Here is a 288,358-nt window from a genome sequence, read left to right on the forward strand (position 1 = left end):
GGGAGCGCCGACCTGGCGGGCAGCATTGTCGACGATGTTGTTGACTGAGGTTTTGTCAACCAGGATGATGATTTTGACAATGGCCTCAGTGTTGTCGACGAGGAAGTCTTCGGGTTTCGCCGCTGGTGATGCTGTTGACGAAGGTCAATGATTTTTCGTCAACGGGGGTTGACAGCAACGGAGTGGATGATCTCCAGCCCTCCGAAGACAGAGCTTCATTTGTGTCCGTGGCCGATCTAAACTACTGATAAGATGTGGCTGCAGTGCTCGTCAATGAGGAAGTCGGAGCGTGCGCTGACTTTGCCTTTTTAGGTACCTTCCCCCCAAAGGATCTCAACCTCTTGCCAGAAGGAGAACCAGCACTGGTAGAGGCATAACTGTGCATAGATGCTGAGTCAGAGGGCATTAACGTCATTTAGCCATGAGACCAGTTTCTGATGGAAATCCTTCCTCATCTTAGTGGAGACTCCCAGGTGGGCCATCCCTCCACATCGTGGTCCGTCAGTAAATGCATTTCTAGTGGCGGTCCTCGATTAAGATGTTGTTCTGACCGCATCTTGAACAGGCCTTGAAGAGGCTCTTCTTCTCGGCCTCCGACATGGCGTGTGACCTAGGCCCAAAACTCGGTCTGCGGCTTCACACAATGTAATGATCTGACGGACGGTAGGATTGACACTGCCAACGGATCCCCACTGTCGACAAGTCATAACAGGGATGGATTGAAGAATTTAGAAGTATTAACTATCAGGAATAGGCATAAATACTCAAGAAAGTCGAGGAGTGAAACTAAAGGACTCCCAACACGAACACGTGTGGTAAAGATCTGAAGATGGCAACTAGGGGTGGAACAAAGGAAGACGAGTGTCAATGGTTGGGGCAGTATGCCCAAAGTGACAGCAATAGGCTATACAAGCGACAATGCAGTTTTTAGCTTAAAGCTAAACTATTGTATTTTACTGAGGACTCCCAGCCTGACGACGGGGAATATTCATAGCATGTGAATTCATGCAAGACACATGCTGGAGAATGTTCATTTAGCAGCTTCCTATTGAAATAAATACTTTTTAAAGCCAGGTGCAACTACAAAAGGAAGCATTCTCAGTGTCAGTGTACCTAAATACTTTGAAAGACAACACAGTCATTTGCAGGTGCTGAGGCATATACTTTGTAAGCTTTACATTTAGTTTGGTGAAACATATGTCTCTGTTTTCTCATTAAAGAGTATTCATGAATAACAGTTTTGCCTTTCGCAGAAGGTAGGCATTATCCCATTGTAAGGAACCCCGAGACAAACATCCCGGCAAGGGAATGTGTAAATGGCAGACGTCATGCTTTGTATATGCTTCCTAACAGAACATTATTTTTCCTGGCATATTAATCCTGAAGTACATTTATTTTGAAGGCACAAATATTCAGAATGGGCATCATATATCCTGAGCCCAACTTTTAGATGGATAGTTCTTCACATGGAACACTCTTTCTGGTCAGGAGTCAAGCTCAAAGGCAACGCGGTTGTCTGGAAACAAGACAATGCAGAATATCAGAGGTTCAAATCCCAGTGCGGTGCTTAGAGTCTGGTCTCTGGTATTAAGTGAGTAATAAAAGATTAATTAATTAATTTCTGGTGGCATAACGAGGCAGAAATCATGGACTGGGTGGCAGGTAACAAACCAGGTTGGAGGGTGTTATCACTAGCACTGCATGTTCCCAACAGGCAAAAGTGGGTACTAATTGGAAACAAAATATCAATGAAAACGTAACATATTTCATGTCTTAACCTTCCTTTCTGCACCAAGGCCATGCTAGTTCTTTAGCCTTCATTTGGTGACCGTAATGAAGACTGAAAAGGTGCTCAATCAACCTGAGTGCAACAAGTAGAGCAAAAAACAGAAGAAAAGGTACTTTTTCATTAAAAGAATGACAACATGTGTTGCAGCAGGGAGAGACAGAATATGACCATCAGACAGCCTTGAACACGAACTTGGCCGAATTAATAACTTTTGCTTTATGAGTTGGATGATTGACTGGCTCCCCAGCCACGGTGCATTAGTACAACACTCCCGATGGTACTTTCCACTGGCACATTGGGCCTCATCACGAGTTTGGCCGGAGCACTTAAATGCGGTGGTAACGGTATTACCACTGCATTTAAGGACTGGCCAAATCATGAGTTGGGCGGAAAGTTGCATTTTTGGGCTGTTTTTGGCGAAATTACTGCCAGCGGTAATAGCTCTCCCCAACCCTATGGGGACCCAATGGGGAATGGGGATTTACCGCCCCCTGCAAACTCGTGATCCGGCGTAAATTGCGCCAGACCGAGTTGCGGTAGCTGTTAGCGTTGGGTATCCCAGCAGTATTACTGCTGATACTGCTGGGATACTGCCCAACTCATGATGAGGCCCATTATGTCCAAGGGGAATATACTGAGATGATTATACCTGAAAGGGTGGGCTGGCCAACCGGGAATGGAAAACCAGCGCGAGTTAAGGGCTAGGCCCAACGAGGGTCCTTAACCACGTTAACACAACACCATTACTGGCTGGTACCCCCACTGCTGCTGGTTTTTATCGCCATTAGCACATGCACATTCCAGACACCAATATGGGTGCTACTGTAACTTTTCTAGATGTTTTAGTTTCATCACCACTTAGCGTGAACTTACTAGTACAACTTAAAAAGGACTTGCTCAGCAAAGTAAACGACGATGAAGGGAAAACACAGTTTTAAATACACTTTTGTTACCAGCAGACGAAGGGTGTGGCCAACAGCTTGCACAGAACATCACCTTACACGGTGTACTAAAACATGGGTCCAGTGCAACTTGATTGGCTGCTGCATGTGCTGCTGCTAGTATAACTTGTAGCACAGTATTCCTGTAGCATATGTTTTCCTCTTCGTATACACAATTTTCCTGAGGGGCATTAATATTTAGGCTAAAGTTAATCTGATTTTGTTACTTCCATTGGTTAAAACAGATGTGAGTTTTAAGATTATGGGCCTCATTACAATGTAGGCGGCCGCGGAATGAACGGTGCTGGTAAGGGACCAGCACCGTTCATTCCAGGCCGCCACATTACGAGGTCTGCAGCGGGTCCCGCTCTGCACACCTGGCCAGAGCAGACGTGCAGAGCGGGACCCGCTAGCAGTCCAGGATGCTAACAATAGGCCCGTCATTAACGGGCCCGTTGCTAGCATCCTCCCCATTCCCATTGAGCCCTATAAGGGCTCAAATGGGAATGGGGATGTACCGGGTCCCGCAAAAGGGATTTACCGGGCCCTCCAAGGTCGGAATGGCCTGGTAAATCCCCTTTTGCGGGGTCCGGACCCGAGTTTGGAGGCAGCCATGCCCTTTTAGGGCATGGCTGCCTCCAAACTCGGAATGAGGCCCAATGTCTCTCAATAATTCTCCAGAATGCCATAGGGGAAGCTATCTCAATCCAGAGCATTTCGATATTACCATCATACAGGACGAGTTTGGTGGGATCATTTCTCTTTATAAAATATCCATGATGGTATTATAGCTCCTAGCACTTCTAATTCTCAAATACAGACTATTTCTGCCAACATCCTTGTCTATTGGGAGCAACACTTTTCTAGTCGGCAAATGTGCATGTTGTGATAGACAAGAGTACAAGCATTTGCTCCAACGTTTTCTGAAGTGCTGTGGGAAATTTTAAGAGATTTTACTTACTCTCAGAATGTACTCCTTCGCCAATGAATGAAAGGAATTGGCCAATCCGGCTGTAGTCTCTACTTCTCCTGTCCCCTCGTAGGCCCTCTGCACGGCCCTAGCCTCTCATTTCATCTCTAAAACTCATGACTTCATGTTCACCCTCTCATCATACCCTCCTCTTCCTGCGTCTCTCTCTGCTACCTGCGGCCCCCTGCAGCTGCCTCTGCTCCCTCTTTCTCTTCCTTTCCTGTGTTCTCCCCTGACGAGATTACTAGACAAGTGTGATCTATGAAAGTCTCGTCAAAACAGGTTCTTCCCTGTTCGTCCAAAACCATAAAGGACCATATCAACACCCTCGCTCCTGCCCTGGCTGACTTCGGCAACCACTCCTTCGCCACTGGAGCCTTCCCCTCCCCTCTAAACCACTCCTTTGTGCACCCTCTTCTCAAGAAACCCCAGGCCGACCCCTCCTGCCCGGCTAACTATCGCTCGATCTCTAACACTCCTTTCCCTTGGCAAACCCCTGGAGAAGCTGGCCAACCCCCAGCTTGACCTCCACACTGATTCTGTTGTTTGCCTCCATGACCATCAGTCTGGCTTCAGGGCTGCCAGAAGCACGAAAACTGCTCTCCTAAACATCCGTGAAGACCTGCTCTCTAATCGTGATTCTAATCTCCCCTCTGTCCTCATCCTACTCGATCTCTCTTCTGCCTTTGATACGGTCAACCATGCCATCCTGCTCAACCGACTCTGTGATAACATGGGTATTACTGACCAGACCCTGGCCTGGCTGACTTCTTTCCTCTCTGATCGACCCTCCCATATCCAACACGGATCCTTCCTTTCCTCTATCTCACTCTCTACTTGTGGCGTTCCCCAAGGGTCTAACCTCTCTCACTGGCTCCAACTTCAACCAATACCTGGCACCCCTTGCCCACCACATTGCTGTTCTCTGCTCCAACTTTCAGTGTTATGCGGATGATACTTCTGCTCCCTCTCTCATCTCTGTCTGTCTGCGATCCAGGAGTGGTGTGCCACCAACGACCTCTGCCTTAATGCCAGTAAGACAGAGATCCTCCTCAATGGCACTCCTGCACCTTCCTATCCTGTCACTCTCTGGCCGGCCTCCCTTGGCCCTCTTCCTGCTCCCACCTGCGGGGCTAAGAACCTCTGTGTCATCTTTGACTCCACACTCTCCTTCTCTCCTCACATGTCCGACCTCTCTAAGAAGTCAAACCAAACTACCAACTGCACCTCCTCAGGGGTATTCTTCCCTTCCTCCGCTTCCCCCAGAAGCTCACTGTCTCTAGAGCTTTGGTTTTCTCTAAGCTGGATTACTGCAACAGCCTCTTTCTCTCTGCAACTCATCCAGAACAGGACTGCAAGACTTGTCCTTGGCCTCAAGCCCTGGGATCATATCTCTCCAGCCCTGAAATCTCTTAATTGGCTCCTAGTGTCTACAAGGATTAAGTTCAAGACCCTCAGCTTTGCACACAAGGCCTTCGGGGCTGGGGGCCGAAATACCTTCAACTCTCCCTTTGGAAGTACCTTCCTACTCAAGCTCTTTGCTCCTCCAATCCAACTCCCTCAGGGTCAGTCGCTTCTCCAAGCAACGAGTTGGTGGCAGATCTCTTTCTTCAGGTGGGGCCTCCCTCTGTAACAGCCTTCCTGCCTCTCTGAAACTTGAGGAGAACCATCTTCGGTTCCGGAAGCACCTCAAGACCCTCCTCTTTGCTTCTGCCTTCTTTCTTCCTCTCCCCTGCTGATCTCTTCTGTTTCTGCACTGGGCACCTGGCTACCCTCTGAATTCAGCCGCAGATCCCTGCCCTCCCAGCTGCATACCCGCACTGCCTCCTAGCAACCCTTTGCACTTGGGTCTGTATATGCAACCCTACTGTCTCCTTACCCGAACTTTTTGACACCTGCTGTCTGCACTTAATTCTGCACTGCCTCCTGCTGTCCGCACTACCTGTTGTTGTTTTTGATCTGGTGTTCAGCACTTCCCACTCCTCCCCTGCCCCTTGCACTGCCCCCTTTCCCTCTGCCCTGCACTTGCGGGTTCTCAATGTCACAGGGCCTAGTAAGATCGTTGTTGTTGTCCTCACTTGTACCACTCCCTTGCCTCGTTGCGCCCTGAAACACTCGTGTATGGGCGCGATATAAATAAAATCTCATATCACATCATACTCTAGTACTTTACTGAAAAGAAACTGGGACAGGCGTTCCCGAGTTACCTGCACTTATGCTTCTACATATGAATATCTATAGAGCTATTGAGATGTCTAATGCATAACACTATTATCATGCTCAAGATGTAGTATTTAATTCAAATTATCCAAGCTTGTGTGGCCAGGTATGTCACGTGAAAATTATGCATTCCTCTCTGTGTATTGTTGCATCATGTACTTGACCACTTTATCAGTGCCATGATTTGGAGTGGCTTATGGTGGGGAATATGCCAGCATGAGACATGATTCTTGCAGATGCGTCATGTAGCTTTTTACGTGGCTTTAGAATACATGGGATTGATACAGCCTGTGCACATTCTTCTCTGTTGACTCACTTAATGGAGCCTTGTTTGAGTCTACACTGTGGATGCTTTCTATTTGAATGGATCACGTCTGGCATTCTGCGCTCTCTTCATATGGGCAAAGTTGGCCCTCCGAGACATGGTTGTTGGGGTTTCCCCAAGCATACTGTGAACAGTGATTCCTGAACGATATTGTAATTCTCTGTATTTGTGAATAGGCTCCTAACCACCCGTGCAGTCCTTCGGCTTCGGGCTAGTCTTTCAGCGCATGGTCCTGGCTAATTATAACTCTCAATCCACTAGGGTTAATCTGGATTGCACCACTTCCATTGGCATAACCCTAGGGACCAGACGGGGTTGGCCACTGCCCCCCCTGATATTTGCACTCACTATGGAACCCTTCGCCCAAAGGATTAGAGACAACCTAGAGATACATGGGGTGGTGGTCGGTGGGGGTCCCATATAAAACCTCCCTTTACGCCAACAACATATTGTTCAGGTTGACAGACTCCCAGCGTGTCTTGGAGCTGTTATATCCTAGCTGACGAGGGTTGAAGCATTGCCAGCATTCTCTATTAACTACCAAAAATCTTATGCTCTACTCCTGTCATTTCCCTCCCCGGTAGACTAGCTGTTTTGTCTACTTGGCAAAACGGATTCCTGCGCCTTCGCAGGCGGTCTAAAGAGTACATTTCCCTGGCCTATTTAGAGACCTGGCCAACGCCCTTTACCGCTGGAGTGGGGTGGATTACTGCAGTGAAAATGAATCTTCTGTCTAAGTTTTGGTATTCCTGCCAAACCTTTTCCTGTCAAGGTCCCCACTTCCACGCTGCTAATGTTGCAACTAAGGGTCCAGCACTTTATCTGGGCCGGCAAGAAACACAGGATCCTTAGAGCTGTTGTGCTGTATGATGTTAAAAGGCGAAGCATGTATGCCCCGGATCTCATAAGGTACAAGATGGGTCCCCAGGTCTCCTGTGTAGGAGAGACCCGGACCCACTCTGCAAATGGGCTGCCTTGGAACAGGCCAGTTCCAACTGTAAACTGGACGGCATTCCCTTTATAGACAAGAATACGTTTTCTTGTGCCTCTACCCTCCTAAACTCCAAGCTGGTGACCCTTTACTATGGGTGTAGATCCCTACGGAAAATAGGAGAGTTACCGGGCTGGCACCTCTTGCCCCGGTCTTTGGTAATCTGGAGTTCTCGCCTCGACTCTCTGGGAACAGCTTTTCACACTGGATTGCTGGGGGCTGCGGTACCTGTCCCAGCTATACCACAATTGCCCCTTTCATTCATTGATTGCAAAGCTAAATTCTACCTGGGTGAGAACAAACATTTTCGATATAACCAACTTTGTCATGGAATCGCCCATCCTTTCGATGAAAAATAGAGCACTGAAAACACCAGTGGCTCTGGAACTTACCCTCACTGAGGGAGTGACAAAATTTCAACCCTCAACAAGTTACTGGGAGTTGACACATTAACAGCTAAACCATTTTACGTTAGTTGGAAAATGGATGTGGGTCACCATATAGATGATATTATTTGGGAAGAAATCTGGGCCAGAAATTATACTTCCTCAAAATGTATCATTTTTTTATTATGACATAACACACAAAAGTCAAAACTTAGAGCCCCAACCGGGGCACAGCGCCACCCAATGTCACCCCCCAACTCCTTCCATCGTATATACACAATGATAAACAAAATCATATAACAGTTATAAAGCAACTGTGCTGGTACACAATGCGAGTGTTCGGGGCCACTTAAGTTTCCAATCTCACATTAGGGCGAATATCTGGATCCTCCTTTAGTTGCACAGCCAACATATAAGGGTCCCGGGGGTGAGGGGGATAGTTAGTTGCTCCCTTCACCAGTCAATGTTCACGGGGGGATTCCTCGTGGGGGGGTAGCATTAGAGGTTCTCGGTGGGCTAACGGTTTCTTGCGAGGCAGCGCATGTGGGCCGCTCTTCGGTCATATGGCTCCTAAAAGCTGCCCAGTAGTCCTTGGGCCTACAGTGCGGTTGGGTCATTAAAATGAACTGCATTTCTCTTTGTTCACAGATTGACATGATGTTGAGCAAGTGTTGAAAAGTGGGGGGTCTGGTCTGTTGGCTCCCCATGCTTGTGCAATAAGTGATCTAGCTACCACGAAGGCCATTCCCACCAGCCGTTTCCCGCTACCAGTGCCTTCCTCCACTAGGGCGAGTAGCCAGACCTCGGGGGATAGTCAAATATTTATGTCAACCATTTTGGACATTATTTAGGCTATCCTTGTCCATAGGGGCTGAATCAGGGGGCATCCCCAGGTTACATAAAAAAAATCAGCTTCCGGCTGGTTGCATCTCTTACAGTTTGGGGGTCTGAGTGGGTAGATCTTATTCAACCGAAGAGGGGAATTATATACCTGGTGTAGGTATTTAAAATGTATCAGGCGGAATCTGTTGTTAACGGATATGAATTTGGACTGTGTGCATATTCCATTTCCCGTCTGTCTGTCAGTGAGTGTCCCAAGTGCTCTCCCATTTTTCTCTAAAGAGGGTTGCTCGGGGGGGCCTGAGGGACCTGGCCAAGCGATATAGGGTCAATACCCATTTCCCTTTGGTCATTGGAGTGGCATGATCGGGGAAATGGGCGGTGTGTTTGGGAAATCAGGCCATCTAGTGCGAAACTGTTCCAGCAGGCGGTAGTACAGAAACAGTGTTATCGGGTTCCATACGCAATTTTTTGCTTTAAGGTCTTCCCAGGAAATAAATCTGCCCTGCGGTGCAATATCTCTCACCATCTCGATCTGTAAAAGTGATGAATGTTGAATGAATATTGTCGTGTGTGTGAGTGGTATGCCTCATACATGATAGATGGCCATGGCGGGGGAGTACCACTGTCCCAGTCCCATCAGGTTAACTAGTCGATCCCAGGCCTTAAGGGTAACTGCCACTGGCTGCACTTCAGTCCTAACCCAGCATTCCTGCGTACCCCCTATAAGGCCCTTTAGATCATCAGGTCGGGCGAGAGCTATCTCCAGGATCGTATGGGGTAGGTCGGGTGTGGGGGTCCACCACCATACCGCGTACTGGGCGTGGGTGATCAGGAAGTACAAGAACAGATCGGGAATTTCCAGGCCCCCTTGGGAGCCCAAACGGCACATCATGTCCAACGATAGACGGGGACGTCTGCCGGCCCAAATCAATTTATTCATCATACTCTTCAGTTTGTCCCAGAAGTTGGCCGGGGGCCAGATCGGGAAATTATTAAAGACGTATAATAGTTTAGGTAAGACTAACATTTTTGAGAGCGAGATTCTAGCGGCCTGGGAGATGGGGAGCCGGGCCCATGTGTCCGCTTTGTGTTCCAAAGTTTGGAGGGCCGTTAAGTAATTCTTTTCGTAGAGCTTGGTGGGGGACGTGGACACCCAAATGCTAAAAAGGGCATGGGGGATGTCCCATATCGAGTTTCCTTTGGAATATGAAATAAACCATGCTATGGAATTGAAACAATGACTTCTGTGGCATTTATGGGATCAATCATAACACTACTGTAAGTGCAAGCTTATACCATTAATCGAATCCACCAAAAAGCAAGAAAGGCTCTTGTAACAGCTTGGATGAGTGCCAACAGTAGGTGGGATACCTATAGGCACCGACCAGAGCTGCAGTCCACACCAGAATTCTTTTGCTTCCTAAGCGCAGCAGAACCTAGCTACCCCACTGTTCTCTTACATAATCGTGAATTTATGTATATGATATGCTATAGATAGTTCTTTCCCCCCTCTGCACAAGAAGGACCCTGCTCTGGATCCGGCCTGCTGGCAGAGGTGCAGTCTCCAGGGGGGCTAGTTCCACACGTGGCGGTCTTGTCCGATAATTCATACCTCCTAGGTGACTATTTTGGTTTTAATTATGTCATCTCGGTTTGTACTTGCCAGCTGATCCATTTGTCGCCCTGTTGGCCTCTGTTTGATCCTCTGTATGTATCATATCTGTCTTTAAAGGTTTTGAAAAAAGAAGATACCAGGTTGGGAACAAAGCAGTATTTAGCTGGCAAGATTCATATCTCTGGAGGCATCCATACAACTAGCAGAACTAATATTTTAAGACTTTAGATTCTAAGAGGTAAAAGGCAAAACAATGTTTCTCCTTCTATGCTCCTATTCATTACAACTAACTGCCAGTAGCACTCAGCCTTAGTCCGTCCCTTCTTATTTTCAGGAAAGAATGGAACATGTTCCTCATCTTGGAAAACGTTCCTCTTCTGTAAGGCTGTTTAAAATATTTTAGGTATTGTCCACATTGAAACTGCCAAATAAATAAATACATTTAATCAGAAGGGGGATTGAAGTTGAAGATGAGCAAAGGCGTACTAGAATAAAACATCAGGTTCCTTAAAGCTCTTCATGCCACTTTAAATTATTAGCTCCTAATTAACAGTAATAGCAGGTCTTTTCAGATAATTGGTACTGAATTTATTGACCTTTTTGAAAAGTGAAGGGCTGGGTTGACACTGCCAGGATTCAAAAGAGTTCCCTGGGGCTGAACTCAGATGTCAAAGGTAGGCTCTTAACTGCCCTTGGTCTGGGGCCAAGACCAGGATATATGCACACAATTCTAACTTTAAAATGACCTCTGCATCACCTCAAATTTAAATGCAAATTCTGACAGAATAAAGCATTTCATGTTTTTGGTAAATCAAATAAAGCATGATTTCTGTGCTTGGTATAGCCATGGTTTTCTGTCAATACTGTACCTTTCATGCAGACTTTCAAACAATCCGCAATGTCTGTGTTGGAATTCTGAATAATGCAGCGTGAGAACCACCTGAAAGAATAATGGGGGAAAAAATAGAATTCATACAGGATAATCACGAATAAACACAACAGTATTTCTTTCAGTAGAAAGTGAAGCCATTATAATTACAATTGTTTTTTTATATGCAAATAATACCTAAGAGGTTTCGAGCATGGCTTCCAAGACGAGCATGTTGCCACTGAGCTATACTACCCGTGCCCTGCTCTTATAAAAAATGTAATCAACTTAAAGTTAATTTGATGCAAAATGCATTTTTTCTATAATTTTGATAAAAGACCTCAGAATTCTTAAAACTGAGAATTGAACCAAAATGTCATCTAGTATTTTAGAAAAAGTACTTTTGTGATAACCATTGTCATCTATTACAATCTGCATGTAATTAAATGATCCCACACATTCTCATCTTAACCATAGTTTACCCCTCTCACTGGTGATATGTTTGGGAGGCACAAGGGCACAGAATTTAATGACAAACACACAGGCTCATGGGCTAATTTAGGATTTACATGACAGAATTCTCAAATCACCAGAAATGGGAAAATACTGTGGAGGATAGCTTAATTTTAAGTCAAAGAGTCTCCCAGAATATTGCGTAAGGAGGAATAGTTGAGCAGCATACGTGGAGCACTCATCAACATGGAACAAAGAGAAAACATTTAGAAGAAAGCTCTCCATCTCCCAAAGATTGCCATGCTTTAGCTCAATAGTACTACAATGACGCTGCAGACCAAATTATTTATCTTTCTGGTGGGTAAGTCTTTCCTCCCTCCTACAGACTCATCTTAGAAATATCCTACAAGGTGGAGGTCTAGCATCAGAAAAGTGTTTAACCACCAGGAGACACGCTGTGACTTTGCATCAGCACCAGTCGGGGCCGTTGGCGCCCTTTACTACAGATGCTATTTTAGGTTAAACGTTTTTATTCTCTTACAGCACTGACATTTTCCGGATAGTGGAATACCATGCCCCTACCTTGGGTGAACCAGACTGTGGTCTGTTGAGGAAAGGAAATGGGCAAAAGGTGAAATCACAAGAGAAGCAGGAAAAGAACAGAAAACAAGACAAACATAGTGAAAGGTACAAGGGGAGGAAAGGCTGAATGCTTGTAGTAGTACAAGGGCTGTGTATATGGTGCGTGCGTGTGATAGAGTAATTGCTTGCAGTGGATCAAACAAATGTTGTTCAGAAAGAAAGGCAGCACAGTCCAGCTGTGTTGCCAAGCAATTTCCCATGAGGGTAGTTTCTAGTACAGAGATTTTGTGGTATTAGAATTTGTGAGTCCATGATTGAGTGATGTACTCAAGATGTGATTGAGAATGCCCTCGAAGTGTGGAGGCTTCTTCACAAGTGAGTTTTTAAAAATCCCTCCCGGTAAACCAGGAGATGGCCACAGGATTCCAAGCTGCCTGAAAATGCCAGAACCAAGAGTTGGATGTATAACGTTGAATGTGAGGCACACAGAAGGGGGCAAGGGAAGCCAGGGGGAATACTGGGAGCCACACCTGCTGCTTAACTTTATGAGGGATGAGATTGACCAAACCATGTTAGGTTTTCTCTAGTGAGAAAACAATACCCTGAACTCACTATCCAGACTGTGTTCAATAGAGTGCACATAAGGGGAAGGTGGATGTGCAAAAATCATGGTAGTACGTGAGAGACAGGCCAGAGGTTTTGCGTGAATTGTTTTGATAATGTGCGTAAATCTTTATATCAGCATAGGTCAAGCTTTTAAGCTTTGCACAAAGCCAGGGTGTGATTATGAGCAGGGTGTGTTGAAACCAGGAACATGGGAACAGGACACGAAATGCATCTTAGTCCCTAGGCCCCAAAAGACCACAAACCGCCAGACTCTGTAGACAAAAAAGTAGGAGGAAGTACAGACACTTTTAAATGAGTGCAGACTTTTAACATGTAACTTCGTTGGGAGCAAAACTTTGGCAAAGGCTTTCTGCAAGTTCTGCATGTGATATCATGGTTTGCTAATATGTAGCCAGCTGTGCCTCATGAATCCAGTTCCACCAATTTTCTCCAGTCAAAATGAGGAACTGCAGAAGTGTCATGGGTTATTACCATTCCGAATGTGAGGTACATTTGGAGAGCAATGTGGCATGTATGGGAAGAAGGACTTATCCCTCAGAAAAAAAATACAAAGGGAAGTCATTTGTCCTTTAAATGGATTCCTTCTCCACCAGATTCCTCATCTTATAAAGAAACCCAAAGCAGTACAGAACCAGGAGCACGATGGAGAAGGTGTAACCACCAAATACACCAGAAACTCGGGCACACTACAGGAGCAAAGCAATCATCCTGACCTGATAGGAACTCCAGGCAGTAACATAGGCAAAGATGCCTATGTAGCTGACTGAGAGGGGCCCACAACATGGACAAGCCCCCCCTCAGCACATCAGAGGTTGCCGCAAAGACTTTGGTACCATAAGCTTTGTACCAGCAGGAACTTCCTCATTGGCAAGCTAACAGCATACAGAAATGCAGAAGACAATCAATCTTTAGACAGAAAAGAGACTGTCATACTTTAGAATTTGCCGAAATCCGAGAGACATAATTATCCAAGTGATAAAGTCACTCAGAGCACTCTTGGGGCGCAGACAATGAAACCTCTCCACCGGCTTACGTGAATAAGGTGAGGGAAGAACACCAGAAGATGGATCTTCTGTGACAGGTGAAAGCCTGACAAAACCTTGGCAAGGAAGGTTAGTCTCACCTTCAAAGTAACTTTCTCGCCAGAGAAGACGCAGTAAGGAGGCTTGACAGAAAGAGCCTGGAGCTCAATCATCCATCTTGGGTAGGTGGTTGCAACTCTGAAAATCACCTTAAGAGTGTGCAACCGAAAGGGTACAAATGCAATGGCTCAAGTGGAGCAACCATCAAAAACATTAGAACAAGGTTCAAATCCCATAGGGGAACAACAAACTGGCGGGGCAGAAACTGATTGTTTAACCCCCTTAAAACTGCACAAAATAGTGGGGATAGTAAAGAAGGAGTCCTGCTCGTAATATGACCTCCAAAATGGCATCGAGAACAGTACATACCTGGGGGACTACCAGGGCCAAAGGAAGAACTAAATAAAGGACAGAAGAGGAAGGACAGGACAAAGGGGTCGAGCCACTTCTCACAGTACCAAGCACAGAACTTAAGCTACCTGCATATTTCTTTATTTTGTTATGGTTTAAACTTAAACCCTTCACAAATATATCACATTCATTTAACAAATGGTAAATTAATACCATGTACAAAAAGAAGTGCAGAAAAAGAAAAGAAAGAAGGAATATAAAAGAATTATTAGATGAAAATATAACATGAATTATTACTATTCTGTTATATTAAAAAATGTTTGTGCCTATTTCAGCGCCGCTATAAATCGGGGGGTATATGTTCCCCAAAAGATACGATACCAAAGGTTTTTGAAAGCAGTTGTTGTAGAAATATATGAGAATATACAAATGCTGAATAGAGGTAAGACATGTACATTCAATAAATAGGTTCTCCAGGGATTCTAACATATCGTTTTCCCCTGTACAATGTACACTCTGCTATTTCCTATCAAGCTTTAAACCAATACCCAGGATCTCCCTAGTTGGTTGGGGATTCATACGTAATTGTAGAAAGTTAATTCGCTCCTTTCTAAAAGGGAATTTAGTAAGCTAAAGTGGAAGAGTATTCAGAGCTTTCTCTGTTAGAGTAATGTAAGAATAAGTATATACGTTTTTCTTGTTTCAATGGTTCGAATCCAGTCTTTCCTCCATAGATTGCACCTTACTGTGAATTAAGTACTAACTCTTGCAGAGATGAATTAAGTGATTCCAGGGTCTGCCTATGCTCTACTATCCACTTATTTGGGTATGACACAAGGACTTAGTCATGTATTTGTTTAGTATGCAATATATATCGACTCCTGTGGAAGTGACAAAAAATAAGCAAAAATTGTATGAGCCTTCCACATAATGAAAGTATCCAACGAAAGCAGACCCACTTCGAGCCGTCTAACAGCCGTTGGTACACACTTGGGCAAGTTTAGGGTACGTTTCCAGATGCCTCCCTCAATCTGAAGCCAAGGGATAAAAGCAGGAATGGATTCAGCCCCATATGTTACAAAGGGAGCAATTTTGCTTCCGTAGTACTTGATCAGAGGAAGCATAGAAAATTGTCTGTATTAATGATCTATTTTTCAGAGCTTAGTCTAATAAGCAAAGACCAAAGCACCGTACTCTTTCATCTTTTTTTTTACTACGGTGTATAATAATTATTCTTAAGTACATCAAAGAGGACACTTGTTTCAATTTTTCCCCCTTGGTTCCAGAATGATCATTTTTTTAAAGCGAGTTAAGTTCAAAATCGAATTCCATTAGGCAACTAGAGAGCAAACCAGTGATCTCTGCAGACCAATAGGAGTGACATCCAATAAAAGAATGTCATCCACATAGCTAAGGTGCTGGATGTGAAAAGAACCCAGGCATGGGGGAAGGACACGCAGTTGGCCACCCTAGCACCCAAATCTGAGATGTAGATGTTAAACAAAACCTGGGGCCAGAAAACATCCCTGCCTCAATCCCCTATAAGTAGGAACTTTACCAGACTTTTTACCTTTCTGGTTTTAAATGTATTTGCACCAGGGTGTCAGAGGTATGACATTTGATTATACTGCAAATTTCCCTGGGGTACCCCAGCCTATCAAGTTTGTCCCATAACCTTTCACGGTTTACCATGCCAAAATCCCTGGTCAAGTCAACAAAGGTGAGATACAAAGGAATACCAGTCGTTTTTGGCCTTTGTTGAAGAGATGATAGGACACAAGTATTTAAACTAGTGCCTAACCCCTTCCTGAATCCTGATTGATTCACATCTCTAAATCTAGCCAACTGCATCCATCCGTCCACATTTCTATGGATAACAGTGTGTAAAATGTTACTGGCTGTATCTAGCAGCGCAATGGGCATTTAATAAGAGGGAATCTCCATTTCCCCTTTTTTGAAAATCGGTACAAAAAACGAAGTTTACAAAGAGATCGTGGTAAGATGGTTCTGTATAACATGGGAAAACCGACAAAACAAAATGTAAGACCCCAGACTGTCTGGTCCAGGCGCCCTCGATGGATTGGACTTATAAATGGCTTCAAGTATATCTTCTCAATAGAATTTTAAATACCAGGTTGCCCTATAGTTTTTCAAGGGATCATTGATAGCAGGACTATGAGGAAAAGCATACATCTGAGCAAAGTGGCTTTTCCATGTATCTTCATCAATAGCATTAGTTTGAGTATATGATTGATATAGGGTCTGGTTAATAATTAGTGTCCAAAAGATTTTATCCTTTTTGGAGCAGACAAAGTGTAACATGTTTTCCCACGTCCCGATGAAGAAGGATGCGTTTGTGGGATTTAGTGAACGTTTTTTAGGCATTTTTGTTGTTTGAGAGACTCCACATTATTTTATATCCTCAAAGCCCTCAGGTTTGCTCTTAAACATTGTTTTCTTTCCTGTACTCCCTGATCAGCGCAATGGACATTAGGTAGCCTTCTAAAATGTGTCAGTTGCGAGAAAAGGACTTGGTCAAAAAATATATGTCTAGATCAGGTCTTTTCGGTTCAGAAAATAATTCAGCATTCTCCCCAAGTATATCTTCGAGATTATCATATACTTGGTCACAGTACGAGGATTCTGGATTGCTCTGGTGGCCTTGTTGTTAACTATGACCGGAGCACTAACTAGACGTGCCTCCTGCCATGCAGAACTATTAAATGTTAATTGAAGAGCTCCATGATCACTATCCTTAGATGTTATAATCTTAAAGTCCTCACACAGGTCCATTAGAGCTGGGCAGAGAAGGATAGACCAAGTGGGACGAGGTGGAATACCCGATTTGAATTTGCCATTCACGATGGTCAATCCCCAGGACTCAGAAAATGTGTTTAAATGGCCACCCCTTGTTTTGAAGGCCTCCTGGTAGGCTGTAAATCTGCCAATGTCACAGCGAAGGCATGAGCCATTAAAGTCTCCTGCCATTATAATGTTTCCCTTAAATGACTTTGACCATGTTTGGCTGCATCTGCTGATGGAGTCTACAAAAAAATGTTTAGCAATACCTATATGGTTGCAGTATGTGTTAATTATTAAATAATCCCACCTCGCTCCACTCCTCTCCTCTTTCCAAGTAAGGTTTATAGCTAGAATGTACCAATCAATCATAGACAAAGGGGTAATCAGCACAGGCATCGTAGATTTAATAGCTGTAAGAATGCCACCTTTGGCTCTACCCATTGGACCTCTCATCGCTGGTTAATGGAATAAAGAAAACACATCTAACAAGGGCTCATCCGTGAGCAGCCAAGTCACTTGCAGTAACATATTCTCACATTTTGATAAATGTATGGAATTTTGGATATGATAAGTAACATGGGAAAAAGCCTGGGTGTTCCAGGAAATCAAAAACATTTTTAAGTTCTGACCTCAGTGAAGTAAGCTACCTGCATGTATACATCGACTTTATGGCTGAAAGGAGCTCATCCAGGATATAGTCAGACACTGCTGTACCTCAGCCTCTCAGGAGCCAAGCATGAAGGCTGAGACGTTTCTGGCTCATATGGAGGATCCTGCTTTCCGACCAGGAGAGCAGGTTCACCCTCAAGGGGAAGCCCCACTGAAGATTGAGACATGTCCAATATTTCTGGTTACCATGTCCTCTAGGGTCAGACTGAAGCAATCAGGAGGAGGCTGGGTTTAACCTTTTCAATCACATGTGATGACAGGAATCCGGGGGATGCATAGAGGATATCATAGAATCACCCTAAAATCAATTGGTCCTCCAGAGTTAGCTTTATACTGCATGCATCAACCACCTGACCGGTCTTAAAACGTTAAAACCTTGTCCGTATGGGCAAACTGCAACCCCACTCAGGGTATATAAAAGACTGTAGTCTATGTAGCAGTCTATGTAATTAAATGGAAACAGGGGAAAAGGTGAGCAGGAAATGGCAAAGAGGGAGAAAGTCAGAGAATGAAACAGACAGACAAATGTCACAACGAAAAGGGAAAGAGAACGTTGAATGATAGTGAATGCTGGGAGGCATGTATAGTTGTTTGTGTTACTCTAAATTTGAGGGAGACCCGAGGAACACTAAAACGTTTGTGTGATCCCTACCTTTGTTCGGGTGAGGGTATATTTAAGTATATAGTGTTGTAGTTGGATCGTGAAAAACAGTTAAAGGAATCTAGTAGCAATTAGAAAAGTATATCACAGTTTATTAAACACATATGTAAAAAATACAATGAATGGGTCATGAGACAATTGTTAATACATTCATTCAAATAAAAACTATAAAAATATAGTCTGTGACTGTTTGTATCCTGTATACAGGAACAGGCCCTTCCAAGGGAATGAGAAGGTATCTCCTAGACTCTTTCTCTGAGGAAACCTGCTGGTAAACATCTGGCATTTGGAGTGGGCTGCCGTGGCAAAAATGTTGATCCGAGGGTGACCCATTTGTTGAAGAGAAGAGATACTTGGGTCTGCTGGAGTTCCCACTCATGGCAGCACCATAGCTTCCTGCTGAGCAAGTCAGAGATGGTGTTGTGAACGCCTGCCAGGTGAAATGGAACAAGGAATATGTGCTAAGCGATGGCCCAGTGCCACAGGTCCTGCACCCCTAGAGAGAGAGAACAGGAGGTCGAGTCACGCACTTTTTCCTGATGTCAAACATAGTGGTTGTGTTGTACGTGAAGACACGGACCACCCTCCCATGGAGCTGAGGCTTGAAGGTCTTTAGGGCCCAGAAAACTGCCCGCAGTTCCAAGATGTTGAAATGCAACTCCTTCTCTTACAGAAGCCAGAGGCCCCTGGCGTACAGCTGGACCACGTGGGTGCCCTGACCTTCCAGAGAGGCATCAGTAGTGACTGATGAGCAGGGGTCTGTAAAGGAGCAACTTGCGAGAGATGAGGGAGAATGAACCACCAATGTAGGGCTGGACAGAAGGCCAGATTGAGGTTGATATTGTCTTCCATGAGCCTGTGACTTGTTTCCATCTGGCATCCAGAAACTCTTGAAGGGGTCTCATCTGTAGTCCACAAAAGGGCACCAGATAGATGCATGAGGACATATTCCCCCCAGAGCAGGGACTTGATGGATCGGACTGTTGCACCGTGAGCTGCCGTTGGACCTTTCCCAGGATGGCCTTTATCCTGTCTTCCGAAGGAGTCGTTCGATGTGATAGTGTGTTCTGAGATGGTGCTATGCAGGATTTCTGATAGTTTATCGAGAATCCCAGACAAATTAGGGCCTGGATGGTCTCGCCGGAGTGCTGAATTGCCACTGCGTGAGAGCAGGACCGAATCAGCCAATCGTCTAGGTAGGGAGAGACGCAGATTCCCTTGCGACGAAGGCGCACTGCCACGGGAGTCAAGCACTTGGTGAATACCCTTGGGGTCGATTTTAGGCCGAATGATAAGGCTTAACTGGTAATGTCTCCCCTGAACAACAAAACACAGGAAATTCCGGTGTTTGCGATGAATGGGGATGTGGAAGTAAGCATCCTCCAAGTTGAGGGTCACCAGGAAATCTCCTCCTTCTAGTTGGCCAAGCACATGCTGCAACGTTACAATCCTGCCTTTTTGGGACTTGAGAAACTTGTTTGTTGTAAGTCTAGAATGGGTCTCCACCCAACCGACTTCTTTTACACCAGAAAGTATTTGCAGTACACTCCAGAGCCCATGGAGGCGCAGAGGGACTGGTCCCTTTGTTTAACATGGCTTGAACGTCCTTTAGTAGCTGTGCTACGTGCTGCTCTTGTCTGGGGATGAGAGGAATGTGAGGGCATATGTCCTGGAATTCCTGGGTGTGACCCTGTTGGATGATATTGAGCACCCATTTGTCTGTGGAGATATTGATTGATTGATTTATTTATAGAGCGCTTTACACCAAGGCGCTGTACAATGGAACAACATAATACAAAATAACAACAACAAATAACATTGGGAGCAAAAATGTACATCTTGAATCATTCAACAAAACAGTGCAAAGAGCAATTAACTGAAGGGGGGGAGGGGAGTGTGAATAGGTGTGGGGGGGGTAGGAGATGGATTGGACGAGGGAAAATGGAAGGGAGAGAGAGAGAGAGAGAGAGAGGAGTAGGAGAGGGGAGAGAGGAATCAGATGAAGGGAAAGGGGGGGAAGTAGATAGGGCAGAGGGGGAGTTTTCAAGGAGGAGAATGGAGTAGGAGGGATTTAAGGGAAGTGCGAAATGAGGTGAAGGTCGTGGTAGAGCGGATTGTGAGAGGGAGCGAGTTCAAGTGCAGAGGTGCAAGGAGTTGGAAGGAGCGGAAATGGGAGGAAGCGCAGGGGGATGGAGGAACAGTGAGAAGGAAATGGTCAGCGGAACGAAGGGAACGGGAGAGGGAGTAGAAGGAGATAAGGGAGGAGAGATAAGGAGGAGCAAGACCATGGAGGGATTTGAAGACAAGGCAGAGAAAGTAACATTTTTGCTGTAAGTGGAAAGGTAGCCAGCTAAGGTGAGAGAGCGAGGAAGAGATGGAGTCACGGGAGGTAAGGAGACAAAGGGTACGAACAGCAGAGTGGTATATGGATTTAAGAGGGGCAAGCTGAGATACGCAAAGTCCAAAGATTAGAGAAGAGCAGTAGAAGAGGCGGGAAAAGATGAGAGAGGAGTTTGGTGGCGTGGAATGTGAGGGAGGGACAGATTTTGCGAATATTGTAGAGGTGGTATCGGCAGGTGTGGGAGTTGAGTGAAATGTGTTGCGAGAAGGTGAGAGAGGAGTCAAAGAGAACGCCTAGATTACGAGCTTGGGGGGAGATAGGGAGACTGGAGGGAGGAAAGTGAATGATGGGGGGAGGAGAGAGAGGGGGAAGAGAATTAGAGGGGAAGAAAAGGACTTTGGCTTTATCGGTGTTAAGAGAGAGAAAGCGGGAGGACATCCAGTTCTTGATAGCAGTGAGGCAGGAGGAGAGCTTAAGGTGGAGATCAGGTGAGAAGGAGGAGAAAGAGAGAAAGAGTCGAGCATTGTCAGCATAAAAATGGCAGGAGATGCCAAACGAGGAGATAACAGGGGCAATGAGGGAGGTGTAAAGAGAGAAGAGGAAAGGACCAAGTACAGAGCCTTGAAGAACACCGTAAATAAGACGGAAGGAAGGAGAGGTCTGGCCTCCCCATGATACAGCAAAGGAGCGGGAGGAGAGGTAAGAGGATAGCCATTTTAGAACAGGGCCTTTAAACCCGAAGGAGGAAAGAGTGTGGAGCAGGAGTGGATGATCGACAGTGTCGAAAGCTGCAGAGAGATCAAGGAGAATAAGGATAGAGAATTGCTTGGCATGTCAAGAAGAGAGGAGTGAGTTAAGGATAGAGGTGAGAGCAGTTTCAGTGGAATGTTTGGGACGGAAGCCAGATTGGAAGGGAGGAAGGACAGAGGAAGTAGTGACAAAGGATGAGAGTTGAGAGTAGGCAAGGCGCTCAAGAAGCTTAGAAAGGAAAGGTAGAAGAGAGATAGCTCTGTAGTTAGCAGTGAGAAGTGGATCGGCAGAGGGTTTCTTTAGAATAGGAATAATCGTTGCATGTTTGAAAGCAGAGGGAAAAGTTGATGAGGAGAGGCAGGAGTTGAAGAAAGTGGTAAGGGATAAGAAGAGGGTAGATCTTGGGGATAAGAACGGGGGGGAGAGTGTGAGAGGGGGCGGACGTGGGGTGGGCTTTGGATAGAAGGGAGGAGACTTCAGAAGGGGAAACAGGTGAGAAGACGGACATAATGTAAGAGGGAGGAGAGGGGGAGGAGGAGAGGTGGAGGAGGAGAGGGAGTTAATTTTTTGCCGGAGTGTGAGGATTTTGGAGGAGAAGAAGTTAGCAAAGTCCGAAGGAGAAAGTGTGGAATTGGATGAGGGATCAGGAGTAGGAGGAGAGAGAAGACGGGAGAAAGTTTGAAAAATCCGATGAGGGTAGGAGGCTTGAGACTGGAGAAGGTTAGAGTAGTAGGAGGATTTGGCCGCTGCAAGACAAGAGTTGTAAAGTGCGTGGTAAGAGAAGTAAGAGGTTTGATTAGAAAGCAAGGGAGTTTTGAGCCAGAGTGTGCCACTGGTTGACAAACTGCGATAATTGGCCTCCCAGTAGGGTGCTGAAGTGAGGGTGCAGGCCCTGGGCCGGGTCAGGCTTGCTTTGGCATCAGCGTTTTGGATGCTGGAGCTCAACAACACAGTGGCCCTCTGCTGTAGACCTGGGAACATACCCTATATGCCTTCTAGGTGGTTGAATGGGAGGGCTGACGATAGGGTTATTTGAACCCTTTTGAGGTCCTCGAGACCTTCTCTTTAGAGGTGGGAAAGGACGGCCTCCTCTGTTGGAGAGTGCCGTTTCAGTGTCCAACTTTATGGACTGTAGGGTGTCTTCGACCGCCTTCCTGAAAAGGCTATCACCATCTAATGGCATGTCCACCACTTTCGCCTGTACATCCGGGTGGAAGTTGGTGGCCTTGAGCCAACCTTGGCGGCAGAGGGCCACTCCATTGCACATTTGCCAAAAAACCTGAATCTGCAATGTCCAGGGCAATGGTGAGTGCTTGGTCGGAGGCTACCTCTGCCTCTTGGAATAATGCTAGGGCTTCGGGCTTCTAGTCATCCTGGAGGAAGTCAAGGATGGGGGCCAACTTATACCAAAGCGCTCTGTCATATCTCGAGAGAATGGTTAACGTGTTGGCGGCTTTCATAGTAGACACCGCCGTTGTGATGATGCCCTTCCCAGTTGCCTCCAGCTTCTTACCCTCCTGATCGGGAGGAGCCATGGAATAAGACGATGGGTTTGAGGACCTTTTTATTGTTGCAGCAGAGACCACAGAGTCTGGTGATGGATGAGATCTGAGGCACTTTGGTGCTGTGTCAGGGACCCAGTACTTTTTCTCTAAATGGTCCCTTTTTGCAGGGGCTGTGCCATGAGTCTTAATGAACAACAAGCCCTCGTTCCAAACGTCATACAGAAGGGGAACCAAAACAATAGTCTTCCTAGAGGACTCCCGCCATTCAAAAAGGAAGCCTTCCTTGTTCTTTTCTTCAGTATTGAGGATGAACAGCTTCGCCGCCTGCGTGATCATTGAATTAAACTAAAACGATCTCATCCGGCGGAGAGTTCCTGGAGGGCACCTCGACGTCAGGAGGCTCTCCATCTGCAGGAATGTAGTCATCAAACTCATCAGTCCCGTGTATCCTGGCTTGTGACAGTATTGGTATTGGAGTCTGTCTGAGTTGCCTCTTCCACCTCAGAAGGAGGTGCATCCAGCATTTGTCAAGGGGCACCTGTCAAGCGGCTGGATGAGATGGCCGGGGAAAGCATTGGAGGACCCCTTGCTGGAGCAGGTATGGGTGCTGCTGGAAGACGCTGCTGGATTTCTGACAAAGTGTGGGGAGTGGTCAAAATGTCCACTAACATATGTCTAGGTGCTGTCAGAGCCCACGCCGGTTCATGAGGCCAAGGGCTAGTAGGCCGAGATGGCTGGCGAGATGACTGAACCCCTTGCCAAGGCACTGGCAGAATGGGATCAGGCTCTCCCTGACCGTCTTCCTTGTCAGAGTAGAATCCCTCTGGTAGGTCCTCGACTTGAGGACTGAATGACTGGGACTGCGGAGGACCCGACAGAGACAGTGTGAAGGGTGGTGTGGCCTTGGTGGGTCTTGGGAGGAATGGAAGGGCTGGAAACTAGTGCCCCTAGGAAAGGAGGCAATCACTGGGGCAATCACTGGGGCTGACAGGACCGGTGCTGGTACAGTTGACGGAGGCCTAGGCAGCAGGGCCACTCTGGGAGTGGCAGTAGTAGTCGTGGAAACGGTGGCTCTGGTGAACGAGCCTGTCGACGAGGTAGCAGTCTTCATGGACAAAGTCGGCAACGGGATTGAAGTAGTCGACAGAAGAACAGTCTTTGTGGACAAAGTCATTGACGGGGTAACGACCTTGGTGGATGAAGTCGCCGACGTTGTAGCCACTGACAGGTCCCTCGAGGAGGTCAATGATGATAAAGAGGTTGTCGACAGTGAAGCCGGTAATGGGTCCCTCAATGGGGTCCGTGAAGACAAAGCTTTAGTCTTTGCAGCTGGCGTCAACGATTTTCTCACAGAGGGGCCCTAGCCACTTGACGATAGACTACCCATCGAAGGGGAGGACAACGACAACTGGTGCCTTTCAGACAGGGCCTTCGCAGCCGCGGTGCCTGTCAATGAAGAAGTTGTAGTGTGAGACGACTTTGCCTTTTTTAGTATCTTCCCCTGGGAAGTGTCCTTAAACGATCTTGACCTCTTGCCAGAAGGAGCATGCTCTTTGGGCCTACTGACCCTGGAAGAGGCATGACTGAGCACGGAGGCTAAATCAGAGGCCCTTCCTTCCTCAATCCACACCACTAACCTTCTATGGAGGTCCTGCCTCTTCTTGGAGCAGAAGGCCTGGTAGTTGGAATATTCGTCTGTGTTGTGGTCTGGATGCAAGCAGTAAATGCATTTGAGATGCTGATCTACAACAAAGATGTTTTTCAGGCTGCATATTGAGCAGGCCTTGAAGAGGATGTTTCCCGTTACTTCTGCCATGGTGCTTGTAGAAGGCCCAACCTTGGGTCTGCTGCCTCACACGGTCTGGAGATCTGATGATGGAATGGATCTCGTCCGGCAGCTGGTCCGTGCCTCCAGTATTCACAAAGTGGGCTGAGGAAAATGTTAGAGGAGTGAACAGAAACTCACGAAATGTGTTAGGAACGATTCCCATTCATGTGAAATTTTCCCTCCAGTTGTGTACCCCCCAACTTTTTGCTGCTGTTTAAACACCATAGTCTGACTTTTCCAATGAAGCACAGCCTTCTGCTGCACTCCACTGGGCTTTCGCTCACTTTGTTATGGGGAAACTGACATGCCCTTAAAGACAGTCAGTAATGTGAAACTTTCCAATGTTGCAACTTTTCTGCAACATGTTATAAAATGCACAATGTACCAAACAGTACAGAGCGCTTAGGTCTTCCTTTCGTTTTCAAAGGCCCTAGACTCCCTCAAAGGATTTTTTGGGAGAAATTCAGATGTGCCTTGGACAGGCCTGGTGGCAGCTTATATTTTCGCTTATTTTTAACCCTTTTTTGCCATGCAAACCGCATTTACCGCGGTTGGCACAGGAAGGTGGCCCAGCCATAAAATGGCTATGCTACGAGGTTCTTTGTCCTGTCCTTTGGCCATCTTGCCCCTTTGCCTTCCCCAGGTTGAGCTGACCCGGGTCAGTCCTTATTTGGGCATGCATTCTCCCGCAAAACGCCAAGCTTTCCCAGGCTTCTGCATGCCTTGTGTGTGTGCTTCCAGGATGTGGGCTAGACTGTCTAGTTCCAATAGACATCCTGGGTGCCAGAGAGTCTGGTGTGCTGTGAATGACTGGGACCACTGTGGTCCGTGATTGGTCCACACTGGTGTGCCTGTATGTGAGCTGATCTCCCATTGGGTCCTCTTCATTTTGTCGCGAAGGAGATTCTGGATAAGAGAAGGTCCCAAACACCCACACCAGGTCGATCTCTTGAGTTCTCACTGAACCTAGGATAGGATCCAAGTATCCTGAAACTATGAAGCTGAGTTAAGGAACAGCTGGTGACCCTCTGGAAGGTTTGGAACCCTGAGACCGCTGTTGTCCTGGTGGACTCCTCTGCATCTGATCAAACTAGAAGGTCTGCAAAGGCACTTCCACCCATTTGAATAGTGGGACCAACTATTGACGGCACCTTCATCTAAACCTGCAGGTAAGCCTCTTCTGAAGTGTCCCTGGGCCAACCAGTCGGCTGACCAGCTTGCGCACGACCTTTGCTCTGAAACCACCGCTGTTTCGAGGAGACCCTTGAAACTTGGTACATCGCAAGCTCTGTGTTCACGGCACTCTCACACTGAATTTTCGTACACTTGGCATTCCCAGGTCTGGAATAAACATAGAGTGCCCGAACTGGAACACACACGGTTACCGTGTTGCCCACACCGTGGTGACAAACTTCCAGGTGCCTTGCTGCTGAGCCCCTATATGCCCTGAAGTCTGCTACAGTGAAACTTGTCCTGATCCATCCACCAGGAGCAGAGAAATCGCCACTGTCCCGCCAGGGAATCATCGCTGTAAATTTGCAGCTGAAAGCCGCAGTGCCTCACAACTGCCGCATTTGAACATGCAACCGAAGTGAACTCGACTGCCGAAGTTTGGTCCGGAGTGCGCCAGGGGTCGGTGAGTACCTGAAACCCTTACCGGTGGCCCCTAGAGCATCCACCCACTTGTACGCAAGGGCCAATCACCTTTCCACAGGTAGCCTGTGCTGCCGCTGCATTCCCTTCTCCTGGAACCTGTTCTGCCCTTTTGGGGAGACCCTCCACGAATAGTGGGAACTTGTTCTTCATTGCCTCACCCACCTTCCTGAGCTGCTGCAGCCCCTACAAGAGACCCTGTTTTCGCCCTTCTGCACTATCGCGTGCACCAGCATTTGAAAGTACATTGAGCACTAGGCACCTCTCTTTCGTAGGGACTGCACTGCCTCTCAGTTAGAGTTTAATTAATGAGGAACTGCCTAAAGACTATTTGCACTGTTTGCTTCATCCCCTTTTAGGTTGTGGACCCTTTCTGTGCTTTAACCCTTTAGGCCACTTGGTATTGTAAATATGTGCTATAGTAGAGTTGTATTAGTTTGATGTATTACTATTGATAATTGCTTTGTGTTGATGTTCAAAGGCCTTGAATACATGCACATGTATTTTTAATATATTTACATCTGTCTGTGAGGGATTTGTAGTGTCCTTTACTCTGTGTGCTCATTGAGGTCTTTCAGTCACACTTACCCCTCCTAAAACCTAGTCTTGACCGCCGCCTATGCTACCTTGATTGGTCTGGCTTGTCCAGAAGGTTACCCTGTTCCAAGAAACTAGGCTGTCCTTCTGAACCTCTGCCCACCAGGTCAAAGTTCAGAAATCCATCTTAACAACAAACAAAAAAGTATTGTCTGAAGTAGACAAGCTCAGCGTTAGAAATGGTTTCAGGCTTGTAAAGCAGCCGTTATGATAGGTGGTGGCATAAGGCAGGTAGCCAATTGACAAAAGCAAGTGAAAAATAAGGCAGGTGTCAGATTCGTAGCCCGCCACTGTTCGAAATGAAAAGAAGGAGGAGTGCTAAGTTCTGATAGGGTAGTAGTCTTGGCTAGCAGCTATCATGACACGTGAAGGTTGTTAACAAGACAGCTTTGGGGAGGGTTGGAACTACCCTGTTACCTAGAGGGTGGGAAAATAAAAAACATTCAAGTGGTCAAGGCAATTGTTCCTCTAAACGATAACAAAGTTGGCTTACTTTAAGGTAAGCTATGTTATGTTATATGGCACTTGTATAGCGCCTACTGCCATTGGTATGGCCTTGAAGTGCTGTGGGGTTCGTCATCCTTTGGAAGACCATAGTCAGAGATTCTTTTTATAACTCTGTTTATTGAGTTTGAACAACACAACATAAAGAAACGAACATGAATGAGACATGAATCATCGGTATACATAGGATGAAGGCAACATGGCAATATTAACAACTAGCATGGGCCCCCTGGGTCAAGGGCCGTAGGACATCAATAGGACGAGGCCGGCAAACAATGCTAACAGTACTACCAATGTACCCCCACTTGCAGGTCTCAGTGAGCATTTAGCCATTTACCCCATACTTTTTCAAATTTACGGGGGCAGCCCCGTGCATTATAAATCTGGCGCTCTGAGGCTGCGCACCTGTCCAGTTCGTTGCTCCAACGGTTTAGGCTCAGTGGGTCGGCAGATCCCCAATTGGCTGCGATAAGTCTTTTGCCTGCCCCCAACGCAATTGCCAGAAACAATTTCTCATATTTAGACAGATCTACTTCCCCCCCCGATGCCCAGGAGTATCATCTTGGGATCCCTAGGGATTGGTGTCGCCAGAGCGGCTGAGATTGTGTTAACACAGTCCACCCAGAAGGCCTGTATCACCCGGCAGTCCCATATCATATGGTAGAAGGTGGCGGGTTAATTTTTGCATCGAATGCATGTCCCGTCTTCTATTCCACCCCATCTGGCCATTACGGCGCCTGAGTGGTATGAGCAATGGAGGATCCTCAGCTGTATTAGTCTGAGCTTGGATTCTATGCCAATTTCTCTGGGGGACATTAATGCCTCCACCCAATCTTCAGGTTCCAGGGGTCCTACGTCCCTTTCCCACTTTGCTTTGAGCCCGTCCAGCTGTGCCGCCCCGAATGAGTTAAGGGCCTGATAGAGAGTGGAGATGACCTTAGAGGAGATGCGCTGCAGGAGAACATTGGTCTCAATGGGAGAGCAGGGGGGTATGATCGTCATGTCAGGGAATTGGGTGCGGATGGCGTGGGTCAGTTGCGCATGCCGAAACCGGTCCATGGGTGCAAGGTCGAATTGTTCTCGCATAGTTCAAAACCTAGGATGTGCCCCCCTTGTATCACATGTGCTAGTGTGTGTATTCCCTTTGCTTGCCAGTGATCAAAGGAGCCCATTTTCACTATTTCCGGGAGGAGCGCATTGTGCCATATGGGTTGTGTCAATGTTGGCTGTCCTTTCCAGCCGATTAGCTTGTGTGCGTCCCGCCAGGCGCGCCGGATGTGGTGGGTCATTTTGGGCAGCGCCGGGAGTTGATCGTGGGTGGCGTAGAGGATTTGCAGCAGTGTTAACGGGGCCATGGTCTCCAGTTCGATACGGGTGTGCGGTAGTGTGTGGTCTGCGTGCATCCAGTCATTCACCACCCCTATCTGTGTGGCCAGGTAATAAGTGCGTATGCAGGGTAAACCGATGCCTCCCTCCCATACTGATCTCTGGAGCGTGTCAAGGGCGATCCTGGATTGTTTCCCACCCCATAGCAGTGTGCGCAGGTTCTTGTCAATGAGTGCGAAGGTTTCTCGAGGTATGGTGAATGGGGCATTCTGGAGGACATATAACAGTCTGGGGAGGGTCATCATTTTGAATAGTGCGGCGCAGCCCATTAGCGTTAGGGGAAGTGATTGTTAATGGGGGGTGTCTCTGTTGAACCGCTCAATTACTGGTTGTAGGTTAAATTGGAGGAACCCTTCGAGTGTCGGATCAAGCCGTATATCCAGGTATTTAAATTCCCTAATAGAGACATGGTATGGACAGGTCTCCGGGATCACAGACTCGCCACCCTGAATCGGGAAGAAGATGGTTTTGGCATCATTAACCTTTAGGCCCGCAAAGTACTGATATTCTCTGAGGATGAGGGAGACAGCCGGGCACGAGATGCTCGGGTTACTGAGATATATGAGAAGGTCATCCGCATAGAGCGAAAGGCGGTCTTCTCCTCCTCCTGGCCAAGCGAAACCGGTCCAGTTGGTGCTAGCTCTAAGTTCAATTGCCAGCGGTTCGATGGCCAGGAGGAAGAGGAGTGGGGATAGCGGGCATCCCTGTCTCGTGCCCCGACCCAAGGGAAACGATTTTGAGGATCTGCCATTCACCCTCACCATGGCCTCCGGGGATGCATATAGAAGTTTTACCCATGGTATAAATGTCTGCCCCAGGTTCATCCTGGCCATGATCTCCCACAGGGCATCCCACCCCACAGAGTCAAACGCCTTCTCGAAGTCCACCGCCAGGAGGGCGAGTGGGGCTGGTATTTCATTTGCCCTGGACAGTGCCAATTGGACTCTGCGTAAGTTCATTCGAGTTGATTTATTGGGCATGAAGCCGCATTGGTCTGGGTGGACGAGGGTCTCAATAACCTGCAGTAGTCTGTTAGCGAGTGTTCTGGCGAGGACCTTTGCTTCGCCATTGATCAGAGATATTGGGCGATAGGAGGCGCATTCCTCCGGGGGATTCCCAGGCTTTTGTATGACTACTATGCATGCCTTCCTGAGGTCTGGGGGAAGTGCTCCTAGTTCTCTGCTGCGTAGGAACATGCGATGCATGTGGGTAGTTAGCATGCCACCGAGGCATTTCCATGTCTCTGTCGGGAACCCATTGGGGCCCAGTGTTTTCCCGGGTTGGAGCTGTGCCAGCGCCTCTTGCACCTCGGTGTCAGTGATGTCAGCATTCAGGAGATCTGATTGGTGCTGTGGGAGTATCGGGATCTCGATTCGGTCGAGGTATCGTGAGGGTTCAACTGACGGGTTCCCGGTGGGTGGGGAATAGAGATGTATGTAGTAGGCGGCGAATGCCTCCACAATGTCAGAATCCTCTGTCAACAGTGTTCCATCCTGAGATATGATGGCCCTTACGTATCCCCTGCTTTGTTCGCGTCTCTCCAACCAGGCCAGAGTCTTGTTAGCTTTGTCGCCCCGTTCATATATTTGGCTCCGGACTAATTGGTGAGCAGTTCTCTAGTGATAGGTTACTAAGGGCGTCTTGCGCTGTGAGCATCGCCTCCTTTGCTTCTTGGGTGCTTTGAATTAGGATTTGTCGTTCACACTCCAAGACGCGTTCTTCTGCTTCTCTGACCTCCTGGACTTGACGTTGTTGGTAGGCGGAGACCGCTGGGATAGCCTCCCCCCGAAGGACTGTCTTGTATGCCTCCCAGATCGAGATCGGGCAGTCCACGGAGCCCTCGTTGAGTTCAAAGTATTCCGTAGTCTTTTTTTCCAGCTCCTCAGTAATTTCAGGGAGACGCAGAAATATGCGTTTAGGCGCCAATTACGATCTGGGCGGCGGCAGGAGTTTTTGATGGTTAGAAGGAGCGGAGAGTGGTCCGAAATTCCCCTCGCGAGGAATTCTGCGTCGAGAAGCCTGTGGTCTATGTTGCGGGGGATGAAGGCATAATCAATCCTGGAGAACGATTTATGGACACCCAAATAGAAGGAAAAACCTGCCTCGTCTCCATGAAGTGAGCGCCATGTGTCCGTCAGTCCCACGGCCTCGGCGAACACGGCGAGCGGTGTGGAGGTGGGGCGTGTTCCAGATCTCCTATGGGTTCATTAAAGTCCCCCCCAATCACCCACGTATCGGCTTCTTCTTCCAGGAGCAAGCTCTGTAGTTCGGAGAGCAGTTCTTTCGTCAACGTGGGGGGGGGCATAGATTGCTGCCAGGCCCCATTTCTCACCCCAGATGTCCGCCAGCAACAATACATAGCAGCCCCGGGGGTCTGTCCTGATCTTCCTAACCTGGAGAGGGACACGCTTGTGAATGAGTATCATTGTGCCCCTAGCACCTTTCGTGAATCCGGCATGGTAAGTATGCGAGTAGTTGGATCTTTTGAAAAAGTTGGTGTTTGTGCCTATCAAGTGTGTTTCATTTAAGAGGGCAATGTCTGGCGAATGTCGGTTTAGGTACTGGAGCACCAGTCTGCGCTTTATGCCGGAGCCGAGGCCGTTGACGTTCCAGGACAGTATGGTTACCTTGTTGGAGTGCATCTTATCTGCGTGAGTCCTTCTGTTGGGGCGTCTGGAAGGATGAGTGGCATTTGCGCTTTTTCCGGGGGCATGTGTCGGTATCTTCTCAGGGGAGACGTCCAGGGGCCTCTCCGTACTGAAATGCCTGATGACTGGCAGACTATCACGTCCACGGTCCTGACCAAAGACAGTGTTTGTTTACCTTGCCTGCATTCGTTTGCTTCCAGCCTTCTTGTCTCATGATTCCGTTTCCTTGGGTCCCCCAAACTCCCCCCACCCTGTACTTCCCCCCCAACTGGGAGCACCTGTCGCCCAAACATTAAACTTATAATTTAGTGAACTTCAACTTCCTCGGGATGATCTGAACTCGGGTGCTAACCACTGCGGGATCACCCGGACTGGGCTTGAGACTGCGGTGCATAGACGGTGGCGGCCGCAATAGTGCAGTTTCCGTGGTATCCCATGGCGAGTTCAGTTCTGTGATGCCCAGACCTCATCCGTTCCCTGTGGTATTTTTGGTGGGACGCTGTGGCGATTCGGTTTCCGAGACTATCTGAGTGAGGGGTGGCGAGTTCTGCCCAGGCCCGGGTTTGCGAACAGACGGTCCAGAGGGCGAGCGTCGGGCCGCAGGCCCATTGAGGATCTGCGTTTCAAGCCAGTCCCACGCTTCTTTGGGGTTGTGCCCTCGTGGTGGACCTTGAGCATCGCCGGGAAGAAGAGAGCGAACTTGATTGACAAGGAGTGAAGTTTCTTCTTGACAGAGTCAAACGATTGGCGGGCCTTTTGGACCTCTTTAGTATAGTCCGGGTAGAACCCCACTTTGTAGCCGTTGTATGTGATTGGACCGGAGGCCCGTGCCATCTGCAGGATAGCGTCTCGGTCCCGATAGATGAGGAGACGTGCAATTATTGTTCTGGGCGGGGCTCCTGGGGCAGGTCGCCCGGTGGGTACCCTGTGTGCTCTTTCGATAGAGAAGAATTTCGACAGTTTCCTGGGGGCGAAGATGTGGGTCAGCCAGTCTTCTAGGAAAAGTTCAACACTAGGGCCTTCCTCTTTCTCCGGGACCCCAAGAATCCTGAGGTTATTGCGACGTGCCCTGCCCTCGCTGTCTTCGGCTCGGTATTCAAGTTGGTTGACTTTTTGGGCAATTATGGCAAGTTGTTGTTCCAACTGGCGGACGTTATCTTCTGTGTCCGACACTCTTTGTTCCGCTTCTCCGACCCTGGACGATAAGTTGCGGAGATCTTGGCGTAGGAGAGATACTTCCGTGGAGACTCCGCCTATTTTGAGTTCCAGTGATGTTCTCGAGTCCCCAATTGCCTTAATTACGTCATTCAAGGAGAGTTGGGGGTCCTGAGTTTCTTCCCTGTTGCCCGTTTCCGCCAGGTTTTGCGTCTCCTGACGCGAGGGGGCCTCCACTGTGTAGAGGTCCATTTTACTCTGCAGGGTTTGCCGCTTGGCCTTGTCTTTGCCCATGTCCGGAGCAGTAATTTGTGTGAGGATTTAGGCCCGGGTGGATCGTATGGATGCCCCTCAGGGATTGTCGTGGAGGCCAAGTGGGGTGGGCTTGTCGGGCGTCTATCTTTCGCCCCTCTGTCCTTGATCCTGAGCCCCGGTGGTGCTATGTAGGTTGATGAGAGCCAATCCCCTGTTCCGGCTGGTCCGGTGTGCTTGATGGAGGGTCAAGAGTTCACTGGGGGGGGTGTCTGTAGTTCACAGTGCGTGATCCCACCAGGAGTTATTCCCCCTTTGTGGGGTGTACGTCCAGTGATTTATGCCTGTGGGGCTATAAGGGCCTTTGCTCCCTCAACAATCATGCCCCGAAGACGGCCAGTCCGCTGGGCTTTTGGGCAGTAGGTGCTTATTGAGGTGGGGGGGGTGCCTTCAATCCCCGCTGCTCCCCAGTGTTTTTATCTTGGGGTGTGCCGCCTCCCTCATGCGGGTCTCTGTCCCGCAATTCGCCGGATTAGGGGGGGGGGAGAGGTTGCCCGGATCCTGCTGTTGCTGCTGGGGGAGCGCGGCACCGCGTTGCCTGTGCCTGCGCCGCAGCTCCATTCCAGGTGCTGCCGTCTCGCTGATGGGGGGGGAGGAGGGCGGAGGGGCTCCAGCTCCGCACCTCGTCTCGATTTGTGTAGCCCGGTCCGACAGGTGTTCTTCCTCAGGGAATGGGGAGCGCGCTCATCCCCCGTATGCCAGCTCCTCCGCTGGTGTATCTGCCACGCTGCCGGGGAACACTGGAGAGGTGCCGGACACTGTCCAATTGTTCGCGGGGTTGGCAGGGGAGGCTGCACGTACCTTGTGATGTCGCCGCGCTGCCCCCAGGCTTCTCTCTTTCCCCACTGCGTCCCGGCCCCAGGTGTCGCAGTCTCGCTGCTCGGGGGTGGGAGGGAGCCTGTTCTGGTCCCTCCGAGAGGCCGCCCCGTGCTGCCAGCTCCCGGTCGCTTGATGCGCCGTCGTCCGCCAGGGGATCAAGTCGTGATGACCGCAGGCGCGGGATGTCAGCCGCGGTCGTGCCGCGATTCGGTGCCGCTTCTGGCCGCCTCCTCTGGATTCCAACTGGGGGGGAGAGGATGACCCCCCCCACGGTAGTCCGCAGGCGTGTTCTGGCCAATCGTGGTCCAGGGGTCGTTCGTTCCCCGGGGGGCCCAAGGCCGCGGCCGCTCGAGGGGGGAGGGGCGGAGCAGCCGCTCACGTCCGTCCAGCAATGGCGGCAAGGCTTGCGCTGACGGACTCCGGGGTGTTTCTCGTGGTCCTGGGTCCGATTCTGCCCCAGGTTGTAGGGGTCGCTGCCTGGATGGGTCCGCTGCCTCTGTGTTGCCCGAGGTCGGGCATTTTCAAGCAATTACGGGCTTTTTTTCAGGATATGTTGTCGCGGCCGCCGGGAGCTGATGCCTTTAGCTCCTCATCCATAGTCAGAGATTTAAGAGGTGAAGAAAGGATTTCTAAAATGCATGTGTGCATTTTTAGCCAGCACGAAGGTGGGTAGGGAGTGGCTAGGTCCCTACTAGCAACCGATAGTTATCAGGTGAGAGAATGGGTGCTGTGATGAATTGTATGGGGTGTGGGAGAGTGTGAGGGGTCAGATTATGTGAATGGCTAGTCCGAATTTGAATGGGTCACAGCTGTGTTCTATTGGTGCATCTACTGGGTGTGTGTAATCGAGTAGTGTATTTTAGAGGTAAGCAGGTGGGTGGGCCGTGCCCGTGCATGAATCCGAGTGATTTGCCGCGGCTGAAAGTACCGCGGGCAAATCGTTCGCATGAGAAAGGTGCAAACTTCCAAAAGTTTGCACCTTTCTCATGTGAACACACATACATTATCACACCCACACACACACAACACACCCACAACACACCCATAACAACCCCCCACCCACACCCTCAGCACACCCCCAACATAAACAAACCCTGCTTACCTTAATCTTCACGTTGGTTCCCTGCAGCGCCAGTTCCCTTTCACTTCCGTGATCGGGGACAAGCGCTGCAGGGTCCTTTTCTTTTCTTTTTTTTTTTGGTAACGGAAGGCTGCAGGGGTTTCCCCCGCAGCCCCTGTTTTTTTTCAATGCTACCACCAAAGGTTTGAACTTTTGGTGTTCGAACCTTTGGTGGTAGCATTTTTAGATCTTTTGGTTCATGCAAACCTTTAGATGCGGGAAAAACGTCCTAAACCCCTGTGCATGATACGGTTGGCTGTTGTTGTGGTGGTGGTGATATGTCCCCCCTTGTCGACTTCTCAGGTGGCCCAGCATTCGCGTCAGCCGGTGAGAAGTAATTCATACAGGATATGGGCTGAGTTTGTCAGGCTGTCGAAGGGATAAGCCAGGTTTTGAGAGCTTTCCTGTATGCAAGGTGATCTTCTATGCAACGGATGGCTAAAGGGTTTGAGTTCCAGATGCTGGGTGCTTGGACTGAGAAGAGGTGCCCCCTATTCTTGTTGATGTTGTCACTGTAATGACGGGAGAAGTGCTGCGCTTGATCTGAGGTTTCTGTTAAGCCTGTATCGTGCAAGTTTATGCTGCAGGTATTCAGATCTTGTGTTCTGGAGTGGGTGATGCACATTGCCTTGAAGGTGGATTGTCGCCCGATCGTAAGCAAGTGAAGGATACAGAGGGCGGGTGATATATGTTCTCCAGGGTCTAGGCATAGGAGGAGCCTTGCAACTGTGTTTTGTACCTGTTGGAGGTTTTTTTAGCTACGATGTGGTGGCTCCCCGCTATAGGGCATTAGCATAGTCTATGCAGCGGAGAATGCCTATGTGTAGGTAGCATGTGATATGATAGGGTCAGATCTGCGTCCATAATGCATCCAAGGTTATTTACTGTGTTGGAGGTGGTGGGCCTAGAGTAAGTGACCACCAGGTGGGTTAGGCAAAGAGGGGAGTCTTCCCATAGAACATGATTTCAGATTTGCCTGGGTTTACTACGAGGTGGTTGACAGTCATCCAGTGCTCGATTTCTGAGAGGCATGTTGTGAGATCGGGGGAGGCGGCGGAGTGGTCCTTTGGGATTTTGTAGACAATTTGGGTGTTGTCTGCGTAATTATAGCAGGTTAGGCCATGGGATCGAATGAGTGTGGGAAGGGGGCGACATCCAAAACTAGAGACGAGTGACAGGGAAGCCGATTATTAGTCAAATGGACAAATGTAAGAACCAAACATGTGGTGGGCCCATTTGAAGACACAGTAGGAGGGGCAGGGAAGACTGATGAAAAGAGAGTCAGAGAGCAAAGTTGTCATCAAACTATAAGACAAGGGGTTTTCAATACAGTATATGCACGCACCGTTAAGATCATGTCACAAATCAATATCACAAAACATAATTTTACCCATTGAATACATCAAATGTGAAAGACTGTCGGCCTCATTACGAGTCAGGCGGTAACCGCGGCGGTAAAACCGCCTGGTTACCGCCGGACTCGTATTACCATTCCGCCTCCGTGATTCCCGGAATTACCGGGGCATTACAACCCTGGTTTTCCGGGGTTCACGGAGGCGGAATGGTGTTAATCCCCATTCCCATCGAGTCCTATGGGACTCGATGGGAATGGGGATCATAGAAAGACCGGCAGCATCTCGTAATGCTGCCGGTGTTTCCTCGTACGCCTGCAGGCGGGCGGTGTTAAACCCGCCAGGTCAGACCTGGTGGGAACATCACCTCCCGCCTGCAGGAGTCGGGATCAGGCGGTCCGGAAACAACGGTGGCGGCGGGTTTACCGCCACCGTTATTTCCGGACCGCCTGAGTTATAATGAGGCCCTGTATCTTGCTGGAGCCGAGGTGAAAGTATTGCAGTGATTTTGCTTCAGTCAGACCCTCCACAAACATTGCAATAAAAGTAATTGGCAACATCTGATCTCAGTACAGCCACGCTTCAAACCCTTTGCAGTAAGGACACTTTTAATGTGGCTAAGAAGTCCTGTCGGGCCGGCCTTCACGCAGTCATTTCCAAACTTGTATTTTCCAATTTAAAACAACATGTGCTACGCAAGAACCTGCTACTGTCAGCTTTACCAAACCTTTCCAATGAAAAATATTTCAAAGCTTCCATTAAAAGAAGCAATGTGCATCACGCTGGTTCTGCTACAATTTCTTATTAAATCCCTAAAACATTATTCTCAGGTTTGAAAATGCAGCTCTGTACTGGAACAGCATTTTGACAATAAATAAACTTAACTGTGAAACTTAATTGTTACAAGGTAGAACCTCTGCTGACTTTGCATCATACAATTTTACTAATGCGAATGATTAACTCCCAAAAGTTATTTGTTCAACAAAACACTATGGCTGTTTGCTCGCTGCTGGCTCTGTGACCATTTAAACATTATCAAAATGTCTCAGGCATGTAAATAAATTATGGCAGGGTGACTAATCTTTCCTCATGAAATAATTTCCTGTATGCACAAAAGTACCGCACAAAAACTTGCATTCCTTTTATTTCACATAATCCTGTCTCTGTCAATTGTAGAAGCAGCAACCAAACACATGCAGAAAATGTAGACCTATCATCAAACTCGGGGAGATCCCTGAGACACAACCGGAATCCCTTCCTGAAAGAACGGAGTAAAGGGTTGTTACCCCCGCACACACCCTCTTCCTCTACAGCACCCTTCAAATAGGCAGCTGACTTTCAAATGCACCCACGCACATCCCCTTCATCAGCAGAGCCCTCATAGTGGAAAACTGGCAAGTTGCTTGTGAAATGCAGCATCACTATCCAAACAGTGTGGAGAGCAGGAAAGAACCCAGGCACCCAAACAAGCAGGAAATCTATTAATCAATTGTAGAAAAAGTGTTTTTCCTATCCTGAGTGCAGATGATTCCATCATGGAGCACAACAAAGCTAACCGATCAAGAGTGCAACAAACAAACAGGAAATCTACACATCAACTAGGAAATGCGATTCTCCGGAGCAATGAACCACAGTCACATTGCTTCCTTGCTCAGAGGCATCAATCCTACAGTACCTCTCTTGTTGAGGTAATGCACAGAGATGCTTTTGTCCATCAGAATCTGGACACACATGCCCTGTACAGAATGAAGGATAGCAACCAGGGCTAGCCTGATGGCTTGCAAATCTAGAAGATGGAAGTGCACCACCACCATCACCTCCATGGGGGACCACAGAACACTCCACGTTAGATTGTCTAGGTGAGCACCCAAGGCCTTCATAGAGTTGTCCCGAGGCCAAGTTTGCTGTGGTGACTCTCCCATTATTCATTTGGCTTTGAGGGCCCACCACAAGATTGACTAATTGCTCAGGACCTGTGAATGGTCCATCTGTCACCTTGAAACTGAGATCATTGACAGCCTGGAAGCCGCTGGTTCGACCTCATGTACAACTGGGCATCGGGAACCTGAAAGTTGCATGAGGCCTACAACAGGGAAAGGTAGACGCTGGGACCCCATTCTGGGGTTGGAAGAGCTGCACCATGTTCACATTTTGAGTGGAAAGGCTCAGCCTGAGCTTGTGTCCAAGAACACTCTAGTAAATTATTTCACCCGAGACAGTGGGATTTGGGACTTTTTGAAATGGAGACAAAAGCCCAAGCTGTGTATCAGATGAAAAGTGTGGTATGGTTGAGGTGACAGAGAGCGTGCTCAAATGAGCCAGTCCTCCAGATAGGAAAGGATGAACCAATTACTTACCTCTGGGTAATGTTATTTCTGATAGATTAGTCCTTCCTCTAACTCATTAATCATCTTAAATGAATAGTGCGCTCAAAAATATTATTGTCCCGAGCATTCGGGCATGTGTTTTTAAGCAAACGTTGACAGATCGTACAAACATTTCCTATGCACCTTACCGTAGTTTTCCTCACTTTTACACATGCGAAATCAGGCAGCAGGGCGCGGCCATCTTGTGCTAATCTTATCCGTTGCTGCATCGCCCTAAGGTGAACTGCCCGGGCGGCACTAAATCATATCCCCTGCCTCTGAAGCTAACATCACTAGACGCGTACGGCCCATGTCACAATGCCAATGCACGTGTCGTGTCAACATTCTCTGCGCTCCAGCTAATGACGTGTCTCCATGGAAATGGCAGTACGCCTCTTTCCTCAATAAGTATGAACAGACTGCTTCTTATCAGACAACATCAGATTTGCTTTTTGAATCGTTTCGCTGTCTTTTTTTGTGTATCATGTGGCTCGTTTCTGCTCTGTTCAGCTATCTTCGTTGCTTGTAGCCCGTGCAAACAGATACTAGTACTATCATTACTATCTATTTGAAATTTGTTGCATAATGGCAACAATACAGCCCTACCAGTAAGAGCCAGAGGATTCTGAGGCGGAATTATCGAAAGAGAAACATGCAGAAACGATGGGGCTCCGGACGACAGTTGGGAGGACGAATCACCAGATCAAGAGGCCGAGCCTAGTCGCATGGACGACGTCTCCACCTGGTGTACCAGCAATCAGTGCGAGGTAATGCCAACTGAGGAGGAGAACTGCTGCTGCCGAGAAAACTCTGGATGCTTGTCCTACATATCGGAAGACGAGACACGGCCGCAATGCGTTACCGAGCTACATGACTTCAGGGCAGCTTGCATCACACAGTCCGTGTGGAGGATTATGATGGTGCTTATACACGAACTTCGCGCAACAGTTTGCCCTCTCAATCCAAGTAATGAGTAAGTGTACTCTAGATGTGATGTCACCTAGGCCACTAACATTTCATGTTTGCCTCCTATATTGTCGTTAATTTGATCTATCACTGCCAAATGAATGTAGTCTTGCAATTCTATACATCACTCGCGATTTGGGGAAATCATAGTGGTCATCTTATGTGTCTTTCACGTACAACCAAGAAACAATATTTCTCTGCGTCCCAAATGTAACGGAATGCATAGTTGTTCACTTTTGTAATGTGCTACACTTTAAAGCCCAAGGTGATCGATCCGTGAAGGAACATTTGCACTGGCAACAATGCCATTGGATACAAGATTGCATTTTCAACTAAGGTTTGATACACTTATCTTATTCATTTAAATAGAGTTTGTATCTTTCTCTTCAACAGGTGGTACAGGCTGGTGGCCTATCGTGCGTTTACATGGTGGCTTCATGGGAGGCTTGGACACCGCATTCGACGAGTAATACCCGCCTGTGTCTTTGATGCCATTAAAGACACATTCCCCAGTGACAGCGGTCAGTACAGGGGATTTTCCCACACTGTGCTGCAACCTTAAGTATATAATGTGTAGTACATTTGTACAAACAACATCAGCAACAAAATAAAATACAACTGAACTTTTATGAATGGTTGTTTACATTTTTCAGTGAATCAAGGACACGCTCACTTGTCCTGGCAGGGCTGACTGGGTGGTAACGGTCGAGGTGCCAAACACCAAGTACACTTCAAATGTATCATACGCGCAGAGCCCATTGTTCACATGGCCTCCCCAGACCCAGTGTCTCCAGGCAGGCTCCCCTGAAGCAGACCGTGCCCCTGCAATCCACATAAGTGTGTCTCCATTCAGCAGTGTTCCGGCTCTTTCCTGCATGCCTCTTGGCCGTCCACCCCCCACCTTATCAATGGCAGTTCACACCTGTGTCCGTGCCCTCCCAAGGGGGCTCTCACGGTGTGAATGGCCGAGGTGCCAAACACTGTGTATACTTCAAAGGTATCTTGCGCACAGGGGCCATTGTTCACATGACCGCCTCAGACCCAGTGTCTCCAGGCAGGCTTCCCTGAAGCGGACCGTGCCCCTGCAATCCACGTAAGTGTATCTCCATAATTGTGTCTCCATTCAGCAGTGTTCCGGCCATTTCTTCCATGCCTCTTGGCTGTCCACCCCCCCACCCCATCAATGGCAGTTCGCATCTGTGTCCGTGCCCTCCCAAGGGGGCTCTCAGGGTGTGAACGGCCGAGGTGCCAAACACCATGTATACTTCAAAGGTATCTTCCGAGCAGGGGCCATTGTTCACATGGGCTCCCCAGACTCAGTGTCTCCAGGCAGGCTCCCCTGAAGCAGACCGTTCCCCTGCAATCCACGTAAGTGTGTCTCTCCCTTCAGCGGTGTTCCGGGCCTTGTCTGCATGCATTATACCCATCCTTCCCCCCTCCCTTATCAATGGCAGTTTGCACCTGTGGATGTGCGATGCCAAGGGGGCTGGAAGGGATGGGAACGGCCAAGGTGCCAAACACCATGTACACTTCAAAGGTATCTTCCAGGCAGGGGCCATTATACACATGGCCTATCCAGACCCAGTGTCTCCAGGCAGGCTCCCCGGAAGCAGACCGTGCCCCTGCAATCCACATAAAACCACACCACATACACGTCCCTCATTCACTTACACACCCACCTTTCTAATTCTTTATAAACCCCTTGATATTTATCATGAGAACATCTGTGAACACTGAAAGTCAGCTCGCCATTGTGTTACCTGTGAAGATCTCTGGGCACTGCAAGTCAACTCGTGATCGCGCTACCTGTTCTCCTGCTACTAACTACCCTGCTTGCTGAATTGAACTGTTTGTTGGTCAGGGTAAGGTCAGGTCACCTAATCATCTCTTCTTGATCTCTAAATTTCTATCTATTTCGAACGAATATACCCAGTAGTGTAATGTTCATTCATCTCATTGCCATTACCATTGACTTCTGTTTAATTTGTTCTGTTCTCGATATATGTCATCAGTGTCAATTGGGATAGAATTGCATCCTTCGCGGACCGTGTCTATAAGCATGTTTCCTTTTGATGCATGATAGTACATTCAAGTGACGAGTAACACGTTACGATTTGCGTCACATCAATCGTGTATGAAAGTTATCCTAGTGTACAGTCGGCTAGTCGGCTACGCTACACAGGTTTTGCTTCTGTGACCAAAACAAACACTGCATATAAAAATGTATGATATAATTCCATCTTTCTCACGCATTCATGAAAAATATTTTTTTTATGATGTGGACTTTTACAGATTTTTCAACAATGCCTGCTTGTATGGTTTAAGGTTGCTGTTGTAAGACCCATACCAAACCTAAGGGCACAATAATGCATATATTCCCGAGGAATATAGATCTAATAAGAGAATGGGTCAAATATTGCGGATTTGCGCCGGACGAGCTTGAAAGTAGATGCCAGGATGTCTTGGGGAACTTGAGGGGCGATCGATTCCGCATCTGCAGCATGCACTTTACCCCAAATATGTACGACTAATCGCAGTACACAAAGAAGCATCAACTCAGAACATCTCGTAAATTGCTTCCAAATGCAATTCCAACTCTTTTCATGCACACGCTACCTCAGGTAAGTCACGGTTCATTAATTAGCTGTAGGCCTTCGGGTACTGAACAGGTAACTACATGGACAGATTGGTGCTTTTGGTATAAATGTTTCTTACTAAACTTTGCCTATTTACCAGATTGTATTGCTTTATAACCATACCCCATTTTGCTAGACATCTGTCCCTGGTTTTAGGAGCATCATAGAAAATTATTTATGAACACAGAAAACTATGCTATAGTGACCTTCGAAATAAGTATAATCTTTTTGTAATTGGTTGCTTCACATGTCAATTCTTTTAGGTGAGCATATTAACTCAAGCACAGACTATCAGTAGTGACGACATCACCGACACGTCCAGAATACCAATGGTGAGCCATACAGACTTGCTGAAGTTCATATTCTTTAGAGTTGGAGCTTCCCACATATCTAATGCAAATCTAATTTTCCCTTTACCACTTTGTGACAATGCACTGAAAATGAAGGAGCAAGTTTCTGTATCCATTTCTTTCCCGGAGTCAACGACAACTTCAAGCGCCTATCAGGTAGTTTTATTTCTCTATTCGATTACAGAAATGTATTATGCATGGAATTTTAGATAATATGAAATAGTTTACGTATGCTGTCGTTTGTTTACATAGTGTTTCATTTATGGGTTTTTATTGATATGTACCATTGTCTGCATCCGATTGTGTCTGTTCAATTTCACTGTTTTCATCCATACTAAAACAAGTACTGTGTCACAGGGGGATGCTGGTACTTCGACTACAATTACATCATCCTTTGGAGCTGGTCCAGAGCATGAGGTATGCGTACCGACAGTTCCCTTGAATGAAAGAAGGAACAAGTTACTTACCTGTAACTGTTGTTCTCCAGCATGGGTCTGGCATGGATTCACATGCTCATGAATATTCCCCGTCGTCAGGCTGGGAATCCTCGGTAAAGAAAAATCAGTATCAGTTTCGTTTCTGATCTGTCTTTCGTAGTAGTAACCAATCACTGATCTCTGCGTCATACTGACCACAGCCAATGACTGCCATCTCCCTAAGCCCCGCCTCTGGCAGCCATCTTCAGATTTGGTAGCATGTGAAGTGGCAGTATGACCAAGTGAAGAGCCGCAGAGGGGTAGGCGGGAGGGTTCGCATGTGAATCCATGCCAGACCCATGCTGGAGAACAACAGTTACAGGTAAGTAACTTGTTCCTTCTCCAGCATGGGGTCTGGCATGGATTCACATGCTCATGAATAAAAGAATACATAGCAGTACACACATGCACAACCACGGGAGGCGGCAATAGGCTCAACATTAAGCAATACAACAACTCAACATTAAGCATCTCTTACCTTCTCACCAGGCTCACCTTAGGCGAACAGGTTGCGCAGCACTGCTTGGCCGACCCTGGACTCCTCCCTGGAATCCCGGTCGACGCAGTAGAATTTCGTGAAGGTGTGCGTCGACCTCCACGTAGCAGCCCTGCAGATGTCCAGCAGGGGCACACCAGATAGGAACGCCGTGGTAGCTGCGATCGCTCTGGTGGAATGGGGTCTCGGACGGCCGATGACAGTACATGATACAGCCGGAGAGCCATCTGGAAATGGAAGCCTTTGAGAGAGCCTTCCCCTGATTGACACGTCCAAAGTTCACAAAAAGTCGTGACGTCTTCCGAAAACTCTTCGTGCGGTCCACGTAGAACTTCAGCGCTCTCGCCACATCCAGCGAGTGCAAAGTCCTTTCAGCCGGCGACGAAGGTGACTGGAAGAAAACAGGCAACACCAAGGGTTCGTTGAGGTGGAAGTCCGACGGCACCTTGGGCATGAAGGAGGGGTGCGTCCTGAGCACTACCCTCGTGTCGTGAAAAGTCAAGTACGGGGGCTTGCAGGAAAGGGCCTGGATCTCTCCCACCCGTCGTGCGGAGGTGATGACCACAAGAAACGCTGTTTTCCACGACAAGAACTTCAACGGAGCGGAGTGCAGAGGCTCAAACGGAGATCCCATGAGCTTGGTCAGCACCACGTTGAGCTCCCACGCCGGGGCCGGAGCCTTTACCGGCGGGAACGATCTGAACAGTCCCTTCATGAATTCTTTTACCAGACAATGAGACCACAAAGACGTCCGTCCCGTGGTTCTGGTGTATCGGGAGATCGCAGCAAGATGAATCTTGATGGAAGCGTGCGCCAGTCCAGCGTCAGTAGGTACGGCAGTACTTGAGGAGCCGTAATCCGTAGAGGGTTAATCTTCTGTGCGTGGCACCAGACAGAGAACCTCTTCCATTTGTGTCCGTAGCATTTAAGAGTTGAGGACGCCCTGGCCTTTGCAAGAACCTCTCTGCAGTCGGCCTGTATGTCGTAACCTCCAAACTCTAACGCTGCAGGAGCCAGGCCTGCAAGTTCAGCGACTTCGGGTCGTGATGGAGGATGGCGCCTCCTTCCCTGGAGAGAAGATCCGCGTCCACTGCCAGCTTGAATGCCGGGGACGCTGACAAGTCCAGAAGGTCCGGGAACCATATCTGCCTCGGCCACGCAGGTGCGACGAGGATCATCCTGCACCGTGACCTCTTGAGCTGGTTAATGAGCCAGGTCAGCAACGGCAATGGGGGGAACGCGTATAGAAACAGGCCCTCCCAGGGGAACGAGAAAGCATCGCCCATGCTCCTCGGCTGGGGAAACCTGCTGGCGAACCTCCGGCACTTGGAGTTTGTTGCCGTCGCGAACAGATCGATCTGGGGTGTGCCCCACCATCGGAAGAGGCGGTCCACTAGATCCTGTCATAGTTCCCACTCGTGGCATGAGCGCAGCTCTCTTCTGAGCGAGTCGGCGATGGTGTTTTTTATTCCTGCCAGATGAAAAGGCACCAGAAACATCCCTTGGGCGACGGCCCAATGCCACAGATCCTGCGCCTCCTTGGACAGGGCTGGGGACCTGGTGCCGCCCTGCTTCCTGATGTAGAACATGGTGGTGGTGTTGTCAGTGAAGATCCTCACCACCTTGCCCTTGAGGGACGGAAGAAAGGACCTGAGGGCCCAAAACACTGCACGGAGCTCCAGGACGTTGATATGGAGGGACTTCTCCATCGGAAGCCAAAGGCCTCTCGCGTGCAGATTTTCGGTGTGTGCTCCCCACCCTTCCAGGGAGGCATCCGTGGTCACTGTCTTCTGGTGGCCCGGGGTCTGGAAGTCCATGCCCGCCGTCAGATGCGCGTGGGTGCCCCACCACCGGATCGCTCGTCGGAAGCTCTCGTCGAGTGTGATCCTGTCCTTGAAGCTGCCCGTCGTCTGGATCCAGCGAGCGTCCAGGAACTCCTGTAACGGGCGCATCCGAAGCCTGCACAGGCGGATGAGATAAATGCAAGAAGACATCATTCCGAGGAGGGATTTGATGGACCTCACACTGGCCGCGTCCACAACCAGCATCCGCTGCACCTTGCCCATGATGGCTCTCATCCTTTCCTCCGACGGGGAGGCCAGAAGCGCCACCGTGTCGAGTTTCGCTCCCAGAAACAGTGCGTCTTGCGCGGGCACCAGATGGGACTTGGCGTAGTTTATGGAGAATCCCAGGTCCGTGAGTAGTTGGACGGTCCTCGCCGTGTGCTCTGCGGCGAGCTCCCTTGTCTTTGCTCGGATGAGCCAGTCGTCCAGGTAGGGGTAGACGTGGATCCCCTCCAGGCGCAGCCGCGCCGCCACCTGTGCGAGACACTTGGTGAACACCCTGGGTGCCGACCTCAATCCGAAGGGAAGGGCTCTGAACTGGTAGTGACGCCCTTGGACCACGAACCTGAGAAACTTTCAGTGTCCCTTTAGGATGGGGATATGGAAGTAAGCATCCTCCAAATCCAACGACGACAGGAAATCGCCCTCCTCCAGCTGACCCAGGACGTGCTGGAGGGTGACCATCCGGAACTTCTGTGCCTTGATGAATTTGTTCAGTCGTCGTAGGTCCAGGATGGGACGCCATCCTCCTGTCTTCTTCTTCACGAGGAAGTATCTTGAGTAAACTCCAGAGCCCCGAAGCCTCTTTGGGACGAGCTCGATGGCGCCTTTCTTGAGCATCGCCTTTACCTCCAAGAGAAGCTGAGGGACATGATGTTCCTTCCTGGCCACGGTGGGGACGCGCGGGCACTTCTTTAGAAACTCGAGCGCGTGACCCTGGGCCAGGGCGTCCAGCACCCAACGGTCGGTGGAGATGGACTCCCACACGCTGACGAAGTTCGCCAGCCGGCCTCCCACCGGGATGCTTCGGTGGGGGCCCGACCCCCCGGCCGGTTCAGTCCTGCTTTGACGAGGCTTTGCCGCCTTGTCCTCCCGGGCGACGACGGCGGGGTCCGCCCGACTTGCCTCGTCCCCTGTAGGCTTCCTGTGACGACGAACGGGCCGCTTGACGGTAGGTGAAATATCCGCCGCCGGAACCTTCGGAGGCACCCTGCTTGCCTCCGGCGCTCCGAAAGGGCGGCCGTCGCTGGAGAACACCAAGAGCCCGGGCCGTCTCCGTCTTGATGGCTTGTAGGGAATCGTCCACTGTTTTCCCAAACAGGTTGCTCCTGTCGAACGGCATGTCCAAAACTCTGGTCTGCACGTCCTGCTGGAAGTCCGTTGCCTTGAGCCATCCATGCCGTCTAAGGCACACGCCGTTGCCCAACTGGCGAAACCCAATGTCAGCGATGTCCATCGCTATCGTAATGGCGTGGTCCGACACCACTTCTCCTTCCTGCAAGATCTCTAGGGATTCCGCCCTCTTGTCGTCCGGTAGGAAGTCCAGCAGGGGGGCGATCTTGTACCACAACTCCCTGTCGTAGCGGGCTACGATAGCCAAGGCGTTGGCAGCCTTAATCGTCGTCGCTGCCGATGAGATGACTCTGCGTCCCATCGTGTCCAATTTCTTTCCCTCGCCGTCCGGGGGGGAGGTTGAGGTAGAGGCCGAAGCCCCCCCGCTTTCTTCCTGGCCGCCGCGGAGACGACCGAGTCCGGGGTCGGCTGTGCCTGAATGCATAAGGGGGCCGCGTCTGGGACCCGGTACTTCTTCTCGTACCGATCCCTTCTCGCAGGCGTTGTGGATGGGTTCTTGAGGAGGGCGAGACCCTCATCCCAGATATCGTCCAGTAGAGGTACAGCGAGGACCATCTTCCTCTTGGTCTCGCGCCGTTGATAAAGGAAACCTTCCTTCTTCTTCTCTTCCGGGCAGAGCTGGAAAAGCTTGGATGCCCTGGCGATCATGGCATGAAACGATCCAATCTCGTCGGGCGGGGAAGCCCGGGGAGGAGGTGACGACGGAAGATCCTCGTAGTAAACCTCGTCGTCTGTACCCGTCGCGGCCGTGTCCGTCCCGGTATCATCCCCACGGGTCGTGGACGGGGAGGGGGGCTGAGCAGGGCGCAATGGTTGAAAAGGAGGTGGAGGATGAATCCTTCTTCTCTTAGGAGGAGGGCTCCCAGAAGGGCCTGGCTCCGGGTCCCCCGTCGGGAGCGGTTCCTCCGTTGGTGGTAACGGCAATCTCGTCCTTATCTCCGAGCATAAGGACTGTATAGCCAACAAAATGGCCGCCGAGTTGTCTTGCGGCACTGGTTGAGGGGATTCCGATGGGCGGTCAGGAGCCTCGTCGGCACCCTCGACGTTCTCGTCGTCTCCTACGTCGGGGTCCCGCCCGACGGGCTGGTCTTCTTCCACGCCAATGCCGTGGCTTAAGACTTCGATCAGCTCCTCTTCAGAGGTTGAGGCCGAATCCACGACGACCTCCTGCCCTCCCTTTTTCTTCTCCGTCGGAGGTTTCACGGGGGTCCTGTCGATGGGCTTGAAAGAGGACTCCCTCCGCGGTGGCAGGGAGTCTCTGGGCCCCGAGGTCGCCTCCACTGGTATAGCCTCCACAGGCTGAGCCAGGGCCGCCGCGACTGTCTCGATAGAGGTTTTGCCAGGGTGGATCAAGGCTTTCACCACCTTAGGTGCGCTCACCGCCTTCTCCTTGGGGGGAGGGTCACCGCCTCGCTCCCCCTCCGATGGGGCCTTCGAGCTCGACTGGGGTTTTTCCAGGAGCTTCGCCGGGTGCTCGGCCTTCCTCTTACCCGAGCCAGAGCGTTGGCTCGTGGTTGATGGTGCCGGGGAGGATGCGCCCTGCCTGGCAACCGTAGAGCCCGACCGTTCGGCGCTCCCGGTGCCAGCGGACTTGCGGTGCTTGGCCTTCTGTTGGGCCCCCGTCGCCGGGGCGCCCTCAAAGGTCTTAGAAGACTGCTCGGACTTCTTCTTCTTTTTCTCGCCTGACGGGCTCTTCCCTTCCAGCCAGTTGGCGAGATGCAGATGGCAGTCCTTCATGGTCCGCTCTGACATATTGCCGCAAAACGCACAGTCCTTCTCCACGTGCGTCTTGTCCTCATGCAGGCAGTAGAGGCAAAGGGAGTGTTCGTCCTCCTTAAAGACATTCTGAAGCTGGCATGCAGAGCAGACCCTGAACAGCTTTCCGGCCGTCGAGCTTCCCTTCTCCTGGGCCATGTCCGAGATGGGCCTGAGAAACTTCTGGAGTCCTCCAAAAGCGTGGCTCGACGAAATCTTCACCCTTGAGGGGCGTAGAAGAATCCGACACGGGTCCCCGTTGATCGGATAAAGAAACGGTGGAGCTTGAGGCTCTTTTGACCGAAAAAAGAGAGAATTTTCCTATGAAAAAGCACGAAAACGCACTAAAACTCGAGAGCAATAGCACGAGGATCCCAACACTTGAACGTGCGGTAAAAATCTGAAGATGGCTGCCAGAGGCAGGGCTTAGGGAGATGGCAGTCATTGGCTGTGGTCAGTATGACGCAGAGATCAGTGATTGGTTACTACTACGAAAGACAGATCAGAAACGAAACTGATACTGATTTTTCTTTACCGAAGATTCCCAGCCTGACGACGGGGAATATTCATGAGCATGTGAATCCATGCCAGACCCCATGCTGGAGAAAGTATATCCTACATCTGATACTATTACACAGTGACATTATTATAAACGAGCATCTTTTAAAACCTTTACCATTTCAGTTCTAACGTTACAATTTCTACCCTAATGCCGAATACAATGCAAAATGCTTGAGTGCAACATTACAATCAGTGGGTTTTGCACGGTGATCTCTGATGGAGTACACAAGTCATCAATCAGGTGAATTTCTAAATGTATATTTTGACTGAATGACGTACACGGTTTACGAGGGTATGTATGTAAGCGATGTGTGCGAGGAAATAATTTGACTTCAAATACGTTTTTTAATGAATATTCTATTCAAGGGATGTATACAAGGTCAGGAATTAGAAGAGGAGGCACATGGGTCAGAGGTGGCGAACCAGCGTGCTGGTGCGGTCGTTACAGTGAAGAAAACGGTTTAACAGAAAATCAAGAAAACAAGGGTAACTAACAAACAATTGTGTTTACAAAAAGTGGTTTGGGCTGGTGTTGTCTTCATAAAATGCTTTTTTTTAAATCTAAAGTGCTATATGCAATATGTTGGATTTACATTGATCATGTTTTTACAACCCATCTCCTAGAGGCCCAGAAGAAAACGAAGTATGAAGACACAGACAACAAATGAAACCAAAGATGCTTCTTGCCTAACAGATTTCACCATGGAGCAACTATTATTTGAGGCGCGGCGTAGTCAGTCAATAAGCAGACTCGAGATGCTTATGCCCAATGGCCAGAAAATGAAATGAATGTGACCGGCGAAGCAAGCAAAGTGTTTTTGGACCATTGCTACAATGTGAGAACTCGACAAGATGAAGAAGAAACTGTATATAAGGAAGATGCTTTTGAATTACTCAGTGACCACTTCACACAATCTACGCCCGCAAAAAAAGGGCCACCCAATAAATGGGTTTCTTGATGGTTTCATTGATGGTTTCTCCAATTCGTGTTCAAATAACACAAGCTGATATAACAGACGTTGAAGCCGCAACGCAATTGACCGAGGAACTAGCCAAAGATCTCGACTTCAGTGTGTCCGGTTCGGCCGAAATGTCCACCACAGTTGAGTCACAAACCACATTCATGCAGGACGATAGTCTAATAAAGGAGCACAAATACACTGTATTCGACAGCTGCCTGGTAGAGATTATACTGACGCTGAAATGTGTACATCCAGTGAGGGGGGAGTATGCGGGCAGCCATTGGTGAATGTGACTCGTGTATCACAAGGCACTAACCTGAAGATCCAAGCCACCTGTGGCCTGCTCCATGCTACATTTTCATGGTCCGCTCAACTGATGCTGGGCAAAGTGTCAGCTGGAAATCTACTGTGTGCAGCAGCTTTACTTTTCAGTGGCTCTACTTTTAGTAAATTGTCTAGTTTCTGTCAATTCCAGTTCCTTTCTAAAGCGCGTTCGGTGGTCGTGTAGGTGTCCGAATGTAAATGCTCAGTGGCCATGGAGAAACATGGTTTTATAAAATCCCTGGAAGATCTCCAATCAAGGGGAATGCAAATAGGCCTCATAGCCACCGACAGACATGCTTCAATAGCCAAGGCCATGTGAGAGCAGTTTCCAAACATTCACCACCAAATTGATGTATGGCACGTTGCCAAATCAATCAATAAAAAAATCACAGCTGCAGGTAAAAAAAAAGGTTCTGAAAATATTTTACAGTGGTCCCAGTCTTTGAGCAACCATCTTTGGGGGAGCTCCAAATCTTGTGGTGGGTCTGTGGAAATTCTACTCGAAAAATAGCACTCTTTAATGCACCACTGCTCCAATGTTCACTCTTGGACTGAAAACCTACATTTTCACCAATGTGCACATGGACCTTTATCGGAGGAGCAGGAACACAAGAAGAAGTGGTTGGTTCCATCTTCACCTCCACACAAAGCTCTTGAGAAGATCGTGTTTGATAAACCTCTATCAAGAGATCTGAAGGGACTCACATAATTATGTCACACGGGAGATTTGGAGGTGTTCCACAATATGTACCTAAAGTAAAGGCCCAAGAGATTGCATTTCGGCATAGACGGGATGCAATATCGGACATTACTAGCGGTCTTAGCGCATAACGAGAACGAAGCGAGAGAATGATCGAGGACTGCAGGAAACTTTGGGATGCTTCGTTACACAATGGCCTTCACGAAAAGAAGCAAAAAATGGGTGGTCAAGCCAATATACCAGGAAATGGAATTCAATTTTGTGAAAGATCTCACTTTGACTGTGTTGGACATACATACTCATGGAATCACTCATGATTTTGTTCCTAAAACACATACATTGCCACAAAACATTGCAAACGTGCCCTGTCCACCAAAAGTAGACCTTGTGGAACAGTTCACTGTCTGGTTCAAATGTTTAGCAGCTATTTATTTGTTCAACAATGTTTATATAAAGTGTCCAAATAAAGCGTCCAAATTAAGCTATTTATTTGTTCAACAATGTTTATATAAAGTGTCCAAATAAAGCGTCCAAATTGTCTTTTGAAATGTATCCTCTTACACCATTTCTTTTGCAAGAAGTGACTTTTGGAGGATGCCATACAGTGTAACGCTTTGCTTTCACACTTCCCGCTTTCGTCGAGCTCTTGTGGGTCCTTCACTGATCGGGGGAGGGTCAGCTGGATATCAGAATGAAAGCAACTTTATGGTTCTGCAGTTGCCTTACCAAGCACGTGTCCAAATAGCTGAATAAATACGCATCCCACAAAGGATTGGGACCTAGGCTACATAAGAAACTTGGCACGCAAGAACTACTGACTGTAAGCAAAACAACGCATCAAAGGGGGTTGTTGGTGAGAAATAGGTGCATTCTGACCTATATTTTTATGGGGGCATGTGTTAGGGATCGTTGCTATCGGATGCCTTATCAGAGGGGCCGATCTTTGATTTGCGGCCCTCAGACTTATGATTTCAAACACAGTGGGGATAGGTGTCAGTGTTGCCAAAATATATGACCACTCCTGATTAGGTATATGGGAGGTGAAGTTGAGGTGGTGCAGGGGTAGGGTCTGGGGACCAGATGCGTTCAAAGGGAACAGGGGTCATGGGTTCAGGGGACCGCGCCCTGGCAGGAGGGGGTTGGAGATGGCATGAGTCAATGAGCTGAGACGGATTGTGCACTATGGTTGGAGCAGGGCTTGCTCTGACATTGTCGTACAAGCACATTTTGTCAGGGCTCGAGACTCGCTACTTGCAAAAATGATTAGCTGATTTGCCGTGAGAACAGCAGACGGACTGTGCTGAAAGGTGGTGGGGGCTTGCTGTGCAAGGCGCTGGGAGAGTGAGCAGTTCACCAGAGGGGCACTAAAAATAAGGCATTTGGAAGTAAACTAACTGTAGCTGTTTCATTAAAAAAAGTTAATCACTAGAAATTTCGAGCAGCATTGGTGGATGCCAGCAAACAATTGATTTGTTTTTCAAAAATATTTCGAATGCCACTGTGGTCTGCAGGGCTATTCACTCACATTGGAAGTGAAGGTCACTGCGTTTGAATTTTGCGTGTGAGCTGTTCATACCCCCGCATCCTACACAGTATAAGGTTCAATTGTTTTTCGTCCTTGGAAGAAAGGGAGGATTCCGAATGGAATGAATGAAGGGAGGTGTGTAATGCCATCAAATATGATAAGGTTCACCATTCAAAAACTGGACAAAGGAACATGTAATTTCATATTATGAAAATTCATTGATCTGGACTGAGACTCTGCATTACGCCGAGAAAATGGAAATGCCGAATATTATGTAAGTTTTACTGTAGACGATTTTATAGACGAACGAGTCAAGGTTTCATTTTCTGACCGTTATTGCTGGCTTACATTGTAATGGGTTTTTGTTTGTGGCATATTGCAATGACTCGCAAAAAGAACCTGTGTGTACTTGTCTTTGTCCCGGGCACATGGGCAGCCCAGCACCGAAATGCATGTAGTCCACATCTGGGTTCCCCCAGGTTCCACCAATGCCAAATTCTATGCTAATATTACTTTAAAATGCACTCTATGTGTTCTTCGAATTCTTCCGTCAGCTTCCACATTCCATTGCGAGCTAAACATACTCCATAGCACTTACCTCTCAAGCACATCATAGACTCCAACTTTCCACAATGTTTTCTGTGTGTACCCATTGTTTCACGTTTGTGTTCATCATTCATTTTCACACGGTGCTGAATTAATGGGTAAATTGATAAATTAGAATAAAGAACGGCTACTGAGACACATTTCTGTTATGTTTTATACACAGCTACATCCTGCCTTTCTGCGAATGTCATCGATTCCAGATACCAATTGATGGCTTCTTTAGCCGGCAGCTGCAGATACACTTAAATGGCTGGATTACAATGGCGCTGTTTTGGGACGATCGCCCCGGGCCGATATGCCCTTTTGTGGTACCAGCGACAAGGAGCAACCTGACATCATTTACAGTGGTCTAGGGCCAAGCTGATGCCGAAGCCTTGCGATTCACAGTGCGTCGAATGCGCTTCTTGTACCCAAAAGGAACACTGTGTGACTCACGATAAACATTTGTGGATCGAGAACCAAGAAAGAAATTACCAATGTGGTTGAATATGTCAATCAACCTGTTCTTGATGCTTAATTGTTAAATAAAAGCACATTATAAATTGCAGAGTATTACGGTTTCCTTTAAAAATAATGTTTTGTATTCAAAATTGGGATGCTCTGTGTTGTGAGAGAATGTGTGTTGATATTCCGGGTTCTGAGTAAACTGACGTCAAAACGTAGGTGATGTCAGCTTCAGGGGCAGGGGATATGATTCAGTGCTTCCAGGGCAGTTCACCTTAGGGCGATGCAGCAACGGATAAGATTAGCACAAGATGGCTGCGCCGTGCTGCCTGATTTCGCATGTGTAAAAGTGAGTAAAACTATGGTAAGGTGCATAGGAAATGTTTGTACGATCGATAAAAGTATGCTTAAAAACACATGCCCGAACGCGCATGACAATAATATTGTGGAGCGCACTATTCCTTTAAGACAGATGAACAAGTTACTTCTTACCTTGTAACGTTCTTTCGACGGGATGTTCCTCCGACGTATTCCTCATCTTAGATATCTCCTTCCAGCTCTGCTGGCCTCGGAAAATTTTTCTCTAGAGGGCGCTGCGCGTAGACGTCCTCCGAGTCGATGTCCCTCGACAGCCGCCGTATCGACGTCGACGTCATCCTGCCTATAAAGGCTGCGCGCAGCGTCCGTTGCTCAGTTCCGTTTTAGCCGTTTTAGTTTTACGTTGTAGCCCACAATAATACTTTCTGGACTAGACAAATCACCCTGAAGGAGCGTAAGCTGCAACAACAAGGGAAGTAGAACTGCGGGGATGGATGGGAGGGTCGATGAGGAATACGTCGGAGGAACATCCCGTCGAAAGAACGTTACAAGGTAAGAAGTAACTTGTTCTTCGAAGGGATTGTGTCCTCCGACGTATTCCTCATTTTAGATAGGCTCCCATAGCAGTATTCTATTATTGGAGGAGGGAGTACTGACTTCACGCTGTCTTCTATTGATGAATAGAATGCAGTACAGCCCTTCCAAACCTAGTCTCTTGACTGGAGGAGGAATCCAAATTGTAAAATCGTGTAAAGGTATGGACAGACGACCATGTAGCGGCCGCACAGATGTCTTTAACCGGCATGCCTCTTTTGAGGGCCGATGAAGCTGCAATACCTCTGGTCGAATGGGCCCTAAGGTTTTGAGGGGGCTCTTTCCCTGCCAGTTTATAACATTCCAGAATGGCTAGAATGATCCACCTGGAAATGGTCTGCTTAGTTATTGGTAACCCCAGCTTGTGACCTGTGTAACCTACAAACAGCTGGTCTGCCTGTCTTATCCTGGCTAGTCTACTGATGTAAAAACTTAAAGCCCTTCTAGGGTCTAGCCTGTGTAACCTCTCTTCCTCTTTCCGCGGATGAGGAGGAGGATAGAAAGATGGTAGGGTAATCCTCTGAGTGATATGGAATTCAGAAACCACCTTTGGGAGGAAATTAGGCTTCACTTGCAGGACAACTTTGTCTTTGTGAAATATTGTGTGAGGGGGTTTACAAGAAAGAGCTTGTAATTCGATCACCTTTCTAGCAGATGTAAGTGCTATTAATAAAACAGTTTTAAGGGTAAGGAACCTTAGCGAACAAGAATGGAGTGGTTCGAAAGGTGTGCCCATCAGGAAAGTTAGTACTAAGTTTAAATCCTATAGTGGAACTTGGAATGGTCTTGGGGGATAAACATTGGTTAACCCCTTTAGAAACTGTATTACCAAGGGTAACTTGAAATAGGATGGTTCTTCCGCAGTGCGCTTAAAGATGGATAGCGCTGCGAGATAGCCCTTAATGGTGCCAACTTGAAGGCCTGAATTCGCCAAATATAGAAGGAAGGACAAAACCATTGGTGTACCACATGAAAAAGGGTCGATATTCTGTTCTCTACACCAGCTGCAAAATCTGTTCCAACGGCAGCGGTATAAAGACTTTGTTGCTGGCCTCCTTGCCGAAAGCAACACCTCCATAACATCATCAGGGAGGTCCCAATCCTTGTACCTCAACCTTTCAGAAGCCAAGCGTGAAGGTTGAGGGTTTTGATGTCTGGATGGAGAACCTGACCTCCCTTCTGTGAGAGTAGGTTCTCTCTGAGTGGAAGTCGAATTGGAGGGCAGATGGACAAGTCTAGAAGGTCCGGGTACCACGTTCTCCTGGCCCAATCCGGGGCAATTAGGATCATGGTTCTCCGGAATCTTCTCAACCTCCTGATCATTTGAGGAATGACAGGGACCGGTGGGAACGCGTACAGAAGCGGAAACTCCCAGTCCACTATGAACGCGTCTCCCAGAGCTCCTCTCGGGGGAAATTCCCTTGAGCAGAACAGATCGCATTTCCTGTTGACGCTGGTGGCGAACAGATCCACCTGAGGGGTTCCCCAAAGGGCGAAGATCTCTTGAAGGACTTCCTGAGCTAGTTCCCACTCGTGGGAGACTGTGCTCTGCCTGCTCAGAGCGTCCGCTGTCAAGTTCTTCTCTCCGGCTAGGTGAACTGCCGATAGAGAGATTCCTTTTTGGATTGCCCAAAACCAGAGCTGCATCGCCTCTCTGCACAGGGGTAGTGATCCTACGCCTCCTCTTTTGTTGAGGTAATGCATGGCCACTGTGTTGTCCGTCATTATCAGGACGTTTTTCCCTTGTACAGCTGGCAGGAACGCCTTCAGCGCAAGTCTGATGGCTCTCAGTTCTAACAGGTTGATATGTAGTCTGGACTCCGATGGAGACCAACGACCGCTGATGGTCAAGTCGTTGGCGTGGGCTCCCCACCCCGTGAGTGAGGCATCCGTGACTACTGTTATCTCCGGCCAGGGTTGCCAAAACTGTTCTCCTTTCAGAATGTTCTCCTGACAGGCCCACCACTGAAGGTCTCGAGCCACCCTGTCGGGAACCTGAAGAAGATCTGTAATTCTCCCTGAGAATTGTGACCACTGAGTCCTCAGTGCCCACTGGAGGGATCTCATTCTCAGGCGAGCCTCTGGCACTAGGAAAATGCAGGATGCCATGAGGCCTAGCAACCTCAAAAAGTCGAAGGCTGGGAGACATTGGGCATCTTGGAACTTGGTAACCATCTGTAGAATATCTTGAGCCCTCACCTCTGGTGGCGAGGCTTTCCCAGGGAAGTGTCCAGGATCGCTCCTATGAACTGGAGTCTCTGTGATGGTATCATTTGTGACTTCTTTAAATTGAGGGAGAAGCCCAGTCTGTGAAGGGAGTGGCACACGTGATTTAGCTAGATCTGAGCTTGTTCCGAAGAGACAGCCCTGATCAACCAATCGTCCAGGTAGGGGTAGACGTGAATCCCTTCCATCCTTAGACCTGCCGCCACTACCGACATTAACTTGGTGAAGACCCTCGGGGCGGAGGTCAGCCCAAATGGCAGCACTCGAAATTGATAGTGAGAGTTGCCAATTGCGAACCTCAGGTATTTCCTGTGTTTGAGATGGATAGGCACATGGAAATAAGCATCCTGAAGGTCCAGAGATACCAACCAGTCCTGGAACTGAAGGGCCTGGAGGATCTGAGAAAGAGTGACCATCTTGAATTTGTCTTTCCTGAGGAATTTGTTCAATTCTCGCAAGTCCAAGATGGGTCTCAGTCCTCCGTCTTTCTTTGGAATGAGAAAATAAGGGGAGTACCAGCCCTTGTTCCTCTCCACTACAGGTACCGGTTCTATGGCACCTTTCTCTAGCAGGTCGAAAATTTCCTGCAAGAGGAGCGGATCTGGAGCTTTCTGAGAGCTGATCCCCGGTGGATGACTCTGAGGTATGCGTAGGAGAGGCAGGCAGTAACCTTGGGCAACTGTTTCCAATGCCCAAGCATCTGACGTGATAGCCTGCCATTCCGCCAGATGTTGAGTCAACCTACCTCCTACAGGTGTCCTGTGAGGGAAGTCCTCAGAGTGGTTTTCGAGCGGCTGATGCGGATGCCGATGGTAAAGAGGCACCTGCTGTTGCTGCGGCTTTTGAATATCTACCCCGTCCACCTCCGGTAGTTCTTCTTTGTCCCCTTTGAGCTGGACGTCCTCTACCTCTTCCGAATGCGGAGTAGAAGCGAAAGGACTTGCCCCTCGCAGAGGTTCCTGTGGGACGAAAAGGTGTCTGATGGATTGCAGCGCCTAGGGATTTTGCTGCTGCTTTTGAAGTTTGCAGTTTCTCTAAACTGTCATCCGCCTTTTTCCCGAACAAAGAAGAGCCATCGAATGGCATGTTCAAGAGCCTGGGTTGCACATCAGGGGCAAAACCAGACTTTCTCAACCAAGCGAATCTCCTGGTTGTTGTACTTGCCGCCATTGCTCTGCTGATACTGTCAGCCGAATCAATGCCCGTCTGGAGGGATTCGCACATAGCGTCTTTACCGTCCTGTATGATATTCAGGAACGCCTCCCTTTCTTCTCCCTCCGGGATGCAGTCAGCCGCTGTAGAAGCACACTCCCAAAGTGTATGGCTGAATCTAGCAAGGGTGCAAGTAACATTAACAGATTTTAACGCCATGCTACATGCCGAAAAAACTTTCTTTGCCATAGCATCATATTTTTTATCGTCCCTGTCCTGTGGGACGGTAGGATAAGCCGTCTTGACATCGGTAGAAGATGCTGCCTGTACCACCAGACTTTCTGGGGATGGGTGTTTTGACAAAAACTCCGGGTCTGTAAAGGATACCCTATATTTTGTAGAGAGTTTTTTATTTACTGCCGGGACGACATCTGGGGTTTCCCAGTTCGTCATAATCTTCCTCTGAAGAGCTTTATGAAAAGGCACCACAGGGTCCTCCTGTGGGCCCTTGTCAAGAAAATCCGTAAGGTCATCTTGTTGGAAAGATTGTGAAGGTGCAGACCACCCCATAAACTCTGTGATCCTGGCCATTAAGGCTCTATAGGGGGTTTCAGCATGCTCCCCCGGGTCTGGCCTAGCAAACTCCACCTCAGGGGAAGTGTCTAACCCACTTGCCTCATGTAAGGAATCATGAAGATCCTTTAACCTGCGTTCTTCAGAGGAAAATTCCTCTCTAATTGGGGTTACAGGTCCCTGCAACTCAAATGTGTCATCCTGTTCAGACAATTCACCCTCTCTATCATAATTGAGGATATAGTTCTCAATTGTTCTGAACTCATAAAGGGTGTAAATCCCATTTTCAAGGCAGAGGGTGCCGAACTTGTCATAATCGGCCTCGAAAACGTCGATGTCGTCGACGCCGACGTCGAAGGCTTCAAGCGTGGCGTCGAAAACAAAGGCGGAGGCCTCGATGACCTCGACAGAATTGGGATTCTACTCGACAATCTCGAAGCCATCGACATCGAGGACCTGGGGATAGTCACTGGGTGTGTCGTGACCGTGACTTTTCTTGGCGTCGACGCCTGTGTCGAAGCTGGCGTCGAGTCGACAGACCCGTGTGTCGAAGGTCCCTTCGACAACGGCATCAAAGACACCGACCTCGGCGTCGACGGAACCTTCGTCGACGGCGTCGACGGAACCTTCGAGGAAGGTTTGGAGGTCATAGACCTACTCGAGGGTTCGAGACGCACTCGAGAGGTTTCCTTCGCCGGGTACTGCGACTCGCGGCGTTTTTGACCTTTGGGTCTTTCGACCAGAGCATCGCTCTCGGCAGTCTTCGAGGGGGTCGAGGCCGCTTTCTCGAAGACGCTCACCATATTTTTGCGGAATTCCTCCCATTCAGCCCGGGAACTATGTTTCGTGGGGCAAGGGATTCTTTTTGGTGAAACAGAGGAAGAGGAAGACGGAGAAGGGGATCTTCGACGTCTCCTCTTCGAGTGCTTCGATCTCGAGGAGTGATGGGACCCACTCCGAGACCTGGAACGCGAATGGTGACGAGGAGACGAATGTCTTGACTTCGTCGACGAAGAAGAAGCTTTAAAAGTCTTACCTTTCTCCAGCTTCCCCCTACGCTCCTTCAGGGCCTTAGCTGTCATGGACATACAGTCCTCGCACTCCGAACAATGGTGTTCAGCTCCCAAACACCACAGACAAACTCTGTGAGGGTCAGTCAGCGACATCTTTTTCCCACAATCTCGGCATTTTTTTAAGCCGGATCGAGGAGTTGTCGGTTCCGACGAAGAAGCCATCGAGTACGGATCGAATAACTCGAGGTAAATAGATTAAATCCTGACAAAAAACTGAGCAACGGTATTCCGAGGCACTGAGTAAGTGCGGAAAAACGGAACTGAACAACGGACGCTGCGCGCAGCCTTTATAGGCAGGATGACGTCGACGTCGATACGGCGGCTGTCGAGGGACATCGACTCGGAGGACGTCGACGCGCAGCGCCCTCTAGAGAAAAAATTTCCGAGGCCAGCAGAGCTGGAAGGAGATATCTAAGAGGAGGAATACGTCGGAGGACACAATCCCTTCGAAATGTCTCTTTCAGCACCAGCTGCCTGCTGAAACTTTTTCAGGCAACAGAAGAGCATCAGCAGACCCACTCATCTCCAATGTACACCCATGATGCTGGGCATGGTGTAAGAGGTAGTGTATTTGAAGCCATTGACATCCGTGACCTCAATTCTGCCTTTTTCGAAGCTATCAGCAGCTCAGGGACCACTGAACAGCAAGAAGTGAATGAGCTATCCAGCACGAGGGTCAGAATGGGAGGGCTATGGGGGAGCAAGGACTAATCCATTAGAAAGCACATTACCAAAAGTTAAGTAATTAGTTCTTCTAATGGAACTTACTGCCACAAACACATCATAGATTCCCATAGCAGTACAGAAACCTAGAAGTATGGTAAGCTAAATGGTCCTATATACCACGCTTCTGACAAGCCAATAATGTTGGCCACACAGCTCATGGCCCTCTTAGAATGAGGGGTGTGGGATGTTAGTGGGACAGAGGGAAGACAGATGCGGAAACACATTTGGTGTTGATGAATGCAGGTCGCAAGTACCTGATACCTGGGCACTTGTGTTTTTGGGAGGGGTTAAGTACTGGGGCAGCTTAGCCATAAGGGCCGCCCTGGTTGTGTGTGGTGTTTGTTTTGTTTTGGGTTGTTGATAGAGGATGAAGAGGGTACAATTAGGTTTAGTGAAATATTTTAGTAGTGAGGAATTAGATGAGGGAAGAGAGGGATGGGAGGAAGAGGTGGTCAAGGGCTAGGTGACCTTCTGGGACTTGGCTGTAGAGTACTTCTTTAGGTAGAGGGTTTGCGCTCTGTTCAGTGCCGTGTCACAGGGGATTTGCGATTCTGCAACTGTCTTGTGGGGAAGTCTCATCAGTTTGCCTGGATCGAAGTATAGGAGTCTGATTCAAAGGCAGATTTCGATTTGTGGGTGAATACGATATTTATTTTAGATTAGTTTGAGACATGAGAGTGTGAAGAAGGAGCCAAGTACCCCCACCTCAACCTCCTCACCCATATTGCCTATATGTTGGGAACCAGAGTGTGAGACACGTACGGTACCAATGAAAATACCGATACCAAGGAGAATCCTGGAAGCAAAGTTCCCATTGAGAAAACCATACTTGCATACGAGACAGTACGATGGCCATTTGAATGAAATCCCAGAAGAAACAGGACAGCTGAATGGCAAAGAAGAATGGTGACGTCACACAGAGACTGCAGAAAATGCAGATAGTCTATAAGGCATCGAGAAAGTGTCGAAGATAAGTGACATCTTGGGATCAAGATGAAGAAACTTATGCTACAGAACGGATGAAGATATCAAGTTGTTTTCCACGTGTACATATGCAAAGAAATGCAAGCAGATGAAGTATTCTTGAGGCTAGATAAGTAGTGAATATAATGAGGCATGCACCAACGTATATACATATTTATAGGAGGTGAGTAAGGAATGGATGTTTCCACTACGTATTATAGCAGAGCTGGGCTAAAGAAGGAAGGCCTCTTTTCCACTGTGTCGCAGTTGAAAAACAAGTGAATTGACAGGAGTGAAATTCAGAAAGGCGAACCTGGATGACCCAAGAAGCCAAGGCCATTTCAGGCTGGGGTGAGCAGACATTGGATACAAATCGTGTGAAAGAACGAAACTCCTATTCAGGAGGCACTGACAAAAACAAGGAAGACATCAGAGGTCTATTAGAAAATAGTATTTTAATGTTCCAGAAGCTCGATTTTGTGGTCTTCAGGTGGGGAAACTAAGCTGAGGGATGAAGTTGGACCAGCATGATGGTCACACCTACGCATGAGGGCAGAGCGTGCCTTCACTCCCCTGAATTCTCCAGAGCAAAAGAACACTCTCAAGGACAAGTTCAAAGCCCTAATTGACAGCAGCCCACTGAGGTGATGATAGATGATTATGCTAATTGGTGGGAAGCTATGGTTAAGACTAGCTCACCAGCACCTGGAAGCCCAGCCTGCGTGCTGCTAAACGTAGGTGGAAAAGTACTGATGGAGGTTAGAGTGCCAACCAAAGGTAGAAGGCCACGTGATTAAGGGTCCTATAGTTTATGTAGCCAATGGGACGTTGTGTATTTAGTGACGTTCATAGAGACCTGTTTTAGGGGAGAGCTTAGTTTCCCCACCTGATGTTAAGAAACCTATCACTTTTCTTCACCCTTTTAGACGAGTATGGATCGTATACTCAGATGTTCCCTTAGACCCCATGACAATTGCCACTAGGTTTTTGTAGTTTGCCACGTAGGATGACGTTAGTAATACGTAGGTTGACGTCACCTATGACGGTTTTTTGCTATAAATGAATGCTTTTTTTAAGATGCAGAGAGAGAACTTACACTGAGACGTCCGTTGTACTCCCTGTTTTAGATAATTGATATTAAAATAGTTATCCTTTTGCCAACTACCTGAGTCTTTTCGATTATTGATGTTTGTATAATGTCTGCATCCCCATACATCTCAACGATATTGCTACCTCATTTTACAGGGCTGGAAGCATCCAGTTCACGTGGTAGCTGAGAAATGATGGTTAGAGATCCATCGAAAGAGAAGTCCTTTGGTGTCCCGGAAATATCGCACAACCTCTGCCATTTGGCTGAAAGGATGTGCAGCTCCCTGTAGATAGTGGTATCAGTTTTTAAACTTTAGACTTGCAAGCAAGGGTGAGACGGGTACTCCGGTTTCCATGGAATCCCCTCCCGGCGTCACCAGGAAGCTGAACGGACAGAAAGTTGAGGAGGCTACTGAGGAGGCGTACGATCCTGAGAGTCGGAAGTCGAAAACACGAATGGTGAGTAAAAACTGAGTGAGGTGACAAAAGTGTGAATGGGCAGTGGGTGAAGAACGTGATAAGGGGAAAACGGTTAACGGAGCGAGGTTTGGATAAAGTAACTTGAGAACAATGAACGTTGAATATTAAGTAAATTGACTTGAGAGGCCAAGAAATTAAGAGGTATCTTGAGGAGAGGCCACGATAAAGAGTACACCCAGGTTTCCTGCCTCGTAAAGATGGAACAGAAGGAATTGCACCTAGAGCCCTATTTACGGTTGACGTAGGCGACAAACTTGTTTGAAGACAGTTTAAAGAGGTCGATTCACATCCCAAATCAGGGTATTTTTAGGGGTAAGACAGTCTTAAAGAGAAGACAGATATATGTGGCTGGTCAAGTGTGTCCGTTTGTCTGTTTGTTTTATGTGACTACATATGGTGAAAAAATAATAGTGGGATTGATAGACTCGAACAAGAAAACACGAGAATTGTGAATTAATTATTTATTTGTTGGTATTGAACTGATGGTGTTTAGTGAAAACATAGTTTAAAGAAAAAAAAGTGATATAGAGGGTTTGGAGCCTGCGACGATTGGTGCATGCTCATATTGTTTTTGTTTTTTCTGAAACGTACTTTTGAAATCTGCAAAGTGTAAAGGTGAGTATTGACAGTCAAGTGTGATGTGTCAAAATGGAGGATATTACTCTGCTTATACACCTCTGCAAGCAATTACCCAAGCGCGCACCCAAACTTAAGCAGTACAGTGTGAGTGGGTTAAAGGCATGGCTGACAAGATGTTTATGCCATGGCCACAAGGGGGATCACTATCTAAGGCAGTTTTGCAGCATATGACGACATATTTGCATGCTGCATATACGGGAAAATAGTTAGAGAAGCGATTAGCGTGCTTAGAGCTCTGGAAGATGTATCAGGAGGAGAGAGAGGAGCTGCCCCCTGTAGATTGGATACTTAATGCATGCAAAGAGGGGGGTGAGGAGCCTTCTGCTCCCCCCGCCGCGCCTGAAGCAGACAGCGATAGTAAGAAAGATGGGCTGTACCAATTAAGGGAGATCAAGGCAGTGACAGGATACAGTAATCCGGCATATGAGTCCCGAGACAGATGTAATCTCTAAAGTCCTGCGGGACAAGGAGAGACACGATAAAGAGAGAAGTGAACAACCTCTAGATATAGGACGAGAAATAAAGAGATGGAAAGGAGAAAAAGATAAGACTGATGAGTTAGCGCTTATACAGAACGAATGGATGGGTGGTCAGATTTTGCTCAAACTTGATGGTAAGACCATTGAGGACGTAAGGCAAAGTTAAGCTCGAGATGAGCAAGACAAAAAGGATAGAGAGAGAGGAAAGACTGAAAGAAGATGGGGCGAAAAGAAGGTAAAGACGGGAACAGTTGTATCAAGAGGAGCAACTGAGAAAGCAGGAAATAGCAGAGGAGCAGAGAAAATATGATAATAGACAGAGGGCAATCGAAGAACGAGAAAGACAAGAAAAGCGAGAAAGAGCAAGAGAGGAAGAGGAGGAAGAGAAATTAAGGGATAAAAGAATGCAAAGACAAAAAGACGAAGAAATATGAAGGGCAAATGAGAGAAGAGCCATGAAGAGAAAAGAGGAAGAAAGGGTAAGGAAGGAAGCAAGGAAGTGAAGAGAATTTTATGATGAACTAGAATGAAAGAGAAGACGGAGCATGCAATATTGATTGTATGGAAAAGGAAGTAATGGATCTTAACCCCGTAGTGGCATGGGAAGACATAGAAGAATTATTCCCAGCACATGAGCCAATAGGAGGTCTGTCTAGAGCAAATCTAGAGGATGAATTTGACTCGAGAAGCATTGGGGATGTGATTGATAAAGTCTATCATGATATGAGGACTAAGAAAAATTATCAGCTCGAGAGTACGCAGCTGTACGACAACGATGGAGCCTTGTGTAGTTTTGAGCTCAAAGAGCTGTCTTTAGATAGACTGACTCTGAATAGAGATGAAGAAGAGAGAAGTCACACAAGCTGGGCAAGCTGGGGACAGGATGCGTCAGGCGAAGATAGAGAAACCTTCCGTGGGGAAGAGGGAGGTAAGGCATGTCGCCCTGAGGGGTGTTTTTCAATGGACAAGGAAGTAAGATGGTCGGATTTAGACCTACCTATATCTTGGGCGTCAGGATCATTATCGCGGCTAGATCCACCTTGAGAGCGATCCCATGGTCAGAGGGGGGACTCGCCACCGTATGTGAGCAGGCTACGGTGACTGCCAGGTGTAAGGCGGAGCAGAACAATTGTCCCTGCTATGGACAGACAGATGATGGGTGACGAATGTGAGTTTGGGATTTCAGTTTCCTTTGTTAGAAAAGGGAGGAGCTAGTCCACAGTATATACCTTGGCCACAGATGGATAAGGACAACTTAAGGTGTAAACTCATGAGTTTAACTTCCGGCGCTGGGAAATGGATACATGAGTTAGAAAAAATGACAGGAGGAAACACGCTAGCTACAGGGGACATTAAAGGTCTCCTGATTGCCATCCTTGGGGAAAGGGCTGATGACGTTTGGTCAAGAGCAGGGTATTCTAGTGTTACCACGATAAACACTGCTCACAATGAAGCACTGTTCAATACCTGTAGGGCGGCGGTCTGGAAAGCGCTTAGTGTACTGTATCCGGACACGTCAGATATGGGAGCTATAATGGCAAGAAAGATGCAGGAAGGAGATGATCCTCTTGTTTACAGTCAGAATTTCCAAGAGCAGTGGGCCTTGGAGACACAGGAATCTTGGGGGAAATCAGTACCTGTATTTTATCATATATTGTGCCAAGGGCTGCCAGAGTCAGTGCAGAAGCAGCTCAAGAGATTGGTGGGCATGGAAACGAAGCCGTGGTCAGAAATACAGCTGACCATTGCGCACTATTGCAGGCTTTTGCAAGAGAAGAATTGAAAGAAAGACAATGTTAGAAAAGGGGAAGAGACAAAGTTAGTGCAGAAAAAACTATCCAAATACGGCATTGAAGGGGCAATGTTGACTAGTGGAGATGGGTCAGGTTCACAGCAAGCAGCAAACATGCCGCAGGTGAATAACCAAAGACAGTTCGATCAAGGTAATAATGGATTTGCACCGTGGGGAAGGGGAGGCTTTTGAGGTAGGGGCTTCCAGAATAATCAGAGAAGCTTCCAGAATAATCAGGGAAACTTCCAGAATAATCAAAGTGGGTTTCAAACACATAGAACGATAGTCAAGGCATGCAGGAGGGGCAAATTAGAAGACCTCCTCCTATATGTTGGAGAGGTGGTATGGCAGGGCACTTTTTTGCACATGTAGAAGTCAAGGAGTTGTGCAGAATGGGCAATTCTCAGGAGGGCTACTACAAACCCACCTGCATATTCGCAGCAGAACGGAGATGGGTGTGCTCAGAATCAAACAGTGCAGCAGACACAAGCGCTGAGAGTGCAGCAAGACTTTCAAACACAGCAACAATGAATCCGCCACAAGGGCAGTCACCCATGCAGATACAGCAGAGCACAAACATGATACAGTTAATGAATCCTAGAATAGGGGGTATCACTGTTGATGGAGGGAATCCTTTCACAGGTACAGGGATTAGAATGTATCTACAATAGGACAGCTCACTGGGAGACTTGATGTGCTCAATACTATCTGTGACGCCTAATCCTCAAGAGGAACCGAGGGTTGACGTTAATATAGGAGGCAAATCTTTTTAATTTTTAGTAGACACAGGTGCAACGTGCTCATGTATACAAGAGGGAAAATTCTCGATGTCTGGAAATGCTATGAATACTCAAGGTTTCACAGCAGCTACAAGTAGAGTTCCTTTTACTGAAGAATGGCCAGTCTCTATAGGAGAGTGTGACATGTCTGTGCCATTGTTTGAAGACACCTGTCAATATATTAGGTTGAGATTTAATGACCAAGTTGAACATGACGATTTCGTTCAATGATGAAGGCCCAGTGTGTTCAACACCGGGAATGCATTATTTAAACGTGAGTGAATTTACTATGGCATTTGCAGGACAAGTGGTCATAGGAGGAGTACCGTTAGAACCAGAGGTTTTTCACTATGGGGTACTCATTCTGTTAACATGGTTGCCAGGTTTAGTGGGTAAAACTGTGAGAATACCTGATGCATTTTTATTCAGGCCAAAGATACCTATGGATGAAGAGGAAGGACAAGTATTTCCTTTAGAATTGCAAGCAGCTATAGTGCGAGGAAAATTAGCTATGCTTGATGGAGTTGATTATGAAGGCAGACGATGATGCACAGTGATTGCCATTGGGAAGGGTTACAGACTGACGTCATTGATGAGGATTTGTTTAGAGATCATCCATCAGATGACAAAGTAATATTTGAGATGAGTATTACCTATTGGGTGAGAGCAATTAAACGTGACGTTCCTCCGAAAATGATGCTCGCACGGAAGCGCCCTGAGTATTTTGATGACGACATGGCGAAAGTGCCAGTTTCATTATGGACAAAGGGCCCCTATGACGTAGGCCTATTGAAGGGAGCTGGGTAAGTGAAGATTAAATTGAAACCAGTATCCCATGTCTCGAGAGGCAGATGAAGGTATTTTTAAGACGATATCCGCCATGATGGAACAGGGCATTTTAGTGATGTCAGAGTCACTGTGTAATACCGTATTAAAAAAGGGAAAGGGGGGTCTTGGCATTTAATTCAAGATCTTTGCCCGATTAACCAGATTGTAGAGGCCGTGTTCCCTCTAGTTCCTAATCCTGCAACAATTTTATGTAATATTCCTGTTAAGGCACGATATTTCACTGTGATTGACTTGAAAAAATGTGTTTTAATCAATCCCATTGCATAAAGACTTGCAAGATCTGACATCATTTACTTTCAGACAAAGCCGTCTGAAGAGCACTCGTTTACCACAGGGGTACTGTGAGTCTCCATGGATTTTTAATAGAGTCCTACAGATGAACTTAAGCAACATTAATTTAGAAAGTGTTGTGTTGCAGTACGTGGATGACATATTAGTCTGTAGCATCTCAGAGGAAGAGTGCGCATGCGATTCAGTTCAGCTAATGGTTATCCTTGCAGACAAAGGATATAAAGTAGACAAGGAGAAATTACAGTACTGTCAAGAAGAAGTGCTGCAAATAGGCCAGTTGATTTCGCATGAAGGAAAGAAAGTTATCCCTGAGAGGGCTGAGGCTATTTTGAAAACAACAAAGCCATTCACAATAAAACACATGCAGAGATTTTTGGGACTGTGTAACTATGTGAGAGCATGGGTCTTTGATTACAGTTCATATATAAGGCCCTATTTGCAAGTTCTGAAGAAAGCACAGGTGAATCAGGAAAACATTTTTTGGACTGAGGAAATGGAAGAAGGGTTTGATGAGTTGAAAAAGGCTATCTGCACCGCACCAGTTTTAGGGATTCCCAATTATGTTTAGGAATTATTTTTGTTTTCGCACACGAATGGTACTGTTACGACAGCTGTACTCACGCAGAGAACCACATTGGGGTACAAGCCCCTTGCATATTACAGTGAGATTTTAGACAGAGTAATGAAGGGTCCCTTTCCTTGCGAACAATCTTTGGCAGCCGCCACATTTGCCATTGAGAAGGCTGCCAGCATAGTAATGGGTTGTTCCATGACGTTATTTGTTGAACATTCTTTGTTTGCTATTTTGGAGAAACCTAAAGGCACGTTGACATCTCAATGGGCTTCTGCCTGTGAGGTGGTCATATCAAATCCGGCGATTAAAATAGTCATGCACACGATTGCTCAAACTATGAGGAGTACTATGATGAGCTCCACAGGGCGAAGGAAAATGCGTTGGTAGCTGGGGAGATTCTCTTTATTGATGGTTCTTCTAGAATCAATCAAAATGATGGACAAAGATATACAGGTGCCGCTGTGGTAAAGCACACGGCCAATGGAGAGTTTGAAGTATTGATAAGTGCACGGCTACCGTCTCACTTTTCGGCACGGGCTGCAGAATTAGTGGAGCTGATTATCTCGCTTGAGAGACACACAGACCAGGAAGTAACTGTGTACAGTGACTCCGTCTATGTGACATCAACAGTGCACGCAGGGCTAGCATGTTGGAAAAGGAGGGGCTACTTTAGAGCGGACAGCACTCAATTGCAACAGGCAGCCTTATTGGACAGACTCATTAGACTACAATTCCCAGTAGCCATCACAGTAGTTAAATGCGCAGCACATACTAAAAGAGCAGATGTTATTTCATGTGGAAATCAAAAAGCAGATGAGGAAGTATGCGGGTTGTATGTTCAGAAATGATCATGTTATTTGATACGCCTGATGTGAATGAAAGCATGGTGGTGATGATGAGTGTGCCTAATTGTTATAATGACTTGTCTAGGACTCAGTTAGTAGAGATTCAAGGGGAAGCGCCTCAGGATGAGAAAGACCTGTGGATGCGGAGAGGGTGTTCTTTGAGCCCCTCTGAAGCATTGTGGTGACAAGACAGCACTGGTAAACCGGTGATGCCTGTAGCCTTTTTAAGGGGGGCGTTGGACCAGCTACACTACCCTGCGCACGTTACTAGAGAGAGTCTCGCCGCAACAATTGCAGAGGATTGGTTTGTTCCAAATATAGTAAAACACGTTGCATATTATGTAGTAAATTGTATTGTATGTCAATAGTTTACTGCTGGGCACACATTGCGCACAATTAGAGGAGTTATTCCAAGACCTAATGGACCCTTTCAGCATTTATATATCAACTATGTCGACATGCTGGAATTATGTAATGGACATAGATATATGATCGTAGTGGTATGTCCTTTCTCAAGGTGGATTGAAGCTGCACCGTGTACACACCCAGACCCAAGCTGCACCACACTAGCCAACGCTCTTATCATGTCAATATTAGATTACTGTAATGCCCTGTACTCGGGAGCCAACAAATACATTACAGACAAAATCCAAAGACTGCAGAATAACGCCCTGAGGGCAGCATTGAACATCCCTTACAGAGAGCATATTACCGAATTCAGGAAGGAGGTTAACTGGCTGAAAATAACGGACAGAATTATCCTCAAAATAGCATCCCTCACCTCCAAATGCCTGAATAACCTAGCACCCCCATACCTTATGGATATAATTACCAGGAGAACAGCTACCCGCCCTACGAGATCTGCAAACTCATTTATGTTAGAGATTCCTAGGTTCAAACGCTCGACAGCAGGAGGAACCAGTTTCCCTGTAAAAGCGGCACAATGTTGGAACAAATTACCAGTTGACCTCAGACTAGAACAACCCTACCCTATATTCAGACATAAGATACTCAATTGGCTACACAATAACGACACCTAACTGCCGAAGTACACTTCTACCTCTCCAGCCCCTACACGACCCTTTGTTCCCTCAAACTACACTGTAGATTGGTTAACTATACACGCATGGTCGTCTGTTCTGTCATATTTGCATGCAACATGGATACACGTTAACGTAGACATGTAAGGTTGTATATACATATCTGTATATGTATGTGTGCATATATTGTTACTCACGATAATGCCTCCTTGACTTACCAAGACCATTGCTTCGCATTTAATGTATCTTGTACCTGTATTTTTGCTCCTACTGCAATCACTGCTCTATGTATTGCTACCTTGTACTGTAACTAAGTTTTAAGATTTCTTGTTTCTGTTGCGCCCGTCTACCTAAGGGCTTGGTGCGCATTACCAAACAAATAAACAAACAAACAAACTCCACCTGTGCAGCAAACATTTTTGTACGAGAAGTGTTTCCTAGATGGGGAATATGTTAAGTATTGAGATCAGATATTGGCCCTAATTTTGTTAATAAAGTCTTTGAACAAATGAGCTTGTTGCTTAGCATAAAGCACAAGTTTTCATCAGCGTATCACCCGCAGGTGAAGGGGGTCTGCTTAAAGAAAGAATAGCCAAATTGAAGCTTACCCTGAACAAAGGATGGTTGCATTCTCTACCACTGGCATTGTATTGCTGGAGTGCTGCAGTGTGAAGGAGAACTGCTTCTGGGGCCAAAACGAACGTTGTTTCAGCATTGCGAGCTGTCAAAGGGCTCTTGCTGATAATCCGCTTGCTTCCTGGAGGAGGCGGAGCTTGTTTGCGCTCACATGACCTATCACGTGTTTCTCCACCACTTGAAAGCGCAGACCCAACCGCCCAAGCGGTGAGTGCTGCAGTGTGAAGGAGAACTGCTTCTGGGGCCAAAACGAACGTTGTTTCAGCATTGCGAGCTGTCAAGGGGCTCTTGCTGATAATCCGCTCGCTTCCTGGAGGAGGCGGACCTTGTTTGCGCTCACGTGACCTATCACGTGTTTCTCCACCACTTGAAAGCGCAGACCCAACCGCCCAAGCGGTGAGTGCTGCAGTGTGCCCGACGGGGTAAAGGGCGCTGACTGTTGTGCGGCTGTTTGGTGCTGGAGGTGCGCAACACAAAGGTAACAAATCATTGGCCTGCACATAAATCTTGGATCCTATTCTTTTGATGTGGGAGTCCTTATCTTTAGCGCCATAGCAGCTCCCTGCCCTGATTGAAGAAAAGTGCCACCATAGGGAGGTTGAAAATTGGGAAATTCAGGAAGGCCGTTTCTTTATTTTTAAATATAATTTTTAAAAAAAGAAAAAAACAAACTTTTTTAAGCGTTCGTCCAACACGTTAGCATCCTTTGGTTGTTTTGTTTTTACAAATATTTTCTATTATTATCAAAACACCAAATGAGACTTTGTAGCTCACCTGACATAGAAGATATGTTTGATCAGTAAGGCTCATATCTGGGCGGAGGGGAGAAGACAGGGAATGCTGCCCAAAATACCCCTGTCCAAACCCCAATTCTGCCAGCCCCAGTTATCATACAAGCCCTTATTCACACGCACGGGCAGCAAACAATGGAGGAAACTGCCCCTATCTCCCTCATCGACAAAGGATGGAAACGGGGACTGGAATTCACAATCACAACAAAGAAGATACAGAGCAGAATAAACAATCACTTTCCCAGGAAAAGAAATAAAAGTATGAATGACGGGACCAATCTATCTATTAGCACATGGCAGCCCTTCGATTGTGCCCAAGACCTCAGAATATCCCTCTGCCTGCAGATATTAACATACAAAATGAGGCAATATTCGCCTCTCCTCAAGTCCTTCCTGATGGCCCTGTTATAACCCCCAGCAGAGATTCCCCACAAACTAGCAACGGTACATTGGCAGCCCTTAGCTTTGTTTTAAACTCCTTGGTCTCAGTTTTCGAACTTCTAAAATCGGAGGTGCAGACTCAGGCTGGCTTATTGTTGGAATTAACTAATGAAATGTCCAAGAATGAATCAGCTATGGTGTCGCTTAGAAATATCATGAACACCATTCTGGTTCCCACCCTAAAAGAAACGCAGGTTGAAGGTGTGAAACAAGGGTTGGACATCTCCCAAATTTACAGTTTACTGAAGGAGGGTACCAAGGGAAACACTGCCACACAGGAACTCCTAAAAGATCTTCCAAGGAAAGTTTTAAACCTCCAAACCTGTAGTCAGCCCATTAGGGAAGAGGCCCCCAAGGACGCCACAATCTTTGATGACACCCCATTATCAGACTCAATCTTAGAATTGAGGAGATTGGCCAACACGCACATTGATGTGTTGGAAGAGATCTCCGATAATTCTTTGGAAGGGAAGGATAAGGCCCCAAAAAGTTCGTCTTGCAATGAAATAAACTGGATCCCAGTGGCCTCTCAAAATTTCAAAGGGAGAAAGAGGCAAAAAAGGAAAAGAGGGCGTAGTGTAAAACCTGCAACTATATTCCCGCAGTCAAAAAGAGCCCAGAAAAAAATACAAAAATCAAAAAAATCCAGTTATGAAAAACACAGGCACAAATTATTTCCTAAAAAATCTGGCTCTGACAACTGACCAGCAATTGTCAGAAACTATCGCATCCGTCACATCGGTTCCTGATTTACCACAGAGCTCCAGTCCGAATCAAAATAACCCTACCAAAGCAGTTATCGGAAAAAAAGGGGAAAGAAAGGGCATTTCGCATCAAAATATTGATCTTCAGAGTCCAAAGGTGCAAACCTCAAGTGTTGGACTGCAAACAGACCCCCTAATATCTCCAAAAAAGGTCCTGAAGACAAAAGGTAAAAAAATAGGGCATGGAAACATGAAGATCGCTCCGATATTCTTAAAAAATAAGGCACAAAAGATCCATCAAGAAAACTCCATTCAGGAGTCTACAAAAGTGGCTTCAAAAGCTGTCGTGAAATTGGCCCCAATATTTTTGAAACCCTTGTCAAAACCAGCTCTACTACCTGCTCAGACTGTCCCTCATTCTCTGACTCATATTCAAGAGGAAGGGGTCTTAAGACCTATATCAAATGAGATCCATAGCCGGAATGGCACGGGGAAACACAGAAATCTCGTACTTTCCACCCAGGGGAATGATGGACCTTCGTATACTAGACCCGTAAAGAAAAATGATGAACTGGATGTGGGAGACTTCAAAATCCCAAAGGTGTGGTTGAGACTGGTCAAACAAAACAAGAATAAATCACTTTGTAGATCTGTGCTACTATCTGAGATAAAAAAAAAACCATAACCTATTCCTTTTCAGAGGTCATCGAGTATGTAAAATTTCCATTAAGGGAGGACAGGTTTTATGTGGAAATTGGATTGAATTCGAGCAGAGCCCAACAAGCCCTTTTCAATAATAAAAAGGATCTCGCCAGAGATGGCCTAATGGTGTATAAGACCAATGAGGAGGGTTTATCTGAGACTGACTCCAGCGCAAAACAAACAGGGGTGGAGGAAGCCCTAAAAAATGTAGTACCAGCGGGGAATACAAGAGAGTTAGGCAGGACTATGGTAGTAGGATCAAGCCTAAATGAGAACCTTATACCCAAACTCCCAGAGATTATCTCCCAAATAATCCTGAAATTGGGTGCTGTGGAAAATAGTCTTTATGAAAAGGGGTTTAAGGGTAATTTCCTGGAATACAAGAGGCCCAAGTTTTCTGAAAAATAAGAAAGTGAAAGAGGAACTTTTAGGTCCAAATGTTATTTTGCTACTCCAGGAAACATGGCTTGTCAATTCTATTGAGATAGAGGGCTTCACAATTCTAAATCTCTGAGCTTCACAAAAACTAAAAGGAAGACCAGCAGGTGGGATGATAACTGCACTCAAAAACTCCAGTATAAAAGAGATCACACCTTTATGCAAGTGGGGATCCAAGCCTGTAAAGTAAAACTGCAGGCCCCTCACCTCATTATTGTAATTATCAACATCTACTGAAATCCCGCCAACTCTAAACTTCAGCATTTCTTAGAAATTCTGGACTCTGTGCTTACAATGGTGAAGACCGATTATGAGGGAGCACATATCTTATTAGCAGGGGATCTAAATACAGATCACATCCACCCCAGGAGCATCTTGTCCGCAAAACCAAAGTTGAGTAAACTACGAAAAGCAAAATTGTGGAGAGACTTTTTGATCTCTTGGGACCTCGAAATTATCCACGTAAAACTCAGGGGTGCTGATAAAGTGGGTGTAACCTGCCATCAAGGGTCCCTAGAGACCACTTTAGACATCTTTGTTTCTCCTGGTCTCTCAGTCCTTTGCCCAAAATGTTCCCTAAACTGGAAGGGGGAAGTGATCACGCAAGCTTAGAACTTCTGTTTCCTGACATACAGAAGTCTCGGCACTCTAACAATATGCAGGAAATCGAAGGCCGCTAAGGAAAACTGAGAGTAGCAAAATATAAACAGGGTGGAAAAACACTGAATAAACTTCTCAAAGAAGTTCCTCCCTCACTATGGCAGGATCAATTTCATCCGGAGAAATTTGGAAACTTCGTTTGGTCCATCTGCCCGCCAAGCGAAATAAAGGTTGCAGGCAAACAAGAACATCTTCACCTTTTTGATGAAGAAACGCAAAAGAAAAAAAGAAGCCTACGACAAACATTGCGTCGCATAAGAAATGGGCAGGATGACCCAACTATACGTAAAGAAGATCTAAGATTGGCTAAACAGACCTATAGAAACTGGTCAAAAAATCATAAACATCAGAAAATTCAAGAAGACGGAGAGAAAATGCTCTATCTACTCAATGCAAATAATTGCAGGAACTTCTGGGCGGCTTTGAACCAATTAGAGAGTGGTCGGAACAGTTCTCTTTGTAATCTGGTCCCAGAGAAAGAGTGGGTGGCACATTTGTCAAACAACTTTAAACAAACTGGGTCCATTGACTTTATTCTGCCATCAGACATACACTGGTCTCTCACTTTTGAGGAACAGGATATTGTGGAGCTTATAATATCGTCCTCTACATCGAAAGGGGCAGGTCCCAATGGACTCACCTATCAGGTCCTTAAAGATAATCCAAAAATGTGGGCCAAACTGCTATACTGCCTCTTTAATGAAATCTTGCAAAACAGGGTATTTCCACCATCATGGAAGAACGCATTGGTCATTCCATTTTTTAAGGGGGGCGATCGGTTAAGTGCAGCAAATTATCGCAAGCTTATTATCTTCATGCGGCTGCTGCTAAAAGATCTTACATTCTGGGTGGACTCCAAGCAGATTCTCTCTCAACATCAAACAGGATTCAGAAAAGGGCTTTCTACCAGCCTCAATGGGCTCATCCTGAACCTTCTCAGCGAAAACTCTAGTGAGAAAGAGGGTGTTCCTCTCTATGGTGCTTGGGTTGACCTTTCCAAAGCATTTGATCTAGTAGATAGATCCCTTCTTTGGCAGAAACTCCATAGTTGGGGGATTCCAGCTCCTCTACTAGCAATGCTTATGGAACTGCATAGGAACACTACTATAAGAGTGAGGCTGGATGATCTGGGTCACCTGTCAGATATAATACAGCTCTTTAAAGGGGTGAGGCAAGGCTGTCTCGGAGCTCCCCTGTTCTTCAATTTATTCCTGTCAGATCTTGGAGATTTTTTGGCGTCTTCCTCAATGGCCAGCCTGAGGCTAAATGGGAGGAGAATTCACTGGTTGGCATATGCGGACGACTTAGTTCTGTTGGACAGTTTGGCGATTGGTCTGCAGCGGCTTTGTCCAAATTAGGGGAATACGCTACACAAAATGGGCTGCTAATCAACCCTTCGAAATCCAAGATTCTCATCTTCAAACATCCCAAAAAAACTCTGGGCTCTAGAAAATGGGCCTTGGACGGAAAAACAGTCCCCCAGGTTGAAGAACTTACTTACCTTGGCTATGAAATCTTAGCTTCCCCTTCTCAGAACAAAGTGTCCACAGTTATTCTGAACAAAGCCACAAACATGATCTCTCAAATGAAGAAATTGAATGGTAAATTCTGCAAATTCTCACTCTTTCGACTCGTCAAATACTATATTGCCAAAGCAGTGCCGGTTCACTTGTATGGACTAGAAGCAAAGCCTCTGCTCTGGCATTACAACTGGGACAAGGTCGAGGGGCTTTTGTGGAAAAAATCACAAAACCTCCCAATGTGTATCCCACTAGCGAGCCTCAGATTTGAGTTGTGTCTGACCTCATTGGATTGTCGAGCCGATTGGAAACTCCTTTCCCTGTATCGTGAAATAATAACAGCCGGTCAGTCCACTCTCTACTTCGATGTAAATGAAATCCTCAAAAAAGCAAAATCAAAGCAACTTAATGGTCTGAAGAAGAAAGTGGGAGACATTTTGATTAGGCTTGAAACAACGCCAGAAATCCTTATCTGCAACCCAATGAAAGTAAAAAAGCTTTTGGGAACAAAAGACTGGATCACTACCATCGACGGAGTAAGAAGCCTTAAACCTCCAAACCTCTTTCTGAAAGTAGATAGAAAACTGGGTTCTCTTCCTCGTTACCTCCAAAGGTTTCCAGATAGAGCTATAATAAGTAACTTCATGAGTTTAAGACTCAATATCGCACATTCAGGAGAAGTACTGGCTAGAAGAAACCAGGGTGACAAAGCTATTAAACTTTGTAGACATTGCGATCCTCCAAGCCATCAATCCCTCCATATTTGCCAATGGAGTGCGAGGGCACTTGGGAAACAAGATTGTTGTTGCTTGGAAGATTTGTGGCTAAAGAGGAGAGCTTAATGTGTGACCTGTTTTGGGACAGACTGATTGCAGGCCAAGAAATTATGCTCACGGCTACAATAGTAAAGGTTTTGGAAAAATGTTCCATACTTTTAAGCTCAATAGGCATGAGCCAGTCGGAAGAGCAAAATGAGGGCCTTGCTCAGTCTTAGCTAGGTCACCCTTGGTTATCTCTGGTCATCTTTGGTTTTTATCTTGGGTTTCTAATTTTCGTTTTTGTACTAAGGAGATTTTTTTCGTTTTGTAAAGGTTTTTCATTTAAAACCAAAACAAATCAATAATAAAAAAACTGGCATTGTATGCATTGAGAAATCAGCCAGGTTCAGACCACCATCTTACCCCCCACGAGGACACCTCTCACACCTCTGTCTAGAACTAGAAGTGATGCCCAGACAACAGCAGAATTTTTAGGAAAGGAGCTAGCTATGTGATTATTTTACGTGTATGACTTCAAGTATGTCTGTCATTTCAGATCAGCTCAAGCGAAAGGGGTGTGGGCCAGCGCAGAACACAGAAGGAGATGCTACAACAACCGGAATTGATATGTTATGTCTTCCCAAACGTTTCCCCACAGATTCGGTCTTAATCCGCAATTTCACTAGAAGGTGGCACGAGCCTCGTTTTAATGGCCCCTTCATAGTGGAAGACGTGACAATGTCTGCAGTCAAAGTGCAAGGCAGACACACTTGGATATGTCCCAGAGACGTGAAGATCTATGCCCCCTTGACGCTCACCCCCTTCGGAAGCAAGCATTGGGGAACAACCACAGCACGTGCAGACTAGGTCTATGACGAGGAAGAAGGACGCAGGAGCTGTTGAAAAAGATAAAGAATATATTGGACTATGGTTTATTTCAGGACACTCTTTTCAGTCACTAAAAAAGGAGTTAAGGGAAGTTATTTGTTCTTGAGCCACAGGAGTTTGTTGACATTGGACTGAGACATGATTAAGTCTTGATCATGAAGGAGAGCATGCCAGATTTGGAGTTCCTTTTCGACAAATGGAAGAGGGAACAGTTCCCCGATTCCTTTCTCACTGAATTTGTTTTCGGAGGTGCCTATGGTGGTGCCCAATGACAACGTTTCACAGATCGCTCTTGCCGTTTTTCTGTTCATTTTGAGCACTTACCCAGCGTTTGTGGGGAGAACTACTAGCGTTCATCTGTTCCTGCAAGATCCTAAGAATGGTCCAATTGTGAGGATATTGCTTGCAGCTATCATTGAACAAATTCTTCAGCTTCCCGAGTTCAGTGGGGAAAACGCAAATGCCCCTATCAGCGCATAATGCGCATAGACTGATCATTTTGGTGTGCTACTATCTAATTGAGCATGTTGGGAGACAAACTGATGTCAGAACCTTCCTGAGAGATCCAAGAAACAATGCAGAACTTAATGAAATATTGAGAGACATCGCAATACAAGTGAACGGGTACTCTGAGAGAACACTGTAAATTGAATGAGACTTTCAAGGGAGAAGATCGAAAAGTCTACTGATTGAGGAACTTTGTTTCATGCTGTTCCTCTTCATGTCGTCTGGTAACAGGCCAATTCGTGGTCTCCACTGGAAACTTTTGTTCATCATGTATAATCAGCCACCTGGAGCTGATCGAGGGGAACTTTTGGAGCCGACTCAGCAGCTTCCATAGGTAGTGCATGATGTTGTCCCATTAAACATTTGTTTTTCCTTCCTTAAAGAGTAAAATGGGCATCACTAATAGCAATATTATTATGGCAGATCCTGAGAGATGTCCACGTTGTGCAAGAAGCTATTGCTGTAAATGGACTTATCTGTATGTAATTTACTCTTGCATTCTGTTCATAGTGATACTGCTCTCACACACAGTATTATGCACTGCTTACTATATAGACGTAACTGGAGCAAAGACTCCTGTGCATCTTCTTGCACAGAAGTAGGGTACTGATGTGGCAACTACAAGGCAGCCGAGACCTTATGTAATGGTTCCTACTCTAGAGGTACACACAAGAGCACCTGGTCCTGTGATAAATAAACCTGGGTTACCTTTTAAAGGGAGATCACAGATGGAGATTATGTGAGACATTTTTATGCCTAAATATTATGTTGATAGGATGAAACTTCTGGAACTTACTCCTACATAGGTAGCACATGTAAAAACACCCAGTCCACTGACAAATGTTTCTATGATTGGTCCAGTAAGAAGAAACTATGCTGACATACTTCATGAGATGGTCAGAGAAGCTCGTAAGAAAAGAACAAGATCTAAGAGAAGTGCTAGGGAGGATGATGATGAGCTAAATGATTACCTGGACAATACAGCACATTTGGGGGATAACATATGGTATCAGCATATGAAGGAAGTTGGATGGAGAACCTGAAAGGAGGAATACCTTGTATATGCACTCCTGCCTTATAGCATGGGGAAGTCTAAGATCTTCATAGCTATTGAAATAGATGTCCAGACAGCACATTGTCTTTCACACATAGCACTCTGTCGTACAAGAGGCCAGTTCATGGGCCGAGATGCCTTTCTCAAATGGGCAACTGAATGGACAGATCCAGATGAAGATGATTATATCCAGGATACGAAGACAAGAAATAGGGTGCATACTAAGAATCACATGATCAGATACGAAATACCTGGAGTGAAAGGAGCTGGAATCAGATGGGAAGTAAACAGAAGACTTGAGAGTCCAGGAAAATCTGCAGAAGAAATTTGTAGATGGAAGAACAGAGGCCAGATGCAGATTTGGGGATCAGTGTTATCACCAGATGGCTGGGAAGCAGGAGTGGTTATCTGCAGAGCCTGGGTGGTCATTGGTTGATATTAGCCAGTCATTGACATTGTGGAAAATGGACGCGAGCCATTATGGCCAAGACTTGCTAAGCTACTGACCTGGGTCGACGACAGAGGAGGACCCTTGCAGATAGTGCAAAGCTGTGCTTCGGAAATAATGGCACAAGAAAAGTTGGAGAGAATCAGAACTGTGGTGGAATATTTGATGTACCAGGAATGAAACTTGAAACAGCAGTGATCATGGATCATTATTGGGCTTGTGGAGCTAGAGCTTACATGAAGCTGCCCAAAGATTGGGGAGGACGATGTTCACTGTTCCAGCGTTGGTGATTCTTAAAAGTGATTTGAACCTTGACAGTTTCCTGAAAGCAGATGCTCACCTGAGGAAGAAGAGATCTGTGGGGCTGATTAATCGAATGAAGAGGGAGAACTATTTCTCTTCCAAGTCAATAGAAGCTTTTGACTCCATTACGTATGAGCACAGACTGTTAAGCCAGACTTCGTCGGTATTCACGTTGATCTTCATGCCGAGAATCCAGGTTGGAGCAAATACCAAATGGCTGAAGATTACCAGATGGGAATTGCTGCAGACGATCAACACGACCATAAAGGGATTCAATGCTATCAGAGAAGAGATGAGAGCTATACGACTGATGACTCTTCAGATAGATATGTCCTGGACATGATCACAGCTATGGATGGAGGTGTTTGTGCAAAAATTGGAGAATCATGTTGCACATTCATACCTTCTCACAATGACGAGAATGGCACCTTGACAGAGGCCATAGAGATGCTAACGGAGCTACACGTCCAGATAATAGACGAAGTAGAAGACATTGCTGATGACAGCTGGTTTGGATCACTATTTTCTTGGGTTCCACAATGGATGGCAGATATGTTCAAGTTCCTTGGAGCCCTGATAGTACTGGTGTTACTTGGGTTCTGTGTGATCACGATAATAATCACACAATGCAAGAAGACAGCAAAGAAAGCTATAGGGACGAAAATCATGATCGATGTTGAATCAGGATGGAAAGTGTCACGATCCTACTCCCCTGCCACCCAGCACCGCTACACGCGCCTCTGCCTTTATTTCCTTGTTTTGGCGCTGCAGTTTTGGACTAATCTATTTGCATATTCCATTCCGGCTTTTGGGTTAAACCAACAGATGCATTCTGGGACATCTATGCTGTCCAAAAGGCAGAGGGCTGGAGGAGGCATACTAAATACATTTGTTTGCAGCAAGCTACTAAGAGCTGTAGAGAGCCTGATTGCATTCACCTGTTCCAAGGTACTGCAGGCCAGGCTGCAGAGAGCTGGAGAGCACTTGATTAGAAACCACTGCTGCAGGCTACTCGAGCCAGGGCTGGGCTTAATTGAACACCGCTGCCAGAGTCTGCAATCAGCTCCACCCTGCTGGCCTGCTGGCTGGGAGGGCCTTTATGAGCTCTCTTTGAACAGAAGCAGCAGGCTACTGAAGCCAGGGCTGGGCTTAATTGAACACATCTGCCAGAGTCTGCAATCAGCTCCACCCTGCTGGCCTGCTGGCTGGGAGGGCCTTTATAAGCTCACTTTGAACAGAAGCAGTTGTCAGTCAACTGCTTTCACTGGGAGTTTGGGCTGGTGCTCCTGTTACCAGTTTTGTTTACCTTTCCTGAAAATCCTCTTTTGGACTTTGATTCCTGTGGCTGTTGATGCTTGCAGCTCCCTCTCCAGTCTGCTGCAGCCTTCTGCCCTTCTCCTCTGGGCTTCCCTGCCTGGCAGCCTTGCCACACTCCACTGCCTTCTGCCCTGCTCATCTGGGCTCCCAACTGGCCACTCTGTCGCACTCCGCTGCCTTCTGCCCTGCTCATCTGGACTCCCAACTGGGCGCTCTGCCGCACTCAGTTGCATTCGCCCGGCTCATCTGGGCTCCCAACTGGCAGCTCTGCCACACTCCGCTGCCTGCTGTCCTGCTTCTCTGGGCTCCCGCCTGATGGCTTTGCTGCACTCCGCTGCCTTCTGCCCTTCTCCTCTGGGCTTCCCTGCCTGGCAGCTCTGTCACACTCTGCTGCCTTCCACCCTGCTCCTCTGGCCTCTCACATGGCGGCTCTGCCACAATCCGTTGCCTGCCACCCTGCTCCTCTGGGCTCCTTGCCTTGCAACCTGCCTGTTCTAGCTTCTTATATCCTATCCTGTCCTGTACCTGGTTATTTCTTTCTATGCTGCTTTCTACTTATATACATCTTGGTCCACTGTGGTGCCTCCACTTGAATCCGTTTTACAGTGTGACCCTGGGTTGGTCTCTGTTAAGATCAGATAAGGGAAGATTTATGTTGCCTTCACCTAATCTGTGTAAGTCGTACCTGTCTCAGTATATGGTCTTTCAGTTTTACCCTTGCACTGAGTATAACAGTTTCCTCGGCACGCCTAAGTCATGACGTTGCTGTATGACTGTTGTTAAGAGTAATCTGCTGCTACCTATCCCAAGGGCTTTCCTTAATCCCTGGAGACCCCTTATCACATTCCAGTACATCCTTATTTCTGATCAATCCATGTTGCCCAGTGTACTTGCTTGTCTTTGCCTTTTCTCTGTCTCTTTGTTTACAGCCTGCTCCTGCAGTTCCTGTGAATACCTGTTTCAATTAACAGCTTGGTATGTACCTTTAATCTGTTATATGCTAGCATTGTCTCCGGAATCTCCCTTAATCTACTTGCATACAGTGAGAGATAGCCTCTGCCCTGTGCTCTCCGCCTAGACTTTTGACAGAAGGCCAGAGACTTGACAGATGAAGAAATCAGACACTTTATGAAGGTCAGTATCCATGCACCGGAGGGAACGAAGTTCCTGTATCCAAAGAGCTATAAGAAATATGTGGGATGTGCATGTAAAATCAGCTGGATGCCTTAAGGGAGCCATAAAGATATAGATCCCAAAGAAGCATTTCTTCAGACAAGGATGTCTAGACGTGAAGGATGATGGGAGAGTGGTCGATGAATCACCCAGAGGGGGGAGTGTAGAGAAGGAGCCAAGTACCCCCACCTCAACCACCTCGCCCATATTGCCTATATGTTGGGAACCAGAGTGTGAGACACGTGCGGTACCAGTGAAAATAACAATACCAGGGAGAATCTTGGAAGCAAGGTTCCCATTGAGAAAACCATACTTGCATACGAGACAGTACGATGGCCATTTGAATGAAATCCCAGAAGAAACAGGACAGCTGAATGGCGAAGAAGAATGGTTACGGCAAGCAGAGTCGAGCAGACGCACATAGAAGAGATGCAGAGACTAGAGAATGCAGATAGTCTATAAGGCATCGAGAAAGTGTCGACGATAAATGACATCTTGGGATCAAGATGAAGAAACTTAAGCTACAGAACGGATGAAGATATCAAGTTGTTTTACACATGTACATATGCAAAGAAACGCAAGCAGATGAAGTATTCTTGAGGCCAGATAAGTAGTGAATACATTGTGGCATGTGCCAATGTATATATATATATATAGAAGTGAGTAAGGAATGGATGTTTCCACTACGTATTATAGTAGAGCTGGCCTAAAGATGGAAGGCCTCTTTTCCAGTGTGTCGCAGTTGAAAAACAAGTGAATTAACAGGAGTCAAACTCAGAAAGGCAAAGCTGGATGAGCCAAGAAGCCAAGGCCATATCAGGCTGGGGTGAGCAGACATTGGATACAAATCGTGTGAAAGAACGAAACTCCTGTTCAGGAGGCATGGACAAAAACAAGGAAGACGTCAGAGGTCTATTACAAAATAGTATTTTAATGTAGCAGAAGCTTTATTTTGTGATCTTCAGTCACATGGAGGGATGAAGTTGGACGAGCATGATGGTCACACCTACGCATGAGGGCATTCACTCCCCAGAATTATCCAGAGCAAAAGAACACTCCCAAGGACAAGTTCAAAGTCCTAATTGACAGCCGACCACTGAGGTGATGATAGATGATTATGTTAATTGGTGGGAACCTATGGTTAAGACTAGCTCACCAGCACCAGGAAGCCCAGTCTGCGTGCTGCTAAACGTAGGTGGAAAAGTACTGATGGAGGTTAGAGTGCCAACCAATGGTAGAGGGCCGTGTGATTAAGGGTCCTATAGTTTGAGTAGCCAATGGCATGTCGTGTATTTAGTGACGTTCATAGTGACCTGTTTTAGGGGAGGGTTTAGTTGCCCCACCGGATGTTAAGAAACCTATCACTTTTCTTCACCCTTTTAGACGAGTATGGATTGTATACTTATATGTTCCCTTAGACCCTATGACAATTGCCACTAGGTTTTGTAGTTTGCCACGTAGGATGACGTTAGTAATACATAGGTTGACGTCACCTATGATGATTTTTTGCTATAAATGAATACTTTCTTTTAAGATGCAGAGCGAGAACTTATGCTGAGACGTCTGTTGATGTCCGTTGTACTCCCTGTTTTAGATAATTGATATTAAAACAGCTATCCTTTTGCCAACTACTTGATGTTTGAATAATTTCTGCATCCCCATCCATCTCAAGGGTATTGCTACCTCATCTTAAAGGGCTGGAAGCCTCCAGTACAAGACACTGATACGTTTTTTGATTGAGAGGAGTGGTCTTTGTTCAGTGTTCAGAAAGTTGAGGAGTCTATTAGGTTGGATCGATATTCTATAGTGATTTTTTGCGAGACACCTCCTATATGTATTACGCAGGTTGGTTGCTTGTTGATTGGCTCTTCAATCATTGTTGTTTCACCCGTTTGGCTAGTTGAAAAGCCATGTCTTAAGCTTAGTGGAAAGCCATGTCTACAGAGATGTTTGGGTAGGGTGTTCCAGAGTTTCCGTCCAGTAGGGAGAATGAGCATTGTCCTGGTGCAGCATTACTGGACTTTACTGTCCTAGTGGGCTTGTAACAATGGGATCTCCCTCTGAAAGAATGTGGGACCGTTTCATGGTAGGAGTGGTGGACAATGCAGAGGGTTTTGAAATATATCCTCTTCATGATAGGAAGCCAATGAAGTGTGCGAAATGCTGGGGAGATGTGTTCAATTCTTTTAATCCTGGGAAGTATTTTGGCTGTTGCATTTTGGACTCTTGTCGTTTTTAATGAGGTAGTCTGGTAGTCCGAGAGAGAGGCTTTTTGCATAGTTTAGTCTTGTTTGTACTAGAGATATCACTGCATTGCTCTGTGGATGAATGAGGTATGAGGCTGCGTAGAGAGCAGAGTTTGAAAACGCCGTTTTTGACAATGGCTCTCACCCGAGGTCCAAGAGTGGGAGTATTGTCCATAGTAGATTTTTTACTTTATAGGGTGGTATTGGGCAAGGGCCCATCTTGTGAAACATTGAAACTCATATACTATTAGCAGGATAGTGAGAAACTACCACCAACACCAAAAATGTCTGGATGACCATTCTCCCCAAAACAGGTGTCCTGACCAGACAAGGAATCCAAGCTGTAGTGCTTGTCAAATGTGTGCAAGGAAACCCACATAGCCACCGGAAGGAGACACCTCTCTGTAGAGCACAAGCAGATCCCAAATGGAACGAGCCCTTAGACATTCAGTCATATCTTTCCTAGCCAAGTCATAGGACTTTGAATTGTTTACAGAGTAACCAATAAAGAGCTGGCCATCTGATGTCCTTTGCAGAGAGAGACATAGAAAGGTAACTGAGAGCCCACTTGGGATCTAGCTATAAAACCACTCCACCTTCGATGGATGAGTTGGAGAGTAGAACACTGAAAGATAAATCTTCTGAGAAAGCTGGACATCCAACCCAATCTTGAGAAGGAAGGATGGTCTAACTCTCAATGTCACTTTCTCTTACATAACACCAGGTATGGAGGCTTCTCGAAAGTAACCGGATCTCACTCAACTGCCAGGCTGAAGAGATAGCAACCAGAAAAAACATCTTAAGGTTAAGTTACTTTGAAAAATGAGAATGCATGGGCTCAAACTGATCCACCATAAAGGAAGTCACCAGAACAGTTAGGTTCCATTCAATAAGAACAATCAGCGTGGCAGAAACTAGTTCTCCAATCCCTGTAAGAACTGCAGAACAGTGGGGATGGTGAAGAATGTGTCTTGCTGAGGGGTCCTTCTAAATACCAAAATTGTGGCTAGGTACCCCTTCGCAGTACCAATCTGCAGGCCAGGCCAGGCCAAAGAGAGCAGAAAATACAGAACAGCAGCGGTAGGACAAGACACAAGGTTGACCTGAGGGGTCCCTTAAAGGGTTAAGATGTTATCCAGAACTTGCTGGCAGAGCCCCCACTCGTGGAACGTCAAACTCTTCCTAGTCAAGTCATCCAAGCCAAAATGGTCCGTACCAGAAAGATGGGCAGCTGACAGATATGTCGCTCTCCAGATCCCAGAAGCCCAGTCCCTACACCAAGATGAAAATGTATGCGCCTGCAGCCATAACTGGTTTGGTGCCATGCCTCTTGATGGAGAACAGGACATTCAGTACGTCATCCAGCAAACCCCACTTCTTGTACCTCATCCTCCAAGCACCCAGATATGGAGTTTGAGACTGCTGAGGTTCGGGCCGAGGACGGACACCCCTGACTGGAAGAGAAGGAACATCCTCACTGTAAGGTGCCATGGGGGACGGATGGACATATGCAGATGTTCCGGGCACTACGTTCTCCGAACCCAGTTTAGAGCGATCTAGATCGTGGTGGACCCAGATGTTTAGTTTCTGTAGAACCAGCAGAATTACAGGAATTGGTGGGAACGCATGATAGACAGTCAAGTCCCACTTGAAAATCAATGCATTCCCCAAACACAGAACTCACACTTACAGTTGACACTGGAGGAAAAGCGGTCCAAGTGAGGGGACACCCAAAATGTGAAGGCCTCGTCCAGACCTTCCTGGCAGAGCTCCTACTCGAGGGAAGTCAAAGTATGCTTGCTCATCCAGACCATCATTCTGCCTCCCAGTAAAATGGCAGCCGGCAGAGATACATTGTTCTCAAGAGCCCAGGTGTCCCTACACTCCATTGCTCATCGAGGCAATGCTTGGTCACTGTGGTGTTGGTCAGAATCGGGACGCACTTGCCACTCACAGACGGAAGAAATGCTTCGTGGCCAACCCGATGGCTCGCAGTTCCAGAAAGATGGACATGTTTTCAGGCCTTGGAAGGGGACTACAGTCCACTTACGATCATATCTTACAGATAAGCACCCCATCCTATCACCAAGGCATGCATGACCACAGTCAACTGAGGCGAATTTAGGACATAGTTGAGAGCCTTTAGGGTTGAGCCATTTGGGGGGGTGGAGCTTCTGTTGAGTCATTTTCCTGCTCTTCTACGGGGACGTCATTCTGTGTATCTTCTTCCAAATGTAGGTCTCTACCCCGCTCAGCCCCCCCAATCCTGCTCTCTCCAGTCACTCCACATTCCTCCTCTTGATTAGCGATCACTAGTTGAGCTTCCACGCGTTGATTACAAATTTCTCTTCCGGTCACTATTACATCACCCCAGTTTGAGTCTGCTGTATCTACCAGTTCATCTAAACTTCTACTTCTTCTTTTCCCAAAGTATTCCTTAATTTTCCTTTCGATATTTTTAGTAGTCACCGTGTATTCCAAACCTCTTTTCCAATGGTTTGTCTGGTCATTTTGGCTCTCCGTCCCCGTTTCCCTTTCCTGAGGATACTGACCTAAACTATGGATTTGAGCCGTAGTTATTACAGAGTTTTGAATTGGATTTACAGGTGTCTCCCCCATCCGGGGTGTTCCTGTTACGGTTGATTGAGCCACTGGTTCCAAATATGATCCATCCCATTCTGGTACTTTTGCTGACTCTAAAAGGGTAGTGCTCCTTAGTTTCATTTTTAGAGACTTGTATTTGTACTTGAAGATTTAAGGATGTTATTCCTCTTTATCACTTCAGGGCACTTCACCACCGGTTTGTAGAAGTCTGGGGAGTAATTGTTTTCCAATAGTAATCCACTCCTTAGAGGTCTTCAACCACTTACTTCCCTGGATACACTGCCCCCAGGGAGAACAACTGTGGGAAGCAGTGGGAATCGCCTCCCGGTGGTCAATATGGCATATGCAAGCCCAAGCACTTGCAGTACCAGTCCCAGTCAAGAAGGAGTACCGCTCCTAGGAATAGGTCCTGGAATAGGTCCTTCAATCACCGTAGCTCCTAGTTTTCACAGGGGAGTAAACCTCTCCAAACAGTGACTCCTTCACTGGACCCACCCGAACACCCCTGTGCCCAACATTTAGATGTTGCCGAGGGGGGGGCATTATACACACTACTCACACAACAGGACTGATATTCCGCCTACGTATTAAACCTGCTAGTTTTTACGAGTAGCGAGATCAAAGGCGATCAGCCCCAACAGTCTCCGACTTTCACTCGACTCAGCCCGCTGCTATATCACTACCATACTAGTGCTGGTAATAATGATAATGAGATCACTATATTAAATAGCAGCGAAAGACTTAATAGGCTTAATAAACTTTAGGCTTTAGGCATAATGCTTAATGCTCAACGCTTACTGCGACCGCAGTCAAACTGTGGACCGTAGTCGAACTAAAGCGCCAAGCGGGTCGGATCAGATTGGAACTTCCTCACCGGGGGTACTTCTGACAGGAGGCAGGATACAAAGGCCAACCTTGAGACCTTGAGTTTTTCAGCACGTGGTTTGGTCTCGTCAACAACACAACAACCGACCTCCAACATCCAACAGTGGTCCGACAGCAGTCTCCTCTCCTCTACGTTGCCTGTTCTGCCCGATCAACACTCGATTCTCGACTCTCCCTGCTCCACCGAAGCTCCACAGGGTTCGAGGAAAGAACCTCTCGCCATTCACGTACGCGTACACCGATTCCTAAACACTGGGCCGTCATGCCGCACTGGAGCACAGAGCACGCACACAGATTAGCAGCCGCCTCCGACAAGCCCACTGTATCCTATTTGGAGTTGTTCTATTTTGCACAAAGGTCAAAGCAGACTACTTGCCTTCTACACAAGAGGTAAAACCCTCCTACGTCTTCAGCAAAGATACATTCTCTGCAGCCTCAGGGACAAAACTCCACATAGTGAATGGATTTGGCCACGGCACAGGTGGCATTCGAGCCCCCAAAGGCAGGCTGCCAAAAACAAAAACCTTGCAATCTATTGGATCAAACTTCTTGCTCTCTTTCTCCAGGGGAAAAACAGTAAGGTAGCTATCTTGCCTGCAGTGGAAACATGGTCTTTGGCAAAATCCCGGATCACACCTGGAGCTGTCTTCAGCCATGCCGCCATGACAAGGGCAGCGAAAATAGGGTGCAAGTAAGCAGTGTCTCTGTTGGGGTATTTTGTTCCAGGAAGTCACTAAGGTCGGACTGGATAACAGACTTAAATGGTGCAGATAACGCAAGAGTGTCTGCTGCCTTAGTAAGGTCCTCCAAAAGGAAACACTGGGCTTGCCATAAGTTCAGACCTGTGAAAAATCAACCTCCGTAGATGCATTCAACTCACTGGTGACATGCAATTGAAAGCAAGCTCAGTCACAACCTCCTCTTGTTAGCATAACTCTTTAGGGGAGTCCTCCACCACCTGTGATGAATCCAATGGAGTCATCAAGGATTCCCCAGTGGTGACCTCCTCCCATGTGGCCAGGGGACGGCAGCCGCTACCTGATCCTGGCCTTGGGCATGGTAATATGAGGGAGGATCACATGGGAGGAGACAACTACCGGGGGACGTTGTGACTTCATTGGAGAAGATGCAGTATTCCCCCCTTTCCAATGAGGAAGACCCTTTAATACCTGAGTTCTTAATGGCCTATTGTCAACTAATGGTTCCCCCTTGTAGAGAAAGTCAAGAAACCTTTTCTCTACACTACTATGGTCAGGCCCCTACCTTTAACCCAAACACCCAGATTTCAAATACAACACCTTTTGTTTCTGATGTGCCTTTATGAGCAATCTCTGAGACAAAACATCTAAGGGTTAAAATCCAGTAAAGTCTGTGAACTCTAACTCCCATAAACACCCAACTACTGGGACAAGGATAATCCCTGAGAAAAAACATTTTAGATTTAAAAGTCCAATGACAACCATGGACTTCAACTCCCATTAGGCACTGAGGTGAGGAGGAGAATGAAGGAGTTTGTGCATAGTGACAGGTGCTCGAATTACAACACGCAGGCTAGTTTTTTTTTCCAAACCTGCAGTGTGCGGGACATTTAAAGATGGTTCCCACACTGTCGAGTCAAGTTAAGCAGTGCAGAGGGAGATGTTACCATCTGTGCTAGGGCTCCTGAACGTGAGGCACACCAAAGGAGCTGGCAAACCACAGATGACTGCTGGGACAAGAGGAGAAGCACTGCACGCGTGCAAGGGCAGTGGACACGCTGGGAGCCGCACAAGCAGAGGTTTGGCCGCTCGGCGGTTCTGCATTCTCCAAACCGGGCTGAGAAGGGAAGCTGATGTGTGACCGCATAGCTGCGCATGACACTGAGTGAACGTCAGCACACTCCAAATTGTACCGTGGATGAAGGGAGCATACCACAGAGGGCAAGCAACATCAGAAATGCTGGAAGACACCATATCACAGAACTTTTTGGTTTGAGCAAGAACTTTGTGAGTCCCGTGAACACACGAAGGAACTATTAGATAGAGAGAAATATTTGCTACCCTGTTTAAGAATTCAGAGGAAAGGGACCCTCCTCTGGATCCAGGGTCTACATCTTGGAGAACAATTTTCGTTGGAAGTTATCATTATACATTTGGTTTTGAACACTTTTTGCCAACATCAAGATAAAGACATTTCCTTGCACATTTTGTTGTTCTGTTTTAGTGTGAGGGTCAGATTAGGACGTTTTGGACACAATGAGGGCTTTCTTTAATAACTGCCATCCTGACATAGACAGATCCTTAGCTTTAGTTTCTAGGTAGGGAGGTTCCTCTTTAGAGATTTAAAGATGGTCCCACACTGTCGAGTCAAGTCAAGCAGTGCAGAGGGAGATGTTACCATCTGTGCAAGAGAGGTATTTTCCTAACCCTGTTTTGTTTAGTAAAAGGTCTAATCATGAAAATATGATACAGTTGTGTCTGGCTTTCATTTCTGACCCCTCATACTCCTCGGACCTAATGGATCCCCCTCCAACAAAACAGGGCCACACCCCCTCATCAAAGCTTTAACCCATCTTTGACAATTCATGACTTCTGTAAGCCGGAGTACCGAATGGTCAGGAACTCTGCACCCACAGGCAGAACTGGGAGGCACTGAAGAGGAAGGGCATATCCACAGGCGGGAACAGCATTGAGTCGGCAGCCATTCTGTTGCATCTCAAAGAGGTGCCACTGCCAGCTTCAAGGAGCACAGTGCACACAGACTCCAACTTCAAAGTGAAGTGGCCATGGCCATGGGAAAGAGGGTAAGAAGTTGAACATCTGGCGAATGAAATTCTACCACTGATCCAGAGCAGAGAAGCTAGTGAGGAAAGGTACTTATGGTGTAGGTGGTGATTCCTCTGAGGTATCATCAGCATCCATGCAGCGGGAGTGACTGCTTTGTTTACGTGTGAAGGATGATACTTGGAAGCAAGATCACTCTTGCAGTGCTTCTTTATGTCTTTCTAGACCTTATTACTCGAGCAGCCTTCATCTAGTTGCTCCTTGGGGTCCTGCGCCTTCAGATCGAAATCTCCCAAGCTAGTGACTTCGGTAGCATGTGCTTCCTGCCTTAATGCCTAATGTTTTGCGGCCCACTCTCAAAGGACCTTTGAGTGCATGGACTGGCAGGAGCCGCGGTCCTCCATGTTGTGCTCCTCCCCAAGGCAGTAAAGACAAACCTTCCGACACGGAAATTGGTCTGCCACAATCCAGGCAGGTGTTGAAGCTAGAGGTGCTCTGGGTTATATGTATGGCATACAGAACTAGCTGTGGAGTTCTTGAAGCAGCATATTTAGTGTGCGGGAAAAAGGAACTCAGGTCATGGGGCGCTGACAGCTAAATATTTACTGCACATAACGTCACATCCAGAGCCACAGGAATCAATGGCGCTGAGTGGAACAGCTGTGCCCCCTCATGATGCATCCCCTTGTAGCTGACAGAGATTCCGAAGACAGAAGTTGCTAGTAACAACATAACTAGGAGGTCTCTGTGAGAGAAAGGTATCCATTAGAAAACATGGGCACGCTATCCCCAATTGGATAGATATACTGCTATTAATAAAGAGACTAACCCTGGTAAAAGGCGGAATAACTCATGCCTGCTGTGGATATGCGTTTCCACATTTACGGATTACATAACTGAATAGACAGCATCGGAAAAGAATCAAGAAATCTCTCAATCACCACATGCAGGGCAATAATCACCACATGCAGAGCAATAATTCCCAATTTCTATAGCTGCCACTTTCATTGTAAAACTGATATTTCCTTGATGCAGCTGCATGAAATAATTTCCAAAGTGGCTGTGGAAAGATTGGAGAAGGCTAGCAACATCAAGATCATCATTGTGGGGGTTGGGGGCTTTAACATGAACTTATGAAATAGTTTGAAGGAGGGGTTTTTGATTGACTGGCTGTACCAGGCGCTTCTTATTCAATGGGAAATATGAACATTGAGTGCATTTAGTACAGACTACTCTCTGGTCCAGGGAAGACAACAGCCTACAGTTAAGAACATGAGGGTACATTAATAAATGAGTGAATCTTTCACTTTACATCTGATCTTACATAACCCAGTTAGAGGCCACACGGCACTGTCTCAGGCACTACAGATGAAAGTACACAACCGACCAATAAAAGAAGACTGTTTGGAAAACCTTGACAATCCTGACAAAACAAGCAAAATAAAAAGGAAGCGAAGAACTCAATATACACCTGTCCAAGAAATACCATCTTTAAGACAGTGGGGGCCTTTAAACTGCTGACAGAGAAGATGAAACCCTTCTTTATTTAACCTCAAAAATAAAGATACACATAAAAATGGATTGGTCGATACTAAATGCAACTGCATGAGCTGAACAGCAATAGTGAGGATAAAGAGGGCCTCAAAATGTGCACTCGTGGCTAGCGATTGACTAGTCATAGTTGACACTTGGCGAGTAAGAAATGGCGTGTTGTATGTGGAAAACCTGACATTTGTACCCCTGAAAGAAATGTTTAGAAGGAAGGTTGCAGAAAGCAAAATATCAAGTTGTCACTGGCTGCACAGGAGAAACCTAAAAGTGTGGCAAAGCTTAATCATGGGTGCAGTTTGCAAACTGGTCGCAATTAACCGATCTGTTCTTCAAAGCCTTGGTGAGTTGCTTCTAACACAGCAAACATTTTGGTTGACTAGTTTAAGACTATATACTCATGATATTGGTGGTGAATATTAATTTGAATTTGGTCATGATCCGAGGTGCCATCTGCTTGGGCTGCTTATATTATGAGCTGGTCAGAGTATTCAAATCATAGGCATCAAATAAATGTCTTGGGTTCAAAGGTCATACTCCTAGACCTCTATAAATCAAACACAGATATAGGGGCTCAATTGCTACTAAACGTAGTATAGTTTACTGTAGCATTTGGAGAGGTTTTGTGTAGTAGGGAAGGGCTTGGTACAGGTTGAGGCATAGTATACATTAGATAGTGGCATAGGTATTTACATTTCGCCTTAGAGGAGATATAAGGGGAGAGAAGGGCTAGTAACTGTTTGGTGAGTCACCATTGTTTCGAGCGTTGGCCTGCATAGACAGCAGATAGTTCCGAAATGGTGGCCAAATGTCTATTGGTTCCGTAGCAATTGTGTCACGGTCGGTGGGGTGAGGCGTAGCCATAGTAACAATATACATCTAATTGCCAGCAACATAAAGAGGCTCGCCAGTTTATGGAAGCCACATTGCAACCGCTCAAACCTGTAGAATAAGCAGTTTAATGGGGTGGGCTTGATGGTGCAATCAAATATCACAGACATGCTGTCATATACCTCTCCCCAAAATGCTCTTAGTTCGGGGAAGTCCCATAGCATGTGGAGATATCCTGCCCTGTCTGCGTGACCGCTGGTTGCACCGGGCGGAGCAGTTGCGGGAGAAGAGGTGTAGCCTGGCCGGGGTGCAGTGGAACCTATGAAGTACCTTAAATTGTATTAGGCGAAACTTGAAGTTAAAGGAGACAGCCTGAGTCTGTAGGCACATAGCTTCCCACATCTTGTCAATAATGTCTACAGACAGGTCTTTGGCCCAGGTTTCACAGAGTTTCATGAGCGGTTTATTGCTGCAGCAATGTAGTAAATCATATAGTCTGGCCATGCCGCCACGTGCTAAGGTTCCGGCCATAACAGCTTCCATGACCAGTTCATCTGGAGGAAGTGTATGGAATTCTGACCAAGCTGTTTTATCAGCTCGGCGGAGCACCGAATATTACAGCCAGCGTGCAGAGAGCCTCTGTGTGGGCCCTGGCAGGTCTAGGAGTGTAATGAAGGACCCCAAGCTGTATTTTTGTGACTTTTTAACATTGCACACAAAGCATTTTACAATTCAGTTCTTTTTACACTTGGGATTTTTTGTTACTTGTTTATGTGCCTAAAGACAAGCTGGTGGCAGGAGATACATTTTTACAATGTTTGCATTATTTTTGGTGGGCTCATTCGCTTTTTCCACGTATGGCTATTGAACATCACTAGTGCCCTAAAAAGGCTGTGCCACAAGATTTTTGCTTGTTCTTTGGCCACATTGTTATTTGGCCTTTTTAATGCTTTGCCAGGTCGAAAATCCCTTATAATGTCATGCACTTGCCAAGGAAAGCTCCTGCTTTCGTGGGCTGGTGATGCCTTTGTGTGTGTGTGTGGTCCATGATGGGGCTGGCACAGTCTGGTCCCACTCCATATGCATAGTGCCAGAGAGTCTAGGGGTGGGGCATGAGTGAAAAACTATTGGCTGTTTGAATGGTGCAGATGCTGACCATTGGTGGGCTTGGACTTACCTCTGATCTTGATTTTGGATAAGAAGGAGGACTTCTGCAGCCATTTCTTTAGATCAGCATTGGTGCCAAGAATCCCTCTCAGAAGACCAGCTGACTAAAGATCCGAAGAAGTCTCCTGAAGAGGCCCCGGCCTTCCTTCCTGCGTCTGAAGCCCTTTTGGATTACCAGATCTCCAAAGACCCTCAGCAGTGCTTCAGCCCTTGGACTAGTGGTACCAACTAGTCTTGATGCCTTCTCGATGATCCAGCCATTCAGAGCCTTCAGAAGTGTCGCTGGACAACCCGATGGACTGACCAGCTCTCTCGTGAGCTACCTCACCAGAACAGTTGCTGTTTTGCAGTTGCACACGGAACTTTGGTAGTCGCCAACTTGTGATGCAGCATCCCAGCATCAAGTGATCCTGTCCTAGAGAAGCGACTGGAAGGGCGCCTGTGGCCTCTGTGCAGAGATGGAGTATGTTGCTTACCTGTAACTCCTGTTGTCCAGCATTGGTATCTTTCATGGATTCACATACTTTGAATATTCCACGCCGACAGGCTGGGAATCCTTGGTAACATTTTATTATAGCTTATAATAGAGCTTTTAAGCTCACTTTAGTAGCCCATTCATGTCCTTTTGGGTGTATTCTGCCTCAGCCAATTGAACGTCGAGTGACAAGGCCCACCCAAGAGGCCATCTTCAGATTCTAACCCCATAGAGATGGGAGTTGGCAAAATGTAGTCTGGCTCCCTTAGGGGTGGTAAGTGGGTGCATGTGAATCCATGAAAGATACCAATGTTGCAGAACAGGAGTTGCAGGTAAGCAACATACTTCTTCTCCAGCATTGGGTCTTTCATGGATTCACACGTTTTGAATAGATTGCCACAGCAGTTAACATTTTGCATTTTGAAATAGGAGATGTAACGGGAGAAGGAATACCCTAATAAAACAAGCATTGTAGGATGGCTCTTCCAACCCTTCAGCCTCTCCTTGTCCCTCCATGCAGTAATAATTGACAAAGGTGTGCAGGACTGCCCAGGTTGCTGAGCGTCATATGTCCGACAGCGGAACCTCTGCCCATAGCGCTGCCAAAGACCCCAATGCCCTAGTGGAATGAGCACTGACGGGTCCTTGTAGCGGTCGAATGGCTTGAGAGTGCACCGCCGAAATTGTAGTGGAAACACATCCGGCAACACCTTGCTACGAACTAGGTCGACCATTGTTAGGGAGGCTGAAAGCCACAAACAGTTGAGACTTTCGTCGTAAATTCTTCGAAGGTCTAGTGAGTGCAGAGATTGTTCAGCTGGTGTGGACGGGTTTGCGAAGAAAACCGGTAGAGTTACTTTGGGTTACAGGTGGAAGTTGGACAACACTTTGGGAATAAACGTAGGATTAATTTTGAAGACAACCTTGTTCTTTTCAAACCGTAGATATCTATTTCATCATTTATTGTGCATTTATTAGGGAGCTTATACAGCAAGTCAATTCTGTTTCAAAGAGCCAACAGGGAGGGAAAATGGGATAGGAAACAAATACAGTGGAGTAAAAAAAAAGAAATAGTGCATGTATTTCCGACACTTGTCTGAAAGAAGTGATTGCCACTAGAAATGCAGTCTTCCAGGACACAAACCTTATGTCTGTGGTCGCCATAGGTTCGAATTGAGGTTTCATTAGGGCTGAAAGCACAGTGTTTAAGCCTTAATGAGGTGGCACTTTCATTTGAGGGGATAGGTAAGCAATAGGCCTCTCATTAAGTGTTTTACGACGTGGGCTCTGAAAATGGGAGCTTTACCTTGCTTCCTGGTGTACCTAGAAATTGCAGCAAAATGTACTTTGATGGATGAGTGTGACAAACTATCTAGCGCTCATTTTAATAGGTATGGTAGGATCTGGTGAGGTTCTACACTTAATGGATCCAATTGTTGGGAACACCAAGTGCAAAAACGATTCCACTTGTATACATATGATCTGCTTGTGGAATCTGCCCTAGTGGTCTCTAGGATGTTTCTGCATTCCTGCGTGAGTGGGACTTTCCAAACTCGTTGAAGTCAGGAGCAAGGCCTTTAAGTTGAGCACCCCTGGGTGTGATGTTGCACCTGCTGGTTGCACATGGACAGCAGGTCGGGGCACCGACCCAGAGGTATAGGACGGTCCTAGGATAGGTCAACCAGCTCTGAGAACTACGGTTGTCTCGCCCATGTTGGTACTATGAGAATGACCGTGCACAGGTATGTCACATTCATTTGTAGGACCTTGCGTATCTCTGATGTTGGGGGGAAAGCATAGTTGAAGATTCCTTCCCATGACATTGCTAATGTGTCGCCTAGAGATTGATGGTGTGGGTATCTGCTCGCGAACCGAAGGCATTTCTTGCTCTCTCATGTGGCAAATAAATAGATGGTCGGGGTTCCCCACTTGTTGAAGATTTGTAGAAGTTTCCTGTCTGCCAGTTGCCATTTGTGTGACTCGTCATAGGCTCTGCTCAGTTGATCTTCAGTTTCATTTTCTTTCCCCGGAAGGTGGAATGCTTGTAGTTGCATGTTGTTTTTGATGGCCCAGTGCCATAACAGTTGGGCTTCTCTGTAGAACGCCCTTGACCTGTTTTCGCAAATAATACATTGTGGTCGTGTTGTCTGTGAGCTCTCGTACCACTTTGTTCTTGAGCGCTGGTTGGAATGAGTGAAGGGCATGTGCTACTGCCTTCAGGTCCAGGATGTTGATGTGTTTGTGTCTCTGTCGGGGATCAACGACCACTTACTGATAGCTCTGGTTTTTTGTGTGCACCCCATCCTGTCAGTGAGGCATCCGTGATCAGGGTTTCTTGAAACGGTGGATCCCTGAATGGTACTCCCTTTGTGATGTGAGATGGCGTGAGCCACCACCGCAGGCTATCTTGTGAGTGACTTTGTTACAGGTATCTTGATGTTCCATGATCCTGTTAGCTGGGACCACCGATCCGCTAGGAATTCTTGTGGCGGTCTCATTTGTAACCTGCAATGTTGTATTAGGGAAATGCAAGACGACATGGTGCCCAGTAGTTGCATGAAGATTCTGACTGTGATCCCGGCGCCTGGGTAGAATTTCATGATCAGACGGGGTATTGACGCTGCCCTCTCTACGAGGGATGTACCGAGAACCTCAGTGCTGTTGAATTGTGCCCAAAGGAACACTAGCGTGTTTGATGGCTTGAAGCAGGATTTGCTTGAATTTATTGTGAAGCCGGGGCATAAGACAGTGTTGGACACCTACTGGATCACAATTTCATCTGCATGGTGTGATGGTGCTCGAACTAACCAATCGTCTTTTCCTGAACGACACGGCTATCGGGGCTAGGCATTTTGTGACTGTTCTTGGGGCTGAGCGAAGACCAAATCGGAGGACTTTGAATTGATAGTGATTTGTTCCCAAAACAAATCTTAGGAACTTTCTGTGGCTTTTGCAAAAGGGAAAGTGAAAGTATGTGTCTTTGAGATCCAGTGACTCTAGGAAGTCGCCCTCCCTTACCGACTTTATGACATCTATCAAGGTGACCATTTTGAACTTTTGTTTCTTAACATGTTTGTTCAGACTTCTTAGGTCCAGAATTGGTTGCCATGAGTCATCTGGTTTTTTGGCCGCAAAGAATCTGGAGTAAGTGCCCTTGCCCCTCTGATGTTTTGGGACCTTTTTGATTACGTTTTTTACAAGCAGTTTCTCCACTTCGCACGTCAAGATGTTTAAGTGTGGTTGGTGTTGAAATATTGGGGGCGTCGGAGTGGGCGTTCCTAGGAATTCTATGATGTGTTCTTTTCGTATGACCCCATTTGTCTCTGGTTAACTGTTGCCACTGCTGTAGATTTTACTGCACGTTGCCCCCCACTTGCTGTAGCTGGACCGTGGGTGTCCCTGGTCGATGGGAGTCAGGCTTGTTTTTTCTGCCTGCCCCTAGAGGCGGATGTTGTATGTCGCCTTCTTGGCCCTTGCTTGTAGTCTTTTTGTTTGCATGGGTACGCCCAATGATACTCCTTGTAGTACATCTGTGAAAATGAGGCTCCCCTCTGGTATACCTTTCCACCTCTATTAGTCGCTTTGGACTGACCCCATACTCCTCGTAAGGAGCAAAAAAAAGCATCTCATCATCAGTGTGGTAAGCAATCTTGCTGTATCTGTGTCTGTTTTTATTGCTTTCAGGGAATCATCAATCTTGAGACCAAAAAGTTGGTCTCCCTCGAAAGGCATGTCTAGTACCTTTGATTGAACATCTGCCCTTAAATCTTTGCACTTGAACCATGCCTGTCTCCGTAGTACGACGCAGTTAGTAATTGGCCTAAAACCTGTTTGCGCTATGTCAACTGAGATGTTGATCACATGATTGGAGGCATCTTCTGCTTCTCATAGGATGTCCAGGGCCTGCTTTCTTTTATCTTCTGGCATGTATTACAATAGCTGTGCCATCCGGTTCCACATCTCGCGGTCGTTTCTCGAGATTATTGCCAGTGAATTTGCCGCTTTTACTCTTGTGGCTCCTAAGGCCAGAATTTTCTTGCCAAATGTGTTTTATTTCCTGCTGTCGTTAGGTGGTACTGCGCATTTCTGACCTTGCGTGTTTTATTTTCGGCATGCTGCTGCTGATACTGATTGGGGGGTTGGTTGAGATGGAAGGCATTTCGGGGATACCTCCGGTACCTTAATTGCTTCTCCAAGTGGCCTTTTAATGCTGGTTTTGAGAAGGGTTTCTTCATGAGTAACAGCCCAAACATGGTCTAGAATGGGAGATGACATTACTGCGTCTCTGCGCTTGTGCATTAAATCGAAAAGGAAACAATCCTTTTTCTGCTCAGATGGTATTAGGCCAAATTACTCACATGCCTTTCGGACAGTATTCTGAATAGCAACTATGTCGTCAGGTGGAGACTGATGCAATGGTTCTTCAGAGTCGGGGTTAAGACCCAAGTCTGTGTCCTCCTAGTTATCTGGCTGCAGCGATTTTGAGGTAGAGGTGTTGGTGTCCCTATTACCTCCCTCATCATCCCTGGCAGGGGATTGGAGTTCTCCCTCTTCCTGGCTGTATGGGGAATGTTGTGGCCTAGGGGAAGCCCCTTGTGTTCTAGTGGGGCTGCTGGTCCTGTCCAGGCGTGTGTTATTCATAGGCTTAATAGGCGGGTCTGCTTGCGGCGAGGATATACAGCTTGTGGGTGTATTGTCTCTTGGTTAATCCCTCTGGTTTTGGTTCTTCAGAGATGTTCTGTCCAGCCTGCAGGGTTCCCCCAAACGGCCTGTCACCTTTTCGGGTGCCTGTGGGTGGGGCTGGTTCAGTGGTAGCCTAGTTTCCAGTTGTTGAAGTAGAGACTGGAGAGTAGATAAAACCTTCAATGATAACAGGGACTGTGAGTTGAGTAACGGTTCTGTTGGCTGGGGAGGGGTGGTCGGCGCCACCAACGCTGGCTCCGTTAACTCCTGTAACCTTGGTTCCACAGGTGCATCCCGTGGTGAATATTGGTCTCCATCAGAGGACTGGGGTGAGTATCCCTGTTCAAATTTCCGAATTAATATGGTGCTCCAGTATCTGGTCTGGAAGAACTGACGAGACTGGAGATAGGTCAGGACCCTTGAACGCTATAGAGAGATCAGCGTCTCCCTCGGGTGACTGAGGTGGAGATGGTTCCCCACTTCCTGCTATTATGGCCTGGTCTTCCATGACATTGGGTGAGTGCAGGGGCCTGAGAGGTAGTTTTTTTTTAACAATTGGGCCTTGTTGTACAGGTATAGAGTCCTCTATTTCTATTTTAGAAAGAAGACCAGTCCTAATGCTTTTTAAAATGTTAGCATAGGTGAGGTCTGCAGACTGACGCATGTTTTGAGTTAGTTCTCTGTATTGGAAATGTTGCCAGAGATGTACATGTCCTATGCTGCCAAGTGTGTTGCGGCACTGTTTGTGTCCTAAGGTTTTAAAAATAGGCTCACCTTTCACTGATGTTAATTGTAGGAGTAGTACTAATTTGTTTTGATGTTCTACTGGAAGGAGCAGTAGTCAGTGTAAAGTAACACCGCCTATGTTGTAGGCAGCTAAACCTGTGGGGGCGCTTACAACAGCTGAAAGGTTGTTGTTTGTTAACCTTTCTAGGAATTTGCTGATGATTTGTATTAAGAATGTTTTTCCAGAACCAGCTTCACCACTTACATAGAAGAGTAGAGGTTTATAATTTTCACAGCTACACGTTTTACTTGCATGCTGCAAACCATGTTCCATTTCTTTAGTCACTTCTGACTAATGCTAAATTGCTCATCATTTAGTTGCGATTTCAGCAGTGCCAGGTTTTCTTCTGATTGCTCATATTGATACATGGTGTTCTCTACTTCAGTCATGGCTAATTCTGCTTCATTTTCTCTGAGTGGCTCTCCAAGTGGTTCTTGGCTTTGTGTAACAGAAGGTTGACTGCCCTCAGGAATGTCTTTATTTAGTTGTGCTTCAACTTCTTCCTCGTGTTGGCGTTCATTGTCCAACATGTTTTTGTATTGCTTGAAATTGATATTTGTTATACTTCTTTCATTTGCAATAGAATGCAGTTTCAAATGAGTCATGGGTGCCTAATAAATCATCTTCTTTTCTCCATGGTTTAAAAAGTTGCAGTAGGGCCATGTAGTAAAGTTCTCTATGGTGAGGAGTTTTAAATGATAACTGCATATGATTAATTAGGCTGGGTTTGGTAAGTTTGATGAGGCTCCCTTCACAAGCTGAGACCACGTATTTTCCACTTTTTTCATCTGGTTTAACATTATTCTTGTAGAAGACATTTTGGGCTATGTGGTAAAGGCACATCTTTCCAAAGCAGTACTTCTGTTAGAGTAGTATGTGTCTAATACATTGTTTTTCAAAATGTCATGGCTGTTGGGATCATTTTTTGTTATTGTTTCTATGTCTTGGTACGATTTAAGCACTCCTTTTCTGGATGCAGCTGGACCAAGGCTTAGCCAGAATATGTGTACAGATTTGCCATATAAGGCTGTGCCTGTTAAACGGTCTGCAGCTTTGTAGCATCCACATTCTCTATGTGGGAGCATTTTTATGCCAAAGCTGTACAATGTTTGTGACAGTGTTTTGTCAGATGATATGTTATCCCAGAGGTCTTTTAGCTCTGTTTTCTCAGCTATGGTTAGGCAGGCTGTGACATATCTTGCAACAGCAGTGGAATTGTCTGCAATTTATTATATATCTATGTTAGCATTCCACAAGAGGGCAATGATTGCATTGTAATCACTGATGTACTTTGAAGCTTTGTTTCTTTTAATGCAGTATGTGTTATTGAGCGATTTGCCTTTCACACGATGTCTAACAGAAGACATGAAGCTGTTTACTTGTCCTTTTGCTGAAACTGGTCTAGGGAAACCAAAGCGGCATTTGGTGCAGTATTTACCTTTGTTTTTATATCTGCGTCGGCAGTACTTATGTTTTTGGGAGCGTAATATTTGCGCATGTAGATCACCATGTCTGATTTCGCAAGGGATGACGCAGGTTGTGTATTTGTGAATAAACTGCAAAACAGTGGCATCACTGTCATGAACACATTTAGGAGCATCTTTTCTCCACAAAAGCATGTGGATGTGTGGTGCTCCCCTGGATTGATATTCTTTTCTCCTAAAGAAGTGTTCCACTTTTCCGAGGGGAGGAATATTTTTATAACAGATGAAGGTCGGCATGGAAATAAAGCGGTGGTGAAAGTATCTTGATACATTTACAGGGTCAAGAGAGCAGAGTTCTCCTGGTGTTTTATCTCTATCCCTTCTTTATGTTGGTTTGCTATGCGTAGCAAGTCGTGCAAGTCCTCCCATGCATAGTCTGCACAACTTAAAGTGACTTACCATTTGTATTTTGTTTATTTGTAAAGCGCACAAGGCCCGAGGGCAACCAGGCGCATTATTTAGTTACAGGCAGGTTATATACAGGCACAATAATTTACATTAAAATATACAAAATATACATGGTTACAGACACAATATTTACCAACAAATATACAGAATATACATGATACATTGGCAAGGGTGTACAGGTTACACAGTCTGTGCAAACTATACAGTCAAGATATAATGCAAAGGCGGCCTATGATGCTGATATGAAAGTTCCAGTCAAGGTCATGGCTAGTCAAGGGTGGACAGCCAAACTTTAGCCTTACGCTTCAAGGCAGGGAACAAGGGTTCAGCTCTGAGTGGATTGGGTAGAGTGTTCCACAGTTTAGCCGCGAGGACTGGGAAGCTGCGACCACCATATTTTTGGAGTTTGAAGCGTGGGATGACAAGGCAATTAGCGTGTGTGCTTCTGAGGGGTCTCGCAGCTGAATGGATTGTGAACCTGTTGGAGAGGTAGCTGGGGGCTTGGTTCGTGATACTGTTGTGTGTGAGTGCCAGAGCTTTGAGGGAGATTCTTTGGGTAACTGAAAGCCAACCGAGGTTACGTCTGTGTTCTGAGATGTGTGAGGTCCTAGAGATGTTAAGGGCTGCTCTAATAGCATTGTTTTGGATAATTTGGAGTTTTCTGATATTGCATTGGTTAGTGCCTAATTAGAGGGCATTGCAGTAGTCAATTTTGGATAGGACCATGGTCCTGGCTAGGGTAGTACAATTGGCAGGTGGCAGAAAGGGGCAGCATGCTGTGATGAGCTTGCATGTGTAAGATGCAGCTGAGGAGACTGCATTGGTTTGTCTAGTTAATGAGAGGGTGGAATCAAGGTACATACCTAGTGTCTTAGTGTCCTTGGCCACTTTGATGGAATTACCATCAATGGTGAAGGACTTGAATGCAGAGTCGAGTTTACTGAGTTTCTGGGGAGAGCATAGGATGAGGAGCTCAGTTTTCTCATCATTTAAGCACAATTCATGCTGCGCCATCCAAGCCTTGATGACTTGATAAATGGCGTTAATAGCTAGGAAGTCGGTTTTGTAATCGCCTGTAATGGGAATAAGTATTTGTGTGTTGTCAGCGTAATTAGTGTATGTGACGCTCATGCGGTCCAGTATATCAAATACGGGTTTTGTGAAGACATTGTAAAGTGTCGGGGACACGCAAGATCCTTGGGGGACTCCACATGTGACATGGGAAGGTTCTGTAGTGGCGGTAGGGGAGAAGACCCTCATGGATCTGTTGTCCAGGAAGGAGGTGATCCAGGCTGAAGCTTTCTCAGAAAAGTTAGCTGCAGTTTTGAGGTGGTGGCAGAGGATTTGATGGTTGACTAGATCGAATGTTGCGGAAAGGTCTAATAAGAGTAGGAGCGCCAATTTTCCCTTGTCTTTTAAATCTTCTATTTGCGTTTTTAAGTCTAGCAGGGCAGTTTCTGTACCGTGGCGAGGGCGGAAGCCCGACTGCCTTAGACTAAGGAGGTTGTTAGTTTCAAGATAATCTTGGATCTGCAGGTATGCCGCTCGATCGAGAATTTTTAAGAGGAATGGCACAGTGGTAATTGGCCTGTAGTTAGTGGGAATGTTGGCATCCAGAGTTGTTTTTTTCAGAAGAGGAATGACCCAGGCATCCTTGAGGTTGCCTGGGACGATCCCCGTTCTGAAGGAGGAGTTTATGAGTGTGGTGATGAAAGGCGCCAAGTTGTGAGAGGCCTCCTTGATAATAGTGGGAGGGCAGGAGTCTCCCTGACAGTTAGAAGGCTTAAGGCTGTTAATGATGTGTTTGACTTCAGTGGTGGAGAGGGGTGAGAAGGAGAATGGTTGCAAGGATGCTGTATTAGGTTTGTGGTGGTCCTGAGGAGCAAACTGTGATATTTTTTTTCCATTAATTTTAGTTTGGAGCATGGCAATTTTACCCAGGAGAGCCTCTTGGATGTTAGTGCACCAAGTGCTGTCTTTGGAGCAGGTGTCTGGAGGAGGAGCGGGGGATTCCAATTCCTTTAGGATTTTGAAGAGCTCCTTGGTATTAGATTGGGCGAGTTCGATGCGTTTATTATATGTCTCTTTTTTTGCAGACAGTATGGCTTCTTTATAGTTTAGCGTCGCTAATGCCATACTTGCTTTATTAGATTCAGTCGGTTGGCTTCTCCAGCGTGTTTCAAGGGTCCTTTTTTCCTTGCGAAGGTTTCTCATGGGTAGGCCAAGGTTCCTTAGCATACACTGTACATCAGCGTGACATCGGAACCAGTATTCTTTTGTACCACACATTTTTGCCAAGAGATTTGAGATACTTAACTGCAAAACTTAATCTTTGTCTTTTATCTTTTGAAGTAGTTGGGTAGCAGACATGTTTACACAATTGGAGCCTGTTTTCAATGTGTGTGCAACTCCGTAACATAGAGTTGCTAGTTCACTTTCGAACAGGAGGTGGAATATGTATTCAAAATGTTGTCTGAATCTGGGGTCTTCAGAATACATTCGTAAAGAGCGGTATTCTGATGCTGTTATTTGTCTGCATCTTTCATCATATATTCCCCCTTTTCCTGCAGGAAAGAGTAGAGGAAAGGCTTGTGCTTCTACACTTTTCACCCATATGTTGATTGGAGATCCTTTGGCTTGACACATTTGATGTTTTTCTAATGCATCGTCTATGGAGTGTAGTGTGTGAATTGTATACTGGTCTAAAATATTGGATGCTGCCATAGGATCCGCAAGTTCAAACTGGCCAGTTGGAGAGGAATCCTGAATTATTTGGGTGGTTTCCCTTAAGTTCTGTTCAATGTTTATATCTATGTAGTAGTCATTGTTTTGTTTTAGATATTGTATATCTTTCTAACTTTGTATAAGTCTACTAGTTGTTGCCAATTTTTTTTGTCTTTCGATGGTACACCATTAACTAGGATAATCAAAGCTATTGGCCGTTGCACTCCTAGAGTTTCTACATTTTTGTTAAGATCTAATGGCAAATAAACTACTTTGCCACAAATGCTTTTTAGTAATTTAGAAGGAGGCAATTTGGCTGTTTTGGGTTGAAGGCGTATTATAGCTTGAAATGGGTGTACTGTTTGGATTATAATGCTCTCATAAAAATTAAGCTGCTGGGGAGGTTTGGGAAGTGGGAATATTTCCAAGCTATTAGTGATAGCCTGTGAAGGCATTTGGTTATTATCAAGCTTTGTATTACAGTATGTGCAAAGTACTGAGGGGTCAGTTATTTTGTTTTTGTTTTCTGTTATAAGATATAGAGCTAATTGGAACCATTGGGATTCCTCATTGTCTTCTATTTTGTAAGTCACATCTACAGTTTATGTGTTCTTTTTATAAAAAGTTCTGCAACAGCACACACATACTTGATTTGGTACTTCAGCAGATGTCCTTTTAAACTTTGCTATTTCTATTTGCTGAAGGAGTTCTTTGGCTGTCCCATGTAGGAGAATGTTCTTAAAATGTTGCACTTGTAAAGCAGGACATTTTGCATAGTACAGTCTCTGGAGAAGACTCTGTATAGTGGAATGGTGTGTTGCCAACATTCTGATGTGGTGGAAGGTGCTTTTGCAAGCAGGTCCCGAAATGCAGGCCAATGAATATCTTCACAGTCCAGTGCGATTATGCACTGGATAAGAGTTCATGGTTTGTAAAGTTTGTATTCTAATTTTGTCTTTTACTTTCACATAGTGATTGAGGAATTGTCGTAAAGATTTGAAGGATTGTTTCTGTATTTTACACATTGAGGTGCATGGCCATTTGTGGACTGGACGGATTGGTTGGGTGGAAGGAACAGTCGATTGCAAGTTTGTTGGGGACGTTTTTTCAATAAGGGTTTCTTGTGCCATAATGGTGTTGTCCCTCATAGCCTCCGCCACTACTATGTATGGCAATTGGGTTTTTCTGTTCTTGTTTATAAGCCTCTTCATTGAAATATGGTTCTGTGCTGCTTGTGTGAATCCATTCACCTGCACAGAAGTTTGCAAAGGTATCTATGTTGACATTGCGCATGTTTAGGAGTACTTTTTGTAGTTTACTGATTCATTTTGTTAGTGGTTTCATTCTGGTTAAAATTAATATAAACGGCCACCAGGGGGCGCACGGATGGTGTTCAACTCCGTGTGAGCTCCGTCGCCGTAGGTCTGCGAGGTGACCTGAGCCCCCACATCGCAACCCCCCCACGGCGAAATTAGGAGATTCGTGCGTCGGAATATCCCTGCTCCATTAAGGAAAAAAGCCGACCGAAATCGGATCTGGGAAGCCCGTGTAGGCCACAACTGAAGTTCTACGCCGGGAAAGGTGCAAAACCGAAAGCGAACTTGCCGGGCTGGTTAGCGGGCCCATCGCAGGAGCGACGTCCGCCTTGGGAGGCACTGAACAATCCGCCCCCCTGACCCCGGAGCTCCTCTTCAGAAGAACCCCATCCGATTCACGGTGGGGGCCCACTGGTCGCGCCCCCCGGCCCGCGGACTCCTTGGGTTCCTGGAGGGCCCCGCTGAGAGGTAAACTGCAACGTGTCACACGCAGCTCGCACTGTCTCCCACTCCGCAGCGCCCTGGAGCGCCGCGGCCCGTGGACAGTGTCTTGGCCCACAAAGTGATTAGCGGGTCCTGCGCACTGGTGTGCATCCGCAGCGGGCGTCCTGCATATCACGGAAGTGCGCCCTTATGTGCACAGATATGGCACGGGGCCATAACGGGGGACACATGGTTTGACGGGTCCCTCTCCTGAGAGCCCCTCACACCGCGGCTCACAGACGCCTGCCGCCCCCAGCGAAGCAACAATCGGGGCCCACTGCACGACCACCGCCTACTAAAGACCCATGCCCTATTGAGTCCGGCACTCCTCAGCCCACACTACCACGCAGAGGGCTTGACCCGGGAGCCTACCTCCCCCCCCAGAAACCCCATTAGGGGCAACAACTCAAAGGGGTAACGGACAAGAAATCAACCCATTGAGACAGTGGCGGGACGGGGACTCGATCGAGTGGCCCGTGGAGACCTCTAATTTCGGTTCTCTGATAATAAAAGGTGTATTCTAAGACTGCCATAACTTTTGAGCACCCACAACGCATGCAGCCACAAGTAAAACGGAGATCCAAGCGACAAAGTGAACGTTAACGGCACACAGGCCTCTAACAGCTCCCACACTCTGTGGACACATAACCTCACAAGCTCCGAATACCATCTGCACCTCCCAGTACGTGAGCCAAAGATCCTTTGGACTGAGGGTAAGGCCCCCAAAACAGGGGCGTGTGCCTCCTCAAATCCCCGGAATCGACTGAATTTGAAGTCAGGGAGATGCCTTCAAACCTTGCCCCCAAAACAGGGACCCTACAGATTCTGAAGTTTATGTGCTGGGGGGCCCGCTGACTTTTTCTGCTTGCAGGGGTGACACGATATCACTGAGTGAACGCAAGCAATTGAGATTCGTGTGGGAACGCACCGGGACCTTGGGGCGAAACCACCCACGTATATGCAAGCCAGAGACAAACTAGCCAGTTACGCCTACGCTCCCTCCTGCCACACAGTCATCGCCCCCAAAATGGCAACGGAATCTGTGGCCCATGGAGAGACAGCAGCCACGAAAGGTGACATAGCAGCCCTCCTAACAGAGATAAAGAATATGGGGGCCAACATAGGCAGCAAGATTGACAAAATAGCCCAACGTATAGACAAAATAGAGGACAGGTTGGAGGGGGTCGAAAACAACCAGACCTCCATAGATACTTTGTAAACACAATTCTAACACAGGATCACAGATCTTGAACAGCGAGAAGAGTAATACAGACTAAAGATGGACGATTTGGAAAATCGGGAGAGACGAAACAATCTACGTTTTTTTGGAATCCCGGAACGAGATGGGGAGACAGAGGAGAGCCTGAGGGCAATGCAGTGGGGACACCTGCCAACCAAAAGTGCGAAGTGGAGATGTAACGAGGCCCTGTGGAGAGACCCGGTATTCAAAGAGGAACGCGAAACTGAGATCAAAGAATACGTTAAAGCCAACGACACTGGGGAGGTTTCTAAACAGAGAGTGTGGGAGGCGGCCAAAGCAACCTGGAGGGGAATCCTCATACGGGAGGGAGCTCGGAAGAAAAGAGAAAGGACCCTCATTGAGAATAAGCTCCGAAGTGAAATATGTCAGCTTGACAGGGAAGCTAGGGCGGGAGCCACCACGGACCCTGATAAGATCCAAGAGGCCAGGAAAAAACGGGAAGAGCTCCGCCACCTAGAACATGATCAGATAGCGCGTAAGCTACACTTAATGAAGCAGAAATTCTACGAAAAGGGAGACAAAGCTGATGCGCTGTAAGCGGCTAGACTCAGGATGCAAAGGGCAGAACGTAGGGTACAAGAGATCACATGTCCGACCCCTGACCAAGCGCAATCTGCACCCTCCATTCCAGAACTCTTCGCAAATGTTTATGAGTCCCTATACACTTCGGAAGTAGACCCACACTCACAGGAAATAGATAACTACCTCACCACCATTACTCTTCCAAAAATGGCAGACACTGACTCCGACCATCTTGAATCCCCCATAACTGAAGATGAAATACACGAGGCGATTAAACGGCTTACATTGGGCAAATCCCCAGGTGAGGACGGATTCACTGCCGGCTTCTTGAAAACTTTAGTACCCTCCTAGTCCCATTCCTGTTCACCTTATTTAATGACATCCTTGATACGGGGACTGCCCCCGACTCCTTCGTTCGAGCGCTTATATCAGTCATACCCAAGGAAGGCAGAGACCCCAAATCCTGTGGATCATACCGCCCCATATCCTTGCTCAACCTCGACGCCAAAATTTAAACAAGAGTGCTGGCGGCCAGACTAGAGGTGCACATGCCCCATCTTGTCCATCCTGACCATGTAGGGTTTATAATTGGACAAGGTGCAGACACTATGAGAAAGACTCTCCATTTGGTCGAAGCCTCTCAAACCATGTGCAATGATCCCGCCTTACTCTCCATAGATGCTGAAAAAGCCTTCGATAGAGTGGAATGGGGTTTCTTGCTGCAGTCCTCTGCGCTGTGGGGATAGGTCCAAAATTTAGGAAAGGGATAAAGGCAGTCTATACTGCCCCAAAAGCCTCAGTGTCTGTCAATGGGGAATACTCGAGATGGTTTGAGCTGAAACGTGGCACCCGGTAGGGATGCCCTTTATCGGCCATCCTCTTTGCCCTCTCCGTAGAACCCTCGGCCCAAAAAATGCGACAAGATGCGCAGGTAACGGGCATGTGTCTAGGAGACGTAGAATTCAAGGTAGCTCTGTATGCCTACGACCTACTCCTTCATGTAACAAACCCTACTACATCCATCCCCAGGGCCCTATATCTCCTGGACGAATATGGCCAAGTATCTGGCTTCAAGGTTAACAAATTCAAGTCCCGACTCTTCCCCTTACAGGGATCAAGGAACACAAACACTGAAAGATATCTGCCCCTGGGCCTACTGATAGAACATGAAAAGATGAAGTACCTGGGGATACACGTTACAAGATCGATGAAAGATTTATATGAGGCCAACTTCCCAGCGCTTCTCCAGAAATGTCACGCAGACCTTGCCCGATGGGATAACCTGACTATATTCTGGTTAGGGCGCTTAAACGCGATAAAAATGACCTGTCTCCCGAGATTCCTATACCCCTTTCAAATGCTCCCCATTCAGATGCCACGTCAATTCTTTGCGGAAGTCAAGAAGGCGATTCTGAAATTTCTATGGCAAGGGAAAAAGCCCAGAATTGCATATTCCAACTTGATACTACCGAAAGACAAGTGGGGGGTGGGTCTCCCAGACATCCAAAAATATTACGAGGCGGCTCAATTACGAATCCTTATTCCCCATCTTCGTAACCAGAAAACACCCCAGTGGATCTCCATGGACAATTACTATCTGTCCCCAGCAACAATCTCTGAGTGGCTATGGTCCCCTAGAAGGAGAGTATTAAGGAAATCAAAGGCACACCCGATGTTTGCAACCATATGGGACATATGGCGAGAAGGCAGGGATATGGGAAAGATTACTACATGGCCATCACCATTAAGTCATCTCTGGCCACCGGGCATTAATGACCAAATCCCTAATGTAGAGAGGTTTCAGACTTGGTATGAGGCAGGCCTGGAGAGGGTGGGACAACTCTTGAAAATAGACTCCTTTATCGCACTCCCCGAACTAGAAGAGGCACCCGGAATAGGCACACTGTCCGCATTTCATTTTCTGCAGGTCAAGGGTGTCCTGACGAAACCAGAATGGAAGGACAAGCTGAGAATGGAACTCACTCCATTTGAAACTATACTTGACTCCAGGACGGAAACAAAAGGGCTGATATCTGTCATGTATAAAACATTACTCAAAACCGGAAAAGGCTCGACAGAACCCTTAAGGCTAAAATTGGAAAGGTACATGGGCGGAGATATCGACCCGGAGACATGGGATAAGATATGTAGGGCGGTACCCATGGGACCTAGATGGGATCCAGCGGATGGCAGACCCCTACATGATCTTATTTGGATTCGAGAAAATCGACGATGAACTGAGAAGGGTCATGGACTTAGCTGCACCACTGTTGTTAGCCGCGAGGGCCCCTATTGACCAGGAAATGGAAATCCCCCATAGTCCCCACAGAAAAGGAATGGGTTAATGTCACCTCCAGCATGTGCACCATGGAGAAAATCACGGCAGCTATACACGGGAAAGCCACGCAATGTGATATCTTATGGTTGGAGTTTGTCAATAAGTATATGCCGGGAATAGCCCACTAACACCCAGCGAATGACCTATACCATGGGCAATGCAACATCATGATGGCCTCCCGAGCAAGGTAGGCCTCAAAGTCCGATACACCTGTCAACCAATCCACTAAATACCTGACAGCATATCCCTTAGTGGCAAATCATAAAGTCTTGTGGGGGGGAGCGCGGAGGGGGGTAATGGAAGAAGAGTGGTACATTTTTATTAGCACTACACAGAGGAGATACCTATTGATGGGACAGAATGCAAGAATCTTGTTGTAATATACAAATGAATCCTAACCACGTTCTCTGTTCAACAGCAGTATTCGCCTTTATGTTATGATCGTTCTCTCTGGATGTATAAGCTGTATCCTGTTTGATATAAACTCTAATAAAACTAAGTTTAAAAAAAATTAAAAATTAATATAACCAATTTTCTTTTGAGGAGCATTGCGCTGTCAATGAGAGCTTCCAGGATTAGTCATCTGCGCTAATTTTTAAGGGTCGATCGTGAGATTTCTGCTGTTCTTACGTTTTTTTGTAACATTAATTTTTTGGAATGCTTAACTGTGGCTACACAAACATTGGTAGATATAGTGGTCGTGTTATTAGCAGTTTTATTCTTCTTTATACATTGGTTTTTATTTGTACCTTTTGGAAGAGGGTCCCCAGTTTGTTTAGTACTAGCTGGTACAATTTTGTTGACTGACTGTATTAGCAGTTTTGTTTGAACATTTGCTATAAATTCTGCCAGAGGTGGATGAGTATTTTGCATGATTTTATTTTTGTATGCTCTATTTTTTCTTTGTTTTCTACGTTGCTTTTTAGTAGGCATTCTGTTCCGTCTGAGGAAAAAGTGTGGGTTTGAAAGTTGTGGAATATATTTGCGTGCATTGTGAATGAGTGTGTGAATATGAGGGCAGACATACATAGAGGGCTGTGTGATTATGCAATGGGCTGCTAGTTCTGGTTGGGAACGTTATAAAAGTAGCTGTGTGTGTAGATGTGTGAAGGTTTGGGTTAGTGCGTATGAGTGCTAGTGTACATGAATAAGTAAGGATATAGCAATGTTTTTATGATAACAGTGGCTGTTACGCTAATGGTGTTCAGATGAGAATACAAAGAGTGTGTGTACCTGCTGAGGTGCAATGAATAAGAGTGAAGTAAAAGTTGGTTTGATAGGAATTTTGTAGGCTACTATGCGGCTACACTGTACTGAATGAGTAACAGAAAGAATACTACTACACTCGTACACTTACTTTGTAGGATGTGAAGAGTAGTTTTCATCATGTTGTTGTCTTCTAGAAGGTAGGTTGTTGTCTTCCAGGAGGTTGTTCTTCACTGCAATTGGGAAAGAAGAAAATGAGTGGGTATGTATGGTAGTGGCAAGTAATTTCTGTACAAGAAGACATTATTTTGTAATGTAGGAGGAGTTGTTGGCAAGAGTTAGTAACATTGGATGTGATTACGAGCATGGTGGTAACTCTGCCGCTGCTGCAGACGGGTCACCACCAGATTCCTAATAATTGTTCAGCAGCTAGCTTCAAAGTGGCATCAGGACATTACAGGTCATGTTGGCTTGGAAAGTCCGGTGGTGGAAAATGTTAGTCCCTATTTTTGTGGAGTAGAGTTGCATAGCACTGTATGGGAGTGGGGATACAGGAGCACCGTCAGCGTTGCTAATGGTGCTGGTGGTTTCTTGATAAGTATGCCCAATGGGACTGTAGAAAGAAAGTGTAACATTTTTTAATAATTCAAAATGGAAAATGCTGAGCATTTACAAAGCTGTCCTTTTTGGGAGGCTGGACATGAAAGGTAACAAATGGTTTTGTAGATTTATAGCAGTACTGTGTGTAACTTTTTTCTAAAGAAAATAAATGGATATGGAAATTATTTGTAGAACACTTGTAAGTGGCACTTGTGTGAAGGTTTGTTATGTTGGGGCAGTACATGCATACTTGTTAATGGGATTTATTGTCATGTGTACTTGCTTATTAAATGATGGTTCTTTTGGTTGTATTGTCGGAGTTGTGGTTGCAGTATTTGCATTAGAAATGGTGCACTGCAAGTCCCAGAATGCAGAGAAAAATTGAGAAGCCAAGAAGCATGTACAGATCAGAAAGGAGAATGTTAGCTAGCAAGTATGCATGTGTGGGAAAGTTAATGAAATTGTACACACTGAGTGTTATTGCAATATGTTGGAGAAATAAGTTTCATTTTGTTTAATTTATTTAATAAAAATTACACACAGCACTGTTGTAAATGCATACATGCATTTGTTTTGTTTTATTTGAAATGGTGGTGAAAAGACGAGTTTTAAACGCATTGCATTTTGCCATTTTTCATTCCATGTACATGCCATGCTTTAGTAACATACATGGAGTTTTCGTTTTGAGTTTGCATTGTGTTTTAGTGCAACTTTGTGAGTGGGAGTAGTGGTTTTAAAAGTGACAGAATGAAAGGTGAAAATAACAGTTTGTACGTTATAATGGGTGATATGGGCAAGCATGCATGTCTTGGTAATATATTGAAGTTTCACACATGATCTGGCACTTAAACATGCTGTGGAAATGTTTGAAATGTGGTTTTCTTTTCTTTCACAAAAAAGACACAGAGTGTTGCTGAAATTTCAAACATGCATTTTTGAAACTGTTATGAAAATCCTCACTAAAAGAAAACTTTGCAAGTGCCATTTGATGTCAGGAGTTGGAACAAACAAGGGTATGATTATTGAGTAGGTTAATGCAGGGTAAGTGGTAGGAACCCTGTTTATATGCATTAGTAAAAGAGTTGGAAATGTAATTTTTAAAATATATGCATACCTGTACTTTGTGTTGATAGATGTAGATGTGGTTGAATCAGCAAGTAGAAATCTTGGAGATTTTTACAGTTGTTTTGATGCAGGTGCTTGGGAGTCACAGAAGACGTGTACTCTGAGTGTTCAATAGTACATCTGAAGTGTTGAACTGAGATGACAGAGTAAGTTGTAGAGTTTTTGGATATGGTTGGTGGATGGGCGTGTGACTGCTTGAAAGTAGCCAATGAGGTAGTGCTACAAAGATTCAAGTGGAAAGGGAAGAAGGGCTGCCCTATTGTTATGGGGTCTGTGGACACCGCAGTAGTCCGCAGACAGGGCATGCCACATCCGGGCCTTTTCAGGATGCCTGGCATAAAAAGGGGACTGTGGGGATTAGCCAATCAGGTCTTCTGGTTGTGCTTTATAGGAAGAGAGGGTAATCGTTTTTTTCATTGCTGTGTGTAGTGTAGATGGCTGTGGTTGCAGAGATGAAAAGGCTCACTATGTGGATGGTGGGAGATTGTTTTATGGTTAATTCGCAGAGGTACACAGAAATATGTGGTATTTCTGCCAACCTTGGATTGGAGGGAGTGGAGGCTTTTTGGTGTGGGGTGCATGGGCGTAACCTGAAGGGTTTATTTGCACTTTGCAAAAATATGTCTGTTTTCAAAACTCCAGATGTCATTGTGGTGCATTGTTGAGGACAGACTTTGGGGTACATTAGTGCAATAAGTTTGCAGGGTGCAGTGAAAGAATTGCTGAAGGCACTAATTGAGCTCTTTCCATGTGGAAAGGTGATATTTTCACATATACCACATAGGGCACTAATGACCTGTCCTAATGTCTTTTGTCCTCAACAAGACGCAGGAAGGCGTCTTGTCAACAAAGGGATATCTTCATTTTTGTTCAGTGCTGGGATGGCATTGTTCCCAAATGACAACGTTCTGGAGGATTGGAAAGTACTTTGTTTAATGATGGCATCACCTTTACAGATTGTGGCAATGCAATCTTTCTTGCCAATATTCAGAATGCACTTAGAAAGTTCTTGTACAATGATGTAGAGTGCATGTGAGTAGGTATAGAGACAAAAATCTGAAACGCCTCCCAAAAAAGTAAAAAAAGGCTCTTTTCAGAGCCACCACTAAAGAGTAAATACCTTACCTTGTGTTTGATTTCTCTCCTCACCACCTTGAATTAGACGATCTGTCAGTGGACACTGCGGTAGTCCATAGACGGCACCTGCCACATCCAGGGCGTTTGATGATGCCAGGCCTGGAAATGGGACTGTGCAGTCCAGTCCAGGGGATTAGCCAATCAGGTTTCCTGGGTGTGGTATGCAAGGAGAGAGTTTGGGAGAAGGTGTGTTTGCTGAGAGGAGTGCAGATGGCTATGGCTATGTCTTTCAGGAAGCAGAGTGTGTGGATTCTGGGGGAACCTTCAATTCACTCATTGAAGGTACATGCTGAGAATCTTGGCATTCTTGGAGATATTGGGTTGCCAAAAGTGGAAGTTTCCTGGCATGCAGTTTGTGGCTCAAGCTGGGCAAGATTGCTTTCCTTGTGTGAGAGTGTGGTGTATTTTAAAAGTCCAGATATTGTGATTGTCCATTGTGGAGGGGACAGTTTGGGGTTAGTGACTCCAGTGTCTCTGCAAGTTGGGTTGAAGGATTTTAAAAAAAGCCTAAAGCAACTGTTTCCTGCTGCTAAGATTATTTTTTCGGAAATAAATCAAAGACGCACATGGAGATGTCCAACAAACCTTTTTAGTTCTCAAATTGAACAATCACGACAGAGTGTCAATAAAGGTGTATCTGATTTTTTGTATGGTTATGGAATGTCATCTTTTGAGAATAACATCAATTCTCAGGGTTGATTTTTTTTGGTCCGGATGGAATTCACTTTTCAAATATTGGAAATGCAATTTCCCTTTATAATGTAAGGAATGCATTGAAGAGGTTCCTGTAAGAAAAAGAACAAGGTAAAAGCAAAAAAATAATAATAAAAAAGGTGTTTGTTTACAAGCCCCTTAAAAAAAGGTTCTTTTCAGAGCCACCACTAACGAGTAAATACCTTACCTTGTGTTTAATTTCTCTCCCCAACCCTTAGAATTGGACTACCTGTCCGCGGACAGGTGATCCGCGGACGGCACGTGCCACATTCGGGTCTTTTGAGGATGCCAGGAGGCATGGAAACGGGACTGTGCAGGCCAGGATATTGGCCAATCAGGTTTCCTGGGTGTGGTATGTAAGGAGAGAGTTTGGGAGAAGGTGTGCTTGCTGAGAGGTGTGCAGATGGATATGGCTTTCAGGAGGCAAAGTGTGTGGATTTTGGGGGACTCGTGGATCCATTGGTTGAAGGTGTATGCAGAGCAGTGTGGAGTGGATGAAAATCTTGAATTACCTGATGTTCATATGGAATGGTATGGAGTGCGCGGCATGAAGTGGGTGAACTTGCTCCTATTTTGTGTCAATTTGGTCACGCTCCAACATCCGGAAATGATCATTGTTCATTGTGGAGGGAACAGTTTAGGGCATGTAACTGGAATTTCACTGTAGTTTGCAATGAAGGAGACATTTGGCAAAATGAAGGAAATGTTCCGAACTCTCGACTCATTGTTTCTCGGATTGGCCAGTGACAGATGTGGTTGCGCTCCAGTTCATTTGGTCGGCAAATGGGGAAAGCGAGGCGGAATGTGAACAAGGCTGTTTGTGCATTTTTGGGAGATGTTGGCATGACGTCTTTCGATAATGAAAATATAAAATTTGACATTGCCAATATTTTTTGTAGAGATGGCGTACATCTTACTGATGCTGGTAATCAGCTTTTTCTGCACAATATTCAAAATGCTTTGAAGCACTTTTTGTAAATATAGAAAGCATTTTCCAGTAGGTGGAACATAAAATGCATGGAAGGATGGTGAAAACAAAATGCCTACAGTATTGCAAGTTCAAAGAAAACGTTTAGTTCAGTGGAATGTTGCTTAGTTTACTTTAAAACTTGAAAAAACTTTTAAAAACAAAAAATACAAAAAGGTCTCTTTTCAGAGCCACCACTTTCCCATGCAAAAGAGTTGAATGTTTTTGATGCCACCACCGCCCACTTTTTTTAGATTTCTGCGGACTACTGCGCTGTCCACGGACTCCGCAGGCTGCGTAGGGACCTTTTACTGTAACCTTTTTTGGTACTTCTATTTTTGAACTGTGAGAGGTGGCTTTTATATTTTTGGGGCTTTTTTTCACAGTAGACCTAAGGGAGAGGAGGCAAGGGGAACCAACCACAATGACGATGGGGCAGGTGGAGAGAGGAAGATGTTGGGTGGGCCTTAATTAGGTAAAGGGCAGTGTTTCTCATGCTCCCTGACACAGCCTTGGAAGCACAAGTACAAAGTACAGATGCCAAATACCACAAATCAGCAGCAGGTGCTCTCTCCTGGACAGCCAGAAACACAATGAGAAACACAATGAGGAGCAGTAGTGGGTGGGTACCTTTAGAGGGGCTGTCTGCGGACAGTGCGACCCACGGACGGGGCTCCAAAAGTTATAAAAAAGTTGCTAGTCAACTAAGACATGGGGCCTCATTACGACCCAGGCGGTAGGGGGTTAACGGCGCTGGTAGAGCTGCCGGCACCGTTAACCCCCTACCGCCTCATTACGAGGTCTGCTCGCGGGACCAGCTAAGGACACCTGGTTAAAACCTGGCATCCTTAGCGGGTCCCGCAAGCAGACCAGGATGCTAACAACGGGCCCGTGATTAACGGCCCCGTAGTTAGCATCCTCCCCATTCCCATTTGAGCCCTATGGGGGCTCAAATGGGAATGCGGATGTACCGGGTCCGGGTTTCTTGAATGGGTAAATACCGGGCCCTCCAAGGTCGGAATAGCCTGGTATTTCCCCATTCAAGGAACCCGGACCCGGTATGGGGGTAGCCATGCAGCAAAAAGCGGTATGGCTACCTCCATAGTCGTAATGAGGCCCATGGTCTAGGATCTCTGCAAGGGTAAAGTTTCACCTTTAAACATCATGGATTGGCCAAAGAATACAGTTTTAAACTTTTCAGAGGTAGGGACACTGTCCGCGGATACTCCTGATGAGCAGCGCGGGTGCTGTCACATGATGACGTCCCCGAATGACCACGGATAGGACGGCTGTCCTGCGGACACCTATTGTGTGGGAGATGGTGCGCGGACTCCAAATGGGGCTTTAAAAAGATAAACACGCATCAACAGTACACACATACATATTTATTAAATGAAACAAATGGAATCAATTAGGAAAGAGATGGGGTAGCAGAATGGTAAACATATATGGGGGAATTGGGGTTTACTACAGACTGTTCATGAGGGGCGGAAGGGATTGAGGTTTAATCGTAGCGTCTTTGAGGGAATTGGATGGGGATGATTGGTTGGGACAAGGTGAATGGGCACAGGTACAAGTCGGGCAGTGGTATCGCATATTTTCTTTCACATGATTTTTAACAAGTGTCATCAACTGCAAAAAATTATTATTTAATTCATCCATTTTTTCAGACAGGTATTGTAGTTCATTTTCTGCATTTGGAGTTGGGGGCCACTTTCTTCATTCGCACTATGTACTGTTAAAAAGAAAACCATGTTTTAGTGCCATGTCAACAAATGACATCACTTTTTCTGGTTTAAAATTTTTATTCTATACCATTAGAGTTTCCTTCACTCATTTCATCATGGGGGAAATGTTCCTCCAACCACTCCAGTGTGCTTGCCATTTCTGGGGAAAGGAAACAATACTGCTATTTCTTACGATTTATGTAACCATAACAAATTGTAATGGTACATTACTATCTCTCAAAGGGTTTCTTCTGGAATAACTGCCAGCTGCTTCTTAGTGTGTAAGGAAGGTTGCAATGAGGTGATACTGTTAGGTGTACACAGTTGAACTTTATGCTTGGTGCATTCCACTATGTTGGGCAACCTGTGCAACATACTTCTGGTTTCTCAATTACAGAATTTCTATATATATTTATTTTTGGATGTGGCACATATATCTGTTATTGTTTCATGTACACGTCTTTGCCCGCAACATACAGCAATGTAAGGTAACACCTGGGATTTTGGGCAGTGTGAATGCTGTCTGAAGTCCGCGGACAGTCGCACAGTCCGCAGACTCTGTGGCTATTATGATGCGGCAAGGGAGGTGGTATGATGTCAGGCACATGTAGAAAAATTAAGGATATCCTGGTAAAGACCCATGAAATTCAGTGAAAAACGTTGTTAAAGCGACGTTATGGTTAAGTTGCACTAATAAAAACCTTTGAAATTCAATGAAAAACCCTTTTCTGCCATGAGGGAGCCCAAGGCTAACGTGAGTGAGTACATAAAAGAGAGAAAGTAGTAAGACGTCTATGTTCCTTCCAGCCGAGCGGGGAAGAAGGGTGGGGGCATGTGAATCTAAGCAGATACAATCATCAGAAATGCATGGTAAGTAATGCATGGCTTCTGATGCTTGTTAATCTGCTTAGAATCACATGCTGTGGATAGACTAGCGAGCAGTACCCGGAGTTGGAGGTGGGTTGTGAGAAGGAACAGTAGTGAAAAGATGTCTTAGTACTGCTTGTCCCACCTGAGAATCAGACCTAGAATGAGTGTCTAGGCAATAGTGTTTTGTAAAGGTGTTACAGAACTCCAGCTGCCGCTTTGCAAATGGACTCTATGGGAACATTTGCAATGAATGCTATGGATGCCCCAGTGCCTCGAGCAGAATGTGCTCTAGGCTTGAAGGGCAGTTCTCTCTTAGCAAGAGTGTAACAAAGTGTGATGCATTTGACTATCCACCTTGGGATTGCTGACTTAGAGACAGGTTTTTCTTTCTCAGTGGTTTAGTTCTTTCAGGTAAAACATGACTGCCCTGCACACAGCTAACGTGTGTAGGCTTCTTTCGCCCATGTTTGTGGAGTCTTGAAAGAAAGTGGGCAGTTCTATGGATTGGTTCACGTGGAACCTGGAAATAAATGTAGGCGCATATCGAGGGTGAGTGCGCAGAACCACCTTACCTCTGTGAACAGTAACAAAGGGGTCTAGTACTGAAAGGGACTGTAGTTCACTAACCCTACTTATAGAAGTGATAGCCACTAGGAAGGCTTACTTATAGGTAAGGTCTTTAAGACTTGCCTTGTGCATAGGCTCAAATGGAGACCCCATGAGTCTAGTCAAAACCACATTCAAGTCCCATCTGGGAGCTGGATTTGAAATGGGGGGATGAATCCTCTTAACCCCTTCCATGAAAGCCTTGATAACTGGTATTTTCCCTCACAACACCTGTTGTGATGTAGTGTAGGCTGAGAGAGCCACTAAGTGAACTTTCAGGGAATTAAAAACCAGGCCTAAATCTAGTAAGTGAGTCAGGTACAATACAATGTGAGTAGGAGAGCAGTCAATGGGATTGACGCCCTTGGCCTTACACCAGATAACGAAGCGTTTCCATTTACTGGAATAGCAATATCAGCCATTGGGTTTCCTTGCTTCCCTGAGTATGTCCATACATCTCTGAGGGAGTTGAAGGTGTCCGAACTCTATGACCTCAGGAGCCAGGCCGCTAACTTCAGTGTTTGCGGGCATGGGTGAAGTGTCTCCCCTTTGTCCTGAGACAACATGTTGTACGGGCAAGGCAGTTTCATTGGAGGAGATAGGGACATCTCCATCAGATGAGAGAACCAAGGTTGGCGGGCCCACATGGGGGCCACCAATATCATGTTGACTGGTTCCTGGTGCATCTTGTGCACAATCTTGTGGAGTGAGGGAGTCGGGGGCGGGGGGAGCGTAAACAAATTTCCCTGACCATGCTATCCAGAGCCCGTTCCCCTTGGAGCGGTTCTGTGGGTACCTTGCGGCATAATCTAGGCATTGAGCATTCTCCAGAGTTGCGAATAAGTCGATCTCTGGGAAGCCCCATTCTGCGAAAACATTGGGAGACGATGTCTTTGTGTAGTTGCCATTCGTACTCTATAGGCAGTGGGAAGTCTCTGCTGAGCACGTCTGCCAGAAGATTGAGTTCCCCTGGAACATGTTGGGACAACAGGAACATCCTGTGTTTGAGAGCCCATATCCAAATGTTTTGGGACACTTGGATAGCTCTGGAGAGTGTGTGCCCCCTTGTTTGTTCAGGTAGTACATGGCTGTGGTGCTGTCTGTCAAGATCAGGACTGTCTTCCCCTGTAACTGTGTCTGAAAGGCTTTCAGTGCTTTGAATACTGCTAATAGTTCCAACAGATGTATGTGGTTGGACACTACATGTGGGGACCACACGCCGTGCGCCGTTTGCTAAAGCAGGTGAGCCGCCCACCCTGTGAGAGATGCGTCGGTCGTGAGAGTGGCTTCTACTGCGGGGTAGTGAAGGTTTTCCTCTTCAAGAGGTTTTCCCTCGACCACCACTGCAGAGAGAGAACGAGGGCTGGCGAGACAACTACCAGATCTTCCCATAGTCTGCTGGCCTAACACCACTGGCTGTTGAGTCACTCTTTCATGGGACTCATGCGCAGACGCGCGTGAGGAACTAAGTAAATGCAGGACACCATCATCCCTAACAGTCGCATGGCCTTGCGTACCGTCACTTCCTGACTGGCTACAAACTGAGGGATCTGAAACTGCATGTTTTGAACCCTCTCGTTGGAGGGGAAGATGAGGCTGTCTTTCTTTCGAATTAGAGACCCTAGAAACTGTTTGACTTGACTGGTGTCTAGGCTGGATTTCTTCTCGTTGATGGGAGAATCCCAGACTGACTAAGAGGTCTATGTTTCGTAGGACTCCCCTGTTACGAGCCAGTTATTGAGGTAAGGGTAAACTGGGACGGATAGTCTGCGCAGTTGCGCTGCCGCTACGGCCAGTACCTTGGTAAAATCCCCTTGGCGCAGAGGCAATGCCAAAGGGGAGTACTTTGAACTGATAGTGCTTGTCCTCTATCGTGAACCTTAGGTATTTTCTGTGCACTGGCAACATTGAAATATGAAAGTGTGCATCTTTCATGTCCAGTGTTGCCATGTAATCCCCCTGTTTCAACAGTGGGATTACTTCCTGTAAAGTGACCATACAAAACTTTTGAGGTTTAACAAATTTGTTAGCTGGGCGCAAGTCTAGCACAGGGCGCATGGTGAGATCCTGTTTGGGTACAAGGAAATACACTGAATAAATACTGCTGTAGAATCGGGACGACTTCTATGGTGTCCTTCCCTACAAGGGTCTCCAATTCTTGCAGTAGGATCCGCAGGTGGTCCGGTGTCAGGCTTCTTGATTTTGGCAGTCTGAATTGGGGCGGTCGGGCAAATTCTGTGCAGTACCCGTGGGCGACTGTCTTGAGTACCCACTGGTCTGTTGTTATCCCCTCCCATGCAGAAAGGAAAGTGTTATCTGCCCCCCAACCGGGGTGGCATGGGAGGGGACCTGGATCCGAAGGTCATTTCTGACAGAGGCCTGGGCGCATCTGGGGTTGGAACCTCGGCCTCTACCTTTCCCACGCTGCTGTACTCTGGGTGGATAGGTGGTGGAGGTATTAGACCCTTGTCCCGAATTCCAGTTGTTTCCTGCATTATACTGGTTCTGTGGAAAACGAGATTGCCCAAGAAAGGACCGGCGGGAGCCGCTTCCTCTCTGAGGAGAGGGTTTCTGGGTAATCTGTTGAAGGGACTTGGTGTTTCATGTTCTTTCTTGGCTGTTTCGAGTGCATCGTTAACTGCCTTGCCAAACAGGGTGGTCTCCTCAACGGGTTTATCAAGGCTGCTTGGGTCTCCGGTTTGAAACCAGAGTTCCTCATCCATGCATGTTGCTTGAGCAAGGTACCTTGTGCCAGGGTTCTTCCTGCTGTCTCGGCAGCATCCAGAGAGTTCTTGAGCACATTCTGGTTGACTTGCCTTCCGAAACAATGGCGAGCAACTTGGTCCGTGTAGGTTCTGGCACTTCTTGAAGGCCTTCTTGTTGCAGGTTCCACTGGATGTCTGCATAGCTGGCCAATAGCGTGGTGTTATTAGCTATTCGGGTGGAAAACGCAGCAGCAGTTGTGACCCTCTTTCCCAGCGCATATAGCCTCTTGGACTCCTTATCGGGTGGTGCCTCTCTTGTAGACAGGGGAACACCAGCCCGTTTTCTAGTAGTGGTAACCACTAAAGAATCTGGAGTGGCATGTCCTTTGATGTAGGCAGGGTCGGTCGGAGAAGGGTGAAAAAACTTCTCCACCCTAGGGTTCACCACCCTGGTTTGGGATGGCGTAAACAAGGAAGGTGCCAATCTCCTTTTCATAGAGTTCAACAAAGGAATGGCCTGGCTGGCCGGAGGTTTTTCTTTGAGTATATCCTCCACAAAATCAGAATCTGGTAAAGGTTCTTGAGTGGCGATCTGAAAATGGTCAGCCGCTTTCTTCAGGATGGCCTTAAACGCCATTTGATCATCTACTGGGGAGGCTTGGCGGGCTGGAGTGGAGGGGGCAAATCTATGCACAAGGCATCGGGGTCCTGTGTGGGAGTAGGGGAACCCCAAGGTTGAGCATCAACCTGACGGCTATCTTCCCAATTGTCTATAAGATATGCCTCGTCATCCACATTGTAGTTTTCCAGAAAGGTGGCATCCTCATCCTGATCACATGTGTTCATAACATCATCATCTGTGAGGACACAGGTATACTCCTCATGTGGATCCTCCAAGGTCCTTTGAAACTTGGATACAGGCGTAGAAGGAAGGTTTTCTCGAGGTCTCTTGGGAGCAAGCTTCTCAGAATAAGAGACACATTTTCTAATCTGTGCATACATCCCTCACATTTCTCCCTGGTCCATGGGGATGAACCAGAGGGTTCCAGGGGAGGAAAGGGTTCCTCTTCTTCCCTGTGACGGCGAGATTTGTCCCCTAATGCGCCTGACAAAGGCACAGGACTCTCAATGTAGTCCTTGCGGGGTTCGGGGCGCTGTGGTGTGTCTTTCGGCACGTTCCTAGGCCGTTCTTTGTATTTCGCCGCCTCCTTCGACTGTTCCCTCAGTTTAACTGCCGAGGTAATCCTAGTGATGCTCTCGACAATGGTCGGAGAATCCGGTCGATCAACGGGCTGAACTGGAGGCTGAGCGGTGGATCTCGACGCCACCGGTTGAATCGGAGGCTGAGCAGTGGATTTCGGCGCCACCGGGGCCTTAAGCGGCGTCTGCGCGTCCTCCTGGAGTGCCTCGACGGCCGCGTATTTTTTAGTATTAGCGCCCTTTACTTTAGATTGCCCAGTCGCAGGCCGCAGCTGCGGTTGCGGGGAAGGCTGCTGATCATGCCGATCAGCGGGTCCCGTCGAAGTTTTCGACCGTTCCATTGGCACTTTGGTCCGCTTCTACAGTGTAGCCGAAGCAGCACCTTGGGTTGTGTGTTTGGTGTTATGATCGTGTGCGCCCCTGTCGCCGGGTGTTTTCCCCATAGCGTGACTCGCATCAGGCCTGGTGGGGTCAGGGACGGGCGTCGCGAACCGAGAGTTGTCCGCCGTTAGGACAATGGCTTCCGACACAGAGGCCTGGTCATCGCTAGTCCCCCATCACTTTCGGCGGGTGCGGCGGTGGGGGAAGAACATTCGGCCTGCGACATGCCGTAGGCCGCCCACCACTTAAAGTGGCGCTCCTTAAGCGTCTTAGGGCTCAGGACTCTACAGACCGTGCAACCCGCTTCGTTATGGTCGAGGGGAAGACAATTGTTGCACTGAAGGTGCTCGTCCTTCCACGGATATTTGGCCCTGCACGAGGGCCAAAATCTAAATGGCGTCTTTTCCATTGCGAAAGACAGGTTTAGCGATGACAAAACCCAGGACACAGAGAGGGTGAAAGAGGAAAGGCATACTTGTAAAGTATATGGCCACCCCGACCCCACTCTCCCTACTGTATAGGCCGGCCAGAAAGCCCGGCCACGTGGACGGCAGCGCCGCCCGGTTCAACAGGCGTCAAAAGTTTGCAGCAGTCTTCGGCGTCGTTTCACAGGATTCAACTGTCAAAGTGACTTAACAGGAATAACGACAAAGTCGATAATTATGAAAATAACGCTATCTCTATGTAAGAGCTCCTCATTAGGTCAATTAGGGCATTAGTAATCTGGGCAGAAAAAAACAACCTGAGGGACCTCGGCACGCGAGGGATTTTGGGTACACTACAGGTCATGTTACGGATAGTGGTACAGACACTCCAATGCCGACGTCCCCTTTCGATCCTCGAAAGACAAGATGCAATACTCTGCGGTTACCACTGGCTGTCGGTCCATATACACAGCATGTGATTCTAAGCAGATTAACAAGCATCGGAAACAAGTTTTAAAGTTCATACATCTACACAATGTACATCTCCTATACGTTTCATATACATATGAAAAAGGAGTTCAAAGACAGTCCTGAATATTTGTGAGTGTTTTGTGTGTGGTATAAGAGCATGTGGCATAAGAGCGTTTGGCTTGGTGTGCAATTGTCTGGCATGTCATTGTAGGGTGTATGTATAGCTTATGATTGTTCGATATAAACTCATGAAAGGCACATATACTTTACAACTCCCATACGTATGAAAACGTATCATAATATGAGTTTTGGTTTTGATGTGAGTTTTTATACGCATAGGGGCTTCTAAGAGCTAAGCAATTTACATCTCCCAAAAACTAATATCAAAGCCAGTCCTGACTTTGATGCGAGTTTTCATATGTATGTGTATGTACAAAATATACATCTCCTACATGTACTTGTACCATTCGTATATATAAGATGTGCATTCTTTCTGCTCATGTCTTATATGTCTCCTATAAGAATAAAAGCTCACATTACAGCAAGGTGTAAACCTTGATGTGAGTTTACAATACGTAAAAGAGGCAAATATGAGTTTTCTATTTTGTACGTATATGCAATTTATATGTCCTGTATGACTTATACAAATAAGAAAAGTGACATCAAGGTCAGCCCTGACTTGGATTTGAGCTTTCATAAGTTTTGTGGCGTACATGAAAGAAATGTACATCTTCCACATGTATGTGTACAGTTTGTATATATTCATTTTGCACATGCATGCTATTTTGATAAATCTTAAAACGTGAATATCTCGAAATTGGCCAGCTTGAGTTGCAAACAAATTTTCATGATAAAATCTAGGTTCATGGCAAAAATCTTGGCCAATTTTGAGATATTTGGGGCAAACACATTTTTGCCTATGAGAAAACCTGCAGTTAAAAGCTTTTAATGTACGAAACTGTCCTTGAGGAAAACAGTAAAAAAAATTCCATAGAGCGGCATACATATATCTACGATGGTGCATTGCAGCGTCTGAGGTTTTTTAGAAATAAAAATGCCATCTTGTTCATTTTATTGATGTGAACACTCTTTTTAAATCGTATGGTATAACACCAAGTGGATCATTTTGCTAAGTTTTACCTGCATGCAGGGGACCACCAGAGTTAGTACTTACATGCTGTTACAAATCTTGCTTGCAACTTGAAACATTTTTGAAATAAGAGCAAAGAGTAAAACCAGGCGAACATGCATTTTCCCATCATATTTAATCACTGTTTTGTAGAAATTGTATATGTTGTCTTGAAATTATGAATTGCAGACAGCATTTTCTATGGATTCCTATTTATTGTACATGTTTTTATGAAGTTATAAAAACAGTTGGATTCCTTGGGGATCCATAGTTAGATGGAAACCCAAATAAATGAATTGCTAGTAACTTTTGATTTGTGCAATGGATTTGGCCGAAATTCTGAAGACAATTCGGTACGATGCACCCACGCCTACACCCTCTCCCGACTGAAAGATTTGTTAAAACATAAAAAAAAGCTATTAAGAAAACAAAAAAACAGAAACAAACGGCCAACTCCCCAGTCATTTTTCCATAAACAAAAAAGGTCAATTTTTGCCAGACCGCTCAGCCCAAACCGCTGGATGGATTTGCACCAGGTCCGAAACAACTTTGCCACGAAGCGTGGCTCACGATCCTTTTGTGGTTTGGAGCTATTATGTCCAGTAATTATTTAAATATTTGACAGAGAAGTGGGTGCCCTTCTCTAAAATAAATAGCCATATCTTTGGTAAATTCGAAAGAATCTGAGTTTTTATAAATGAAACAACCACCATCTTTTGTTTTTTTCTCAAAGTGAGAGATAGCTGCGTTATACCCCAGGTTATAGCCGTGGATATCAGAAAATGAAGCACAGAAAAAAGGCGTTTGCATGTCAAAAAACATGCAAATGCCATCATACTAGAAGTAGGGGGGGACAAGAGGACACCAAGTGAAATTTGGGAGTTGTGGGGGTTAGGGGTCAGGTTTGCAACACGAGGCTCAAACATTTTTCCCACATCCTCAGCTATAACCTGGGCTATAGCCGAAACAGCCGCCATCTCACAGCAAATTGTGTCACAGAAACACTGAGTGAAGTGAGTGGGGGGAGCTGGCACAGATGAGGGGGCCACTTGGGGAGAGCCTAGGAGGGGACAAATATTTGTTTTTATTTTTTGGTCTTTTTTTCAGATATTCAAGGTTATAAAAATACACACTCTCGACTATCTGTAGTCCATACTTAAATCGGCATCCAGGACTCCCATCCATCCATGCAGTAACCAGGATTGACCCTGCTTAGCTTCAAAGGGAGGAAGGGTCCAGCCTCCTCAGGCCATGTTGCCTAATAAATGAGCACAAGTTACAAGAGCTTAGAGCCACATGGCCTGAGGGGGGCGGCCCCTTCCTCACTTTGAAGCTAACCAGGGTTGGTCCCAGTTACTGCACAGACGGGTGACAGTCCCGGAAGCTGTGTGTTAATTTTTTAAATAGCTCATAACACACTAAGAAAACACATAGTATCCACATTCTTTTTTTTTAAACCGTGCTACTGTCAGTCTTTGAAAGTATTGCACGCTAAAGGTCAAGCTGCCATGAGGCCCACAGGAAAAGAGCTGCAATGTCTAGGTCAAGAGATGCTAATACATGGAGAATTGCAAATCCAGCTTGCACATGCGAAGCAAACTAGAATACACTTTTGTTATATATACCTCTATATATGGGATACATTACTCACCGTAATCGTATTTCTGATGCTTGTATCTGCTTAGATTCACATGCTGTACATAGGCCGACATCTAGTGGAAGCTGCAGAGTATTACAGTTTGTTTTTCGAAACTCGAAAAGGGGCGTCGTACTAGGGCATGCCAGTAATACGATCCCTAGTGTGACGTCCACTGTACCCATGATCCCTCACGCGTGTAGGACCCTCAGATTGTATTTTTTCTGACATGAGGTAGCATGAGGAGTAGCGTGAGTACAGAGTATCCAAGCAGATAGATAGATAAGACTACAAGCATCCATGCGCCTTCTCTCAGAGGGGAGGAAGGGCGGGTGCATGTGGATCTAAGCAGATACAAGCATCAGAAATATGATTATGGTGAGTAATGTATCCCTTCTGAGGCTTGTGGAATCTGCTTATATCACATGCTGTGCATAGATTAGCGAGCAGTGTTAGAAGGAGGAGGTGGGATGTGAGAAGGGTCATGAGCGAACAAATGTCTTAGAACCGCTTGTCCGACTTGAGTATCTGTCTTGGAATGAGTGTCAATGCAGTAGTGCTGAGTAAAGGTGTGAATAGAGCACCATGTAGCTGCTTTGCAAATGGTGTCAAGGGGTACATTTGCAATGAAAGCCAGAGTGGCCCCAGTGCCTCTTGTAGAGTGGGCCCTTGGCGTAAAAGGCAGTGTGTTATCTGAAAGGGAGTAACACAGCTGGATACATTTGACTATCCATTTAGAGATGGCACCTTCAGAGACGTGATCTCCTTCTCGGCCTGTAGCTACAGAGACAAACAGTTGATCTGTCTTCCTTAGCGGCCTGGTCTTGTCTATGTAGTAGAGGACCGCTCTTCTCACATCTAGTGTGTGTAGTTTCACCTCAGCAGAGCTCTTGGGTTCTTGGAAGAAGGCCGGTAGCTCAATGGACTGGTTAACATGGAATTTAGAAATAAACTTAGGTGAGAACCTAGAGCGAGTTCGTAGAACCAGCTTATCCTTCTGTACAGTAAAGAAAGGATCCTGCACTGACAGAGCCTGAATTTCACTGACCCTTCTTATGGATGTAATGGCTACTAATAAGGCAGTCTTATAAGTCAGGTGTTTGAGACTAGCTTTATGCATGGGTTGAAAGGGTGGGCCCATGAGTTTAGCAAGCACCACATTAAGGTCCCATCCTGGTGGTGGGTTAGAAATTGGAGGGTGGAGTCTCTTCACCCCTTCCATAAAGGCTTTAACAACTGGCACTTTCCTCCATGACACCTTGTTATGGGAGGTGGTGTAGGCTGACAGCGCCGCCAGGTGTACCTTGAGTGAATTAAATACCAACCCTGCGTCCATTAGGTGGAGCATGTAGGCGACAATATTGGAAGGACTGCAATCAATCGGATTGATTTGCTTATTCTGGCACCAAATAACAAATATTTTCCATTTATCAAAATAACAGTGCCTTGTGTTAGGTTTTCTTGATTCTTTTACGATATCCATACATCTCTGTGGTAAATTGAGATGCCCAAACTCTATGACTTCAGGAGCCATGCTGCCAAGTTCATCGAGTTGGGTTGAGGATGCACTGTTTGTCCTCCGTGCTGGGAGAGTAGGTTGTACCAGCACGGGAGTCTGATGGGGTCGCACACCGCCAGTTTGCGCAGGTGGGGAACCACGGTTGTCTCGCCCACATAGGGGCAACTAGGATGAGCGTCACCCTATGTATTTTGTTGACCACCTTCCTCATCAGAGGGGTTGGTGGAAAAGCGTAGGCATACATCCCTGACCAGTTCATCCATAGAGCGTTCCCCTTGGAGCATGGCTGGGGGAACCTGGATGCAAATTCTGGTCTGTTTTAGCTTGTGGCGAATAGGTCTATAGTGGGCAAAGCCCACTGAGAGAAGAGATCTTCTACGACTTCTTCATGTAGATGCCATTCGTGTTCTTCTGGAAGGGGATCTCTGCTCAAAGCGTCCGCTAGTGAATTGAGATCCCCTGGAAGATGTTGAGACGACAGGTAAATGTTCCGTCTGAGTGACCATATCCAAATTTTCTGGGCAAGCCTGGACAGATTTGGCAAACGAGTGCCCCCGTTTGTTTATGTAAAACATTGCCGTTGTGCTGTCTGTTAGGATCTGCACTGATAGGTTCGATAGGTGGGGTTCGAACGCTCGAAGCGCTCTGAAGACTGCCAGGAGTTCTAGCAGGATGATGTGATTCTGGGCCACTGTGTGAGACCAGAGGCCCCTGAGCTGTGTGGTGAAGGAGGTGTGCTCCCCACCCTGACATGGACACATCTGTTGTGACTACGGCCTGTATTTCCGGATCGTAAAAGGGTTTCCCCTTTGAAAGATTCTCTCTTGTCCACCAGCGAAGACTCTGTTCTAGTGTTGGCGAAACGACCACTAGATCGTCCCACTGACCACTTGCCTGAGCCCACTGTTTCGCCAACTATTCCTGCATGGGACGCATGCGCAGGCGCGCGTGGGGAACCAGTAAAATGCATGATGCCATCATGCCTAGTAAACAAATCGCTTTGCGCACCCTTATCTGGCGACCGGACTGATATTGAGGAATTTTCAGTAACAGATTCCGAATTCTTTCCTCTGATGGAAAGGCCAGCCCCCCTTTGGTGTCTAGGACAGCTCCTAGGAACTGTTTGGAGGTGCTTGGCACCAGGCTTGATTTTTTCTCGTTTATGGAGAATCCCAATTGGAAGAGGAGGTCGATAGTTCTTTGAATGTTGGATCTGCAAATTACGGGGGTTTCCCCTGTGATGAGCCAGTCGTCCAAGTGAGGGTACACTGGGATTGCCTCCCTGCGTAGGTGCGCCGCCACCACCGCCAGTACCTTAGTGAATACCCTTGGAGCCAAGGCTATACCGAAGGGCAGCACTTTGAACTGGTAGTGCTGGCTGTCTTCCTTGAAGCGCAAGAATCTTCTGTGCGCTGGGAACATGTAAATATGAAAATAGGCATCTTTCATGTCCAATGTTGCCATGTAATCTCCCTTTCTTAGTAGGGGGATTACTGGATTTCGTGGAGTGTAGTCATGCAAAAGTTTTGAGGCTTGACATACTTGTTTGCAGGGCGTAAGTCTAATACTGGGTGCATTGTTAGATTTCTTTTTGGCACAAGGAAGTAAGTTGAATAAATACCATTGTTTACCTGGTAGCCCGGGACGAGTTCTATTGCGTCATTTGCAAGAAGAATGGCGATCTCTTCGAGAAGGATTCTTTGGTGCTCCAAGGAGTGTATTTTCTGTCTTGGAGGATGGTCGCGGGGCATTCCAATAGCTCGATACAGTACCCCGGGGACACTGTGGACAGCACCCATCTGTTCGAGGGGATCCCTTCCCATTCGTGGGTGAAGATGGAAATGCGCCCCCCTACTGGGGATGCATGGGAAGCGACCCGGAGCGGAACGTCACTGTTTGCTGGGAGGTGTAGCGCCTCTACCTGCGCTGCCTCTCCCCCTACCTCGGCCCCTCTTTTGACCTCTGGCGAAACCCTGGGTAGATTGTTGGTTGCCGCCCCACGATGTTCCTTGGTTCTGAATGTATTGGGACCCTCTTTGGGAGTTTTGGCCGCGGGAGCGACGAAAATTGTTATTTCCCCGCTGGTTTGTGGGTTTATTAGTTAGTTGGCCAAGGGACTTTAAGGTGTCATATTCGTCCTTGGCCCTCTTTAGCGCCTCCTCCACTGCTTTCCCAAACAGGAGGTTTGGTTCCACCGGCATGTCAATGAGGGTGGCTTGGGTCTCAGGTTTAAACCCCGACTGCCTCAGCCAAGCGTGTCTTTTGATTGCTGTGCCTTCTGCTATCAGTCTTCCTGCATTGTCCGCTGCATCGAAGGTAGCCTTGAGAATGCATCCGGATACTGATCTCCCCTCCGACGCAATCTGGGCCAACTGGCTCTTTAGAGGTTCTGGTGCGGAGGCAATGAGGCCAGCTACCTGTTCCCATTGGTGGCAGTTGTTGCTTGCCAGCAGAGTGATGGTGTTAGCAATTCATGCTTGGTATGCCGAAGTGGATGCTACTTTCCTCCCTAGGCCATATATTCTCTTGCTCTCTTTGTCCGGGGGAGCTTCTGAAGATGCTAGTGGCGTTCCTGCCCTCTTCCTGGTGGTTGTAACCACTAATGAGTCAGGTTTTAGCTGACCCCCTATGTAAAGTGGGTCAGAGGGAGTGGCCCTGAATAACTTCTCTATTCGAGGGTTAACTGCCCGGGTAAGATTAGGGGTGAGCAGAGAAGGATTGATTCTGCGTTGAACAGACTTTAGAATCGGGATGGCCTGGGCAATGGATCTTTTATCCCCTAGAATTTGCTCTGCAAAATTTCTCTCTTCTTGGGCCCCCTGAGTGTCAATTTGGAAATGGGCCGCAGCCTTGGCTAAAACTTCGTTAAGCAAGGTGCTGATTGTCAACAGGTGAGTCCTTCACCGGGGTGGGAGGGGTCCTTGGGAATAGGGGAGTCGAGACTATAGGCCTCCGCCTCGTCTTCCTCCTCCTCTCCCTGGTCCTCATTATCTCCATAATAATCGACCCCGACCTGGTCGTCCAGTATTTGTACTTCTGAATCCTCACCATACTGCAGGTAAGGTTCAACACTGAACTGGTCTGAAATCAGCCCCTGTACTGGAGTCTCAGTACAGAGTCTCTTAGTAAGAGGTTGAGGATCCTTGGATCCCGAAGGGGCAGAGGTGGTAGGGGTATTGTGGAAGTAATAAGGGTCCTTTTCGTAAAAATCTACAAAAAAGGACATTCTCCTCATTACTCTGTCGATGTCTTCCGAGTTCCATTCCTTGGAACTGGGAATTACCCTTTCCTGCTGTGGTTCCTCCTCTAATCCCATATCCTGGTGGGTGGGAGGGACAATCTTTGGCCTAGTGGCAGGGTCAGGGGCCTTGGACTTTTCTAAAGACTTGGGGTGTTTCTCCTTCTGAACCTGGTGTTTAGAGGCTTTTTTCTGTTTTCCCCCTTCCCATGTGTAGAGGAATGCTTTCCTGACCCCTTGGACTTTTCTGAATCTTTCGACGTCTGGCGACGAGATTCGGAGGAGGGATCACGAGATTTGGAAGTCTTAGAAGAGGGACGCTGAATCTCGGACGCAGACGTCGAACGAAGAGCCTTCGAACGTGCTGCCTGGGGGTAGAGGTCGGATTCGTCATCTGACGACCCTACCTCTGTGACTTTAGGTAATGCGGCACTCTTAGCAATCGTAGATGGTTGCTGTGTGTTATGAGGCAACCGTGACCTGGAACGCCCAGAGGACACCGATTCTGCGGACCGCTATTTCTGTGCCTTCTTCTGCCGATCACTCGACACGCGTGTCGAATCTCGGGTGGGGTTAATGTGTTTAGATGAAGATGTGTGGGTAGCGCTCTTGCCGCTGGGTGTTGTCCCCATAACTGACCCGCCGGACAGTCCTCCGACGTCGGGGGCTTGCGCTTGGGTGCCTAACGACACCCCTGTGCCCTCGCCATCCAATACGGCGGCGTTGCTGCCATCACTGAAGGAACCCACTGCGTCCATGGCCTCGAGTTGCCTGGTGTAGTGGGCCCAACGTTTGGTCGAGCGGTCCTTATGTGTCTTGGCTTTGAAGAGCTCAGAAGCTCGACAATTCTCCTCATGGTGGTCCCTTGGAAGACACAGGTTACAGGTGTTATGTTTATCTACCCAGGGGAACTTACTGTTGCACTTCGGGCAGAATTTAAATGGAGTGCTCTACATATGTTAAAACCTAGAAGCGGGCGGATATATGTAGGAAAACGAGTGTGCGCGAGTATGTCCACCCCCCACTCTCCCTACTTGCAGGGCCGAGTCCAGAGGCCTTCCGAGGCCCAAAGTTCGTCGTGTAGTCTCTGCGGCTGTTCGTCCTTGTTCTGAAGTACCAGTGTCGGTCTTTGTCGAACTTCGACGTGGGGTTTGAGAACGGTGATTTTTGATAATTTTATGACAAATGGCTAAAAGCCAGGGAACTCCGCAACTATGCTTCTGACAAGTATGGCGGAAAAAAAGAATCTGAGGGTCCTCACGCGTGAGGGATCATGGGTACAGTGGACGTCACACTAGGGATAGTATTACTGGCACGCCCTAGTTCGACGCCCCTTTTCGAGTTTCGAAAAAACTGTAATACTCCGCCGCTTCTACTAGATGTCGGCCTATGCACAGCATGTGATCTAAGCAGATTCCACAAGCCTCAGAAATATATATATATATTACACAGCCTGTGTTAGCTGCCGTGTAGTTATGGTTAAGTTGCTCAACTCATAGAAGGAACACTTTTTGGGCGGCTTACAACTTTGTCCCACCTGGACCAATCCTCACGAAACTTTGCAAAAAAAGTATATGGCCCCCTCAGAATGATTGGTTGAGGTTCGGTGTGGTTTCGTCCATGGGGGGCAAAGTTATGGGGGGGTCCCAAAATGTTTGAAATTCTCATAGACACAATGGAAAAAAATTGTGCTCGCACCTACAGCCCAAACCGCAGGACCCACTTTCAACAAACTTGCGCCATAAATTTGGTGTAAATCTGTCCAGTCGTTTTTTGAAAAATGGCCACAAAGTAGGTATAACAAGATTAGTGATATCTAGGTCCGGTCAGAAGACTCATTTCCTGATTCGGATTCAGCGGACGCCTCTGGGTCAATTAGGATGTGGCTTTGTGTCCGGGGACATGAAAGGCGCACGCTGATTGGATGTTGAAATAGACGAGAGGTGCGTCAGAGTATTTTAAACAGTCACCATATTAGATCCGTGGAAAGCGGCCGTTGTCTGCGGACAGCACAGTCAGAAAAAAAGTCTGTAAAATGCTTTTGGGGTTATTTTGTGGCCAAAAGAGGGCCTGAAAGGGTGGGAGAAAGTTAATAGGGAGCTGTGTTTATAGGTGACAAAAAGCGGTGGAGGTGCTGCAGAATCTGTGGTCACGTACGCCATTTGGGAGTGGGGATTCTGGGTGAGTCTTGTTATTTGAAGGTGTACTGTATGTACTTGTTATATGGTTTAATTCTATTGCGGTGGTTGTGGCCAGTGGCCAAATTCTTGGGGGCACGGCCATAGTCATTGCCCCCAAGAATCTGGCTACTGGCTACACACATTATTGTAATATGTGTATAGGAATTATAGGTACTGTAGGGGGCGTATACAGTATTTGTAACATGGTGGAATTGGTGGAATTATATAATTGAAGTGTATAAGGGATTTATGATTGTCGTATGATTGAGGATAGTGTTTATGGAATATGTATTTGTTTTTTGTGTGGAGCATATAGTTTAGAATGTCGGATGGGGTATATTCTATCGGGCTAATTTGTTTAGACTGGTACCAAATTACAAATCTTCTCCACTTGTCGAAATAACAGTTTCTAGTGTTTGGCTTTCATGCTTCATTGAGTATATCCATACACCTCTGTGGTAAGTTAAGATGTCTGAACTCTATGATTTCAGAAGCCACGCTGCCAAGTTCATTGAGTGAGGTTGCGGGTGTACTCTTAACCCCCGTGCTGAGTGAGTAAGTTGGTCTGACACGGGAGATTGATGGGATCGCACATCGCCAGTTTGCACAGATGTGGATACCATGGCTGTCTTGCCCACATAGGAGCAACTAGGATGAGTGTCACTGGTGCTTGTGGATCTTGTTCACCACCTTGTTCATGAGGGGAGTCGGGGGAAAAGCATAAGCAAATCTCCTTGACCAGTTCAACCATAGGGCGTTCCCCTTGGTGCCTGGCTGGGGGAACCTGGACGCGAAGTATGGGCATTGTTTGTTTTCGCTTGTAGCAAACAAGTCCAGCGTGGGGAAACCCCACTGAGACAAGAGCTGGTCTACGACTCCTGTGTCTAGTTGCCACTCGTGTTCGTGGTAGGGGATCTCTGCTCAGTGAGTCGGCTAGAGAGTTGAATTCCCCTGGAACGTGTTGTGAGGATAGGAATATTTTCAGCTTCAGAGCCCATTTCCAAATTTGTTGTGCTAGCCTGGACAGATTTGGAGAACGTGTGCCTCCCTGTTTGTTGATGTAAAACATTGCTGTAGTGCTGTCGGTGAGGACTTGCACTTACTCGTTTACTAGGTGTATCTCAAATGCCTGAAGGGACTTGAACACCGCCAGTAGTTCCAACAGATTGATGTGGTTCTGCGCTGTAGCATGAGTCCACAGACCTTGTGCTGTGTGATGAAGGTCATGAGCCCCCCACCCGGTGAGTGACATGTCTGGCGTAACTGTCGCCTGCACTTCTGGATCGTGGAAGGGTTTTCCCTTCTACAGATTTTGTCTTGTCCACCAGCCAAGGTTTTGTACTAGTGTTGGCGAATCGACCACTAGATCATCCCACTGACCGCTTGCCTGAGACCACTGTTTCGCCAACCACTCCTGCATGGGTCGCATGCGCAGGCGTGAGTGCGGTACCAGGTAAATGCAGGATGCCATCATGCCTAGCAAACGCATAGCTTTGCGTACGCTTATCTGGTGGCCGGCCTGATAATGCAGTATTTGCAGTAACATATTTTGGACTCTTTCCTCTGATGGAAAGACTAACCCTTCTTTTGAGTCTACTACAGCTCCTAGGAACTGTTTGGTTGTGCTTGGCACTAGGCTGGATTTTTTCTCGTTTATTGAGAAGCCCAATCGAAAGAGAAGGTTGATAGTTCTTTGTATGTTTTGGCTGCAAATCTGGGAGTCTCCCCTGTAATCAGCCAGTCGTCCAGGTAAGGGTACACTTGGACTGCTTCCCTGTGCAGGTGCGCTGCCACCACCGCCAGTACCTTTGTGAATACCCTTGGTGCGGATGCTATTCCGAAGGGTAGCACCTTGAATTGGTAGTGTTGGTTTGCTATCTTGAACCGCAAGAATCTTCTGTGCGCTGGGAACATTGAAATATGAAAATAAGCATCTTTCATATCCAATGTTGCTATTTAATCCCCCCATTTTAGCAGAGGGATTACTTCTTGTAGCGTAGTCATGCAGAACTTTTGTTTTCAGGGTGTAAGTCGAACACTGGGTGCATTGTTAGATTTTTTTTTGGCACAAGGAAGTAGGTTGAATAAATACCCTTGTTTACCTGGTTCGCCGGGACAATTTCTATGGCGTCCTTTTGGAGCAGCGTTGTGATTTCCTCGAGAAGGGTGCTTTGTTCTTCCTTCGAGTGTGTCTTTTGCCACAGGGGATGGTTCCGGGGTCGCTCTATTAGCTCCACACAATAACCCCCTACGGTGGATAGCACCCATTTGACTGAGGTGATTCCCTCCCATGCTTGGGTGAAGTTTGAAATACGCCTTCCTACTGGAGAGGCATGGGAGGGCACCTGAAGCGGGTAGTCACTGTTTTGGAGGTGTGGCTCCACCTCTAGATGAGGAGGACCTCCCACGGCCGCAGGATCGGCGCTGTCCCCTTTGGTAACCCTGGGAGGCTTGGCCTTGATTGTTACCCCAGGATTCTCCTTGATTCTGAATGTAGCCTGAACCTCTCTGAATTCTGTCTGCGAAAGCAACGTAAATTACTATTATCGACTGTCTGGCCTGTGGGTTTATTAGTCAGCTGGCCCAGCGACTTCAGTGTGTCGTATTCATCCTTAGCAGTTGTTAGGGTGTCTTCAACAGCCTTTCCAAAGAGGACGTTGCGCTCAATAGGCATATTAAGAAGCGTAGCTTGCATCTCTTGCTTGAAGCCGGATTGGCGTAGCCAAGCATGCCGCTTAATAATTGTTCCTTCTGCAATAATTCTGCCCGCATTGTCAGGGGCGTCTAGAGTTCCTTTTAGAATGCAGCTTGAAACTGCTCTGCCTTCTGCAGCCACCACAGCAAATTGTGTCTTAAGGGATTCAGGAGCTGATGATAATAAAGCTGCCACCTCATCCCACTTATGGCAGTTATAACTCGCCAGGAGTGTCGTATTATTAGCAATCCTTGCTTGAAAGGCAGCCGAAGTGGCCACTTTTCGCCCCATGGTGTAGGGTTTCTTATTCTCCTTGTCCGGTGGTGCCTCAGATGAGGCTAGCGGTGTTGCTGCTCCTTGTTGTTGTAACTACAAGAGAATATGGTTTAAGCTGTCCCCTGATATGGAGAGGGTCTGATGGAGCAGGGCGGAAGAGCTTCTCGATGCAGGGATTAACTGCCCGCGTCTGGTTGGGTGTTTCCAGAGAAGGCTGTATCCTCTGCTGAACAGACTGCAGGATGGGAATGAACTGTGTGACAGCCTTCTTATCCCCTAAAATGTCGCAGGCAAAGTCCTTGTCTTGTTGAGTTTCTTGAGTCTTTATCTGGAAGTGCTCAGCTGCCTTGATGAGCATGTTGTTCTGTAGTGGCTGGTTATCTATTGGCGAATCCGCCACTGGAGGATCTTGGGTGTATAACATAGACGGGAGAGTCTATGTTATACATATCTGGCTCTTCATCGTCATCACCATAGTACTGATCTCTGGTCCCCTGCGTTACATAGAGGTCTTCAGTGTCTGTATCTGGGTCATACAGATCAATGATGGGTGGGTCCTGCCAGGGTATCCGGACGAGACCTTTTAGAAGGGGGCTGAGAAGCAGTGGCATCTGCAGGGGCCTGAGAACTAGAGGCAGCTGTTGTGGGAGGTGTGGTTTGAAAGCTTTGAAAAGAATCTGGGTTTTAAAAAAAAAGGTTTGTCATAAAGGTCATCCTTATCATGGCCTTATTAATGTTCTGACATGTCCATTGGGCAGAGCTTGGAATGGACATAGGGTCCTAAACGTTGTGTGTGGGCCTTTGTTTCGACAAACATGTCGAGTCTCGGCCCTTGGCTGTGTGCTTAGTGGAAGGGGCTGTGTGAGCACCAATGCCACTGGGCGTCGTCCCCATAACAAGACTGCTGGCCAGTCTGTTGGGGTCGGGGGCTTGCGCTTGGGAAACAGAAGTATCCCAATCGCCTTCGGGAAACCCAGCGTTGCTGCTGTCGCTGTAAGTCCCCTCCCCGTCCATGGTAGCATGGCGTGGTGGGCTCTGCACTTGGTTAAATGGTCCATTAACGTCTTGGGTTTAAAGAGCTTACAGGCTCGACAGTTCCCTTCAACGTGATCCAGAGGGAGACAAAGGTTGCACACCAGGTGCTTGTCTACCCAGAGGAATTTTGTGTTGCACTTAGGGCAGAACTTGAAAGGGATTCTATCCATAATGAAATGAGACGGCAGCTAGGGAGAATAATGTATGAAAAGGTAAATACATTCTCAAATTCCTCCCTAGTGTGTGGACAGAAGAGGCCCTCCATGGCCGAATGGATCTGTCGATGGAAGTCTTCGACGGTCGTTTTCTTCACCGCTGTCTGATGTTATCGATAGTGGGTGAACGAAGATATAAAGGATAGGAAGAGTAACTATCTCTAATTTGTATAAATCAATGGCGTTATGCCAAAAGGAGAGTTCTGCAAAATAGCGTCTGTCTACAATGGCAGAAAAAACCAATCTGAGGGACCTTCATGCGTGAAGGACCATGGGTACAGCGGACGTCACACTAGGGATAGTATTACTGGCATGCCCTGTCAACGTCTCTTTTCGAATTTCAAAAACAACTGTAATACTGCGCAGCTTCCACTAGATGTCGGCCTATGCACAGCATGTGATCTCAGCAGATTCCACAAGCCTCAGAAATATATATACATACACACAACACCAAGAAAGTTATGATGGGTTTAAAACGGTTTTAAAACAACCTTTCACCTGAAATATGAAAGTAGGAAAGTCCATTTGAGCCAAGTCACACATTCCACAATGCCACCTAGTAGCCAGCTAGAAGTTCACCTCCAGGTCTGAGCCACAACAGCAATGCATTGTGGGTATGCAAATTAGCCCAAATGCAAACCTTTTTCTCCAGGAAATTGTCTTTGTCCAAGAGGACAGTGCTACTTTATACATAGCTTAATCCACCCAAGACAGACATTTGCAAAACTACCAGGACAACTACATACCTGGTTTCACCCTATTAGGGATCATCAGTGCAGTATAGCCCAGACAGCCTTGTGGTTGGAGCATTGGGCCACGTTTTCACAACACCAGGAAAGCTATGGTGGGTTTAAAAAGGTTTGAAAAAAAACCTTTCACCTGAAATGTGAAAGTAGGAAAGTCCATTTGAGCCAAGTCACACATTCCACAATGTGAAAACATAGCCAAATGCACCAGGATTTTACTCTGATTGTCACGTTTCCAGTACAGAAGCTTACCCACAAGACCACAAGCATTAGTTTCGTATTGGGATTTTGTTTTCCAGGGAATTTTTAACAGTTTGCTGGATTGAAAAGGTGAGCACATTTTGTACTTTGCCAGAATATTTACTGGAACATTTGCTTTCTCAGGTTATTTTTCTGGTATTCATTCGTTTTTTTTTTAAAAAGTCCAGTGTTTTTTGTCTTGCATACTTTCTTCTAAGTGGAAGGTTAATTGAACTACATTTGTATATTTCGCTTTAAGATATATGTTCAGTTACTGTGCGTATATTCATTGGTGCCAGATTTTTATTTTCGCTGTCTCAGCCACGCAGGGGCCACTAATATCAGTTTGCACCGATACAGTCTGAAGGTGTGGAGGACTTGAGGCACCAGAGGAATCTGGGGAAATGTATACAAGAACTTCCCCTCCCCATGGAAACGCAAAGGTGTCCCTCAAGCTCTCTGGATGGGGGAATCAGCCTGCACCGACTGTTGTCATAGGTGGTAAAAAGGTCTATCTCCGGTGTGCCCCACGTCTGAAACAGCAGGTGAAGTGGATCCTCGTGCAGCTCCTACTCGTGGCAAGAGCACAGCTCCCTGCTGAGGAAGTCCCCTAGAGTGTCCTGAATCCCTGGCAGATGGAGTTGAATGACAAACATGTGATGCTCCAAAGCCCAATGCCAGAAAGCTTGTGCCTCCTTGGAAAGCTGTGGAAACCTTGTTCCTATTGTCGGTGTAAATCCGTACCCCCTTCTCCACCAGGAGGGTGAGGAAAGACTTCAGGGCCCAGAAAATAGGTCGCATCTCTAGCAGGTTGATGTGTAGGCTCTTTTCCTCTTTGGACAATAGGCCTCTTGAGTGTTGGTCCTGACAGTGGGCGCCCCATCCTTCCAGTGAAGCATCCTTCGTGGCGGTGGCCTGATGGCCCGGCAACCTGAAAGGGGCGCCCTTCAACAGATGTTCCCTCACTGACCACCAGTGAAGGCTCTGCCAGAAAGCCTGCGTCAGAATGAAACAGTCATGCCAGAACCCTGAGGCCTGTATCTACAGGCATTCAGTAATTCCTGCACCGGCCTCATGAGTAGCTGGCAGTTAGGGGTCAACGGGATGCATGATGACAACATCGCCAGCAAAGATTTGTAATTGCGGACTGAGGTCACCTGGGCACTGCTGAGGAAGTGCACCTTTTCAAGAAGAGCCACCACCCTTTCGTCCGAGGGCCTGGCGGTGGAGGTTTGGGTGTTGGGTCTTGCTCCGAGATAGAGTGCCGGTTGTGATGGAACCAGGCACGACTTTGGGAAGTTTATGGAGAAACCTAGTTGCTGTGGACACTGGATGGTGGCTGCGGTGTTGACTTCTGCCAGTCGTCTAGATACGGGTATACGTGAATGCCCATCCGCCGCAGGTGTGCCACCATTGGCGCGAGGCACTTGGTAAACCCCTGTGGTGCAAAACGCAGGCCGAAGGGACGGGCCTTGAATTGAAAATGTACTCCTGCCACCATGCAGCATAGGTAGCGCCGCTGGGAGCGGTGAATAGGGATGTGAAAATAAGCGCCCTCGAGCTCGAGGGACGGTAAGAAATGTCCTTGCTGCAGCTGGGACAGCACCTGCTGCAGTGCCACCATACGGAACGTTTGTGCCTTTAGGAATGTGTTGAGCACCCTTAGATCTAATATGGGCCTTCAAACCCTTGACTTGTTGTGCAGTGACTTTTTTCCTTACCAGGAAGTAGCGGGAGTAGACTCCTGTGGTCATTTCGTCCTTTGGCACCTTCACCACTGTCCCTTTCTGTAGCAGAGCTCGCACTTCTGTCACGAGCTTTGACACTCTCCTCAGTGATGGCTACAAGATCCTCTCCGCACCCAGATCCTCCCGGTCCGGTGGAGGAGTAGCCCTGATCTTTCCTGAGTGGATTCCTGCCTCTATCATTCCCACTCAGACCTACTCCTCTTTTGAATGCCTTGTCTGTAAGGCTTGCTCTCTCTCCTGCCCATTCTCTTACCGTGGCTACTATCTACCGGCCTCATGGTCAATTCACCTCATTTCTCTCTGAGTGGGCGGACCTCACCTCCTCCCTTCTGGCCTCTACCACTCAACTCCTCCTCCTCGGTGACTTCAATAGCGATTTAGATTCTCCTTGTTCCTCCTCTTTACTCTTCAGTGACCTCTGTGACTCCCTCTCCCTTTCTATCCTCCCCTCTGGCCCAACCCACTCTGCAGGGCACACACACAATGTCTTGATCTCCTCTCATTGCTCCCTCTCTTCCCCCCAAGCCAAGCCTACCCCAACTCTGCCACCTACCTTCTCGGACATGCGGCCCATGAAGCGTGTTAGTTGAGGCTTTTGCCGCAACCTTCTTCCCCCCCTCCACCTCTGGCTAACTCACAACCTGATACAGCCCTGTCTCTGCTATACTCTTCTATTTCTGATACACTTGATGCTCTTGCCCCTGTCATGAGGATCCTTTTGAAGTCCAAAGCCAAGTGCCATTCCTGGTATGACTCCGATCTAGCTACACTTAAACGTAAGTGTAGGGTGGCTGAGAGGAAATGGAGGGCTTCTTGTTCATCCTCCGACAAACTGGCCTGTCGCCTGTTCCAAAGGCAATACCGACTCTCTATCCTCACCAAGAAGAGAGTCCACATTCAAGCCCGTGTCTCGGCGGCATCTAACAACTTGGCCGAACTCTTTAAAATCTGCAAGGAGTTGGCCAACCCTGCTGCAGTCTCTACCCCTCCCAGGCTCTTTGCAATGCCCTTGCCTCTCACTTTATCTCAAAAACCCAGGACATCCTGTCCACCCTCTCCTCCCCTGCCCTTCCTCTCCCCTCTCCTTCTGTGCATGCTGATCCTCCTTCAGCCACCCCCGACCCTCTTTCTCGTCCTTTCCTCTTTTCTCCCCTGATGAGGTTGCTTGACAAGTCCGATCTATGAATGCCTCGTCAAAACAGGTTCATCCCTGTTCTTCTAAAACCATCAAGGACCATATTGATACCCTCGCTCTGGCCCTTGCTGATTTCTGCAACCTCTCCTTTGCCTCAGGTTATTTCCCCTCCCCTCTGAAGCACTCACTTGTGCATCCTCTCCTCAAGAAACCCACAGCTGATCCTTCTTGTTTGGCTAACTGTCGCCCAATTTCCATTACTCTCTTTCTGGGCAAACTCCTGGAAAAGCTGACCATCTCTCAGCTTAACCTACATTCCCTTCTGTGGGCTTTCTCCACGACCACCAGTCTGGCTTCAGAGCTGCCAGAAGCACGGAAAATGCTCTCCTTAGCATCCGTGAAGATCTGCTCTCCAACCTTGACTCTAACATTCCCCCTGTCCTCATTCGACTCGATCTCTCTTCTGCCTTCGACACGGTCACCCATACCATCCTGCTCAACCGTCAGTGTGATAACCTGGGCATCACCGATCAGGCTCTGGCCTGGCTGACCTCTTTCCTCTCTGATCGACCCTCCCAGGTCCAACTTGGGTCCTTCTTATCATCTATCTCCCTCTCTACCTGTGGTGTTCCCCAGGGGTCTAACATCTCGCCCTGGCCATTGCCATTTTCTGTTCCAATTTCCAGTGCTATGCTGAGGACACTCAAATAATTTTCAGGCTGCTATTGGCCACCTCCTCTCCTTCTCTCATCTCCGATTGCTTAATTGCCATTCAAGGTTGGTGTGCCGCCAACGATCTTTGTCTGAATGCCAGCAAGACTGAGATCCTCCTCATTGGCACACCTTCACCTTCCTTTCCCCTCACTCTCTGGCCGGCCTCCCTTGGCCCTCCTCCTACCCCCACCTGCAAGACTAAGAACCTCGGGGTCATCTTTGACTCCACACTCTCCTTCTCTGCCCACATCTCTGATGTCTCTAAAAAGTCAAACTTCCTACTGTACCTCCTCAGAGGTACTCTGCCTTTCCTCTCCTTCCCACAGAAGCTCATTGTCTACCAAGCTCTGGTTCTCTCTAGGTTGGATTATTGTAACAGTCTCTTTCTAAATCTACCTGCCTCTACTCTCCACCCTCTGCAACTAATCCAGAACAAGACTGCGAGACTTGTCCTTGGCCTCAAGCCCTGGGACCGTATCTCTCCAGCTCTGAAATCTCTCGATTGGCTCCCAGTGGATGCAAGGATTAAATTAAAAACCATCTGCATTGTCCACAAGGCTTTCTGGGGCATGGGTCCAAAATACCTTCAGCTATCCCTCCGCAAATACCTCCCCTTTCGTGCTCTTCGCTCCTCTACCTCTAACCCCCTCATGGTCAGTCGTTTCTCAAAGAAACAAGCTGGGGGTAGATCTCTGTATTCGGCTAGGGCCTCCCTCTGGAACAGCCTCCCTGCCACTCTGAAACTCGAGGAGAACCAGCTCCGGTTTCCGGAAGCACCTCAAGATCTTCCTCTATACTTCTGCCTTTACACGCCCCTCACCCGTTGATCTGTTCTCTCTTGGCACTGTGCACCTGGCCACCCTTTGTCTTCCGGGCCCAGGTACCTGCTCACCCTGCCACCCTCCTGCACTGCCTCTGGGCCACCCCTTGCACTGGGGTCTGTATCTGTACACATACAGTCCCCCCTTTTCTTCCTGCACTTATCAGACACACCCTGTCTGCTGACTTAAACCCAGCACTTGCTACTTGCTGGCTGCACTACCACTGTCACTGTTGTGTGCCTTTATTATTTATTTATTTATTATTATTTATTTGTTTCTCCTTTGTTCCGCACTTTCCACTTCTCCCACCCTTCCATACACTTTTCCCCTCTCCCTCTCCCATGCACTTGGGCGTTCTTAATGTCACTGGGCCTAGTAAGATCATTGTTTTGTTCTCCCCTGTTTCCCTCCCTTGCCTTGTCGCGCCCTGAAACACTTGTGTACGAGCGCGATAGAAATAAAATATCAGTATCAATATTAATAGCAGGAGGTGTCGCAACTTTTCCGGCTTGTGTGCAGGAGGAATGTCCGGTGGATAGTCTACCAACTCCAGCGAGTAGCCCTGTCAGCGGAGGGATAGCACCCATTTGTCGGTTTTGATGTTTCCCCATTCTTCGACGAACCTTGACAGTCGTCCTCCCGCCAGGGTGCTGAATCGGAATCCCCTGTAGGATTGGGACTTTTATCTATACTGGTCCCCTGAGGAAGACTGGTATGTGGAGTGGTTGTCCCACAAAGTTATACAATAACGCCCTTTCCCAGAGTGAAAGGACTGGCACCTTTGCTAGAGCATCCCCACGGGAACGAGCGGTCTCTGTGTCTGCTTTAATGAACTGTAAAGCCTCATCCATCTTCTTCCCGAATAGGTCCTTTCGATCGAAGGGCATATCTATGACCCGGGACAGGACATCAGGTCGAATATCTGTGGCTTTGGGCCAACTTTGTCTGCGCAGAACCGCTCCATTTCCAAGCTGCCGAAAGCCAGTATCTGCGATGTCCATTGAGACTGTGATGGCATGGTCTGATGCCAATTCGCACTTATGGAAGATGTCCATAGCTTCCTGTTTCTTGTCATCCGGCCAAAACTCTAGTATGAGACCCATCTTGTACCACAACTTGCGATCATAACGCGCGAGTATGGCCATTGGATTTGCCACCTTCATAAGTTGTGACTGCGGTGGTAAAAATGTTCTTTCCGAAGGCGTCAAAGTGTTTGCCCTCCTTGTCTGGGGGAATGGAGCAAAAGGACGATGGGTTAGCTGACTATTTCTTAGCGGCATCAGAGACAACCGAGTCTGGCGAAGGTTGGGCGCAAAGACAGGCGGGAGCGCTCTCCGGGGCCCTGTACTTTTTGTCGAAGCAGTTCTTCTTTGCTGGGGTTCTAGCGGGATATGCCAAGGTGACCAGGCAATCCTCCCAGACATCCTCTAATAGCGGGATGGACATCACTGATATCCTGCGCTGTTCTCTGCGCTGATATGGTACACTGTCTTTGCGCTGCTCCTCTGGTGTAAGGCTGAACATCTTGGCCGCCCCGGCCATAAGCACTTAGAAGGCCCCTACCTCATCAGTGACTGAGTCCCTTATTAGAATATCATCCGGTTCCCCATCACCTCTGATGAAATCCTCAAATTCGTCAGTGTGGGACGAATGTGCGGAAACCACATCCTCCAAGTGGTCGGGATCTGTGTCTGTCCATGTATCCGACAGTTGCTGTGGCCTTGACTAGTATTCACCCCTCCTGGTGGGGCATGGAATGTCATCATCTTCCCTGGATGGTCCAGGGACCTCCACCTGAGGCCGTCTAGGCAGCACTGGAACTGGAGCCGATGCTGGTAGCCTTTGTTGCAAGGTTGCCACCAGCGTGGTTAAAGTAGATAATATCTCTAGTGACATGTCTCTTTGGGGAGGCAACGATGTAGCCAGTTGCATTGAAGGTAAGTCGTGCTGTGCCCGAGATGTGTGCAGAAGTGGTGAAGGTGGCAGTCTGATTAGGCTTGCCTCACCCCGTGGAGAACTGGATTGCCTTCTGGGAGGTGGTGTCCTGCGTGATGGGCAAAATGGAGGTGATATGATGGCCTCTTCCTCTCGCTCCTCTACACCATATGATGAGGAAAGACTTGGCTCTGGTACGATCGTACCTCCTGGTAGTATCGCCACCCCAAGGTTAGGGTACAATGCTCGTGGTCGAGTCGCCAGTGAGGACGCCTTACACTAACGTGCGGTAATAAATCTGAAGATGGCCGACAGGGGAGGAGTTAAGGGAGCTGTTCCAATTGGCTGTGGGCAGTATGACCCAAAATTACTATACTAGAGCACAAAAGTGACCGAAAGTTTTCAGTTTAAGTTCAAACTACTCTATACTACCAAGGATTCCCAGCCTGACGATGGGGAATATTGCCAGCATGTGAATCTATGAAAGATTCAATGCTGGAGAAAGTGAAAAACACACCCTTTTTTAAAACTCTTTATATCTTTTCGATCGTATCACAAATTTGCATGACATGATCCGTCCTAAGGCTCAAAAGTTATTAACCATAGAATCATCACTTTTCCTATGGATGATTGGTTTCACCTTAATAGTTAAGATAAAACCTAATTGCATTGATTTTTACCCAAATTCTACTGCTATTATCTTTTCAACTCACTGGATGAATTTAGATGAAACTTTGCAGAACTGTCAAGCACACGCCTCTCCAAACTTGGCATTTTGGGGAAAATGGATTAAACATTAAACAAGTTGTTAAGAAAACATAAAAAGCTGCTTTCGGCCTACTTCCATTAATTTTCACAGATGGAAAATATGCATCTATTGAACACCCATAGCACAAAAAACGCTTAATAGGATTGCACCAGATAAGAAACAAGTTGGGCGCAAAGAGGTGCAGATATTCCTTTTTTGGCTTAGTGAAAATCCGTCCAGCAGTTTTTCAAAAATTCAACAGAAACGGGGGTGCTGCTGGTCCCAAAAATTCTTTAAATATCTTCTGTGGTGTATTTCAGCAGTGAGAATTTTCACAAACGAAAAGATGTATAGTTCTTTTGGCTCGACGTGATTGCTGAAAATACATGTTCTAACACAACAGAGAACTACAAATGAAACAGAAAATAAGCATAAACAGATCACAGATGTTTCTGACTTTGAAAAAGTCTTACCTGGTTAGCTTTGAATTGGTGCTGGACACAAACCCAACTACAGAGTTTCCTTTGTTAAGCGCATCCTTGTTGACGTCAATACCCACCACCATGAGGGATTTCAACTGCAAAAAAAAGGATTTATGTTTTTTTGTATCTTTTTGTGTGTTTCAAGAATACTTGTTAAACAGACAAGCTTTATTTAATGATAGCTAATTTAAGAGAAAGAATAAGTAACAATAGTAATTTCAGTTCTCGTCGTCCGGGAGTCTCACTTTCTTCAAAACATGGGAATTCTTTCCCCTTTAAAGGCCATAATTACAGCATAATGATGTAACCCTAATTAATGTTTTGTAGGACTCACAGATGCCCTTCACAAATTAATAGTTTATTTTCTCTATGGGGATTATCTAGATACTGCATAATGCTATGATTACGTACGGTAATCTTCATTACTCCTAGTCCTACTCTTCCCCGTCATAGTACTTACCTCTGAGGCCCTGCCTCTGCAACAAGAACACTTCTTCACTTTCTTTTCTTCTGAGGTAATACCTCCTACTTACCTAGAAGCCCCAGTTCATAATAAGCAAGCCGTATCATGGGACGCTCCCCGCAGGGAGAGAGAGGAGTGTCGACAGTACTGTGAAGAGCAAGACTAGGACTAGGGACAATGAATATTACCAGTAAGTAATCATAGCATTACCTTCACGTCCCGCTTCCTCATCCCAGTACTTACCTCTGAGGTATACCAAAGCATAGCCAATGGGGAGAGTTCTCAATGAGACACAGAGAGACAGAAGTGCTGCAACACAAATCATGACTTTAATCCCCCAGAATAATCCCATGCTAAAAGACAAACCCCAACCCCAAAGGAGCCACCCAAGGGATGAGACACGTTCAGCCAGTAATAGTTGATAAACATCCTCGGGTCCGACCAGGTAGAAGCCCTACAAATCCCCTGCTGAGACACCAATTGGGCATCTGCCCAGGAAGCTGCATCCCCCTTGTGGAACGACCCTGGCATGTTCAGACACAGACAACCCAGCAGACACATAAGCCATGGAGATGACAGTCCGGATCCAATTGCTGATGGACACCACCGCACCCTTCCGCCCTGCCCCAGGAGCACCAAACATAACAATCAGGCTAACAGTAAGGCAAAACTGCTCCGTCCGACATAGGCATTCCAGAACAGCCCGCGGAACATCAATGGGTTGCCAAGCTACCTTGTCAGGAGTCTGGGGATTCTGAAAAAAGCAGGGAGAACCAGATCCTGGGACGTGTGAAAATGAGACACCACCGTAGGAAGAAACTTGGGTGTTATGGTGCAAAACAATGGAATCCGGGAGCACCAGCAAAAAAAAGGAGGGCAACACAACAAAGCCCCCTCCTACCTGAGGGAGGTTTCTGAAAATAGCGTGTTCTAGACACCGAAAAGTCCCAACCTGGTAGACAACCTCTTGATTGCAGAGGAAGGCTTCGGCTGCAATGTGTCCGCAACGTGTCCTTAATCCTCTCTTTTATGCCTAATACTTTCATCATAACACTGCCATTTGTTTTTAACATCTAGTGATCTTTACTTTTCTGGAATGTAAAATTATTTTTTGTTCCCCGTCTCTCTCTCCCCTAGTTTCGTGTTTTGTTGTCTGTCCTCGTTTTCTTTTCTCTTGTGTGCGCCCTGAGGCCTTAGGGTTAGTGGCGCAATACAAGAACGCAGATAGATAGATAGATAGATAGATAGATAGATAGATAGATAGATAGATAGATAGATAGATAGTCGACACAGAAAACCTTGCGAACTTTGTCCTCCAATGAATCACCAAAATGTTTTGCTCCCTCAAAGGGAAGCCTAAGGGCCCGATCATCTGTGAACCCTCAGTCTTCCAATCCCGAAGATGAACATGGCTCTGAGCCAAAATACCAGCACCCACAGCCATGGTTGAGCCCTTCACACCATCATAGACCAGGTCCGATAACCACTCCACCTACCGCTGCATGTCAGAGAGAAGAGGCGCACAGTCAGAGCCCTCCTCCATAGCCCGTTGTAGTGTCTTAATGCCCCGCAGCACTGTCTCTGCCATGTAGAATCCATAGATATTATCCCTGAGGGCCAGATGAGCCCCAGAGAGTAACTTCTGGAGTCCTGAGTTGACTTTGCAATCCATCTGGTCACAGACCACTGCTTCTTCTGCCGATATGGAGGAATGGCCCACCAGGCTGGCGAGGATATCATCCACCTCCACGGTGTCCGAAAGAAAAAACTCACTACCTTTCAACGGATAGAGCTTTGCCATAAACTGAGGCATGGCAATCCTTTCAGGGTCCTTCAGCTCTTTGAGGATCTTTATGCGAATGTCCGCAATCAGGGGCAAACCCATCTTGGGCATATGCTTGTATTGCCATATAGTCGGATCTGGACAATTTTGCTGGACCAAGAGTTTGGAAAACCCAATGCCGTCCCACACCTGAGCCCCGACAGGAAATTTAGAACTGGTAAGTACTGGGACAAGGGAAAGGGACGTGGAGGTAATGACATATACAGATACTTATAACTAGGTGGGCCATTGTAAAGGAAGGGTGGAAAAAACTATGAACATTGGATTTATGATATTGAGTATCTTATTCTTACTTGCAACTATCAGTCCCCTTCCTTCAATTATATGAACATAATCGCAAGCATTCTGATTCTTGATGATGTAAGCTGTGAAGTCCAAAGTTGATTAGCAAACAGGCATCATCACGAGTTGGGCGTTAAACCAGTACAATTTCTGCCGAGCAGAAAATAGCATTACCGCCAGGTTGTGTGGCAGTATTAGCACCGTATCACAACATGGCATGAACGTGCCCCTGACTCCGATGGTAACGCTATCAGCGCACTGAAAATAAGGGCTGCCGTCCAAAATCTGGCGCTAATAGCGATACCACCACTGAAACCGGCGCTAATAGCGCCAGCGGAAATTGCATCATCGCCAGATCGGGAAGCATTGCGGTGGCCATTTTGAAAAATATAATCCATCAAATATCTCCACTTCCTGTAGCTATCCAGACCTGCAAACAAGTCAGAATGTCACAGAATAGGGGGAGAGGAAAGGGTGCTCAAGATCTACTACGAAAACCAAAATTCTGCGAGGGGGAGTTGGTGGTGCTTGCAGATGAGGTGGTTGCACACATGATGAATTGTATGGGGCCAGTCAGCGCAAAACATCAGGCAAGCGGAGGACAGCCATCTGCCAGAAGGTATCAGCAGTGGCCAGTGTACGCTGCAATGGGGAGGACTGCAGGAAGCGCTGTAATGACCTGAGTGTCAGGGTGTGTGGACTGTCCCAACACAGGCGGGAGAGCATGGCAACCGGCGGAGCCACTGGTCCTCACCGCATGGGAGGATAAATGCAGCACAGTGCTGGACATGGGGGCGATCGAGGGAGTTGGAGGTGCAGAGGCGGGTGCCAGCAGCCTGAATGCAGGAGGTGAGCCAAACCCCCCAGACCTCCAGCACATGTGCATGCATCAATGACAGGCTAGCATAAGATGCCCCAGTGGACAGACCCATGAGCTGGCCATGACGACCGGGTGCCTCGAGTGGCTGTCACTTCAGCCACCAACCACAGCAGCCATGTGCCAGTGCACCAATGCCACCCCTGTGAGTCACAACAGTGGGGAGGGGAGCCAAGGGACCCATCCAAGTGCCCTTCCCTGCACATCCATGCTGGCAGCACAGCAATGCCCCATAGAGACATTCCGGTGCCATGTAGCAAGCCACCCCCCAATTAGGTTTGCACCCGTGGAGGACCCTAATCGTGCATGCCAGACAAAAGCTGCCCCCTCACGTATGCCTTGCCATCCCCACACACAGACCAGAGACTGACTGGCCTGTTGACACACACCCATATCTGCATCCTTCCCCATCATTGTGAGCCCACATGCCAACACCCCTGACCAACCATGCACATCAGCCTAATAGCCTGGAGATCGTGCTCAACACCATGTAATGAATGCCTTGTATGCCAAAACACGTGGGGGAATTAAACCTGACAACATCTCCTATGTCCCCTACAGGCACTCAAGCAATGCCAGAAACTTCCCATGACAAGAGGGCAGGCACATCAGGGAGTGGGAGGTCCCAGCCACCAGGACCCACCAGTACCACCACCACCACCACCCTGCAAAGTGGCACACAGTACGCGCTGAGGAGGATGTCCCGCAGCATCACACCGCAACACAGCAGGACCAGGCCCAACCCCCCCCCCCATCCCCAGGAGCATGGCCATGGCAGATGCACACACACCCGCAGCTGCGAGCCCTGCTACAGCGGATACACCACCTACTGGAGTGACCGTGGAGACATCGGGGGACAGCATGCCTGGAACATCACAGGCGTAAGTGCCAACAGCCCCTGGTCACAGTCTCCGCCGGCAGCCCTCAACCTCACCTGAGAGCCCACTCCGCTGCCACAGAATTCGTAACCTGAGCCGGACACCAAAACCTCGTCAATTGGCTCCCCCGTCAGCAGCACACCCCCACAGCGCAGACCCTCTCCCACACAGCCTTCACCCACCCTTGGCATGGTGCTGCACAGGCTGGGGGACATGGAACAGAGACAAAGGGAGATTGAGCCCTTCGGGCGCACCCACGCAGGACACATGCAGCCCATTTGCCACAGCATCCAGGGGGCCACAGACAGGATTGTGTGGGCAATGCTAGGACACAGAGATTGATGACTGCCAGTACGTCAGAACTGGCAACATTTGGCCAGAGGGTCAGTGAGATGACGAAAGGTGTCTCAGCACTTGCTGAGGCCATCCGCCAAAGCAATGACTTGGTATGCCAACAGGTCCTGGGACTTGGGTCCATTCCTTCTAGTTCCACCACGGAGGGCGATGGTGTGTTGGGGAGTTGGTGGTGGGAGGGGGGAGAGGGGATAGTGTGCTGGTAGTTGGTGGTTGGAGGGGTTAGATGGGATTGTTTGGGCACATGGTTAGAATAAAACAGTACAACTACATCAATGCAAGGACATTCCTGATTCTGTCACTGTGGAGTTTATTTACAAATGTGACAGTCACACAGTGGTGCACGGCTTGTGCAAGGGAAATGATTCGAAAGACATTGTCAATCAGTGCCTGGTGAGCCAGTCTCCCTTCCCTCACCTGCCTCAGGCACTGTGTTATCATACTCTGGGGGTGGTATGTCCATGTCAGGGGGTAGGGGTACACTCCGCCTTACATAAATGTTGTGCAACACAGCACACGCAAGCACAAGCTTGCCTACGTTTTATGCAGCGTACATACGGGCTCTGCCTGAGCAATCCAAGCAGCAGAAATGTGCCTTCAGGAGTCAGAAGTTCCACTCAATGCACACACGGGCCCTGCTGTGTGTGTGGTTATATGCCATGTTGTAGGGTGTTTGTGGATCACGCACAGGGGCCATCAGCCAGGCCAGCTGCGTATATCCAGAGTCACCTGCATGGGGAGTGGCACACACATCAGTCACTGTGAAATGTGTGATGGTGGAATAACATTTTGTATCATGGCAATGGACATCATGTACATGCATATGGGGACTCATCACATGGCATGTGCCTCTAAAATAGCTCGGGAAGGAAGTGTCACTTGTATCATGCATTCTTTGACCTTCACATGCATCCTGGGACATTGCTGTAGTTGCTTGGTAATGTGTCTGTTGGTGACATGTGGTCATGTAAGCGGCCTTGGGCCTGTGTATTGCTCTCTTGGTTAAGGCATGCAGGGTTTACCATCAGCCTTTCAAGCTGATCTTGGGGCAGTAGGGCAACATTGCAGGGTGGGTGTACATGGCTGTGGCAATGGCAGGTCTCCAGTTGGGAAAGGCAATGTTGCCATTTGTTTGGTATTGTTGAGGATCGTGCATGGTGCATTGTGGTACCTGTAGTCATGTGTGTGGTTTACAATGATGCTGTATGTGTTGAGCTGAATGTCCGTCAAGGTGTGGCCAAAATGTACATGAACCTTGTACTGTACTCGGATGTTGGTGCTGGGGCCGCTCAGGTACTTCACTTGCATTTGCTTGTCAGGACATGCTTTGTGTCAATCATCGCACTCCCATTTGGTCATGTGCTTCACAGTGCATGCGTGCAGGCAGATTTACTCACCCACTATCCAGGTCTGTTGTCCCCTGTGCCTCTCCATGTATCTTGGCAGTGTGCTGTTCCATAGGACCATGGAGTCGTGGGCGGAACCTAGGTAGCGGGCACAGCAGTGCGTAATGATGAGGTTGGGGTCGCAGGTTACCTGCACATTGAGGGAGTGGTAGTGCTTCTGATTCCTGTAGACTGCTTCGTGGGCATGGAGGTCGACCAACCCAACATGGGTGCAGTTCAGGGCTGCTATTACATTTGGCAGTTGGTCTTTTGAATAGAACTTTTCCTTCATTGCATTTACCTGGACTGAGGTGGTGAGCTCTGCAATGTGCTGATGCACATGCCGCAGGAGGGCATCCATCACCTGGGCCAACACTGCACAGAATGTGGGCTGTGCAATGCTGTGCATCATGGCCACAGAGTGCTGGAAGGTGCCAGTAGCTAAGAATTGGGGTACGGACACCAGCCTCCACAGTGGGGGCACAGCTGTCCGGATGTTTATCCTGCTCCCTAGGTCGTCCTCTATTGTGCTGAGCAGCTAGTTATGGTCTGACAGTTGAGGCGGTACAGAGTCACCAACTGGGTGTCAGTGAGAGTCCAGGGTGAGGGCCTGACCCTTGGGATGGGTGCACACCTTGCTTTTCCTCTCCTCACCCTCCTCCTCCCGACCACCTGTACTCCCTGTGCCCTGGCCTGGGTGACCTGCATCTCTACTTCCAGGTGCAGCATGAGCAGATGCTTGTCCCATCTCGCAGCAAGTAATGGCAGCATGGTGTTGGATGCATCTGTGGCTCATTTTTGGCACCTGTGTCCATTTACCTCCACCTGAAGGCTGGAGGTGAATCTGGGCTGTATTAGAGCCGATTTTCGGCACTAATACTGCTGTGCATGGACTTGTAATAAGGCGGTAATTGCGCTTTCTGTTGACGGCGCAATTAACGCCGGCTGTGATAGAGCCAGCTAATTTTGTGGTCGACACTATTTGTGCCGAGTCGCGATCCTGCGGAGCGGTATTGGCGGTGATAATTCCATTACTGCTGCATTTAAGGGCCGCTCTCCAACTTGTGATGAGGCCAAGGTTGAATGAGCAAGCACCATCAGCTTTTGTAACAACACCAAATGCATAAAATATGTGTGGCAAGGCCCCTGACAATGGTTTAACAATATTTGCAATATGTATGTCTCAAGTAAATGCTTCTGAAGCTGCCGTTGCCCTAGTGGAACAATCTCACTGATATCTAACGAAGCAAAAAAAGAATACTATCAGATAAAGAAAAAGAAGCAAGGATGGCATTCTTTAATGAATAGACTAGTCCTTTGTTCAAGTTCTCTCCCTCTCCACATTCAGACACAACATGCATGCCATTCATGTGTTTACATTATCATTCTGAATGATCAAGTGCAAGCTTTTGATGGTAGCTTTCTGTCTACAATTCAACTTGTAAATCGAACATTCCTGTCTTGTTAACTTTAAAACTGCTGTAGTCCGTTAGAAATGCAATAAGTAAAGTTGAGACGTTGGGCCTCAAGATGTAATACATCTGTCTCTTTAAGACTCAACTGCAATTCCTTCTCTGAAACCTGTTCTGTCAGAATTTAGTAAAATGAAAACATGCCTACAGAAATATTGTTATCAGATAATGATAGGCAAATTAGCCACGTACATGAAAATTGCCACGACATCACTTTAAGCTATTTTTAACAATTGAAATATGTAAAAGAAACATGAGATGTTCCCACAAAAGGAAAAGAAATAGAACACATCTCTTCCAAACCATACATCATGTGTTCACAACACAAACACTTCCCCGAAAGGTACGCTCATATCTACAGTTTTCTAAAACCTTACTTTGGTTTATTTTCCTTCGCACTGCACACAGGAATATTGCAAGGTGCAGGATGTGAACAGAGGTGGTACGAAGCACTCTGCATTAGGCTAACTGCCACCAAAACCCAAAAGTTAAAGTGCTTTAGGAAAGCTAAGGCTTGAAAAAAAGACAGTCCAAACTGTAGAACATTTCAATAAAGATGTCAAAATAGACACCTTTGCAATTATTTTACCCAAAGTGACTTTGGCTATCAAACAGTCACAAACCTGCGCTATTTGATTGCTGAAGGAATTATTTCAAACTGTCCGAGGCGCCTCAATACATGACGCGACTATCTCCAACTAGTGTAGCAAGTCAGTGCACAGAAACCCTCACACAGCCGAACTGCAAAGGTAAATGCTGCACCAATTCTACATAAGCATACAAACAGTATGCCTAGTGGTTTTAAGGTGTTTTTATTTGTATTTCAATTCCTTGACTATATCAAAACAAATGCATCAAATACATTTTTTTTAAAAGGCCAGTTTGAAATGGTCTGGGTTGCGCCATGAAGAGACTCTCAGGGTAGAGTGCCCTGTCATGGCCAAAGCCAACAGGTACATTTTATGGTATCAGAACTCCGGCTGCTGCACCATAATATAAAAGAGAAACTGGTGCTGAGATGAGCAGTGGTGAAACCTTGACTGAAGATGTGATTATATCGAGCCACTTGCCCTGGAAAGAATATGCATATTCACTGTGCTATTGAACTCAAGATGGCACGTGCTGCAGCTCAGAGCTAACCGCATATTGGTGGATAGAAACTAACAGCTGTTATTATGGGGGCTGCAAGGTATGATTGAGCCAGCTGCTCTTAATGGTATTACTGTGCCTCTGCTGGCATCAAATGAGATGCAGGCACTTGGACTTTGCATTTGCGGACATTGACTTAACAGAAGAGGAGAGGTGGGTGCAGCAGTGCAGGGGCACACCGCATGTGGAGCCAGGAGCATGGAAAGTACAACGAAAAAGCGGCTGTAAATTGGGGAATGTGGGTACAGTCAGGAGAAGTATTTATGAGCTAAGTAAATGCTTCTCCGGTATGAACTCTGTTGCTGAGAACTATCAGACCCAGAGGCAGGTCTTGGATAGTGGATAATGATCATTTCTCAAATTAAAATGTATAGACACACTCTAGAGAAGGGTCTCTGTGACATGCATGGGGATAAGCAAAACAAACGTCAACACATGCTGAGAAGGCTGCCCGGGTTAGGAAATGTGCTCATCAGCCCAAGCAAATGGATAAAGATTTGGGTGATTCCTCTGCTATGCAGCAGGAAGCTGAATATCAGCCGCTTACCCTCAATGTAAGAACGGCGTAGCTCGGGGCAATTAAACCAAATTAATGGAGTTGCACTATGAGTAGACACAATCAATCCAAACTTACTGAATTGTTTGAGAGCACTAAAGTGTCTTAATATAGAGTGCATGCAACAGAATCTGTGACATTAAAACTGTCCATGCATATGTAGAAGGTTCATAGTGATTTAAAAATCCTGCAGGAGGCGATTAAAGATTTAGATGGACGTTTGTGCCGCTGCAATATAAGAATACTGTGAGGAAGGGCGCTGAGTCTGGTAAAATGGAGGACTTCTTGAAGAATCTCATCCAAGTCCTATTCTCCCAAAAAAATTTGATTGAACGGATGCATAGTTCTATAGGCTCGTGCCCTAAATCGGAGGCACTGCTCAGGCCATTGATAGGGTTCGGAATTAAAATCTGATGAGCAGGAGCCAAAACCAGATCCTTGGTGTCAGATATCAACCAGTAAGCAGCAGCTACTGCTGGGGAGTCAGCAGTGAGTACCCAGCGCATTGCAAAACTAACTTCCATATGAAATGCAGACTTTAACTTTATGTCCATTATGTATGATTCATTACGTTTAAATGTGTTCTAGATGTGCTCTAATTCTTCTCTATTAGCATTCTCAAATACTCCAAGTTAATGTCACATATGCATTTTTTAATTTATTTATATAGCGCGCAAGCAGCCCAGGGGCATTGAGGCGCTGTTACTTGCAAGAACTTAGTTACACAGGTACAGGCATGGTAGCGGTCGTTGATACATTGTTTGTAAGGTACCAATTGTCTGGGAAACCAAAGGTAGGTCCTGGTAGCTGTTGCTTTCAAGCTACCCAGGCTCTCCTATGCTAGAAGCAGGAGCTAAATATCCCCCAGTTCCCCTCAATTTCGAACACTGCATTGATACTAAAATCCCTTCATTACATGGACAGAGATGTAAGCTTGAAGCTGCAGGTAAATCCTCCACTTTACCTCCAAAAATCGGCAGTATTACCATCCATTAATTCCACAAGAGCTAATACAGGCAAGCTTGTAGTTGGGCATTGCAGGATAGGGAGGTAAAGTGAATTACCTCCACTTTTCAATCTCACCGCCAAACTCGTAATGAGCCCTATTGTCAGACAAATCCCACTGCTTACATCTCAGCCTCTCAGCAGCCAAGCATGAAGGATGCTGATGCTGAAATGGAGGATCTGCCACCTCGACTGGTAGAGCAGACCCAGTCTCGCTGTGAGGCATCAAACTGTAAACGAGGGGCCAAACATGTCCCTCATGCCCACCCACACGACTCTCAACACAAAGGCAGAGGAACAACAGATGTGCCTCACTCTTAGGCCCATCACTGCGATCCTCGATGTATCGCAGGTGTGAGAAACGTTACTCTCTCAGACAGCCGTACAGACCATACCCAATCGATGATTTGGACGACATGTAAATGACATTGATCGAGCAAGTCGTCGAACTGCAAAACCAGAGACTAATGATGTCATCACTGGCATCACAACATAGCCGCACTTATACATGAAGTACATACCCATTCATTCATGAAGTAACACAAACATGCAGTAGTTTATTGCATATAGGCACAAAGCACATGCTTATAACCCACATAGGTAGAGGACGGACACACATACATATTTCTTTATATTCATATCTTTCGCCGAAGCTGAAACCAGAAAATGCAAAGTATTTATATATTTAGCTTGCACACGCTTGACTGCTACTAACATAGAGAAGCCATAAGGAATGATATGGAAGCTATAGGTCTCTGAAAGGATGACAAAGGAGAGACAGGGTTCGGGTACATGGAAAAGCTGACATGATCGCCCCAGGCAGAGACGAGCAGAAACAAGGCACCCATTTTAGGACAAGTGGAGGCAAGATAGTTCCAGCTACCAAGACAATGAGCCACCTGCAGGAAATTAGGCTAAAATCCTCATAATTACAAGCAGGACAACTTCATTTCGTGGTCTCAACACACGTGACCCAGCGGAACAGGACAATGTCCATTTAACCAATGTAGACGAAGAGGACTGTTCCCATCAAACCAGAGGGGAAAAGTTACAAGTGCTGCCCATGAATTGCCAAATGAATGCACTCTACCAGGCTTTGGTGATCAGAGATGGCAACATCAGAGAACACTTTGCAACTCCATGTTCATTCCCGTTGCCTTGAAAAGGTACACTCAGTCTGGTAACCGTCCAGGGTCCCTGGGATGGGAGGACACATTCTGCCAAATCCAGATTCACCTTTCACGTGGGAATATCATTTGTTGCAAGGGCCAATGGTCTCTCTGTGACCCTGAAACATTGTAGATTGATACTGGTAGAGGTGGTCCTAGGAGAAGCCACTAGATATGGCTCTTGAGTTGCCCAAGTGTTCTCTGCTGATAATTGAGATGACTGCTAGAGAGCCTCAGCCACATCTAAACTAAGTGGTAGCAGAGGAGGGTTGCTAGGATTTCTCGGCGAGAAACCGTCTCGTCCCGCCGCATACCTGAGGGGCTGTGTGGAGACCCGCGGAAACCGATACCTAAAAACACATGTGTCTAAAAGAGAAGAGGTCGACAGGAGCCACCATTGGAGGGAATTCCTGCACGCTTCCTGTGGGACACCTATCAGACCCGACGGCAGAGTGGCAGGTTGTGTGAGAGCCGGTGTCCGAGAAACCGCAGCGGATCACGAAGTGTAAGTATAGACTCAGCTATATGGCAAATGTGGGGAGGGAGTGTCTGTTTGATGTTGTTGTAGGAGTTTTTGTTTGATGTAAGGATACTTGTTAGCTAGGTCGTCAGTTTGGGCAGTCAGATTGGACAGCCAGCTTGGTTTACGGATGAAAAAAAAAGTTAAGGATATTATTGCATGGCACTGACGATACAAGACAATCATGGAGTACTGTAATTGCAGTGGGGGAAGGATACAGGTTGACTGACGTGACAGATGAGCAGTTATTCCAAGACCATCGATCGGATAGTGAGGTGGTGTTTGACCTAAGCATTAAACACTGGGTGGAAATACATTAATGCTGAAGTGCCGCATAGAATGGCTGTGTTGCGAAAACCGCCACCACCATTTCTCGAGGAAGACTTAGGGTGGGTACCTAGTGTCTTATGGACCAATTGTCCCTATGACGTGGATCTGTTAAAAGGATAGCAACAGTCAAGATAAAGATTAAACCAGGGGCTATTCTACGAAAGGCAAGACAGTATCCCCTATCAAGGGAAGCAGACAAGGGTATTTATGAGACAATCACAGCATTTGTGAAGCAAGGCATTTTGGTACCTTCAGAATTGCAGTGTAACACCCCAGTGTATCCAGTGAAAAAGGCCACAGGGCCATAATGGCGTTTCATCCAGGATTTGTGCCCTTTGAACCAAATTGTTGAAGCAGAATTCCCATTAGTTCTGAATCCTGTGACAGTTCTGTGCAGCATCCCAACAGAAGCTACACACCACACGGCAACAGACTTGAAGAATGCCTTCTTTTTTATACCACTCAGGCAAGTAAGCACCATTACCTCCTCAGCTGCCTATTTCACCAAGGTCCTGAACACAGCTAGACCCATCCTCACCAAAGGAAATTGCGTCACAATTGCCCACACAATCATTGGCTCCAAGATCGACTACTGTAATGTCCTATTCACAGGTACCTAGGCAAGTAATATACAAAGATTACAAGTGGTACAACACAATGCCCTGAGAGCGGCCCTCCACATCCCAAAAAGATATCACATTTCTCAAGCTAGAAGAGAAGCACACTGGCTCCCGATACAGGAGCACATCAGATTAAAAACCCTCTCAATCACCCACAAATGTTTATCCAACACAGCTCCCCCGTACCTTACCTACAGAATCACCAAGGCACCTACCTCTAGACCTACAAGGTCTCATTACACTGACCGCCTAGTCAAGATATGTAAAGCAGGAGGTTCCAGCTTCTCATACATTGCTGCAAAACTTTGGAACAACCTCCCTCCCTTAGAGCTGAGAAATCTTACTGGCTATTCCACAAAGCACTCAAAACATAGCTGTTTGCATACCTTTCATCCCCTCCCATTACAAACCCTCCCACCCTTCCCCAGACCTGTATATGCCAATTGTACTCTGTCAATAACTTGTATGATAATACTGTTGTTCTTGGTATCTGATCCTATGCTCTCACTACTGATGTAAAATTCACGTGAACTGCATGACAAATTACGCTTACCTGACTTGTACCTGTAATAGCACCTCATTGCCTTTGGGTTGTTTGTGCGCTTTATAAATGAAATAAATAAAGAGTCACCGGACCTAACCTCGTTTCTATATAGAAACCGGAAGTGAAAACACACAAGACTCCCACATGGGTACTGTAAGTCACCTTCCATCTTCAATAGAATACTTCAGATGGATCTAGGCAGCATACAGATAGTGAGCATAGTAATACAATATGTGGACAACATTTTAATTTGTAGCAAGTCAGAGGAACAGTGTCAAAATGACTCTGTATACTTGCTGACAGACTTGGCAGAAAAGGGTTACAGGCTGGACAAGGCAAAACTACAATATTGCCAAAGGGAAGTGCTATATATAGGGCAGTTGATATCACAAGAAGGGCGAAAAGTGACCCGAGAAAGGGCTGAGGCAATCCGTAGAACGCTGATGCTAAAGACAGTGATAGAAATGCAGCGGTTTTTGGGCCTTTGCAATTATTGCAGAGTCTGGGTGTTTGACTATAGCACATATACAAGACCCTTGTTGAGCGGGCTTAAGGAGGCAAATTAAGGGAATGGCAAGTTGGTATGGAAACATGAAATGACTGACGTTTTTGATGTGGGCTACATTGACCCACTCAGCAGAATTCCCATTTATAACTAAGCTGTGCTTTTGCAGTCAACAGCAAAAGGGCTGCGCTGGCTCCTTGGAGCACCATTGCATCAAAACTGCATTTTGGAGCGACAAACGGATGGCTGCACCATCTTGCCAAACCCTTATTGGGCGAGTTGAAACAGGGGGCACACCGAAAAAGCTGCCAGTGTGTTCTTGGGTGCACCCAAAAGAAGCAAATCAAAGCAGCGCGGCTCTGCTGCTAGCAAAAAGTTCCAATTGAAAAGGGAATATTTTACACTGAAAAGGATGCTGCCATGATGCTATTTTCAACTATTCCACATCACATTGTTTTATCAAAAAGACCCTGCCATGCCCATCCCTATCCACATTGTGCTTCAACAGAAGAAAGCATGATGCCTGAATGACAGGCTGTGCCTGCCAAATCTGCAAAAACGCTTGATATTTGAGTCACAAAATGTCAAAAAGGTCAATGCTTCCAAGAAACCCCAGCTCTCTGGGCCTATGTCAATTTCAGTGCATCTGTGTTCCAAACAAATTGCTGCATACAAGAAACTAACTATGGCTACAGAACAATGTGGGAATTCAGATGGAAGAGAAAAACCGAATTTGAAAGGAACATTTTCAAGCAGTAACCACATGTTTAAATGTACTTTTACAAATAAGAAAAATACCTGTTTAAAAGTGTATGTTGGATAAGGCCCTGCCCTTATCTAGAAATGTAAAGGGGTTTGTGCTGTGAAACATATATGGGAGGTTTTATTCAACATGCGTTCTTCTGATTCAGAACAAAAATAAATAAAATAAGGATTTCAATTGCATTGGCTACATGGGGGAAATCAGCCCAAAACAGGTTTCTGCTTGGAGGTGGCTAGCAACAGAAGGCCCTTCACAGTAGATTCTAGGGCACACATGGGTGATAATTGCTACCGTGACAGACTTTTGTCTGCGCTGAGGCCTCTTACAATAGAAATTCTGGGACACCAACCTGTGAAGTGGAGAAGTGGCAATAAACATTCAATCAAACTGGGAAACCCCAGTTCACCCTGGGCTGAAATGAAAGTTGGTGGTAGCTGAGAAAAAAATGGGCCAAGTGAAGGACAAAGACCTGCCCCATTTATTTCCAAAGACTATGTTTTTAATAAAATGTTAAGACTTTTATCTTTGCAACAGGACTTTGCAAAAAAGTAAAAATTGAATTGTGTAAATGTAATTTTGTGGTTTTTAGTTTAAGACGTGGTAGATTTCACTGCCATGTTGGGAACAGAAATGGCAGAGAAGTGGACATTCTGAGGAAAGTCTACATGATGCCATTGTGAAATTCAATAATGATATGCCTAATAAGAATCTATACACATGTATAGAGTTATAGAATTTTAGGCCGAATATTTCTCACTGAAAATGACATAAAATTGTTAAACAGACCAAACAAGGTCCTACAACTGTGAGAATTGGACTGCCATGCTCTACATAAAATATGTAATCTGCCCATGTGATTTGTTAATATGCCACAACTGTAATAATGTGCCATTTATGTCGAAACTGGGTTGTGGCAAAATTAACCGTAGGAGGTTCTGTACATAGTAAACCCACATCATAAAGCACATGTCATGTCTCTAAGAGTGCAATCAGTTAACAAGAAGGCGGTAACACTCACCCCTGACCAATCCAGTTGTTTAGGGGCGTACTCAGCTAAGCCTGTCCTACCATATCATTCTGTGATGTCACCATGCTTTATATAAAGGGTGGCTGACAGGACTCTGGACAGACTCTCTTCTAAATTTCCATCCCCTGCGTTCCTGATATTCTACATCCATCTTGCCAGATTCGAGATTCCACTGCCAGGCCAAAGCATAGCTGACCCATCCCAGCAAGGCCTTGATCTAGAAATCCCACTAAAATCCCATTAACCAGGGGAAAAGCTGTGGTACCTTTAGCATCCTGTGACCAGACCGACTTGCTGCCCACTAACTGCATCCAGCTGTACCTGTGCCATCCAGGGACCAGAATTGCCGAGCTGTTTGCTGTAAGGGGCGCCCGCCGTGCGGTGACCATACCTGGTTGACTTTTCCATAATCCCAAAACTCAAGCGTGGACTGTGAGTATTTCCCATCCCATAGAAAAACATAGCCTACCCTTTCTGACCCTTTTATCTTTATTCCACTCTCTAAACCATCCCATCCATGCCTTGGAAATTTGTCCTACTGTCAGAATTATTTGTGCATCTTGTCTGTGATGTCCTAGTGTTAGCGACATTCTTTCATTCACCCCATCTTGTAACTCCTTAGCGATATTTGGAATAATTGTAATTAATTCCCATATAGATATGAACGTGGGGTTAAAGGGTTAAGTTGCAAATTAACCCGGGATCCTACCGTGTCTTTCTTTAACAATATAGTCTTAATATTCTAGTTTAAGTAAAATCTGTCTTGCTTTCCCAGCCGATTTTCTCTCTTTCATGGCTTCATTTTGCCAAAATCGAACCTCCTTTGATCTTGCAAATCTCATCCAAATCTTCAGCTACAACCATCCTTTCACTGTTATATTGTCCCTGTGATATACATCTATTCCCCAGTCCAAAAACCGCATTCCAAATCAGTGTATTTCACCCGTTTTTCATAAAAAACGTTTGTGACATTTAAAACTGCAACTGTGTAAAGTGCAACTTTCCAACGTGTGATTCGGCTGCATCGTGTTCTTACTTTCAACTTGTTATTGAACTGTATGCCTTTTGTTGAGAACTTGCCTTGTGATTGCTAGTGTTTATCCATTCCTCATTCCTGCTATCTTGAGAAATCATATTTGCCTCATAGATTTAACCGCACATGAAGAATTTATTTGTCAATATCAGAGTGTCCTTTTGTGCCATTGCAAAGGCCTCTTATATTATGAGGGAAGGTCTGATTTTGATTCTGTTTGCTGCACAATATCACGGACGCCCTGCTGCGTCTTTCTGTCCACTCCAAATTCGATTCCCAGCGGTTTCGGAGAGCATTGCAGGGGGAAATCTTAGCTCAGGTGCTATCTACCTAAAGAGAAAAAGTGCTTCTATTCATTTGTGCTTTGTATATGTTCTTGTAGAAGGTTAACCAAGAGTATTGTTTCCGTTTCCATTGTAATTATCACCCTGTTGGTGATTGCTGCCCAATATTAAAATGTGTATGATTTCCTTTGAATTTTAAAAATAAATAAATATTGCATTCACACCAACCAGCCTGGTTCCTGGTCCATTGTGACCCGGGGTATTTGAAAAGGGGGTGTGAGATGGGTTGGGTGCCATCTCAAATTGAATTCGTAGAATATAAAGAGAAAGCATTCCAATTGTGCGCTAAATACTGGGCTAAGATCAAGGTGTGTCGTCCGATTGAAATCCTTAACAAACTTGGGGGCTCGTAGCCATGGTTTGGATTTTGGTTGCCACCCATGGCAGTTTAACACAGCAGACTAACCTGCAAGGTAGTGATACTTTGTGTAGTTGGAATACTGGGTAACACTGTAGAAGCGCCTCCCCAAAACAAACATCCTAAGTTCCAGGCCTGTGTATAAAATTAAAACTAAATCAACCCCAAAATAGAAAAAAAGCAATAGAATACAGATTACCCTTACATAAATAAATTAATAAAGAAAGAACATTTCCAAAATGACCACAGTAAAGATCATTGGCAGATTATTTGTCAGAGGGGAATGGCCAGAGCAAGATGAAAAAGTCTGGCTAGAAGAAATTATACAACAGGTCACAGCCATAAACATGGACACGTGGCAGGACGGTGACCTATTGCATTAAGCTTTGAGCGAGTTATACATGACTCCAAAAATTCAAAAGCAGCAGATTAAAATTTTAAGAATCGCGGCCTACATGTATCTCCATATGGGAGTGATGAGGGAAAGCATGAAGAAAATACAACTCTTGCGCAAAATCAATCTGAACTCTTAACTAAAATCCAGACTGAACTAAAATTAGCGGAACAAAACTTGCAAAAGAGCCAAGAGTCTGAGGCAGAATCTGGGAATTATATAAAAAAATTCAAAGAGGACTTGGCTCTCCAACAGCAGAATAATGTAGACCAAGAGGCCCAATTAAATGCCTTAAGAATGGAGTGTCAAGAAAAGGTTGACTCTTTGGAAAAGATGCAACTGAAATTAAAACAAGTGAGATACAATAACGTCAGCGCAGAGCAAATAGTCACTTTACAGGACCAGATAAAAAAATTGGAAGAGGAGAGTAAGGAATTAATAAATAGAGAGCTACACCTCCAGACTGACTTTGATCAAGAACGCCAAAAACTGAATGCCATCAAGCAACAAAGGGATGACCTGGCGGAAGAGAGAGGCACCCTAAATCAGGAAAAATATGCCCTATGTCAGGAAGGTAAGCAATTTAAAAACAGATTTACAAGAAAGTGAGTTGGGCCTCCAAAAATTAAATGAACTCAAAACAGAATATGGAAAGTTACTGGAGCACGCCAGACGGTTAGAAGGTGCTCTGGAAGAGATCACTCAAACTAAAAATGCACAAACCCAGGAGGTGAGTCTCCTGCAACAAAAATTGGCTCAGTGTTCCCAAACTATACAGACAGCACAAAGAGATAATGAGGCCCTCAGTGAGGAGAAAGATGGGCTCCACAAACAAGTGGCAGCTCAGGAGCCGGTCATAGAGGCCAGTAAAGCTCTGATAGCCGAGCAAAAGGCTCAGATCTTTGCCTATGATCACGAGATAGGGGCTGAGAAGGAAAAACTAGCGAGGTTGGAGAAAGAGTATCCTAGATCTAATACAAACTGGAGGGACCGCGAACAGGTAGAGAGGGACAGGGCAACCCCTGATCATAGTATGATGACCTCTGTACTAAGGGACTCAAACCCATTTAACCCTTTGTACACCGCTGACTTCATCCTTACCTGCTCACATGAGCCAGAAACCATGAGGCCATCAGAATTAAATAGGCCTAGCATGATGGAGCTGACAGGTCAGCGTGCCCCAGAAATTGATGGACAGGTGTCCCTGTATAGATACCAAGACATGAAGGCTGATGTCTCTGACAAGGAAGTCTTCTATGAGGGGAAAGTCAGGGAATTAGATCTGCAGAAATACTACCTTCCAAGGTACCAGTTAGTTCAATTTGTAGAAAAAACGAATGAAATGAGGCCAAAAAAGAGCATTTTGAAGACCTCCACCCAATCAGGGCAGTGGGGGGGATCCTCCGCCAACCCTGGAAGCAGGGAGGAGTCAGAAGACTACTCTGCTGTGCGCCACAGGGGAGTAGAAACTAGGCCCCACCATTCTGCAAGCCCTTCACAAGCTCAAAGAATCAGGGAGCGCCCTAGAAGACCAGGAGGGGTTCTCCAACAGTAGCGCCTCTGAGTCTGAAGGCGAGTGGATTCGGGTGACAAGGGGAAAGAAGGCAAATAAACTAAAGAGAGTTATGGCAAAAGACCCCATTAGGCAGATTAAGGCCATTAGGAATTTCATAACCCCATACCACAAACACGCAAAGTATTCTGTCATGGAACATTTAGAACTCTATGATCAAATGATGGACACTTTTCACCTTAAAGATAACCAGAACTGCATAGAGTATGCTAAGAGGACTTTCTCTGCAGAGTACACCAGCTTCTTTGCTGGACTGGAGGACCAGAACCATTCAAGATGGTCCACCTACAGGGCGGCCATCTTGAAACACTTTTCCGCCCACAGAAACCTCCAAGAGGCTCGCAAAGCGGCCAACAATTTGCAGTGCGGGGAAGATCAGGGCCCACGAGAATTTATGCAAGAGCTAAAACGCGCCTTTGCACAAACCACTAGGAGGGTGCGCATGGATAGCAGGGAGTTTATAACTACCTTCTTTAATGCGGTCCCAAAGTATATCATGACCCAGCTGGTGAGGGATTTCCATGATAAAAGATCTCTGGACTGGGTAATAGACCAGGCGACCCGCATCTATGAAGTCCAAAAACCTGCAGAAAATAAAAACCAAACCAAAAAACCCCAACCAGCCCTTCCCCCTGCTGCTGCTAAGGTGGCGGAGATGAAGGTTGCTCCCATATTGGACCTAGAGTTGGGGGAGCCTAAAAATGCACCAATCCAAAACCAGCAAAATCAGAGACCCAGAAGGCCTTCAGGCCAATCACAAACAGGAGGCAATCCCACCAATGGGACCCCTAACTCTCCTGATTATGTAAATCCCAGATACAAGGGCAACCAACCTATCTTGGGGTATGTATGGACTCCCCAAGCCCAAGGGGTGACCTAATCAGGTAACTTCCCCCAGGAGGGCAGTAATCTCCCAAATGCTGGGTTAAGTTTCTTTCCCCGGTAGCCACAAAACCCCAACCTGCAGGACAACCCTCCTTTCTTTCCCCGCTTTCAGGAGCCCAGACTACCAAATCCGGGAGAGGGGAGGCCAAGGGGGAAGGGTTACCAAAATCCACAATATCCAGGGTATTTGGGAGAAGGGATAGTTACCCTTCCCGTGAACCACCTAGGATTTGGACAGAAGCCCCCTTACCAGCCGGAACGGGTGTCCCAACTGGGTGCCAGGTCCAAAACCTCACTCAGGATCTGGGTCGCATGTTGAGGGCTCAACAGAACCCTCAGATGAACATGGCGGCTCAGAACCCCTCAAACCAAGGGTCTGGCACCCCAGAACAATGATGGGGAGAGAACCCCGACAAATCACCGGTTCCAGAGGAGGAGGCAAAGGGGGGCGGGGGGAGTAAAGCCCTAGAGGAAGCTTCCCTCCTCACCTGGGAAAAGCCCATGGACACCCCAAAACTGGTTCAAAAATCTCTTGCCAGCGAAAATCTGCAACCCAGGGAACAGAGGGTGGGTAGGAGAAATACAGCCAGTAAAAAGGCCCATTTTGTGGAGGAAGTTAGTGTCCTCCAATTTGAAGGGGAAGAATCCGCAGAGGATTCTCGGAATAAAATCTTCTCCTTCAGGGACAGGGGAACTCCTCCCAAAGAAAAATGGGTCCCAAGAGATCTAAATGAAGACTGGATGGGAGTGGGGACTGATTTAGAGTCACCCATCCCTGAACACCAGAATTGTCATCCTGAGAAGAAGATAGTAATGGAGGGATACTCCCCACAAATTGGTTGTAGTGACTGCCACCCGGTAAGCGGGGGCAGCACAGAGCTAAGGGAAACAGGGGATTCCAAAATCTCCACTATTTCAGGATGTCAAATTTTTATTACAGATCCGCAGACTCTGTCATAGAAAATTGTCCAAAACTCCACTGAGTCAGAGCCTAAAATAAAGAATTGACCTTTGTCCGCTTGAGGAGAAGGAGGGTAGATTTTATGCCCCGGTTGAAGTGCAAGGGCAATGTACATTTTCAGCACTGGTGGACACTGGATCCCAAGCCACTCTTCTGTCAAAAAGGGCCTTTGAGCAGCAAAATTCAGGAAGTGGGGAGAGATACCAGATCCGTCTCACCCCTCTTCCTGGACAACTCCAGAACTTCAACAGGAATGAAATTCCTGTTGAGGGAAGAGCGGATTTGGAAATAAAAATTGGGCGACACAAAGTGAAACACCCGGTCACAGTTGTGACTCGAGTGGGAACACCCTGTCTACTAGGGAATTACATCCTGAGCAGGTTGTGCGTGAACAACGGAATGAGCTTCATCAGCGAAGCCATGTTCTGAATGCTCCCAAAAGATCCAGCCATTCCCACATTTAAATTGATCGATAAGTGGGAAATGGGCCTGGAAACTCTCAATTCCAAACATCTCCTGCCTAGCAGGTGTATGCTCAAAATTTCTATAGGAAACAAAAGCATAGAACATAATTGTTGGGTTGTGCGAGATATCCCTGCTGCATTCTATTTAGGCGGTGACATTCTCAATCGATTTTCCATTAATTTGGACCTGATAAATTACAAAGCCTGGTCCCGACTAGGAGCAATCCCATGGACTTTGATGATTCATAAAAAGCATTTCGGTCAGCCCAATTGCTGCCGTATGCAGTTCAAATTGGAGAGGAGGTCACCATCCCAGGACGGACACGACAATTCCCACTTGGATTAAAAATTAAAAGAGGACAGAAACTGCAAAATCCTGACGCATATGTACACCACAATGCCGATCTCCAACAGCAGGGGTTGGGGTTAAACCCAACACCATTAGTCAACGTAGAACGCAACACCATTCCATTACTGGTGGATAACAGCGACCTCAGGAGTATCACTCTGGGCGCAGGCACCATCATTGGAATGGCAGTTGATGACTGACATTTTTTCATGGATCTAGGAAATGAACTGATAGGACCAATTCCCAATGACTGTTTTGACAATGACAGTGACAATATCTTACCACCAGACAGGATCTTCACCCGGCAAAGGGGGAATTTCCTGGTGTACTCTTCCTGCCCTTACGGTGAGAAAGAGATGACCTGTGACATCAGGCAGGATGAGGTGATATTCCAGGTCCACAATGACTGCTTCGCCTACCTGAAACCCTCTGTCCAGGTCAATACTCTAACCAGAGACCTCTCCACCCAGCTGGAGAAGGCCGCTGAGATAGCAAAACCGGAGGTCTTTCCAGCCTTCAGGCAAATGGTTTAAGAGCGATTCAACCTAGATGCCTGTGAGACTCCGGAGCAAAAGCAAAAGCTGAAAAAGGTGTTTTTTAGATGTTCAAGATCTCTTTGCTGTGGACTAGTACGACTGTGGTCGTACCGAGATCCATACTACAACAATTCCCACGGACCCTGGAATGACTCCAGTGTTTGTGAAGCAATTTGGCTTGCCTCTCGCATTCATGGAGTCCCTGACGGAAATAATCAAAAACCTTGAGTCCTGTGAGATAATTTGTCCAGTCCACAGCACCTTTAATAATCCGGTGCTGGGGATTTTAAAACCAAATGGCCAGTGGAGACTCTGTGCTGACCTTAGGGAGCTAAAAAAACGGGTCCACATGTCCCGATGGCCTCTCCCGTACATTGACCAAGGACTGGCCCAGATCCAGTGGTCAAAGGTGTACACTGCCATTGACCTGACCAATGGGTACTGAACCGTGCCTGTCAGTAGGGAGGACCAATACAAGCTGGCCTTTACCTTCGGGAGGCAGCATGCACGACTTGGGTGAAAGGGGTAACTGGCCTATGTGGATGATGTCCTGATAAAAAGCTCAACTGTGGAGGAACACATAGCGGAAATCCGTTATGTTCTGACCCAGTTGAGGGTTGCCGGAGCAAAACTGTCCTTCCAAAAGCACAGTGATGCAGGACCCGTGTCAACTTGGGACATTAAATAACTCCTGAAGGTCTCTGTCCCCAGGAGAAGAAAGTGGAAGCACTCCTAAAACTGAAAGACCCCACAACCCTGCGTGAGCTAAGAAGCTTCCTTGGACTGACTAATTACAGTAAGAAGTTCATTGAGGATTACGCAGAGGTCACAAGATCCCTGATACATCTGTTGAAGGGGGGGTCAAGTGGGAGTGGGGTTCAGAACAAGCCGAGGCAGTAAAACAGCTCAAAAGAAGCAACTCACAAGCGCCTTGTCTAGCATACCCTGTCAAAAACAAGGAGTTCTTCTTGGAGACAGGGTTCTCGAATACATGCTTGACAGCAATATTATATCAAAAGCATGACAAGGTCAATAAAGTCATCTCCTATGCAAGTAAGACTTTATTTGTATTTTCGATTTGTATTTGTATTTAATGTTTTATATAGCGTCTTAATCCCAGGCGATTTACAATGAACAACAAAATATACATTAAACAAGGAACAGTAGAAGCAATAACGATAAACATGAGTCAAACCAGAAAATCAGCATGTAGAACAATTTACATATGAGAAAGAAGAGGAGAGGAGGGGGGTGGAGAAAGAAGGAGCGGGAGAGAGAGTAGTGATTGAAGTGAGTAGTAGGAAGAAGGGAGACTTAGAAGAGAAGGGGAAGATAAAGAACACAGAGAAGGGTACAAGAAAGAGAGAAAGAAGGGTAAGACGGGGAAGGGGATCAGGGAGGGGAATGAAAAAGAATAGATTTCAGTGAGGAGCGGAAGGAAGAATAGGAAGGGGAGGAACGGATAGAGAAAGGTAGGGAGTTCCAGTGTAGGGGGGCAAGGAGCTGAAAGGAACAGAAACGAGAAGAGGCACAAGGGGGTGGGAGAACTGAAAGTAAGAAGAGATTGGCAGAACGAAGGGAGCGAGAGGGGGTGTAAAATGAGAGAAGAGAGGAGAGGTAAGGAGGAGCAAGGTCGTGAAGAGATTTAAAGACAAAACAAAGGAAGTGAAATTTAAGTTGGGAATGGAAAGGAAGCCATTCTAGCTGAAAAAGTGAGTTGGAAATGGAGTCATGAGGAGAAAGAAGACAGAGGGTGCGGATGGCAGAGTGATAAAGGGATTTGAGGGGGGCAAGGTGGGAAGCGGGAAGACCATAGAAGAGAGAAGAACAATAGAAAAGACGAGAAAAGATGAGGGAGGAGATTAAAAGTTTGGTAGCATGGAAGGTGAGAGAGGGACGAACTTTATGGATGTTGAAGAGATGATAGCGACATGCCCGAGAGGTGAGGAAGATTTGATGAGTAAAGGAGAGGGAAGAGTCACAAAAAATGCTAAGATTACGAGCATGGTGAGAAATAGGGAGACTCGAAGGGGGAAATTGATTAGAAGGAGGGGGAGAAGGAGGAGGAAGTGTGTTAGATGGAAAGAACAAGACTTCAGTCTTGTCAGTGTTAAGAGTGAGATAGTGAGATGATATCCAATTTTTAATGGCAGTAAGACAGGAAGAGAAGGAGAGGAACAGTTGGGTGTCATCGGCATAGAAATGATGAGAAATCCCAAAGGAGGAGATGATAGGAGCGAGGAGTGAAGTGTAAAGAGAAAATAAGAAGGGTCTGAGGACAGAGCCTTGGGGAACACCATATTCGAGAGCATATTCGAGAGGAAAGGTAGAAGAGGTTCGTCGCCCCAAGAAACGCTGAAAGAGCGGTGGGAGAGGTAAGAGGAGAGCCAGTTAAGAACAGAGCCTTTGAAACCGAGGGACGAAAGAGTATTGACAAGTAAGGGGTGGTCGACAGTGTCGAAAGCAGCAGAAAGGTCAAGGAGGATAAGGATTGAGGATTGCTTGGAATAGCGAGCACTAAAGAGAGAGTTAAGGACATAGGTAAGAGCGGACTCCGTAGAGTGTTTGGGACGGAAGCCAGATTGCGAAGGGGGAAGAAGAGAGTGGGTAGCGACAAAAGTAGAGAGCTGAGAATATGCTAAGCGTTCGAGTAATTTAGAGAGAAAAGGTAAAAGTGAGATTGGGCAAAAGTTGGAAGCGAGGAGAGGATTAGCAGAAGGCTTCTTCAGTTTCAGGATAATAGTGGCATGCTTGAAGGCAGAAGGGAAGGTGGCCATAGAGAGACAAGTATTGAAGAAGGAGGTTAGATAGGGTAAGAGAAGGGGGTAGTAGATCTTGGGAATAAGAAGGGTTGGGATGGGATCGGAGGGGGCGGCAGTAGGGCGGGATTTAGTTAAGAGAAGAGAAACATCTGAGGGAGTGATAGGAGAGAATATAGACATTTGAGCTGAAGGGGAATGTAGGGAGGGGAGGGGAATAAGAAGGAGAACATACCATTTTTTGGCGAAGAGAAATAATTTTTTCACAGAAGAAGTTGGCAAAGTCAGAAGGAGAAAGAGGGGAGGTAGAAGAGAGGTCCAGAGGGGGAGGAGAGAGGATACGAGAGCGGGTTTGAAAGATATGACGAGGATGAGAAGCACGGGAGTGAAGGTTAGAAAAGTATGAGCGTTTGGCGGGATTTAAGGCTGGAGTCATGTAGAGAATCCTCTGTGGAGGAAAAATTCAACGATTGTGAGAAGGCACTCCTGGCAACGGTGTGGGCATTGAAAAATTAGCGCCCGTTTATCCAGGGGGAACACATCATAGTGGAGACTCCACACCAGCCTTTGCAATACCTCCAAAGTGACAGAATCTAGGCCGGAAATGTGAGGTATTCCAGAATTACTTCCTGGATTCTGTCAATGCAAGGCTTTCGTGTGGAGGTCAGATATGGCCAAAACAAAAAGAGTCCCCTTGCGCAAGGTCTGGCTGACTTGCATGATTGTGCCAGAGAAAACTGTCTCCGAGGACGAAAGTCTTAAAACCCAGGACAACATGGAGGCGTACCTGAATAACCTGCACAAAGTCTATGAAGAAGACAAGTGCGAGGGAATTCCCACAGTTTATGTGGACGGGTGCTTCTACCATGTTGACATCAACAGGGAAAAGGAACTGGTGGCGGGCGTTGGGAATGTCTGGGTGAATGACGCCCTGCAACCCTCCGCTGGGTACAAAATCGGTCCCCACAGTAGTCAGGTGGCAGAGTTGATGGCAGTTCACCAGGCCATCCTCACTGCCGTCCAACACCAACTCCACAAACTGGTCATAATCACTGATTCAGATTATGTCTGAATGGGTTTGTGCAGCACCTGGGTATTTGGTGGTCTATTTAGATGATATCTTGATCTTCTCATCCTCTCTGGAAGACCATATCGGGCATGTAAGAGAAGTTCTCTCTCGCCTCAAAAGAAACGCTTTGTTCGCCAAACCTGAAAAGTGTTTGTTTCATTCTCAAGAAGTAGAGTTCCTGGGTTTTCACATTACACCCGGTGGGTTGACCATGAATCAGGCAAAAGTATGTGCAATCACGGAGTGGCCTACCCCCGTCAACCTCAAACAACTCCAATCGTTTCTCGGGTTTGCCAACTTTTACAGGCGATTCATCGCCGGCTTTTCTGCCATTGTTTCTCCCCTGATCGCCCTCACCAGCCCTCATGTCCCCTTTATCTAGACACCTGACCACCAAGAGGCCTTCGAGGCACTCAAGTCTAGGTTTGTTTCTGCCCCTGTGCTACAACACCCTGATCCGGAGGTGCCGTTTGTTGTAGAGGCGGATGCCTCCTCTTTCGCGTTAGGCACTATTCTTTCTCAACCTTGTTCTGCTACTGGGCTTTTGCATCCTATAGCTTATCATTCACGGAAATTCTCGACAGCCGAGTCCCATTATACCGTAACAGAAAAGGAACTTTTGGCCATTAAGGATGTGCTTCAAACCTGGCGTCACCATCTCATGGGGGAAAAGCATCAAACGGTGGTGTACACAGATCATAAAAACCTGCAGGATCTTGCCTCTCTGAAATGTGTGAACAGTAGGCAGGTGCGTTGGCATTTATTCTTCGCCGCATTCGATTTTGTGGTAAAGCATAGGCCAGCTCTCGCTCATGGTAAAGCGGATGCACTTTCACGTTCTCCTGGGGGAGTATCGCTTTCCACATTTCCGGACACATTATTGGGAAAGGGCCATGTCATCTGCCTATGTACACCGATCCCAACCATGCTTACCATGATTAAAGATTGGACCTGCCAACACCCGCACATACTCACTGAATGGGACATTACACTCCAGGAGGGACTGCCATTCATTCAAGGGAAATTATTCCTCCCCACTAGCGATGTACGCAATCAAGCGCTTGCCTGGTCTCATGATGCTGCCATCAACGGACATCCAGGGCAACAACGTACCTTGGAGTTATTACGACGCTGGTGTTGGTGGCCGTCAATGAGAAGGGATGTAGCGAACTATGTAAACACCTGTGCGATCTGTGCCCAATGTAAATCACGCAGGGGACGTCCTTTGGGTTTGCTCCAACCTCTACCCGTTCCCCCCAAACCATGGCACACGGTCTCTATGGACCTTATCACAGACTTACCCCGCAGACAGGGGTATGATACCATCTGGGTCATCGTTGATTCTTATACTAAAATGGCCCGTTTCATTCCCTGCACTGGCGTGCCATCAGCCCCGACCTTGGCCCGTTTGTTTTTTATGTTTGTCTTTTGTCTTTTCGGCCTCCCACAAGTCATCATATCAGACCGTGGAACACAATTCACATCCTGTTTTTGGCGTTCTCTGACCAAGCTCCTGGGTATTGATGCCCGCTTCTCCTCGGCCTATCACCCGGAAAGTGATGGACAGACGGAAAGGGTGAATCAGGCTCTAGAACAATATTTGCGCTGCCTGACCCTTCAGTATCAAGATTCCTGGTTCGATCTGCTCCATCTTGCTAAATTTGCCTACAATAATGCATGGCACTCGGCCACCGGCTTTTCTCCTTTCTATTCCATGTATGGCCAACACCCACGCACCCTTCCACTTCCGGACTTTCCTTCTGCCACCCCTGCTGCTACTGCTTGTGCCCGCGATCTAACTAAGGTTCATGCCCAAACCATGATCCATCTCCGTGAGGCACAGACGGCTATGAAGAAGAAGGCGGACAGGAAACGAGCAGTAGCACCTGTGTATCATGTAGGGGACCGGGTTTGGTTGTCAACTCGCCACTTACACATCCCGGGCTGTCGCAAGCTTCTGCCCCGCTTTGTCGGCCCCTACAGAATTGCTAAAGTCCTGAACCCTGTTGCCTTGCGCCTTGCTATTCCATCTGCTTGGCGTATACACCCGGTTTTTCATACTTCCCTCCTTAAACCATACCTTGCCCCTACCCGGGTTCATACTCCTCCTGCTCCTGTTTCAGTCTCCACACCCGATGTCTTTGAGGTCAGTGCCATTTTGGGTTCCCGTCTGCACAGAGGTCGGCTCCAATACCTCGTGGACTGGTTGGGTTATGGTCCGGAGGAGCGCTCTTGGGTTCCATCTCGGGACGTCCAGGCCCCGCTTCTTGTTGCGCGCTTCCATAAGGACCATCCCTCCTGCCCACACGTCCACGTCCTCTACCTTACGAACTCCTATGTTTCCCACAGACTCACGTTTCCACACACCCACATTTTGCTTAGCCCCCAAGGCTTACCTCTGGGCGCGCAGACAAGGCGACACCAGTGCACTCGTAATGTCAGGGGGGTCCATGGCAGACTTGGTGTCTATCGCCCTTCTCTCTGTTGGCAATGTAATTGGAGGTTCCCATTTGGCCGCAATCACCGTTGCCCATGTGGACCTGATCGTCACGTGAGGAGACCAAACGCAATCGGTATCACGTGACAACCCCCACGCCTCAACGTTCCTTGTTGAACATCACGTGACTTTCCCCAATGGTTTAAATGCATTCAAAAACACCGACACGGTGCTTCACAGCTGGTCTTTCTCTTGGACATTGCTACGCTTCGAATCTACCAGGAAACTTTTGGTTACTCGACAACGGTTTTGCTTAACTGATTGCTCTCTCTACGCCCTGAACTTGCCTTGAACTCTATCGGAACTCTTGGTTACTCGACAACGGTCTGCTTAACGGATTGCTTTCTCTACGCCCTGAACTTGCTTTAAACACTATTGGAACTTTTGGTTACTCGACAACGGTCTGCCTAACGGAGTGTTTTCTTAATCCTGAACTTGCCTTGATTAGCTCTGGAACTCTTGCTTTACTCGACCACTGCCTGATTAACGGATTTTCTCCACGAACCACGATTCTTTGGAACCTGGGCCTATGGCCCTTCACTAGGCGTTCGCCTAATCAAGTACTTCAAATCCCAGTGCTTACCGTCATCAACCAGAGGTTGTGGAAACCCATCCTAACCTGAGTTCAGGTCCAATCACTCTCCTTCCTTTCCGGGTGGACCCACAGTACACATACAGTGCACATAGGTAAGAACGTTTAGTTCCTATTTCTAGATACCCTGTGAATTGCATTTCACCCAGTACTAATCCCTCCTTGCCTTACAGCGCTCAAAGGGTCCTTCCGGCAGTTCCTGACTCCAGCCTCGACGAACTACCACACCTGTGGCTCCAAGGATTGCACAGGCAGTATTCATATAATTGCCTGTGTGGTACTTAGGGACGGAGGTATTCATATCTGCACGACCGGCAACTTTGTAACAATATGGCTATACAGTGGTAGAACTAACCTCTATAGCTCCAATGTGTAACTCACCCAAACTGATCAATGTGAATGTCTGAGAGGTTTCTGGGATGGAACCTGGATTTAAGATGTCAAAACGGGATAAAACCGGGTGACACATGCTTAGAAGACGAGAGCTCCGGATGATATTTGTTTTTCTGGTGTGATCCCTGTCATTTTTGCTTGCTAATAAAAAACATTGGGGGTCATTCCGAGTTGCGCGGTAAGGGTTAATGGGCGCCGGTAAGGATGCCGGTGCCGATAAACCCTTACCGCCCAATTCCGAGGTCCCTTAGCGGGAACCGCAAAGGACGTGTGGTCAGACCACACGTCCTTAGCGGGTCCCGCTAAGGTACCAGGGCTCTAATTACAAGCCCGCTATTTGCGGGCTCGTAATTAGCACCTTCCCCATTCCCATTGAGCCCTATGGGGGCTCAAATGGAAATGGGGAATGGTTTTCTGAATGAGGATTTACCGGGTCCTCCAAGGTCGGAATGACCCGGTAAGTCCCCATTCAGCCAGACCGGACCCGGTATTGGAGGCAGCCTTGGTGCTAATAACACCATGGCTACTACGTCCAACCTCGGAATGACCCCCAGTAACTTTGCCTCATGACTGAGTCTTCCGTTCTTGTGGCGGGGTTTCTTTGATGGGCCAATGTGTTCTCTGTTAATAATTGGGGTGACTGCTAGAGACCCCAGCCACATCTAACCAAGACCACTGACATCAAAGTAGCCACTGTAGTAACCTCGTTAAGTAACTGATCCCCTGGCACAACCAGAATGCAGGAGGCCATGAGACCCAATTAGTGCAGGAAGGGAGGGCAGAAACCAGCTTCTGGGACTGAAAGATATGAACCACACAAATGATTTGGATGGACTGAAATTGCGGGGATACATGGAGAGAGAAGATAGCCGGATGCTAGGGTGCAGGTGATGCTTTTGGATAAGGTTCTGGTTCATAGCAGGGATGGACACCTGGTTCTCACTAGCCTCCAACACTGTGGACCTCTGATGGCAGGTTAAAGGGCAGCAAGGTCTCTTTCTATGGGCCCTTATCCAGGATTTCGGTCAGTTCTAACTGAACTTTGGGCCTCCACCCCCTAAACAATACAGGTAGATCCTATGGGGGTCAGAGACAGATATCTGTCTCCTATATTCTGTATAGCACTTGAAGCCTGAGGCCTTCCCGGGGTTATGCAGGAAAGAAGCATGATGTTTACTTGGAGTCAAAGCCAGAAGGATGCCCAGGTCCTGGGGAATTTAGAGTCTGCTACTCTCTTACAGGTTTTTGGCCAGGTCCAGCAAATCCGCTCCCTCGTCATATAACTTTGGGGAAATCTTCCCTCCCATTGGAGTAATGGTATTCCATCTCAACTGGCATAGGATCACCCTTGTCAAAGATGTCTGACATTTGGCATAAGCCTACCCATTGGAAGCTGGGAATACTCCTGCGGGAACCAGCGTCACCAGCGCATCGTGACATCGATGGCGCTTAGGCCGAAGAAAGCTGGCGCTGAGAGCTTGACACCTGATTTGCGGAGCAGCATAGCGCCTAGTCAGATCAATGATCATTAGAACCAAGGCTGAGCCCATATGAATGGAGTTGCAGTATTGCCAGGATTCCCGGACAGCTCTTCCAAGCACGGTGGGTCCTGTGGTTGCCACTGGTGCCAGGGCCTTTGGCAAAGATCTCTAACATCTTGCTAGGATCCGTCCACGCACGGCTCCTATACTGCCAGGCCGGCTTTGGCAACCGACGTGGACATGCCGGTGTCAATGTGCAGTAAAGCACCTTGCTATGTGTGAGGACAGCCTGCCATTCTGGGTATAAACATATTCCCCACCATTGTTATTGGTTACATTTCTTGTGCCTTAATGTCAGTTCCAGTACCTCAGAAATGGCCGACAGTAAATCCCTTTATATTTACTTGAGTCACACTTTCTAGTGTTTCCCAAGAGGACTGCCACGAAACGTACTGATGTTTTGTTCCACGTCCCTTTCGTCTTGGATAAAGCCGATAGGGGAACACATTGGTGGTGTCTCGCAAACTGCCAAGACGCCTGATCACGCCGCCAGTCCTGGCAATCCCGCTCCACAGGTATTAGGTATTTAGCCAAGTAAGTGGGAGGGGAAGTAATATTGAATTCTTTGTTCGTCTCCAAGATCATGTTATTCTTTGCATAGCTTTTATGGGTAAACACATCATGTACAGTTAAATTCCATGAGTTCTCAGATAATTAAACACTGGTCCTAGAATATGAGTATTGTAATCCTTGTTTTGTATCCCCCGGTTGTGTCCTCTTGGGGTATTAAATCGAACTTAGTGTCCAGCAGTGAGACAAGACAGGATATTTTCCTGAATCATTACAGTCTGTGATATCAACAGATGCTGGCATTCTGGATGGTTCAAATATCACATATCAGGAGATCAGGTACCCATTTTATAGTGTTTCCAAAACACGTCCACATTTCTCTACACCATGGTTCTGACAACTGTTAACCTAAACGCTTTTGTCATCACTGCAGCTCCTGAGTATGGGATTCAAGTGCCATTAAGAAGGCAGCACAGCCATTAAGATGCCCCTAAAAAGGTTCCAAAGGAGCTAAACCTGGAGAATATCATAGATGAAAAATCTGCGGGAGGAAGGATTCATTTAAAACTAGTTTTGTCTTTGTATGGGGATATGCAACCTGTGACACTCATGACCTTTTGGACTACAGATGCAGCACCAAGGCTTCTCCCTTTCTTGATTCTATTATTCTTGATTAAACCTTTTATTGGGGCGGTGGGAGGACCCCACCACTCAACCCTTTCTTGCGATCTGGAGTTTTCTCCTCCCGTTCTCCCTCTACCTAGCCCAGCTCCTCTACTGATCCTGTGTCCTACTTGTGAATCCTGTGTTTTTTTATGTGTGTTTATATACTCAAATGTTTGGGGTGCCTTAAGTAAGCATTGTGAAGAAGCGCTGGAAAATGTGTAGTATAACTTGTTTATTATTTGTTATTTTTATATATACCTCTCCTGTTTTTAAAGTACTTATCAAAGGCATGGAGTATACTGCATTGATATGTACTACATACAATAGAAACCTGGAGTCAACGCTGGAAGGATTTCCAGCTCCTGGGAGGTTTCGGGCTGCTGGCCTTTTGCAGGTTTGTGGCCAAGTCCAGCAAGTCCTCTCCCTTGCCATATAATTCCTGGTGGAAATCTCCTGTTCCCTTAGAGTTATGGGGTTCTATCCAAAATGTGTGCCAAAATCCTCAAGATCTTTTTTGGCCAGAAACCCTCCACATACTGGACTACCAAACTGTATACTTCATCATGCGCATGACACTGCTTTTATTCCAATTTCCTTGATGAACTCCAAGACTAGAAATATATGTCAATCATTTTGACATGAGATTGTCAAATCTTTCTCTGAGAGATTCTGGTTATCTTGCAAGGGATTGAGCCAGAGGGCATCGACAGCAATGTTCATGCGTCCACAAAACATGTTCAACTTCAAAGTCAAGTTCCAGCCCATTATCCTGCATGATATTCCAGCAATCCCCTTGTTATTGAAAACAGCACAAAGAGGTTTGTGATCAGTCCTTAATGTTAAAGGGGAAGTTCGCTCAAAAATTGTATTGTCCCGCTCGTTCGGGCATGTATTTGTAAGCATACTTTTTTTTTTTTTTTTATTACTTGTTGTTTTTCGATATCAAAATCTTTACAACGGTTTAAAATCTTATTCTATCATATAAAAATCAAGTTCAAACATAACAAGCAAAAAATAAAAAATAAATAAATATAAGGCAATAAAGATAGCAGCATACTAAGAACTTGAATCCACTAAAAAAATATAATGCAAAATACAAGACAATATAAATAGCAGCATACTAAGAACTTGATAAGAATAAGTTCGATTCAGCCATTAGAACATATAGCTGAAATATATCGGATCAGCCCTGAGCCTTCCAGAGTGATATTACTATTAGCAATTTGTATCAGCAATTTGATATCAAAACTTAGATCTTCATTCATACGTAACTTTGATATTTGCCAGATTCTGCTCTATCACAGACAAAAAAAAATATAAATCGACAATCAATGGCTGCCTATACCCCCACATACATTGTAACCACAGTAGTTCAGATTTATGATTTGATGATGTATCCACATAATTACCTAAGTATCTTCGGCGCTCCTTTGCGAAATATGAGCAATAAATCACAAGATGCTTCAAAGTTTCAATCGATTGAGCCTTACAGAATCTACAAGGATCTACATGTGATGATTCAATATTCCGCCAGCATTTTGTTCGTTCTTTTGTTAGGAACAGATTAAATCTGAAACGCATGTATGTTGTTCGTATCTTATGGCATGGAGTCTGCCTGATATAAGGGATTAACGGTTTCTGCTTATGGCGAAAGCTCGCATATTCCTTGTATGCTGGATAATTGCCGATTTTATCGGCTATCCTTGCCCAATCATGCTGAAATAGTTTACTCTTCACAATTTGGGGCAGTTTAATTAGATCTTCTGTATCCATTGCTAACGCTATCAGATTTTCTTGACAGTATTGACCAGCAGCATAAACAGATTTCGGCATGCCATGCTTGAGCATTTTTCCTAAATCTTCATATAAAGAGTTTGACACAGGGTCCAACATTTTAGCATAGCTATCAAGTTTTCGCCATAAGTACCTATATGCAAGAGACTTAAGTCCAAGTTCATGGATAATTATTACATTTGGAAGAGATGAGGGTAAATGCAAAACTTCTTTCCAAATTTTACCTTGGATTTTATTCAGGATATTCCCAATTTCTAATGAACATAGGTCTAAGCCATAGATGATTATTGCTTCAACTTTAAGTGTATAGAACTCAATCAATGGAAGTAGAGAAAATTGACAGATCTTTAAGTATATTAATTTCATCTGTGCGATTAATGGGGCTGTTTTGACGACAATTTCGACCTGCCATTTAGCAATTGAATCTGAGTTATTTAAGTTGTAACCTAAATATATCATACCCAAAGCACGGGGTATGAGCAACCCTTTAATGCTCCATTTATACCTAATGATCTTTCTCTTGTTTGTAAAGATCAAAATATTAGATTTCTTTGAATTTAAGATCAAATTATGGGTATCACAGAATTTGACTAGAGATTCCAGTTTATTTTGGAGACCAAAAGGGGTTAAGTCGAACAAAATCAGATCATCCGCAAAAGCCAGCCATTCAAGACGTAAATCGCCCAGTTTAACCGCAAATGAATTACAAGTGGCCCATATATTATCAATCTCTGTAAGATATAAGTTAAAGAGCGTGGCAGCAAGGTTACATCCTTGTTTCACTCCTATGTGTGTGGCAATCGGAGGAGTCAATAGGCCGGTATTGTCGATCTTTATCCTATAGGAGGTGTTAGTATATAAGAGTGCTATCATGGCTATAAGTTCAGATGGTATATGTAACTCTCCCATTTTTTGCCACAGTATTTCTCTTATTACCGAGTCAAAAGCCCCAGATATATCCAGCAGAGCCATATAGATCGGGCCTTGGTTTTTCTGCCTAGAGAGCTTCAGTAAATGCGTCATCATGGTAGCATTGAGGTGAGTGCCCATTCCCTTCCGGAAACCTGTTTGGTATCGAGACAGGATCTTATGTTTTTCAATGAATGCATTTAAATCCTTCAGAATTAAGGCAGCAAAGATCTTCGCTGTGACATCTATGAGTGCTATCGGCCTAAAATTGTTGGGATCATTCAACACTCCTTTTTTATGTAAGGGTATCACAATTGCCGATAGCCATGATTCTGGTACAGTTTTAGTTCGGAATACCCATTCCAATCGCCTTAATATAATTTCTGACCAAAGCCTCGGATCATCTTTTATAACACAGGGAGGGATCCCATCCGGACCAGCAGCTTTGGAAGATTTCAGCTTCCCTATTACCTGTTCGATCTCACCTATGCTCCAGGGGCAGAGGCAGGGGAGATCTATCATGAAGTCTGGACATTGAATTTTGCTAAATTTTAGGGGCATGGCATATTTCTTCCGATATATTTCAATCCAGACCTCTCCACTCACCGCTGAACATAACGACAAGGTACCCTTCAACAATGGATCTTTTAGTGCCCTCCATACTTCCCTTGAATTTTTCTTAATCAAATCTTGGATCATTTTCTGATTTGATTTGATATATTTATTAAACTTAAGTTGTTTAAGATCGTTTTTATAACTGATCAAGATTGCCTTTTTTTCCATTAGCATAGGACTTTATAGATTTATAGTTTTCAGATAATTTACGTACGTCAAAGTTTTTCTGTTTTTTCCTTGCTGCAATTGCAACATTGTAAGCACTCGCAGAGTTTATATGTTTTTCGCTTTTTCTTTGGGCTGCTAATGATTCCATGTGACTGTGTATCATGAGTTTGTTCTTCTTTTCGCATAAGTTCAATTCTTTTTTGGACATCGTTTGAGTATTTGTTTTAACTATGTCCCTATTTACCAAATAGTTTAAGTGCCTATATAATCCTGGGTTCCATCTAATAGAGATGGCTTTGCGATCTAATTCCAATAATGACAATGCAGGTACAGAATTGTAAAAGGGAGGTTACAATCCAGCCTACACTGCAAAATGCAGTGATCGCTTAGGTGGGTAGGTATGATATTACACATTGATGATGTGTTTGCTAAGGCCCCTGAGATTACAATATAATCAATAGTCGAAGTCTTTGTGCCACGGGCCCAAGTATATAATGGCTCTTGATCCATAAATGGCATAACTTGCATATCCCATAGTTCGAAATAAGTTGTCCACAATTGTCCCCTTTCATATGATGATATCGCATATTGATTAATTGTGCTCTCAGTGGACACACTCGTTACACAAAGGTTAGAATTAAAATCACCACCTATAATGATTTGCATATTAGTAGTGACTGCGACAGAATCAGACAACACCTGATTCAACTTTTCGATTATGTTATCAACAGACATTAAAGTAGGATTCCAGTACAGTGCAATCAGAAGAATATCTGAAAATGTTTGCGTACTTGATGACAACTTAATAGCTAGAATATCTGTGGATGTAAAAACTTGACAAGTTGCAACGCAATATGCGTGTTTTATGAATATCGCAAGGCCGCCAGATGGACGTCCAAATTGGCCTCTCACAGCATGTGAGCTATAAGCCATATAGCCTTCTAAATAGATATCATGTAGAGCCATAGTTTCTTGGACTATTATTATCGCGGGTAGATTCCCCTGAGGACAATTTTGGAACCATGCAACTAAGTTTCCAAATCCACAGCAATTCCAGGAATTTATTACTAATACATTATCTTATAGATTCACTTTATCTTGCGACCCCCCTGTTAGGGTTTTCATTAGTGGCTCTAGCCGCGCAAGGCTTGTCGCAATTTGTGCCACTGCTTCAGATTGAACTCTGATCTTTTCATGCAGACTAGCCAACTGATTATCGCGTGCCTCAGGGCTAGATACACTTTGAGTCAATGATGGTAGATGTTCAACAAAGCAAGTAGCATCTTCCATCGAGGAATACGCAGACAAACCATAGCCCAGTGTTAGAAGATCTTTTTCATGTTTCCATATCAAGGAGGCAATTATTACGGATTGAAATTTGCAAAGCATCCTGCAATTAGGCACGTAAGGGAGTCTAATCCAGTCAATGTCGTTCGATACTAGATTTCGTAAAGCAGGAATTTGGTGAAATACTTTCATTAGAGAAGCACGATTTAGGTTGGGTTTATCGACCTTTGTCGAATCTACCGTCCACCCCATTACCAATTTCATTTCTTGGGATATTTATTTATCATTTAAAATTCTCCCCTCTCCACGTTTTTCTATGGTTTTACTATCACTAAGCCGGTGTGCTTTTGCATATGCCTCTGAAATACTGGGAGTGGCCTGTAAATTAGCATCCCCAGGAACCTGAAAGGGGACATTATCTTTATCCACGCTACTTACTTCGCATTGCTCACTGACGCACAGAGTATTAGTAACACGATCAATACCATCAATGTTATGCCCCGAGCCCTGAGGAAATTGCGATAATGATGTTATTTTCTTATCCATTTTTTCAAAGAACCGTTGTAGCTGCGTCTGAATAAGCAGCGGAGTTGATAATGCCTCAACCTCTTTAAGGTGTACATCTGGTACGCCACTCACCTGAGCTTGTATCTTGTCTGGAGATTTCTGTAACACTGCGGATATATCCTCCTTTTCTTTGTTTTTTTTCATACCCAATAGCACCTGGCTTTCTGTATTTAGTTGAGTTAGATCAATAACAGTTCCAGCGTTTATTTTTATATCAGAAGTTTTTTTGTATATATTGCCTGTCAAGGGCAAGATATTATTTTTTTTGTTATTTTTTTTATTTTTGGTGTTTGTTATGATAAGTCCTGTCTGTGTATTATCATTTTGTATGCCAGCATGAGTCTTCCTTTTCATAGCTCTCGCATGGAGCTTTTTGGCTTTGCGAGACATGAAAAAGGTAGAGGTTTTTTCATTACCATTATCTGCCAGGGCTACAATAGACACATTTTGCTCTATATTACATTGATCCTTTAGATCAATCAAATCTGTAAGGGGTGTAGGACTATCCGGAGTAATTTTTGATGTAGGTGATTTAGTTTCATCATGGACCGGAATTTTCTCCCCCATAAATTCATTTGACACTAGATTTGCAGCCAGCAGTATCTTTTCTAGTACTAATATCCTTTCATGTTGTAATTTTGCTATCTCAACATATGGGGGCAGCTGTCTCGTGCTCCGTTCCATGGCATTGGCCCTTATGTCAATATCAGTAATATCAGTTTCATCCCCAGAGATCGTTTGCGTGGCTTGGGACTTTAACAGAGTCACCCTCCCCACTTTTGCCTCAGGCTTAGTTTCCACTAGCATATTCTCTTGTTTTGTTTTTTCCTTAAGCACTTGATCAGCCCAGAAAGAATGACATTTTTCTTGCGCCATCAGAAATCCCTCTATTCTACTCAGTTTGGCATTGATTTCTGAAATGGCTAGACTCAGAGCACCAATTGCTCCATGTGTAAATTCATGACCTTTGTCCAACAAGTTCAGAATTCTTGCCAAAACTGGGAAATTCTGTAGTTCTTGTTGATTAAGATCCACTAATGTGTCTTCCAGAGGAAATAGAGGAAGTGAGGAATTTGGTTGACGAGATACATCTGAGGTCAATTTAGGGATAAATATGTCAGGACCAATGACCGGAGACTGTGAGTCAGTTATGTCTGTTAGGTTTCCCTTCATCTCATTCGTAGGTGAGCTCGCATTTTGTATTTTCCCTTTTAATACCCAGCCAATATCGTTCAACCTTGTTTCTGCTAGCTGATTCAAATTGTCTGCGATTGCAGCATGAAAATGGACTTGTTCTTTAAGTCCGCGTGAGCACGCTGCTGGTGTCGATGGCCCATTTGATAGGCGAGTTCTACTATGAAGTTCAGCAAGAACCACTGGTGCAACCAATGAGGTGTCTATTATAGATGTACTACACCCCTCAGCCATCGCCCCCAACAGTGAGCTATCAGTGATTGGTACATTGATTATGGGATTCGAAGAATACGTAGGTTCCACATTTACCTCACTGTGGATTTGGGCTAGGGTATCTAATTTATTGTTTTCTGATACAATCTTCATATTACTCAGGGTAATTGCAGATTCTATTTTCCTCGAGGCTACTATGGGATCAACAAAATCGCTAGCACAATTATTGACACATATACCCTTTTTTTTTGTCTGATTGAACGTTTCATGAACATCTTCTTCGTCTGAAACATTTCCCTCACTTAAGGTGGAGGGAGACCCATTTAGACACCTTTTCCCATTTCTCAGCTTTTTAACCATGCTGCAACTCTAACACAACAATGCTCGTGTACGTTAATATAGTACCACCAATACTTCACCAAGCAAAATCTAGAATGCTCAATTTACTACGGACACCTCCCACCCAGCCACTTATCAAGCAAATTATATAATGGCTGTTATAGAACAATGCTCTCACAATATGCACAACAAAGAAAAAATTAGAACAGTTACACTTAAGTACCGTTGCCGTGCTGCTTCCAGTTGGAACAATTGCTGTGCACACTCCACGCCCCACACCGTGAACAGTAAACAGTACTTGGTGTACTTGGTGCGCTGGAGTCTATGTTTTTATATCGTCAGAACGAGGCGAGCACTCCAGAAGGAGGAGTCAGCGTGTTTGGCGCCTTTTTCTATTTTTGACCTCCGGGCAAACTGGTGTTGCTGTAAAAGACGTCCTCCTTATGGACAATCAGCAACACAGCACAGAGCAAGGAGCAAGTCCCACGTTCAAAGCGGAGCGCTGAAACAGCTGACAGGAGCGCAATCCGAAAAGCAGGTTCCCGGACAGTAAACAGTACTTGGTGTACTTGGTGCGCAGCGCGGGTGCGCTGGAGTCTATGTTTTTATATCGTCAGAACGAGGCGAGCACTCCAGAAGGAGGAGTCAGCGTGTTTGGCGCCTTTTTCTATTTTTGACCTCCAGGCAAACTGGTGTTGCTGTAAAAGACGTCCTCCTTATGGACAATCAGCAACACAGCACAGAGCAAGGAGCAAGTCCCACGTTCAAAGCGGAGCGCTGAAACAGCTGACAGGAGCGCGATCCGAAAAGCAGGTTCCCGGACAGTAAACAGTACTTGGTGTGCTTGGTGCGTAAGCATACTACAATTGATCTTAAAATATTTTCCAATGCATTTTACCTTAGCTGTCCTCACTTTGAAACATGCGAAAACAACGGGTTGCGCGCAGCCATCGTGTGCTAATCTTATCCGTTGATGCATCGCCTTAAGTTCAAGTGCCCTCGCGGCAAGAATACAGAGTGCCCGCCCCTCAAACTGACATCACTAGATGCTTACGCACCTTTTCACAACACCAATGCATGTCTCGTGTCAACGTTCTCTGTGTGCAAGCTATTGACGTGTCTCCATGGAAATGCCAGAACACTTCTTTCCTGAACAAGTATAAACAGACCCTTTCTCAGCAGACATTGCTTTTTCAATCATGTCACTGTATTTTTTTCGATCACCCATGACTTGTTGCTGCTCTGTTCAGCTATCTTCCTAGTACTAAGCCCCGCAAACAGGTACTTACACTAGCAGAACTGATTTAAATCGGTACTTGCATTTTATTTAAATATCTGTTACATAATGGCCGCAATACAGCCACCAGTACGAGCCTGAGTATTCCAAAGAGGAACTAATGGAAAGAGAAAGAAGCAGAAACAATGGGGAATTGGACGATAGTTGGGGAGATAAATCACCAGAGCATGAGGCAAAGCCTAGTTGCATGGAAGGTGTTTCCACCTGGTGTACCTGCAATCGTTGCAAGGTCATGCCAACTGAGGTGGAGAACTGCTACTGCCAAGAAAACTCTGGATGCTCGGCCTACATGGCTGAAGAAGACACACCACCGTTACCGAGCTGCAAGACTTCAGGGCAGCCTGCCTCACAAGGTCTGTGTTCACTATTATGATGGTGCTTATGCACAAACTTTCTGCAACAGTTTGCTCTCGCAATCCAAGTAACGAGTAAGTGTACTGTAGGTGTGATGTAATTTTGACCACTGAGACGACTAACATTTCATGTTGTTCTCCTACATTGTCGTAACTTTGATCGATCACTGACAAATTAATTTAGTATGTAAATTTAATACATTTCTCTCACTTATTGCAAATCAGAGTGTTCAGCGCTTACGTGTCTTTCACTTTCAACTAAAAACAATATTTCTCTATGGCCCAAACAATTCTGCCTTGAATGGGTGTTCAATTTTTAATCTCTCGATACTTCAAAGCCCAAGTACATTTTTCCAGAAAGTGACTTTTCTAAGGGCAACTATGCCATAGAATTTAGGATGCATTTTGGATTATGGTACTACACTTATCTGGTTCATTCAATTAGGGAATAGTTTCTTACCTGTAACTCCATTTCTCCAGCATTGGTATCTTTCATGGATTCACATGCTTAGAATATTCCCCGTCGTCAGACTGGGACCCTCGGTACACATATATAGCCTTTTTCAAAGGAAAACTTTCGACACTTTTGTGTCCTATCTACGTCCTTCTAGGACCCGCCTACGCATGCTCCGCAGGCCGTGCTAGTATAAGAGGCCCGCCCCCGCGGCTCCCCTTCAGATTTCGGCCCCTCCAAAGTAGGAAGGGTTAAATTTAACACATACATTACATACGGGGAGGTTGGCGGGCGCATGTGAATCCATGAAAGATACCAATGCTGGAGAAATGGAGTTACAGGTAAGAAACTATTCCCTTCTCCAGCATTGGATCTTTCATGGATTCACATGCTTAGAATAGATTGTATAGCAGTAACGCTTGAGACGGTGGTGAGAATGTAATGTAACAATATATATCCTCACCCTACTACACAATGCATATCTCCCGTAGGGATAAGTTAAGTCATATAACATTGCCCACATAAAGTATATCGCCCGAATCTCCACAGGGAAGAGCTTACCTTACTGAAACAAATGGCGCAGGACAGCTCTTCCCATCTGCACCTCGTCTGCATGCTGCCTGGCAAGGCAGTAGTGGCGGGTAAACGTGTGGGGCACTGACCATGCCGCCGCTTGGCATATGTCCGTCAGCGGAATCCCAGCCCATAACGCTGTTGAGGAGGACATCGACCTTGTAGAGTGAGCTCTAGGATGTCCTTGCAGTGGCCTTCCGGCCTTAGAGTGACAAAAAACAATCGTCGACGAGACCCATCTAGCCAGTCCCTGTTTAGAGATTGCTTTTCCTCTCGTCGACGGACCATATGCGACTAACAGTTGCCGAGTAGCCCTGATGTCTTGTGTACGATGTAGGTAAAATTTCAGGGCCCTCTTAAGGTCTAGGGTATGAAGAGTTTTTTCTGCTGCCGATGATGGAATGGCGAAGAAAGTAGGCAGAACCACGGATGAGTGTTTGTGGTATACTGTCGGAACCTTCGGGACGAACATAGGGTTAGTTGCCAGGACTACCTTGTCCTTAAAGAATCTTAGGTAGGGCGGGTCCACGACCAGCGCTTGTAGTTCCGAGATACGTCTGGCTGATGTGATAGCTATCAGGAATGCCAACTTCCACGAAATGAATTTTATGTCGGACGTGGCCATAGGCTCGAAAGGCGGTTTCATCAAGCCCGCCAACACTGTGTTGAGGCTCCACGTCGGGGGAAAACGTTTCACCGGGGGAAAGGCTCGAAATAAACCCCGCATGAAGTGTTTTACCAGTCTGTCACTGAATAGAGGAGACGACTGCCTCTTCCTTGTGAACCTCGAGATGGCTGCCAGGTGTACCTTTATCGACGAGGGGGACAATCCCTTTTCTGCCAAGAGGAGCAGGTAAGGTAGAACTTGTTCCGGCGTCACCAACAATGGTTGTAGGCCCCGTTGTCCTCTACACCATTCACAGAATCTCCGCCACTTATAGGAGTAAGATTTGTTAGTAGAAGGGGCTCTAGCCGCCTGTAGAATTTTTTGGCAATCCTCTGAAATGTCTAAGGCGCCGAACTCCGAGAAGTCAGGAGCCAGGACGTAAGGTTGAGACTGTCCGGGTCGTGATGCCACACCGTGCCTCTGTCCCGGGATAGAAGGTACGGGACTTTCGGAAACGCTATGGGATGTTCCAGCGATAGATGGAGGAGGTCTGAGAACCACGGTTGCCTCGGCCAGTATGGTTTCACTAGAATCACCCGGCAATTGTATCTGCGTATCCACTGTATTGTTTTCCGTATGAGGGGAAATGGGGGGAAAGCATAGAGGAACATGTCCGTCCATGGGAAGGAGAACGCCTCCCCAACGATCCCTCTTGGGGCCATCTGCTTGCAAATTGCTCGCATTTCTTGTTGTCCTTGGTCGCGAAGGCGTCCAGAGGGGGGTGACCCCATTTCTCGAACACTTTCCTCAAGTGACCCGTGTCCACTTCCCACTCGTGTATCTGGGCCATGCTTCTGCTGAGGGAGTCGGCTTGGCCGTTCCTCACTCCGGGAAGGTGATGAGCCACGAGGGAAATTTCGTGTTTCGATGCCCAATGCCATGTTTTCTGGGCCTCTATGGAAAGAGTCCTCGATCGTGTCCCTCCTTGTTTCCTCAGATAAAACATGGCTGTTGTATTGTCGGTCAGTATTCGCACTCGCAAACTCTTGATGTGTGGTAGGAACGCCTTCAAAGCCCATCGTACCGCTCTGAGTTCCAGTACGTTTATGTGTAGGAGTGACTCCGTTGGAGACCAGCGACCTTGCATTTGGAGAGCACCCATGTGCGCTCCCCATCCGGTTAGGGACGCATCCGTAACTATGGTGCTCTGAAACTCCGGCTCCTGTAGGGGCACACCGTTGCTCAGATTGTGGGAACTCTGCCACCACTGGAGGGTCCGACGTAGCTTGTCGTCGTGGACGGTTATCCTGTCCGACCACGATCCCTGAGCCTGTGTCCATCGGTCCGCGAGGAATTCTTGGACTGGCCTCATGAATAGTCGACAGTTTCTCACCAGATGGATGCAGGATGCCATGGCCCCCAGGACCAAAACATACTTTCTCACTGAGATCCTGGTGTTCCGCCGTAGCCGGGTCGCTTGTTGAATGAGTCTTGAGGTCCTGTCAAGGGAAGGTTTCACCAGCCCTAACTGAGTCTCGAACTGTGCCCCCAAGAATACCAGCGTTCTCGATGGCCGCAGAGAGGATTTCTCGAAGTTTATGGCGAATCCTAGTCGTTGTAGAAGCTGCCTGGTGGCTTGCAGACTTGTGTTGGTCGACGCTGGGGAGGATCCCCTTACCAGCCAGTCGTCGAGGTATGGGTATACATGGTGGCTTTGCTTCCTTAGCCAGGCAGCCACTGGAGCCAGGCATTTTGTGAACGTTCTGGGGAGGTCTTGAGCCCGAAAGGAAGAACCGTGAATTGGTAGTGAAGGAACGCCAGGAAATCTCCCTTTTGAACTGCGCGGATCACTTCCTGCAGAGTGAGCATCTTGAATTTTAGGCTCTTTAAGAACTTGTTGAGATTGCGTAAGTCTAGAATGGGACGCCATTTGCCGTTCGGCTTTTTTACAACGAAGTATCTTGAGTAGACTCCTTGACCTCTCTGTGATGTTGGAACTAATTCTATCACGCCCTTCGCTAACATGAGTGTAACCTCTTGTTGCAGTACCTTCATATGGGACTGAGCGGTGAACGCAGGTGGAATTTGCGGAGGGTTGTGTTTGAATTGCAGAGAGTGTCCGTTTCTTATGGTGTCTAACACCCATTGGTCCGTCGTTATCCTTTCCCATTCGTCGACATATGCTGAGACTCTTCCCCCCAGAACGGTGCGTGGTATGTCACTGCTGATCTTTATTTTGCTTGTCTCTCGACGACGATGGGTATGATGGTTGTTTTCTGGAAGACTGGAAGTTTCGTCGACGGTTAGCCGATTGTGAGGCACGTCGGTATCCCTGGGAGGGGTAAGCCGATCTGGCAAAGGATCTGTCTCCAGAAGAGAATCTCGAATTACCTGAAGCCCCTCTAAAGGGACGAAAAGACTTGTAACTTCTGCCACTCTGGAGGGCACCCAATGAACGTGCCGTGTCCGAATCTTTTTTCATCCCTTTTAGGGCCTCGTCCACCTTCTCGCCGAAAAGAAGGTCTCCCTCAAAGGGCATATCTAAGACCTTGTATTGCACCTCTGGCCTGAAGTAGGTACACTTAAGCCATGACTGTTGACGCAATACCACCCCATTGTTGACTTGCTTGAAGCCTGACTCAGCGAGATCCACCGCAATGTTTATTGCGTGATTTGAGGCTTCCTCACCCTCTCGGACCAGTAGCATCGCCGCCTTCCTTTGTTCTTCTGGAAGATGATCAAGCAGCGGAGCTAATCTGTGCCACATCTCCCTATCGTATCTGGCCACAATTGCCAGAGAGTTTGCGGCCTTCACTGTGGTCGCTCCCACGGAGAGCACTTTCTTGCCAAAGGCATCTTGGCATCTCGCCTCGTTCTCAGGAGGAGTCGTGCACTTGTGCTGTGCCTTTGCCTTCCTCGCTGCTGCCGCCGACACCACCGAGTCCGGTGTTGGTTGGGAGGATAAACACTTGGGGGTAGACTCTGGAGCCTTAAACTTTTTTTCTAGGCGTCCTTTCACTGCTGGTTCTGAGAATGGGTGTCTCATTGTCTGCAACCCCCCTTTCCATACATGGTCCAGTATTGGTATCGAGAACACCGACCTCCTTCTCTTGCCCATGTGGTCGAACAAAAAACAATCCTTTTTCTGTTCTTCTTGGGACAGACCAAATTCTTTGCATGCCTTCTCCATCATAGAATGGAATGACGCGATGTCGTCCGGAGGGGACGGGTGAGCTGGGCCTCTGACTCCCAGGTAGGATCCCTGGAGGGGGATAATGAGATATCCGACATGGCCCCCCTGTCGGACTCCGAATCTGGCAGCTCACCTTCCTCCTGTGCCAGTGTTGAGATTGGCGTGCGTGGGTGCGTCGGTTGACGGGACGGGCCCGGCTCGTCGACGAGTGACTGTGGCAGGCTTGCCTGGGGTAGTCGCTGGTCCAACGACTGCAACAAGGACTGAAGCGTGGACAGAATATCCAACGACAAAACCGATTGAGGATTGAGGAGAGGGGCAGATACCTGTGTAACGGAGGCCCTCGTCGACGACTTGTCAGCCGCTCGTAGCCCTAGGTCTGCTGGGCCAGCAACTCTCTCGTTCTCGTCCTCCGAGGACAGCAAAATAGCTTGTTCTTGTAGCAAAGGCTCCGGGGGGGTCGGGTCAAAGACTTCAGGCCTCCAGGCCTCCTGTAGGATCCCCGTCGATGAGGCCCTCGTCGACGCCATTGTCGACGGGACGGTGGATGCCCCCTGTGCAAGTGGTAGGGAGGCGATCGATGACTGGACCGCCGTCGACGATGAAGACTTCACAGGTGGTTTTGGCGGTCCCGCCTTCTCCACATTGTGCCCGCTTTTACTCGACTCTCGACTCGTGGTCGATCTGTGATGATCGCCAAAGGAGGATTTCCTTTCCTTCTCATGCTTTTTTGATGAGGACGATTTCTTTGCCGAGGAGTCTCTAGTGGAGTGACTTCCAGACGACTCTTTTTCCGACGGTCTAGATTTCTTCGCCGGCGGTTCCGATGAGGCCGCTCGGCGCGATGTTTTCGCCGACTGTGTGGAGCCCACCTCCGAGGGGGGGTATGCCCCTGCTCCATCATTCAGCCATGCCACCAGGCGTCGGTTCCGGTCTTTGAGGGTTTTTTGAGAAAACCCCTTGCATATGTCGCAGGTATCCGCCGAATGGTGAGGGTGGAGGCAATATATGCAGTCCATATGTCCGTCCCCCTCGTAAACCTTTTTTAAGCCGCATGTCGCGCAAGGACGGAACAGCGCTTTACCTGACACAGAGGACATTATTACTCGAAATCCAATGACGCAACCTAGTACAAAACAGTAGGACAACACGAGGAGATCCCACTACTTTGGAGACGGTTGAAATCTGAAGGGGAGCCGCAGGGGCGGGCCTCTTATACTAGCACGGCCTGCGGAGCATGCGTAGGCGGGTCCTAGAAGGACGTAGATAGGACACAAAAGTGTCGAAAGTTTTCCTTTGAAAAAGGCTATATATGTGTACCGAGGGGTCCCAGTCTGACGACGGGGAATATTCTAAGCATGTGAATCCATGAAAGATCCAATGCTGGAGAAAAATATTTATGTTTCTCTTTCACAGGTGGTACAGGCTGGTGGCCTACAGTTCGTTTATATGGTGGCTTTATGGGAGACTTGGATTTAGCGTTCGACGAGTAATACCCGCCTGTGTCGTTCGAGCCATTTGCGCCGAATTCCACAGTGACAGCGGACAGTACAGGGATATTCACACTATGCTGCAACCACCAGTATACAATTTGTAGTTTGTTTGTGCTATGAACATCAACAAACTAAATAAAATACAAATGAGCATATACGAATAGTTGTTTGAATTTTTTAGGGAGTCAAGAACACGCTCAATCTCTATGAGGGTCATGAAAGAATGGTAGGTGCCCTTTTACGCTCGCCCCGTCCCCATCCATCCCCCCTCCAGAGATGGGTGGGTGGGTGGGAATGCTCAAGGTGCCAAACACCATCTACAACTCAAAGGGATCCTCCAGACTCCCCTCTTCATGACCCCGCCCCAGCAATCAACATACGTTTTTGTCCCTTCAGGAGTGTTTGGGGCTTTTTGCGCTCGCCTCATGCCCATCCATCCACCCTCCAGTATCAATGGCAGTTCACACCTATGACCGTGCGCTCCCCAGGGGGCTGGGTGGGTGGGAACACTAAAGTTGCCAAAGACCATGTACACTTCAAAGGGATCTTCCGCACGCTGACCATTGTTCACATGGCCTCCCCAGAACCAGTGTCTCCAGACTCCCCTCTTCCAGTCCATCCATCCCCCTCCCTCCCTCCCCAGTTTCGATGGCAGTTCGCACCTAAGACCATGCGCTTGCAAAGTCCCACAAGCTGTTGATTCAGTGCTATGAGGACGACACGCAGCTCCTCTTCAGGCTCCCTTCCGGCCACCTCTTCTCCTTCTCTCATCTGTGACTGTCTGTCCGGTATCCAGGAGTGGTGTGCCACCAACGATCTCTGCCTTAATACCAGTAAGACTGAGATTCTCCTCATCGGCACACCTGCTCCCTCCTTTCCTGCTGCTCTCTGGCCAGCCTCTCTTGGCCCTATTCCTTCTCCCACCCATGAGGCTAAAAACCTTGGGGTCATCTTCACCTCCACTCTCTCCTTCTCTCCTCACATCTCTGACGTCTCTAAGAAGTCACACTACCAGCTGCACCTCCTCAGAGGTATTCTTTTTTTCCTTTCCTTCCCCCAGAAGCTCACTGTCTGCAGAGCTCTGGTTCACTCTAGGCTGGACTACTGAAACAGCCTCTTTCTTAATCTGCCTGCTTCTACTCTCCGCCCTCTGCAACTCATCCAGAACAGGACTGCAAGACTTGTCCTTGGCCTCAAGCCCAGGGATCGTATCTCTCCAGGACTGAAATCTCTTCACTGGCTCCCAGTGGCTGCGAGGATTAAGTGCAAAACCCTCTGCATTGTCCACAAGGCCTTCTGGGGCCTGGGGCCTCAATACCTCCAACTCTCTCTTCCTAAATATCTTCCCTCTCGAGCTCTTCGCTCATCCGCCTCCAACTCTCTCAGGGTCAGTCGCTTCTCCAAACAACGAGTTGGTGGCAGATCACTCTCGTCGGCAGGGGCCTCTCTCTGGAACAGCCTTCCTGCCTCTCTGAAACTTGAGGAGAACCATCTCCGGTTCCGTAAGCAACTCGAGACCTTCCTCTTTGCTTCTGCATTCTCTCCTCCTCTCCCCTGCTGAACTCCTGACTGAAACTGTACTCGTCTCCTCGCTACCATCTGATCTCGGGCCCAGGTCGCCTCCCCTGCCAGCTGCACACCTGCAGTGCCTCCCTGGCAACTACTGCACTTGGGGGCTGTTTCTGTATCCCTACAGTCCCCACCAGCTCTTGATACTTGATGTCTGCACTTACTCCTGCACTTGCTACTAGCTGGCCGCACTTTTACCTATTGCTTTTATTTTATTTATTCTTAACTGTTGATCCTATGTATTGCACTGCCCCCTCCCCCATTCACTCCCGCACTTACACTTTTCCCCCCTCCCCTGCACTTGCCCGATCTCAAGGTCACCTGGCCTTGTAAGACCGTTTGTCTTCGTCTTCCCTTTGTTCCCCTCCCTTGCCTCGTCGCGCCTTGAAACCCTTGTGTATAGGCGCATTGTAAATGCTGTATCATATCATATCATAGCTAGCCTCTGTGTAGCATTGAAAATATACATTATGCATTATACAACATTATGCACTCTTTGTTTTTGTGTTGGCAATAAAAGTCTGTGGCTTTTATTAAACATAACAATGATAAACCTAACAAGATTACTGTGTTTATGTCACAAATCAACAGGTGTGCATCATTATCATAGTTCTGTTCTTTTTGGGTACTTGGACAGAGAAACTGGAATTGGACCTCCCTAGCTCACTGACTGCCCCCATTGTGGGCTCTCAGGCCTGTGTGTTGGGAACCTACATCTTGTTTGGTGAGCACTCTTACGCTTGCTGGCAGCTTCCTTCTTGACCCATGCTGCCACACCTGAGTGGGTCCAGGGCCTCTCGGGTTAACCCAAAAGAACTTTGCTCGCCTAAAGATCTATTCACACCCCCTTGTTGCTAGTAGGTTTAAAATCCCAGAATGGAATAATTCCATCCAATTTACTGATAGGTGTGTTCCATTTTGTGGAAACGCTCTGGGTCAGAATACGCTGCTCCCACCAGGATGCAATTGTGTTTTTAAATGTTAGTTTGCTTCTTGACTTTTCGGTCCATTTTCCTGTCCTACCCACAAAGGGATGTCCCACATCTTATCTGTTAAAAAATATTGCTTATGTCAGCTCTGGTCTTATACATCTTGTGAAACAATGTGATTTCCAACATCCTATCTTGTTGACTACTTGTGTGCCCATGCCTCCACGCCATGCTGATGTGGCTGCGACTATCCTCAAAGAATGCGTCCCATATTCTGTGATATCCGTAGTCCACATGGCCAGGCCAGACCCAGTGTCTCCTGACTCCCCTCTGCAGGACCCTGTCCCTGCAACCAACATATGTTTTTGTCCTTTGAGCAGTGTTCCTGGACTTTTGCGCTCACCTCGTCCCCATCCATCCTCCTCCCTATTATCAATGGCAGTTGGCACTTATCAACAGGGCCATACTGGGCCATAGGTTTGTCTCTAGGTTTGTCTTGTCACCAAAGAAAACATGGCACACAGTTCGAAGTCGCTATTCATTCCTTTTCGGACACCGTTTTAATATTACCCAAAGTTGAGTATTTTGATGAAAATGTGATGCAAATTGTGCATTTAAAAAACTATATATTCAGCAACAGTGTTCACAACTACTAGCTGCATATTGAGGTAACTTATCAAACTGGCCCACCTGTCCCAAAAAAGAAGGCCACTTTCATTTAAAAAATGACCCACACAAGCATTTTGCGTTTGTGGTTGAACCCTGGCCCTATTGTTCTATAGGCAGTACGAGCAGGCCTATGCCTCTGCGCTCGCAAGGAGACTGGGTGAGTGGGTATGGCAGAGGTGAAACATTGGCATCGAGGCTGAGTGAGTCTCAACAAACACATTACACATTCATACCCACTTTTCTAAGCCTTTATAAACACCTTGACATTTACCAGGAGAACATCTCTGAGATCTACAAGGTATATCGTCATTGAGCTACCTGTTACCGGATACCTGTTCCACGGCTACTTGTTTCCCTGCTTGCTGAATCAGCTAATTTGTTCGTCCAAGTAAGGGTAGGTCAGCTATTTGCTTCTCTATGTTCATCGATCAGTGCTCTGAAAGTTTCTATCGATTTCCACCTAATGTACCCAGTATTATAATGTTCATTTATCTCAAAGACTTCACCATTATCGAATGTTTGATGTATTTTGATCTCGGTAAATAGCACATTGCATCACTGTGCATTGTAATAGAATGGAATGTTTCATGGTCCAAGTTTACAAGCATGTTTTATTTTGATGCTTGAAAGCTCATTCAACGGACGAGTAATACGTTACGATTTACGGTATAAAAATCAATTCTCTAAGAAAGTTATCTCCATGTTTATTCGACTAGGTTACACAGGTTTTCTTTCTTTATTATTTAAAACAAACTTTACAGACAAAGTTGTGTAATAATTGCTTTATTCACATTCATACAGTATTATTTGTGATAATTAATTATATATTTTATGCAGATCTTACAGACTTTTCAAGAATGCTTTCATGTATCGTTATCGGTTGCCCTTCTGCGAGCCATCTAAAAACTCTGGGCACAGTCCTGCATATATTCCCCAAGGATACTGATTTAATAAGAAGATGGATTACAAATTGTGGTTTTCCAGTGGATGAGATTGAAAGTACAGCCCAGGCTGTCTAGGGAGACATGAGGGCCAATCGATTCCACGTCTGCAGCCTGCACTTTACCAACGATATGTACCAACAATCAAAGTACACAAAAAAGTGTTGACCCAGAATTCTTTGTAAATTGCTTCCAAATGCAATTCCGACTCAATTTTGGCACACGCTAGCTCAGGTGAGTAGTGGACGATGAATTTGTTGTGTTTGTTGGTATGTAGGACGGTCGTCTGTATAAATATGTATTCTCTATGATCTCTCAATTTATTTAAAGTAGTATATTGAAAAGGTAACTTCATGAACGGTTTAGAGTTTTCAGTGTTTATTTCCATCAAAGTTGTATTACTCAAGTTTCCATAGTTACTAGAATCACCAGAATTTTAAAATATTTCACTTTAGTATACTTTATCTATTCCTGCTTTTGGGAGCCTCCATAAATCAGTGAAATGTGACCCTCAGTAAAACCTTCCATAGTCCCATAATGTTTTTGAAATGTGTTGGTTGACATGGCCTTCTTTACGAAGAGCACACTGATGGAAGTACCGACCTTCACCAGTGACAATACCGCTGACACGTCTAGTATCCCAATGGTGAGCCCTACCGACCTGCACAAAGTGATATTTTAGAGTGTTGGATGTGGCCACATTTGTAATATTAATTTACCTTTTCCATTGTACTTTTTTCTGACAATATACTGAAAATGAAGGAGCAAGTCATCAATTACTTTTCCCGATTCAACAGCAACCTCACTCACCTATCAAGTAATTATATTGTACTAGTCCTTTATATGAGGATGAACAATACATGCATGTGTTATGCTTGGAATTTCAACATAATGAAAATAAGTATGTATAGTGTTGGTTATTTACACAAAGTGGCATCTATGGGTGTCTCTCTGTATGTCCCATCGTCAGCATCTAATATTTTCAGTTTCATTTTGCTGTTTCATCCGTATTAAAAAAGTAGAATTTTATAGGGTGATGCTGGAACTTCGACTACAATCACTTCCCCTTTTGCAATAGGTCCAGAGTATGAGGTATGCGTACTTACAGTTTCATTGCTAGAATGAAAGTAAATCCTACAAAGGATATACTTTGAGACTGAAATGCATGTAACCTTGCACTGTTTAAAACTTTTCTGATGTTACACTTCCTTCTTAATACAGAATAGATAAGAAAGGAAACATTACAAAGCAAACTACTTTTAAGGTCGACATTATAATCACTATGCATTGCAGGGTGATCTCCAAATCAAGTCCATGTGTCATCTCTGAAGGTTATCAGGTGAAACCTGAAATGTATATTGACCAAACCACATACACTGTTTTCGAGGGTATGTTCATACGAATGTTCTAATTGTATTGCAACAACAAACCTTGTAGTATATGGCTCGTAATCATTTTAAACTACTTTGTGCAGAAGTGCTCTGTGCGATGAAAGATTGTGCATTTGAGTAAGATTGACATTCATTTTTTTAATGATTATTCTCTCCAAGGAATGTACTCAAGATGTGGAATTAGAAGAGGCACATGAACCAGAGGTATACATAACCTAATATTAAATACAATTGGGCATCACATTTCATTGGGAATACATTTTTAACACTCTTTTTTCAGCTTGATATTGCAGTCAGCAAAGAGAAGGCCAGGGTTTCGAAGCAAATTAAGAAAACAAGGGTAAAGAACAAACCAGTTTGCTTTGGAGAAGTTTTTATTTTTTTTAAACATGTTTTTATTGTTTTCTTATACAGAAATAAACAACACAAACATTCCTCCCAACCCCCCCCCCTCCCTCCCCTCCCCCCCGGAAGAGTACGGGTCCTCATTGGAATTGCACTTCAGGAACGCCTATGCGCTGTATAAGTCTGAAATTTCTATGTTGTGCAGGCACCATTGTTCCATATAGTCCGATTTCAAATATTCCAGCACTGGTCCCCATTCCTTCAAGAAGGAGTTGTTTTGGTCCTGTAGATGCTGCGTAATCTTTTCCATGGTCATTTGGGACTACACCTTTTGCAGCCATGTGAATACCAGTGGCGGGTCTCGTTTCTTCCAGCTTTGAGCTATCGTTGCGAATGCCGCGATGACTAGGCCCATGAAGCTCCTCCATTGTGCTTTGTGGAGTCTCTTGGCCTGTGTGTCTTTAAAACCGCACAACCATACTCTTTCCCCCACTTGGTTTGCCTCTGGAAAAATTTTTGTCATTTCCGTTTGTACTTCCGTCCAGAAGTCCTTCACTCCCTGGCAGTCCCACCAGATGTGCCTCCAAGTTCAAGCTTCCGGGCACCCCCTTCAACATCAATACGACATATCTGGGTACATTGCTCTGAGCTTCTCTGGGGTGTAATGCCATTGAGTGATTATTTTTAGCCACATTTCTCTGGTTTGGACTGCCCTGGTAAGTTTGGGGATGCCTGCCCATAGTTCCTCCCATTGCTGCCTTGTTATTTCTTCCCCCAGCGTTGCTTCCCATCTTATCATGTATGACCATTTCAGTCCTTCTTCATGTGAGTTAATGAGGTGATATAGTGTTGACACCAGTTTTTTCCCACCCGAGTTGGTTATTATGTACTTCTCGAAAGGTGTGAGGTCCCTCGAGGCCGCCTGGAAAACCTCTGGAGTGCTTAGCCAATGTCTTAACTGTTCGTATTTATATCTATCCGCCTTTGTTAAATTCCACATATATTTACATTCCTCGAAAGTTCGTATTTCTTTATTCTGGATCATTTCACCGATTTTCCTGACTCTGCTACTTCCTATTTTTCAAAACCACCGGATACCTGTCCCGGTGGGAACTGTGGGTTCCGGCAGTTGGGCGTGAAGGGGGTTAAGAGGGGGGTCATGATTCCTTTTCTGGTTTGATCGTCCCAGGCGTTGAGAGTGGTTCTCATGACCTCGCTAATTCGAAGGTTCACGTGTCTGTGTTGTTTGTGTTTCCACAGTAGGTCCTCCAGGGGGGTCCTAGCAACCGCCCTGTCCTGTGTTACCCAGGTCGTCTGTTGATCCTCCCCCAACCATTCTTTCAAGATCCAGAGTTGGGCTGCCTGATAGTATTTCCTAAAGTGTGGTAGGGACATTCCGCCTGACTTTATAGGTGACGTGAGAATGGCTCTGGCAACCCTCGGGGGTTCCCTGTTCCACACGAATTGTGAGATGGCCTTGGAGAGTGTTTTGAAGAAGGAATTAGGGACCATCATTGGGAGGGAATGGAAGTAGTAGAGTACCCTGGGGAGTACGTTCATTTTAACTAATTGGATTCTGCCCCACCATGAGATCCTAAGCGGGCACCATCTTTCAAGATCCTTCTTGACTTTAGCCAGTAGGTGTGTGTAGTTGCCCTTATAGATCTTATCAACCCTGTGTGTGAGTGTCACCCCTAGGTATTTGATGCCCTCCTTTACTATTTTAAAATTTAGGGCCCACCCCTGTTTCTAGTGTCTCCCTGTCTCCAGCAAGAAGCATTATCTCTGATTTTTTCCTGTTAATCTTCAGGCCTGAGATCTCCCCAAATTCCTCCAGTGTTTCTGTGGTTGTAGGCAGAGAGTTCCCAGGGTCTTCCAAGGCCAACAGCATGTCATCAGCGTAGGCAATAACTTTATGTTGCCTGCCCGCCATCTCTATACCCCGTATCCCCTCCGATTCCCTTATCTTAATTAGTAGGGGCTCCAAAAATAAGGCATATAGCAGAGGTGAAAGGGGGCATCCCTGTTTCGTACCCCTTGTGATCTCCACCCTATCTGTGACTTCTCCATTTATTGCTATTTTTATAGATGGGGAGTTGTAATTGGCTTTAACCATGTTTAGAAACTGCTCCCCGAATCCCATGCGCTTCAGTGTTTTGAATAGGATGGACCATTCTACCCAGTCAAATGCCTTTTCGGAGTCTAGTGAGAGTAGCATTGCTGGAGTGTGGGTAATGCCTATTTTTTCTATCAGATGGATTACTCTTCTTAAATTGTCATGTGTTTGCCTACCTGGGATGAAGCCTGATTGATCTGTGTTTATTAGGGTTGGGAGGAGGGGTGATAGTCTGGCTGCCAGTACCCTGGAATATATTTTAGCGTCCAGATTTATTAGGGCTATTGGGCGATACGAGCCCGGGAGAGTCGGATCTTTACCTGTTTTGTGGAAAACCAGGACTTTCGCTTCATTCATGGATGGGGTTACATTCCCACTGTCCTTGAATGTGTTTAGTAGTCTTGTCAGGATTGGGACTAAAACTTCCGCATATTTTTTGAAGAACAGGGCCGTAAAGCCTGGGCCTGGTGCTTTTGAGATTGGGAGGCCCTTAATTGCCCTGTGGACTTCTTCCTCTGTAATCCTAGATTCCAGGGACCGTTTATCCTCTTCTGCTATTGTCGGTATGGGGATAGACTGTAGGAACTTATCTTGTTTCTCTTTGTCAGGATGCTCAGTTGGATAAAGATCTTGATAGTATGCCTTAAAGGCATCCCCTATGTCCTTTGTGTTTGTATGGGGCTTTCCTTGTGCGTCTTTGATGTTCAGTATCGCCATTGTATTCTGTTTTTCTCTTAGTTGTCTTGCTAAGTATTTGTCTGCCTTGTTGGCCCTAATGTAATATCTTTGTTTGAGGTAAAGGAGGGATTTCTCTGCTCTTTTGTTGCAGAGCATCTCCAGTTGACCCTGCACATGTTTCATTGCTTTCTTGAGACATCTCGTGGGATGGATTGCTAGCTCCCCATGAATATCTGTTAGTTTCTTCTCGAGTTTTCTTTCCCATTCCTGGTGCTGTTTGTCTTTGGCGGCTTTTAGAGCTGTTATGTGTCCCTGAGTTACAGCCTTAAAGGCTTCCCAAACTAACCCCAGTGGAACTTCTCCATTGTCATTCAGTTAAAAAAATTCTATGATTTTGTCCCTTAGTTCCTCCCCCAAGCACCGGATCCTTTAGAATGTCGTACGGTAGTCTCCATCTCCAAAGGCCTCTTCCCCTTCCGGGGGTCTGAATATCTAGCCATAACGGGGCATGATCTGAAAAAGCTATCAATACCTTTTCGATTCCCTGGATCCTCCCAACCAGCCTGACCAACACCCAAAAATAGTCTATCCTCGACAATGTGTTATGCACGTGCGAGTAGTACGTGAATCCGCTATCTTGTCCCTTTAATTCCCTCCAGGCATCTCGTAGTGCCATCTTTCCATCCTTTGCCTAAGTTGTTTGGATGGGGACCCATGAGCTTGTGGTCCCACCGCACTCCTATCCAGACCCGGTTGCCAGGCCATGTTTAGATCTCCCCCCAGTATTATCTCGCCCTTCGCAAATTCCTCTAGTTTCCCCAGGGTGTCTCGGAGGAAACCATCTTGCCCCGAGGTCGGGGAGTATATTGCCGCTAGGGTGAGCCTGTAGCCTTCTAAGGAGATATTAGCAAATGCAAACCTCCCTTCCCTGTCTACTCGAGTGTCTAAAAGGTTTGCCAGCAGACCCCTTTTTGCAGCGATCATCACTCCTGCTCTTTTTTCCCCTGCGTTTGCCTGCGCCCAAATTGTATATCCTCTGAGGTGTACTTTCTGTTTGTCTTGGGCCTTTATATGCGTCTCCTGGAGGAGCAGAATGTCCGCCTTCTACCTTCTCAACAACGCCTCAATTTTTTTCCTTTTCACCGGCGAATTCAGTCCCCTTACATTTTGTGAAAAGATTCTAAGCTTCCCCATCATGACTGATCTACTGCTTCAGTCTCTGTTCCCGCATGCTGTGAACCCTTCCTTCTTCCGGATTTCCACCCCCCCTGCTCTCCCCCAACTGCCCAACTCCCCCCCAACTGGTAACAAAAGTTCAACTTCAATCCCGAGGAGGGCCCATGAACCTATGGTTGCTCAGGCGTTGCGCCTATCGCTCCCTGCCCTCTCATAACTCGGGAATAATTGTGCGGGGAGTCCTAAACCTAGCATCGTCCACAGACCTGAGTAGCGTCACTCCCGGTCCCCCGACGGGCCTCCTGCTACATGATGTTCCGAGGTTCCTCTGGTTATTCTTCTTCCGCCCTTTCCCTTCGTGAGAGTGAGCTTTCAGTCCTGATTATATATCTCTATCTGTTCCCTGATGGATTCCTTGCCTTCCCCCATCCATTTGGTTTCTTGTTTTGTCATACTACTTCCCATCCTCTTGGCCTTTTGTGCGGATCCCCCTTCGTCCTGATATCTCTCGCATCCGTCTCTTCCATTTGCAAGTCCATTATATGGAGACCTTCCTCACAGGTGGTTACCCTTCTCTGCTTGCCTTCTCACTCGAATAGTAGGCCGAATGGGAACGTCGATTTATATCTGATTTCTTTCGCCGCTAGTTCCCTCACCAGCGGGGCCATCTCCCTTTTTTTTAACAGTGTCACCGAGGCCAAATCTTGGTACAATTTTATTTCCACTCCGTTCATCCTTATGTGTTCCAGCTGCCTCGCTTTCCTTAGGATCAGTTGCTTTTGAGGGTAAGACGTGAGTGCTGCTAATAGGTCCCTTGGTCTTTCACCTGGGGCGCCTGATCTTTTCGGACCCACCCTATGGATTCTGTCTATCCCAATGTTCTCCGATTCCTGTTCCCCAATTATTTCTCTGTATACATCTTGTACCGCACTCTTGAGGTCTTTGTCCATCACCGATTCTGGCACATACTTGATCCTAATATTGGATCTGCGGGAGCGGTTTTCCAAATCTTCACATTGTATTTCTAGGTTGTGGGTAAGCCGCCGAACCAAATGTTCTTGAGTTTCACTTTTCTGTTTCACTTCCTCTTCTATATTTTGTACGATTCTCTCCACGGTGTCTGTCCTTTCCTCCAACTTGGCCACGTCTATTTTCAACTCTTGTACCACCTGCTTCATCTCGTTCCTCATTGAGGCAAATTGGTCCTGGACTGTGGACATGAACATGTCCTGGAGCTCTACGAACCAGGCTCGCATATCGTCCTTCGTCAGCTGAAGAGTGCTCTGGTTTGGGGGGTTTGTGTCTAATGAGGATTCTTCACGTGCCCTGTCTTTTGTGACCGGCGGTGCATCTGAGGTCCACAATTGTAGGAGATTTGTGCCCTGTTTGTGGGATTGCAGCGTTGGTTGAGAGGTGCCCCCTTGTCCCTTCGCCCGTGACATCTTCCTTGACGGTAGGGGGTCTTATGCCTTCCTGCTTGTCTCTTAGACTGTGTTTGGTCTCCAACGTAATAGTAGGCACTGTTCCTTCTTGTTGCTCATCTGCTGCCGGGGCCTCCGTGCCCCTGTACTGGGCGTGAGTCTGGTTGTGTTGAGGAGAGTGTCAAGACCTCCCTGGGAATGAGTGAGGGTTGCCCAGATTTTGGTGGGGTCTTGTGCCCGCTCCCGTAGGACCGTGGCCCCCCTCGCCTTATTTGTTTTAAGTAGTTGTGTGAAGATAGGGTAGGGTGGTGGTGCCCCTCTATTTATGGGCATGCGCCTGGCTTGATTATGCACTTCTGTCCGGGGTCTTGGGTAGTACCAGGGACTAAGGGGGAGGCGTATCTTCGGCGCGCTCACCTCTGAATCTCCCGTTCTCTGCTGCTGCAGCCTGCAGTGCCGTGTCAGGGGTTAGCGGGCGGTGCCTCCTCCTCCTCGCGTGCGTCTCCCTCACAGTGCCCCGGACCAGAGCCCTGCAGAAGCCGGTCTCCTTGTCGAGGTCCAGGGGGGGTCCACTCCGGACCGCTTGGCCTCCTGCGCTCCTTCGCCCGATCTTGCAGCACTTCCCGCCTGGCCCGTCTCGGGGGAAGGGCCGCCTGCGCCCCGCCCGGCCGGCGCCTCGATGAACTGGCTACCGCTCCGCTCCCAGCGCCCCCGCAGAGGCGCACGCCACTCTCGCAGGACCGGAGCGCTTTTAAGGTTCCCCTGTGTCGGTGGCCGACGGTTCTCCCCCTGGGTCTTGCTGTGTCTCTGCGGGCTCCGTCTCAGCGCTGACTCCGCTGCTGGGCTGGCTCGGTCTCCCTCAGTGAGGGAGAGGCGGCTGCCTCTCATGGTGTGCTTGCTCCCTCAGGGGGTGATGCAGGGGCAATCTCTGCTCTTTACCGTGTCCCCGTTCACTGTGCCGCGGCGGTGAGTTCTGTATGAAAACGCTCAGTATTTCGTTGTTGTCGTGCTTTATTGTTTTAGGCCCGGCGGGAGCGCGATTCAGACGCAACCTCCACTGCCGGCGGCCATCTTGAGTATATACTTTGGAGAAGTTTTAAGCGGATGTTTTAGTCATATTATGTTTTCAGTTGGAAAATCGTATCTTCTGTATGTGCTAAACATTGAGCATGTTTTTCTATAAATCTGTTAGAGGCCCAGAAGGAAGAGGAGTATAAAGACCCAGTCAACAACTGAAACCAAAGATGTTGCTTGTCAAACGGATTTCACAAATGAGCAACTACTATTTGAGGCACAGCGTGTTCCAGTCAATATTCAGACTTGTGATGCATATGTCCAGTGGTTGGAAAATGAATGGAATTTCACCTGCAAACTGTACAAAGTTACCATGGACCACTCGCCCAGATGAAATTGAAGACAATGAAGATGCATTGCAATTGTTTGCAGACCCTTTGACACAATCTTAGACATTCCCGATAGACATTCAATGTTACCTGTTTCTCCAATTCATGCAGAAATATCACAGCCTGAAGTAACAGAGGCTGAAGCTTCAACGCAATTGATTTAGGAATTTGCTCAAGATCTTGACTTCAGTTTGCCTAGTTTGGGGGAATTGTCCACCACCGTTGAGTCGCAAAACACAGTACTGCAGGACAATTGGCTATTAAAGGAGCAAAAATACATTGTATTCGAGAGCTGCCTGCTAGAGATTGTACTAATGATTAAATGTTATCATAAATTAAGAGGGAACATATGCGGGGAGCCATTGGTGAATGTGTCTCGTATATTACAAGGCACCAACTTGAATATCTAGGCCAGTTGTGTCCACCTCCATAACACATTTTCATGGTCTGCTCAACGGATGCTCGGTAAAGTGCCTGCTGGAAACGTACTTTGTTAGCAGCTTTACTGTTCAGCGGATCGCCTTTCAGTAAGTTATCCAGTTTGTCATTAGTTCCTTGCTAATACCCAGTACTACAAATTTCAGAGGGAATTCATATTCCCCGCTATTAGTCATGCCTGGAAACTCGAACAGATGTCAATGGACAGTACATTCTCTGGCAAAAGTGTCATGCTAGCTGGCGATGGACAGTGTGACAGTCCAGGATTTTCCGCCAAGTAGTGCACATACAACTTTCAAGACATGGAATGTAAAGAAATTGTGAGTTTGGTCATCGTGCAGGTGTCTCAATGTACATCGTCTGTGGCCATGGAGAAACATGGTTTCATTAAATCCATCAAACATCTGGAATCCCGGGGAATGCAAATAGACTTGGTAGCCACTGACAGGCACGTCTCAATAGCCAAGGCCATGCGACAGCAGTTTCCAGACAATCAGCATCAATTTGATGTATGGCACGTTGCCAAATCAATCATTAAAAAAATTACAGCTGCTGGTAAAAAAAGGGTTTGGAAAACCTTTAAAAGTGGTCTCAGTCTGTCCATCAGCAACCATCTTTGGTGGAGCTCCAAAACTTGTGATGGATCTTTAGAAACTCTACTTGAAAAAATGGCGTTTATTGATGCACCATTATTCCAACGTACACTCATGGACAGAAAACCAACATTTCCACGAATGTGCACATGGACCTTTATCGAAGGAGCAGGAACGCAAGAAGAAGTGGAAACTTCAGAAACATTTGGGATTCTTCGTTACCTCATGGCCTTTACAAAATGAAGCAAACAATGGGTGGCCACGCCAATCTACCAGGAAATGGATTTTGAATGGATCCGGATTTTGTTCCCATGACACATACAGTGCCACAAAACATTGCAAACAAGCCTTGTCCTCCAAAATTGGAACTTGTTGAAAGGTTGACTTCCAGATTTAAATGATTTGTAGCTGTGTTCAAAATCTGCTCACAATAACATTTTAGATATGTTCCCCAATGTTTGGACATTGTACAGAAACAATCTAATGCTATTACACTTGCAATTTCAATTCTACATAATGTATCACAAAGTATTTATTTACGCCAATATAATCGGGTTTATGATGCATTAATGTATATCTTTTACCTTTCCTTCATTTATATTGCTTATCCTCTGTCTAGAAGACACGTGGCTGGGGTTGCTATTGGTACTATTGTTCAGAAGAGAATCGCCCTAGCACTTTGGTGCTGGACTGCCAATTTGGGTGGGAGAAAGACTGATATGCAATTGATATTTCCCATCTGTGAAAGGTACACTGAGGCTTGGTGTCTGTCAAACCCTCTGCTAGACCCAAACCCCATGCACACATGCAATCCATGGCACTTGCGCTCATGGCCTCTGTTAGGTAAGATTTTCATAGTAATGATAAATCCTCCTGACCTGTGTCAACCCAAAATCTTTTAGCTTTACTGGTGGATAATTTTTTCTTATACCTCTGTGAGTGGGAACCTTTTTCCACACTCACTCAATATTTTACTCTTTTTATGGGTGTGATTTTTTGGGCTGTCCATAGTGTCTTTTAAAATGTATCCTCTTTTTGGCAATAAGTACCTGTTGTTGCAGGGTTGCCCAAGGGGCTTCAATGTTAACTTTCTCTGGCTAACCTTGAGAGAACTACAGTTCCCATCTTTGGATCCCTTTTACATTTTATTAAGTGAGACCAGCACCCCCACCTTATGTTATTAAGTAAGACCAGCACCCCCCCACCTTATGTGGAGTGCTGGGGAGATATGGAGTATCCCTTTGCTCATTTCAAATAAATGTAACATTTTTGTTACAAGGACAAACTTAACATTAATGGCTGGTCGCAGTAATTTATGTCACACTCATACTGATGTGAAAGGCTTACCTAGACTTGATTTGAGGATTCAAACTGTCTTCACATTATAAGAAATTATATTCTAACCTTTCTGCAAAGTATATTAAAGGCTAGTTTACTTACCTTAGAAATGTTTTGCCATTCTGGAAAGTAGATATAAGGTTATTTTACTCTGCCTCTTCCACACACGTAATGCTGTTAGTTTCACTTTATTATTCCTGTTAGGATTATTGTATAAGTGTCCCCCAACAGGGTTTTGCTTCCCCTGACTTGCTGTTAGCCTGTCCAAAATAAGTCTGCCTTAGGTTTTACCTACTTAGATAGAGGGCACTAGAGAGCCGACCAAGATGGCCGCTCTCATCTGAGCTCCCAGTGTGGCTCTCAATCAATCCTGTACAATCGCTGCAAACCCAGCATGGTTTTGACACAACAGATCTCTCCTGGGCACAGCAACCCCCAACGCACACATTCTGCCTGCCTCGTTGATATCCGGACCCTTCCAGTCCATAATCCAAGCCCGCTGAGGAGCCCTACAGAGAGCAGACTTTCAGACCCTGGTGCGCCGCAGCCATCCACAGGGCCGACAACGCTGCGGCACCTGAGGCCCCGGACAGAAACGACACACGGCATGGGTCTGCGGGGGAGGCGTGGTAGGGCTCTCACCTCGACCGATCCAAAGGCCCCCCGGGGCGCCCTGCCGGGAGTCAGCCAGGTCTCGACAACACGGGGCCCCGCTTACCGCCAAAAGCACACGTAAAACCCCTGACCGGGAGGAGTCAGCATGGCCCGAACAGAGCTAGCGGCCGGGGTCCCGGACCGAGGCAGAGATCATCAGCCCACCAGCATTACTCAGGCAGGCGCTGAGAAAAAGGGCCCCCCACCCCTGGCCACATTCACAAAGAGACAGACCACCACCGGCTCGGGAGTCCTCCAGACCGGTGACAGAGCCAGCCCACCCCAGCGTCGGTGTCGGATTATCGAGACAGGGCCCGGCAGCTGCAGCGAGTGCGCAACACCTCCACCGCTGACCACGAGTCTCGGGCCGACGACAGGCGAGGATTCACATCGCCCGAAGACCGAAGAACAGAGAGAGGAGAGGCGCGACCCCCAGCCCACCCAAGGTACTGTAAACCCAGTCCCTGACAAAAACCTCAACACACAGAGCCCAGCCCTGATAGCTGGGCTGTTCCAGCCAGCTCAGACTTGACGCCGTACACGGCGCGGCTCCGGGGAACAGAAGAAGCAACCCCCCTAGCCACCTGGAGGGAGTTCAGAGGAGACCCTGATGGTCCGCCTGGTGCTGGACTAAGCCCTCCCCTGCTGCACCTGGGCCCGGCCGACTACCCGCTACCCTGGAGAAGCATCCCCAAGCAAAAATCCTATAGTGGAGCGCCCCCCCCCCCGCACTCCCTGGCAAAAGAGCGATGAGACACTCACATTAGACAATCCCAAAAGGCCGCAGAACACTCGCCAGCACATGAAACAATAACTACCAGTACACAGCCTGGCAGCAAATCTTTATAAGGAATGGCACCAGCAAGGAACAACGAAGGCAGCATACACAATGTAAACGACTAGCTGAGCAACACCCCACTTGACATCACTGCTCATCTGGTTCACCAGAACGTTGGGGAACAGGCACTCAGACAGACTCTGAGCCGACTCGTCTTTTCGCCCACGGCTTACACTATCCGCTACCAGGCGATCTCTGAAAGACCCACATAAACCGAAAGTTAAAGAACCCGATCACTTCTGACCACCATGGGGAAATCGGACAAATCACAGCGTAGGCTGAACTTCGATACAAGTAGCTCAGCCAGAACCCCACGTCCAAACAATGAACCTGAATCACCGACACAAGACGCACACCAGGAAGACAACCCTGCTCAACCACTTGACATTAGGGAAATCCTGCTTGAGCTGAAGGCAGGAATAGGGAGCCTAGACAATAAAATGAAATGGACAGCCTATCCTCTAAAGTCGATCAACTCCAACATCGGCTTGATAAGCATGCCGACCGACTCGACGCGGTAGAGCAGAGGGTATCCGATCTGGATGTGGTACAACGACTCTAACAACCAGGGTGTCGGTTCTAGAAACACAAATGAAAGTGGTGAATGCTAAAAACGAAGAGCTAGAAGGGCGCTCGAGGAGAAACAACGTGAGGATAGTCAGCATCAGGGAGCAACAACTACAATCTAGTATGGAAGCACACATGGAGAAACTATGCTCAGACCTCTTTGGGCAAGAAAAGCTATCACATCTCTTCGTGAAAGAGAGGATCCCCTCATCGAAACCGATTCCAGGAGCTCCCACGGACCGATTATCGCAAAACTGTTGAATTACAGAGATCACGATACAATCTTAAAACTGGCGAGGGAAATGGGAGACTTGCAATACGATGGAGACTCCGTACACTTCTACCCAGACTTCTCGCCAGCTGTTCAGGCACAAAGAAGAACCTTCACAAATGTTAAACACTGCTTCCGCGACAACCAGATCCCTACTCAATGCTTTTCCCTGCCAGGCTCAGAGTCCAACACAACGGGAGGGCCCAGTTCTTCCAGTCACCAGAGGAAGCCAACCTGTATCTCGACCAAGCAGGCTGCAAAGCCGCTAATGCTAACCTTAGAAAACCACAGATTAAAGAAACCCTTCATGGTTAAAGGCAAGAAACGAAGACATCCTACAGACGCCAAACATAACCCCCGGAAGAAATACACAAATAACCGAGCGAGAGCGACACAACTTGGAAAGCTCCAAGCGCCCCTGGCACAGCCAAGTTACAAAGCAAAGTTAAAGTTCACCAGTTATATGTTAGCGGGAGGGGAGCAAGTGACGAGCAAGTTGGGGGTTGCTCGAGAGAAACGGCAGGGTAATCTACACAAGTTGGGGGTTATGAAGCTCAATGGAGCCTGTTGTTGCACACACGCACCGCCCGCGGAAGAGCCGCATCTCGCCCATCACAAAAAGACTTGCCGTCGCCACATCCCGGACAGCCTGTCCGGCGAATACTATAAATTCTACGCGAACCTTCTTGCCCCACTCCTGCTGCAGGTCTACGATGAAGCCCTAGTTAGCAACCAACTACCTCCAACACTTTACATGGCTAACATAATCCTTCTACATAAACCCGGCAAGGCTAAAGAAAACTGCAGATCCTATAGACCAATATCATTGATAAACTTACACAACAAAATCTTTGCAAAAATCCTAACCAAGAGGCTACTGCCCCTCATGCCAACATGGTACTGGCAGACCAGGCCGGCTTCATCCCCGGCAGGAACACCTCCTAGGGGTTAAGAAGAATGTTTGGGGTGATGGAAGCCCTCGATCCAGAGTGCCAGGCGGTAGCAGTGCTGTTGGATGCCGAAAAGGTCTTTGATTCAGTTGAATGGCCCTTCCTCTTCACAGTCCTAGAAAGGATGGGCTTAGGCAAACATTTTATGCAATTAATCTCGCTCCTCTACAAAAATCCAACGTCTAACATCATACTAGAAGGCATTTGTTCATCCGATATCCATCTAAGAAGATGAACCAGACAGGGCTGCCCACTATCCGCACTACTCTTCGCCCTAGTAATGGAACCCCTGGCCTCTGATCTCAGAATACACCACCTCCATAGAGGCCTCTCATTTGGCCCGCATAAGATGATCATCTCTGTATACGCAGACGATGTCGCCCTGTTTCTACGGAACGCCGATGAGAACCTGAACCCAGTGATGAGAGCGGTGATTCAGGCCTGAGAATTAACAGTAAATCCATAATCTTCCCACTACCACCGAATTCGCAGACGACTTTGGATTCCAATGGCAACACTTGCGTGTGAGATACCTAGGCATTTACATGTCCAGAAAAAAAGAAGACATCCTACATGATAACTACGAGACCACAATGGACGCCATTCAAACTAAAATCGTCAGGTGGAAATCGTTGCCTCTTACTTTCTGGGGCAGAATATCAATAGTCAAAATGATCATTTTACCGAAACTATTATACCTCTTCTCAAATATCCCCCTGCTGCTGACACAACGGTTTCTGCGGCGCATCAAGAGCATGGTCCTCGACCTCATATGGGCGGGCAAAGTGGCAAGAGTGGCCTTTACCACATTGACTCTGCCGACTCAACGAGGAGGATTAGCTCTCCCAGACATGGAGCGCTACTACTGGGCAGCTCAGGCCCAATTTTTCAGCCACTGGTACACAACACTCTTCGTAAGACCCCACGTTCAGATGGAGAGAGCGCTGGTGACACCGCACCTCCTTCGCGCCATCATCTTCGGCCACTTTCCAACCACCCAGTCATCCATGAACATAGTCTCTATGATATACTCAATCTGGAGAAAGATGGCCAAGAATAGTGAAGTCATATCCAGATTCTCCCCTCTCCTGCCGATCAAACATATCCCAGTGTTAGGGAGAATTCTCATTCAATGGCTAATTTCCCTTACCTAGTGAGCTTTGCTGGATTTCTGGAGTTTATTTTTTCCACTTGGTAAGAGTGTGAGCTTTTCCCCCACTCTTACCTGTGTTTTGCCATGTGTATTTCATCTGTTTTTGTGATTGTGGACTCTGGAGTACACCACTTCAGTAGACCCACTCTTTTGTGTGTTACACAGCACCTTCAGTGCAGTGACACAGGGTTGTCTTTTAGACTTCCATCCGACTCCATTTCTGGGGCTGACTACTGTCCCCCAGAAAAGGGTAAAGTTGCCATTAACTTTACATAGTCATTTAACCACAGATCCAGTACACTCCATTTTACATGGAGTATTGGAAAGGGTTAATTCTTAGCCCTTTTTATCTGTACCTCCTAGAGCCTTGTTTTGCTCTTTTAACATTTAGACTTGGCTTGTGGCAGTGGTATCTACCCTAACCTTTCTACCGCGATTATACTATATAAACGTGGTACTGTTTTAGGCTATTATATTAGCCTTGAACATAAACCCGCCTGACCAAATATTCTTTCTTTTGGCTCCGGTCGGGTTTATTCGCCATTTCTTTTTGTTAAAGTCCTTCTTGTGTTTTACTTTGCGTGACAAACCATGTTTGCCTTCTTTGTTCACCGTCTTTTGGCGGGCTTCTGCCAAGAAGCCCTCCTCTAGGCGCCTGGGTGTCTAGGTGGGCTGAATGTGAGGGAGGGGTGTAGTCACCCACCTGCACAGGGTATCCTAGGAAACCCAAGTCGCACTTTGCCATGATTGGCTGAGGTGGTTGTCCGGGCTGGACAACCCCCCTGCTGCGTGATTGACAGCCAGGCTGTGTGAATTGGGGATTTTCACATAAAAGGCAGGACTATTGCTGGAAGTCAGAGTCGCCACTGGAACTACAAGGAACCGAAGAGAAGCGAGAAGAAGACGGCTGCTGCAACTACCCCGTCCCGGTGAAGCCCTGCTGCAGTCCTGAGCTATCTACCCTTCGACGACCAGAGGAGATCCAGTCCGGAGTCTTCTTCCCTTGAGCTTGGTGGGGTCAACCAGCTCATCTTCCACAGCCAGAGGTCGAAATCGCTGCACACTTCCTTGAATAAGGTACTGTGTTCTGCTTCGAGGAACTAGGGTGAATCCGTTTTTTCCTCAACCAAGGCTTGCCCTTGTCTTCCCTCCTTCTTATAACTGTTGCTTCCTCTGTTGACAATATCCAAGTACTCCTGGCAACGTTGAATCTTGAACTGTCTGTGTGATCCTCAACAACAGGAACCTGGTTCCACTTGACACTGGCTACGGCCTATTGACTCTTGTATTTCTGTCAACGAGTGTTCTCTGATTCTGTCTGCCCTGACAAAAGTATTGCCTATGATGTTTGCCCCCAACTTTCTCGGTTATCCCAGGTGCTAAGTGTGTTTTTGCCCCGATAACATTTCTTGCCGCGGATACGCGTTTCATTAATACGACGAGCTGTCAAAAAGTGATCGCATATGTATTCTCGGTAAAGTCTTTTGTTTCACAACACCGGTCCGTCAAAACATAAGGTACTTACCTTGAGTTATTCTGTGCCAAGAGAATTGGTTGTTTGTAGTGTATTTTACGTGTGGTTTTGAATCTATAGAAGTGTTGTGTTTTATAACAGATGGTTTAAAAATAAATGTACTTATATTTTTTACCTGAAACCTTCAGTCGGTGTTGGCTTGAGTCACAGTAATTGTGGTCCCTTTGTGTAATCTCTGCTACTGCTCATATACTGCTCATATACTCTTGAGATAAGCCTGGCTGCTCTGCTACTGCTACCACTTTAACATAGTAGTACAGGCTTGTACCAAAAGTGAACTTGTATTACCACTTGTAGTCTTAATTGTGTGTAGTGGTCCCTAAGGGCACTGCACAGGATTCTGCCTAACACCCAGGAATCCCCATCACAGCAGAAAAAAATCTTCCAACAATGGACAGAAAAACTACAGTTACACACCATGAACGATCTCTTCTCAGAGGGCACGTTCCTGTCCCCTCAACAAGCTCAAAACAAGGGAAGCGACAACGCTTTAGATACCTTCATTTACTTCAGACTGTGACACTCATTGCAAGCAGCTATCCCGAACTTCCCACAAAAGCCACCTGTATGGCCACTCCTGCATAACATGATCCAAGCTCAAGGAGAAGGACGCCTGGTGGCAAACATTTACAGAACCCTCCTAAGTGAACAGAATCCACCCTGTTCAGGCGCTAAAAGGAGGTGGGAAAAAGCATTAGAAAGCACAATCTCAGAGGGAGAGTGGGCATACATACTGAATCTCACTCAAAAAGTGGCATTTAATACAAGAATCAAACTGATTCACTTTAACTACCTCCATCAAACATACCATACCCCAGCGAAACTCCATGCCCAAAGAGGTACAATATCGACCGAGTGCGACAGATGCGGAGCGCCAGAAGCGGACTTTCTTCACCTGGCGTGGTCTTGCCCACCAGTCGCCACTTTTTGGAGCACAGTGTTGGAAAAAACATCAGCGATAATCGGAACGAATTTGGATGCAGACCCGAAAGTAACAATGCTAGGTCTGACCCAATATCTGCCTGGCACGGTGAGGAGACTAACAGATCTATTACTGGTCTTAGCACGAAGGAGAGTCACGCGCAACTGGGGCAGAGGACCCACACTGAGCATGCAACGCTGGCTAAAAGACATTATATATTGTCAATGCATAGAAACCAACTTTATCAAGACATTGCCGCTCAACTCACGTCTTCCAGACTTTTGGGGCCCGTATATAGCATATTTGCTCTCAACTACCGATGATCTGGTTTCACAGCAAACGTCCCTAATGCAGAGCGCGAGTACCACTCCGCCCTACACCGTTGAAGACACGAGGCCCACACAACGCTGACTCCTGCATAAAGGACTATCTCTTTCCCACGTAGAGAACAATTAACCTTATAGACAATGACATCATGATGGACAGTGGAGGGAGGGGGGATGGGAGCTCTCGAAGCGGCCGGTGCATGGCCTCATAGTTTGTTTTGTTTAAAAATGCCAATAAAGAAAATTAAATTTAAAAAAAGGTTTTACCTACTTAGAATAACTTTTGAGTCATTCATAAAGTGTAACAATGGGTTTTGATATGATATTTGATATGATATGGCATTTGTAACGTGCCTATACACACATTTTTTCAACGCGTGGCGAGGCAAGGAAGGGGGAAATAGAGGGAGGACAGAGACAACGATCTTACTAAGCCAAGTGACATTGTTATTGCGCAAGTGCAGGGGAGGGGCTAGGGGAAAAATGCCAGGGGAAAGGGGAGGGGGCAGTGCTGTACATGGGATCAAAACAATAACAAGAAGTGCAGCCAGCAGGTGGCAGGTGCAAGGGTAAGTGCAAACAGCAGGTGTCCACAAGTGCAGGTTAGGGGACTGTAGGGTTACAGATACAGACCCAAGTGCAAGGGTTGCCGGGAGGCAGTGCAGGTGTGCAACTGGGCGGCTAGGGACCTGGGCCCGAAATCAGAGGGTAGCCAGGTGACCAGTACAGTATCAGATAGGAAATCAGCAGGGTAGAGTAAGAGAGAAGGCAGAAGCAAAGAAGAAGGTCTTGATGTAACGCTCACCTGGTTCCCTCGGAGGCGCAGGCCTTGATCTGGTGGGGATACCGTCTTCAGTGTTAGGCGCAGGGTTTGTTTTGCTCCCTGACAGGGCCCCCTTCTCACCGAAAGTTTAAGCTGAAGAGTGAGGTGTCTGCAAGGGTAAACCAAGGTATTAGTGATTGGAAGGCTGGGAAAGTTCCTAGCCCCTCTCGCCCTTTCTTTCCCTGTGGAACTGGTTGATAATTGCGCTTACCTTAGATAGGTAAATGCCGGGCTCTCCATCCTGCGTCTTGTGCAGGGGCGCTGGGTCCAGTTGCTTCACTGGATGCAAGCTCTGCCTCTTGATAGCAGAGGGTTAGCTGAGAGCGAAGACGCCGTTATTGCACAAGCGTGCCTTGTAAGTATGTAAGTTCCTTTTAGATTGTTCTCTTCTCTTTCAAAAGTCTTAAGTCTTTAAAGTCTATGTCTTTTCCTTTTCAGATGCTGTGGCGGTGAAGATTATTCTTCTAATGGCACGTAAGTAGAAAGACTGCACTAGCGCTGTAGAATGCACCATAATGTCTCTTTTGTCTTTGCAGGTGCCGAGGTGCAGCGCGAACAGATTGGAAGCGAACGTAACACAGGTAAGCAGTCTTGTAACTAAGCGTTACTAACCGATGTATCTCGTCTTGCAGGTGCCGGAATGCAGCGCGGGCTGAGTTGGAACGGGCGTAACACAGGTAAGCAGACTTTGTAGTTAAATATTACTGACCGATGTTCTTTCTCTTTGCAGATGTCGGATGCCGGAAGAGAAAGGCTGAAAAAGGCGCCTTGGATGCTGCCGTTGGATTAGGTAAGTAGATGCGCTGCCTTTGCTTTAGCCTAACCTGTGCCTTTGTTTTGCAGGAGCGGCTGAAGACTGAAGGTTGGATCCTAGCAGGTGATTTCGTGTTCACAGGATCTGGAGCTGGAGGTTTCCTGGAGCTGACACGGTGAGCGTCCTGCTGCAGATGCAGAATAACGCGAAGCACGTGAAACCAATCGGGTGTGGTTTAAATAGCCTTCTGTAGTGCTTAGGCGTCTTCTTCCACGGCCTCACCCAGGTAAGAAAAAGAGTTCTGGATTTCTAGAAGAGTTCCTGTGTTCTGCTTCCAGGGAGTGGCTCCTGCTCCACCCAGACAGAAAAAGTAGTCCCAGGCAGAGAAGGATCAGGAGACCAGCTAGCTGGTAAGTAAGCAGCATGGTCTGCTACAGGTAGGTCCACCAAGCACTCTTATCTAATATGAGCCCGGAGCTTCCTGTGCCGGGACCAGTCACCTTCATGAGCCTGGCGCCACTGGCGCCAGGACAAGGTCCAAAAGGTCCCAATAGGGACTGGCTGGTTCCTGGGATCAGAGTTATGGGCCTGCGTCCAAGGTCGTGGGGCAAGTCCTGACCCCTTGGAAGCAGGGATCATGACACTTGAGGTGCTTCCGGAACCGGAGATGGTTCTCCTCGAGTTTGCTTTCCCTGTTCAATTTTAGACAGACACAAAAAGCGTCTTAGGTTGCACATGCCTTTAAGTTGCTTATAGCTCCTGTAAAAAGTGTATAGGTTTTACTTACCTTGAGTGTAACTGTACTATCATAAAATAAGTTAAGAGTTATTGCTGCCCTTAGTCTGTGAACTGAAAAGCAACTGTAATTGAATATTACACCCCAAGACCCAACTCCCCTAGAATAACTGTGCTATCCTAAATCAGAGTTACAGGTTTATACTACGCCTAGTATCTGTGTTTCACTAGATCAGAGAAGTATATTGTCCAGTTGAAATGACTATGTGATTTCTTGCTGAGCATCACAGTACAACATATAGGGTCTACTACCTTGTCAAGAACTCCTGTTAGGTGTTCCAAATAAGGTTATATGCTTTGGTATGTGTCCCTTAAAGCATAGGGTTGTGTTTTAATAAATGTGGTTATATATAATGTGATAGTAATTATTTCCCCCAAGATTTATCCGGGCCTGCTCGTATTTAAATAAAACATGTATTTTTACAATACACAGTGTTTCAGTGTTTCTTTGGTCCGTTCGTATTACAATTTCATTTGTATTGATTCTACAGCCCTCTCTCCCTGCTACGATAAGCCTGGCTGATCTGGCTGCACTACCCTGAACTGTGGGATGTTTCAACCCACTAGTCCAGGCCCTGCAACATTACTGTGCATTGCTTGCAGCAGAAACATCAGAATGGCCGCCGGAAAGCATGCTGCTTGCTAAAAATCACCAGAAAGTGCGCAGTAAAAATCTGAAAAATAGGCCGCCATCCACTTTTGCCTATGTCAGTGGGAACAGAGGAGACCACTGCCAAAACCCATCATTTGGCTGCCCACAGAGCGAAATCATTACAAAAGAAACACAGAGCTGTTTTATAAATCCGTTTTTTCCCTGGCTATCAAAATTGCAAAAATCATGGCTCACAAACCACGCAAAAAGATCCAACCTCCTTGTTGGGTGGTGAACATCATTCTACTTCGAGAATCCACATAAATACAATGTCAGCAAGAATCATATGTTATCAGAACAAAATCCACTTTTGAAGATACTTGATGGAAAGAAATCTGTCAAAAATGGGTGCAGTACCGTTACTCGCCTCCGACAGGTGATGGCGATCTCTAAATCTGACAGGAGAAACTTGTGTTTTCAAAGCTAAACATGTCAAAGAAGGGATTTCCATCAAAGGCACATAGAGTGCCACACATTGATTTCATGTTGAAAAAGACTGGAATTAAAGATATGTGTGCTTATTTTAAATTTATAAATATAATTTTTTCACAAGGAACTATGACCAAAAGGTAACCTGATTTACCTAAAACTCCCAAGAGGCTTTCTTTCCCTGAGAATCTCCCACCTTGTTCATTCCCACCAAAAAGAGTGGATTTCGCATTGGCATGTTAATCAGAAGGGGAGGAGATTTCCTCTGCTGCCCTGAGCAATCAACCTTGAACTGAATAGGAATGCTAATTCGGGTGTGACTGACAACAACTACTCTGGCAGGAAGACAAGCCATGTGACCCTCTAACTCAGCCCAGCTTTGGAGGCGGGCCAGACTGGAAATGTGGATTGAAGTGGAAGTAAATGTATGTTTTATAAAAATGCTTATTACAAATTGTACTGAAATGACAAAAATATGAAACTTATAGATAGTTAAGATGAAAAATTCACCCACAGTTTAAAACTAATTTGGAATCTGTGCGATGTTCTGAGACTGAACCCCAGAAATTATTCATATTGTAGCCATTGTGTTTATGTTAGGAACATGAAAAATTACAGGAATATGCCCAGATGGGATGCGTATGCATGTATAAAAATTGGTGCAGAACTAACATTGAGAAACCCACCAAAAGTGCGAAAAAACTGTCATTTGTGAACCGAAACCCGTAGGAACATGGGACTTGAACAGAGACGTGCCTTAATTAATCTATGATGTGTATATGTGATATTAACATGTTGTGCATCTTGGAAATATGTTTTTTGGGGAAAATAGATTTCCTAAGAAAAAGCAAAGGGGAGGGATTTCCTTTGGACCATAAACACAGTGTCACCCTGACACATATGACACACTGCTCCTGTCTCAAATCAGGAAAGGGGAAATTCTCTGACCTATCAGATCCTTAGAGGATGGGGCATAGATAATCAGCCTCTCCACCCACTTTAGAAATGGATAAATAGGGACTGTTAAGGACCCAGAAAGACACACACTTTCCACTCATCAACTGATTCCTTGGCAAAGCACCCTGCAGGAAGATCCAGACTCCAGATCCAGAACCTAGAACCAGACCCAGAATCCAGACTCTAGAACTTTGAAGCAAAAAAAGCCCAATCCAAAAAGCTGAACCCTTTTCAGCAGGCCTTTAAAATCTAGCAACCTGATTTTAACCCCTAAACTTCCAAGGGGCATCACAAAATCCAACAGCCTGGCTGAGCTGTTTTGCTGTTCTAGCTACGAACCTCGTGCTAGAACCAAGATCCAGACCCATAGAGCAGAGCTGTACCCAGAACCAACCCGTCAGACCCAGTCCAGAGGCTGCGCAGACCAGAGTGCCTTGCTGAGAGCAGAGTCCAGGTGCCCTGAAGCCTGTCCGGTGGCGAGTGAAGTCCAAACCCTTGACAAGATCTTTGACAGGCCCATTCCATTCCAAAGCCATAGGAGTGAGTATTTAGTACAGAACTGTCCATAGTCTCTTAGTTTAAAGTAATCCTAGTCAATTCATTTCAACCTATCCAGAACTGCATTATAGAATCTTGTGTCCATCCTGAATTCTTCTCATTATATAGTCTGTGATAATTGTAGCGATAATCATCTGTGCGCTGATATTTTCTGAAGAAAGTTAAGTGTCCTGGCACACAACAATCAGAGTGGAAGGCACCCTGTTCTGGTGGTTGTCCCGTTGGGTATCTTGTACTTTTATAGCCCCTTAGTATAAATTTAAATGTCATTTTGAAGCTAACATCCCCAGCTTTCTAACGAACCCAGAACGACATTCCAATTCCTTATAGTTTTTCCGTAATCGCGTTTCCCACACGCGGAAAAATTGCCGCGAATTTGCAATTTGGCTCATTTTCACCACATGTCAAAATAGCTATTTCTTGCTTTCAACTTCTGAATTTCGTTTTCCATCTGCTAATCATTCTACAATAATTGCTAGTGTTGACCTGAACCAATCCAAGCCACTCTCACTAGTTCTGAATCTCCTTTAGCAAATTAAAATCATATTTAGCATTTTTCCCATTCAATTCAAACCACATTTAAAAGCAATTGACCTGTTTAAAATCATTCCTGTTCTCTCTAAGGTTGCTGGGGGGAATTGGGATTGAAACTGCAATTGTTGATTGTTATTCCTGAAACCTGTGTGCCCTCATTCATCTCATCATATTGCATATTGGGGGGAGTGAGTAACAACAAGGGGAAAGAGTGATCATATTGTCTTTTGATTGAAGTCATGTCAAGTTTTATTTCTGTGTTGCATTTCTTCCTATCATTGCCATTTCTTGAACCCATGATACAAAGTATTCTCTGCTGGATTATTCTTCCTATTCCTACTCCTAATTGATTAAAGAGATTGTTGATATTGTAATATTACCAATTGCTGATCATTGTTCATATTCATAAGTATGATATTCAGATATTATTCATATTCATAAAAGTGTAATCTGTATATTGTTCAATTCTTCAAATAAATCTTTTAATTTGCAAAACAAACCTATTTCTTGGTTCTGTGAAACCGAGGGAATTCAAAGAGAGGGGCGTTATATAAGGGCACATCATCCAGAATTAAAAGAACTTTGACATAAAAATATATAAATAAGGGTTTCCATTGGGCATCCCATACTAGGCATTGACTTAGTTTGAGTGCCGGATTGAAATCACTTACAGAACTCAGGTGGTACATCCTTATACTAAGAGTGGAATCTTGGACTTCCTCAGTTGAATGGTTTTACTAAGCCCTTAGTTGGACTTCCGAAAAATTGTCCTAACAGCCTCCCCTTAGGAGACACAATAAGTTGTTCCAATAAGGTATATGTTTTTTATATGTATGAAGTGGATGTGCGTCCCGTCCACAATAAGTTTGATGAAAGGGCAATGGAAATGGGTAAAAAGGATGTTTTCGCTGACAAAAAATCTATCCCATGGCTCCAGTTGGCTACATGGATTAAGCCCTTGCATCACTTGACGGTTTCCCACCGGCACAACTGTTACCTTTTACGCACGAATATCCCATAAAGGTATTAGATGTTGGCTATGTTGACTATGTTAGCCTGCGCTCCCCAGCTATTCTCACCTTTTGAAAACTATTCTGCCACCAAGGACACATCCTACTCGAAAAGTGGGAACCAATTCTTCATCGCCTCAGGCCCCTGCCTGACTTTCTACAACCTTCCAAGGAAGACGCACTTTTTGCTTCACCGGCACCATTGTGCGCTTTGACGCACTACTGCACTGTTGAGCACAAGGCTACCCACTTCTTAGGGCTGGACTAGAAAGTTAGGGAATGACTCCGAAAAATTGTCTAATGCACCTAGTGTGTAAACTTCTCTTTACAGGTTGTGGCTGTATTGTGTGTGGTAACTAAAGTTTGGGATAACTAAAGTTTACTTGTATCTATTGGTCCTGTCGACAACAAATGTATATATATATATCTTTCATATACACTTGTCTAAGAGTAATTTTTGGTTCGCTGCTGTGTCTGCTTATTGTGGGCTTCCGATCACTATTACCCCTCCAGAGACTTAGTCTTGACCGCCTGCCAAGCTATCTAGATTGGTCTGGCTTGTCCAGAAAGTTCCCCTGTTTCACTAAACCGAGGGTGGCCTCCTAAACTTCGGCCCATCAGGTAAGAGTTTAGAAATACATCTTAACACCTTCCCCCAGCACTTGTACACCCATAGGCTCCTCCTTCCATCCCCTATGCACTCGCACAGCTGATTGGCACAAGGCATAGTCAGAGCATGAATCTAACTTATTTAGTATGGGAGTATGGGCACGCAATGTCACCTGTCTCGCATGATGGTAGAGGGCAGCCTCATGTGCGCAAGGGAGTATGAACGGATATGCATGAATTATAGTAAGTGCTGTGCAATTGAAGACAGTCCCCCGATACGCTCACGTCAGAATGAATACAACCCTCTAGGGAAAGAAGCCAAGAGATAGCTTGCAATGATAACAAGGCTTAATTGTACAGAATACAAAAATTATCAGCAAAGGACTCTGCTGCTCGAAAACGTTCTGAGTCCAGAATGAATGTTGGTGCCATTTGAGAGGTCACATCGTCAGTAATGACATCACATATAGGGTCTGAACCCACACAGTCCATTGGTAAAACAGTGTACATGATCCTGCTCCATAGGGGATGCCAGGATACAATTGGTTTGTTTTCTCGGCCGTCTGTTGATTCCCACGTGGGTCAGCTGGGCTCATCTCTCCATGGAGTGAAGGTCAGGTCTCTCATAAATTACATTGTGAAAACTACGATAATATGCTAAGCCTACTACTACATCACTATGGCATGCACCTGGGAGATCTGGGGTCTGGTGCCAGGGGGACGGGAGAAAGAAATACTGCCACACTGGCCCACACATTCAGTGCTTTGTGCGAAGAAACAGTGCTAGACGAGGTAGAGGTGGGGTTTTAATTTAAATTTCTTACAGAGATGATGTATCACCAGAGGTAGCAGCAACACATACCTTTCTGGATTGTCATTATGTTCCTGTGGCGAAACATATTTTACATAGCTGTTTGTAACTGTCCTTGTTTTTCTGAACCACTGCCCGAAGCAGCGTCTCACCCAGTTGTTTTTTTTTTTATGGCATTCTTTCACAAAATCGAAACCTACCTGTCTCTGGCTTCAATCACTGAAAACAGGATGCTATAGTTATTTGGCCTTGAGTGAAAGTCAGCAAATGTTCGAAGGACACAATGTGTCGAATACCCATACTATATTGAAAGTGGACATACGAAAATTTTGTTTCCATTTCTGCAATATTTTGTTCGGAGCAGTTAGTCAACGTGACATTGAGAGAATGGAACTTCCAGAAATTATGTAAGCTCAACTATACATAATATTTGTACAATTAAAAACAGCATGTGTGCTGTATGCATAATGACTAATTCAGCGATGTGCAAATGTGCGATTTGACCATAAGAATTGACACAATAAGTTATTTTATGTTGAATGATATTTATACTGCGCACTATAAAAAATACGAGTGCGTAACTCGCAGTTTGTTTAACTGTCTAGTAACGATTGTTATTTGTGTATAGTTTAAAGAGGAGTCAATAGACGTATGATTTTTTGGGACATATTGCTTACTGGCCTTGCACACCAATATATTCTGTGCAGAGTTATGGGTTGTTAGATGGACTATATTGTGATGGTTATTCCGCGAAGACTCGCAACCACAACCTGTATGCATGCTAATGATATCTAAACCGCTTTGTCCCGTGGAATATCCTGGTGTGCTGTCACTGTTGCATCCTTGTGCACCATAAAGTGGGGGTTGGGGGAGGGGCAGGGGCTGAACCTTTTCAGTGGGCACTTGGTTCTCTTTTTGATCACTAATCTTACCAGTTCCATTATAATATAATGCCATCTGTCTTTGGTTTAACATAAAACGTTACTATCTCTGTCCTTATTTTCTGGTAGGGCCCGCTATGTGAAGTGGGTGCATCTGGTTCTCCATCCCATTGAGAGATATGCCTACTTCACAGCGCTAACCTTTCATGCACGTCGTGGTCTCAAATACTCCCCCATGTTGAATTGTGTGTGTTCATTCTGTGTGGTTTGTGTTTATGATTAGGTTTCATCCGGTTCTGAATTATACGGTAACTTGTTATATTTGATTACAGAACAGGTACTAAAATATATATTTTTTTCTGTTTTCTGCACAGCTATATTGTATCGTTGTGCGTATGCCATAGTTTTCAACTACCGTTGGATGGATTCTTCAACCAACATTGGCGGATAATCATCAACGGTGCTTATTTGATCACTGTTATGTGGGATGACCGACAGGGACCAATCTGCCCTTTGGCGGCACCAGCAATAAGGAGCAACCAGTCATCGTTTCTTATGTGAAGAAGTGCTGATGCAAAAGCGTTCCGTTTGAAAGTGCAAACAATCCATATCTTCTCACGAACGGAACACCATGTGCGTCATTAGAAAGTTTTGCTGGTGTAACATAAGGACACACAAGAATCGCGCTGTGAGACGATGTGTGTGCTTATCTTCCTGGTTCTGCGTTAAGTAACGTTATGGCGTGGGTGATGACGGGGCACGTTTGGCTATGCTGGCCACGAACTTCATGAAAATAGATGGAGCATATTGTTTGGACTAGTGATTCAGTTCAATCTGTATTCTTGCTGCGAGGGCACTTGAACTTAGGGTGATGCATCAACGGATAAGATTAGCACAAGATGGCCGTGCCCAACCCGTTGTTTTCGCATGTGTAAAAGTGAGGAAAACTAAGGTAAGATGCATAGGAAAAAATGTTAAGATCGATTGCAGTATGCTTAAAAATACATGCCCAAACAATCGGGACAATAAATGTTTTTGGGCAAACTTCCCCTTTAAAGGTCTTCCCCACAGGAACATCTTACATTTGTTGATGTCCCAGAACGATGTCAGGCCCTCCTTCTCTATCGCTGAGTACCTGGTTTCAGCTCCCGTGAGTGCTCTGGATACAAAACACTATGGTCCTCTCCCGATGGCTGTCCTGTTGCATTAACACTGCCCCTAGTCCATCTTCACTTACATTTGTGTATAATATACCCTCCACTCCCCACCTAACCTGAGACTTGGTGACCTGCTCCCCGCTGTTTCCTCCCCTGGCTCCTTGTAGATCCCTTGCTGCCAAATTGCCTTTCCTCCCCTGTTGTTAGCTTCCCGCTTTCTTATCTCTCTGCTTCCCTCAATGTGTCCTTCTCCCTATAACTTGTATAGCGCTCTGTTGCTTCCAGTAGCTAGCTCTGTGCTCAATAAGGAATATATTACTTACCTGTAACTCTTGTTCACCTGCATTGGAATATTTCATAGATTCACATGCTGTTTGAATATTCCCCGAGATTGAAGGAGTTTTCATTTCAAGGTGAAAAACTGCAGTCAATTTAGTGTTTGCTTAAGAGTCGTTTTGGGTCATCTTGCCCCCATAGCCAACAGGAAGTGTCTTCCTTAGCTCCACACCTGAAGGTCATCTTCAGATAAGCATTGCCCACGTGAAAGTGCCAATAAGGGCCATATGTGCAGTATGCGGGAGGGTTGCATGTGAATCTATGGAAGATACCAATGCTGGAGAACATGAGTTTCAGGCAAGTAACTTATTCCTTCTGCAGTATTGGATCTCTCATAGATTCACAAGCTGTTTGAATAGATTATAAAGCAAAACATGGAAGGAGGAAAAGACTCACCTGTAGGAAAAGCTCACTTTATTCGAACAGATGGCGAAGCACTGCTTGTCCGATCCGATCCTAGACTCCTCTGTGCAATCCCTGTCGATGCAGTAGAACCTTGTGATGGTTTGAACAGACCTCCATTTTACCGCACTGCAGATGTCTAATAATCCGAAAGCATTGGTGAAATAAGGGGCCCTTGTGGTGTGCGCCCTAGGCTGAGCAGAGAGCGGCCTGTTAGCCATGTTGTGGCAGGAGGAGGTGCAAGCAGACAGCCATCAGGAGATGGAGGACTTAGACCGTCTTTGCCCACTGCTGTGGGTCCAAACGCCATGAACAACTGAGATGATTTCCGGGACATCTTGGTATGGGTACCATAGTACTTTAATGACCACATGATGTCTAAGGAATGCAGTCAGCATTTCGCCTGAGTAGAAGGAGAGCCAAAGAAGACAGGCAGAGTCAACCATTCATTGCGGTGGAATGACGACGGTACTTTGGGCATTAAGCTAAGATTTGTTCATAACAGGACTTTGTACTTGTGGAACACAGGCATTTGTAAGATAAAGCTTGGCTCTCCACTCTTCTGGCAGAGGTGGTGGCGACCAAGAGGGCAGTCTTGATGCTCGCTTTTGTGTAAGGGCTCAAAGGGAAGTCCCATCAATTTAGAAAGAACAACGTTCTAATCCCAATCAGAAGGCTATGCCCGCACTGGCAGGCAAGCACAGAAAAGTCCCTTCAGGAATTATTTAAGAAGTCGGTGGGACCATATAAAAGGAGCGGCAGAGGTGTGAGAAAACCGCAAAATTGCAGCTAGATGCACTTTAATAGAAGAATGTGCAAGACGACTACGGTCCAAAGACAGTAGGTATGGGAGAATAACCAGAGGCTGGAAATGGAAGGGGCTGATATTTTAGGCAGTATACCAAGTCTTGAAACGCTTCCACTTGCTATTATAGCAAGAGACGGTAGAAGGCGCGAGTCTTAGCAAGAATGTCACTGCAGTCCTGAGGCATGAGGATGTGCCAGAATTCTAGTGTAGCAGCAGCCAGGCTGCCAAACTGAGAGAAGCCGAGCCGTGGTGCAGGACCACTCTCTTGTCCCTGGAGAGAGTGTTGAAGACTGTGGGCAGCCTGAGGGGAGGTAGCGACAAGAGACTGAGGAGTTCCGAAAAACAGAAATGTCTCAGCCAGGCCAGGGCCACCAAAATCAGTTTGCACTGCTGTTGTCTGAAAGTGTGTAGGACCCTCGAGATGAGCAAAAACAGAGGGCACGCATAGAGAAACTTGTGTCAACGGGAATGTGAAGGCACCTCCCAGACTTCCGGTTTAGTGGAATCTGGAGGCGAATGCACAGCATTTTGGGTTCTGCTTGGTGGCAAAGAGTTCCATCTCTGGAACACCCCACATATGGAATATGTGAAGAACCTGGTCGTGGAGGCGTTCCCACTCATTGCAGGAGTTTGTGAGGGAGTCGGTAACTAAATTTCGAATGCCGGTCAGATGGAAGGGAGACAGGAACATCCCATGTACCAGGTCCCATTTCCAGTCAGACTGTGCTTCTGCGGAGAGGACAGGTGAATGGGTGCCACCTTGTTTCCATATATAAAACATTTCCCTGGAGATAGAGGCAGATGGATTTCAGTGCTCAGAACACCTCTCAGGTCCAGGACGCTGATGTGAAGCAGTGTGTTGTCCTGTGACCAAGGGACCCTTGCATATTATTTGCTGGTGCAGACTCCACAGCCTTCCAAGGACGCCTTAGACATTACCGTGATCGGATGGACCGGCACTTGAAAGGGCGCTCCCTGGGAGAGGCTAGCGAGGACAGACCACCAGAGAAGGGTGTCGTTGAAGTTTGTGCAAGGAATATCGTCCCAGTTGCCGGAGACTTGTTTCCAATGTGTATAGCAAAACTCTTGAATGGGGTGCATCTGAAGTCGGCAGTGCTGTCTGTATCAGGGCAAGCAGGAAGACATAATACCCAAGAGAGATTTCTTTTTTTTTTTTTTTTAAACAGTTTTTATTATTTTTTAAAACAAACAATACAAACCAAACTGGCAGCGCTTTTTGCAACAATCACATGAACATCAATTAGTCAAGACCACTGCTCCCCCAATCCCTCCCCCCTCAAGAGCTTGTTTGTCCTTCTCATTCCGTATCTGCTGTGTGTGGCAGGGTATCACCTCCTTCTGAGACTGCAGAATCCGTTATTGTTCCAAACAGTCCTGCTATTAATACTCTCCATGCCATCAGGGTACCCACTTCTTCTTCCCCACACATGCTACATGCCTCCTGCCATACCACTGTTTCAGCCTCTGCCCATTTCTGCAATTCCCGCCACCATACCTCCACCCGTGGCTTATGACACTGCTTCCATCCCATGGCAATCGTCCTTCAATTTCCCAACATGTTTAAGTTTCCGTTGTCTGGGAAACCCTCCCAACAGGCAGGCCCAGCGTATCTATAATGAGCGTGACCCCTTTGTCTGCTAGTTTTTGCGCCACTTCACCCCAGAAACTCCCAATCACTGGGCAAGACCAAAACATGTGTGTCATATCAGCATTCTCCTTATCGCATTTTGGGCACGCTTGTCGTTCCGCATTTACAAACTTCGATATTCTCATCGGGGTCATGTAAGCTCTGTGCGTTATATACAACTGTATTTGTTGTAATCTGGCATTTCTTGACACCTTCTTGTGGTATCCCATAGCACTCTCCCCCATCCCATCTTCCATCTGTGCTCCCACCTCTGTCTCCCAATCCAACCTCAAATGCGTCTATTCCTTCCCAACCCGGGTCATCACCATCTCATACAATCTAGAGATCTCATGCCCCCCTTCTGATATGTCATATATTGTCCCCATAGTGGCGTCTGGTTCCTCCGCCAATACAGTCTCAAGCCAGATTTTACGAATATTCTGCACCAGCCTTAGGTACGTGACATACTGACCCCTATGCAAGCCCGCCACTTCTCCTAGTCCTTCAAAATCCCTAATGGCTCCCGTCTTGCCAGACATCCCCCAATGTAACCAGCCCGACCGACTCCCAGTAGGTCCTGATTATCATACTTAGTTGTTTGTCTTCCCCTGCCAAAGCAACCAACGCCACCTGCGGGGAACACGGGTACGGGTCCTCTATCATTCGACATACTCTACGCCACATCTTCCACCCCAGCAACATCATTCCCGGGCGCTCCTTCATTTCTGACCTAGGCAACCAAATAATTTCCTTCAGGTAGAGCGAAGTGCAGTCCTGTCCAAACAGCCTAAATTCGGGAGTTACCTCATCAGAGAGCCATTTGACCACATATTGCAACTGACCAGCCACATAATAGGCCTCAAAATTAGGCAGCTCAATACCCCCCTTTTCATAGAAATTCTGCAACTTCTATAGCGCCACTCTATTCCGAGTGCCATGCCATAGGAAGTCTCTGCACATACTATTCAGCTTGGCAAAAAACTTCTTAGGTGTCATGTACGGAACATTGCTGAAAAAATGTAAGAGCCTGGGCAGGACCACCATTTTGAGCATCGCCCCCCGTCCCATCATCGCCAACGGCAACTTCTCCCAAAACTTCATGCTTGTACGGATTTTTCCCACAGCCACCTCGGTGTATTGCAAATGTTCCTCCTCTACCGTGTGATACACATCTATGCCGAGGTAGCGGAAGGAACCAACCGCCCAAGATATCGGCAACACTGGCAACCGCTCCGGAAGGGTTCCTCTGGTCGATTTTTTGGGGTTCACCGCTATGCCAGACAGTTCTGCATACCTTTCCATTACCTCCAGAATATATTGAAGATTTTCCTCCGGATATTTCAAATATAATAGCAAATCTTCAGCATACAGGGATATTAGGTGTTTCTCTCCCCCTACCTCAATGCCTATCATGTCATATTGTTGCCGAAGGTACACTGCCAGGGGCTCCATGGCCAGAATATATAACATCGGGGACCAGGGGCACCCTTGTCTGGTGCCTCTGCTAAGCTGCCACCTCTCGGATATCACCGCTCCTAAACGTACCCTAGCCAGCGGCTCACTGTACAGCAACTTCGCCCACCTAACATAACCCGGCCCCATCCCGTATTCCTTCAGGGCCTCCAGCAACCACGACAACCTGACTGAGTCGAAAGCTTTGACTGCATCTAGGGACACAACCGCCATTTCACCCTCGCTCTTGCTCCCCCATTCAATCACCCGGTGGAGTCGCCTATGGTTGTGGGTTATATTTCTGTTGGGGACATAAGCTGCTTGGTCCGGATGTATCAATTTACTAATAACTCTCCGCAATCTATTGGCCAGGACCGCCATCAATATCTTGCCGTCCTGGTTCAGCATTGACAAGGGCCTATAGGAGCCGCAGCTATGCCCTGGTTTGTTGGGCTTAGGGAGCGGTATTATTATCGCTTCTCTAAGCGATTCTGGCAACCGGCCCACCTCAAACGATTCATTAAGCATTTCTAGCATGGGGGGAGTACCTCCTCTCTATATGCTATATAAAATTCGCTAGGAAGTCCGTCCGCACCCGGGGTCTTACTGGTGGGCAGCTGCCTCACCACCTCCTCCAATTCCTCCAAAGTAATCGGTGCATCCAGCTCCTCTCTTTCTTCGGCACTAATCTTAGGTAATCCCATATCTCTTAAAGTTTCCCTTATCTCCTCTCGGCTGCCCCCCCCCTTTGTCCTCATATAGTGCCCTGTAATAATCTAAGAATGCCTCATTGACTCCTTCTTGGGTGTTCGCTACCTCTCCATCCTCTCTGGTTATCGTCCTAATCGGTGGCCTAGGGGTTTCCCTATTGTATAGCCACGCCAAGAGACGGCCCGTTTTATCGCCACCTGCATGCTGTCTCTCAACATACTTCTTGTAGTTGAGGTTGCAGAGCCTTTCCCAAAGTTCCGCACACCGCTGCTGTAGTTTAAGTACTGGCTCTGCATCGCCCCCTCCCCTATTGAGTTCCCGTTCCAGTTCATCCTCAGCTTCCCCTAACTCCTTTAGGACCCCACCCTGCAGGACCTTTGATTTAGCAATGGCAGCCCCCCACAATACCACCTTAAAGGCTTCCCAGAGCGTGCCCGCCGAATCCACACTGCCAGCATTCTCTTCGAAATAATGTGTGATCTCGTCCCTGATATCCTCTCTGAAGACCGGATCCTTGAGCGCCTCAGCCCGGAGGCGCCACGTCGGTATCCGCGCTCTGGGGCGGCAGTACTGCCATACCAGGACCAGAGGCGAGTGGTCCGACAGGACCCTCGCTTTGTATTCTATTTGGGTGGTCTCTACCACCACATCTGGCGTGGCAAAAAAATAATCAAGTCTTGTATGCAGTTGCTGCGGGGCTGAGTAATGCGAATACTGTTCCTCATTAGGATGTTTCAGCCTCCAAACATCTGCCAGCCTGAAGTCGTCGAGCAGTGTCTGCAATGCCCTGGCCGCTGGGGTGGGCCTATCAATCTTATCATCAGATCTGTCTACCCTGGGGTTCAGCACACAATTAAAATCCCCTCCCCAAATAACCGCCCCACCCACACACGCACCCAGGTTGGTACACAGAGTCCTAAAATATGCCGCCGTGTTTTGATTGGGGGCATACGTATTTACAATGCACACCCCCTTATTCTCCACCAGTGCCTTCAATATGACCATCCTCCCCTCTGTATCCACCACCTCTTGTGTAAGTTGGAGCGGAACGTGCGCTGCCACCCAGACCAACACTCCCCTAGCGTAGGCAGAATACGGAGAGCCCACTACAATACCTCTCCACTTCTTCCCCACCAGTTCCAACTTTTCCCGAGTCAGATGCGTCTCCTGCAACAGTGCAATATCAATCTTCTGTCTTTTCAAATACATCATGACCTTGTTCCTCTTTAAGTAACTATTGAGTCCCCTGACATTCCACGTTACGATCTTAAGATCCCCCATAGCTCCCCCTTCCCATTCACCGTTCTCGGCCCAGCCACTCTCCCCTGCACTGCCTCCACGGCAACCCCAGCACTACGGGACTGTGTATTTAGCCATACAGCCTCCCTTCCCAGCACTTGTCTGCACTTACCTCGCACTTGCCACCAGCTGGCCCTTGTTATTTATCCTGTATGCTGTATGCTAATAACCCTGTACTGCACTTTCCCCTCTCCCTTTCCCCCATGCACTTTTCCCTTCCCCTCTACCCTTGCACTTGCGCGATCTGAATGACACCTGGCCTAGTAAGATCGTTGTCTGTCTCCCCTTGTTTCCCCCCCCTGCCTCGTCGCGCCTTGAAACACTTGCATAGGCGAAATATAGGCAAGGCAAAGCCTGGCATGGAGAGGCTCACATTTGTATGTGCCACCGGACAGCTTTTTCTAAAATATTTCATATTTGAAGGACCACAAACCCTTTGAATACAACAATGCACATTCCCCTCCATATAAAATAGGAAAGGAAAATCCCTTGGCTAAAGTACTCACAGGTATCTCCACCGCCCACAGCTCCCCTCCTATTTTGCACATCATCTGCATGGCAACTTTGGTAGCAACACTCATCATCATCTGTTGACGGTTCAGGGTTCGGCTCACCACACACTGGCAGGGCACAGGACTGTCTAGGCACAAATACTTTTTAATGGCATCATAGCAGTCTTTCTGATTTGAAGGTAGGAGGCAGAAAACCTGTGAGGGTATCAACAGAAATGAAGTTGTATGAACAAGAGCTCTCCTGTAGGATACATAGAAAAAGAGTATATGCACAAGCCTCGCCAAAGGATATAACCAGAAGAAAACATACTGTATTTCACATGCAAAGGTACTCCTTTCATTGTGGATGTCATGTAGAGAAGCAGTTACCTTGGGCTGCACAACCGTTAGAGGAGCAGCCAGCATTTTTATGGCACAGAATGCCCCGCCAATCCACCATACAATAAAAGTAGCACAATGTAAGGATTAACTGTTCCTCATTCAGAAAAGTGAAATAAACTAGACTAAGATCAAATGTTCCCTGCATGTTTACTTGGTCTGACAATATTACGACTTAAAAATGTGGGCTACCAAACATACAGGGACAGACAACAGTTGATTTAGACCACAGATCTAGCCAAGGCCACGTAAGTATGCTTATGGGAACGTGATGGAAGGTTTCTTGTAAGATTACCTTTACATAGACAAGCCAGTGTTTACAAAGAAGGAACAAGTTACTTACCTGCAACTCCTGTTCTCCAGCATTGGTATCTTTGACAGATTCACAAGCTCATGCACATGCTCATATTCCCCATCGTCAGGCTGGACATTCTCTGTAATATTAAAGCAGTTTAGCTTTAAAGCTTAAAAGTGCTCGTCACTTATATAGCCTATTGCTGTCACTTTGTGTCATACTGCCTCAGCCAATAGTATTAGTACTCTTTAGCTCCACCCCTGGTGGCCATCTTCAGATTTGGAAGCGCACGAAATGTGCAAGAAGAGCCAGAGAGGGGTAGGGTGGAGGGTTGCATGTGAATCCATGAAAGATACCAATGCTGGAGAACAGGAGTTACAGGTACTTGTTCTTTCTCCAGCATTGGATCTTTCATGGATTAAAATGTTCATGAATATGATTACATAGCAGCACATATACACAACCAATGGGAGGCGGCATAGCTCTACAGAAGCAACTGGAACACTCAACTCGTGCAAATAGGTTGCAGAGTACTGCCTGGCCGACACACGACCCCTCCCTGGAGTCCCTGTCAACGCAGTAGAGTCTTGTGAAGGTGTGGAAATACCTCCATGTAGAAACCATACAGATGTCAAGCAGGGTATCACCAGACCGGAACGCTGTGGTAGAAGCTACTACTCTGGTGGAATGTGACCTGGGCCTTCCTGGCAGGAGCCTGTAAGTCAGTGGCAATGCGAGATACAGCCAGATAGCCACTTGGAAATGGAAAACTTTTCCGAACAACATAAACAGTTGCGATGTCCTCCGGAACTCTTTTGTGCGTGTAATATAAAACTTTAAAGCACGTGCAACATCCAGCGAGTGCAAGGCTCTCTCAGCTGGAGAAGTGGGACCACAGAAGAAAACTGGTAAAAGCAAAGGTTCATTCAAGTGGAAAGCTTTGTGAACGTTCTGCATGAACAAAGGATTTGTGCGGAGCACCACCTTGAATTGATGAAAAGCCAGGTACAGACAGTGGTCGAAGTGAGCGGGAGCGGTTGGGAGCGCTGCTCCTCTACTTTTTTTTAATTACCTTTTACAGCTCCTATACTTTTATTTTAAAAAGAAACCTTTCCGGAATGGTTTTGTTTTAAAATAAAAGTGTAGGAAAAAGTTGAAACCTTCACTTTCAGTGCACTGCACTGAACGTTCTCTTAAACAGCAGGTGCAAGTGTTTTGGGGGTGTATTGTGTGTGGGAGGGGTTGTGGCAAAGGGGTTTGTGGGGAGTGGGTGCAGGCCAGCAGGGAACATAGTTCCACTACTTCTTTTCGTACACTTCGACCACTGGGTACAGAGGTTTACAGGAGAGGTCTTGCATTTCTTCAACACGCTTGGCAGACGTAATGGCCACCAAGAAAGCAGTCTTCCATGATAGAAACTTCAACGGAGCGTGGTGAAGAGGTTCAAAGGGAGGTCCCATCAATTTGGAAAGAACCACATTGAGATCCCATGCTGGAGCTGTAAAAATGCAAGCTGAGGGAATGCATAGAGCAACTGACCCTCCCATGCAATGGAGAAGGCATCCCCCAGACTCTCCTTTTGAGGATATCGGCTGGCAAACTGGGGACACTTGGAGTTTTGAGCTGTGGCGAACAAGTCAATTTCGGGGCGACCCCACTGGGAAAGGATGTGAAGAACCTGGCTGTGGTGAAGCTCCCATTCGTGACATGATCATAGCTCCCTGCTGAGGGAATCTGTAATGGTGTTGGGGATCCCTGGCAGATGGAAGGGGAGGAGAAACATGTTGTGTGATATGCCCATTTCAATAGGGCTTGAGCTTCCCTGGACAGTACTGGAGAGTGGGTACTGCCCTGTTTCCGGATATACAACATGGTGGTTGTGTTGTAAGTGAAAATCCGAACCACCTTGTTCTGGAGTTGCAGTTTGAACGACTTCAAGGCCCAAAAGACTGCTCTGAGCTCCAAGACATTTAAGTGTAGGGCTTTGTCTTTGGGTTGCCACAGGCCTCTGGTGTGGTGTTGGCCCGTGTGAGCTCCCAATCCTTCCAGGGAAGCATCAGTCGTGACTGTGACCTGATGAACTGAGAGGCGAAAAGGAGCACCCTATGTTAGGTGCTTGCTATGATTCCGCCACTGGAGAGTTTGGCGGAAAGATGGTGTGAGGATAATCTTGTAATTCCAAGAACCTGACATTTGCTGCCATTGAGCATCGAGAAACTCTTGGAGAGGTCTTCTGTGAAGCCTGCATTGTGGAATAAATGGAATGCAAGAGGACATCATTCCTAACAGAGACCTGATGGTGTGGACTGCTGCCACCTGCAAAGCAAACAGTTGGTGAATCTTGGAGTATGGCTTTGTCCCTTTCCTCCGAGGGGTTAGCCAGACAAGTCATGGTGTTGAGCCGTGAACCCAGAAGCAGAGCGTTCTGCGATGGCGATACACATGATTTCTGAAAGTTGATAGAGAATCCCAGAGAAAACAGGCACCAGATGGTCTCCTTGGAGGGTACCTGGGATGGGGGGGTGGCCGGAGGCTTTAAGGCTAGCGTCTGGGAGGGGGCATGTAGTAGCTAGTCATCCAGGTACAGGTAGACATAAATGCCTGCTCGGCGGAGATGTGCTACCACTGGGGCTAGGTATTTTGTGAAAACTCTTGAAGCTGATTTGAGGCCGAAAGGTAGAGCCTTGAATTGATAATGCATGCCTTCCACTACAAATCGAAGGAAACATCTGTGCCTGCAATGTATGGGGATGTGGAAATAAGCATCCTCCAAGTCCAGAGAGGAGACAAAGTCTTCTTGTTCCAGTTGGTCGAGAACGTGCTGAAGCCTGACCATGCGAAAACTCTGATATTTCAGGAACATGTTGAGCTGCCTGGGGTCCAGTTTGGGTCTCCACCCATAAGACTTTTCTCACCAGAAAGTATTTGGAGTACACTTCGGAGCCCCGGAGGTGCGATGGTATGGCTTATATGGCCCTCTTCTTTAGCAGGGACTTTATCTCTTGCAGGTGAAGTGGTAGATGCAGGTCTGTTTTCTTTACAGGAGGGATGGAGGGGCATTTGGCCAGAAACTCAAGGGTGTATCCCTGCCGAATGATGCTGAGCATCCATTGGTCGGTGGACATTTTGTGCCACTGATCGACAAACTGCAACAACTGGCCTCCCACCAGGGTGCGGAAGTGGGGTCACGGTTCCTCGTGCTAGTCAGGCCTGCTTGGGAGTTTGTGTTATTGAGGACGCTCTGTGTCATTGCTGAGTACCTCTGCACACTTGTAACCTCCTTGTACGCCTCCTGCTAGCTAGTGTGAGACGGCTGTCAATAGGAGGGCCTGTAATCTCTGGAGGTCTTGGAGAAGCGACCCTTACCAGAATGAAAGTACTGCTTTCACTGCTGCTGGGTGCATAGGGACCGTGCTGTGTTAGTGTCCGCCTTGAGAGCTTGGAGGGTCTCGTCCACCTTCTTTCCAAAGAGGTCCACTCCATCAAAGGGCATATCCACCACCTTGGACTGCACCTACGGATGAAAATTGGTGGCCTTCAGCCATCCTTGTCATCTCAGGGCAGCTCTGTTAGCCATTTAGCAGAAGCTTCAGTCTGCTATATCCAGAGCGACAGCAATGCTGTGATCCAAAGCAGCCTCCCCTTAGTGCAACAGAGCTAGAGCTTCGTCCCTCTTATCATCAGGGAGAAAGTCTAAGATAGGCCCTATCTTGTACCAAAACTCTCTGTCGCACTGTGAGAGGATTGCCAATAAATTGGCCGCCTGTATGGTTGTGGCGACGGTGGAAATAACCTGCTTGCCAAACGCGTCCAGCGGCTTACCCTCCTTGGTATCATGCATGGGGAAGAAGGATTGGACATTCTTTTCCACGCAGCTACTGACAACACAGGGTCAGGGCATGGCTGGGTGAGACGACACTTAGGAGCCATATCCGGCACATTGTATTTCTTCTGCAGGAAATCCTTTTTTGGAGGATTTGAGAAAGGGTTTATCATCACCAATAGACCATCTTCCCAGATATCATCCAGCATAGGAATTGCCTACTGATTTTCTGGAGCCCTCACGCCTTTGAAACAGGAAACCTTCTTTCTTATGTTCTTCAAAAACTAGATTGAACAGCTTCCCTGCACGTGTTAAGAGTGCATGAAAAGAGCCTGTCTCGTCTGGTGGCGAATCCCGGGAGGGTAAGCCCATTGTTTCCCTGTCAGCTTGAACCAGGTTGTCATGCTCATCCATTGTATGCGTGTCAGGGGACATGTCTGTGTCAGGACCAGTATCAGTGTCTGTGAGGGTAGCCACCGGAATAGACAACTGAGGTGTTGGCCTACGTGGACGGTGCAGAATTAAATCCCCTCGTGAAGGCAAAGCCAGAGAACTCCTACTAGAGGCACCCTGAGGGTCTGGAGGAGGAAGGCAATGTAGAAAGGATATCGAGTAACGGGTCTTTGGGTGCCGGTGGTGTTCCTAAGGGAACTGTTGGCACTGCAGTGGGTGGAACTATAGGCACAGCAGTGTGTCGAACTACTGGTTGACGAGGCAGTGGAAGAATTGGGTCTCATGTTCTGAGAATAAAGCCTCCAGAGGCTCTTCTTCTGAAATCTCGCCCTCTTGCATTAGCTGAGCAGGTGGTGTCGGAACAGATTGCACATCAGGCACCAGGGTTAAGGGTGGTTTGGCCCATGTGGGTCGTGGTAGAAAGGACAGTGCTGGAGTCTACACTCGCGCCCCTGGGAAATGAAGCAAGCGCTGGGACTTGCAGAGCTGTCATCGGTGCCGTTGATGTCAACGGTGCTGAAGCCGGTCTGGGAGACAAAGCAATTCTGGAGATGGCAAGTGTAGTCACCGAATTTGTCGATGAAGCGATCGTTGACAGGGCGACCGTCAATGAAGAGGTGGTCGATTTCCGTCTGTGGACCGTCGAAGACATTGTTGATGTTGCTGTCGTTGACACGGTTATTGGTGTCGATGACGACTTATGCCTGTGGCTGGGCGGCAGGGTGTAGCTTGTTGACGGAGTTGTTGTCGCAAACGTCGCCTTTCTGAAGAATTAAACGAAGAAGGTGGTCATAGCTGTAGTCAAAGTAGTCGTGGACGTAGCTGAGGATGAAGGTGATGGAGCGGTCAGTGCTAGAGTCGTTGACGATGCCACCGACGGGGGAATAGTCAAAGTGTGCGACTTGTGTTCCCTTTTAGGTTTCTTCCCCAGGGAAGATTCCTCATGGGACCTCGACCTCTTTGAAGAGGGCGTTCGTTCCACAGGCTTTGCGACCCTAGTAGAGGTATGTCTACGAATCAAGGCCGAGTCAGAGGCCCTGGCACCCTCGCCCAGCCAAGTCATTAACCTTCGATGACGATCCTTTTGAGTCTTCGACGAGAAGGACTGGCAAATGGAACAGTTGTCCATATCGTAGTCAGGATGCAAGCAATATTTATTTAATTTATTTATTTATTACATTTATTACACGCCCAGACCCTGAGGTATCACGGCGAGGTTACAGACAGTTTGTTAAAAGCAATTAATCATATACAGTTTCATTTATAGTTACAATTACAACATGGCACAGGTTATTTACAGAGAGAAGTAAGCAGGCCGATTAAGCAAATGGTTATATACAGTAAGTATGTTTTCTGATATGTCAGTACTGGTTAAATAACCAGTTTTTTAACAGTTTTTTAAAACCAGATAGGGTTTCCTCTTTTTTGATACTGACCAGGATGGTGTTCCAATGTTTAGGGGCTAAATATTGGAAGCTGCTCCCTCCCGCTCTGGTGTTCTTGAAACGGGGCAATCCTAATAGGAATTGGTTATTGGATTTTAGGGTTCTGGTGGCTTCTTTTTTGGCGATGGCTTTGTTCAGGTAAATGGGTGCTTTGTTATGGTGGCATTTGAATGTGATGCATAGAGTTTTGAAGAGGATTCTGGCTTTAATGGGAAGTCAATGAGCATCTCTTCTGGTCTTAGAGATGTGATCAGATCTTTTCATTCCTATAGCAGCCGTAATGCCTTATTTTGAATTAATTGTAGTTTATTTAGATTGCTAGCAGTGGTCCCGAGTAACAGTACATTACAATAGTCCAGTTTGGATAATATCAGCGCTCTAGCCAATGTGATGCAGTTGGCTGGGGTCAAGAATTGGCGGCTTAGGGCTATTAGTTTGGCAGTGTAAGACGATGAAGAGGATAGTGTGTTGATATTTTTAGTCATTGTAAGGTTGGCGTCCAGATACACTCCTAGGGATTTTACTTGCTATAAGCATTTGTCAAGCTTGTCGTCCACAAAGACCTTCTTGAGGCAACACTTGGGACAGGACTGGAAAAGGCTCTTCTTTGCAGTGTCCACCATAGCAACGTCTTGAAGGCCTCAACTCAAGAGAGGGCCTCACAGGGCGAGAAGATCTGTCGATGGTGTGGATCTATACTGGCAACAGGCCGACGTTGATAGCCTATAGGTTGAAATTGCTGCGTAGAGACCCTTTACAGAAATATGTAATTTTATTCAGACCCAATATTTTACATGGGTAAATGCTCATGCCCGGCTTTAAGTCTCGGTTGCAATTACTATTATTTATATTAACCATAGTTGATACAAAACTGGACTAAACACTGGTATACGAGGGCTTCCCAATAATAAAAAATAATCTGAACTTTCAAAATAGATCACTGAAAAAGTAACCAAAACACATATATAAAAATGTTAGAGAAAACCTCAAATAAAACAGCAGCAAAAGCAGTCCAAACATTTCCAAAAAACATATGGACAACATAATCCTCTGTTATTATTTTGAAAAACAGAAACTTTTTTTGGCTACTGCTCAAAAAAGGGGAGGGGGCATGTTTATTGGTAAGTAGTTCCAAATGTTCTGTTTGGCAGTCAAAAAAGGCTCTATTTAAAGTCTGGGATTTTGAGATCTCTGGAATGTTCAAGCGCTCTTGCTTCAAATATCTCATCAGCCTTTAACAGGAGGGGCTTAGCAGCTAGATACCTTAGCTGTTTTAACTCAAAGGTCTTATACGTCAGCCAGCTAAATTTAAATAGTATACTGGTGTAAAATGTCAGCCTGTTTAATGGAGATGAAATAGGAGCAGTCCATTCATTAATTTTTGCCCTTGACTCCAAACACATAGCAGAATGGAAGAAAGCTTTTAGCGGATGTAAAACAAATCTCAACATTATGATCAGTTCTGTATTACCACCATCAATATGGCTCAGCACCAGAGCTTGTAGTCTGAACAGTGTTGGATTGTAAATGCTTTATGCATCACATTAGTGATACCTGATGCTGAGCCAGTTACATGATTTAGAAATTAGAATTGTGAGTTTAAAAGCTATGGTAAGGGTAATAACATCCACTTCCAAAATGGACTTCCAGGACTGTGCATCATAGGCAGCTCTCACGATTGTATACGAATTGTTCGTTTTACAACTGTTCGAATGACAATTGACCTTTTCACAATTGACCGAATTGTGAAGGTCAATTGTACCATATATGTGGGGGGAAACCCCCCACCCAACGCCAAACCCCCCAACACCCATATATATATATATACATATATATATATGGTCAATTGTGAAAAGGTCAATTGTGACCCTTTAAATTCGGTCAATTGTTCATTCGAACAATTGTAAACGAACAATTTGGGTAATACCGCTCTCACTGGTGCAAATACCAAGAACTCAGTAATGGAAGGACTGCATTTTAGAGTAGTATCTGCCAACTGTGTCTCACCTATTTTCAGGCACCCTACCAGGCAGCAGACATGCTGCTTTGACAATGGGCCTCATTACGACCCTGGCGCTAAGTGTTTAACGGCGCCGTAAAAGGCTGCAGCACCGTTAAACACCTAGCGCCTAATTACGAGGTCCCTTTGCGGGACCCGACCTTAACGGCTGGTTTTATAAGTGGATACACTTATGAGTAAGGGCAAGGCTTTAAAGAGGACTACCTCTCTTACTGGGAGCCAGTGTGCCTGTTTCCTGGCTACTGTGATGTGATCTTTTTTAGGGATTCCAGTTGCTGCTCGCAGAGTGTTGTTTTGTATTGTTTGCAGTTTGGCCATGTTTTTAGTGGAGGTGCCCAAAAAAAGAGCAATGCAGTAGTCTAGTCTTGATTCTGTAATAGCTCTAGCAATAGTGATGCAGTTGTCATTGGAGAGGAACGGTCTGGCTGCTGTCATGAGTTTGGCATGGTAGGCGGCTGATGAGGCGATGGCATTGACTTGTCTCGTCATCGTTAGGTTAGAGTCAAGATAGACACCCAATGTTTTTACTGAGTTAGCTACTGGGATTTTGATGCTGTCGATCATAAAGTGACTGAATTGGGAGTCGCGGTTCTTAAGTGTTTCCTTGGAGCCAACCATGAGTAGTTCAGTCTTGTCTGAGTTGAGGCACAGCCCATTGGCTGCCATCCAAGCTCGGATTGTGTTGTAAATGTAGTTCAGTGTCTAAGAATCGGTGTCATAGTCTCCTGTTAGTGTGAGGAGGATCTGGGTATCGTCCACGTAATTCGTATGAGATACCCAGGGAGTCTAGAATGAGGAAAAGGGGCTGTGTAAAAATGTTATAGAGGGTGGGCAAGATGCATGATCCTTGTGGGACGCCACATAGGATAATGGTAGGTGAAGCTGAGGCCAATTCAGAGAATACTTGCATGGTGCTTCCTTGCAAGAAGGAAGAGATCCAGGCGGTGGCGTTAGGTGAAAATGTGGCTCTAGTGGATAGGTGGTGGCATAGGATCTAGTGGTCGACGAGGTCAAATGCTGCCGATAACTCTAGAAGAAGGAGGAGAGCAGGTTTCCCTGAGTCTCTTGCATCATCCATTTGGTTTTTCAAATCAAGTAGGGCTGTCTCAGTCCCGTTCCCTGGGCGGACACCTGATTGACGTAGCCCGAGAAGTTGGTTCTTTTCAATAAATTGTTGTACCTGTAGATAGGCTGCTTTGTCCAATATCTTGAGGAGGAAGGGAACCGTGGTGATGGGCCAGTAGTTAATTGGTAAGGAGGGGTCAAGGGAAGGTTTTTTGATGAGAGTGTGGACCCAGGCTTCCTTAAGGCAGGAGGGGACTTTGCTGGTGGCAAATGAGGCATTCACTAATGCTGTAAGGAAGGGGGTGAGATGGCTCGCGCAATCCTTAATGAGTGTAGCTAGGCAGATGTCCCTTTTGCAGTTTGATGGATTTCATGATGTTGATCATGTCACATTCTTTGATTTCCTTGAATGAGAAGGAGTTAGGTGTGACTAGAGGGGGTGGTGGTGTAGAGGAGGGTGGGGGGATATTAAGCGCTTGTCTAGTTGTCCGTATTTTGGTTTGAAGAGTGTTGATCTTGCCGATCATAGCTAATTGGATTCCGTCACACCAGGTCTTATCCTTGGTGAAATTATGTGGTGTAGGTGTAGGGGTCTCTAGATCTCTGAAGATAGAGAAAATCTCTTTGGTATGAGATTGGGCTTCCTGGATTCTGAACTCAGAACTAACCACATCTGTAGAAATGTACACATGTAATTCGCGATCTTTACAAATCAGGCCGTAAACAGGAAGTCCAAAGTAAACCATGTTTTCTTGGATCTTGTTTGTGTAATCTAATTAGGACACAATACCTTTTCTTTGTCTGCTAATGTTAAGAGAACTGAGACCCACATTCTTACCCTAGACATTATATTTGATTTCCAAATTCTGAAAAGGTGCCTTCCAGCTAACAATAAAGCTCCATATAACCATAACTTATGGATTGTTCAAGTGAACCTATAAAACCAATGTATTTAATCACCACGTGTAATTTTAGTCTGACAGCATCTAGTACTAAAAGTATTTCTCCATAGGACACTCCAAAGGTAATGGACTAGATCCCCAAAGCCAAAGTTGATATTGAGATGGTGACCAGTAGTGACAAGGGTGCAATGGATAAAAATGCCCTTATTCAGGTACATTTTGATTCTGGCCTGGTTTTGGACTCCCGCATATTACATACTCCACCCTCTCCTTTGCCTAATTCGACCATTTGGGAATCGTCGTGTGTCTTGCAGGAGTCATTGTCTGTGGGACCAATCTGCGAAGGAGCAGGTAAGGAAGTTGACTCAGGGACACTATCCATAGCTCACATGGGGGACAGATGCCCTCATGCAGGGGAAGTAACCCCGGCTGTTCTTAACCTCTGGCTGGGCTGTGTTACAGCTTTCCCCTCCAGTGAGGAATGGGGACCCTGTCAGGGCTCCCAGGGACTGCTGCTGGGCTTGGGGATGGTCAACCCACATACGAGACAGCACCCACGGCCGGGGCAGCAACCCGGCCGTGCTGGAGCTCTGGCCCTGCTGCATTACAGCTTTTCCCACCGGGGAGCCTGCCGGGTCACCCCATGACTGCCGCTGGACTTGGGGACAGTCAACCCACATGGGAGACAGGTGCCCATGGCCAGAGGCAGCACTCCCGGCCATCCCAGAGCTCTGGCTGGGCTGCATTACACCTTTCCCCTCCAGGGGAGGGATTGGGACCCTGCCGGGGATCCCTGGGACCACAGTTTAACTTGTGGATGGTGGACCCACATTGGAGACAGGTGCCCAAGGCCGGGGGCAACACCCCCAACTGTCCTGAAGCTCTGTCTGTGTTGAGTTACAGTTTTTCCCTCCGATGAGGGATGGGGACCCTACGGGGATCGCTGGGACCATGGCTCGACTTGTGGACAGTCGACCCACATTGGAGACAAGCGCCCAAGGCCAAGAGCAGCACCCCTGGCCGACTTTGAACTTAGGCCATGCCGTGTTACAGCTTTTACCTGCGGGGAAGGATGGTGACCCTGCCAGGGCTCCCTGGGACTGCCTCTGGACTTGGGGACGGTCGACCCACATGGGAGACGGGCGCCCAAGGCCGGGGACATCCCCCCCCAGCCATCCTAGAACTCTGGCTGGGCTGCGTTCCAGCTTTTCCCTCCGGGAGGGATGGGGACCCTGCCGGCGCTCCGTGGGACCGCTGCTGGACTTGTGGACGTTCGACCAACATAGGAGACAGCCGCCCATGGTGGGGGACATCACCCCTGACATTCCTGGAGCTCTAGCTGCCCTGCGTTACACCTTTTCCCTCCAGGGGAGGGATTGGGACCCTCCCGGGGATCACTGGGACCACAGTTTAACTTGTGGATGGTGGACCCAAATTGGAGACAGACGCTCAAGGCCGAGGGCAGCACCCCCAGCTGTCCTGAAGCTCTGGCGGTGGCTCATTACAGCTTTTACCTCCGAGGAGGGATGGTGACCCTGCTGGGGCTCCCTGGGACTGCTGCTGGACTTGGGGATGGTCGACCCGCATGGGAGACAGGCACTCAATGCCGGGTACATCACCACCGACCATCCTGGAGCTCTGCCTGGGTGCGTTACAGCTTTTCCCTCTGGGGAGTGATGGGGACACTGCCGGTGATCGCTGGTACCACGGCTTGATTTGTGGAAGGTGGACCCACATTGGAGACAGACGCCCAAGGCCGAGGGCAGCACCCCAGCTGTCCTGAAGCTCTGGCGGTGCAGCATTACAGCTTTTACCTCCTGAGAGAGATGGTGACCCTGCTGGGGCTCCCTGGGACTGCTGCTGGGTTCGGGGATGGTCGACCAGCATGGGAGACAGGCACCCAATGTCGGGGACATCACCACCGACCATTCTGGAGCTCTGGCCTGGCTGCGTTACAGGTTTTTCCTGCAGTGAGGGATGGGGACCCTGCCGGAGCTCCCTGGGATCGCCGCTGGACATGGGTTGCGTTACAGCTATGCCCTCAGTGGGGGGATGTGGCTTAGGGATGGTCAACCCACATGGGAGACAGGGACCAAGCCCAGGGGCAGCACACCCGGCCGTCCTAGAGCTCTGGTTGGGCTGTGTTACAGCTGTGTCCTCTGGGCAGGGATGTAGACCTTGCTGGGGCTCCCAGAGAAGGCCACTGGGCTTGGGGGCAGTGGACCCACATGGGAGACAGGTGCCCAAGGTCGGGAGCAGCACCGTCGGCCATCCTAGAGCTCTGGCCATGACACATTACAGCTTTTCCCCCCGGGGAGGGACAGGGACCCCGCCAGGTCGCCCCACGACTGCCGCTGGACTTGGGATGGTCGACCCAGATGGGAGAGAGGGGCCCAAGGCTGGAGGCAGCACCCCCGGCCATCCTGGAGCTCTTGCCGTGCCGTGTAGCAGCTTTTCCCTCTGGGGAGGGATGGTGACCCTGCTAGGTCTCCCTGGGACTGCTCCACGACTTGGAGACAGGCGCCCAAGGCCAGGGGCAGCACCCCCGGCCGTCCTGGACCTCTGGCTGGGCTACGTTACATCTTTTCCCTCCAGCGGGGGATGGAGACCCTGCCAGGGATATCTGTGACCAACGGTGGACTTGGGGACGTTTGACCCACATGGCAACACACGCGGCCATCCAGGAACACTTGCTGTGCCGCATCACAGCTTTTCCCTCCGAGGAGGGATGGTGACCCTGCCAAGGCTCCCTGGGACTGCCACTGGGCTTTGGGATGGTCAACCCACAGGGGAGATACGCGCCCACGCCCTGGGGCAGCACCCCCGGCCGTCCTGGACCTCCGGCTGGGCTGCGTTACAGCTTTTCCCTCCAGTGGGGGATGGGTACCCTGCAGGGGCTCCCAGGAGCCGCCCCCGGACTTGGGCACGATCGACCCACATGGGATACAGGCTCCCATGGCTGGGGACATCACCCCTGGCCATCCTGGAGCCTGTGACCATGGTGTGTTATAGCTTTTCCCTACGGGGAGGGATGATGACCCTACCGGGGCTCCCTGGGACTGCGGCTGAACTTGGGGATGGTCGACCCACATGGGAGACATTCGCCCAAGGCCAGAGGCAGCACTGTTGGCTGTCCTGGAGCTCTGGCCTTGCTGCGTTACAGATTTTCCCGCCGGGGAGGTATGGGGACCCTGCCGGGACTCCCTGGGGCCGCAGCTGGACTTGGGGATGGTTGACTCACATGGGAGACTGGCGCCCATGTCCGGGAACATCACCCCGACCGTCCTGGAGCTCTGGCTGGGCTGCATTACAGATTCTCACTCCAGGGAGGGAAGGGCCCCTGCCGGAGCTCCCTGGAACAGCTGATGGACTTGGGGACGGTCGACCCACAGGGGAAACAGGCGCCCAAGGCCAGGGGCAGCACAGCCAGCTGTCCTGGAGTTCTTCCGGTGCCGCATTACAGCTTTTCCCTCCGGGGAGGAATGGTGACCCTGCCAGGGATCCCTGGAACTGCCGTTGGACTTGGGGAAGGTCAACCCACATGGGAGACAGGCAGCCAAGGCCAGGGAAATCACCCCCAGCCATCCTGGAGCTTTGGCTTGGCTGCGTTACAGCTTTTCCCTCCAGTGAGGGACGAGGAACCTGCTGGGGCTCCCAAGGACTGCTGCCGGGCTTGGGGGCAGTTGACCCCCAGCCGTCCCAGAGCTCTAGCTGGGCTGCGTTACAGCTTTTCCATCCGGGGAGGGATTGGGACCGCTGCTGGTGTTAGGAAAGATTTCTCTTTACTGCACCTTTCCTTCCATTTTATGGAACCCCCAAACTTGTTGCTTTTATTTTTGAATCTGAACTGCACTTTTCACAGTGCAGTGAAGCCTTAAGCTTCACTATACTAGCCTTTGTTCATATGTTATGGGGCAACTGATATGTCCTTCAGGCTGTCAGTACTGGGAAACCTTGTTTCCCTTAGTCGTGTTTCTATGTTACTACTTTTGGTTACTTTTGTATGACTTGTGGTAACTTTTTATCATTGTGCACAGCAGCTTACACTGCAGTAAAAGGGGGTGCAGTTTTGTTTTGCCCTAGACACTCAGAGGATATTTGGTTAATCTAGGTGTGCTAAAAGAATAAGCTGGTGGCAGCACTGGCTTTTCCCCACTTTTTGGGTCTTTTCGTTTTAGCCTTACTGTGTTTACCGCGTTTGGCTACTAACTGTGGCTACTGGTCAAACATGGCCGTGCCACGAGATCTTTCGCTTGTCTTTTTGCCATCTTGTATTTCAGCCTTCTTCCTTTCCTAAGAGGCCAGGAAAATCCTTACAACAACTTCCAGTGCCCAGGAAAGCAGAAGCTTTTGGCGGGCTACTGGAGGGCTGTGTGTGTTTGCTGGCAGTATGTGGGCTTGGTCTGTCTGATCCCAAACCACAAACTGGTTTCAGTGTGTCTGAGTGGTATGCATGAATGTTCCCGTCAGTGGTCCTGATTGGACCACTGCTGGAGTGTGTGTGTGGGCTAGTCCTGCTATTTGCTAGTGAGGGCAGAAGCTCTTACCTGGGTTTTAGGATAAGAAGAGGACCCCTGCACCCATTCTTCAGAGATCCTGGAGAAACCTGAAGGGGCCAAGTATCCTGTCCAGCTGTGAGACCTGCGAAGAAACCTGGCACCTGACTGAAGGAGGCCTGGCAACCAACTTCTGCTGCTGTCCTGGAGGAGCCCTGTCTTTCTCATGACCTTTAGCAGTCCTTCGAAGAAGCTGTGACCCTTGGAGTGGAGGGACCATACATTCCTGACGTCTGCTCTGTGCCCTGCCAACGTAAGCCTTCGGAAGTGTCCTGGAACTGTCCTGTGGAAGACAAGTTTTGTTTTTGGGCTACTGTGCTGCCAGCGTCACCGTACTGAGATTCGGCTTGAAACTTGGGGGATCCTCAGCTGGCCCTACGAGACTAGCTCCTGTGAAACTTGGGCGTCCTAGCCTCCAGGAGATAGGAGGGAAAGTCCGACCGCGACTGCTGAGTCCTGTTGCGTCACCGTGCCCGGTGACCACCATCTGAAATTGCTTAGCGGACCCGAGTCCAGTCCTGAGAGGGGTCCTGCATCGAGTTTTGCTGCATTCTTCCATCGAGAGTCCTTGCAACAAGACACCAACCGGAGATCAGCGTGAACCTGCGACCCCTGGGAATCGAGGACTGCGACTTCCGGCGGGAAAAGCAACGTCGGACCATCTTCCTTTGTTCTGCCAAGTCTGGGGAAGAATCGGAGTACGGGGGGGTAAGTTACAGAGTTTCTAACCTACCCCTATACGCCCATTATAAGTCAATGGGCTCATAATAAAGCTTATTTCTAACACTTCTGGCTTTGCCATTGCTTGCTTGAGCAAGACATCTGACTGTTGTGGCTACTTTTGGGCATTAGTCTAGCTTGAACCCTAACCCTAAGAACCCTTCACTGGACCCCAGAGACCCTACTTGCATTTGTTCCTGATTACTAACTTCTGTGGAACTTTAACCTGAACTATTGGGCAAAAGGCCGCAGGCAGTTTAGGGCTGGACAATTTTAGTTAGGGATCATCTCTGTGGACATTTTTGTGCATAATACTATTATAACCTTTCCTTTGCAGGAGTTTCTGATGTGTATTATGCCCTATAACAAAGTGAATCTATATATGTATTTAGTTTGATAGTGTTGTGTGTAGGTTTACATGCTAGTAGTCCTTTTTCTATATTGTGTTTTGGCCATAAATAAATAACTGTATTTTTATACATCCTGTCTAAGTGTAATCTGTGACTCCCATTGTGTGACCTCATTGAGGGCCCCTTACAAGCCCACCACCTCTAAAGAACTTAGCCTAGACCGCCTGTCACTGCTACCTAAACTGGTTTAGCTCAGCTTCCAGAGTTGTTCCTGTCACAATGTAGGTTGAACTTCTATACATATGTCCACCAGGCCAGAGTATAGAAAACCAGTCCTAACAGCTGGCCTTGGGGACGGTCAACCCACATGGGCGACAGGCGACCAAGGCAAGGGGGCTGCATCTCCGGCCGTCCTGGCCCTCTGTCTGGGCGGGGTTGCAATTTTTCCCTCCAGTGAGGGATGGGGACCTTTCCGGAGCTCCCTGGGACCGCCGATAGACTTGGGGACGATCGACCGACATGGGAGATAGGTGCCCATGGCTAGGGACATCACCCCGACCGTCCTGGAGCTCTGGCTGCGCTGTGTTACAGCTTTTCCCTCTGGGGAGGGATGGGCACCCTGTCGGGGCACCCTGGGACCGCGGCTAGACTTGTGGACGGTCGAACCACGTTGTAGACAGGTGCCCAAGGTCAGGAGCAGCACCCCTGGCCGTCCTGGAGCCTGTAACAATTCTGTGTTACAGCTTTTCCCTCCAGTGAGAGATGATGACCATGCCGGGGCTCCCTGGGACCGCCGCTGTACTTGGGGACGATCGACCGACATGGGAGACAAGCGCCCATGGCCAGGGACATCACCCCGACCGTCCTGGAGCTCTGGCTGCGCTGCGTTACAGCTTTTCCCTCTGGGGAGGGATGGGGACCCTGCCATGGCACCCTGGGACCGCACCTAGACTTGTGGACGGTCGAACCACATTGTAGAAAGGCGCCCAAGGCCAGGGGCAGCACCCCTGGCCGTCCCGGAGCCAGCAACAATGCCGTGTTACATCTTTTCCCTCCGGGATGGGATGACCATGCCGGGCTCCCTGGTACCGCAGCTGGACTTGGCGATGGTCAACACACATGGGAGACAGGCGCCCAAGGCCGGAGGCAGCAGCCTCGGTCGCCCTGGATCTCTGGCTAGGGTGCTTTAGAGCTTCCCCCGTCGGGGAGGGATGGGGACTCTGCCAGGGCCCTCTGGGACTGCAGCTGGACTTGTGGACGGATGACTCACATGGGAGACAGGCACCCAAGGCCACGGGAAGCACCCCCGGCCGTAATGGACCTCTAGCTGGGCTACGTTACAGCTTTTCCCTCCATTGACAGATGGAGACCCAGCCAGGGCTCCCAGGGACTGCCGCTGGGCTTGGGGACGGTTGACCCACATGGGAGACAGGCACCCAAGGACGGGAGCAGAACCCCCAGCCATCCTTGAGCTTTGGCCTTGCCCCGTTACAGCTTTTCGCTCCGGGAAGGCATGGGGACCCTGCCAGGGCTCCCTAGAACCGCCGCTGGATCTGTGGACGGTCGACGCATATTGTGGACAGGAGCCCAAGGCCAGGGGCAGCACCCCCGGCCATCCTGGAGCTCTGGCTGTGCCACGTTACAGCTTTTCGCTCCAGGGAGGAATGGGGACCCAGTCGGGTAACCCCATGTATGCCGCTGGACTTGGGTTGATCGACCCACATGGGAGACAGGCGCCCAAGGCCGGGGACATCACTCCCAGCCTTTCTAGGGCTCTGGCTGGGCTGCGTTACAGCTATGCTTTGAGCTACACTTTTCCCGCCGGGGAGGTATGTGGACCTTGCCTGGGCTCCCTGAGACCGCCATTGAGCTTGGGGATGGTCAACCCACATGGGAGACAGGCACCCAAGGCCAGGGGCAGTACCCCTGGCTGTCCTGGATCTCTGGCTGGGCTGCGTTTCAGCTTTTCCCTCCGAGGAGGAACGAGGACCCCGCTGGGTCGCCCCATGTCTGCCGCTGGACTTGGGACGGTCGTCCCACAGGGGAGACAGGCGCCCAAGGCCAGAGGCAGCAACCCTGGCCATCCTGGAGCTCTGGCTGGGCTGCATTACAGCCTTTCCCTCCAGTGAGGGATGGGGACCCTGTTGTGGCTCCAAGGGACCACCGCTGGGCTTGGGGGCAGTCGACCCACATGGGAGACAGGTGCCCAAAGCCGGTGGCAGAACCCTCAGCTGTTCTGGAGCTCTGGCCGTGCCACGTTACAGCTTTTCCCTCCAGGGAGGAACAAGGCCCCCGCCGGGTCGCCCCATTTCTGCCGCTGGACTGGGAATGGCCGGCCCACATGGGAGACAGGCGCCGAAGGCCGGAGGCAGCACCCCTGGCTGTCCTGGAGCTCTGGTTGGGCTGCATTACATCTTTTCCCTCCGGGGAGTGATGGGGACCCTGCCCGGGCTCCCTGGGACTGCAGGTGGACTTGCGGCTGGTCGACCCACATTGGAGACAGGCACCCAAGGCCCGGAGCAGCACCCTCGGCCGTCCTTGAGCTTTGGCTGTGCAGTGTTACAACGTTTCTTTCCAGGGAAGGATGGTGACCCTGCCTGGACTCCCAAGGACTGCCGCTGGACTTGGGGATGGTCGACCCACATGGGAGACAGGTGCCGAAGGCCGGGAACATCACCCCCAGCCACCCTAAAGCTCTGGCTGGGCTGCGTTACAGCTTTTCCCCCTGGGGAGAGATGGGGACCCTGCCAGGGCTCACTGGGACCCCGGCTGGACTTGTGGACGGTGGACTCACATTGGAAAAGGGAGCCCCAAAGCCAGGGGCAGCACCCCTCACCGTCCTGGCACTCTGGCCATGCTGTGGTATAGCTTTTCCCTCCGGGGAGGGATGGTGTTCTTGCCGGGGCTCCCTGGGACTACCGCTGGTCTTGGGGACAGTCAACCCTTTTTCTTTTCCACCCAGGTAATCGCACCACACATGTGTGTTAGGCAGAAACCTGTGCAGTTCCCTTTGGGAACACTGCAAAAGATTTAGGACTACAGGTGTTAGCCGTAAACCCACTTGGTAGCAGTCTGTACCACCCAGATTTACCTGGTAGCTGTGGCTGAGCAGACTTCCCTCAAGAAGAGTTAGGCAGTATGCAAAGTATACACAATAGGCACTCAGACACAATAGCACAAGCAAACACTGACCAGAGATTTGGTATCAAGCTATATAATTATTTATTTAAAAACACACTTATTGAAACACTCCAGCACTATTATTGTAAATCACTCTAAACACTGTTACTTTTATTATCTATACATCCCTTAGCCCTTATCAGACAATTCTTAGTTAACACCACTTATTTCCAGACAGAGGTGAGCGCTTAACTATAGATGGCACTCCAATAAGTTAATGAAAAAGGGAGGGAAAAAGGCAGAATGTAGGAAAATACACCACACTAACACTTAGGAACTCGTAAGCAAGGCAGGAAAGTCAAAAGTTACTTGTGAGCCAAAGTCCATAGGCCGGGCCCACTCTTGGAGAGAGCGGGGCACAAATGCACCCAAGATCACACAATGACAACAGGCTTAACAAGTCTTGCAGGGAGTTGAGGAAGGTTTTAGTTAGGCTCAGAAACGTTTAGCCAGGGTGTCCCAGGCTAACCCAGGGTCGAAAGCCGGGGGCTAAATCTACCCCATACAGTCGGTTGCAAGGGAAGCCAGGCGGAACACGGTACCTTATGTGGAAAGGATCCTCCAGCGGGGGCAGTTCCTGGCAGCGGGTGCAAGTTGCAGCGTCGTCCAGAAGAAGAGAAGGTCTCGACGTGGAGGAAAGATGAAGGTCGTTGCACTGCCAGGGAAGAAACCAGCCGCTGAGTTTTCTGGTTAAAGGTACTACCCTTTGATTCGCGGTAGTGGTAAAACGTGGAATCCCGGTTGCCGGGGTGCTTGGGACAGGCAAGGCGGCCACGAGATGCTCCAGGAAGCGAAAAAGGAAGCAGACTGGTTATCCCCACCAGTCGAAGGAAGAAGACTCTCCGGGCTGGAGATCTCCTCTGTCGTTGGGAAAAGTGGTGAGACGGTTCAGCAGGGCTCCACCGGTAGTGTCATCATAGCAGGTCGGCTCAGCTTCTCCCTCGTCAGATTCTTAGGTCCTGTGGCGACTTCTGAAGTTCCAGTCCCCAAAGCCCTGCTTTTATGCAGCATACCCCCATTCACTCAGCCTAGCTGTCAATCAAACATGCTAAGTGGTGAGCCGGCCGGCTCACCACTTGGGCCAATCACACAAGAGTGCGACTTGAGTTACCAAGGTAACTCAGTCCAGGGTGCCTAAACCCCCTCCCACACCCCCTGTGGTACCCAGACAGAGTGGCACCACTTTTGGAGGCTTCTGTGGAGAAGCCCGCCAAAAAGTGGAACAAAGGGCTCAACTTGGGTTGGAGTCACAGTAGCGAACACAAACGCCATTTTAGAACCGAGTTCTGGCAAAAAAAAAACAACCCCGGAGAATTAATATTAAATAAATAAACCGGCGGCATGTTCGAGGCTATAGGAATTAAATAATTAAAGTTGGTAGCCTCGAGCAATGGGAAATGCCACAGGAAAATATTCGCGGTCGAATATAAAAAGTAGTTTCCACTGCCACCAGCCAAAACTCGATCAGGGGGGACGGAGAAGTGCCCCCTCGACTAACAGACCCCGGGGCAATCAAATTGCCCCGACCAGTACGTCCACAATATGATGGTTTGTACTGGTTTCTGTTAATAATTTGGGACTAGTAAAGCCAATGGTGACTTTACATGCCCTGGGAGATAGTAGTCAGTCCCAGGGTATGGAGTCTATAGTGGGGGGTCACTATGACACCCCGGTGTTACTGCACTGAAGGTGCTGTGTAACACACATCACAAAAACACATGAAGCCCTATGGAGTAAAAGACCCCATAGCCCATTAAACACATCTAGAGTCAAAGAAACACACTCAAATCATGCCCAAGAGTGAGGGTTAAAGAGTCTCTCTCTTGGCAGGAGAAAAAAAATAAACCCCAAAAATCCAGCAAAGCTGCTGGGGGACTCACTAGGTTAGGAAATTCAGCCTAAACAGAGAATTCTCCCTAACAATGTGAGGTACCGTTTTCATCACGCCACTTGTGAGAACGTGGGAAGGTAGGACGTGTGTTGTTGCTGGCGTGGTTCGGTGCTTTCCTGGTGGAAAATGTCGGAAAACGTTGTTTTTCCCTACATTTTGGACATTGCCGGGCCTTGTAGGTAATACATTCTAGAACGATTTGCGCAAGTCAGACCTCTTTGGATTCACACGGGTATCTTCTTTTCAGAAATGCATGGGGTTCCCTGTTTCCTTTGTGGCTGCGACACCCCAAGCACAAATCTGTGGGTTGTCCACAAAGCCAAATCCATTCTTCCCCAGGGTGTTTGATGAACCAGTGGTTTGGCCTTTTCCCTTTTGTGCCCAGGTAAGTGTGGCCAGATATATGAGTTACCGTTTTCGTCGGGAAACCTTTGGGAACGTGGGAAGGTAGGACATATGTTGTTGCCGGCGTGTTTCGGTGATTTCCTGGTGGCAAATGTCTGAAAACTGTGTTTTTTCCCCTACATTTTGGACTTTGCTGGGCCTTCTGGGTACTACATTCTAGGGAGGTTAGCGCAAGTCAGACCTCTTTTGATTCCCACAGGTTTCTTCTTTTCAGAAATGCATGGAGTTCCCTGTTTTTTTTGGTGGCTGCGACACCCCAGGCCCAAATCTGTGGGTTGTCCACACAGCCAAATCCAGTGCTCCCCAGTGCGTTTGATGTACCAGTGGTTTCGCCTTTTCCCTTTGCGCCCAGGTCAGTGCACCCACACATGTGATGTACCATTTTGTTTTGTCGGGACACCTGTGGAAATGTGGGAAGGTAGGACATGTGTTGTTGGCCGCGTGCTTTGGTGGTTTCCTAGTGGCAAATGTCTGGAAAGTGAGTTTTTTCCCTACATTTTGACTTTGCTGGGCCTTGTGGGTCATACTGGGGCAATTTGTGCAAGCCAGACCTCTTTGGATTCCAACAAGTGTCTTCTGAAAAGAAGTTTGGGGTTCCCTGTTTTCCTTGGTAGCCGCGACAGCCCAGGCCCAAATCTGTGGGTTGTCAATGTTAGGGAGAATTCTCAGAAATGTGATAATTCACTCCACCTTAGAGACCGCCAGCAACTTTGCGGGATTTTGAGGACTTGATTTTTTTAACCTGAGAGAGTGAGACCCTTTTTTCTCACTCTCTCGTGTATTTAAATGTAATATTGTTTCTTTTGGTTGTGGAGTCTGACAAACTCCATAGGCATCATCTTTTACATTGTGTCACACAGCACCTTCAGTGCAGCGACACGGGGAAGTCTTCCAGATTTCCCATAGGTTTAAATACCTTCTCTGGGCTAGTCTGCTGTTTCCCAGAGCTGTAAAGTGAAATTGACTTTACATACATTTGTAACTTTCTAGGCCCAGCACACACTATCTTACATTAGGGTGCTGGAGGGGGTACCTAGTATCCCCTTTGTCTAACTTCTCATGTAACATTTTTATGTTACCCCTTCCTAGATGAATGGCTGGTGGCAGTGGTTTTGTTTTTACTATCGTGGTGTGCATTTACCGCGGGCTGTGTTCGCAGCTGCAGTAAAGCACCCAAGGGTGCCATTTTTGTCAAAATGGCCCAGTCTTCCTTTTTCGCCATTTCTTTGTGGAAAGGTCTTTCTTGAGATTTACACTGCATGCCAAACCAGGTTTTGTCCCATTGTTCTCTTTGTCTTTGGCGGGATTCACAAGTGAAGCCCGCCTCTGGCTCCAGGGTGTCTGGGGTGGGCAGGAAGTGAGAGAGGTGCCCGAAACTCCCTGTGCTTAGTCTCCTAGGAGACCCAAATGCACTCTGTGATGATTGGCCGGCTGACTGTCTCTGCAGATATCATTGCAGCAGATAACCAAATATTTTAAAAGTTGCACCTGACCCCTGTTTGGAGTGCTTACATCAGAACTGTCACTTCCGCTCAATTTGCTCTCTGAAGAGAAATCGGGGAGGCACAGAGGTATGAATTTACTATTGATAGTACTAAAGTGGCCAGGGAAATGTTATCTCCTGGTTTGGCGCTGTTCCTACAAGTCTCTTGCTGTAAGCTATAGAAGAGATTCAATAATGATTTATAATTGTCTATGGCTAATTCCTTACTGTTTATCTCAGTAGAGGCTTCCTCCTCCACCTGTGCATATCCCCCCGTGCCCCATTCTCTGCAGCAGAAAGGAACTCTTTATCATTTTGTGGTTTAAAAAACGCTGCGATTTTCCCCCAGAGAACCTGGGGCTCCTCCAAGTAAACATCAGCATCCAAGTTCAGGGCTTCTTCTAATTGACTTGCGGCAGGTGCCTTCTTTTTATTGTGCATTTGCCGTCTAAAATTGCTTCGCAAGTTATAGGGGATTGTGCTGACCAATGCCTAATACAAACCGAATGGGGTAGAAAGCACAACAATGTATGATGCAAGTAATGGCAAACCGTTTTCTTTTTAGTGTTTTAAGTAAGGGGCCTGTCGCCAGTCTTCAGACTACCGACTGCACTTGCGCTATGCACGGCGAAGCCAACGTTGTAAGCTTGAAGCAGGCGTGGTCAGAACACAACAGGGCAGAACCATCATTAATAGTCATCTCTGGCTGTAGACTTATTTCTTACCGTTTAGCTAGTTCATTCTTGTTCAAAAGTACATCCAGTTGATCTCCGTTAGAAAAATAATTTCACCCACTTTGCAAGTTCTTCAAATTGAGGCAAAGTGACTTGAGGGCATAACCATCATTAGTAGTCATCTCTGGCTGTAGACGTATTTCTTCCAGTTTATCGGGTTCATTCTTGTTCAAAACTACATCCAGTTGATCTCCGTTAGAAAAATAATTTCTGCCTCTCTGAAACTTGAGGAGAACCATCTCCGCTTCCAGAAGCATCTCAAGACCTTCCTCTTTGCTTCTGCTTTCTCTCTTCACTCTTTCTCTCCCCTGCTGATCTCCTGGCTGAACCGGAATTGGCACTGGTTACCTGGCTACCCCCTGATCTTGGGCCCAGGTCCCCTCCCTGCCAGTTGCACACCTGAACTGCCCGCCGGCAACCCTTGCACTTGGGACTGTTTCTGTATCCCTTCAGCGCCTACCAGCACTGACCCCTGAAGTCTGCTCTTACACCTGCACTTGCCACCAGCTGCCCGCACTTTTATTTATTGTCTTTATTTATTTTACTGTTATCCTATGTACTGCACTGCTCCCTCCCCTTTACCCCTGCACTTTTCCCCTGCCCCCTTGCACTTGCGCAATCTCAATGTCACCTGGCCTAGTAGGATCGCTGTCTGTCTTCCCTCTGTTTCCCCTCCCTTGCCTCGTTGCGCCTTGAAACACTTGTGTATAGGCGCGTTATAAATGACATATCATATCAGAACGTATCGGTTAATACGTGCTACCAATGAGAAAAAAAGTATACACTCACTTATGGTCAATACCCTATCAGGAGAATAAATACTGCACCTTTCCAGATCTGCGCTGTCCTGCCTCTCCACTTGGCTTCCCACCGCCAAATATATATTCACCAGGGACGGCGCTCAGCAATCCTTGTTCGCATTATCACATTGTGTAAACACAGAGCTGGATGGCAGAATCTACTGCCTGACTGCCTTTCCACTTGGCTTCCCACTAAGTGCTATTTCTTATTTCTCCTGCTCCTGCTTCATTTCTCTATTGGCTTTCCAAACTTTTGATTATATCTCTTAGTGCTCTACCACACTTGTTTTGTCTCTTCTATTTCTCTCCCCTCAGTTAAATTTGCTCTCTTTCTCCCATTCTTTCTATTTTCCACTTCCATTCGGATTCTTTTTCCAGTTTCTCTCTGGTTATGCCTGTCTCACATTTCCACCACTGTTCTGTCTTTACTTCTGACTTACCTGACTCTGCCCTCCTATATGGTCTCTTTGAATCCTATTCTGTCTCTGCACCCATTCTGTCTCTCCCCCTCCTATTCTGTCCCTACCACTCCTATTGTTTCCCTGCGTCACTCCCTCCTGTTCTTTCGCTTGCATTCGGCACTTCCTAGTGTCCTATTTTCTCTCAAAATCTTCTCCCGTTCTCTTGCAGCCTCTTTCATCCGAATGCTGTTATCCATCCTCTCTCCGCCCATTCTGTCTCTCGCTCCTGCTCATTAGCACCCTCTTTTCTGCCTCCTGTTTGTATCTTCTCATATCTTCCACATTCTGTCGGTCTCCCTCCTCATCCTGTCCTCTCAATGTTTTTCCCTCTCTGGGAAAGAGGTCACAATTATCCATGGTGTAGGAAGGGGGCAGGGATCACAGAGCCTACCTTTTATCAGTGTACTGCCAAGTGCAGACAAAGAAAATAAACACACTGAAGATGCTCTTCAATGTTATGTTTATTTTGTGAATGGGGCACCCAACCCCATTCAGAGGCCAATGGAAAAGGTTGCTGGAAAGAAAAGGCTAAGCAGGTGTTAAACGCTTTTCAAGCTGTGGGGTTCGTCCTCCACCCCAGGCATGGCGCCGTGCCTAATGAGGGAGGCACAGACAACAGTTTGAAGAACAATGGTTTAAAAGCTGGCTTATATCGATTGTTCCTGGTTTGTACACTCATTTTACTGCACCACCCGTTACAAAATGAGCCCCATGGTTTAGAAACATAACATACGGACACACACACAAACACACACCGTTCATGTTTATTAAATGAGGAATCATTTGTTTTTGTACTTACCAATTGTAAATCTGGGTTTACATGTTGCTGCATAGCTCGCAGGAAGCCTGTGGCATGGTCTTCAACTTGTAAACTGCATAATAGGAGATACATTCATAATTCTATTTAGTGCTGTATTCTGAGAACTCAACATGAATTACAATTCAACATGATTATAATGGGCCATAATTGTTGCCACTGGATATGCTTAACTTTATATTTAAAAAAACAATCCTTCATAACTTTGTATGAATTGCTCTGAGAAAGCAAGCTGCGAGGCATTTACATTTCGTCTGTGTAATTGGGGTTGGCGGTTACAGAGGTGTCCCATAGACAATTAAGATGCTGCAAGTTGGTAGCGATGGAACAAGTGTACTAGAATCTATTTTAAATAAATGAAAAACTGCTCGTGTGTGATCTGAAACCCGAATGGCTGCCATGTTGTAAGTCGTGTTTTTTTTCATAGTTGACTAATTCGGTAGTGCATGATGTTTACCACAAAGAGATGTGGCTGTAGTTGAGGTATTCAGTGTGTCTAGTTTACAGTTTTTAGTAACCAAGTGATGGTGGCTTTCTTTAGAGAGGATGGCATACGGCCTGAGGTGACGGATGCAATAAGTTACTTACCTGTAACTCCTTCATTCTCTTGCATTGGTATCTCTAAAAGTGGTGGAAAAACCTGCTAGAGTCCTTCCTCCAATAGGAAGCTTAACCATAACACTTAGCTTGGGAAAATTTAGAACAGGATATACTGCCCCTATTGGTGGTGGAACTAGCTTGGAAGAAAAAGTTGGCAAGGTCAAGAAAGACACCTCTGTTCGACCTGAGATAACTGGACAGTAAGGAAGCTCGATTCCCGGACGGTGCCGCGAGGATCGTTGTGGCCCAGCAAAAACCCATACTTCCTCATGGAGTTCTACAACCCTATAGGGAAGGGGTGAATTTAGGGAGTTTATTTTTTAATTCCGAGACATTGGCCCAATAGTTTCAATGGGCAGATGAGCTAAAGATTCGTTATTTAGCACCCACTGTTAAAAGGCAACATACAAACAAACATCATATCAGACCCTTAACTCACTAGGGGTTACAGATTATGACGAAATTAAGCAGGGTCTATTACTCAGGTTAGAGGAAACAGAAAATGCTTACCGAAACAAGCTGCAAGAGATTAAGTTGAACCCAGGAGAAACACTGGTAGAATTGAGGGCCAGGATCCAGAATATGTTATTCCTCTGGATAGGAAAAAAAACTCCCAGTAGTATTAGAGACATTGGCCCTGGAACAACCTGTCAATAGCTTGCCCTCTTCCCTTCAATGGCCCATCCTGCAAATGAGCAAGCCTTCGATGGCTTTAGCAGTAGAGGTAGATCCGAATTATGCCGAGACTAATAAACACCTAAAGCTTCTGCACAAAGTAGATCATAGGAAGAGAGAGATGAGATCAGGACCCCACCCTCCTTTTTCCTCCAAATTAAAGGTCCCAGGAAAAGAAAAAACAAGTGAGGGGATACTCAAAACCAGTCAAGAAGTAACCAGGGAGCCAGAGAAAGAGGGTTAGAGAAGCCCAATGATATGAGAAAACAGACCTTTTAAGTCAGGACACCTTAGCCTTTTATCGCTGTCTGTTTCTCGTCTGGAGAAAAGGGGCATCTAAACAGACAGTGTCCCGCCAACATAAAAGAAGAGCCCACGGAAATAGGCTGTATGATGCGTGAAGAGTGGGGTGATCTAGAATATCAGTCAGACCCTGAGGTGGAGACTATCAGTAGTTATGTCTATCAGACGGCCCCTTTTAAAACCCATGAACAGGTTACTTTTTATTTTTATTGAGCATTTGTAAGGCGCTTTATACAACAGAATTGTGTTTCAAAGCGCCACATGGCTAAATGGGAAGGGAACAGGGGAAATAATAACAATGGCAATACAGTAAATATACAGTCATATGGCCTCATTACGAGTTCGGCGGTAGCCGTGCTGGGAAAACCGGCAGGCTGCTGCCAGACTTGTCGTGAATTACCGCCTCCGTGATTGCCGCAAACACTGGGGCATTACAACCCTGGTGACCCGGTAATTCCGGAGGCGGAATTCCGTTAATCCCATTTCCCATGGAGTCCCATAGGACTCCATGGGGATGGGGACCATGGAAACACTGGCACCGTAAATAACGGTGCTAGTGTTTGCATTTATGTCTGCAGGCGGGTGGCGTTACTCCTGCCAGGTCAGACCTGGCGGTAGTGACACCACCCGCTTGCACTACTCTTAATCTGCCAGTCCGGAAACAACGGTGGCGGCGGGTTTTCCGCAACTGTTGTTTCCAGACCGGCAGGGTCGTAATGAGGCACATAGTCCTACTAGGCCTTGTCGCATTAGGCTGTGCAAGTGCATTGATGAGAAGTGCAGGGGGTGAGGATGGAAGGAGGATCAGAGGAGTTGACAAGTGCTGGAAGGGGGCCCGGGAGGGAAGTGCTGAGGGGTGCTAAGGAGGAGAGCCTCAGGCTAAGTGCTAATACAGGCAACTCTCAAGGGTGGGAAGTGGAGCCTGCAGACAGGGGCCCGCATGCAGTTTAATAGGGGGCAAGAGGTGCTGGTATTGACTGGGAGGGAGGGCCTGGGATCCTGTGGGATTCATGAGGATCAGGTCACCGGTCACAGTGGCAGTGGGGCAATTAGCAGGAAAGGGGCTGAGGGATAGAGGTAGAGAAGAGCAGAGATTTAAGCAGTTTCCGGAACTTAAGGAGGTCCAGCTCAAGTCTGAGAGGGGAAGGGAGGCTATTCCAGAGGGAGGCACCAGCCGAGGAGAGAGACCTGCCCCCCCCCTCTCTGCTTGGAGAAGCGTTTGACAGTCAGGGAGTTGGAGTTAAAAGAGGGTCGGGCTCTAGCAGGGGTGTATTTAGAGAGGGGCAGTTGGAGATAGCGTGGTCCCAGGCCCCAGAAGGCCTTGTGGATGATGCAGAGCGTCTTGAATTTGATCCTCGCAGCCACTGAGTGCCAGTGGAGAGATTTTAGGGCTGGAGAGACATGATCCCTGGGCTTGAGGCCAATGATAGTCTTGCATCCCTATTCTGGATTAGCTGAAGGAGGCGAAGGGAGGATAGAGGAAGATTGAGAAGGAGGCTGTTGCTGTAGTCCAACCTGGAGAAGAATAAAGCTCTGGAGACATTGAGCTTCTGGGGGAAGGTGAGAAAAGGAAGAATGCCTCTGAGGAGGTGGAGCTGGAAGTGGGACCTCTTGGTAAGGTCCATGATGTGAGGGGTAAAGGAGAGAGCAGAGTCGAAGATGACCCAAGGTGTTTATCCTCACAAGACGGTGGGGGTAGAAGGTCCAATGAGGGTGGCCAAAGTGTAGGAGGAAAAGAGGACACAGGTGTCCCAATGAGGATCATATCCGTCTTACTGGCCTTGAGACAGAGAACATTCGCTGCACACCATGCCTGAATGGTGGACAGACAGTCGGGGATGAGAGAGGAGAACGAGGGGGAAGTAGAGGGAAGTTTGAAGCAAAGCTGTGTGTCATTGGCATAACACTGGAAATGAGAAGAGAAGGAGGGGATCAGGTGAGCAAGAGGGGCGATATAGATATTGCCATGGCGATAGGATAGAGCCCTGGGGGACGCCACAGCTAGAGAGGGTGGTTGTGGAGGAGAAAGGGCCCAGTTGCAGCTGGGAAGAGCGGTTAGTGAGGAAAGAGGTCAGCCAATCCAGTGCCCGGTCAGTGATGCCGAAGGTGTGACAGAGTCGTTTTATGAGGATGGAATGTTTGACCATGCCAAAGGCAGAAAGGAGATCGAGGAGCATGAGAACAGCAGGAGAGTTGGAGTCAAGATTTGTGAGCATGGGAGTGTTCAGGAGAGCAATTTCCGTGCCTCTGGATGATCGGAATCCAGATTCATGGTCATAACGGCAACCAACCAGATCAGTGTGGATGGAGGGTCAGTTGGGGGAGAAGCAACTTCTCCAAGACTTTATCCACGAAAGGGGTAGTAGAGCTAGGTCGATAATTAGAATTGCAGGAGGGGTCAGCAGACAGCTTTTTTAAGAGCACAAGGGAGTGCTTGAGAGATAGAGGGAATGAGCCAATGGTGAAGGAGTGGTTGCAGATGTCAGCAAGAGCCAGGGCGAGAGAGGTGATGTTGTCGTTAATGGTTCTGGAGGAGCAGGGGGGACCTGTTTGAAGGAGGCATTCATAGAGCAGGCCACTTTAGAGACCGCATCCGGTGCTATCTGCAGGAGAGAGGAGAGTGAGGGGGTGGAAGAAGGGGGGCCAAGGGAGGCAGGGGAGCAGGTGTGGGAGAGGCGATGGGGTAAAGGATAGTGAGGACAGGATGTCCTGAGTTTTGGATGTGAAGTGGGAGGTCGGTGCAGAGACCCTGGGAAGGAAGGAGAGAGGTGGAGACTGCAAGTGGATTTGCAAGTTCCTTGCAGATTTTGAAAAGTTTGGCCGTGCTGTTAGTGGCTCCAGAGATGCGGGCTTGGATGCAGGCCCACTTCTTGGAGTGGATAGAGCAGCGATATTGCCTTTGGAGCAGGCGGCAGGCCATTTTGTCAGAGCATGAGCCCAACGTCTGCCAATTCTGTTCAGCAACTCTGCACTTGTGTTGAAGAGATGCTAGATCGGAGTCGTACCAGCTGTTGTTCTTGGTGGTAGGTTTTAAGTTGCTCCTCATGGCAGGGGCAAGGATGTCAATGGTGTTAGAGATGGCAAGGTGCAGATTAGCAAGGACAGAGTCAGAGGGAGAGTCAGGAGCAGGGGTCCGAGAGGGGATGAAGGTGGATTAAAAAGCATCAACTGACACACGCTTTATCAGTCGAATGATGGCAAAGGAGGCTGGCAGTACAGGGGGTGGCTCTAATAGAGGGCCAAGGGGCCCCAGGAGGGAGCAAAGGAGAGAGGGATCTTGTGACCGGGTTAGAGATCGGCATGTCACCAGAGATGAGGGCATCCAGAGTGTGACCGGCAGAGTGAGTTGGGCCGGAAGGAAGAATAGGCTGTATACCTCTGGGCCACTTTGGCAGCGCCTTACAAATAAAGTAAAGTAAATTGTGAGAGAGAGGGAGTCACAGAGGACCCGGAACTGGGATGTTGATGATTCAAGAGAGTTACCATCAACAGAGATCAAGTGTCAGCCCTGGTGGATTCAGTTAGCAAGCAGACAGCGGTGAGGAGTGACCTGATTCACCTAAACCATCTTAAACAAGGCAGGCCCATTAAAAGTACCTGTGTCCATATTTAAGGGTGGGGAAGAGTGCCACAGGGCACACAATAGTGGAACCAGAGTGGGTAAAAATGTGGGAGCAGGTCCCAAAACTATCAAGATCCCTACAAATTAGAGAGATATGGCTGAAACTGATACTTCAATGGCACGTAAAACCCGGTCAGACTACACAGAATCTACCCGGGGGCCTCACAACTATGCTGGAGGGACTGCAGAGGGGAGGGAACCTGGAGCCATATCTGGTCGGAATGCCCAAAGCTAGACCTCTACTGGAAAGGGATCCACCGTGCAATTGAGCAAGTGCTGGGGATGATGGTAGGAGGGAACAGGGGACTAGCAATGATAGGTCTGAACAGAACGCTGAAGGCCATTGCTTCGAAACCCAAGCGCAAACTCTACATCATTATGATGATGGCGGCAGAGCTAGTACTGGCGCGTAAGTGGAAAGCCAGGGACCCACCACAGGACCATGAGTGGTTAGCAAAGATCTGGTCACTGGCAGCCATGGAATGGCTCACCTACTCGCTACAAGGGGAGCACAGCAGATTCAACACAGACTGGTCAGGCTTATTAAGATACTTGAGAGAAGAAGCGCACCGCGCTTGGTGCCCCTGGTCCATGACCTTAGTGGGCATGATAGATCCTCCAGGGGAAGACGAAGTTTGAATACCCACAGCAGCGACCAACCACAGAGGAGCAGTTTAACCCCACACACGCGCCCACCTAGTGGAGAAGCCCCAACAAACCCAAAGCTCCCAGATTTGGGGGGGGTGGAGGGGAGGGGGAGGATTGTTTCTTTATATGGGTTCAAGTGATGTATGTAACACTACAAATGCAAATTAAAACCTCTTAAAAAAAGTACTTGTATCCATGGGGACCAGGATGTTTATCATAGGACTGACATGATCATTAACAATAGAGGCCAAAAAACCTGGTTAGACTCAGCAGTCATTCCTTGCCTACCAGAGGAAACTATTATCGGGACAGACTTCCCGAAGTTTGGTGAAATCATAAAAGAAATTAACAAGCCAGATACAGTATATTTTCCCGTAGAGACCTGGGAGGAAGAAGAGTTTTCACCAGATACACAACTGTGGAATTGGGAAAACTTCCCTTAACCCTATCAAGGAGAAGCTAGAGAAGACTGTTGGGAGCCCATGGGAAAGGGTGTGTGGCGAATCTCAGGGTATAGTCACTACTCTAGATGGGAAAGCCCCTCAGATGGGGCCAGGGTGGTGAGGTCCCCCTGGGGATGATACTCGGCTTAAGGACCTCATCAGGTCAACTCCACTGGGGGCAGTGATACTAGAGGGAGAACGCAGTATCCCCTTATGCCTCCCACCTTTACCCAAACCCCTTCTCTGTCCCTCTTCTCTGTACCCTTCATCCAGTACCACAATATGACATGCATTACTTACCGTAATAGCATTTCTGATGATTGTATCTGCTTAGATTCACATGCTGTGCATATGGTCCGACATCCAGTGGTAACTGCAGAGTATTGCATCTTGTCTTTCGGGGACCGAAAGGGGACGTCGGCATAGGCATGTCTGTAACACTATCCCTATCGTGACGTGTGTAGTACCCAAAATCCCTCACGTGCCGAGGTCCCTCTGATTGTATTTTTTCTGCATGAGGGAGCCCAAGGCTATAGTGAGTGAGTACATAAAGAGAGAAAGTAGTAAGACGTCTATGTTCCTTCCACCCCGAGCGGGGAGGTAGGGAGGGCGCATGTGAATCTAAGCAGATACAATCATCAGAAATGCTATTACGGTAAGTAATGCATGTCTTCTGATGCTTGTTAATCTGCTTAGAATCACATGCTGTGCAAAGACTAGCGAGCAGTACCTGGAGTTGGAGGTGGATTGTGAGAAGGAACAGTAGAGAAAAGATGTCTTAGTACTGCTTGTCCCACCTGAGAATCAGACCTAGAATGAGTGTCTAGGCAATAGTGTTTTGTAAAGGTGTGTACAGAACTCCAAGTTGCCGCTTTGCAAATGGACTCTAGGGGAACATTTGCAATGAATGCTATGGATGCCCCAGTGCCTCGAGTAGAGTGTGCTCTAGGCTTGAAGGGCAGTTCTCTCTTCGCAAGAGTGTAACATAGTGTGATGCATTTGACAATCCACCTTGAGATTGCTGATTTAGAGACAGGATCCCCTTCTCTACCAGCTTCCACTGAAACAAATAATTGTTTAGTCTTCCTCAGTGGTTTAGTTCTTTCCATGTAAAACATGACTGCCCTGCGCATGTCTAGTGTGTGAAGGCTTCTTTCAGCCATGTTAGTAGGTTTCTGGAAGAACGTGGGTAGTTCGATTGACTGGTTCACATGGAACTTTGAAATAAATTTCGGCTCAAACCTGGGATGTGTGCGCAGAACTACCTTATCTTTGTGGACTGTAACAAAGAGTTCGAAAACAGAAAGAGCCTGTATTTCGCTAACCATTCTGATAGAAGTGATAGCCACTAGGAAGGCTGTCTTATAAGTCAGATCTTTCAGACTTGCTTTATGCATAGACTCAAAGTGAGCTCCCATGAGCCTGGTCAAAACCACATTCAGATCCCACCCAGGGGCTGGATGAGAGATGGGAGGATAAATCCTCTTAACCCCTTTCATAAAGGCTTTAATTACTGGTATCTTCCACCACAATACTTTTTGCTGTGATGTGGTGTGGGCTGACAGCGCAGCCAGATGAACCTTTAGGGAATTGAAAACTAACCCAGAGTCCAACAGGTGTTTTTTTTTGATTGATTGATATTTTATTTCTATCGCGCTCGTACACAAGTGTTTCAGAGCGCGACAAGGCAAGGGAGGGGAACAGGGGAGAACAAAACAGCGATCTTACTAGGCCCAGTGACATTGAGGACGCGCAAGTACATGGGAGAGGGGGGGAAGGGAAAAGTGCATGGAAGGGGGGAGAAGTGGAAAGTGCGAAGCAGAGGAGAAACAGATAAATAACAATAAATAAATAATAAAGGCAACAAACAGTGTTAATGCAGCCAGCAATTTGGAAGTGCTAGGTTTAAGGCAGCAGACAGGGTAGGTCTGATAGGTGCAGGAAGAAAAAGGGGGGGGCTGTATGGGTACAGATTCAGACCCCAGTGCAAGGGGTGGCCTGGAGGCAGTGCGGGAGGGTGGCAGGATGAGCAGGTACCTGGGCCCGAAGGACAGAGGGTGGCCAGGTGCACAGTGCCAAGAGAGAACAGATCAGCAGGGGAGAGGGGGAGCGAAGGCAGAAGAAAAGAGGAAGGTCTTGAGGTGCTTCCGGAACTCCTCAAGTTTTAGAGTGGCAGGGAGGCTGTTCCAGAGTGAGGCCCCAGCCGAAGACAGAGATCTACCCCCAGCTCGTTTCTTAGAAAAACGACTGACCCTGACGGAGTTGGAGGTAGAGGAGCGTAGAGCTCAAGAGGGGAGGTATTTGCGGAGGGATAGCTGAAGGTTTTTTAGACCCAGGCCCCAGAAAGCCTTGTGGACAATGCAGAGGGTTTTGAATTTAATCCTTGCATCGACTGGGAGCCAGTGGAGAGATTTCAGAGCTGGAGAGATACGATCCCAGGGCTTGAGGCCAAGGACAAGTCTTGCAGTCCTGTTCTGGATTAGTTGCAGAGGGCGGAGAGTAGAGGCAGGTAGATTTAGAAAGAGAGAACCAGAGTTTGGGATACCATGAGCTTCTGGGGGAAGGAGAGGAAAGGCAGAGTACCTGTGAGGAGGTGAAGTCGGAAATTTGACTTTTTAGAGACCTCAGAGAGGTTCTTAGCCTCGCAGGTGGGGGTAGGAGGAGGGCCAAGGGAGGCCGGCCAGAGAGTGAGGGGAAAGGATGGTGAAGGTGTGCTGATGAGGAGGATCTCCGTCTTGCTGGCATTCAGACAAAGATCACTGGCGGGACACAAATCTTGAATGGCAGTTAGGCAATCAGAGATGAGAGAGGGAGAGGAGGTGGCAGAGGGCAGCCTGAAAATGAGTTGAGTGTCGTCAGCGTAGCACTGGAAATTTGAGCAGAAAATGGCAATGCAGTGGCCGAGAGTTGCCAGGTATTGGTTGAAAAGCCAGGGCGAGAGGTTAGACCCCTGGGGAACACCACAGGTAGAGAGGAAGATAGATGAAAGGAAGGACCCAAGTTGGACCCGGGAGGGTCGATCTGAGAGGAAAGAGGTCAGCCAGGCCAGAGCCTGATCAGTGATACCCAGGTTTTTACGGAGTCGGTTGAGCAGGATGATATGGTTGACCGTGTCGGAGGCAGAAGAGAGATCGAGGAGGATGAGGACAGAGGGAAAGTTAGAGTCAAGGTTGGAGAGCAGATCTTCACGGATGTTCAGGAGAGCAGTTTCCGTGCTTCTGGAAGCTCTGAAGCCAGACTGGTGGTCATGGAGACAGCCAACAGAATTGGAACGAAGGTTAAGGTGAGAGATGGCCAACTTTTCCAGGAATTTGCCAAGAAAAGGAGTAATGGAAATTGGGCGATAGTTAGCTGGACAAGAAGGATCAGCTGTGGGTTTCTTGAAAAGAGCATGCACAAAGGAGTGCTTCAGAGGGGAGGGGAAGGATCCACAGGCAAGGGAGTAGTTGCAAAAATCAGCAAGGGCCAGAGCGAGGGTGTCAATGTGGTCCTTGATGGTTTTAGAGGAACAGGGATGAACCTGTTTTGAAGAGGCTTTCATAGATCGGACTTGTCTAGCAACCTCGTCAGGGGTGAAAAGAGGAAAGGACGAGAAGGATGGTGGGAGGGTGGCTAAAGGAGGGTCAGCAAGCACAGATGGAGAGGGAAGAGGATAGGCGTGGGTGCAGAGGGTGGACAGGATGTCCTGGATTTTTGAAATTAAGTGAGAGGCAAGGGCATTGCAAAGAGCCTGGGAGGCAACAGGAGGGGTAGAGACTGCAGCAGGGTTGGCCAGCTCCTTGCAGATTTTAAAGAGTTCGGCCGAGTTGTTAGATGCCGCAGAGACAGGAGCTTGAATGTGGACTCTCTTCTTGGTGAGGACAGAGTCGGTATTGCCTTTGTAGCAGGCGACAGGCACAGATACAACACAATGCTTGAGGGTGAGTAATCGATGGGATTGGCGCCCTTGGAATTGCACCAGATGACAAACTGTTTCCAATTGCTGGCATAGCAATAACGTGTATTAGGCTTTCTCGCTTCCCTGAGTATGTCCATGCATCTCTGAGGGAGTTGCAGGTGTCCAAACTCTATGATTTCAGGAGCCAGGCTGCTAAGTTCAGAGTTTGCAGGCATGGGTGAAGGGCCCCCCTCTGTCCTGAGACAACATGTTGTACGGGCAGGGCAGTTTGACTGGTGGGGAGAGGGACATCTCCATCAGGTGAGCGAACCAGGGTTGGTGGGCCCACATGGGGGCCACCAGTATCATGGTAACTGGTTCCTGGTGCATCTTGTGCACTATCTTGTTGAAAAGGGGATTCGGGGGAAAAGCGTAGACAAATTTCCCCAACCAAGTTATCCAGAGACAGTTCCCCTTGGATCGGTTCTGGGGGTACCTGGAGGCGTAGTCTTGGCATTGGGCATTCACCTGAGTAGCGAACAGGTCGATCTCTGGGAAACCCCATTCTGCGAAGACGTTGGACACAATGTCTTTGTGCAGCCACCATTCGTATTCTTCTGGCAGAGGAAAATCTCTGCTGAGTTCGTCTGCCAGAAAATTGAGTTCCCCTGGAACATGTTGGGACAACAAAAACATCTTGTGTTTGAGAGCCCATATCCAAATGTTCTGGGACAGCTTGGATAGCCCTGGAGAGTGAGTGCCCCCCTGTTTGTTCAGGTAATACATTGCTGTAGTGCTGTCGGTTAGGATCAGCACGGTCTTCCCTTGCAGTTGCCCCTGACAGGCTTTCAATGCTTTGAACACCGCTAGTAGCTCCAGTAAGTTTATATGATTGGACGCTACCTGAGGGGACAACACTTTGTGTACTGTCTGCTGTAGCAGGTGAGCCCCCCACCCTGTGAGAGATGCGTCTGTCGTAAGAGTGGCTTCCAATGCAGGGGTGGTGAAGGTCTTCCCCTTCAAAAGTTTTTTTCTCTTGACCACCACTGCAGAGAGAGAACGAGGGCTGGCGAGACAACTAACAGATTTTCCCATTGTCCGCTGGCCTGACACCACTGGCTGTTGAGCCACTCTTGCATGGGAAACCAAGTATATGCATGACACCATCATCCCTAGCAAACGCATGGCTTTGCGTACCGTCACCTCCCGACTGGCTAAATATTGAGGAACCTGAGAGAGCATGTTCTGAACCCTCTCGCTGGAGGGGAAGACAAGGCCGTCTTCCGTCCGAATTAGCGCTCCCAGAAATTGTTTCACTTGGCTGGGGACTAAACTGGATTTCTTTTCGTTGATTGAAAAACCCAGGCTGAAGAGGAGATCTACTGTTTTTTGGATGTTCGAAAAAAACAAGCGTCGAACGAGTCCCCCATAATGAGCCAGTCGTCGAGGTAAGGGTAAACTGGGACTGATAGTCTGCGCAGGTGTGCTGCTGCCACTGCCAGGACTTTGGTAAACACCCTTGGTGCTGAGGCGATGCCGAAGGGGAGTACTTTGAACTGGTAGTGTTTGTCCTGAATCATGAACCTTAGGTATTTCCTGTGCGCTGGCAACATTGAAATATGAAAGTATGCATCTTTCATATCCAATGTTACCATGAAGTCCCCCTGTTTCAGCAATGGGATCACCTCCTGTAGTGTTACCATGAAAAACTTCTGGGGTTTTATAAACTTGTTCGCTGGGCGCATATCCAGAACAGGACGCATGGTGAGATCCTTTTTGGGAACAAGGAAGTACACTGAATAAATACCTGCGTTTACCTGAAGAATAGGGACGGCTTCTATGGCGTCCTTTCCCAGCAGAGCTTCCACCTCTTGGATCAGGATCGCCAGATGGTCCGGTGAAAGGCGCCGTGAGCGCGGCGGTCTGAACTGTGGAGGTCGGGCGAATTCCATGCAATAACTGTGGGCGACCGTCTTTAAGACCCACTGGTCGGAAGTTATCCCCTCCCATGCCTTGAGGAAAGATGTTAATCACCCCCCGACTGGGGAGACATTGGAGGGGACCTGGACTTGGTGGTCATTTCTGACCAGAGGCTGAAGCTCCTCTGGGATTGGGGCCTCTGCCTCTACCTTTGCCGCGTTTCTGACCCCTTGGGGGGTAGTGGGTAGGGCTTCCGGATGCTTGATTCGTGTTGAAGTTACCCGTGCCGTAGTTGTTCTGACCGGCACAGGCTTGTCCTCGAAAGAACCGCTGAGAATTATTACCCCTCTGGGAGGAGGGTTTCTGTGTAATCTGTTGCCAAGATCTTATAGTCTCGTGCTCCTTCTTGGCCGTCTCCAACGCTTCATCCACTGCTTTCCCGAAGAGGTTAGTCTCCTCAATGGGTTTATTAATGAGAGAGGCCTGAGTCTCAGGTCTGAAGCCCGATGTCCACAGCCATGCGTGTCTTTTTAGAAGAGTACCTTGTGCAAGAGACCTGCCTGCTGTTTCTGCAGTGTCCAGGGTGTTCTTCACAACATTCTGATTAACCAGTTTTCCCTCCGAAACAATGGCGAGAAGCTTTGTTCTGGCTGGTTCAGGAACCTCCTGGAGGCCTTCTTGGAGCAAGTTCCATTGGGCATCAGCATAGCTTGCTAATAGCGTAGTATTATTAGCCACCCGAATGGTGAACCTCTAAGGGTGTCAGAGAGAGTCTCTTGACTATCTACGCAAGTCCCATCGGAATCGGGAATACAATCCGCCGAAAACTTTTCCGCGGATTGACTCATAACCTTTGGCGGGACCGGGATAAGACCCACCACCGCTGCAATCCTTCCGATGCTACTTTGGATAGTCGCCGAATCGTCGAGAGACAAAGGCTCCGATGATTTGTCGGCAGCAGAAAGACCGTCCGTGCCACCAGCAGGTTTAGCGGATGGGTTTCCGGGTAGAGGCCTAGTCGTAGTTTTTGGGCCTACTGAGGCCTTGGAACTCGTTGACGCGTCAGGCTGCCGACTTTCGACGTGTGTAGGATTAGGAGTAGCGCCCTTGGTCTTTCTTGTTTGCCCAGTCGCCATGCACTGCTGCGAATGCGGGGAAGGCCTTGGATCTGAGCGATCCGAGGGAACCGCCGAAAACTTTGGCGGCCCCGTTGGCGCTTTCGCCTTTTTCGACGCAATCGTCGAAATTGGCGTAGGGGTTGTGTGCTTAGTGTTACGGTGCGATTGTATGCCCCTGACGCCGAGTGTGGTCCCTGTAGCAAGACCAGAGTCGAGCCTGGAAGGGTCGGGGACGGGCGTGGCGGATCTAGAAGTGTCCGCCTCAAGGTCTATAACATCCGCGTTGGACGTTTGGTCATCCGAAGTACCCCTGTCACTTTCGGCTGGTGTGACGGTGGGGGAGGGGGGCTCCACACGTGACATGCCGTACGCGGCCCCCCGCTTTACATGGTGCTCCTTAAGGGTCTTGGGACGAAGGAGTTTGCACGCCGCACACAGCTTCTCGTCGTGCTCTAGGGGGAGACAGGCTTACACGTCCTGTGCTCGTCCTTCCAAGGATATCTGACCCTACACTTAGGGCAGAACCTAAAAGGAGTCCTTTCCATAGCAAAAGGGAAGGATGACCAGACTGAAAGAGGGCCCGACCACGTGGACAATCCGGCTGCTGGATCTTAGGCGCCGAAATCCACAGCCGTAGACGATTCCGCCGTAGTCTTCGTCGAAGTTGTAGTTATTGGCGAAATGACGAAAGGGAATAAACCAACAATTCGGTAAGATAAACAATGTCTCTAGTAAGAGCTCTGCTACAGGGCGACCAGTTATCTGGGCAGAAAAAAACAATCTGAGGGACCTCGGCGCGTGAGGGATTTTGGGTACTACACACGTCACGATAGGGATAGTGTTACAGACACGCCTATGCCGACGTCCCCGAAAGACAAGATGCAATACTCTGCTGTTACCACTGGATGTCGGACCATATGCAAAGACAAGATGCAATACTCTGCTGTTACCACTGGATGTCGGACCATATGCACAGCATGTGATTCTAAGCAGATTAACAAGCATCAGAAACTGTTATACTGTTGTTATAATGTTGCTCCAGTAAACCCCACCGAGGGAAAAGACAACCATGTAGCTAATGTAGCTAATGACAGCACTGTGCCGAGGAAGAGCACGCAAGCAATGAAGATCACTAGCGTTAACAAAGGCAGACGTTCTAGTCCTTGCGTTAACATTATTTGCTGCCTATCATTTAAAGATCCAGTGGGAAGGGAAGTATGGCGTCTTGGATCCCAGCTCGGTACCGACTAAGCGTTTTGCCGCATAGAGGAAGCAGCTGACAGAGCACAGAGGAGAGGCTGACCCGCGGGAAACCAACAACACAAGAGGCAAAGCAGGGAGGATGAGACTTACCTGCTGGATACCGGGACTGCTCCGGAGACGCTGACCAAGAGGCAACTTCTTGCCACGGCATGTGACAGAGAGTGCAGAAGGCTCTGCAGAGCCAGTGAAGTCGTCCCAACACCTGCGAGACCTGCAAAAAACCAGATCAAAAAGACCAAGGCCATGCAGGTACACAGGTGGCCAGTCGGAAGGTTGGGGAGACCCAGAGGGCACAGGGAGCCCAACTCAAGGGAAGAAAGGACATTTTCCCAGGCCAGAGGATCCCAGAAGAGAGGTCTGGGACCTGGTGCAGACAACCATACCCAGCACAGGAATAGTGGAAAGTACACATTTTGTAAATGTGAAGAACATTAATAGACTTTGGCAGGAGAGGGAACCAGATCTATGGAGTGAAGAGAGATACCATTGAAATTAATCAAGTGAAGGGGATTCGGAACCGTGGAGAAAAGGTATTCCCCAGTTTATGACAAGGGTGTGCATGATCCCTACAGAAACCAGTGACACAAACAGAGCCTGGCAGAGGAGTAAACCAGGGCTGTGGAACAGAGAGAGATTGGAGCAAAGAAACACTGAGAGTGAATACGTGAAACAGATTGAGAACCCAAACTGGGGACCTTTTCCCCAAATGATACTACATAAAAGGGGGAGTAGGAACCGCACAGAGACCAGTAAGAGTTACAGACCCTGCCAGGGGTGTAAACCAGGGCTGAGGAATAGAGAGAGATTGGAGCAAAGACGGTTGTGGTTTTATTGCAGCCTTAGGAGGCAGGCCTCCATGAGAGATAAACATTGAACAAATACTGGAAAGACCTTGGGAAAGGGAGTCCAAACTCTGAGTCTTATGGAACTTTTGTCTGCTTCCCTACACCGTCTCTGGAACATCACTGTGACTGCCGTGGAAAGCAGGTCTGCTCATCAAGAATCAAGTTGGTGAGGGTGTGGTGGGAGGCAAAATGGCGGCACTTCTTTAGACATCTGTTCCAACCTGGGAATATCCATCCCATTTGCTGTTACACCCGGTCGATTGCCTGGGGGAAAGTGGGCCAGGAGCTGGTGGTATCCCTGCGGCACACTTTGACAGACCCTGAGGGGTCTAGATGAATCCAGACCGGAGAACCAGGTCCCTTTCAGTGCACTGTGGTGTCAGACTGCGGCTGGGGGAGGAGCTGCACTGGTTGCTGGCGCCAGAGAGGACACGCTCCTGCCTGGGGCTTGCTTTGTCCATGCACTGCCTGGTGAAAGGAGCTACAAGTGGTGCAGTTCAGGAGTCTGCTGCTGTTGGTAAGCTCCACAGGACCCGCACACAGAGCGCAGAGCTCGCCCATTGTCCTGAATGAACTGCAGACATTGATTGCACCGTTCCTCCGGTGATCCTTCAGCGGGATAAAGTGGTGGCGTTATCAAGGGGTGGAAGACCCGATTCGGCGGCCCTCGCTAGCAGCCTGTGCCTGGAGCCCTGTGTGCGGGCATTCATCAAGCCTGCTTGGTGAAGGCGAGCAAGAGGAGGACCCGGTGAGCGTTGGCCACGCTTAGCAGTTGTTGTCTGACGGCCGCAAAGGGCCTTCGGCAGCCAACAGCCTCCAGACTGCTTGGCTGTGCCACAAGGCCATGGGACCAAGGGAAGCTGTGGCCGACACTTTTCAATTAATTGGCTGCTGCCTGGGTGCACGACATCCCACTGAAAATCTGCATTTGCATCTGCACAATGTAAGGAAAGCATAAAGTAAGACTTGCTGTAACTGGCCACCAGTGCTGGGGTGTAGCTGCCTAATTCCATAGGGTGGAATTATCGCCCATTCTTGAACTGGTGGAGTGCTAAAAGCAGTCACAGGTCTGAAGTATAGGCACTTTGATTATGTATAACAAAATAAATTACGCAGCACTTGCCTGGCTAAAGCTGAATACTGCTAAGGGGGCAGTGTTGATAGGGGAGGCACACTGGATGTCAATCTCTTGTGGTAGTGCTGGGTGCCTGTGCCAGCTTTGCTGCTCAGACTGCAGACACCTTGCTGTACGGCCCCTCCCTGGATCTCCTCCGCCACACGAATGGCATGCGGCCTCTCTCCACCATGACGAAAAGGGGCAATCACCAGAAGAAGCAGAGTAGTCAGTAAGCATTTGCTTATCAGCCCAGCAGACCCCGAGCTGACCCGCCTCCTATATTGGGTGAGTAAGTAGGGCATGGAGAGCAAGACACCCCAAGGAAAGTATGCAGGCAGGATTTGATGCCATGACGGATAAGCTGGATGGCATCACCCCCAATTTTTTTATTTTTTTATTGCAATCTTTAGTTCATACAAACTTTTATCACAATGTTACTTCCATTGCACTCCTTGATAAAAAGATTTCATTTGCCTTGTCAAATAATATGGTTCCCTAGGTACCACACTCTCTAAGTTTCTTTCAAAATTACATTCAAAAAGTCAACAGTTGCACAGGTTATCTTCGTGTTGTGACCTGATATCACACGAGTCCACCATTCGTCAGTATTTCCATTTAGTGGAAATGAAAATCCCAGATGACATGTCCTTTGGCCCGTAATTGCGCTACATTTTACGATCAAGTGATACAGTGATTCAATGTCTTTTTTGCAATATCTGCAGAGATTGTCTGTAAGTTCAAACTCTTTTCTTAGCCAGCACATCTCTTTGGTCTTTAATGCATTTAGCCGTAAACGCAAAAATTGGTCTAGATGATGAGGAGATGGGCATTTTAGTAGGTATTTTGGTTGTACATCTAATTTATTTGTTATACTCCCAAGTGTATAGTCGTAGAGTCGCGCTTTTTTCTAGGTTTGAAATCCAATTATGTTTTTGAAGAGACTCTTTATCTATGTCAGCGGCCACAAGGATTTGATCTATTTTGTTGGGCCAAACTTTTACCATGTTTGATATTCTCCCAGATTGGGATGTCTTAAAAATTTTGTATGCAAGTTCTCCAGGATGTTCTCTCATTTTACGGAGGGTTGCAAATGCTTTCCAGACTGCTGTACTATATAAAGAGTTGATTGCCAGTTCATGGCGCAATATCGTCATTGATACATGACGTGGAAGTCTCAGCACTTTGCGCCAAAACATGCCTTCGACTAGTTCCCAAAATTTGAAGTTGAGGTTCCATGCTGCTTCAGCCCCGAATGTTATTGCTGGCAATACTTTATTCTGATAGAACACTAGTATCGGCTGGAATGAGAATTTACCATATTCATTATGCAATTTCAGACCCTGTAATGCATATGTAGTCATTCGACTTCTCAAATCTTGATGCCATGGCCATTCTCGGATTGATGTGCTGAAGATAATTCCAAGGTACCGTATCGACGTAGTTAACTCGATTTGGTCTTCTGCAACATGCCATCTGAAATGTTTGTTTTTTGATGCTTTTAGGAGTCCCATCTGCATTATTTTTGTTTTGGAAGTATTTATTTCGAGATTATTCTTTGTCAAATCGATGTTTAGTTTTGCCAACAATCGCTGTAATCCTATTTGGGTCTGATCTGTTAACACCAAATCGTCTGCATATATGATGCAGTTAGTTGGTTGATCATTTATTTTCAGTGGAAAGCACTTGACATCTTTCAGGTCGGCTGGCAGATCGGAAATGAACAGCTTGAACAACAGGGCTGCCAATGGGCAACCCTGTTTTACTCCCTTTGAAGTCGGTATTGTGTTTGTCAAATCACCATTATGGTTCATCCGAATTCGGATGGTTGTTCTATTATGTAATGATCTTATAGGTTTCAAGATGTCTGAGGGACATTGCCAGATTAATAGTTTCTGCCACAAAAGCTTCCGATTTATTTTATCGAATGCTTGCTGCATGTACACAAACGCAAGGAATAGGTTTTTGCCTCCTCTTAAGGTCTCCAATTTTAAAAGGTTTAGTAGCAGTAAGTTGACTTCTGTCCCTACACCTTTTGTGAACCCTGTTTGTCGACAATCGCCTATCCCAGCTTGTGTGGCCCAGGAAGCTAGTTTTTTTTGTAGAAACGAGGCAAATATTTTACCAATCGTGTCTAACAAAGCGATTGGGCAGTAGTTTACGGGATCATCCCGTGGCCCTTTTTTTTGGATTGGGACGACCACCACAGTTTGCCAAGATGGTGGGACCACTTGCCTGAGTGATATTTTTCTGAATAGAATTTCAATAAACCGAGCCCACATTTCAGGCTCTTGTTTAAGCATCACATTACTGATGTTGTCTGGGCCGGCTGCTCTTGAGTTTTTTAACTGCTTAATTGCTTGTTCAATATCAGGGCGAGATTCAGCAACGTTCCATGGTTTGCTGTTATACTCCTGGGTTTCCAATTGCTCAGCGTGAGAGTCATTGAATAGTTTGAAAAAGTAGCTTGCCCAAATGTTGGGAGCTACTTCGTTACTTAGTATTTGGTTACTTTTTGTATTACCAGAATTTAGAATCGCCCATATTTCACGTGTGTTATGTTTTTGGAACAATTCTAGTATTAGTTCTGCACGTTCTTGATCTCTTAGAGTAGCAAATGATTTGACCCAGTTTCTGTAACGTTGACGCTGGTGTCGAATTTGTTCACTGAACGTGGTGTTCTTCGCTTTACGGAGCCTTCTTATGTCTTGCAATAAAGATTTCTTTTCTAAGGCTAGCAATCTACTGAATTTGTGTTGATGTTGATGGCCAGCGATTCCTTTTGCATTAGTTTTAACTATAAATTTATTTAACAAGGTGACGTAGTTGATATCATGTTGTGCCATGTGTGCTCCAAATGTGTCGGTCAGATTTCCAATCTGAGTCCCACTTATCCGAAGTCAGTTTCCACTTGCATTTGTAGTTACGTCGGTATATTTTGACAGCGTCTGCGGACATGCCTCTCTCCATGTCAATTTCAACAGAATTGTGATCACTGCTGCTTGATGTTATGATGTTTTGCTTTAACACCTTTGCTTTGTGACGACCAGATATAATCAAGCGTTTTGTGGCACTGCTTTTGGTGCCATGTTGGTTAAGAAGGAGTGTCACCCTGTACGTTCCCATTCAGCATGACACAGTTCCGGCTACGCATTGCAGAGTGCCACAATTTGGCTTCAAACGACAGGTCTTCAAACGATATAGGCCTTCGATTTCGATAAGTCTTGTTTGGCGCGAACCATGTGTTATTTAGGTCGCCACAGATTATAATTTCCAGATTTTGGTCTGACGTCAAATATAAATCGATCATTGAAGTCACTAAGTCGACATATTTCGAAGCGCTGATGATGGCCGAGTTCCAATAGATGTTTATCAGCAGTAGCTTGGATTTTGCCGCATTTTCTTTGCTTGAACGGTCGATTAGGTAATTCTTTTACATTCCGATCTAGTGAGTTTTTTATCATCATCAGAAGGCCAGAAAAAGGGCTACCTTTAATGATTTTTTCCGCAGGATTTAGCAGGATCGTATAGCCATCTCTTGTGCGTGAATCGCGAAGCCATGTTTCTTGTAAACATAGCGCAAAGTTATCTTAAAGTTCACTGGAAAATTGTTCAACAAATGTACAAAGCCCCTTGTATTCCATGAGATCAAGTTCTGAGGCTTGACTCGTGGTTCCTTCCATATCTATTGTGTGTTATGCTGGCTCTTACTAGGAACTCTCTGCTTTTCATTTATTTCTTCTGGTCTTTTCACAGCAGGTTGTTTCCTCAACGTTTCTCTTATTTGTTCATTGCGTGTCAGTGATGTAAATGTGTCTTTAAAGATGCTGTCAACTTCCATTTCGCCATATGGTTCCAGGGAGAGATCAAATCCAGAGAATAGCAAATGATCCTTTGCGTCCAGGAGTGTTCTCCTGACCGCTTGAGAATTTATGTCCAGCAACACTTGAGCGGAAGTTCTTTCAGTCACGTATTCCACAATTTTTATGTCATCAGAAATGACTGTACGTAACGCTGGTATGCATTTAAACAGCTTCATTATATTCCCATGGTTTAAGTTAACATCATGGTCATCTGAGTGAATATTTTGTAATCTCAGTTTAACTTTTGTACCTTCATTGCCATGTTGTCGCCTTGGTAATAACTTTGTGCTTGCGTTGGATACTTTATGCTTCTGCAGCAGCGTAAGTTTGGGGTTTAGTTTGCAATGTTCAGTGGGTTTTGTGTCTTTAATTTGCGGTGAATTCCTTGACATGTTTTTGTGTCGCGGAGGAGTTAATTTTGAGCGTTTGTCTTTTGAATTATGTTTTCCTTCTGAAATGTCGAGTTTCCTTACTTCCTTTTGCGTTGTTGAGGCACTTGATTTGTTTATCTGATCGTCTGTGTATGTTGATAGATCACACAGATCAGATAACGTGGCAGATCGTACAGACTCCTGGTCCTCAGACTCTACTCTCCGACGTTTGTTTGAGTTTGTTTTCTGTTTTGTAGATAGGCCAGTCAGGGGTTTATCGGTATTGATTTTTACTTCATGTGTTCCGGCAGTTCTTTTATTCGTCGTTGCACGTTCGAACAATGGAGTCTTAGTAGGCGTTGTCAGATTTCTTATGAATGTCTTTGCGTTCTGGCGAGTTGACTTCTTTGTTTCTTTGTTAAGCTCTAACATGTGCATCTCTCTTTTTAAGTTTGCTGTTGTTACTGTTTTTTCGTTGGAATTCAGATTTCCAATTTTTGCTGGCCCTGTGAAGATTCCAAAAGAGGAAAATGGATTAGTTTTCTGTCCTTTCTTTGTCCCAGTGAATTCTTGAGTTTTGTTTATGGAGGGATACAATAAGCCGTCATCAGTGTCGCCTTTATTTTTCTCAATTGGCGTATTTGATATAATTTCATTTCTGTTGTTACACATTGCTTTTTGCGTCCTTTTTCTATGGCATATTTCGGTATTTTCAATTTTGTTGGTAGTTTTATTTGTCAGGCTCTCTTTGATCTCACTTTGGTTAACATTGTTTGTAGTAGCCATTGTAATTGTAACCGCAGGATATAATCCAGCAGGAGATCTATTTGTTGTATGGCCGGTCGCAGCTAAACGTGCCTCGCTATTTGACAGATTCGACGAGACCTTGGCACCTGCGATCATGCATGGCCATAGATGTTGTACTGTTTTATTGGTCTCATTTTGTTGCATCCATTTTACGGACTCAAATAGTGCTGCCATCAGATCATCTTTTGTTGATTGATCTTTTTCCATTAGCTCTTTGTGTAGAGACTGCCAGCGCACAGATTGCTCTGCTTCCTTCTCGATCCTTAACTGAAGAGACCCAATAAACTCTTCGATGGTTGCTAGTTTTGAAAAGGCGTTTGTCATCGTTGTTGCTTGGTTGGCTAGAGTATCCTGCAAGGATTGGTAAAGTTTGATAACCAGAGTTAAAGCCGTGGTTGAGGCTGCCAAAACACTATTGTAAATTTGTATCGCTGCTGCAGTTGATAAGTTAGATTTAACACCGATTTCTCGATTGAGGTCGCCATCCGATTCGGGCGATAAACGGCCTTCTTCATGCTCTCTTGGTGCCTCTTTGTTTTTGTCCTGTTGCAAGGGTTGAGCTATTTTGAGCAGATTTTGCGCAGACTGAGTCGTCGACATGTTTTGTTTCCGATTTTTTCTTCTCCATGAATTTTGTTATTGGCGTGCTGGTGATAGCTTCTCATCCAACATCAGGGCTGCTCTTCCTCCCTACAGTTTGCAACTGCTTTTTCACCTCTTGTCTTTTTTTTTGCTCAATTTGGAAGCTTGCACTTAGTTTCGCTTCAACAGCAAGATAGTCGGCTTTTAGTCTTTCTGTCAGACGGGAGTCGCGGGCCTCCTGTTCTATTTGCGACTTTCCCCTCTGACTTAGTGCTAAGTTCAAATTGATCTTTGTCGGGTTTTCTGTAGGATCCATTGTAGGTTGCTGCTTTGAGCCGAAGCTTTGCGAATTGGCTCCAAGTTATTAGTATTACCAGTTGGAAGAGCCGTTTTTGGATCTTTAGTTTTTATGTCCCTACTGTGATTCAAATATTCATCTGATTGAATGTCTACGTTTTTGCTAAAAACGTCGTCGGTTTTGGAGCAGTCTGCCGCATATGTATTTATTACATCCAAGTTTGCTTTTTGAAGTTCAGCTTCAATGCGGGAGACATTGGGGACAAAAATCATGCTTTCGTTGTTTGGATTATTATCCTTTGTGTCACTTGAGTGATTCGTCACATTCAAAAGTTCTAGATCTGTCACCTCAAACGGTGATAGGAATAATGCTGGATTTATTTCCACTGTGTTGACATTCAGCAGTGAATATATAGTCAGGCTTAGGTCCAAAAGCGGTTGAGTTTCAACATGCTTTGGTAAAGTTCTCGTTTGGTACAGAGTGTGTCACCAATTTTTCTAATAGCCCTGCTGCCTTGGCTGTTAGAGTGTATAAGGATGGTATTTGTGCATGTGCTTTTGGAAGAATGGCATTGATATTAGGGATCTCGTCTACAAACGGAATTAGAACTGAATCATTAAGTGATTTCGTGCTGTTTTCACAGTCATTCAGTTGGCTTACCTTGTTTTTCAGACCTAGTGGTTTTGCTCTGGTCCGCGGATTCATTTGCCGGCGTTGCTGCAGAGTTTTTCCCCTTGTTTGTGGCCCAGCGTCTGGCATCATGCTCTTACAGCAGTTTGTGGACGTCTGAATGGCTCTGTGTAACGCTCACCTGATTCCCGTAGAGGCGCCGGTCTTGACTGGGCGTATACCGTATCTTCAAAGGTGATGTGTAACACACGGCTGGCTCTTTGGGCTGGACCTCTGTGCACTGTATGTCGGACTCGAAGGGTAAGATGTCTTAGTTAAGTGAACGCCGTGCTCTCCATCTGCCTCGGGGCAGGGTGCTGTAACCAGTTTCTTCACTGGATAAGGGGAGCAGGCCTCTTGACTTCAGAGGACTGCTGTCCGTCGTTTACTGCACGAACGGTAAGTTTCGAGTAATTCTAATGTCTTTAAAAGTCTTTAGTAATGATGTCTCTTGTTTTGCAGGGTTCCGGCGATGGCGGATGACGGGCTGAAGTTAGTTGAAGATGGAGCCCGTGTGATGAATAGAAGCGCCTGGAAGCACGTAAGTAAGCGCTTGTTGCCTGCTTCACGATGCGCTCTGTCTTTTATTTTGCAGGTACAAGTTCGGAGCGGCTGCAGGGTGCCGGAATACCCACTGGGTTAGATGTGGAAAGGGGTAATGCCACGTGAGTATTAAAGTTCCCCAATGTCTTTAAACGCACCTTGTTTTGTCTTTCAGATGCGGGATGCAGCGCCGAAGGCCTCCGGAGCGTGCGAAGAGTTGGTAAGCTTTTGTCTTTCAGATGCCGGAATGCAGTGCGAAGACCTCCGGAGCGCACGAAGAGTAGGTAAGCCTTTGTCTTTCAGATGCCGGAATGCAGCGCGAGGCGTTGGTGACAGCCGATGGACCAGGTAAGTGAAGCGCTGTCACTGAAGACCGTAATGCTAACCTGTTCTTTCTTGTCTTTATAGGTGTTGCTGAAGACTGGATTCAGGATGGTAAGCCTTTTTCCTTAGGCCCAGGATCAGATGCAGAAGACACGATGAGCGTTCTGCTGCAGAGGATGCAGAATAACGCAAAGCAAGATTCATCCATCGGGTGTGGTTTAAATAGCCTCCTGTAGTGCTTAGGTGTCTCCTTCCACAGCCACGCCTAGGTAAGAAAAGAGTTCCTGCTTTCCAGAAGAGTTCCAGTGTTCTGAACCTAGGGAGTGGCTCCTGCCCCACCCAACAGGAAAAGTAGTTCCAAACAGAAGAGGATCAGAGGCTCAACTGGCAGGCAAGTAAGCAGCATGGTCTGCTGCAGGTAAGTCCACCCAAGCATTATGAGCCCGGCGCTTCCAGCGCTGGGACTGGGCATATTTATGAGCCTGGTACCACTGGCGCCAGGACTGGGTCCAAAAGGTCCCAATTGGGACTGGTTGGCACTCGGAACCTGGGTTATTGATCTGCTTCCAAGGGAGTTGGGAAAACCCTGACCTTTTGGAAGCAGAGATCATGACAGTACCCCCCCTCAAGGCCCCTCCCAAACCGGGCTTCTCCGGGGGTTTTGGCTTGTCAGGAAATGTTCGGTGAAATCTTTTGATTAAGCGAGGAGCGTGGACATATTCAGCAGGTTCCCAGGATCTCTCTTGGGGGCCGTAGCCTTTCCAGTCAATTAGGTAAAATAGTTTAGATTTGGAGATCTTGGAGTCCAGAATGCTTTTGACTTCAAACTCGAGTTCTCCATCAACTAGGATGGGTTTTGGAGATTTAGTTAGTCGGGTTTGAGGTTGCACGGGTTTTAATAGAGAGACGTGGAAGACCGGATGTATCTTCATGTGCGGGGGCAAGTCCAACTTGACCGCTACTGGGTTTACTATGGTAGTGATGGAATAGGGACCAAGGAATCTTGGGTTGAATGTGCGTGGCCCTTTTAGAGGTAGATATTTGGTGGATAACCAGACTTGATCCCCTACTTGATATTGAGGGGCTTCCTTCCGATGTTGATCTGCTCCTTTCTTGTATTGTTCTTTAGCCCTTTGAAGGTGAGAAACTGCTTCCTTAAAGGCTTGGGTGATTGTAGAATGCAGGTAGTCTACTGCTGGTGTTTCAAGATCTTGGAGGGGATCCAACTCTGAGGTTCGAGGGTGACTGCCGTATAAAAGAAAAAACGGGGTTTTCCCAGTTCCCGAATGGACAGAGTTATTGTAGGCATATTCGGCTATCCAAAGGATGTCTTTCCAAATGTTTTCAGTTTGTTGCAGCATGCAGCGTAAATACTGTTCCAGAGTTTGATTGGTCCTCTCGGTTTGTCCGTCGGTCTGAGGGTGGTGACTGGTCGATAGTCTCACATCAATTTGAGCCGACCGACAGCAACTTCGCCAAAAATGAGAAATAAATTGACTACCTCGATCCGAAATTAGAACCGAAGGAAAACCGTGCAGTCGGACGATGTTTTCGAGAAATTCTCGGGCCAGAGTTGCTGCTGTTGGCAAACCTTTGAGCGGAATGAAATGCGCCATCTTGGAGAATAAGTCCACGATTACTAGAATCGTATTGTATCCGGAGCATGGAGGTAGATCGGTGATGAAGTCCATAGAAAGCGTATGCCAAGGGCGAGGTGGGATGTCAATAGGGCGTAAGAGGCCTGCTGGTCTTTCCTTTTGATTCTTGTTTTGGGCGCATACTCCACAGGACATTATAAAGTCTCTGATATCTTTTTTCCAAGACGGCCACCAGAAGTAGCGCTTGATCTTTTCTGAGGTCTTGGCCATACCGGGATGTCCTTCCATTAAAGAATCGTGATAACAAGAGATTACTTTTTTCTGTAAATCTGTGCTGGGCAGGTATAATCGTTCTTGGAAATACAATAAGTTGTCCTTTACTGCAAAGTCCTTTCCCTGCAGATGCCAATGCTGTATGTCTGCTGGGGTTACAAGTTGCCTGGCTTTATCCTTAATTTCCTCTATGGATTGTGTGGCGATTACACCCAGAATTCTTTGTTCGGGAATGATTGGTACAGGTTTAGGGTTGATCAAGTGTTCTTCCACTCCCATCCGAGAAAGGGCATCAGCTTTACCGTTTTTTGTACCAGGTCGATAGGTAATTATGAAGTCAAACTCGGCAAAGAATAATGCCCAACGGAGTTGTCTAGAGGATTGGGCTTTTGCGGTTTTCAAATATTGCAGGTTTCGGTGATCCGTAATCACAGTAACGGTGTGTCGGGCCCCCAGCAGATAATGCCGCCAAGCCTTAAAGGCAGACTTGATAGCCAGAAGTTCCTTGTCAGTAATCGTGTAATTGATTTCAGGAGGCGAGAATTTGCAGGGACCAAAATGCCACGGGATGCAACTGATTGGTTACCGGGTCCTTTTGTGATAGAACTGCCCCCCATGGCAAGGCTTGAAGCATCAGTTTCCACGATGTAGGGGAGTTCGGGGCGAGGGTGTTTTAAGATTGGTGCAGAGATAAATTTAGTCTTCAAATCCTGGAAAGCTTGTTCCGCCTCGGTAGACCATTCAAAACGTTTGTTTTTCTTTAACAAGGCAGTGATGGGCTGGACTATTCGAGAAAATTCGGGGATAAACCTGCGGTAAAAGTTAGCGAAGCCTAACATGCTTTGCACACCTTTTACGGAGGATGGTGATGGCCATTTGAGAACTGCATCGACCTTTCTTTGAATCCATACGCACTCCGCTAGGTGATAATATGAATCCCAAGAATTCAACTTCAGTCACACTGAAAACACATTTTTCCAACTTAGCGAAAAGTTTGTGTTGACGCAATCTTTCGAGGACCATTTTCACATGTTTCCGATGTTCAGATTCCGATGAAGAATAAACGAGGATGTCGTCAATGTAAACAACAACACACACGTCTATGAGCTCTCTGAGGACATCGTTCATAAAATATTGAAAGGCGGCCGGGGCATTGCAAAGTCCGAAGGGCATGACCTGATATTCAAATAGCCCATATTTGGTGCGGAAGGCCGTCTTCCATTCATCGCCCTCCTTTACTCGTACCAAGTGGTAGGCTCCTCTAAGATCCAGCTTTGTATATATGCATGCTTTTCTGACCTGGTCCAGGAGTTCAGGGATCAAAGGTAACGGATATCTATTCTTGACGGTGATCTGGTTCAGGGAGCGATAATCTATACAAGTTCTAAGGTCTCCTTCCTTTTTTGGAACGAAGAACAAAGCTGAAGAAGCAGGGGACTTGGAAGGATGAATAAACCCATTTGCCAGGTATTGATCCAGGTATTGTCGAAGGTGAAGGTTCTCAGGCTCGGTGAGGGCATAAATTCTACTACAAGGAGGAGTAGATCCAGGTATCAGGTCTATCTGGCAGTCATAAGACCTATGAGGAGGTAGAGAGTTAGCCTGATCCTTCCGGAAAACATCTTGGTATTCTAGGTATTCGGGAGGTAACTGGAGAGTCTCTGAAGAAATTGCTGCCAGTGCAACACCAGGTGGTGGGTGACAAGTAGAGACACATTCTGGAAACTGGACCGTTCTTGCTCGCCAATCGATCAGAGGATTGTGTTTCTCTAACCAAGGTATTCCTAGAATAATCTGAAACTGAGGAGCCTTGATCACATCGAACACGATCTTCTCATTGTGTCCATCTTGACTTACTAGCGTCACTTCTTGAGTGGTATGCGTTACTGGTCCGGAGGCTATCTCCGTTCCATCCACCGTAGTAATGACGTCCTTTACAGCCTTGGGACAAAGAGTTAGATTCATCCTCAAAACCATTTCATGATCCACATAATTGCCGATGGCACCGCTGTCGACGTAAGCTTCAATTGCATGTAATCGATCCGGATTATCAGGGCTAATGAGGACCATAGGTATCACGAAATGCGAGGTCACGGAACTGGTTTTCACGCTCGGCAAGAGGACCTCTATTCTTGTCGGGCGAGGTCGTTTCCCTGCTCAGAGTTTGTAACTTTGGTAACTGCAGCTCCTACTGCCTTCTTGGCAGGTTTCACTGGACAGTCTCGAAGAAAGTGCCCTGAGTTTCCGCAATAGAGGCATAA

This window comes from Ambystoma mexicanum, chromosome 7q (assembly GCF_040938575.1).
Source record: "Ambystoma mexicanum isolate Mex_15411 chromosome 7q, UKY_AmexF1_1, whole genome shotgun sequence".
In the NCBI taxonomy this organism is placed as follows: Eukaryota; Metazoa; Chordata; class Amphibia; order Caudata; family Ambystomatidae; genus Ambystoma; species Ambystoma mexicanum.